At 38.5% G+C, this 243,793-nt stretch overlaps 3 protein-coding genes, 1 long non-coding RNA gene, 2 other non-coding genes and 1 pseudogene across 19 annotated transcripts; 2 read left to right on the forward strand and 5 right to left on the reverse strand.

Moving 5' to 3' along the window:
- Positions 1 to 2,967: 2,967 nt before the first annotated feature.
- Positions 2,968 to 3,075, forward strand: LOC137228489 (U6 spliceosomal RNA). The gene has a single exon (XR_010945279.1). It is a non-coding gene; the product is annotated as a U6 spliceosomal RNA (small nuclear RNA).
- A 22,451-nt stretch (positions 3,076 to 25,526) lies between these two features.
- On the reverse strand, positions 25,527 to 96,726 carry TMEM38B (transmembrane protein 38B). 2 transcript variants are annotated; one of them, XM_067743763.1, is made up of 6 exons: positions 96,485 to 96,726; positions 75,686 to 75,842; positions 58,688 to 58,872; positions 57,788 to 57,875; positions 51,993 to 52,110; positions 25,527 to 27,429 (listed from the first exon to the last, which is right to left on the reverse strand). In XM_067743763.1, exons 1-6 carry the CDS (start codon positions 96,594 to 96,596, stop codon positions 27,214 to 27,216), a joined length of 876 nt encoding a protein of 291 aa, XP_067599864.1. In that variant the 5' UTR covers positions 96,597 to 96,726; the 3' UTR covers positions 25,527 to 27,213. The 2 variants fall into 2 exon arrangements, with proteins under 2 accessions (XP_067599864.1, XP_067599865.1); XM_067743764.1 differs by lacking the exon at positions 25,527 to 27,429 and adding an exon at positions 36,132 to 36,270 and having other exon boundaries at positions 96,485 to 96,695.
- LOC137227607 (uncharacterized) lies at positions 96,540 to 179,977 on the forward strand. The gene is made up of 3 exons (XR_010944931.1): positions 96,540 to 96,666; positions 178,862 to 178,927; positions 179,049 to 179,977. It is a non-coding gene; the product is annotated as an uncharacterized lncRNA (long non-coding RNA).
- LOC137227605 (10 kDa heat shock protein, mitochondrial pseudogene) lies at positions 99,155 to 99,624 on the reverse strand (annotated as a pseudogene).
- On the reverse strand, positions 134,147 to 150,667 carry TAL2 (TAL bHLH transcription factor 2). Of its 5 annotated transcripts, none has more exons than XM_067743765.1 (2): positions 150,562 to 150,667; positions 134,147 to 137,267 (listed from the first exon to the last, which is right to left on the reverse strand). In XM_067743765.1, exons 1-2 carry the CDS (start codon positions 150,591 to 150,593, stop codon positions 136,916 to 136,918), a joined length of 384 nt encoding a protein of 127 aa, XP_067599866.1. In that variant the 5' UTR covers positions 150,594 to 150,667; the 3' UTR covers positions 134,147 to 136,915. The 5 variants fall into 5 exon arrangements, with proteins under 5 accessions (XP_067599866.1, XP_067599869.1, XP_067599870.1 ...); XM_067743768.1 differs by having other exon boundaries at positions 134,147 to 137,243; positions 150,562 to 150,650; XM_067743769.1 differs by lacking the exon at positions 150,562 to 150,667 and adding an exon at positions 142,678 to 142,889 and having other exon boundaries at positions 134,147 to 137,243.
- On the reverse strand, positions 150,627 to 240,040 carry FKTN (fukutin). 9 transcript variants are annotated; one of them, XM_067743759.1, is made up of 12 exons: positions 239,875 to 239,915; positions 226,681 to 226,867; positions 215,860 to 215,919; positions 211,883 to 212,086; positions 199,259 to 199,536; positions 198,221 to 198,353; positions 191,450 to 191,579; positions 189,346 to 189,479; positions 186,752 to 186,879; positions 172,134 to 172,231; positions 162,669 to 162,778; positions 150,638 to 150,667 (listed from the first exon to the last, which is right to left on the reverse strand). In XM_067743759.1, exons 2-11 carry the CDS (start codon positions 226,783 to 226,785, stop codon positions 162,681 to 162,683), a joined length of 1,368 nt encoding a protein of 455 aa, XP_067599860.1. In that variant the 5' UTR covers positions 226,786 to 226,867; positions 239,875 to 239,915; the 3' UTR covers positions 150,638 to 150,667; positions 162,669 to 162,680. The 9 variants fall into 9 exon arrangements, 8 of the variants coding, with proteins under 8 accessions (XP_067599861.1, XP_067599860.1, XP_067599859.1 ...); XM_067743760.1 differs by lacking the exon at positions 162,669 to 162,778 and having other exon boundaries at positions 150,627 to 150,667; XM_067743758.1 differs by lacking the exons at positions 150,638 to 150,667; positions 162,669 to 162,778; positions 239,875 to 239,915 and adding an exon at positions 239,962 to 240,040 and having other exon boundaries at positions 166,704 to 172,231.
- LOC137228475 (U6 spliceosomal RNA) lies at positions 187,629 to 187,735 on the reverse strand. The gene has a single exon (XR_010945265.1). It is a non-coding gene; the product is annotated as a U6 spliceosomal RNA (small nuclear RNA).
- Positions 240,041 to 243,793: the final 3,753 nt, after the last annotated feature.

The following is a 243,793-nucleotide window of genomic DNA, read 5'->3' on the forward strand; positions in this document are numbered from 1 at the left end:
AAAGAGCTAGGAATCGACAGAATAGAAGGCAGAGCGGCAAAAGTAGATGGTACAAGACGGGTAGGAAGTGGAGGAGGCTGGAAATGTAGTCTCTGGTCAGACTGTGAAGAGCCTGGAATATCATGGTAAGGATGTGTCTGCAGTGTTTGAAGATTTTGAAACCTTGGAACAACCGGTCCATCCGTTTTTTAGTAAAGTCACACTGTGGCAGCGGGGAGAGGAGAGTGGGGAAACTAAAGAGCAAAGGTCAGAAACAAAAATATGGCACGATCATCCTAAACCCAAAAAGAGGTAGTGGGAGAGAGGAGCAGAGAGATATGAGCATTCGGAAAGGGAAATCAACAGGTTCCTAGTGTCTGGTTGGATGAAAAGTGAGAGTAAAAGAATTGAGAAGAGTGGGCAACTGGGTGGATGATGGGACTATTAACCAGGATGCCACAGGAGGAGGCAGGGCAGGGGGTGAAGGGCTAAGGCAGTGACCACAGAAGGCAGCTGCGAATGCAGGTCTGGGCTCATTAACTCTGGTAAGTTCTCTGCAAGCACCGTCAGCCGCATTTTATCAGCAAATTTATCCCTGGCGGCTCTATGCCCGGGTCCACAAACCTGTGCTTACAAATCCCCTAGAGGGCTTGTTAAAACACAGATTTCTGGGCCCCGCCCCCGAGTTTCAGAGTTAGTAGGTCTGGCGTCCCCAGCCCAAGAATTTGTATTTCTAGCAAATTTCCTGTGATGCTGATGTGACTGACCTGGAGCTCACACCACGAAAACCTCTGCTCTAGACTTTGGTTTGGGCTGTTTCCCCACTTGATCTGAGATTTTCTCTGAGTGGGTAACTAAAAGGACTGATACAGGTGGAGATGATCAAAAATGTTCCCTTTTACCAGCAGAATTTCAAGGATTCAGTTCTAACCATTAAAAACAAGTGTTTGTATTTGGTGGCTGATTTATCTCCCATTTTTTTCTTACTCAAATGACAGGTTTTTTAAAAACCTTAGCCTATAATATATTTTTTGAAGGAACATGATTTTTGAAGGCCAACTATATACCAGGCGTCATGCTAAGCACTTTTCCATACACTGTCTCATTTACTTAGTCCTATCAATAACCCTGTGGAAGTCAGTACCATGAGAATTCTCATTTCTCAAGTGAGGATACTTAGGCACTGAAGTAGTTTAAATTAGCCCAAGGTCAAGTTGCCATTAAATGGCAGATTTACTAGAATCTACGCTCAATACTACAGTATACAGCATCCTTTCCCATCCCATATTTTGTAGGCCAGCTATTTCATAGAACAAGACCAGAATTTTCCACATCCTATTATGTCATTAGTCTACAGTGGTTTCCTGAATCTGTTTTCAAAAATCTGCCAGCACGTAGCTGGCAACCACGATGGAGTGTAATAATCATCTTTCAGCTTCTTAATAACCCTTGTGCATTGAACAATCAAGAGAACAGAAGGGTCAAGTGGAAGGCAACGCTCTGTAGTGCTATGAATGTGTTTGAGGATTTTCTGTGATGATGCCTGGGGGATACATGGGTATTCTCAGCATATTAGAGTGTAAGAGCCTCTCACAACATCTGTTCCAACAACATCTCTAGACAGTACATGCAGTATCATCCTTAAAAGACAGTGTTCAGAAAGCCCTGAGCAAATGTTAAGATTTTCTGCCCACCTCCAAAGAGGAGAGCAAACAAAGCAAGCAATTCATGTTCCAGCTCTCTATATACAATCATTTAGTATCTAGTAGTTACTTAGCCCCTAGTTTACATGCCTAAACTGTGAGACAGAATGTGTCCTGTGAGACCACAGGACATCAGAGATTTATGACCTGTGTCCCAGGGTTATTTTAATGTAAATCCCCAAAAGCTGGGGAGTACGAGTATGGCTGCTTGAGGAAGCCACATGTACCAGGACTCCTTTCTTCTGAGGATCTGAAGCTCTTTGAAGGGCATACGTGAGTGCCCTTCTGGAAAAGACGGTGCTAAAGAAAATCAGGAGGAGGACTCTCCCCAAACTATCCCAGAACCAAGCCTGACCCAAACAGTCCAAAGCCCAATAGCAGGGGGTACCTGGAATTAAGTTTTGCTGTCATAGGCAAAGAATCTGCAAGGTAAGCCCTCACATGTAAGCCTTCTCCCAAATCTCTGTCCATATTACTGGACTTTAATATCACCACTAGAGCCTGGACTTGAATCTCAGTTCTTGCGGTTCAGGTCTGGGAATCTCACCCTACTTGATTCCTGGAGCCCCCTTTTTCCAGGGCCTGGACACTCGCATGCATAACCGTCCCAACACCAAAACCATCTCCACACCTGCAGCTGGCTAACATCTTACTTCAAACTGGGCAGAACAGTGCAAACAGAATACTAGCTCCTGTCTAAATTCCAGCAAAATCTTGGCTTTAGCCCCTGCTGCCCTGCTCCAGACACCACAACACTGTCCCCTGGATACAGACGCTGTGTCCAACATTACTAGTCCTCACCAAATTTATCTCTTCTTCCAGTCTCTCTTGCAGTTAGATGTGACTCTATGATTTAGTTTTACCAAAGGGAAGTAAGAAATGGTATTCCAAGTTTAGCCCATAAAAACCTCGTATGTGCCTCTTTCCCCTTCCAGGGCAACCTTGAGAGTTGTTTATTAAAAATGGCAAAGTGGGGCTTCCCTGGTGGTGCAGTGGTTAAGAATCCACCTGCCAACGCAGGGGACACAGGTTTGAGCCCTGGTCCGGGAAGATCCCACATGCCGCAGAGCAACTAAGCCTGGGCGCCACAACTACTGAGCCCACACGCCTAGAGCCCATGCTCCACAACAAGAGAAGCCTCCGCAATGAGCAGCCTGTGCACCACAACGAAAAGTAGCCCCCGCTCGCTGCAACTGGAGAACGCCCGCGTGCAGCAACGAAGACCCAATGTGGCCAAAAATAAATAATAAAATAAAATAAATTAATTTAAAAAAAAGGCAAAGTCGTGCTCACTTCAGCAGCACATATACTAAAATTGGACCAATACAGAGAAGATTAGCATGGACCCCTGCACAAAGATGCCACGCAAATTCATGAAGCATTCCATTTTTTAATAACCTATAATGGAATATAATATGAAAAAAATAACTGAATCACTTTGCTGTACACCTGAAACTAACACAATATTGTAAATCAACTCTACTTCAATTTTTTTAAATTGCAAAGCCTGTCAGCCTGGCTCCCTGAATGCCTGTGCAGGGCATAGTTCCCCACCAACTTGAAATGTCTTGAACTCTTCTTGTGAGTGAAAATAAACTTGAATGTATTTGAGCCATTATACATCATGGAGACTTTGGTTACTACAGTTGGCCTATCCAACTAATACAAGTGGAGCAAGCCCCAATCCACAACACCCTTTAGAGAATCATCCACGAGGACCCTCCTCATTGGTGAGTTAACCTCCTTGGCCCTGTACTCAGTCTTAGCTTGCTGGTTTCTCCCACCCTGCATGGCTGAGATCCCAGCTTCTTATCTTCCAATTCCATCTAAACAAGCACAGCACTCTATGAACTCAGGGATGGAAAAAGCTGGATTTACGGCAAGGAGATGCGGGCGTGTACACATGCACAGCCCTGAGCCTGTTTCTCTCAGTCTGCTCATCCAAGGGTGGCTTGAATGGCATCCCTCAGTGAGGGAATGTAAGCCTATAACTTCAGTGTCACTCTGTGAAGAGATGACAGGATCCAAAAGAATGCCAATCAATATATTACTCACTTTCCTTGCTTTTCTAGAGTAGATTTTTTTTTCATTTGTTCTTGTGATAGTAGATGTGGAAATTGCCTTCTTTGGGGTAATTAAGAACTTCTGAAACCAAGTGGAACTTCCGTTAACCCAGTTTATAAACAATGTTAGGGGTGTTCTGGGTCCCTATCTGATGTGCTTTTCTTGCAATGCTTAAACGAGGCTTAGAACCTGAGCCCTTGAACCAGCAGAGGGCAGAGATGAGACACAAGAGAGAGGCTTGGGGAACATAGTAAGACCAGTGAATTATCATGAGCATGGGCCAGCTGTTGAACTTTATTTGCTGTGAAGGGAATTCCTTTATCAGAAGAAATGCTATGTGGAATACTATGATGGTATATAAGGCATTCTGTAAACCCAAGGATGATAGATTTAGCAGAAGCTTTGCATTCAGGGAAATCAAATCCATGTCCAAAGTGTCTATTCCAATAAGGATAAAGTGCTGCCCCTTCCATGATGGAAGCAGTCCAGTGTAATCAAACCGGTGCCATACTGGAAGCTCAGTATCGCTCTCTACTGCTGGCAGGTTGGGCACTCAGCAGCAGTATAGCCAAGTTGGCCTTGGTGAGAAGTCCATGTTGTTGAGCTCATACATAACCTCCATATGAATTTAGGACCAGCCTTTCCATTTTTTGCATAAAAAGATTATTGGAACTTCCATAGGGATTGCACTGAATTTGTAGGTTGCTTTGGGACATACTGCCATCTTAACATTAAGTCTTTCTTCTAATGCATGATATCTTTCCATTTATTTGGGTCTCCTTTAATTTCTTTCAGCAATGTTTTGTATCTTCTTAAACTTGTTGAGACTTGTTTTGTGGCCTACCATATGATCTATGATGGAGAATTTTCCAAATGCCTTTGAGAAGGATGGTCTGCTGCTGTTAGATGGAATAGTCTGTATACATCTGTTAGGCCCATTTTGTCTATAATGTTGTCCAAAACCACTGTTTTCTTATTGATTTTCTGTCTGGATGATCTATGCATTGTTGAAAGTACAGGATTGAAGTTCCTACTATTACTGTAGTGTTTCTTACTCCCTTCAGATCTGTTAGTATTTGCTTCATATATCTAGGTGCTCTGATGTTGGGTGCATATATATTTACAACTGCTATAACCTCTTAATGAAGTGTCCCCTTTATCATTAGTTAATGACCTTCTTTGTCTCTTGTTGCTGTTTTTGACTTAAAGCTTAAAGTCTATTTTGTCTGATATAAGTATTGTTACCCCTGCTCTCTTGGTTTCCACTTACATGAAATATTTTTTCCTATCTCTTCACTTTCATCATACGTGTATACTTAAAGTTTAAGTGAATCTCTTGTAGGCAGATACAGATGGGTCTTATTTTCTTATCCACCTAGCCACTCTATGACTTTCCATTGGATAATTTAATCCATTTACAAGTAGAGTAATTTTTGATGACTTACTAATCAAGTGAGGACTTACTAATGACATCTTATTGTTTTCTGGCTGTTTTGTAGTTCCCTTATTCCCTTGCTCTTCTCTTACTACCTTCCTTTGTGAACTGATGATTTTTCATTTTGATATGCTTTCTCTTCTCTTAACCTTTTGTGTATCTACTGTAGGTTTCTGTTTTATGGTTACCATGAGGTTCACATAAAACATTTTATAGATATAGCAGTCTATTTTACACTGATAATGACTTATCTTCAATCACATACAAAAATTCCACCCTTTTACTTCCCCCCTTTTGTTTCCGATATCACAATTTATCCCTTTTTATATTGTGTATTCATAAATTATTATAGCTACAATTATTTTTAATACTTTTGCCCTTTAACATTTATACTAGAGTTAAGTGGTTAGCACACCACTATATTACAGTATTAGAGTAATCTGATTTCGACTACATACTTACCTTTTCCTGTATATTTTCATGTTTTCATGCTACTAATTAACATCCTTTCATGTTTTCATGTTATTCATTAGCATATTTTCATTTCAGCTTGAATAACTTCTTTCAGCATTTCTTACAAGGCAGATCTAGGGGTGATCAACTCCATCCAGCTTTTGTTTGTCTGGGAAAATGTTTATATCTCTTTGATTTGTGAAAGACAGCTTTGCCAGTTAGACATGAATTTTTTCTTTCAGTTTTTTCTTTCAGTTGTATATATTTCACTTTGAATATATCATTCTACTCTCTCCTAGCCTGCAAGGTTTCTGCTGAGAATTCTCCTGGAAGGCTTATGGGAGTTCCCTTGTAAGTTACAACTTTCTTCCCTCTTGCTGCTTTTAAGATTCTCTTTTTGTCTTTAATTTTTGACAGTTTTATTATAATGTGTCTTGGAGAATAATCACTTTTAATTTGAGATCATTTGATGACCTATGAGCTTCATGAACTTGAATATCTATATTTCTCCCCAGATTTGGGACATTCTCATCCATTATCTCCTTAAATAAACTTTCTTCCCTCTTCTACCTTTCTTCTTCTTTTGGGACTCCAATAATTCACAGGTAGTTTCTTTTTATGGTTAATTTTGGTCAGTTTCAGCTCTTAGCACAGTAGCAGCTACCTATTCCCCCACCCCTAGCCCTCTGGCAAGCAGCTGTGCATGTATTGCAGGAACAACCTGCACATAACTTGCAGGAGCCAGGGTTGGCCAAAAAAAAAAAAAAGTGTGTGGGGGGAGAGAGAGAGAGAGAGACCCTGTCCTCCAATTATCAGGGATCTGTGCTTTGACTGCTGATTGATGCTGTTGATCACAAAGGTGCAGACAAAGAGGTAGGGAGCCATTTTTGTTGCACCACCCCCCATTGTTGGAAGTCCCTCCCCCTATGGATTAAATGACTTCTAGGTGATATGAAGGTCCAGTGCCCTTTTTTCTAGGACATTCAAAAACAACTGCATCTGTGGAGGAAATGAGAAAGTGACTGTGCATGCCCAGGAAAGGGGACAGGCTGAAAATAGACATTAGAAGACATTACATTTATTCCTCAGGCTAATCCTTGACACAAAAATAATCTGCAACAAACAAAAGAAAAAACAAAGTAATAAAAACATTTTTTTTATAAACCAGCAAACCCTAGGGAAGGGGGAGAACCTGATTTGCATTTACAACGTTATTAGATTCAAATGTCCAGCTGTCAACAAAATTCACAAAAGAAAAAGAAAAGTATGACTCATTCAAAGGAAAAAATAAATAAACAGAAACTGTCCCTGAAAAAGACCTGGTGGCAGATCTACTAGATGAAAACTTTAAAACAACAGTCTTAAAGATGCTCAAAAACTAAAAGAAGATGTGGAGAAAGCCAAGTCAACAATGTGTGAAAAAAATGGAAATATCAATAAAGAGATGGAAAACCTAAAAAACAGAAAAGAAATAATGGAGCAGAAAAGTACAATAAATGAAATTTAAAATTTACTATAGAGGGTCAAAGACAAATTTGAGCAGGCAGAAGACATAATCAGCAAAACTGAAGATAGGACACTGAAATTATTAAACCAGAGGAACAAAAAGAAAAAAGATTGAAGAAAAGTGAACACTAACTTCAGGAAACAAGAAAAATCTCAAATAAAAACCTAACCTTACAACAAAAGCAACTAGAGAAAGAAGAACAAACAAAACCCAAAGTTAGTAGAAGGAAAGAAATCATAAAGATCAGAGCAGAAATAAATGAAATAGAGACAAAGAAAAGAGCAGAAAAGATCAATGAAATCAGCTAGTTCACTGAAAAGATAAAGAAAATTGATAAACCTTTAGCTAGACTCATCAGGAAAAAATGGGAGAGAGCTCAAATCAATAAAACTAGAAATGAAAAAGAAGTTAGAACTCACACCACAGATATACAAAGGATCATAAGAGACTACTACAAGCAACTATATGCCAATAGAATGTACAACCTAGAAGAAATGGACAAATACTTAGAAAAGTACAATCTTCCAGGAATGATCCAGGAAGAAATAGAAAATATGAACAGACTGATTGCAAGTACTGAAATTGAAACTGTGATTTTAAAACTTCCAACAAACAAAAGTCCAGAACCAGATGGCCTCACAGGCAAATTCTATCAAACAGTTAGAGAAGAGTTCCTATCCTTCTGAAACTCTTCCAGGGACTTCCCTCTGATGAAGTGGTTAAGAATCTCCCTGCCAATGCAGGGGACACGGGTTCAATCCCTGGTCCGGAGAGATCCTATTTGCCACGGAGCAACTAAGCCCGTGTGCCACAACTACTGAGCCTGAGCTCTAGAGCCCACGAACCACAACTACTGAGCCCGCATGCTCTAGGGCCTGTGTACCACAACTGCTGAGCCAACTGCTTCTGCAATGAGAAGCCCACGTACCACAACGAACAGTAGCCCCTGCTCACCATAACTAGAGAAAGTCTGCACACAGCAAAGAAGACCCAACACAGCCAAAACAAACAAATAAAAAAACAAAAACAAAAAAAACTCTCCCAAAAAACTGCAGAGGAAGGAACACTCCCAAGCTCATTCTGAGACCACCATCACCCTGATACCAAAACCAGAGAAAGATATCATAAAAAAGGAAACTTACAGGCCAGTATCACTGATGAATATAGATGCAAAAATCCTCAACAAAATACTAGCAAGCCGAATCCAACAACACATTAAAAGGATCATACACCATGATCAAGTGGGGTTTATCCCAGGGATGCAAAGATTCTTCAATATGTGCAAATCAATCAGTGTGATACACATCAACAAACTGAGGAACAAAAAACACATGATCATCTCAGTAGATGCAAAAAAAGCTTTTGAAAAAATTCAACACCCATTTATGACCAAAGGAAAAAAAAAACTCTCCAGAAAGTGGGCATAGAGGAAACCTACCTCAACATAATAAAGGCCATATATGACAAACCCACAGCTAACATCATTCTCAACAGTGAAAAACTGAAAGCATTTCCTCCAAGATCAGGAACAAGACAAGAATGTCCAGTCTCACCACTTTTATTCAACATAGTTTTGGAAGTTCCAGCCATGGCAATCAGAGAAGAAAAAGAAATAAAAGGAATGCAAATTGGAAAAGAAGAAGTAAAACTGTCACTGTTTGCAGATGACACGATACTATATAGAGAAAATCCTAAAGATGCTACCAGAAAATTACTAGAGCTCATCAATGAATTTGGTACAGTTGCAGGATACAAAATTAATACACAAAAATCTCTTGCATTCCTATACACTAACAACAAAAGGTTAGAAAGAAAACGAAACAATCCCATTTACCATCACATCAAAAAGAATAAAATACCTAGGAATAAACGTACGTAAGGAGGCAAAAGATCTGTACTCAGAAAACTATCAGGTGCTGAAGAAAGAAATCAAAGATGACACAACAGATGGAGAGATATACCATATTCTTGGATTGGAAGAATCAATATTGTGAAAATAACTATACTACCCAAAGCAATCTACAAATTCAATGCAATACCTATCAAATTACAATGGCATTTTTCACAGAATATGAACAAAAAAATTTTACAACTTGTATGGAAACACAAAAGACCCCAAATAGCCAAAGCAATCTTGAGAACGAAAAATGGAGCTGGAGGAATCAGGCTCCCTGACTTCAGACTATACTACAAAGCTACAGTAATCAAGACAGTATGGTACTGGCACAAAAACAGAAATATAGATCAATGGAACACGATAGAAAGCCCAGAGATAAACCCACACACGTATGATCACCTTATCTTTGATAAAGGAGGCAAGAATATACAGTGGAGAAAAGACAGCCTCTTCAATAAGTGCTGCTGGGTAAACTGGACAGGTATATGTAAAAGTATGAAATTAGAACACTCCCTAACACCATACACAAAAATAAGCTCAAAATGGATTAAAGACCTAAATGTAAGGCCAGACACTATAAAACTCTTAGAGGAAAACATAGGCAGAACAGTCTATGACATAAATCACAGCAAGATCCTTTTTGACCCACATCCTAGAGAAATGGAAATAAAAACAAAAATAAACAAATGGGACCTAATGAAACTTAAAAGCTTTTACACAGCAAAGGAAACCATAAACAAGACCAAAAGACAACCCGCAGAGTGGGAGAAAATATTTGCAAATGAAGCAACTGACAAAGGCGTAATCTCCAAGATTTACAAGCAGCTCATGCAGCTCAATAACAAAAAAACAAACAACCCAATCCAAATATGGGCAGAAGACCCAAATAGACATTTCTCCAAAGAAGATATACAGATTGCCAACAAACACATGAAAGAATGCTCAACATCATTAATCATTAGAGAAATGCAAATCAAAACTACAATGAGATATCATCTCACACTGGTCAGAATGGCCATCATCAAAAAACCTATAAACAGGGCTTCCCTGGTGGTGCAGTGGTTGAGAGTCCGCCTGCCGATGCAGGGGACACGGGTTTGTGCCCTGGTCTGGGAAGATCCCACATGCCGCGGAGCGGCTAGGCCCGTTAGCCATGGCCACTGAGCCTGCGCGTCCGGAGCCTGTGCTCCGCAACACGAGAGGCCACAACAGTCAGAGGCCCGCATACCGCAAAAAAAAAAAAAAAAATCTACAAACAATAAATGCTGGAGAGGGTGCGGAGAAAAGGGAACACTCTTGCACTGTTGGTGGGAATGTCAATTGATACAGCCACTATGGAGAACAGTATGGAAGTTCCTTAAAAAACTAAAAATAGAACTACCATATGACCCAGCAATCACCCTACTGGGCATATACCCTTGAAAACCATAATTCAAAAAGAGTCATGTACCATGATGTTCATTGCAGCTCTATTTACAATAGCCAGGACATGGAAGCAACCTAAGTGTCCATCGACAGATGAATGGATAAAGAAGATGTGGCACATATATACAATGGAATATTACTCAGCCATAAAAAGAAATGAAATTGAGATATTTGTAATGAGGTGGATGGACCTAGAGTCTGTGATACAGAGTGAAGTAAGTCAGAAAGAGAAAAACAAATATCGTATGCTAACACATATATATGGAATCTAAAAAAAAAAAAAGGTCATGAAGAACCTAGGGGTAAGATGGGAATAAAGAAACAGACCTACTAGAGAATGTACTTGAGGATATGGGGAGGGGGAAGGGTAAGCTGTGACAAACTGAGAGAGTGGCATGGACACGTATACACTACCAAACGTAAAATAGATAGCTAGTGCGAAGCAGCCGTATAGCACAGGGAGATCAGCTTGGTGGTTTGTGACCACCTAGAGGGGTGGGATAGGGAGGGTGGGAGGGAGACGGAAGAGGGAAGAGATATGGGAACATATGTATATGTATAACTGATGCACTTTGTTATAAAGCAGAAACGAACACACCATTGTAAAGCAATTATACTCCAATACAGATGTTAAAAAAAGAAAAAAAGTGAGGGAGAGGGACTTCCTGGGTGGTCCAGTGGTTGAAACCTCACCTTCCAAAGCAGGGGGTACAGGTTCAATCCCTTGTCAGGGAGCTAGGACCCCACATGCTTTGTGGTCAAAAAAAGACCCCAAAACATAAAACAGAAGCAATATTGTAACAAATTCAATAAAGACTTTAAAAATGTTCCACATCAAAAAAAAGAATCTTAAAAAAAAAAAAAGTGAGGGAGAAATTAAGACATTCTCAAATAAACATAAGTTGAGAGAGTTCAACACCACTAAATCTTCCTTAAAAGAAATCTCAAGGGAGTTGCTGTGTGAAATGAAAGGACACTAGACAGTAACTTGAAGCAATGTAAAGAAATAAAAATTTAATAAAGGTAAATACATGTACAATTATAAAACCTGGTATTATTGTAACAATGGTTGATAACTCCACATTTTGTTTTCCACATGATTTAAGAGACTAATACATTTTTTTAAAAACAATTATTAGTTTAAAAGCTAGTATTACTGTAACTATGGTTTGTAACTCCACATTTTGTTTTCTTACATAATTTAAGAAGCTAATGCATTTAAAATAATTATTAGTTTACGTTTTGGGGTGCACAATGTATAAAGATATAATCTTGTGACATCAACAACCAAAAGGGGTGGGAACAGAACTGTTAAAAGAGCAGAATTTTTATGTCATTGAAGTTTAGATGGTATAAATTCAAATTAGAGTGTTATAACTTCAGGATGTTAAATGGAATACTCATGATATCCAGAAAGAAAACAGCTGTAGAATATTTACAGAGGAAATGAGAAAGGAATTTAAATGCGTCACTATAAAAAATCAACTAAACACAAAAGAAGACAGTAATGCAGGAAATGAGGGACAAAAAAGCTATGTGGCATAGAGGAAACAGAAAGTGACAAGAGTAGGTCTCTTTATATCACTAAATACAAGCATACCTCATTTCATTGCACTTCACAGATATTGTATTTTTTTACAAATTGAAGTTTGGTGGTAACTCTGCATAAACAAGTCTGTCAGCACATTTCTCCAAGAGCATTTGCTCACTTTGTGTCTCTGTGTCACATTTTGGTAATTCTCACAATATTTCAAACTTTTTCATTTGCATGTTATGGCAATCTGTGATCAGTGATCTATGATGTTACTATTGCAAAAATATTACAATTTCCTGAAGGTTCAGATGATGGTTAGCATTTTTTAGCAATATTTTTTAATTAAAGTATGTTCATTATTTTTTAGACATAATGCTGTTGTACTTAATAGACTACAATATAATGTAAACATAATTTTTATGTGCACTGGGAAAACAAAAACTTCCTATGACTCACATTATTGTGATATTCACTTTATTGTGGTACTTTGGAACTGAACCCACAATATCTCTGAAGTATGCCTGTACTTTAAATGTAAATGGATTAAGTTTCCCAATCAAAAGACAGAGATTGGTAGAATGGATTTAAAAAATGATCCAACCATATGCTCTCTACAATAGAATCACTTTAGATCCAAAGACACAAACAGATTCAAAGTGAAAGGATGGAAAAATATATGTAATGCAAATAATAATCAAAACAGAGCCCGACAAAATAACTTTAAATCAAAAAGGTTACAAGAGACAAAGAAGGGCATTATACATTAATAATTACACATTAATGTAAGGTTCAATATAGCATGAAGATAAAACAATCATTACTGTGTTCATTATACTTACACACCTAATAACAGGCCATCAAAATACATAAAGTAAAAACTGACAAAATTGAAGGGAGAAATAGACAGTTCTACAATAATTGTTGGAGACTTCAATACCCCACTCATAATAATAGATAGAATAACCAAAAAGAAGGTAAGTAAGGAAATAGAAGACTTAAACAGCACAATAAACCAACTAGATCTAACAGACAATACAGAATACTCTACCCAAAAATAGCATACACATTCTTCTCAAGTGCACATAGGACATTTTCCAGGATAGACCATATCTTAAGTCACAAATTAAGTCTCAATAGAGTGAAAAAGATAGATATGCAATGTATCTTTTCCAACTACAACAGGATGAAGTTAAAAATCTGTAACAGAATTAAACTGGAAAAACCATAAACTTGTGGAAATTAAACAACACATTCTTAAACAGCCAGTGGATCAAAGACTAAACCACAAGAGAAATTAGAAAATACTTAGAAGTAAATGAGAACAAAATACAACATACCAAAACTTATGGGACATAGTGAAAGTCATGCAAAGGGAAAATTTTATAGCTATAAATGCTTACATTCAAAACAAGAAAGATTTCAAATCAACAACCTAACTTTACAACTTAAGAAACTATAAAAAGAACAAACTAAATCCAAAGCTAGCAGAAGGAAGGAAATAATAAAGACTGTAGTAGCAATAAATGAAAGAGAACAGAAAAACAATAACATAAAGCAATGAAAACAAATTGACAAGCCTTTAGCTAGATGAACTAAGAAAAAAAGAGAAGATTCAAATTACCAAAATCAGAAATGAAAGGGAGGACATTATCAATGATTCTAAAGGGATAAGAAAGAATTATAAGAGAGTACTATAAGCAACTGTATATCAACAAATTAGATAACCTAAATGAAATGGACTAATTCCTAGAAACACAAAACCTACCAAGACTAAATCACAAAAAATATAAAATCTGAGAACACCTATAACTAGAAGTAAAAAAAAAAAAAAAAAAAAAAAAGAAAAAGAAAAAAAAATCTCCCAACAAAGAAAGTCCTAGATCCAATGACTTCATTGGTGAATTCTACCAAACATTAAAAAAGAACTATTACTAATCCTTTTCACACTTTTCCAAAAAGCTAAAGAGGAGGGAACACTTCCTAACTCATTCTCTGAGGCCAGCATTATCCTGATACCAATGCTAGGCAACACTACAAGAAAAAAACAAAACAAAACTACAGACCAATATCCCTTATGAACACTAATGCAAAAATCTTCAATATAATACTCCCAAACCAAATTCAACAGCATATTAAAATGATTATATACCATGACCAAGTGAGATTTATTCTTGGAATGCAAGGTGGTCGAACATATGTAACTGATCAATGTAATATACCATATTAACAGAACGAAGGGAAAAAAACCCACATGATTACCTCAACTGATGCAGAAAAGGCATGTGACAAAATTCAACACACTTTCATGATAAAAAATTCAATAAACTAGGAATAGGAGGAAACTACCTCAAAATAATAAAAGCCATATATGAAAAACATACAGAGAACATCATACTCAATGGTGAAAGACTGAAAGTTTTTCCACCAAAGATCAGAAACAAGACAAAGATGTTTGCTTTTGACACTTCTTTCAAACATAGTACTAGAAGTCCTAGCCAAAGCAGTTAGGAAATAAAAAGAAATAAAAGGTATTCATAATGGAAAGAAGTAAAATTGTCTCTGTTTGCTGATGGTGTTATATGTAGAAAACCCTAAGTATTACAACAAAAAAGTGAAAAATAATCAATGAATTCATAAAAATAGCAGGATAAAATGTAAACACACAAAAATCAGTAGCATTTCTATACACTAAAAAGGAACAATCTGAAAAGGAAATCATGAAAACAATTTCATTTACTATAGTTAATATTTAGGAATCAGCCTAACCAGGAAGGTGAAAGACGTGCACAACAAAAACTATAATATATTGCTGAAAGGAGTTAAAGAAGACATAAATAAATGGAAACACAATCTCCTGTTCATGGATTAGACGTTTTAGTATTGATGTCAATACTACCCAGTGATCTGCAAATTCAATGCAATCCCTGCCAAAATCTTGATTTTTTTTTTTTTTGAAAAAATAGAAAAACTCAGGACTTCCCTGGTGGCACAGTGGTTAAGACTCCATGCTCCCAATGCAGGAGGCCGGGGTTTGATCCCTGGTCAGGGAACTATATCCCACATGCATGATGCAACTAAGAGTTCCCATGCCAAAACTAAGGAACCCACGTGCTGTAACTAAGAAGCTGGTGAGCCGCAACTAAGGAGCCCGCCTGCCACAACTAAGACCTGGCGCAACCAAACAAACAAATAAATATTAAAAAGAAAAACTCATCCTAAAATGTATATGGAATCTCAAGCAACCCCAAATAGCCAAAACAATTTTGAAAAAGAACAAAGCTGGAGTACTCACTTACTGATTTCAAAACTTGCTACAAAGCTACAGTAATCAAGAGTGTGATACTAGCAGAAAGACAGACATATACACCAACTGGATAGAAACGAGAGCCTAGAAATTAAAACTTACATATATGGTCAAATGATTTTTGACAAGGGTGCCAAGACCATTCAATGGTGAAGGAACAGTCTTCCCAACAAACGGTTCTGGGAAAACTGAATGGCCACATGCAATAGAAAAAAGCTGGAGCCTCCTAACCCTATACACAAATATTAACTCAAAGTGGATCCAAGGCCTAAATGTAACACCTAAAACTATAAAATTCTTAAAAGAAAACATAGGGCAAAAACTTCATGACATTGAATTTGGCAATTATTTCTTTAATAGGACACCAAAGGCAAAGGCAACAAAAGAAAAAATAAACAAACTGGACTTCATGATATTTTTTAAATGTGTGCATCAAAATATGAACAGAGTAAAAAGGCAACCCACAGAATGTGACAGAATACTTGCAAGTCATATATCTGATAAAGGATTAATACACCGAATATATAGAGAACTCCTAAAAACTCAATGACAGAAAAAAAAATAAAGAACCACCAAATTAAAACATGAACAAATGCAAAAAAAAAAATATTTCTGCAAAGATGACATACAAATGGCCAATAAGCTCAGGAAAAAGATGTTCAACATCACTAATCATTTGGGAAATGCAAATCAAACTACAATGAGGGGCTTCCCTAGTGGCGCAGTGGTTGAGAGTCTGCCTGCCGATGCAGGGGACACGGGTTCGTGCCCCGGTCCGGGAAGATCCCACATGCCGCGGAGCGGCTGGGCCCGTGAGCCATGGCCGCTGAGCCTGCGCGTCTGGAGCCTGTGCTCCACAACGGGAGAGGCCACAACAGAGAGAGGCCCGCGTACCGCAAAAAAAACCAAACAAAAAACAAAACTACAATGAGATGCTACATCACACTGATTAGGATGCTACTATCAAAAAAATAAATAAATAATCTGTTGATGAGGGTGTGGAGAAATTGGAACACTTATGGACCATTGTTGGGAGTGTAAGGTGGTACAGGCAGTGTGGAAAACATTACAGCAGATCCTCAAAAAATTAAAAATAGAATTACCATATGACCCAGAAATTCCACTTCTGGGTATATACCCAAAAGAACTGACAGCAGGATCTCAAAGAGATATTTGTGCATCCATGTTCATAGCAGCACTCTTCACAATAGCTAAGATGTGGAAGAAACCCAAGTACCCACTGAGAGATGAATGGATAAGCAAACTGTGGTATATACACACAATGGAATATTATTCAGCCTTAGAAAGACAGGAAGTTCTGACATGTGCTTCAACATAGATGAACGTTGAGGACATTACGCTAAGTGAAAGAAGCCAGTCACAAAAAGACAAATACTGTATGATTCCATTTATATAAGGTACTTAGAGTAATCAAAATCATAGAGACAGAAAGTAGAGTCATGGCTTCCAGGGGCTAGGAAAGAGGGGAATAGGGAGTTATTGTTTAACGGGTATAGAATTTCAGTTTTACAAGTTATGAAGATGGATGGTGGTGATAATTGCACATTATTAATGTATTTAATACCACTGAACTGTACAATTAAAAATGACTAAGATGGTAAATATTGTTTTGTGTACTTTGCCATAATTTTTAAAAATGAGGGAATTCCAATTTCCAGTTCCACATGTGGGAGCTTGAAAGTCACCACTCTGTCCTAACAACAAGTAAAAAGCGGAATAGACTGAAAAATCAAAAACTCTTCTTGGATCCATGAGAAGGGAAGGCACAGGGTAAACCACTGCCCCCAAGAATGCAGAGACGAACAGGCGAATGGAGGGACTTGCAGTATACAGGAGCAGAGACTCACCAGCGGAAAACACCAATTAAACCAGTGCCAGCTGGGAAATCCTGAACCGTAACTGATGAATTGCCGAAGGCTGACTGCAGACAACACTAAGAGTTAAAAACTGCAGAGGGACCTAGTCATAAGTTGTCCCCCACAATATTGTGAGACTTAACCTGCAGAACCTCGATTAGGTTCCCATAGTAAATATTGGAGAAAAATCCCCTTACAGCAAGGGGCTTACAGCAAGGGGCTGGGGGGGTGGGGGGAGGAACCATTTTGAAATAAGAACACTCTTTCCTTAACAAGATCTGCCCTAAGAGGAATATAACCAGAGCCTAAACTTATAGGGTATCATCAGAGCCTAACTGACCCGGGGAAGGGAAATACCCAATTTCAGCCCCCTCTAGCCATCCTATCAAACTGAGAAACACTTATGAAGTTCACAGTCCTGAGGCACAGGCTCACTAAAAGACTGAGACCTAATCATAAATCTACAAAATGCTTCCCCTCCCCCCCCACCTCACCATCACATTCCTAAAAGCCAATTTACAGCAGTTCCTTTTACTCAATACATGATGTCTGGCTCTCAAGAAAAAATTAGAAGGCATACCAAAAGTCAAAAAATACAATTTGAAGAAACAGAGCCAGCATAAAAACGAGACATGGAAGGGATGCAGGAATTATTAGACTGGGAATTTAAAATAACTATGATTAACATGCTAAGGGCTATAATGGATAAAGTTGACAAAATGCCAGAACTGATGGGCAAGCAATGTAAGCAGAGATATAAAAATCCTAAGAAAGAACAACAACAAAAAATGCTACAGATCAAAAACACTATAACAGAAATGAAGACTGCCTTTGAAGAACCTGTTTAGAAGACTGGGCATGGCTGAGGAAGGAATCTGAGTTAGTGGATATATCAATAGAATCCTCAAAAACCAAAAAGCAAAGAGAATAAAGACTGAAAAAAAGGATCAGAATATCCAAGGACTGTGGGAAAACAACAAAAGCTATAACATACATGTAATGGGAATACTAGAAGGAGAAGAAAGAGAAAAAGGGACAGAAGAAATACTTGAAGAAATAATTACTGAGAATTTAGCCAGGTTAATGTCAGACACCAAACCATAGACCCAGGAAGCTCAGAGAATACCAGTTAAATGCAGGAAAAAAAAAAAAAAAAAAGCCCTCAAAAAAATCTGCAGAGTTAGGCCTATCATTTTCAAAATAAAGAAAATCAAAGATAAAGAAAGAATCCTCAAAGAGGCCAGTGGGAAAAAACACCATAACTATAGAGGAATAAAGATAAGAATTACATCTGACTTCTTAGAAACCATGTATGCAAGAGAGATGGAGTGACATATCTAAATGTTAAGAGAGGAAAAAAAACCAAAACACCAACCTGGACTTCTGTACCCTGAAAAATTTCCTTCAGAAGTAAAGGAAAATAATTTCTCAGATAAACAAAAATTGAGGAAATTTGTTGTCAGTAGATCTGCCTTGCAAGAAATGTTAAGATAACTTCTCTAGGGAGAAGGAAATAATACAGGTCGGAAACTCAGTCCATATAAAGAAAGGAAGAGCATTCAAGAAGGAATAGGTGAAAGTAAAATTTAAATCTCAATGAATTTGTTTAAATCCTAATTTTTAAAATTTCAATAAAGATTCCAGCTAGTTATTTTTGTAGAAATTGACAAGATAATGCCAAAATTTATATGGAAACAAATGGGGCCAAGGATAGATAAGAAAACTGTGAAAAAAGATCAAAGTGGAAGGATTTACTCTACTGGATATTAAGATTTATACAGCTACTGTAGTTAAGCCAATGCATGTATAGCACATATGCAGATAGAATAATATAACAAACAGGGTCCAAAGCATTTTAATGCACACATGGATCTCTGATTTATGACAAAGTGGCACTTTTCAATAAATGATGGTGGACCAACTTGATATCCATAGAGAAAAAGAAAAAAAAAAGAAAAATTGACCCCTTGCTCACATCATACAAAAAAATAAATTTTCAGGTGGAATACAGATCTTAGAATAAGCTAAATACAGCTTCTAGAGTATAGGAAAATACCTTTATGACCTTGGGATAGGGAAAGGTTTCTTAAATAAGATAAAAAAGGCATTAATCAATCATAAAGGGAACATTGTTAAATTGGACTACATTAAAATTCATAATTTATGTTCGTGGTACTAAACTATTAAGAGAGTAAAAATGCAAGCTGATAGTGTGGAAGAACATATTTGCAATCCAAGGAACCGCCAAGGAGTTCATATCCAAAGTACCCATTTACACACACACACAAGCACATAGACACGACCCTATACCCAAACACAAGGACAGACAACCCAACAGAAAAAAATGGGCAAGAAACTGGAACAGACACTTTGCAAAAGAGTATATCCAAATGGCCAATAAGCTTATTCAAAAAGTGTTCAACTTCATTAGTTATCAGGGAAAAACAAATTTTAAAACACAAGATACTATTATACCCTCACCAGAATTGTTAAATTTAAAAGATAGAGAATACCTCACATTGGTAAGGAAGTGGGGGAACTGGAACTCTCACACACTGCTGGTGGGAGTGCAAATTAAGCCAACTATCTTGGAAAACTTTTTGGATCTACAAAAGGTGAGTGTGTTCATACCCCATGACCCAGCACTTTAACTCCTAAGAATGTAAGGAACAAAAATATGTGTACCTGGGTACCTTGGTACCTGTACCAAGACATGCAAAAGAATATTTTCATAGCCTCAAACTAAGAACAATCTAAATCTCTATCAACACAATGGATTGGTTACACAAATTGAGTATATATAGTCATACAATGCAATATTGGCAATGAAAATGAGTGAATTATAAGTTATACAAAGTACCTTGGATGAATCTCACACACATAATATGTACAAAATAAGCCAGACACCAGGATAAACAGTCTAATTCCAATTACATAAAATTCAAAAACAGTCAAAACCAACAACTAGTATTAGAAGTCAGGATATTGGTTACCTTTGACAAGGGAAGAAGAGTGATTAGAAAAGGAAAAATGCTAATGTTTCATTTCTTGAGCTGGGTTGTGGTTGCATGGCTATGTTCTCTTTGTGATCATTTAACAAGACAAACGCATGATTTGTGCACTTTCCTAAATGGTATATATCAATTAAAAATTTAAATGCAAACCTGAGGTTATTTTGAAGAAATATTAGTTTCTGACAAAGGTTACTTGCCTTGCTAGTTTGCTTTCATCCCTGACTGAACTTCTGTCTCCTTTAGGTAATGGAGCTCCTTCTGAGGGAATTATCCAGTCAGAGTTTAAATGTGTGTTTTCATTTCTCTTCTACAGTGGGCGTCAGCTGCATTTTGATACAGTCAAGGACTAAAAGTCACCTTGAAGCAAATCTTCCTCTTTCTGCAAAGAATCCCTTCAGTGGGCTCCTGTCCTTGGACAGAGGCTTAGCAAAACTACCAGTATTTTGAATGACATTAAATATGATCTCTTGTGGAGGTAGTCAGTCACCAAGAAGGAAGCAGGAATAAGGGGTTCCAGGTTTGTGTGCTACAAGGTAGTATTAAGTGAAACAAAGAGAATCGATTGCTAAGAGGTCTGTTAGAAATTAAAACACCTCAGTGGCATATGAAACAGGATGACTGTCCCTCTCTAAACAACTGCCGTGAAAGAACTTCACATTGGCAGTCTTGCTGGCAGCTAAAGATTTGGCCTCTGCCACCTTACTTCAGACCTGATTCTTGGGGGTAACTGTGCCAGCACAAAAAGCACTTGTTCCCCCTGGAGGCTTTTTTGAGGAGTCTCATCTTCCAAGGAAATACTCAGCCTTATTCCTGCTGCCCCAGCGTTTTGCCCCAACCTACCACCCGTTCACTCAGATCATGGCCACCTCCGAGGTGCGACCATCAACTCAACTTGTGCCATTGCCACTGCCCTGGGCTGGTCTAGAATCCCATGGATTTGGTTTGGACAGGGATTGGAAATGAAAGATTCTGGACAGTTTTGGCTTCAAGTCTCCTTTACAAAGAGCAACACATTGCTCAAGATAAGGAGGCAGGGCCAAACCTGAAGCCTCTTGAACACATAACCACTTTAGAGGGAGACAGAAGGGTTTTAAAAGATGGTGTTCAAATGGATTTAATTACCACAAAACTTATCATAATACATACTCTCAATCAGAGGGAAATATAATGTGAGCTTCTGAAAACTTGTATTCAACTGAGAACATGAAAGATCAGACACAGAAGGTGAATGCGATCATCGGCATAGTAGTGCGGTGATAGCAATGATACAATTACTTAAGTGCATGAGTCAGAATGCCACACAGAGTGACTCAGCTCCTCCATAATAATACCATTATATCACCACAGCATAACAATAAAATAAAACACAGTAACGGTGTAATGAGGAGAGCAGACTTCTGAACTTCCTGTCTTACTGGCTTGTGGTATTTAAATATTATACATAAAAAATGACTAGGGCACATTATTCTTCACTCCAAACTGCAGAACTCTGGTTTTATCTGTAAATTAACTAGACTCTTCTCTGTAAAATAATGTTTCAAACACATTTTCATATACATTATCTTATTTTCAAAACAGTCCTTTAAGGTCATGGCAAAGACAGCAATGTGTCCTCTAACATGAATTGCTCTTTCCTCAGTAATATAACCCCCAAAACATCAGCTGCTCAAAATAAAGACTATAACATGCTGTTTCATTAATTTTTGTTATTCATATTTTTACAAAATGCATGCATTTTTCCTTAGGTTTGAGCCTTATATAATTCTCCCCAGCTGTATAATTCAACATTTTTTAACTGAATAAGTTGAATCATTTTCCAAGCATACCATTAGTCCTTTGAATTTTTCCTGTCACTTACACAGGCTTTCATTATACCGAATATCCTTTGCAAATTTAATCAAGATATTATGTACTTCTTCTCACATCTCATTAAGATGTCAATATAACAACGTTGCTTATCAGCCACTGTACCCTATTCCTTTCACTTCATATTATTCTCAAGAAAGGTTTCAGTCTACAGTCTACTTTTACTGAGATTAGGCTGAATTTTTAAGTCAAACTTTTCATTACATAAAATATTTATAAAAATACAAATATTCATTATCAACTTTATTCTCTTTACTAATACAACTCTACAGGGGTAAAAATACATCTGAAGTTACTTTGTCTGGCAGGAGTCTCCCCCACTTCCTCTTCCCCATAGCAAACCATAATCCCACCATACAAATTGCTTATTTTTTTATCCCAATTAAATCTTAATTCTCTTTATCAAATGTAGGAAGAACGCAATAGTTTTCAACTTCAATTCAGTGTGCCACTTTGTACTGTCATGGAATATCAGATAGTCAGCCATGTAAATTAAGCTGTACTCATTTTCATACCCGATCACTGGTCCACATTTTGTCACCACAAAGATGCAGTTGGATTATATATTTCAATATGGACCACTACCTTCCCAACCAATCCCACACCTAGACTGAGCTTAGAAGATATTTTATTTCGTTCTAAATATATTTTGTTGTCACATTCTTATTCACCATCTCTTTTAAACATCAGAGTTGTGATAAACCAAGGACAAGCCTACATACAGAAACTCCCTAAATAGACATACAGGAAAAAAAGTCTTCAATTCCTATAATGTATTACCTTTAGCACAAGCACAGAAAAAGTGACCACATATATACGATGTGCAGTGACCTTTTGAGAAGCAGAACAAAAAATTAGGCCTGAGCGACTTGCTAACATAATCATTACTTTACATAGTAGCATAAGGTGTTTCTCTCTTAAGTGTTTCTCAGAATAAAACTAGGCACTCCTATATTATTTGGGGTTCCTTGATGGGCAAATATATTCATGACTTGGAGGTAGGAAAAAGTTTCTTAAGACACAGAAAACAATAACTGTAAAATAAAATCCTGGGAAATTAGACTTCTTTGAAATTAAAAATGTGTGCTCATTAAACGACATCATTATAAAAATGAAGAGGTAATCCACAGTCCAGAAAGACAATATGTACAAAACACCTATTTAACAAAGAATGGCTATCCAAGATACATGAAGAACTGCTACTACTTAATAATAAAAAGACAAATCCAAGATAATATGGGCACTGGTCTGAAGAGACACTTTACTGAGGGAGATACACAAATGGCCAATAAGAACACACTCAAAAAAGTGCTCTACACCACTAATCATTAGGGAAATGCAAATTAAAACCTTAAAAACTACAAACCACCCATTGGAAATGGACAAAATTAAAATGTTTGACAACAATAATCCTTGATAAGAATGTAGAGCAACTGGAACTCTCATACATTGTTGTGAAGTATAAAATGGTACAACCACTTTGGAAAAGAGGTCTAGTGGTTTTTTTACAACTAAACATAATTCTACTCCTAGGTATTTGCTCAAGAGAAATAAAAAAACATGTTCCCCAAAAGAACTGTACAAAAATGTTCATAGTAGCTTATTCAGAATATCCCAAACTAGAAACAGCCCTGATGTGCATCAATAGGATAAACACACTGCAACATATTCATATAGTACAATGCTACCAAGGAATTAAAAAGGAATGAACTCATGATAAATACAACAACATAAATTTCAAAAACATTATGTCGTTTGAAAGAAGTCTTATACCGAAGAGAATATATTGCATGATTTTATTTCTATTCAGTTGCGGGGGAGGGTGTGAATTAACTAGAAAGGAACTTCCTGAGGCACTGGCAATCTTCTACCTCTTGATAGGATTTTAGGCTGTACAGTTGTATGTATTTGCCAACTCTTTAAATATACACTTACAACTTATGCATTTCATTGTATGTGAATTTTACCTTAAAAAAAGAACAAACTGTGGAAACAAAAATAAATTCTATCAAAGAAATATGTCTGTTAAAAACTACAAGTGTGAAACTGTACTAAATAAGAAAAATAAATTAAGTAATTTTTGGAAAAAAGTACATAATCTAAGTCAAGTATATGAAGAAACAGAATGACCCTTGCACTTAACACAGACGTCTGCCCGGCCTGCCCCACCCACTTCCTTCAGGTCTCTGGTAAAATACAATTTTAACAGAAAGGCCTTTTCTAACTCCTAATTAACAAGTACCCCCAATTCTCACTTTCTATCCTTGTGTCCTGCTTAATATATATGCATAACCTGTAGTATTACCACAAGAACACATCTCTTTGCTTACTGTATGTCTCACCACCAGTAAAATGTAAACACCAAGAAAGCAGGGGGGGAAGAGGGTATTCTTGTATACGTTATTCCATTTCTAACATATCACTCAATTGCAACCAACTTGTGATCTGAGGTAGATTTTAATGGAATGATGTAGGCCTCATAGGAATAAGACCAAAAAATACACTACAGAGGGAACGTCTCCCCTATTCTCTCCACTTTTTGGTCTCTGCCTACAAGAAACCTGGAATTTCCACTGAAATCCACTCACTCTACATTATCTGGTCCCTCTCCAGCCCTTGCACACTCAGCAAGGAAGTGTGACTAATCTGATAAATCAGAGTTTGATATTAATTTGGCCATATTTTACTTGAGGCTGAGATCACTGAGTTAGCCAGCCCATGTTCTTGCCACCTTCTTGTCTCTTTTTATTTATTTATTTTTACATCTTTATTGGAGTACAATTGCTTTACAATGGTGTGTTAGCTTCTGCTTTATAACAAAGTGAAGCAGTTATACATACACATATGTTCCCATATCTCTTCCCTCTTGCGTCTCCCTCCCTCCCACCCTCCCTATCCCACCCTCCCTATCCCACCCCTCCAGGCAGTCACAAAGCACCGAGCTGATCTCCCTGTGCTATGCGGGTGCTTCCCACTAGCTATCTACCTTACGTTTGGTAGTGTATATATGTCCATGCCTCTCTCTCGCTTTGTCACAGCTCACCCTTCCCCCTCCCTATATCAAGTCCATTCTCTAGTATTTAACGAGACCTACCAGATCTTGACTTTCTCAGTGCCACCTATGACTGTGTGAAGCAGGCCCACAGGCTTCATTCATGCTACACTGTTGGGTAAGGAGTCTAACAATCTGCTTCGCGAATCCAGTCAGGTCTCTGCAGGCAGCATGAATATATTAAGGGTGGGCGGTTTCAAACCTAAGCCATGTCCTCCAGTACAGCTTTTTCCTAAAAACCTTGAATTAAAGGTTATAGGATACTTGCACAGATTAATAAAAGTTTGTTCCATAAAGGTTGTACATCTCATTTGGACAGTAATCACTGAATATATATCATATATCAGTCGAAAGGCCAAAGGAGTTATAAACTCCTAAATCAAGAAAAACAGAAAAAACATAAAAATGATAAAATATTCCATTGGTGCTAAATAACTTAGTTTAATAAATCTGTCTTTAATACAAGTGTAAAATAAGATTCCTAACATTTCAACTACAGTTAAACCCAAACTTCAAAACTAAGTCAGTAATTAGCAACATGTTAACTGTGAAAAGTTTTTAACTACAAGAGTGTCAAATGCAATACAGAACTCTTAAATATTTAATGCCTTCTGTCAGAATATTAAAAATAAACTTCTTAGCATCCCAAGGCTATCACAGGTCCTCCCCCCAAAAAAATTTTTTTTAACAAAAGTATAATCCCTGCTGGTGTTTATATTTGTTAAAATTTTTAAAAATCAAGACTTCTAACTTGAATATGATTTGAGTAGTTCTATACCATCCAAAGATGCCTGATACATACTAACTTTTTGCAGGCTCATGGTCTCAGTAGAAGAAATCATGTCAGTCACAAAGTTTTAAAATTATAACTGGGCTTTTAAACTACAAAATAAAATAAGAAAATCTAACACGATTTTAGTACCTTTTCTTCTTTTAATTATTTTTGCCAATAAGGTATCAAATTTCACTTCATCATTCTTCATTCAAATAGACTACTACCATACAAGATTTTAGTTTGTTTCTTCTTAATTAGGTGGTTGTTATCAAATGCCCGAGGACAATTCTCATTAGAGCTGAGCATTTTTACATAAGGGTAACTAGTTTTAATTTAAAATAAAACTAAAAATATATGTACATGTACATTAAAATATAACCTACGTAAACTAGTAAGAGACATTCAACTAGAAAACTGAAAAGTACCCATTAAAAAGAAGACAAAGGTGAAATTTTTAAATTGAAATAATACTTAAGAATATATGAAATGCTGAGAAGAATAATTTCTCCTACAGTTAAAACAAATGTGTTTCAAGGAGAGAGAAAAAAATAAGCTCCTCAAAACTTGCAAAGCAAAACATGGACTTAGTAACTTATTAAAAACTATACCCCTGATTTTCTTTTGAGAAAAAAGAAATAGTTTAAACAAGGGCATGAAACACACTTAAGATTAAGACTAATAATACTCCGCTCTCACTGAAAAATACTACTAGAAAAAAATTAAATAAAATTTCAGATATTTCCATTTAATGTGGGCAAAATATACAATGTTTATTTCTGAAATATAAGCTAATAATTTATTTTCATTCATAATATAAAGTGATTTAGGTAAAGTTTACTTTTCTTAGTACTCAAAATTAAACAGGAATTGTTTTTCATATCTAAGAATTATAATGGTAATGTGTAATAAAAGTTTAATTTTGCTAAACTAAAGCTCAAATAGATTCAAATAAAAAACATGTATGAAAATATCTAGATTAAACAATAAAACTTTAATTTTTGTTATTTTGCAATGACAGTAGGTTTACTTTTTCTAACATTCAAAAACACTAGGCTTTTATCAAGATAAAATTGTTTTAAAAATCACAATAGAATCTTTTATATATAACTTAGAAAAACCATTTCACATGATACACTCATAACACTCAGGAAATTACAATCCAGAAAGGGAGAGTCTCCCTGAAACAGAAAGAAGTTCTTTCTTTTTGTCACCTCCAATCCTTATATATAATCTTTATTTTACATCATTTACATAGAAATATTTATCACAATCTGACAGGTAGATAAGACAAAGAAAATTTTTTGCCTTCTGAAGTTCATCAAGTAAATTTACTTAGTCTTTTTAGTATGCTTCTTATGAACTTTATCTGAAGCATCAGCTATAGGTTTTGAGGTCGATGAACCAGTACCACTGAGAGACGAGTTTGTTTCACTTCTCTTTTCACATGATGAAAACAGCTGCTGCCAGCCAAACAGCATCCAACTCAATGTATCCTCAAAAAAAGCAAAAGGCATAAAAGCAGTCTCTGTAAGCATCATGGTTATCTGAAAAAAAAAGTTCAATTTTGAATTTAAATACAAATGTTTTCTGTTTCCTAAAAATGAGAGGGGAAAGTGAAAAAGAAGAAAATATTCAAAATGCTTTTTTTTTTTATTGAGGTATAACTGACATATAACATTATACTAGTTTCAGGTGTACAAAATGATTCGGTATCTGCATATATTATGAAATAACCACCACAATAAGTCTAGTTAACATCCATCACCATACACAGCACACAAAAATTTTTTTATGTGATGAGAATTTTTAAGATCTACTCTCTTAGCAACTTTCAAATATGCAATACAGTATTACAATAGTTACCATGCTATACGTTACACACTGATGACTTATTTGTTTATAACTGGAAGTTTGAACTTTTTGACTCCTTTTAACCCATGTCACCAAGCCTCGTCACCACCCCCCCAATCCACTTCTGGCAACCACTCATCTGTTCTCTGTATCTATGAGCTTGCGTTTTTTTTAATTTTAGATTCCACACATAAATGAGATCATACTGTATTTGTCTTTGTCTCATTTTTTTCACCAGGCATAATGCCCTGGTTATGATGTTAGCTGTGGGCTTGTCACATATAGCCTCTATTATGTTGAGGTACATTCCCTCTACACCCACTTTGTTAAGAGTTTTTATTGTAAATGGATGCTGAATTCTGTCAAATGCTTTTTCTGCATCTATTGAGATTATATGATTTTTATCCTTCATTTTGTTAATGTGATATATGACATTGATTGATTTGCAGATGATGAACCATCCTTGCATCCCTGGAATCAATCCCACTTGATCACGATGTATAATCTTTTTAATGTATTGTTGAATTTAGTTTGCTAATATTTTGTTGGGGGTTTTTGCATCTATGCCCATCAGGGATATTGCCCTATAATTTTCTTTTCTTGTGGCATCCTTGTCTGGTTTTGGTTTCATGGTAATGTTGGCCTTGTAAGATGAGTTTGGAAGCATTCCATCATCTTTAATTTTTGAAAGAGTTTGAGGAGGATTGGTATTAATTCTTGTAATGTTTGGTAGAATTCACCAGCAAAACTGTCTGGTCCTGCATTTTTATTTGTTGGGAAGTTTCTGATCACTGATACAATCTCCTTACTGGTAACTGGTCTGTTCAGATTTTCTATTTCTTTGTGATTCAGTCTTGACAGGTTGTATGTTTCTAGAAGTATGTCCATTTCTTCTAGGTTGTCCACGTTGTTGGCATATAACAGTCTCAATCCCTTGCATTTTCGTGGTATCAGTTGTAACGTCTCTTCTTTCATTTCTGATTTTATCCACCTGAGTTCTCTTGTTTTCTTTCTTGGTGAGTCTAACTGAAGGTTTGTTAATTTTGTTTATCTTTTCAAAGAACCAACTCTTAGTTTGGTCTTTTCTATTGTCCTTTTAGTCTGTATTTCATTTATTTCTGCTCTATGTTATTTCCTTCCTTCCATTAACTTTGGGCTTCATTTGTTCTTTTTCTAGTTCTTTAAGGTATAAAGTTAAGTTATTTGAGATTTTTCTCATTTCTGGAGGTAGGCATTTATTGCTATGAACTTCCCTCTTAAAACTACGTCTGCTGCATCCCATAAGATTGCAATGTTGTATTTCCATTTTTATCTCAAGGTATTTTTTTGATTTCTCTGTTATTTCTTCACTGACCCACTGGTTGTTCTATAGCATTATGTTTAATTCCCACATGTTTGTGATTTTTCCAGTTTTCTTCCTAGTAAACAATTTCCAGTTTCATACTATTCTAGCTAAGATTTTTGATATGATTTTCATCTTCTTAAATTTATTAATACTTGTTTTATGACCTAACATATGATGAATCCTGGAGAATATTCCATGTGTGCTTTAGAAGAATATGTATTCTGTTGCTTTTGGATGGAATGTCCTGTCTATATCTTTAGTTAAGTCTATCTAGTCTAATATGTCCTTTGGGGCAATGTTTCCTTCTTGATTCTTTGTCTAGTGATCTATCCATTGTTGTAAGTGAGGGGACTTCAATAAGTCCCCTACTATTATTGTTTTGCTCTCTATTTCTCTTTATGTCTGTTAATATTTGCTTTATATATGTATGTTGGTACATAAATATTTGCAAATGTCATATATCCTCTTATTAGAAATGACCGCTTTATCATTATGTAACGCCCTTCTAATTAGTCTTTGTTTTAAAGTCTGTTTTGTTTGATATAAGTATAGCTACCCCAACTTTCTTTGGGCTTCCATTTGCATGGAATATATTTTTCCATCCCTTCACTTTCGGTCTATTTCTCTCTTCACATCTGCAGTGAGTCTCTTGCAGGCAGCATATAGATGGGTCTTATTTTTTTTTTATCCATTCAGCTACTCTTCTGAATAGAGAATTCAGTCAATTTACATTTAAAGTAATTAATAAGTATGCACTTATTTTCATTTTGTTAATTGTTTTCTGGCTGTTTTGTAGTTCCTCTCTGATCCTTTCTTCTTCCCTTGCTCACTTCCATTATGGCTTGATGACTTTCTCTAGTGCAATGCTTAGATTACTTTCTTGTTTTCTTTTGTGTATATACTACAGGTTTTTGCTCTGTAGTTATCATATTTTCATATAACAACTTATGTTAGTGACAGTCTATTTTAAGTTGATAATAACTTAAGTATAAATGCATTTTAATGTTCTATATTTTTACTCTCCCCCTCAATGTTTTTTTGTTTTTGATGTTACATTTTACATCTTTTTATCTTGTGTGTATCCCTTAATTATTGTAGTTACAGTTATTTTTACTACTTTTGTCTTTTACCATTCATACTAACTTTATAAGTGATTAATCCACTACCTTTACTATATATTAACCCTTACCAGTGAGATTTATATTTTCATATTTTTTCTTGTTACTAATTAGCATCCTTTCCTTTCAGCCTAAAGAAGTCCTTTTAACATTTTGTGTAAGGTCAATTTAGTGGTGATAAGCTCTAGCTTTTGCTTGTCTGGAAAAATTCTTTCTCTCTCCTCTAATTCTGGATGTAACTGCCGGGTGGAGTAACTTAGGTTGGGAGTTTTTTTCCTTCAGTGCTTTGCATATATCATGCCACTCCATTCTGGCCTGCAAAGTTTCTACTGGAAGTATCTGCTCATAGTCTTATGGGGGTTCCTTTATACATAACACACTGTTTTTCCATTGCTACTTTTAAGAATCTCTCTTTGTCTTAAACTTTTGACATTTTAACTATAATGTGTCTTGGTGGGATTTCTTTGGGGGTCCCTGTATGTGGAACTCTCTGGGCTTCCTGGATCTGCAGGTTTGTTTCCTTCCCCCAGATTAGGGAAGTTTTCAGCCATTCTTTCTTCAAATAATTTTTCTGCCCCTTTCTCTCTCTTCTTTCCTTCTGGGAGCCCTGTTATGTGAATGTCAGTCCTCCTGATGTTGTCCCGTAAGTTCCTTAAGCTATCTCCACTTTCTTTCATTCTTTTTCCTTTTTGCAGCTCTGATTGGGTGAGTTCCACTGCCTGGTCTTCAAGTTCACTGATCCTTTTTGCTGCTTCTAGTCTGCTGTTGAACCCCCCCTAGTAAATTGTTTAGTTCAGTTATTCTATTCTTCAGCTCTGTGACTTCTATCTAGTACTTTCTTATATTTCCTATTTTCTTTGTTGGAGTTCTCACTGTGTTCAATATGCATTCTTAATTTAATCTTCAGCAGAAGCAAATTAAGTTAGGTTCTGGAAAAAAAATCTGTTCTCTATAAGTTTACACTTAATTAATGGAAAAGAACATAACTCATTAACAATAATACAAAATACCACATTTTTGAGTGTCAAATGAGCAGCATAAGCAAAAAAATACATTTAGTATTGAAAGGAAATAAGATAAAATATCATTTACAGTCTACACCAAATGACCAAGAATACCTATTAATACTATGCACTTAACATGTGCCAGAACTGTGATAAGTGTCTTGTATTACCTTATTCTCTTTAAATGTAATCCAAAAACTACTCATAATATTACTCTCATCATAGAGATGTGGAACTGAGGTTCTGACAGGTTAAGTAACTTGCTCAAAGTCACAGAGCTAATAAGTGGTTAAGCACTTAGGAACACTCAGATTTTGAGTCTGATCACTAAATACACTGCAGTCTATCATTATCTAAAGTCACAGACTTCCAGTAAATTGTAGAATCCTGCCAGTATGAGGGACTGTAGTAAGTCTCTAGCCATCCAATTTTTTCCATATATATTTATATATATAAGCAACTGAGACACTGAGAGATAGAATGGAGTGCTACCAATCTTTTATCTGGCAAAATGTATAGTGTTCAGAGATGTTTAGATTTGCTCAAGAAATTATACTGGTGCCAAAATGAATCTGGGACAATGTTATGGACTAGAATGGTTCCCAAAAGCCCATGAATTTCCAAGAGGCAATTCCTCCAGCAGGTCGCAGATAATGAATCAAACTAGATATTTTTGGAATTAAATTTCATAAGAGGTCCCTACATAATCAGCTTTCCTGAGGACAATGGAAACAAGAGTAAATTCTTATTATCTGCAATATAGTCTAGGTAGTGGGGAGTTGGAGACAAAGTGGGTGTCCATCACAAGAGGAATGGATAAGTGAAATGTATACTGTGTAATTGTTAAAAATAATAAATCGTAAAGTTATACGGAAAAATTCTTAAAATATACTGTTAGGTGAAAATGAGACAAAGAACAAAAGCTATAACGTACTATCATTTATTTAAATTTAAAAATTTATGCACACAGCATTGTGAATGTACTAAACATCACTGAATTGTATAAACAGCTGATTTTGTTATGCCAATTTGACCACAATAAAAATAAACAAATAACAAATAAACCTTTTTTTAATGCATGCACATAAACTACAGGCCAGCCATGACTAAATAGCTTATATCAGACTCAGTATCTCAACAAAATCAACATAAAAGACACAAATACATAAAACAACTGTAAAAAGACACTGGAGAACAACCAATACAGGTATAACCTGGTGGGGTTATGATCCCTAAAAGAAAGGAAGTTGAACAAAGTGAATTTCACATTTACCCTGGCTTTTTCTTTTAAGGACATGTGTCAATTCACAGCATAGGGAAATGAAATGCAGAAGTCCCAAATGGGTTAAAGGGACAGAGGCTGGAGTCTGAGAAGGCCAAAGCGTCTAGCACTTGAGAGCAATAACAGCTCAAAGAGGAGTGAACCACATTAAGTAAGCCCCCAAGTCCATGCGTAGTCTGTGCTGGAGGACTTTACCAACGCTAAACTGTGCAAACATAGAAACAGATTTCAAAAACCTAGCAGAGAACAACAGCTGGGAGGCCAAAGAGCTGAGCAGCCCACTGCTTGGTTCTGGGAAGACAGGTTGGAGTTCAAAGCCAGGCAAGGTGGACCTGCCCAGGGGTACACCTCGGGCTTAAAGTGAGACCCCAAAAGGGTCACATTCTAGAAGGGCAAATCTGAAACAGAACAGCACTAACAAAGCCTAAAATCCACAGGATTAAAATAATCTGCTTGTGTGTTACCCCTGGCTGCCAAAAGAATGTTGAATGTGATCCCTGCCCTCAAAAATCTTACAGACTAGCCAGAGACAGGCAAGTAAATCTGTAATTACAAAACCGTAAAGAGTAAGTGCAGTAATGGAGGTTTGCCCAGAAACGTTAAGTAAGGGATATGGATTTAGAAGTCATTACCGTACAAGTAAAACGTAAAGGCATGACTTAGAATGTAATCACCTGGAGAGAATATAGAGCGAGAAGAGTCCAAATATAATGTTAACCTCCAAGTTTATACCATTACTGGTTAATATCTAAGAAGAATTTCTTTAGATTAAATTATTCTTTAGAATAAATAGTTACAATGAGATGTATTAGCATAATTATCCTGGTCATAGCTTGACTTCATGGACGGCCAACAAAAATCAAAAGAATTCAGGTCAAACAATGGTCCACTGTCAGGAAAACAGCAATGTCTTTTTACAAAATCCAAAAGAGATGAGTGTCAGGATCTAAAGTACTTCCTGAGAACATGAACTATACTAAGTATTTTTCAAGTCGAGTTTTAATAGAATCTCCACTCCCAGTAGACTCATCACTCAGCTAAGGAGTACGGCTGGCATCATAAATTACTGCTGAGATAGACTTACGAGGTAAATGGATGGATTTCTGTGAATTCAGCCTCTTCTTAGGGTTTATTCAATAAGGTGACACAAATATAATGGTGACAAATGGAATGAACCCTTATTCTTCTATAAATAAAATATAAAACTGTCTCCCTATTCAGCAAACTATTAAAAGAAAAAGCATATTACCTAAATTAAACAGCATTTGACTTCATAGTCTCTTGCTTAAAAAGGGAGGTAAACCAAAGAATGTAGAAGCCCTAATCTGACATTTAAACATATCTTAAAATAAAAATTAATTCCAGTAAAGAAATTGTTTGAGCTCTGCCACATTTTTTTAACATCTTGCAGTATAATTGCTTTACATTGTTGTGTTAGTTTCTGCTGTATAACAAAGTGAATCAGCTATACACATACTTATATCCCCATATCCCCTCCCTCTTGTGTCTCCCTCCCATCCTCCTTATCCCACCTCTCTAGGTGGTCACAAAGCATCGAGCTGATCTCTCTGTGCAATGCTGCTGCTTCCCACTAGCTATCTATTTTATATTTGGTAGTGTATATATGTCCATGCCACTCTCTCACTTCGTCCCAGCTTACCCCTCCCCATCCCCGTGTCCTTAAGTCCATTCTCTATGTCTGGGTCTTTATTCCTGTCCTGCCCCTAGGTTCTTCATAACCATTTTTTTTAGATTCCGTATATATGTGTTAGCATGCGGTATTTGTTTTTCTCCTCCTGACTTACTTCACTCTATATGACAGACTCTAGGTCCATCCACCTCACTACAAATAACTCAATTTCATTTCTTTTTATGGCTGAGTAATATTCCTTTGTATATATGTGCCACATCTTCTTTATCCATTCATCTGTCGATGGACACTTAGGTTGCTTCCATGTCCTGGCTACTGTAAATAGTGCTGCAATGAACATTGTGGTACATGTTTCTTTTTGAATTATGGTTTTCTCAAGGTATATGCCCAGTAGAGGGATTGCTGGGTCATATGATAGTTCTATCCTTAGTTTTTTAAGGAACCTCCATACTGTTCTCCATAGTGGCTGTATCAATTTACATTCCCACCAACAGTGCAAGAGGGTTCCCTTTTCTCCACACCCTCTCCAGCATTTATTGTTTGTACATTTTTTGATGATGGCCATTCTGACCCATGTGAGGTGAAACCTCATTGTAGTTTTGATTAGCATTTCTCTAATGATTAGTGATGTTGAGCATCCTTTCATGTGTTTGCTGGCAATCTGAATACCTTCTTTGGAGAAATGTCTATTTAGGTCTTCTGCTCATTTTTGGATTGGGTTGTTTGTTTTTTTGATATTGAGCTGCATGAGCTGCTTGTATATTTTGGAGATTAATCCTTTGTCAGTTGCTTCATTTGCAAATATTTTCTCTCATTCTGAGGGTTGTCTTTGCATCTTGTTTATGGTTTCCTTTGCTGTGCAAAAGCTTTTAAGTTTCATTAGGTCCCATTTGTTTATTTTTGTTTTTATTTCCATTTCTCTAGGAGGTGAGTCAAAAAAGGATCTTGCTGTGATTTATGTCATAGAGTGTTCTGCCTATGTTTTCCTCTAAGAGTTTTAGAGCGTCTGGCCTTACATTTAGGTTTAAGCCCAGGTTTATCTCTGGGCTTTCTATCCTGTTCCATTGATCTATATTTCTGTTTTTGTGCCAGTACCATACTGTCTTGATTACTGTAGCTTTGTAGTATAGTCTGAAGTCAGGGAGCCTGATTCCTCCAGCTCCGTTTTTCTTTCTCAAGATTGCTTTGGCACATTATTTTTATAATATCTCATGTTATATCATTTCAGAATATTCCCAGAAAAATGTGACCTAAACTATAAGTTCCTCAAGGCACAAACAGTACTCATGTACTTTTATATCCTCTATAGTGCATAGCAATGAAAGTATAATGAATGAACATAACTTCTACCTCATATGAATAATTCAAAGACTATTACAATGTATCTATATAAGCAAAATTTGCATAATTAATCTTTCTCTCCACCCAGAACATACTTCTTCCTGCCTCCATCTGCCTAAATCCAAACAATCCTTTGCAGGGCAACTGCGAAGTGTCTACTCCATTAAGCCTCCCCCAGTGCCCTCCAATAATTAACTTCTGGTACATGGCATATTCAGCCTGGTTTTCTGGTTACTCTGTGCTTTCTTCATTGGTGATATCACACACTCAGACATTAATAATTATTAACCTAAATGACTGTCAAACAAATCTTCAGATCCTCATTTTTATAAATGTCTTCAATAAGTTGGTTAAATCAACTGTTCATCTGGTAGTATAGTCTTAGATAAATAAGTATGAGAGAATTAAATACAGAGAGACCTATGAAAGAGCATTTTAGTCATTTATCAGTTAGTCAACAAATATATATTAAAAATCTACTACATGCACCAGACAGAATGCTAGGGATACAGTGCTGAATAAAACAAACTTAGTCCGTATCCTCATAAAGTTTAAAAGTACAATGCCTCATATTTCTTTTTAGACAATAACTTTTTTTTTTTTTCGGTACGTTGGCCTCTCACCGTTGTGGCCTCTCCCGTTGCGGAGCACAGGCTCCGGACACGCAGGCTCAGCGGCCATGGTTCACGGGCCCAGCCGCTCCGCGGCATGCGGATCCTCCCAGACCGGGGCACGAACCCATGTCCCCTGCATCGGCAGGTGGACTCCCAACCACTGCGCCACCAGGGAAGGCCTAGACAATAACATATTGAAGACAGAGTCTGTGTCTTATTCAAAGTTTACATGTCCAACTGTATCCCCCGAAAGGGCCTAATACCATTGTCCCTCATTCATGTATTCAACAAAATACTATCTGAATACACCTCTCAACAGCATGCAGCATAACTGACCAGTCCATCCTTCTTAACACCATCTCCTGGTTTTTAACAGCTTCTTTCCCATTTCTCATTCTGGATCTTCCCTATCTAAATATTAGAAAATCTCATGACTCTGTACTCTCTCCTGTCTCACTCTATGCTTTTGTCCCTATGTAATATAACTGCCACCCTAAGTTAATTTATAAACTGAATATAATCGCGATAAAAATACCAACAAATTTTATTATGGAGTTAGACAAACTGCCAATAAAGTTCATATCAATATGCAAAAAAAGCTGGGAAAAAACCTGAAAATAAACAAACATGCCAGAATATCCAGATAAGACTGAAAAAGTGCCCAGTTCTCTCTCCATACAGGATACGCAGCCAGACTTTAATTTTTGCCAATCTGACGAGAAATGATATCTGAGTGTAATTTTCATTAATATATTCCCAAATGAGCGTCACATGTTTTCATATGTTTAAGGGACATCATATCTTTGTTGTGTGAATTGTCTGTTGATAAACTTCTTTCAATTTTTTATTAGGTTTTTAATCCTTTATCCCTTAATTTTTCTTAACAGTTCAAGAATGTTTATGAACTGCTGAATGAATATTCAGGGTTCTACTAGAGATATTTTTTACTTTTTAAGGCTAAAATCTTATTATGAAATATTTCTTAGAGATAAAAAGTATTTGGAATAGAGGAGTTTTTTTCAATTTTTTTTATTGAAGTATAGTTGATTTCTTATGTCGTGTTAGCTTCAGGTGTACAGCTCAGTGATTCAGTTTCTCATATTTTTATATATATATATGTGTGTGTATATGTGTGTGTGTGTGTGTGTGTGTATTCTTTTTCAGATTCTTTTCTCTAACAGGTATTACAAAGTATTGAGTATAGTTCCCTGTTCCATACAGTAGGTCCTTCATGGTTATCTTATTTATATATAGCAGTGTGTATATGTTAAACGTAAAAGCTTTTGTGCAGCAAAGGAAACCATAAACAAAACAAAAAGACAACCTAAGGACTTGAGAGAAACTATTTGCAAATGAGGCACTAACAAGGGATTCATCTTCAAAATATACAAATACCTCATACAGCTCAATATCAGAAAAACAAACAAACCAATCAAAAAATGGGCAGAAGTCTACAAAGACATTTCTCCAAAGGAAACATACAGATGGCCAACAGGCATATGAAAAAAATGCTCCATATTGCTAATTATCAGAGAAATGCAAATCAAAACTAAAATGAGGTATCATCTCACACCATTCAGAATGGCCATCATCAAAAAGTCTACAAATAATAAATGCTAGAGAGGGTGTGGCAAAAAAGGAACCGTCCTACACTGCTGGTGGGAATGTAAATAATAAATGCTAGAGAGGGTGTGGCAAAAAAGGAACCGTCCTACACTGCTGGTGGGAATGTAAACCGTCCTACACTGCTGGTGGGAATGTAATTACTGCTCTCCACAATGGAGAGCAGTATGGAGGTGCCTTAAAAACTAAAAATAGAGAGGAGCTTCAAGATGGCAGAAGAGTAAGACACGGAGATCACCTTCCTCCCCACAAATACATCAGAAATATATCTACATGTGGAACAACTCCTACAGAACACCTACTGAACGCTGGCAGAAGACCTCAGACCTCCCAAAAGGCAAGAAAGTCCCCACATACCTGGGTAGGGTAAAAGAAAAAAAAGAGACAAAGAATAGGGACAGGACCTGCACCAGTGGGAGGGAGCTGTGAAGGAGGAAAGGTTTCCACATACTAGGAAGCCCCTTCGCGGGTGGAGACTGCCAGTGGCAGAGGGGGGGGAGCTTCAGAGCCACGGAGGAGAGCGCAGCAACAGGGCTTCGGAGGGCAAAGCGGAGAGATTCCTTTAGAGAGGATCGGTGCCGACCAGCACTCACCAGCCTGAGAAGTTTGTCTACTCACCCGCCGGGACGGGTTGGGGCTGGGAGCTGAGGCTCGGGCTTCAGAGGTCAGATCCCAGGGAGAGGACTGGGGTTGGCAGCTTGAACACAGCCTGAAGGGGATAGTGCGCCACAGCTAGCCGGGAGGGGGAGGGAGTCTGGGAAAAAGTCTGGAGCTGCCGAAGAGGCAAGAGACTTTTTCTTGCATCTTTTGTTTCCTGGTGCGCGAGGAGAGGGGATTAAGAGCGCTGCTTAAAGGAGCTCCAGAGATGGGCGCGAGCCACGGCTATCAGCATGGACCCCAGAGACGGGCATGAGACGCTAAGGCTGCTGCTGCAGCCACCAAGAAGCCTGTGTGCAAGCACAGGTCACTATCCACACAACCTCCTCCGCCCCGGGAGCCTGCGCAGCCCGCCACTGCCAGGGTCCCAGGATCCAGGGACAACTTCCCCAGGAGAACGCACGGCGCGCCTCAGGCTGGTGCAACATCCTGCTGGCCTCTGCCGCCACAGGCTCGCTCCGTATACCGCACCGTTACTAACCCCCTCCCCCCACACCACCTGAGTGAGCCAGAGCCCCCGAATCATCTGCTCCTTTAACCCCGTCCTGTCTGAGTGAAGGACAGACGCCCTCAGGCAACCTACACGCAGAGACGGGTCCAAATCGAAAGCTGAACCCCAGGAGCTGTGCGAAAAAAGAAGAGTAAGGGAAATCTCTCCCAGCAGCCTCAGGAGCAGCGGATTAAATCTCCACAATCAACTTGATGTACCCTGCATCTGTGGAATACCTGAATAGACAACGAATCATCCCAAACTGAGGAGGTGGACTTTGGGAGCAACGATATATATATATATATATATATATATTTTTTTTTTCCCTTTTTCTCTTTGTGTGTGTGTGTGTGTGTGTGTGTGTGTATGCTTCTGTGTGTGATTTTGTCTGTATAGCTTTGCTTTTACCATTTGTCCTAGGGTTCTGTCTGTCGGGCTTTTTTTTTTTTATTACTTAAAAAATTTTCTTTTCTTTTTTTTTTTTTTTGGCGGTACGCGGGCCTCTCACTGTTGTGGGCTCTCCCGTTGCAGAGCACAGGCTCCAGACACGCAGGCTCAGCGGCCACGGCTCAGGGGCCCAGCCACTTGCGGCATGTGGGATCTTCCTGGACCGGGGCACTAACCCGTGTCCCCTACATTGGCAGGCGGACTCTCAACCACTGCGCCACCAGGGAGGTCCAAAAAATTTCTATTCTTCATAATTATTTTTTATTTTTTATTGTAATAACTTTATTTCATTTTAACTTCTTTCTTTCTTTTCTCCCTTTTATTCTGACCCATGTGGATGAAAGGCTCTTGGTGCTCCAGCCAGGCATCAGGGCTGTGCCACTGAGGTGGGAGAGCCAACTTCAGGACACTGGTCCACAAGAGACCTCCCAGCTGCACGTAATATCAAACAGCGAAAATTTCCCAGAGATCTCCATCTCAACGCCAAGACCCAGCTCCACTCAACGATCAGCAAGCTACAGTGCTGGACACCCCATGCCAAACAACTAGCAAGACAGGAACACAACCCCATCCATTAGCACAGAGGCTGCGTAAAATCATAATAAGGTCACAGACACCCCAAAACACAACACCAGACGTGGACCTGCCCACCAGAAAGACAAGATCCAGCCTCATCCACCAGAACACAGGCACTAGTCCCCTCCACCAGGAAGCCTACACAACCCACTGAACCAACCTTAGCCACTGGAGGCAGACACCAAAAACAACGGAAACTATGAACCAGCAGCCTGCGAAAAGGAGACCCCAAACACAGTAAGTTAAGCAAACTGAGAAGACAGAGAAACACAGAGCAGATGAAGGAGCAAGATAAAAACCCACCAGACCTAACAAATGAAGAGGAAATAGGCAGTCTACCTGAAAAAGAATTCAGAATAATGATAGTAAAGATGATCCAAAATCTTGGAAATGGAATGGAGAAAATACAAGAAACGTTTAACAAGGATCTAAAAGAACTAAACAGCAAACAAACAGAGATGAACAACACAATAAATGAAATTAAAAATTCTCTAGAAGGGATCAATAGCAGAATAACTGAGGCAGAAGAACGGATAAGAGATCTGGAAGATGAAATACTGGAAACAACTACTGCAGAGCAAAATAAAGAAAAAAGAATGAAAAGAACTAAGGACAGTCTCAGAGACCTCTGGGACAACAATAAACACACCAACATTCGAATTATAGGGGTCCCAGAAGAAGAAGAGAAAAAGAAAGGGACTGAGAAAATATCTCAAGAGATTATAGTTGATAACTTCCCTAATATGGGAAAGGAAATAGTTAATCAAGTCCAGGAAGCACAGAGAGTCCCATACAGGATAAATCCAAGGAAAAACACGCCAAGAAACATATCAATCAAACTATCGAAAATTAAATACAAAGAACAAATATTAAAAGCAGCAAGGGAAAAACAACAAGTAACACATAAGGGAATCCCCATAAGGCTTACAGCTGATCTTTCAGCAGAAACTCTCCAAGCCAGAAGGGAGTGGCAGGACATATTTAAAGTGATGAAGGAGAAAAACCTACAACCAAGATTACTCTGCCCAGCAAGGATCTCATTCAGATTTGACGGAAAAATTGAAAGCTTTACAGACAAGCAAAAGTTAAGAGAATTCAGCACCACCAAACCAGCTTTACAACAAATGCTAAAAGAACTTCTCTAGGCAGGAAACACAAGAGAAGGAAAAGACCTACAATAACAAACCCAAAACAATTACAAAAATGGGAATAGGAACATACATATTGATAATTATCTTAAATGTAAATGGATTAAATGCTCCAACCAAAAGACACAAACTAGCTGAATGGATACAGAAACAAGACCCGTATATATGCTGTCTACAAGAGACCCACTTCAGACCTAGGGACACATACAGACTGAAAGTGAGGGGATGGAAAAAGCTATTCCATGCAAATGGAAATCAAAAGAAAGCTGGAACAGCAATTCTCATATCAGACAAAATAGACTTTAAAACAAAGACTATTACAAGAGACAAAGAAGGACACTACATAATGATCAAGGGATCAGTCCAAGAAGATATAACAATTGTAAATATTTATGCACACAACATAGGAGCACCTCAATACATAAGGCAAATACTAACAGCCATAAAAGGGGAAATCGACAGTAACACAATCATAGTAGGGGACTTTAACACCCCACTTTCACCAATGCACAGATCATCCAAAATGAAAATAAATAAGGAAACACAAGCTTTAAATGATACATTAAACAAGATGGACTTAATTGATACTTATAGGACATTCCATCCAAAAACAACAGAATACACATTCTTCTCAAGTGCTCCTGGAAGATTCTCCAGGATAGAGCATATCTTGGGTCACAAATTAAGCCTTGGTAAATTTAAGAAAATTGAAAGTTTATCAAGTTTCTTTTCCAACCACGACGCTATGAGACTAGATATCAATTACAGGAAAAAATCTGTAAGGAATACAAACACATGGAGGCTAAACAACACACTTCTTAATAACCAAGAGATCACTGAAGAAATCAAAGAGGAAATCAGAAAATACCTAGAAACAAACGACAATGAAAACGCAACGACCCAAAACCTATGGGATGCAGCAAAAGCAGTTCTAAGAGGGAACTTTATAGCTATAAAAGCCCACCTCAAGAAACAAGAAACATCTCAAATAAACAACCTAATCTTACACCTAATGCAATTAGAGAAGGAAGAACAAAGAAAATCCAAAGTTAGCAGAAGGAAAGAAATCATACAGATCAGAAATAAATGAAAAAGAAATGAAGGAAACGATAGCAAAGATCAATAAAACTAAAAGCTGGTTCTTTGAGAAGATAGACAAAATTGATAAACCATTAGCCAGACTCATCAAGAAAAAAAGGGAAAAGACTCAAATCAATAGAATTAGAAATGAAAAAGGAGATGTAACAATTGACACTGCAGAAATACAAAGCATCATGAGAGATTACTACAAGCAACTACATGCCAATAAAATGGATAACCTGAAAGAAATGGACAAAATCTTAGAAAAGCACAACCTTCCAAGACTGAACCAGGAAGAAATAGAAAATATGAACAGACCAATCACAAACATTGAAATTGAAACTGTGATTAAAAATCTTCCAACAAACAAAAGCCCAAGACCAGATGGCTTCACAGGCAAATTCTACCAAACATTTAGAGAAGAGCTAACACCTAACCTGCTCAAACTCTTCCAAAATATAGCAGAGCGAGGAACACTCCCAAACTCATTCTACGAGGCCACCATCACCCTGATACCAAAACCAGACAAAGATGTCAGAAAGAAAGAAAACTACAGGCCAATATCACTGATGAACATAGATGCAAAAATCCTCAACAAAAAACTAGCAATCAGAATCCAACAGCACATTAAAAGGATCATACACCATGATCAAGTGGGGTTTATCCCAGGAATGCCAAGATTCTTCAATATATGCAAATCAATCAATGTGATACACCATATTAACAAATTGAGGAGGAAAACCATATGTTCATCTCAACAGATGCAGAGAAAGCTTTTGACAAAATTCAACACCCATTTATGATAAAACCCCTCCAGAAAGTAGGCATAGAGGGAACTTTCCTCAACATAATAAAGGCCATATATGACAAACCCAGAGCCAACATCATCCTCCATGGTGAAAAACTGCAACCATTTCCACTAAGATCAGGAACAAGACAACGTTGCCCACTCTCACTACTATTATTCAACATAGTTTTGGAAGTTTTAGCCACAGCAGTCAGAGAAGAAAAAGAAATAAAAGGAATCCAAATCGGAAAAGAAGAAGTAAAGCTGTCACTGTTTGCAGATAACATGATACTGTACAAAGAGAATCCTAAAGATGCTACCAGAAAACTACTAAAGCTAATCAATGAATTTGGTAAAGTAGCAGGATACAAAATTAACGCACAAAAATCTCTTGCTTTCCTATACACAAATGATGAAAAATCTGAAAGTGAAATTAAGAAAACACTCCCATTTACCACTGCAACAAAAAGAATAAAATATCTAGGCATAAACCTACCTAAGGAGACAAAAGACCTGTATGTAGAAAATTATAAGACACTGATGAAAGAAATTAAAGATGATATAAATAGATGGAGAGGTACACCATGTTCTTGGATTGGAAGAATCAACATTATGAAAATGACTGTACTACCCAAAGCAATCTACAGATTCAATGCAATCCCTATCAAACTACCACTGGCATTTTTCACAGACATAGAAGAAAAAATTTCTCAATTTGTATGGAAACACAAAAGACCCCGAATAGCCAAAGCAATCTTGAGAAAGAAAAACGGAGCTGGTGGAATCAGGCTCCCTGACCTCAGACTATACTACAAAGCTACAGTAATCAAGACAGTATGGTACTGACACAAAAACAGATACATAGATCAATGGAATAGGATAGAAAGCCCAGAGCTAAACCCACGCACATATGGTCACCTTATCTTTGATAAAGGAGGCAAGAATATACTGTGGTGAAAAGACAGCCTCTTCAATAAGTGGTGCTGGGAAAACTGGACAGCTACATGTAAAAGAATGAAATTAGAACACTCCCTAACACCATACACAAAAAAACACTCAAAATGGATTCAAGACCTAAACGTAAGTCCAGACACCATCAAACTCTGAGAGGAAAACATAGGCAGAACACTCTATGACATAAATCACAGCAAGATCCTTTTTGACCCGCTTCCTAGAGAAATGGAAATAAAAACAAAAATAAATAAATGGGACCTAATGAAACTTAACTTGTGCACAGCAAAGGAAACCATAAACAAAATGAAAAGACAACCCTCAGAATGGGAGAAAATATTTGCAAATGAAGCAATTGACAAAGGATTAATGTCCAAAACATACAAGCAAATCATGCAGCTCAATATGAAAAAAACAAACAACCCAATGCAAAAATGGGCAGAAGACCCAAATAGACATTTCTCCGAAGAAGATATACAGATTGCCAACAAACACATGAAAGAATGCTCAACATCATTAATCATTAGAGATAGGCTAATCTAAACTACAATGAGATATCATCTCACACTGGTCAGAATGGCCATCATCAAAAAATCTACAAACAATAAATGCTGGAGAGGGTGTGCAGAAAAGGGAACCCTCTTGCACTGTTGGTGGGAATGTAAATTGATACAGCCACTATGGAGGTTCCTTAAAAAACTAAAAATAGAACTACCATACGACCCAGCAATCCCACTACTGGGCATATACCCTGAGAAAACCATAATTCAAAAAGAGTCATATACCAAAATGTTCATTGCAGCTCTATTTACAAGAGCTAGGACATGGAAGCAAACTAAGTGTCCATCAACAGACGAATGGATAAAGAAGATGTGGCACATATATACAGTGGAATATTAGTCAGCCGTAAAAAGGAACGAAACTGAGTTATCTGTAGTGAGGTGGATGGACCTAGAGACTGCCATACAGAGTGAAGTTAAGTCAGAAAGAGAAAAACAAATACCGTATCCTAACACATATATATGGAATCTAAAAAAAAAAAAGAAAATAGAAAATGGTCAGAAGAACCTAGGGGCAAGACGGTAATAAAGATGCAGACCTACTAGAGAATGGACTTAAGGATACGGGGAGCGGGGGAAGGGTAAGCTGGGACAAAGTGACAGAGTGGCATGGACATATATACACTACCAAACGTAAAACAGATAGCTAGTGGGAAGCAGCCACATAGCACAGGGAGATCAGCTTGGTGCTTTGTGACCACCTAAAGGGGTGGGATAGGGAGGGTGGGAGGGAGGGAGATGCAAGAGGGAAGAGATATGGGGACATATGTATATGTATAACTGATTCACTTTGTTATAAAGCAGAAACTAGCACACCATTGTAAAGCAATTATACTCTAATAAAGATGTTTAAAAAAAACAAAACTAAAAATAGAGCTACCATATGATCCTGCAATCCCACTCCAAGGCATACATCCAGAGAAACCATAATTTGAAAAGATACATGCGCCCCAATGTTCACTGCAGCACTATTTACAATAGCCAAGACATGGAAGCAACCTAAATGTCCGTCAACAGATGAATCTATAAAGAAGATGTTGTATGTGTGTGTGCATACACACACACACACACACACACAATGTAATATTATTCAGCCATAAAAAAGAATGAAATAGTGCTATTTGCAGCAACATGGATGGACCTAGAGATTAATATATTAAGTGAAACAAGAGAAAGACAAATATCAGGTGACATCGCTTATATGTGGAATCTAAAAAAAAATGATACAAATGAACTTATATACAAAACAGAAACAGACCCACTTCTTTGTATCATTTTCAAATTTCTTCATCATTGTTATATGAGTCTTTCACCTGCTTGGTTAAGTTATTCTTAGGTATTTTATTCTTTTTGATGAGATTTTAAATGGGATTGATTTCTTACTTTCTCTTCCTGATAGTTCATTATTAGTGTATAGAAAAGCAATAGATTTCTGTATATTAAGCTTGTATCACGTAACATAAGCTTTCCACATGACCCAACAATTCCACTCCTATATATCCAAGAGAAATGAAAATATATGTGCACACAAAGTAAACATGTTTATAGCAGCTTTATGCATAATAACCATATTCAAATAATCAAAAGCTGGTAATAATCCAAAATCCATCAACAGGTAATTACATAAACAAATTGTGGTATATAATGCTACTTAGCAATAAAAAGGAATATGCGACAACATGGATAAATCTCAAAAACATGCTGAGCAAAAGAAGCCAGACAGAAAAAATATATACTATATGATCCCACTTACATGGAAATGGGTGTTCCACCCTGGGGCCATGGGTGGTGGTTGGGATGTACTTGATTAGAGCACAAGGGACTTTTTCAAGTAATGGAAATATTCCATATCTTGGTTGTAGTGGTGGTTACATAGGTACACAAATTTACTGAAACTCTAGAAAGGCTATATTTTATTATGTGCAAATTATACTTCAGTAAAGTTGATTTTTTTGTTAATTTTAAAGGAGCTCATTCCTAAGTTTTTAGTAAATGAATATTAAACACTACTTAAATGCTAAAACATTTTTTAAGAGATCCTGATGAAGCTGGGTTCTGTATTACACCTTGGGAGACTGATGTAGGTTATACCTAGAAATGGAATTACTAGTTCACAAGATACATAAATCTTTTTTTTAATATAAATTTATTTTATTTATTTATTTTTGGCTGAGTTGGGTCTTCGTTGCTGTGCACAAGCTTTCTCTAGTTACGGAGAGCAGGGGCTACACTTTCGTTGCGGTGCGCGGGCTTTTCACTGTGGTGGCGTCTCTTCTTGTGGAGCACGGGCTCTAGGCGTGTGGGCTTCAGTAGTTGTGGCACGCCGGCTCTAGAGCGCAGGCTCAGTAGTTGTGGCGCACGGGCTTAGTTGCTCCACGGCATGTGGAATCTTCCTGGACCAGGGCTTGAACCCGTGTCCCCTGCACTGGCAGGTGGATTCTTAACCACTGAGCCACCAGGGAAGTCCAAGATACATAAATCTTCAACTTTATCGGATACTGCCAAACTCCCCTCCCAAGTTGTTTTTGTTTAGACTCTAAATCCCTTTAAAGTAGTTTATACTCCTCGTCTTTACTTCCTCTTATTCACCTCTGTCTATCAAAAACTTTTTTCTATTCTCTAACAGTCCATTTGAAACTACTTTTACCAAGGTCACCAAATACCTCAATTTCAAAATCCAACAGCCTCTTTTCGGTTTTAATCATTCTTGACCACTCAAGTCTCCCTTTGCTTTATCTATTTCACAATAACTTCTTACACTGAGGAGCCAAAAGATATTCCATGCTTCTGAAACTTTTCTCAAATCATCTCCAATGGGAGAGACTGACATTAGGTGCAGCTAAACTAACTGGAATCCTCAGGCAGGGTGTCAAGAGGAAGATAGGCAGGCGTGGGGCAGGGAGGAGACTTCATGTCTACATGGGATGGTGCCACAAGTCCATAGCTAGGCTGCACATTTCAAGGGTGAGAATACCCGAGTTTTACCACAGAGCAGCTTCTAGTGGGTGAGATGACAACAGAGATTCTAGAGGTCGAGCAATACTGGTGGCACTTACTTTCTGTTACTCTTTTTATACTTGTATTATGGATACCTGTGCCCTTGTCTTACTTGTGGGAGATATTCTCTTTGAAAAGAGGAATCATATTTATTAGCATCCTTTGTATATGTCAAAACACTGGATTATTATCCAAAACAAACACACAATGCAAATTTCCTAACTATATAAATAATACAAGAAAAGCAAGGTAAAGAAAAATAATTAGTGCCGATTTTTTCTCTGTATATTCTGTCAATTCATTATTTTATACCTAAGAAATGAAAAACTATAGTAGCTACTCAAACAAATCACAAGCTATTTAAAAATCAGTATAAATCTAAAGGGAATCTGGGCAAAAGGATGAGCTAAAAATGAATATTCTGCTTAGAAGTTGGTGGATATTTAGTAAAATGTTGGGGAATATTATTCTAAATTATTAGAATATTATTAGAATATTATTCTAAAATGTTAGGGGAATAATATTCTAATTAGGAAGATTTGAGGAATACTATGAGAAAAGTTCAATACTGTATGTTATTCTACTTTAAAATATCTTTTTATTATCACTTTGTGATATGGTATTTAAATTTAGGTGCTATAATAAACAACTATATGTCTGGCAGTAATTGTAAGAAAAGCTATCATTTTTATGCTACAAATTAGGCCTTCAACAAAAACTGATCCTTGCAATTCAAAAAATTTAACAGATACCAGTACCAGTTAATCTAACTAAACCCACAACACACATTCATTTTCTTTAAAGTTAGAAACTCTCAAAATTTATATAGCTCCCAACACTACTTCATGATAAAAAAACTCAACAAACGAGGAGAAGGGAACTAACTTAATCTGATAAAGGGCACCTATAAAACACCCTCAGCTAATATCATACTTGTTAGTAAAAGACTGAATGCTTTCTCCCTAGGATCAAAAAGAAGATAAGGATGTTCATTCCCTCTATTTCTATTCAACATTGTGCTAGAAGTTCTAGACAGGGCAACTGGGCAAGAAAATGAGATAAGAAGACATGGAGATTGAAAAGGAAGAAGGAAAATTATTTCTATGCAAATGACATGATCTTGTAGAAAACCCTAAGGAATCCATTAAAAAAAAAAACTATTAGAGCTAATAAATAAATTCAGCTAGGTTACAATATACAAGATCATATAAAAAATCAATTTTATTTCTACACATTTTCAAGGTACAATCTGAAAATAAAACATTTAAAAAACAATCTCATTTACTATAGCATCAAAAAGAACAAAATACTTAGGAATAAAGTTAACAACTGAAGTGTAAGGCTTATATACTGAAAACATCATTGAAAAAAATTAAAGAAGACCTAAATAAATTTTTAAAATCTATGTTGATGGATTATAAGACTTAACATTGTTAAGATGACAGTACTCCCCAAACTGATTTGCAGAATCAATGTAATCCCTATGAAGACATAAGCTGGCCTTCTTTGCAGAAATTGTCAAGTTAATTCTAAAATTCATATGGAAATTCAAGTGATCTAGAGTGGTCAAAACAATCCTGAGAAAGAAGAACAAACCTGGAAGACTCACAGTTCCCAATTTCAAAACTTACTGCAAAGCTGAAATAATTAAGATAGCATGGTACAAATATAAAAATAGGCATAGAGATGAATGGGATAAAAGTGAGAGTCCAGAAATAAACTCTTACATTTACAGTCAACTGATTTTCTACAAGGGTGCCAAGACAATTCAATGAGGGAAAGAACAGTCTTTTCAATAAATGGTGCTTAAACAACTAGATATCCCATACACAAAAATTAACTCAAAACAGATCACAGAACTAAATATAAGAGCTAAAACTATAAATCTCTTAGAAAAAAACACAGAGGTAAATCTTTCTGACCTTAGATTTGGCAATGGGTTCTTAGATATGACACCAGAAGCGTACACAACAAAAGAGAAAATATGCAAATTGGACTTTATCAAAATTTAAAAATTTTGTGCTTCCAAGGACACTATGAAGAAAGTGAAAAGACAACTCACAGAATAGGAGAAAACATTTACAAACCAGAAATCTAATAAGGCTCCAGTATCCAGAATACATAAAGAAATCTTACAACTCAACATTAAAAAGACAAATGCCATGATTAAAAAAGGGCAAATGATCTGAATAGATATTTTTCCAAAGAAAATATACAAATGGCCAACAAGCACATAAAAAATGCTCAACATCATTAGTCATCAGGGAAATATAAATCAAAATCACAATGAATTGCTTCTTCACACCCACTAGGATGGCTATAAAAAAGATATGCATTGGTTAAGGATGTGGTGAAATTAGAACTCTCACATACATTGCTGGTGGGAACATAAAATGATGAAGCCACTTTAGAAAACAGTCCGTTAGTTCCTCAAAAGATTAAACGTTGAATTACTATATGATCTAATAATTCAATTCCTATATGATACACCCAAGAGGAATGTAATATATGTCCACACAAAAACGTGTACATGAATGTTCATAGCTCATTATTCATATTACCCAAAAGGTAAAACAGCCCAAAATCCATCAACTGATAGAGAAATAAAATGTGGTATACCCACACAATGGAATATTATTTGGCAATTAAAAGGAATAACGTACTGATACATACTACAACATGGATGAACATCAAAAACATCATGCAAGTGAAAGAAACCAGTCACAAGCCACATATTGCATGATTCCACTTACATGAAATGTCAGAATAGGCAAATTTATAGACAGAAAGTAGATCAGTGGTCGTCTACAGTTGAGGGGATTGAGGGAAAATGTGAAGTGACTGCTAACAGGTATGAGGTTTATTTTGGGGTGATGAAAATGTTCTAGTATCAATTGTGGTAACAGCTGCACATCTCTGTGAATATACTAAAGACCACTGAATTGTATACTTTCAATGGATGGATTGTATGGTATGTAAACTATATCTCAGTAAAAATGTTACAAAAAAATGCAGCTCAAAATTTGATGACTGGGCTTCCCTGGTGGCGCAGTGGTTGAGAGTCTGTCTGCTGATGCAGGGGACATGGGTTCGTGTCCCAGTCTGGGAAGATCCCACACGCTGCAGAGCAGCTGGGCCCGTGAGCCATGGCCGCTGAGCCTGCGTGTCCGGAGCCAGTGCTCCGCAACGGGAGAGGCCACAACAGTGAGAGGCCCGCGTACCGCAAAAAAACAAAACAAAACAAAACAAAACAAAACAAAAAATCTGATGACTGTTAGAAGAACGCACATATGAAGAGATTTTGCCTCAGATATCTGAAGTACAACCACCACAGATCACCTCCACTGCAGAGACTACTGGAATAAAAATAAATGATCCCTACAGTGATTTGGTTCTTTCAAAGATATAAATTTATATAATACATACTGTTTTCCTTCTAAGCATCTCATAGGTAAGTTTTTAGTCAGAAACATCTAGGCTGAGATACAGATATCTATAAAATTTCTCTAGGCTTAAATAATAATATTTTAAAATCAATTGTCTACTCGTGAATAGTGAATATATAAAAATTTTAAGAAGAAGAATAATCAATCAGAATTAGTCTCATCATACAGCTGAAATAAAATTCATAAGATGTGTCAGAGGGCTTCCCTGGTGGTGCAGTGGTTAAGAATCCACCTGCCAGTGCAAGGGAGCCCTGGTCCAGGAAGATCCCACATGCCGCAGAGCAACTAAGCCTCTGCACCACAACTACTGAGCCTGTGCTCTACAGCCCGCGAGCCACACTACTGAAGCCCACGCTCCACAAGAGAAGCCACCCCAATGAGAAGCCCGTGCACCACAACGAAGTGCAGCCCCCGCTCACCGCAACTACAGAAAGCCCACGTGCTGCAACGAAGACCCAACACAGCCAAAAATAAATAAATATAAATAAATAAATAAATAAATAAGATGTGTCGGACACAGTCATAGAATGGTATATGTCATCTCGAACCATATCAACAATCGGTACAATGAAGACGAGGAAATCAGGATTCAGAGACATTAAGTAACTTGCCTATTCAGGGATTAGACAGCGAAGCTAGGATTTGAATTTAAGACTGCCTGTCTCTGAAACCTATGGTCTTATACCATCTTATACTATTTCCTAACCTCAAGAAGGGATAAAGCATCCAACCAGACAACAGTAATTAAAGAGACTGACCACAAATATGTCCTAATATAAACATATAAAAGTTTTAAAGTTTAAAGGAACCTCAGAGAACATCTACTCCGAGAACCTCATTTTACAAATGACACAACACTTTGCAGTCTCTGATCAGCCTTGGCTATTTCCACTCCTCTCTGGCCTCCAATGTAAATACTACAAGGTTATCTGCAGATCCTTCCTGATAGCCTCAGCATAAATCAAATGAGGAATCATAGAAGAGCTATGTTTCAGTAAGTCATGGATGTGCTGAATAACTCCCCAAAATTGATATTTTTAGACTATAATAAAAAATAAATTTTTCCATTACTTGCCTTATGCAGAATTTTGGTTACACAGAATTTGTAATACTGCTTTATTGCTACTTTGAACTCTTACCTTTGTGGCCACAAGAAACATAGTATAGAGGAACATAAGATTATGCCTTGATATTGCCAGATGATTGGTTTGCTGGAATGTGAAGATAACTGACCCCAGCAGGGTTACCTTGGCAGGGCTGAAAATAAAACACATTTTAACTCAATAAGTAATAAATATTATTTATCTTTATATTTCTCAAACAGTATTCTCAAAATATTAATTTAATGAGTTATTAATAGATGTAACACAAAAATGAGTTCTGTAAATATAAAGTTTTGGAAATGCTGAGTTACATAAAGTTAGATACCTTTCTTCACAGCATAAAGTATCAAAGTTTAGAATGTTCATACATACTGCGACTTTCTGATAAAGAGAGTACATTTCTATATGTAATATTTCCGAATTGACCACATAACACTTTTTCACAAAGGATTTGAAAGTCCCACGTTCCACAGCATGATTTGGGAAAAGTACGTTAGCCCTGAAAAACTTTATAGTGCTAACCAAGTTCCTTGGGTGGGATGGGGGATGGAAAAGAAAGCCCTGATTTGCAGCATTTCCTCATTTCCACAGTGTACATACAGTCGCCCCGTGGTATTCCCAGGGAATTTGTTCCAGGAGCCCCCACATTTACCAAAATCCACTGATGCCCAGGTCCGTGATATAAGATGATGTAGTATTTGCATATAACCTATGCACATCCTCCCACATACTTTAAACCATCTCTAGATTATTTACAATACCTAATATAATGTAAATGCTATGTAAACAGTTGTAATTACAGTATAAGTACTATGTAAACAGTTATCAGTACATGGCAAATTCAAGGTTTGCTTTCTGGAACTTTCTGGAATTTTTTTTCTAATAGTTTTGATCCACAGTTGGTTAATCCACTGATGCAGAAACCATGGATACAGAAGCCCAACTGTACTCCCACAGCCCACTTCAGGCTGCTGTGTGGAACGGCTCTCATAAAACAGTATGAGCCAGCTCCAGCACATGACTTAGCTAACTCCAGCACAAAATATTAGCGTGAGCCAATACATTACCCAATACATTAAAATTTAAAGTCTATAATATGTTTATCTATTAACATATAACAAGCACTACTTTCATGTCATATATTTGCCACATAAAGTATATCTCAGTAACAGATCATTTTCTAGCTCTTTATGCTTAAAACTAGAAAAAGATAAATAATAAACTCTTAGAATGCCACAGTATAAAATATGACAAATTTAAAAGCCCCTATAAACCACTTTATGAAAAATAAGTAGTTTGTTTAATCAGTACAAGCTAAGGATTGAGTTCAAAACAGTTAGGTTTGGGTAACAGGGGTTTGGATCTTGCCTACCAATAACTGGGCAGCATTCCTGTTTTAGAACAGCGGTCCACAAACTTTTTGAGTGTGCATCTCTAGTGGTAAAAGTGTTTTAAGACACTCCTTAATATATGTCAATTAATTTACAAATTATGTACATGTACAACTGTATCATAAAATGTACACCAAACTGACTTTTAAAAGGATGAGATAAAAAATAAACAGTTAATTCCATTAAGACATTGTCTTAATGTCCTTTTGCTACTCTGTTTCTAATAGTTTGGTTTCTGAACCATAGTGCCTCATCATGGGCATCTTAGCATACACATATTCTACTCTGGATTGTGTTCTCTTAGAGCATAAATTCAGAAGCAATGAATCTGAGGAGCAAGGATTCTGTAAACAATAAATTGAAGCAGGGGATTGGAGCAGGGCTGGGATTTAGGAAAAGGTCAATGAGATTGATTACAAAGATCAGAATGCATTCAGAAAATTCTTATACTTATTAGTTTCCTGTGAACCTAGTAAATAAGCTATCTGCTTCCAAAATACAATGGTGGAATAAGCATAGGTAGCAGCTATAAGCACTCCCATGCCAAAAGAGAGAAAATGGAAGGAAGAAAGTGATCACAGTCCTATGCAATTTCAAAATCCAGCAGGGCAAATTCCATTAGGTTTCAAGACCCAGGAATAATCTTCTGTGGCCTGAGGCTCCATCCTCTGAGTTTACAGCTCTAATCTCTGCATTCACGGCTCTGGCTTTTGCACCTGTGACTCCAGTCTATGGGTCTGGCCTCAGGTTTCTAGGCCCACAGGTCCGACCTTAAACCCATTCTTCCTTTTCCCTGAATGGTAGCACATACGACAGCTAAAAATTTTATCAGCCTGTTTCTACCTGTAGAATTTTGGGAGTCTGACTTCTTTTATTTCATCTTGTCTCTGTCCCTTTCAGTCCAACCTGGCAGTGTTTCTGCTGATACAACACTTTCAAAAATCTTTTGGGTTTCCTATGCATGACACAGGGGATCCACGCCATCAGTCAAGATGGTCCTTCACGGATCTTTCCTGGATAATCTCATCTCTATTCCAGGCTTCTGCTATGATAGCTGAATGGATCCATGAATCACACGCCTAATCTCTTTTAACACTAGCAAATGTTGTCCAGCCACACCCTTAACTTTCTCTCCACAGCAAGCTTTTCCTAAGAATGACTCTCCTAATTTTATCATCTTTTGCAATCTGTATAGGCTGAGAATTTCCCAAATCATCAAGTCTTGGTTTCTTTGTTTAGCAGTTATTCCCTCAATTCAACTCTTTCCTCTCACACTTCACTGTAAGAAGCAAGAAGAAACCAGCTCAGACTGCCAACACTTTGCTTCTGAAACTCAACTAAATATCCAAGTTCAATGCTTACAGATTATGCTTTCCACACAACTGCAGCCATACAACTAAATCACCTTTCTTCCAGTTTCCAGTATCATGTTCCTCAATTCCTCTAAGACCTCGCCAGCACCTCTAACATTCATATTTTTACCAACATCCTGTTTATTACAATGTATGTATTCTCTAAGACCATACAGGCTTTTTCCACTATGCAAAAGTATTTGGTAATAAATATATGAAAACATATATATATGCATACACAAAATATCATAATGGATCCCAATGATTTCACTTGACAAATTGTTAATCATTCATTCATTCACATAATATTTACTGTCTACTATGTGATAGGTGTTTAGGATATAAGAGCAATCAAAAAAGACAAAATCCCTATACTTCACCTCTTGTATTCTTTGAAGCATGGAGGAAAGCCAAAGGGAGAGAAAAATAAACATAATGAATAAGTAAATTATAAAATATGATAAATGCTGTGGGAGAAATAGAGGGAAGTGTTGCAATTTTAAGCAGGGTAGTCCTCATTGAGAAGGTAAGCTCTGAGAAAATCCTTTGAGCAAAGCAAATAAGGGAGTTGGCCACCTGAGGAAGAAGATTCTAGGCAGAGAGAGAAGTTAGTTTTAAACCAGACAACACCTGGCTTGCTCAAGGACAGAGTGCAGTGAGCAAGGCAGAGAACAGTAAGAGCTGAAGTCAGAGCAAATTAGGTGCGGGAGAGACACAGATCTTGGAGGGTCTCACAGGCCTTCTGGGGAGTCACTGCAAGGTTCTGAACACAGGAGAATCACAACTTGATTTCAGTTTTACAGTCCCAAGAAATGTTTCATGGAAGACGTTTCAAAGCACATACTCAAAATGAGAAAAATTTCCCCTGAATAACACCAATGCTTTATTTATAACTTATTATCAATCAAAGCTCCTTTGTTCTATTTCTAAACTACATCATTTAAGCTTTAAGGGTACATTCCAAGGTAAACATCCTGAAATCTACCGGTTCACTCAAACATATACTTCATCATTCATACTGCTTCTCAACCTTCATTTTTAATCCATTCTAACGAGCTTATTTTCACATGAAGACTTCCTCACCTTGCTTATTATGGCCACTAAATTCTAAGGCTTTCCTTATTGAATTGTGGGAATAGTAACTGTATTTCTCTATTTCATTTTCAGGTGCATCAGGGATATATTTGTGACTTATTTAAGATTGGGTCAGTGTCTTTAGAGAACACCTAATGATTAGATTCTCTTAAATAGGTGCAAAAGGTAGTCTGCATCATACAAGCGTAGAATGGGTTATTTCCTCTAATCTTTTTCTTATTTTTATATGTATTGCGTTGGCCAAAAGGTTTGTTCAGTTTCTTCCGCAGATGGCTCTAGCAGCACTTAATTGTCTTTAACTTTATTCGAAACAATTTTGTTAGATTGTATGTGACAGCTGTCACATCAGTGTGCAGTTAAAAAAAGACTTATCAAAATTAGTGAATTTTTGTGTAGCCATTTTAACATTGAAGGTGGAAGAAAAAAAGCAACGTTTTTGGCATATTATGCTTTATTATTTCAAGAAAGGTAAAACACAACTGAAACACAAAAAAAGATTTGTGCAGTGTATGGAGAAGGTGCTGTGACTGACTGAACATGTCAAAAGTGGACCGTGAAGTTTCGTGCTGGAGATTTCTCGCTGGATGATGCTCCACGGTTGGGCAGGCCAGTTGAAGTGGATAGAGACCAAATCGAAATATTAACTGAGAACAATCAACATTATACCATGCCGGAGCTAGCCGACATACTCAAAATATCCAAATCAAGTGTTGAAAATCATTTGCACCAGCTTGGTTATGTTAATTGCTTTGGTGTTTGGGTTCCACATAAGTTAAGTGAAAAAAATCTTTTTGACCGTATTTCCGCATGCAATTCTCTACTAAACGTAATGAAAATGTTCCATTTTTAAAACATATTGTGATGGACGATGAAAAGTGGATACTGTACAATAATGTGGAACGGAAGAGATCGTGGGGCAAGTGAAATAAACTACCACCAACCACACCACAGGCCAGTCTTCATCCAAAGAGGCTGATGTTGTGTATGTGGTGGGATTGGAAGGGAGTCCTCTATTATGAGCTCCTTCCGGGAACCCAAAAGATTAATTCCAAGAAGTACTGCTCCCAATTAGACCAAATGAAAGCAGCACTAGATGAAAAGTGTCCAGAATTAATCAACAGAAGATGCATAATCTTCCATCAGGATAACGCAAGACCGCATGTTTCTTTGATGACCAGGCAAATACTGTTACAGCTTGGCTGGGAAGTTCTGATTCATCTGCCATGTTCACCAGACATTGCACCTTCGAATTTCCATTTACTTTGGTCTTTACAAAATTCTTTTAATGGAAAAAAAATTCAATTCCCTGGAAGACTGTAAAAGGCACCTGGAACAGTTCTTTGCTCAAAAACATAAAAAGTTTTGGGAAGATGTAATTATGAAGTTGCCTGAAAAATGGCAGAAGGTAGTGGAACAAAAGGTGAATACATTGTTCAATAAAGTTCTTGGTAAAAATGAAAAAAGTGTCTTTTTTTTTTACTTAAAAACCGAAGGCACTTTTTGGCCAACTCAATAGTTAAATTCACCTCTCACTTTTAAAGCAACTAACAGGGCTTTACGATAATGTATTGACTGTTACCATAAGCTTGACATTTTACTACCAGGAACTATGAATAATTTGAAATCTGGGTGAAAATTAATGAAAATGCCAAGAGCCTGCAATTGATTCCAGAGAATTCTCTTCCTATGTAGTTCTTGCTACATAAATACACACTCTTCCCACAGTTCTACAACAATCCAAGAGTTTTTGTTTGGTTTTATTTTCTAAGAGGAGGAACCCACAGAAAAAGGAATCAATATTTAGTTTAAAAGCTACATTTAAGAGAGCAGACTTCTTGAAAAACTTAGGTTTCCTGGTTTTCTTCCCATTATCCTTTTATTTATTTGTTTGTTTGTTTCATCCACATTTAGAGATCCCAAAATGTGTTTTTAAATAAACTGGTAAGATCTAAGGATAAAATGCTAAGTCTCAGTACAGTCTATACCAACTCACTAGGACATCTTCAGCCATTCATCAGCTTCTGGTTTCCAACAGCCTTTTACCAACTGCTCAAAATTCGTGATAATGCTACCACCTGCACCTAAAAAGAACAAGATAAAACAAGAATACTTAACCAATTTTCTTGAGAAAATATATGAAATAAAGCCATAATTCTATCTTTTGACTTAAAATTCCAAAATCAACTCCAAAATATGATTCTTGGGAGGGAGAAAAAAGTTGTCTTGTACATTTATGATACAGAGACAATTACAATTCTTTCATGGCAACTGTCTATTGTACTACAAATAAGGTTAAAATTGGGGCCTCAGACAGAGATGTGGCTAGAGGTTTGTTTCTGACCTGAAAAAATAAACTTCTCTGCTTTATCACTTCCTTTCCTAATTTTAGTTTTAGGGGCAGTACACTATAACAACAGATTGAGAAATTTATTCAGTTCCAACATACAATAAAGGTAGGTAATGCAGAGTGAACATGAACCCATAATCAATCACATTTACTATTTCAGGTTATTCAGGATGAAAAAAGCGAGAAAAAAAAAACAGAGCAAAGTTTTTTAATTACATGTGCTACATAATTTCTTATGTAAACTTGTTTTATTTATGGTGGTGGCTACACATTAACTACAAATCCCTCTGGTTATGGCTTCTAATCAAACCAATAATAAATATTCTATTTTTAAGACAATCAGGCTCAAAAGAATGGCTGATGACTAGTACTAGTGAATAGTGCCAGTTCTGAATTAACTTTACCAGCCAACAGAAACAAGGCTTCCATCTTCCAAAAAAGACTGTTATTAAAGTATGTTGTCCCCATTAATTTAACTAGAGAATTGTTCAGTAGTTGTAGTACACCAATAACAGAATATTTATGAACACATATTGTTAATATTACCTCGGGCCCATCCAATAGCTATCATGACTATCCAGCCATTTTTGTAATAGCTATTAGCATGGGTGACTCCACCTACTATTTTCCAAGTTCTGGTCACTTCCTTCATTCCCACAGCCAAGAGTTGAACAGGTAGGAATGAATATCCCTGGGAAACAAGGTCACGGGGGCAAAAAAATACAATATACCTGAAATTAAAATTTAAATATTTTAATACATGAGTGGAATCAGAAGAACAAAAATTAAAATCCAGAATATCAGCAATAACAATTTGATAAAACACAACAAATGGAATTATCCATATAAACATGGAATTTGACTGCAAGAAGACCACAGATTGGGTAAAGTCAATCTTTTTTTTTTTTTTTTTTTTGGCTACTCCATGCAGCATGTGGGATCTTAGTTCTCTGACCACGGATCAAACCCGTGCCCCCTGCAGTGGAAGCACAGAATCTTAACCACTAGACCATCAGGGAAGTCCCAAAGTCAATTTTTTAAAATCACATGAAGCACATAAAATAATCTGCCAAAAAGTCATAATCAAAGGGGAATATAAATTTTGTACTTCTGAGTACTCTATAAATGCAAAAAGTATTCACTGAGTTCCTAATTTGTGACTACACTAGTCTAGAAGCTAAGTGCTGAATTCACCAACAAAATTAAGCAAGTGTATAATCACTTCTGGTTTTGGGCTTCTCTAGGTAGAGTGCCTTTGTCTTTGGAAAAGGAATTAGAAAAGGGACCTTAGTAGCTGAGCAAGGGAAACCATTTCAATCCCACTTACATCTTCACCTGTGCCCCTTTGTGCATAAACTGCAACCTATACAGAGAAAGGTCATTGCTCTCAAGGAGACAGATTCACTCGTGTTAAGGAAAAACTTATTTTCATACGGCTAAAAGAATATGAAGCTTGTTCTTCAATTTAGTTGAGTAAGTTTAAGTTTTAACCAATTAAATTGTGATGTTAGTTTAAGAATAATTCATTCCTCCTCAGGTGAATTATTTTTTGAAGACTCATTTGTTCCAAACACCTGTTCAACAATTTAACAGTAGTGTTGATTGGAAAACACAGCACTTTTTCCCCCCATTCCTAAAATATTCTCTGGCAGACAATTTTGTGCTTAAAGCAGAACATTTATCTTGATACAGAATACACTGCAAGAAAGAAGTACTCTATCTCTGCTAAAAGAAGTTGTTAACCTTATTGTAATTCATGGCTCATAAAGTCTGAATTCCTAAAAGTATTTGTGGAATATGAAATCCTGTTTGCCAAAACACTGCTTCAGGGACCCAATGTAAGATGAAATGGTTTGTTCAGCCTGAAGCACCCTCTCTTTCTTCAACTCCATTTACCAATTCCTTCCTGTTCTTCAAGGTGCACTTAAATACTACCATATACATTGACTTTGGGAGTTTTGTTTTATTTAATATTCTCAGTTCAGACTAAATTCTGATGGTTCTGTACAACTAAAACAACTGGTTCCTATACTTCAACATAGCTCTTTAGACATTTTTCTTTATAATATATAAAGGCTATAATATTCAAATTGTAACAGTCCTTAGATGGCAGGAATCATTCATCTTGTTACCCCCTGACACTCAGCATAATAAAAAGTAGCCCTGGACTTCCCTGGTGGCACAGTGGTTAAGAATCCGCCTGCCAATGCAGGGGACACAGGTTCGAGCCCTGGTCCGGGAAGATCCCACATGCCATGGAGAAACTAAGCCCGTGTGCCACAACTACTGAGCCTGCAATGTAGAGCCCATGAGCCACAACTACTGAGCCCACATGCCGCAACTACTGAAGCCCGCGGGCCTAGAGGCTGTGCTCCGCAACAAGAGAAGCCACCACAATGAGAAGCCCACGTACCACAACGAAGAGTAGCCACTGCTCGCCACAACTAGAGAAAGCCCGTGCACAGCAATGAAGACCCAATGCAGCCAAAAATAAATAAATAAATTTATTAACAAAAAAACAGTAGGCCTGAGTTAAATCATTTATTAACAGTTAAAAAATTAGCAGGAGGCAAACCACAAAATATATCAAATCAAAGAATCATCTGATAATTAAAGAGTTTGAGACAAAGGAATAAATTATCTAAAAGTAGTAAAAAGCTTTTTAAAAATGACTGGTATTATATAAAATCTTTAAAGTTCATATAACATTTTGAAAGCCTGTATACAAGTCTCTCTTTAAATATAGAACAAATTTCCAGGAAGTTGGCTAGGTGCCAGGGGGAAAAAAACAAAGCTACACCTAAGCAATTTTTAAATGTATTTTTAAAAAAAATAAAAATATTTTGGTATCCACTCTAGATTAGATTAAGACAGGGAGATTTGGTTTCACTTTAGCAGTAATGAATGCTCAAAATACTCAAACAAAAAATCAACAAAACAAAAATAATACACACGACCCCATTTTCATTCTCTACACCAAGACTATCTTCAACATGAGTTAAAAGGCTACACTATCACAAGAGCAATCTTGGACTTCTTTTTTTTTTTTTGGCTGTGTCACGGGGCATGCGGGATCTTAGTTCTCCAACTAGGGATAAAACCTGTGCCCCCTGCAGTGGAAGCACGGAGTCTTAACCACTGGACCACCAGGGAAGTCCCAATCTTGGACTTTTTATATTCAACTATGTGACATTATGGCATATGGTCTAAAATTTGTAATTACTGCTATTTCTAATAAATAAGTCTTTATTGCATCAATCAGATACATAAGTCCCCTATATCTGAACCTTCAAGTTGCGAACTTTCAAAGATGTGAACGTGCGTTCCCATGTCCAATCACATAAGTTAGTTCACGTGTCTGGCATACATTATCACACGCATACGTCCTCTACAAGTGGTTGTGTTCTGTGTACTTTTCTGCACAATACTGTATAGAGTACAGTAGTACAGTATCTTTATTTCAAGCCCCAGATATCTGGGAGCAAGCGTTAAAAGCAGCAGTGATGTAGCTGGTACTGCTAAGAAGAGCCAAGCGATAAGGACGGAAACAAAAGTAAAATAATTGAGTGGAGTGAGGCGAAAAGATGGTAGATGTCGCTCGTTCTTATAACACGAATCGTTCAACCATCGGCACGATTCTAAAGAACAAGGACAAGATCATGTTAACACGAAGTCTGCTATGCTGGTGATGTCAACAATAATATTGAAGAAGTGTGGAAAAGTGATGGAGGAGATGGAGAAATCTTTCAGTGTGTGGATGCAGGATCAGCATCAGCGCTGAGTCCTGCTCAGCTTAATGCTGATTCAAGAGAAAGCTAAAAGCCTTTATGAAGACTTGAAGAAGAAACACGGCGAAGAATCAGAGGGCACACCTTTTAATGCCAGCCATGGCTGGTTTCATCAGTTTCAGGCAGAGCCAACCTTCACAACGTAAAACTAAGTGGCGAGGCAGCAAGTGCAGATACGGTAGCAGATACGAGAATTTCCTGAAACACTTCAAGAAATTATTGATGAAGATGCATATTTACCCAAGCAGGTTTTTTATTGTGGATGAGACAGAACTGTACTGGAAGAGGATGCCAGACTGAAGTTACATCAGTAAGGAGGAAAAGGTGATGTCAGGCTATAAAGCATCAAAGTATAGGCTAACTCTGTTGTTTGGTGGCAGTGCTTCCGGCGATATGCAGCTGAAGCCTCTCTTAGTTTATCATTCAGAGAACCCAAGAATCCTTAAACACATAGCCAAAGGCTCTCTTCCTGTTGTGTGGAAGAGTAATAACCCCAAGCCTGAGTTACACAGGCCATTTTCCAGGACTGGTTTTTCTAGCACCTTATCCCAGAGGTAGAGAAATATTGCTTGGCAGAGGACATCCCATTCAACATTCTTTTGCTACTCCGGGCCACCCCCCATTCATGGATGACTTTCATCTCAACCTCAAAGTAGTGCATCTGTCACCAAATACTATGTTGCTCATCCAACCTATGGACCAGGGAGTTATACCAACTTTCAAGAAATATTATTTACATCATACTTTTCATCAGGCAGTAAAGGCGAGTGACAGATCAGGAACAACCCTGCAGCAATTTTGGAAGGACTGTAACATCTACAAGGTCATAAAAAATATCAACTTTGATTGGCATGAGGTTATGGCCATCACCACGACTGGGGTTTGGAAGAACCTTTGCCCACAGTTTGTTCATGATTTTCGTGGATTTGAGAAGGTGGATGAGGAGTCCAAAGAGGTCTTCAGCAACTTAGTGACTCTCAGCGAATAGCTGGCGCTAGATCTGCAAGAGGACGACTTCAATGTACTCCTTGCTGTGCAACACGAGGAGCTTAGAATTGAAGACCTGATGCAATTGGAGGCCCAGAGAAAAGACGAAGAGACAAGAGGAAGAAGAAGTAACCGAAGAACTGAAGAGATTCATGATACAGGAAATGGCAAGGGGATTTTCTTTATTTGAGGAGGCACTGTTAGTTTTTGAGGCACAGGACCCGAATATAGAACGGTACGCAAAGGTTGCAGCAGCCATTCAGAATGCAATCCAGGGCTACACTGTCATCTACGATGAGAAAAAAAAAAAGAGCGACTACCCAGACACCACTGGATCGTTTTTTCAAGAGGGTAGATAGAATTAAATCAAGCAAGGAACCAGAACCTCTGCCATCAACGTCAGGCCTGAGTGGAATTGCGGCTTGCCCTCCACCTCCTGTTGCTGACGATCCTTCAGCTCTGCCATCTCCCACCTCCTCTCCCTCTTCCAGTCAGTAACGCTTCTTCCCTGTTCACTTGATGCCAGCCCCTGTATGCCAGCTGTTGTACTGTACAACTGTACTTTTCAAGGTACTGTACTGTAAGATTTTAAATGTTTTCTTTATTTTTGTGTGTTTTTTATGTATTATTTGTGGAAAAGTATTATATACCTATTACAGTACCGTACTACATAGCCAATTGTTAGTTAGGTACCTAGGCTAACTTTGTTGGACTTACAAACAAGTTGCATTTAAGAACGAGCTCTCAGAACTGAACTCGTTTGTACGTAGGGGACTTACTGTATTTCTAAAGTATATCTACAATATGCTAATATTTTAAACAGAAAACAGTTCTTGTTTCAATTGTTAAATAGCCACAGGGCAAAAGAACAACTGTTTATTGTGCTCAGTAGACTTACAAGTAAGCAGATCAGACCAGTGGTGCCCTAAGTAGCCATTCCTGCTCTATAACACAAGTCACCTTTTAAAAATTCCATCAATGACTCACTCAACAAACACTCATTAAGAAATCATCATGTCCCTCCTATAAAGATTATAATTTCACCTTTAACTAAAATTGTAACATCTATGGAACTTTTAACTTGAAAAGTGCTTAAAGAAAACATATCAAAAATGAAGGACTAGAACATATCAGACATGAAATAGAACGAGAAGGCAATTTATTTCTCATACATTTTTAAGTCTAAGTGACTTAATCTAAGTAATTAACATAGAGAAAAAAATGACAAAGAAGAGTGCTAAATAACAGAAGTTAGTCTAACACAGGATACAGGAATTCAGCTTGGTGATTTGACAGAGAATGCGCAGTCCCAGCTATGCCTCTTCCTCCTGCCGTTTTCTTGTAAACAAGGTACCCTCGGGAAGGTCTGTGGGAGGCTTGCTTTAGGGTCTTGGTGCTCCAGCCATGTGTGAGGCCTAAGCCTCGTAGGTGTAAGAGCCAAGTTTAGGACACTGGACCACCAGAGACCTCCCAGACCCATGTAATAACAATCAGCAAAAGCTCTCCAAGAGATCTCCACCTAAACACAAAGACCTGGCTCCACTCAACAACCAGCAAGCTCCAGTGCTGGACGCCCCGTGCCAAACAACTAGCAAGACAGGAACACAACCCCACCCATCAGCACAGAGGCTGCCTAAGATCAAAATAAGTTCACAGACACCCCAAAACACAACACTGGACATGGTCTTACACACAAGAAACACAAACTCCAGCCACAACCACCAGAACACAGGTACCAGCCCCCTCCACCAGGAAGCCTACACAACCCACTGAACCAACCTTAGCCACTGGAGGCAGACACCAAAAACAACAGCAACTACAAACACGCAGCCTGCTAAACGGAGACCCTAAACACAGTAAGTTAAGCAAAATGAGAAGACAGAGAAATACTCAGCAGATGAAGGAGCAAAGTAAAAATCCACCAGACCAAACAAATGAAGAGGAAATAGGCAGTCTACCTGAAAAAGAATTCAGAGTAACGGTAGTAAAGATGATCCAAAATCTTGGAAATAGAATGGAAAAAATACAAGAAACGTTTAACAAGAAACTAGAAGAACTAAAGAGCAAACAAACAGGGATGAACACCACAATAAATGAAATTTAAAATTCTCTAGAAGGAATCAATAGCAGAATAACTGACGCAGAAGAACGGATAAGTGACCTAGAAGATAAAATAGTGGAAATAACTACCACAGAGCAGAATAAAGAAAGAAGAATGAAAAGAATTGAGGACAGTCTCAGAGACCTCTGGGACAACATTAAACGCATGAACATTCAAATTATAGGGCTCCCAGAAGAAGAAGAGAAAAAGAAAGGGTCTGAGAAAATATTTCAAGAGATTATAGTTGAAAACTTCCCTAATATAGGAAAGGAAATAGTCAATCAAGTCCAGGAAGTGCAGAAAGGATAAATCCAAGGAGAAAGACGCCAAAACACATATTAATCAAACTATCAAAAATTAAATACAAAGAAAAAATATTAAAAGCAGCAAGAGAAAAGCAACAAAAACCATACAAGGGAATCCCCATAAGGTTAACAGCTGATCTTTCAGCAGAAACTCTGCAAGCCAGAAGGGAGTGGCAGGACATATTTAAAGTGATGAAAGGGAAAAACCTAAAACCGAGATTACTCTACCAGGCAAGAATCTCATTCAGATTCAATGGAGAAGTTAAAAACTTTACAGACAAGCAAACGCTAACAGAATTAAGTACCACCAAACCAGTTTTACAGCAAATGCTAAAGGAACTTCTCTAGGCAGAAAACACAAGAGACGGAAAAGACCTACAATACCAAACCCAAAACATTTAAGAAAATGGTAATAGGAACACACATAGATAATTACCTTAAATGTACATGGATTAAATGCTCCAAACAAGACACAGACTGGCTGAATGGATACTAAAACAAGACGCATATATATGCTGTCTACAAAAGACCCACTTCAGACCTAGGGACACATACAGACTGAAAGTGAGGGGATGGAAAAAGATATTCCATGCAAATGGAAATCAAAAGAAAGCTGGAATAACAATATTCATATCAGATAAAATAGACTTTAAAATAAAGACTATTAAAACAGACAAAGAAGGACACTACATAACGATCAAGGGATCAATCCAAGAAGAAGATATAACAATTGTAAATGTGTATGAACCCAGAACAGGAGCACCTCAATACATAAGGGAAATGCTAACAGCCACAAAAGGGGAAATCGACAGTAGCACAATCATAGTAGGGGACTTTAACACCCCACTTTCACCAATGGACAGATCATCCAAAATGAAAATAAATAAGGAAATGCAAGCTTTAAATGACACATTAAACAAGATGGACTTAATTGATATTTAAAGGACATTCCATCCAAAAACAACAGAATACGCTTTCTTCTCAAGTGCTCATGGAACATTCTGCAGAATAGATCATATCTTGGGTCACAAATTAAGCCTTGGTAAACTTATGAAAACTGAAATCATATTAAGTATCTTTTCTGACCACAACGCTATGAGACTAGATATCAATTACAGGAAAAATCCTGTAAAAAAATAAAAACACATGGAAGCTAAACAATACACTACTAAATAACCAAGAGATCACTGAAGAAATCAGAGGAAATCAAAAAAAACCTAAAAACAAATGACAGTGAAAACACAACAACCCAAAACCTATGGGATGCAGCAAAAGCAGTTCTAAGAGGGAGCTTAGAGCAATACAATCCTACCTCAAGAAGCAAGAAACATCTTAAATAAACAACCTAACCTTACACCTAAAGCAATTAGAGCAAGAAGAACAAAAAAACCAAAAAAACAAAGTTAGCAGAAGGAAAGAAATCATAAAAATGAGATCAGAAATAAATAAAAAAGAAATGAAGGACATAAGAGCAAAGATCAGTAAAACTGAAAGCTGGTTCTTTGAGAAGATAAAATTGATAAACTATTAGCCAGACTCTTCAAGAAAGAAGGGAAAAGACTCAAATCAACAAAATTACACATGAAAAAGGAGAAGTAACAACTGACACTGCAGAAATACAAAGGACCATGAGAGGTTACTACAAGCAACTGTATGCCAATAAAATGGACAACCTGGAAGAAATGGACAAACTCTTGGAAAAGCACAACCTTCCGAGACTGAACCAGGAAGAAATAGAAAATATAAAGAGACCAGTCACAAGCACTGAAATTGAAACTGTGATTAAAAATCTTCCAACAAACAAAAGCCCAGGACCAGATGGCTTCACATGCAAATTCTATCAAACATTGAGAGAAGAGCTAACACCTATCCTGCTCAAACTCTTCCAAAATATTGCAGATGGAGGAACACTCCCAAACTCATTCTACAAGGCCACCATCACCTGATACCAAAACCAAAGATGTCACAAAGGAAGAAAACTACAGGCCAATATCACTGATGAACATAGATGCAAAAATCCTCAACAAAAAACTAGCAATCAGAATCCAACAGCACAGTAAAAGGATCATACACCATGATCAAGTGGGGTTTATCCCAGGAATGCAAGGATTCTCCAATATATGCAAATCAATCAACATGATACACCATATTAACAAACTGCAGGAGAAAAACCATATGATCATCTCAACAGATGCAGAAAAAGCTTTCAACAAAATTCAACACCCATTTATGATAAAAACCCTCCAGAAGGTAGGCATAGAGGGAACTTACCTCAACATAATGAAGGCCATATATGACAAACCCACAGCCAACATGGATCTCAATGGTGAAAAACTAAAACCATTTCCACTAAGACCAGGAACAAGACAACGTTGCCCACTCTCACCACTATTATTCAACATAGTTTTGGAAGTTTTAGCCACAGCAATCAGAGAAGAAAAAGAAATAAAAGGAATCCAAATTGGAAAAGAAGAAGTAAAACTGTCACTGTTTGCAGATGACATGATACTATACATACAGAATCATAATGATACCACCAGAAAACTACTAGAGCTAACCAATGAAGTTCGTAAAGTAGCAGGATACAAAATTAATGCACAGAAATCTCTTGCATTCCTATACACTAATGACGAAAAATCTGAAAGAGAAATTAAGGAAACACTCCCATTTACTGCTGCAATAAAAAGAACAAAATACCTAGGAATAAACCTACCTAAGGAGACAAAAAAACCTGTATATAGAAAACTATAAGACACTGATGAAAGAAACAGATGGAGAGACATACCATGTTCTTGGAATGGAAGAATCAACATTGTGAAAATGACTCTACTACCCAAAGCAATCTACAGATTCAATGCAATCCCTATCAAACTACTAATGGCATTTTTTACAGAACTATAACAAAAAACTTCACAATTTGTATGGAAACACAAAAGACCCTGAATAGCCAAAGCAGTGTTGAGAAAGAAAAACGGAGCTGGAGGAATCAGGCTCCCTGACTTCAGAGTATACTACAAACCTACAGTACCTTCAGTAATGGTACTGGCATAAAAACAAAAATATAGATCAATGGAACAGGACAGAAAGCCCAGAGATAAACCCATGCACATATGGTTACCTTATCTTTGATACAGGAGGCAAGAATATACAATGGAAAAAAGACAATCTCTTCAATAAGTGGTGCTGGGAAAACTGGACAGCTATATGTAAGAGAATGAAATTAGAACACTCCCTAACACCATACACAAAAATAAACTCAAAATGGATTCAAGACCTAAATGTAAGGCCAGACACTAAAAAACTCTGAGAGGAAAACATAGGCAGAACACTCTATGACATAAATCACAGCAAGATCCTTTTTTGGCCCACCTCCTAGAAAAATGGAAATAAAAACAAATATAAACAAATGGGACCTAATGAAACTTAAAATCTTCTTCACAACAAAAGAAACCATAAACAAGATGAAAAGACAGCCCTCAGAATGGGAGAAAATATTTGCAAACGAAGCAACTGACAAAGGATTAATCTCCAAAATTTACAAGCAGCTCATGCAGCTCAATATCAAAAAAAAACAAGCAACCTGGGGCTTCCCCGGTGGCGCAGTGGTTGAGAGTCCGCCTGTCGATGCAGGGGACATGGGTTCGTGCCCCGGTCCACGAAGATCTCACATGCCGCAGAGCGGTTGGGCCCATGAGCCATGGCCGCTGAGCCTGCGCGTCCGGAGCCTGTGCTCTGCAACGGGAGAGGCCACAGCAGTGAGAGGGCCGCGTACCGCAAAAAAAAAATAATAATAAATAAAAATAAAGTTTAAAGAAAAAAACAACAAGCAACCCAACCCAAAAATGGGCAGAAAACCTAAATAGACATTTCTCCAAAGATGATATACAGATTGCCAACAAACACATGAAATGATGCTCAACATCACTAATCATTAGAGAAATGCAAATCAAAACTACAATGAGGGGCTTCCCTGGTGGCGCAGTGGTTGAGAATCTGCCTGCTAATGCAGGGGACATGGGTTCGAGCCCTGGTCTGGGAGGATCCCACATGCCACGGAGCAACTAGGCCCGTGAGCCACAACTACTGAGCCTGCGCGTCTGGAGCCTGGGCTCCGCAACAAGAGAGGCCACGATAGTGAGAGGCCCGCACACCGCAATGAAGAGCGGCCCCCGCTTGCCACAACTGGAGAAAGCCCTCGCACAGAAACGAAGACCCAACACAGCAAAAATAAATAAATAAAATTAATTTTTAAAAAACAAAAACAAAAAAACAACTACAATGAGGTATCACCTCACACCTGTCAGAATGGCCATCATCAAAAAATCTACAAACAATAAATGCTGGAGAGGGTGTGGAGAAAAGGGAACCCTCTTGCACTGTTGGTGGGAATGTAAATTGATACAGCCACTATGGAGAACAGTATGCAGGTTCCTTAAGAAACTAAAAATAGAACTACCATACAACCCAGCAATCCTACTACTGGGCATATACCTTGAGAAAACCATAATTCAAAAAGAGACACGTACCACAACGTTCACTGCAGCACTTTTTACAACAGCCAGGACATGGAAGCAATCTACGTGCCCATCAACAGATAAATGGATAAAGAAGATGTGGCAATATATAAATAGAATATTACTCAGCCATAAAAAGAAGCGAAATTGAGGTATTTGTAGTGAGGTGGATGGACCTAGAGTCTGTCATACAGAGTGAAGTAAGTCAGAAAGAGAAAAACAAATACCATATGCTTACACATATATATGGAATCTAAAAAAAAATGGTTCTGAAGAACCTGGGGGCAGGACAAGAATAAAGACGCAGACATAGAGAATGGACTTGAGGACATGGCAAGTGGTTAGGGTAAGCTGGGACGAAGTGAGAGAGTAGCACTGACATATATGCACTACCAAATGTAAAAGAGATAGCCTGTGGGAAGCAGCCGCATAGCACAGGGAGATCAGCTTGGTGCTTTGTGACCACCTAGAGGGGTCCGATAGGGAGGGTGGGAGGAAGATGCAAGAGTGAGGAGATATGGGGATATATGTATACGTACAGCTGATTCACTTTGTCATACAGCAGCAACTAACACAACATTGTAAATCAATTATACTCCAATAAAGATGTTAAAAATAAAATAAAATAAAACAGGATACAAGCAGGATGCGAGTTCACTGACAAATGAAAGCTAACCCAGTTTAAGTAGGAAAGACGAAATTAGAATTTAGGTTAATACCAAGAGCTGAGCTTCCCACGGTTAGTCTCTGAGAACTGTTTTCACCCTTCCTTAATTTTCCTCCTCTGACTACCAAAACAGTATGACTTAACTCGGCCAAAACAGAACAGTAAGTTAAATACAGTTCATATTAGTCCAATACAAGAGCTTTGCTCTTGCTCTTACTACTCTAACAAATTAATAATTTTATGTATATGCTTTGAAAAAGACTATTACAGAATGACAGACCTATAAAACTATACCTTTTGTTATACTCTTCCTCATAAAAATGCAGTCTCAGTTATGCAAATGTGCAATATATAACTGATACTTGGAAGTTAAAGGAAAACAAAATGGGGCATAAAAATCAATACACAGAGAAATTATAAAATATTTATTCCCCCCCAGAAACAGTTTTCAAAAAAAAAATCCTATGAAAGGGTACACTGTCTTCCAAACTATTAAACATACTAGGACATACCAAGTTATTGTTTCCCTTTGCCAGTAGATGGTGCTAATCTCCAAATGTGAGCACTATGAGCTACTGTACTAAAGATGACCTTGCCAATAAGTACATTCACATACTCCCTTACTTTAGCTTGCTAGAGTTTAAAGTACATTACAAACATCATTTTAATTTCCCAAATTAAAATCAAATGAAGCAAAGATTACACATTTGTTCTCAACATTAAAACCTTGAAAAAGAAAACAGTAAAATATACTATGCCTTTAAGCAAGCATCATTTTTTATATTTAAGGGTCTGTGAGCAGAAAGACAATGCCAGTATTTCCCAAGTCCAAAACAATACACTGTATAAGTGCAGACTAAAGCACTAGGTAGTCTAGGTTTGAATGCTGGCTCCAGCTACTAGATACCTGTGATTCCTTGGGCAAGTTATTTAACCCTTCTTGCCTCAGATTCCTCATTTATTAAATGAAAATAATAGAGAGCCTACCTCACCAGTTTCTTGTGAGGTTAAATGAGATAATAAATGTAAAGCACTTAGAAAAGTGTCTGTACTACATCAGTGGCTGTTCTTGTTGTTTTGTAATGCCCAACAACTAGAATCAATAAAAATGCTCATCAGAAGAATAAATAAAATACAGTTATTAATATTAATAGATTCTACAACAGTGAGAAGGAATGAATGTACTATAGCTACTAGCAAAACACAGATGAATCTTAGTAACATAATGTTGAATGAAAAAAAGTCCTAGAGAACTATACAGAGCATAATACCCCATTTTAAAATAGGGCCAAAAACAAATAAAACTAAAAAAATCTATTGTTTATATATTCATATATAAAATATACACCTTTTTAAAAAATACAAACACAAAGATAAACACAGGGTAGAGGTTAACTGTGGAAAAAGTGCAGAGAGATGGGATTTGGGAGAGAAATATAAGTATATATATAAGTTATTGGTAAAGTCCAGTTCTTAGATTAAGTGCAATACAGTGGAGATGTAAATTATTACAACCATTTTGGGAAATGATTTCTCATTATCTAGTAGAGCTCAAAAATCACTTTCCCTGGGGCTTCCCTGGTTGCACAGTGGTTGAGAGTCCGCCTGCCGATGCAGGGGACACGGGTTCGTGCCCCGGTCCGGGAAGATCCCACATGCCGCGGAGCGGCTGGGCCCATGAGCCATGGCCGCTGAGCCTGAGCATCTGGAGCCTGTGCTCTGCAACGGGAGAGGCCACAGCAGTGAGAGGCCCGCGTACCGCAAAAAAAATAAAAAATAAAATAAAATAAATCACTTTCCCTATAACTCAGTAAATCTACTCTTAAGCTATATCAAGAGAAAATCTTACCCATGTACATCATGTTCTTAGCAATACTGTAACAGAAAAAATACTAGAAACAACTCTATGTCAACAGAGAAATGGATGAATATACAATGACAATTCATTCTGATAAGCTATACAGAAGTGAAAAGTAATAAATTACAAGCATACACAATAGACTGAATCTCAGGAACAGAGGCTGAGCAAAAAAAGCAAGTCACTGAAAAATACATACATATGATTCCATTTATAAAATTTTCAAAAACTATATTATTTAGAAAAATATATGTCAGAACTGCATAGAAAACTAAAGGAATGAAAGGTACAAAATTAAGGGTAATTGTTACCTGTGAGTAAGGAAGATAGAAGATGGGATCGGGCTGAGGGTGGAGGGTCACATGGGGACATCAAAACTAACGGCAACTGTTCTGGGAAGATGGTGGCAGCAGTAGTTGCCTAGATTTTGATCTCTTCAAATCCCCTCATAAAAACAGGGCAACTAGATAGCAAAGCCAAAATCCCATCCATAGCACTTACAACAAAACTATGTGACAAGGTATCCCTTTAAATCCCAAAATGCAAATGGGTAAAGGCAAATCACCAGCATACATAGAACTGAACTGCTTGGCAGGAAGAAGAAAGCAGCAAGGTGGCAACTAATGGACCTAAGAACAAAACAGCTTCAAAATAGCTAATGGGAATTCACTAGAAGGCACAGCAGGCCAATCTGGAAAACAACAACAACAGCTGAAACTGGAAGGATTCTTACATTTCCAATACCAGGTGAGACAAAGGGTCCATGATAACGTCTGAAGGGGTTGGACCAATGTAGTCCCTGTGAACTCTGAAAACTGATCCACCCAGGCTCCCTTCTAGAACAAGTCCAATAATAAGAAGAAACTGCTGATGTAGAATCAAAACTGAGCAGGACAGAACAAAAGAAGGGGAAGGTCCAGACCAAACTGGGGAAGGGGAAAAGACCCAGGAAATCTCAGAAAGCAGGTCATCATCTTTTAATAAAATATTTTTGTAAGTGGCAATTCTTTTCTTAATCTAAATGATGGATATACAAGTTTTTATTATATCATAATTCTTTATACTCTGCATATTTTTATAAATGTTCCTTTGTACCTACTCAATATTAATTAAAACTTTTAAAAAACACATATTGTTCATAATGAAAACTCTTCTTGGTTAAGATCATGCTAAGTTGAAATCCAGACTCTGTCATTTACCAACTCTTCAGGCCTCAATTTCCTCTTATGTAAAATAGGCATAATAAAAGATCTCAAGTTAACAAATAATTAAATACTATACTATTAATTCACTACATAAAAATGCATTTCTTATTTTCCATTTCTAACATATCTTTTTGTTTCAGCCAAGGAAGTATATATTTACAGACAAGCACTTTTATTTCATTTAGTGTATCACTAACCAAGATCTGTAATTTCTTGCTACTAATTATAGAACTCCCATATAACAGAACACAAGCTGTCCGTTCCTTTAGCAATGTACTTACTGAACTTAGAACAATACTTGGCACACAGTTAACAAAACAAAGTCCCTTCTCTGATAGGCTGTTATTCTAGTGGAGTGAGACAAACCAATGTGAGAAGAAATAAACAGACAACACATCATACAGTAATAAATCTAGGGGAAAAAAAAGAAGTATGATGTGATAGTCATGGGAGAGGAGGTGTTTTTTTCAGAGAAGATCTCTCCAAGAAAAGAAAATATGAGCCTTCTGGGAAAAGAACATCACAGAGAAAAGAGAGCAAGCACAAAGGCGCTGAGGCAGAAGAACATCTTTGTGTTCAAGAAATGGCAAAGCCAACGTGGCTAGCACAGACTGAGCAGGCGTACAGGAGAAAGACATTACAACAAAGAGAGTGGAAGGGGAAGATTTTATAGGGTCTTATAGGCTACGTTAAGAATTTTGAATTTTACTCGTAGTAAGATAAGAAACTATTGAGCATAGGAGTAATATGTTCCAACATTTTAAAATAATCACTTTATCTACTATGTGAAGAAAAGACTCAGGGGGATAATGAAAGAAGCAGCTAGAACACTTAGGAAGCTACTGCAACTGTCCAAGCAATAGTGGTAATTAGTATACAGGAGCAGAAGTGGAAGTGATGAAAAGTGTCAGATTCTGGATATCCTACTTTTCATATAGTTTAAGCATCTACACACATAAAAAGAGTTCTCCAAAATGTTAATATCCTTTTAAAATATTGCTATAGAAATAAAAGTCCTTGAGAAAGTGTTTTAAAACACATAGCAACTGGAAGAATATACTTTAAGGGATGGTTAAACAAATCAATGAGAGACAGTGGCTGTTAAGTGGCAAGGCTCCAAAGTCAAACTTCCTGGTTTTGGATCCTAGCTCAATCACTTACTAAATACGAAAATTTCAGCAAAGTTCCTCTATGCCTCAGATTTCTCATTTTTCAAATGGAAATAATAATAGCTACTTCATTGGACTCTGGTGATTAAACATGACAACGAATATAAAGAATTTAGCTGACATATGGTAATAACTCAATAAATATTAGCTATCAAATTTATTGTTCTACTCTTAATAGTTTCTACTGCCACTAGTTCCCACTATGTGTCCCATTGCTACTACTATTTATAATATTCCCTTTTATGACTGGTTACATATTCATTTAAAATCATCACAATAAAAATTAACTTCAAGTGCTCCTAATGTTACGTATTTCATTGCTATGGTTTCTAATCAAAAGCACGGTTTTTGCTTTAGGTATAACAAAGCTCTCTGATTTGTATTACACTTTTTTTCTTTAACTTGATGTATCATTCCTCTTAAAGATAACTGAAGCTGAATTTGCAAGAATCCAAAGCAATTCCTACTAACATTTTTTTTTCACTTCAAAACTAAATTCAAAATAAAATTAATGTTAAATTTCATAAGGCTCTGAAAAATCGAACAAAGAGTATGACAATTACCAAAAACAATTACCATAAATATCATGATCACTTGGACTTTTTGTGTAGTTGGTCACATTCTTGATTATCATGTTGTATAACTGTGTGTATAGGTTAGGTTCACAAGATCAACTGTTGGGGGTCAAATATTTGATGCCCTTTCATATTTGAAATGCTTCCACTAAAGAAACATAAGACAACAATACCTACCTCTGGGAGAGGATAAGGGAGAAGGGTGAGAAAGAGACATACTTTGCACTTAAAACCTTTGGCATTATTTGGGTTCCTTCCTTTGCACATGCATTAACTTTTAAGAATATAAAATATTTTTTAAAGAAAAAAATTCCATTTACTAACAATTTACAGATTTTTTTAAATGTCTCATAGTTCACCACAATGGCAGCTTACCAGATTGAAGATGCCAGTAATATATTAGTGCTGTTTGCAAGAAACCTCAATGGAGGCTCCCCAAGGAGTACACAAGATAAAATTCCTCCACCAAAGCAGTGAAGCATAGCAGTAAACCAGCTTGACAGAGGATTCTTCCATGCCACCGCCACTGCTCCTGAAATGATAAAGTAAATATGCCATCTGAGATACTGTATATTAAACAGGTCCTGAGGTACCAGTGGCACTAAACACACTTCTTAATTTCATAATTTTCTAGAACATACTCATAAGTGTGACAATCATGATCATCATAAAACATATCTTTTGTTCTTTAAATCAACACTGGAAATATTTTGTTAAGACATGGGTGACTTGGGCAACTTTAAAATACTCTGTTCAGGATCTTATTGCCAGTTTCCTAGTAGTACATTATTAAACACAATCTCCCCAACCACTGTCTCCTTTCATTCCCAACCCTACTGTAAGTATGCCGGTTAATATGTCAAAGTGATACATTAAGAAAAATTTATAATCTTAAGTACGTAAGAAAATAAAGCCTGAAATAAATAAACTAAAATTTCAATATGACAGGCTTGAAATAGAATAACAAAATAAACCCAGAGGTGAAAGGCTGATGAGGAACAGGTATTTACATCATCTCAAATGTCTCCTAACAAATTATTTATTAATTACAGAGGGAAGTAATAACTTTACAGTGGACAAACCTTGCAGACATCACTGTAAACTAACAATATCAGGTGATTCCTGATATTATGCACTAAGACCACATCATCACTTCCATAGTATTTCTACCAAAAATGTATAACCTGAACTAATTTAATTACACATACACACACTCAAATTGAGCATTATTCTGAAAAAAAACAACAACAGGGCTTCCCTGGTGGCGCAGTGGTTGAGAGTCCGCCTGCCGATGCAGGGGACACGGGTTCGTGCCCCGGTCCGGGAAGATCCCACATGCCGCAGAGCGGCTGGGCCCGTGAGCCATGGTCGCTGAGCCTGCGTGTCCGGAGCCTGTGCTCCGCAATGGGAGAGGGCACAACAGTGAGTGGCCCGCGTACGGCATAAAACAACAACAACAACAACAAACACCTAGCCTATATTTTAACAATGTCAAGGTCAAGGAACACACACAAAAAAGGCTGATGGAAAGTTCCAGATTAAATGACATTAAAGAGACAACTAAATGCAACGCATTTCCTAGATCATATCCCCAAGTGAGAAAGACCATCTATAAGAGACCTTTTTGGACAACTGATGAAATCTAAATATGGATTGTGGCTTTGATTACAGTATTGTATCACTGTTAAACTTCCTGATTTTGATAACTATAATGTGGTTCTTTAAATTAACACACTTAAGTAATCAGAAGTAACTGGGCAAAATGTCTCCAATTCACACTCAAGTGGTTCTGAAAAAATACTATGCACAGACAAAAACATCCAGAGAAGTGGTAAAGTACAAACTTCTAGTTATAAGATGAATAAGTTCTTGGGATCTGATGTACAGCATAATGACTGCAGTTAATAATACTGTATAGGGCTTCCCTGGTGGCGCAGTGGTTGAGAGTCCGCCTGCCGATGCAGGGGACACGGGTTCGTGCCCCGATCTGGCAAGATCCCACATGCCGCGGAGCAGCTGGGCCCGTGAGCCATGGCCGCTGAGCCTGCGCATCCGGAGCCTGTGCTCCACAACGGGAGAGGCCACAACAGTGAGAGGCCCGTGTACCGCAAAAAAACCCCAAAAACAAACAAACAAAAAAATAATAATACTGTATAATAATATCTTATATACTTAAAATTTGCTGAGAGTAGATTTTTAAGTGTTGTCACCACACATACACACACACACATGTGCACACACACACAAAAGGTAACTGTGAGGTGATGAATGTGCTAATTAACTTGATTGTGGTAATCACAATGTATTTGTATATCAAATCATCACATTGCACACTTTAAATATATATAATTTTGTCAACTATATGTCAATAAAGCTGGGAAAAAAATAAAATAAATGGGGCAAAATGTCAGTAGTTGGTGATTCTGAGTAAAGTATATAGAAGTTCCTTGACCTACTCTGGCAACTCTTCTGTAAGTGAAATTATTAAAGGAAAAAGTACAAAAAAAAATTTTTTTTTAACCCAGCCAGAGAAATAGAAGCAAACTATAAAAATGAAAGTAGAAACTAATTAGATGCTAAAACAGGCAGATAGAGATAGGCAATCAATAAAGCCAACCCAAAGCTTTTCTTGGAAAAGACCAATAAAACAGAACATTGTTCAGCAAGTCTGAAAAATGGAGGGAAGAGGGGAAGGAATGAATATTAGAAGCAAAAAACAAAAAAAAAGGGAGTTTTTTTATTATAAGAAAACATGCATTTCATCTAATAAATGTGAAGATATAGTTGAAATGGACAATTTTCCTAAAAAATGATATATTAGCAAAATTCCCTTACGAACAGGTAGAAACTTGAACATACAAATAACTACGGACAAAAGTTAGAGGGTAATCCAAGATCTATCTATCTTAAGAAAGGTGCTAGACCCAGATAAATTTATGCAAAACATTTACCAAATATTTTTTGATTACTCATTTTTATGTTATATAACCATTATAGAGTTTAGAAAAACTTTAATCAGTCTATAAACAATATAACTGCAGCATAAAAAATTATAGAGAAAAGAAAGAAGAGAGAAGGAGAGGGGAAGGAGGAAGGGAAAGAGTCAGGGAGGAAGGGAGGAGGGAAAGGAGGGAGGGAAGAAAAAAGAAAGGAAGAAGATACATTATAATTCTAACTTATGAGTATAGTGCACAAATACATCAATAATAAATTGAAACCTAGTTTTTCAAAAGAATAATATATCATAACCAAGTAGATTTTATCCAAAGAATTTAAGGAAGATTCAATAGTTAGAAATTCATTAAAATCATTCATTATAGGGCTTCCCTGGTGGCACAGTGGTTAAGGGTCCGCCTGCCAGTGCAGGGGACATGGGTTCAAGCCCTGGTCCGGGAAGATCCCACATGCCGCGGAGTAACTAAGCTCGTGCGCCACAACTACTGAGCCCGCGCTCCTAGAGCCCATGCTCCACAAGAGAAGCCACCACAATGAGAAGCCTGCGCACCACAACGAAGAGTGGTCCCCGCTCATGGCAACTGTCGAAAGCCCATGCAGCAATGAGGACCCAACACAGCCAAAAATAAATACATTAAATAAATACATTTTTTTAAAAAAGACATTTTTTCCAAATAAAGTCACGTTAAAAAAAAAAAAGTGCCTACCTCGGAATACAAGTTTGTTACCTTTAAAAAAAAATTATGCACTATACTAACAAATTATTATGATCACTCCTTTAGACAGAAAGTAAAAGGTCATTTGATAAAAATTCAACATTCCCCTTTAAAAAATCTAGCAATCTAAGAACAGAAAAAAGCCATAAAGGAAAAGATTTACAAGTTTGACATCATCAAAATTTAAAACTTCTACATAACAAAAGACTGGGATAAAATTTTTTTAACCAATAAGGCAAATTCCAACAAATCAATAGAAAAAGACAACAAACACAACAGAAAAATGGGCAAGTCACAAAGCAGAAACTATGAATGACTAATAAATATACCAAAAAACTAAACAAAGGAAAGTCCTCAACTCATCAGTAATTAAGGAAAAAGAAATTTTAAAAATGTTATTTCATACACCTTCAATTGGCAAAAAAATTTACAGCTTAATATTAACAAATTATCAAAGGTGTGAAGAAATTCACATACTCTTGTGAGAATAAAAACAAGTAAAGCCATTTTGAAAAACAATTTGGCAGTTATCAATTAAAATTTTAAATTTAAAATTGACTCAAGTGCCCAAGGAGTGTCATACAAGAATATTAAAGCAGTGTTGTTCATAATGCTGTGAAAAAAATGAAAACAATCTAAATGACCATCATCAGAGGAAGAGTTAAACCATGATCATTTGCACTATGGAATACTATACAAGAGCAATTCAAGAGTGTGGTAGATCAACATCAACATGGGAAGATCCCCAAGACATGCTGTTGAGTAAAAACAAGAAACCAAACACAATCATGTTGAAAAAAATTACAGCATGTAATTATTTATGGGCAAAAATGCAAACACTATTCATTTCTATAGGTACATACATTTACATGGAATGCACAGAAAAGGGTCTGCAATACACCAAAATGTTAACTGTCATTATCTCCTGAGAGAAGCTTAGAAGTAGGGAAGATGGTCAAAGGGGCTTTAAATTTATTTAATTATATTGATTATATTATTTAATTATATCTGAATTCTTTAAAATAAAGTGTTTGTTAATTGTATAATTAAATTAAAATTTAGCAAATTATGTCATAACCAATCTGAGGAATATAATGCATCGATTCAAAACAATGTAGCAGCTTTACATGCACTGACGTGACAAGAAGAAAATCATATTTATATGAATATGTACAGTAAGAAATCATTTACAGGGGGAAAACAGAAAACTATACATTTCTATAGGTATGTACACATGCAGCTAATGCATAAAAGAAGGTCTGCAAGAATACCCAACCAAACTATTAACTGTTATTACCTCTTAGGGAGAGGCCCTTTTATGCAAAAACAAACAACAAAACAAACTATAGAAATGTATGTGTGAATTCAGTAGGGTAATATCGTCATACTTGTACTAACATGGGAATTCATCTCTATGTGCTCATGGGGAAAAAAAAAAAGAGGGAGATAAAAATTTAAATACTGCAACCCACCATTCCACACAATAAAATGTGCCCAGGAGTGAACATGAGTTGGAAGACGTAAATTTTCGATGGTGTGTATATATCGTCAAATGAAGTGATGCCAAGGTTTAATGATATGCATCTGGTGATAACTCAAGAAATGGTGACTTGTATCAATATGGAAGAAAAACTAGTTTTGAGAAACTTACTAAAAACCAGGATGTCTATCTCCAGTGCAGCAATTTCCCCTAAACTTAAGAATTATTCAAGAGTTATTTTGATGATACATAGCCATGCTATCTTTATAGAGCCAAACCCCTATGTAAGATGTGACACCACTATGTCTCTCTACACATATATATTGCTATCCATCAAAATACGTATACGGGCACTGTTCAGTATTGCCCTGTACGATGATGACTGTTTAGAACATTGGCTAGTCAGCATAATATATGAATATGATCTTTTCTTTTAGTCAGTGGACACTAGCTGCCTTACTGAGCCATTCTCACATTGAGAGGCAATACAGAGTGCTTAAGAATCCAGACTCTGGAGCTTAATTGCCGAGGTATAAATCCTGGCTCCAGCACTTACTCTCTGTGTAAAGTGAACAAGGTAACTGCTTTCCCACATCTTAAAAAAAAACAAACAAAACAGTAAGCAACAACTATTAGCTATCACTATTATTATAGAAGTAAATAGAAAAAAAAAGAAAATTACCCTTTCCTCTCTACTTCTACCCTTCAGTCACACTCATTTTCTGTAGGGTGGCAACTTCCAGACTTCTTTTTCTGTGCTTATTTATACATGCACACCCCTTTTCCCCCTCAAGACCTTCTTCTCCCCCAACCTTGTCCTCGTGTGTGTTTGTCTGTGTGGGTGTGGGTGTGTCCCTCTCTCTCTCTCAGGCCATACCCTGGTTAGCTCTGCACACACATTCTGGAAATGGGAGCTCTAAGTGAATGAGAGTTATAATGGGCCCATCATTACACAGTTACTATGAAGACACATTCCAAAGTAACTGATTACTTCTGGTAAATATACAATTAGGGAATATGTCTGTATCCTCTGTATCCCTTAGGGTTGTTCTAATGGAAGATTTAGCATTACTATCATCCATCTGACACAACAATTAGGCTTAGGCAAATTCAAATATGCCAAAAAAGTTTTCCTTTGACCACTAAAACAATCCAAATCAAATTTACTAAATTTGATGCTTTCACACAAATTATTCACTCATGTAATATGCATTTCCAATTAAGTCTGTCAAAATAACTTTCCTTTTCCCTCAACTTTCACGGTATTTTATCCTTTCGTCTTAAAATATATCATGTTCTAGTTTTTGTTCACAAGTGTTAGCTCCACTATAAGACTGATATACCCCTTGAGACTCTAAGAAACTTTAGTATAAAGTAGATGCTCAACAAATGTTTATTGTACAACAGAAAAATATATGTGCAATATTTCAAGAGTGTAAGTATGATAATTTTACTACCATTAATTTCCCTTAGTTTTATCACAAGTCACAGAGATAACTGTGATTACGTACCAGTTTTGTGACTCTTTGTAGGACCTCTAACCTCTTTTGGCTTAAACTTCAAGTTTCATAAAATGAGAATAACACATAACTTATAAGAACTTAAAATAAGAGAATATACATAAAAATACATATTTACTACCTAGTACATGTCAGACACTCTGTTGATTTGTGTGCTGAATGGATTGATCACTGACAAGAGAGAAAAGAGGCAAGGAGAATGCAACCCTTGGGCTGCTTCTGACTCAATTATCTGAGCCCAAGATATAATACTTTTGAGTTCTTACTGCAAAGCTGGGATGAGAATGACACATTATGGCACTGAAAAGGTACTCATAACCCCAACAGTCTTAAATCAATGAAACTAAGATTTTATTAGACCAAAAAAGAAAGGAAAAGAACAGAGTTAAAGGGAGGGTCTCTCTCATACCAGTCTTTTTTGCCTGATTTTCAAAATTATGTCAGCCAGAAATATTTCTCTAACTCAAACAGACCTTTCTTTAAAGCTTTCTTCAGTACACACACTACCATAACACATTTTTCAGCATGAGGCAATCTTATGACAAAGTTCTTTGGGTATGATGTTCCTTTGTATATATCGTACTGGCACCAGTCAGTTTAATGTGAAGTTAAATTATGAAAACACAGGACTCCCCTGGCAGTCCAGTGGTTAAGACTCTGTGCTTCTACCGCAGGGGGTGCGGGTTTAATCCCTGGTCAGGGAACTAAGATCCGGCATGGCATGAGACAGGGCCAAATAAATAAAAGTATGATGCTTTCAAAATTTATATTTAAAAAAATACAGAAAGTTAACCAGAAACAGCTGTATATCTTTAGGGCATATAAATAATTTTCAGTAGAAAAAAATAGTTAATATGATACCTTTAATTTTTTCTCAGTTTTAAACAAACGTGAGAGGCCCGTGTACAAAAAAAAAAAGTATAAGATATCTGAAGTACATATAATTACCTGGGGACTTTAACATCAAAATATTTTCATTATGAAATGAAAGCTGAGAAATAAAGTCACACTCTACTCCCTTAAATTCATTTAAAATCACAGCCACAAAATAATCCCATTCTCTAGCCAAATGAAGTATTAGACTATGTTTTTGTTTTTGTTTTTTGTGGTACGCGGGCCTCTCACCGCTGTGGCCTCTCCCGCGGCGGAGCAACAGGTTCCGGACGCGCAGGCTCAGCGGCCATGGCTCACGGGCCCAGCCGCTCCACGGCATGTGGGATCCTCCCAGACCGGGGCATGAACCCGTATCCCCTGCATCGGCAGGCGGGCTCTCAACCACTGCGCCACCAGGGAAGCCCTATTAGACTATGTTTAACATACTTTTACTGACTTAGTTAAAACAAAGACTAGAAAGATATTCTTTAATGTACTGCACACATGACTTCTTTATTTTGATATACTCAGTCTACTTTAGTTCCGCAGTGTGTCTCCGTTTTTAAGAAATAGTTACACTGTAGCTATTTCCAAACAGTCAGCATTCAGCTTGCTGGTGGTTAATATGACTTCCGGAAAGAAGCAGGGGAATGCTCTAGCCTTCTTAAAGCCTCATCTCCAGAGGTTAAGTATTTTTAAATTGCATATTAGTAAACTTTTGCCCTAGTCTTTCCCATTTATAGATTTATCTCTTTAAGAAGAAAAATTAACAACATAATCTAGCTCATATGCCTCAAGTATGCTTTTTCATCAAAATATTTTAAAATAATCATGTAGGCAACAATGGCTTAGAGATTACCTGTGACACAATTCAAGGAGTTTTATATCAAGTATGAATCATAGTGGGCCAAGTAAATCCACGGCTGTGGTTATTTCCCCAGTTCCTTAATGTATAACTAGACTAGACATACTTAGCAACTGGCACACTCTGCATATTGATTCTCTGATCCTTGGAATAAGGATCATTATGATAGGAATGATCAGGTAGAAGCCCCTAGAGTTTCGTCTCCTCACCAAGATATTTTTACAAAGCAGTATTACAGAGATGAGTACCATAACCAAAAACATGAAAGATGAAAGACGATGATAGCTATCACATTCCACTTAACTTGCTTGCTTGGGCTATATGTAAAGCAGATGGATCTTGAAAAATAATTGTGAACTATTTTAAATGTAGACTGGTAATGACTCCAACTGCAGCTGGTATTCAAAATACAGTATTTTTACTAGAACAAATCAGCATTAACCTCTGTAACCTAGTAAAGAAATGCTTTTTTCTCCATATTAATTTGCAAAGAATCCCAGAAACACTTTGCTTTTACCTGACAGGTTTAACAGTACACTATCACAGTCTTGCCTCAGATCTATGTCAACTCTCCTGCTCTCTAAACAAGTCCACAGAAATTATGATCATATTGACAGTCCACAAAACATCACATTGGCCTGCCACACTGAAGGCATTATACTGACTAGATCTATGGACAGGAAATAGCCAGCACTTTAGATATCTTAATATTACATATGGAAACCAGAAAGCATGTAGTTAAACCCCACTCCTAGGTTTCTGTACCAGAGTCCAGTCAGGAAACAGAAAATACAAAGTTTTATTAACAGAAAGGATTTAATATAAATAAGTAAGTAGGTATAAAATTGTTAACTAGATTATTGAAAAAGCAAAAAGTAAATACTATGGTGTCACAGAAGTATCAACTGTAGAAAGCTGTTACCACTCCTGGGGGAACAAAGGATAGGCTGAAATTATTAAAACTTAGAAGCTTGGAGGAAGAGCTCTTTAGACTCAAAACTGAAGACTCCTGGAGAGGGGACACTGCTCAGCTGGTGCTCTGGTCCACCTCACTCACTGAGTTTTAAGTTCTGAGTTTTAAATACTGAGTTTTAAGTTCTTATCCCAAGCTACCTAGTTAGTGGTAGAGTTTGAACTAAACACTGGTCTTCCGACTTCTGACTTTATGAATGCTTTCTACTACAGCACACTCCCTGATCAATGTTTTGTCAGGTCACTCAAATATTCTAAGTTTCCTTTAGCTTAAAAAATATTAAAGAGAGGACCTTCATGATGGTGGAGGAGTAAGACGTGGAGATCACATTCCTCCCAACAAATACATTAAAAATACATGTACGTGTGGAACAACTCCTACAGAACACCTACTGAACGCTGGCAGAAGACCTCAGACTTCCCAAAAGGTAAGAAACTCTCCACCTGCCTGGGTAGGGGAAAGGAAAAAAGAAAAAACAGAGACAAAAGAATAGAGATAGGACCTGCAACTTGGGGAGGGAGCTGTAAAGGAGGAAACGTTTCCACACACTAGGAAGCCACTTCACTGGTGGAGGTGAGGAATGGGTGGGAGAGGGAAGCCTCAGAGCCACGGAGGACAGCGCAGCAACAGGGGTGCGGAGGGCAAAGCGGAGAGACTCCCACACAGAGGTCAGTGCTGACCAGCACTCAACAGCGTGAGAGGCTTGTCTGCTCACCCACCAGGGTGGATGGGGGCTGGGAGCTGAGGATCGGGCTTCGGAGGTGAGATCCCAGGGAGACGACTGGGGTTGGCTGAGTGAACACAGCCTGAAGGGAGCTAATGCTCCACAGCTAACCAGGAGGGAGTCCGGGAAAAAGTCTGGAACTGCCTAAGAGGCAAGAGACCATTGTTTCGGGGTGTGCGAGGAGAGGAGATTCAGAACACCACCTAAACAAGCTTCAGAAACAGCACAAGCCGCAGCTATCAGCACGGACACCAGAGACAGGCATGAAATGCTAAGCCTGCTTCTGCAGCCACCAAGAAGCCTTTGTGCAAGCACAGGTCACTATCCACACCTCCCCTCCTGGGAGCCTGTGCGGCGCGCCACTGCCAGGGTCCCGTGATCCAGAGGCAACTTCCCCAGGAGAACGCATGGCGCCCCAGGCTGTTACAACGTCATGCCAGCCTCTGCTGTCGCAGGCTCACCCCGCATTCTGTACCCCTCCCGACCACCGGCCTGAGTGAGCCAGAGCCCCCTAATCAGCTGCTCCTTTAACCCCGTCCTGTCTGGGCGAAGAACAGACGCCAGAGGGCGACCTACACACAGAGGCAGGGCCAAATCCAAAGCTGAACCCCAGGAGCTGTGGGAACAAAGAAGAGAAAGAGAAATTTCTCCCAGCAGCCTCAGGAGCAGTGGATTAAATCTCCACAATCAACTAGATGTTCCCTGCATTGTGGAATACCTGAATAGACAACGAATCATCCCAACATTGAGGCAGTGGGCTTTGGGATCAACTGTAGACTTCGGGTTTGCAGAATGCAACACCCTGGTTACTGATTTCTATGTTTATCATAGCATAGTTTTTAGTGATTCTTACCATTGGTGGATTTGTTTACTGGTTTGCTTGCTTTCTTTTATTTTATTATTTATTCTTATTTTTTATTTTAATAACTACATTTATTTTATTTACTTATTTTTCTTTCTTTCTTTTTTTCTCCCTTCTCTTCTGAGCCGGGTAGCAGACAGGGTCTTGGTGCTCCAGCCAGGTGTCAGGCCTGAGCCTCTGAGGTGGGAGAGTTCAGAACATTAGACCACCAAGACCTCCTGGCCCCATGTAATATCAATCAGCGAGAGCTCTCCAAGAGATCTCCATCTCAACACTAAGACCCTGCTCCTCTCAACGACCAGCAAGCTCCAGTGCTGGACACCCCATGCCAAACAACTAACAAGAACACAGCCCCACTCATTAGCAGAGAGGCTGCCTAAACTCATAAGTTCACAGACACCCCAAAACACAACACTGGATACGGTCCTGCCCACCAGAAAGACAAGATCCAGCCTCATCCACCAGAACACAGGCACCAGTGCCCTCCACCAGGAAACCTACACAACCCACTGAACCAACCTTACCCACTGGGGGCAGACACCAAAAACAACGGGAACTACGAACCTGCAGCCTGCAAAAGGGAGACTCTAAACACAGTAAGTTAAGCAAACTGAGAAGACAGAGAAATACTCAGCAGATGAAGGAGCAAAATAAAAACCAACCAGACCAAACAAATGAAGACGACATAGGCAGTCTACCTGAAAAAGAATTCAAAGTAATGATAGTAAATATGATCCAAAATCTTGGAAATAGAATGGAGAAAATACAAGATACGTTTGACAAAGAACTAGAAGAACTAAAGCGCAAACACACAATGATGAACAACACAATAAATGAAATTTAAACTGCTCTAGAAGGAATCAATAGCAGAATAACTGAGGCAGAAGAACGGGTAAGTGACCTGGAAGATAAAATAGTGGAAATAATTACCAGAGAGCAGAATAAAGAAAAAAGAATGAAAATAATTGAGGACAGTCTCAGAGACCTCTAGGACATTAAACGCACAAACATTTTAATTATAGGGCTCCCAGAAGAAGAAAAGAAAAAGAGTCTGAGAAAGTATTTGAAGAGATTATAGTTGAAAACTTCCCTAATATAGGAAAGGAAATAGTCAATCAAGTCCAGGAAGCATAGAGTCTCCTAGAGGACAAATCCAAGGTGAAACATGCCAAGATACATATTAATCAAACTATCAAAAATTACATACAAAGAAAAAATATTAAAAGCAGCAAGGGAAAAGCAACAAATAACATACAAGGGAATCCCCACAAGGTTAACAGCTGATCTTTCAGCAGAAACTCTGCAAGCCAGAAGGGAGTGGCAAGACATATTTAAAGTGATGAAAGGGAAAAACCTAAAACCAAGATTACTCTACCAGGCAAGAATCTCATTCAGATTCAATGGAGAAGTTAAAAACTTTACAGATAAGCAAAAGCTAAGAGAATTCAGCACCACCAAACCAGCTTTACAACAAATGCTAAAGTAAGTTCTCTAGGCAGGAAACACAAGAGAAGGAAAAGACCTAAAATAACAAACCTGAAACAATTAAGAAAACAGTAATAGGAACATACGTATCGATAATTACCTTAAATGTAAACGGATTAAACACTCCAACCAAAAGACACAGACTGGCTGAATGGATACAAAAACAAGACCCATATATATGATGTTTACAAGAGACTCACTTCAGACCTAGGGACACATACAGACTGAAAGTGAGAGGATGAAGAAATTTATTCAATACAAATGGAAATCAAAAGAAAGCTGGAGTAGCAATACTCATATCAGATAAAATAGACTTTAAAATAAAGACTACTACAACAAACAAAGAAAGACACTACATAACGACCAAGGGATCAATCCAAGAAGAACATGTAACAATTGTAAATGCTTATGCACCCAACATAGGAGCACCTCAATACATAAGGCAAATATTAACAACCATAAAAGGGGAAATCAACAGTAACACAATAATAGCAGGGGACTTTAACACCCCACTTCCACCAATGGACAGATCATCCAAAATGAAAATAAATAAGGAAATGCAAGCTTTAAATGACACATTAACGATATGGACTTAATTGATATTTATAGGACATTCCATCCAAAAACAACAAAATACACTTTCTTCTCAAGTGGTCATGGAACATTCTGCAGAATAGATCATATCTTGGGTCACAAATCAAGCCTTGGTAAATTTAAGAAAACTGAAATCGTATCAAGTATGTTTTGCGACCACAACGCTATGAGACTAGATACCAATTACAGGAAAAAACCTGTAAAAATACAAACACATGGAAGCTAAACAATACACTACTTAATAACCAAGAGACCAACGAAGAAACCAAAGAGGAAATCAAAAAATACCTAGAAAAAAATGACAATGAAAATACAATGACCCAAGGCCTATGGGATGCAGCAAAAGCAGTTTTAAAAGGAAAGATTATAGTAAAACAATCTTACCTCAAGAAACAAGAAATATCTCAAATGAACAATCAAACCTTACACCTAAAGCAATCAGAGAAAGAAGAAGAACAACAACAAAAATATTAGCAGAAGGAAAGAAATCATAAAAACCAGATCAGATATAAATGAAAAAGAAATGAAGGACACAATAGCAAAGACCAATAAGACTAAAAGCTGGTTTTTTGAGAAGATAAACAAAATTGATAAACCATTAGCCAGACTCATCAAGAATAAAAGGGAAAAGGCTCAAATCAACAGAATTACAAATGAAAAAGGAGAAGTACCAACTGACACTGCAGAAATACAAACGACCATGAGAGATTACTACAAGCAACTTATATGCCAATAAAATGGACAACCTGGAAGAAATGGACAAACTCTAAGAAGGGCACAACCTTCTGAAACTGAATCAGGAAGAAACAGAAAATATAAACAGACCAATCACAAGCACTGAAATTGAAACTGTGATTAAAAATCTTCCAACAAACAAAAGCACAGGACTAGATGGCTTCACAGATGAATTCTATCAACATTTAGAGAAGAGCTAACACCTATCCTTCTCAAACTCTTCCAAAATATAGCAGATGGAGGAACACTCCCAAATGCATTCTACGAGGCCACCATTATCTGATACCAAAACCAGACAAAGATGTCACAAAGAAAGAAAACTACAGGCCAATGTCACTGATTAACATAGATGCAAAAATCCTCAACAAAATACTAGCAAACAGAATCCAACAGCACATTAAAAGGATCATACACCATGATCTAGTGGGGTTTATCCCAGGAATGCACGGATTCTTCAATATAGGCAAATCAATCAATGTGATACACCATATTAACAAACTGAAGGAGAAAATCAAATCATCTTCTCAATAGATGCAGAAAAAGCTTTCAACAAAATTCAACACCCATTTATGATAAAAACCCTCCAGAAAGTAGGCATAGAGGGAACTTACCTCAACAAAATAAAGGCTATATATGACAAACCCACAGCCAACATCATTCTCAATGGTGAAAAACTAAAACCATTTCCACTAATATCAGGAACAAGACAAGGTTGCCCACTCTCTGGAAGTTTTAGCCACAGCAATCAGAGAAGAAAAAGAAAGAAAAGGAATACAAATTGGAAAAGAAGAAGTAAAACTGTCACTGTTTGCAGCTGACAAGATACAATACATAGAGAATCCTAAAGATGCTACCAGAAAACTACTAGAGCTAACCAATGAATTTGTTAAAGTAGCAGGACACAAAATTAATGCACACAAATCTCTTGCATTCCTATACACTAATGACGAAAAATCTGAGAGAGAAATTAAGGAAACATTCCCATTTACCACTGCAACAAAAAGAGTAAAATACCTAAGAATAAACCTACCTAAGGAGACAAAAGACCTGTATGCAGAAAACTATATGACACTGATGAAAGGAATTAAAGATGATAAAAACAGGACAGATATACCATATTCTTGGATTGGAAGAATCAACATTGTGAAAATGACCATACTACCCAAAGCAATCTATAGATTCAATGCAATCCCTATCAAACTACCTGTGGCATTTTTCAAAACAAAACAAAAAATTTCACAATTTGTATGGAAACAAAAAGACCCTGAATAGCCAAAGCAATCTTGAGAAAGATAAACAAAGCTGGAGGAACTGGGCTCCCTGACTTCAGACTACACTACATAGCTACAGTAATCAAGACAGTATGGTACTGGCACCAAAACAGAAATATAGATCAATGGAACAGGACAGAAAGCCCAGAGATAAACCCACACACATGTGGTCACCTTGTCTTTGATAAAGGAGGCAAGAATATACAATGGAGAAAAGACAGCCTCTTCAATACATGGTGCTGGGAAAACTGGACAGCTACATGTGCAAGAATAAAATTAGAACACTCCCTAACACCATACACAAAAATAAACTCTAAATGGATTAAAGACCTAAATGTAAGGCCAGACACTGTCAAACTCTTAGAGGAAAACATAGGCAGAACACTCTATGACATAAATCATAGCAATATCCTTTTTGTCCCACCTCCTAGAGAAATGGAAATAAAAACAAAAATAAACAAATGGGACCTAATGAAACTTAAAAGCTTTTGCACTGCAAAGGAAACCATAAACAAGACGAAAAGACAACCCTCAGAATAGGAGAAAATATTTGCAAATGAAGCAACTGACAAAGGATTAGTCTCCAAAATATACAAGCAGCTCATGCAGCTCATTATCAAAAAAACGAACAATCCAATCCAAAAATGAAAAGAAGACCTACACAGACATTTCTCCAAAGATGATATACAGACTGCCAACAAACACATGAAATGATGCTCAACATCACTAATCATTAGAGAAATGCAAATCAAAACTACAATGAGGTATCACTTCACACCTGTCAGAATGGCCATCATCAAAAAATCTACAAACAGTAAATGCTGGAGAGGGTGTGGAGAAAGGGAACCCTCCTGCACTGTTGGTGGGAATGTAAATTGATACAGCCACTATGGAGAACAGTATGGAGGTTCCTTAAAAAACTAAAAATAGAACTACCATATGACCCAGCAGTCCCACCCCTGGGCATATACCCTGAGAAAACCATAATTCAAAAAGAATCATGTACCATAATGTTCATTGTAGCATTATTTACAATAGCCAGGACATGGAAGCAACCTAAGTGTCCATCGACAGATGAATGGATAAAGAAGATTTGGCACATGTATACAATGGAATATTACTCAGCCATAAAAAGAAACTAAATTGAGGTATTTATAGTGAGGTGGATGGCCCTAGAGACTGTCATCCAGAGTGAAGTATGTCAGAAAGATAAAAACAAATATTGTACGCTAACACATATATATGGAATCTAAAATAAAATAAATGGTTCTGAAGAACCTAGGGGCAGGACAGGAATAAAGATGCAGACGTAGAGAATGGACTTGAGGACACGGGCAGGTGGAAGGGTAAACTGGGACGAAGTGAGAGTGGCATGGCCATACATACACTACCAAATGTAAAATAGGTAGCTAGTGGGAAGCAGCCACATAGCACAGGGAGCTCAGCTTGGTGCTTTGTGACCACCTAGAGGGGTGAGATAGGGAGGATGAGAGGGAGGCTCAAGAGGGAGGGCATATGCGGATACATGTATAATATATGTATATGTATAGCTGATTCACTTTGTTATACAGCAGAAACTAACACAACATTGTAAAGCAATTATACTCCAATAAAGATGTTAAAAATATATACATTAAAGATATTTAAGTAAGATTCTCTGTACTCACATAAGTAAATTATGGACTGTCATTTCTGAGACATCCTTTTCCACCCCACACTGGGCAGAATCTGCTCTTTTAAAAGCATGCTATAACAAAGAGGCCTTTGGGGGGATCATAGTTGTTCTATTTTTACCTGGATGTTGATTAACATAGTTGTGCTCATTCTGAAAATTCACTGAACTATACATTTACGACTACTTTTGCACTTTTCTGTATGTGTTTACGTCGGAATTCATAAAGATAGCAAAAGTATGCTGCCACCTTCCCAGAATCCCCAGAACTGATAAATTCTTGTTTTATTAATCTTTTCATCTCCCACAGATTAGAGGAAGGAACAATGACAAACTTTATTCCTGGATTTAATTCCTGAAAACAAATGAGAAACTGAATGGTGATGTGGAAATGACTGAAATCATGGGAGAAAATAACGATGTCAAATGACAACTTATTGAGAAATTGCTAAATACTGAGAAACCTGGAACATTAAATGTATCTGCAAAGAGAGAGCACAGAACAGTTGAGAACTTTGAAATTAGCCCAAGAACTAGCTCCATAATTTACTAAACTATGTGACTTAAGTAAGGTTATTTTATTCCTGTAAGACTACTCATCTGTAAAATGTGTTCAATAATACCTACCTAAAGAGATGTATGAGGATTAGAATGAAGACACTGAAATGTTTTTCATGTATCTGAAATGAATGAATATTATTAATGTATAAGAAAGGTAATGCAACCTTATGTGACACTGCAAGGAAAGAGAAGGAGGTGGGGGGGGAGGCAGAGGAGATTACAGTGACAACAGCACAGTTGAATTCTTTCAGAGCTATAACAGTAACTTTCATCTTGGTATCCTCAACATCTAATATAGTACCTACTACAGTGAATATTTGCTTAATTGAACTACATATGATTTGAGGGAAGTTAGCAAAATAGTGGTCAGAGAATTAAGAGTAAAATAATAGATTTTGTGTGTAAAAATCAAGTGGAGATCATTGTAGGTTAAATTTTCAGGATGTCTTACAGAAAATAGCAATCGGATATGAATGTAGGATTAAAGAAATGTGTTTATTTTAATGAACATTTAAATAGGAAAAAAACAGAGAACACAGATTAAAAATGTAAGAGAGATTACAACTGATGACATAAACATTCCGTTAAAATGGTTTCTGACCAACAATTCCCAAAGCAGCATTTTCCAACTTCCTAATAAAATGCCCAGGAAAATAGAAAAAACAAACAAAAAAAACCCCTACACTACTAGCCAAAACTAAAAGCTATAGACAATCAGATGCCAGAGTTCAAGAGGAACTAAGATTAAGTATGAGGCAAATGGAAGTAAACTAAGAAATAAAAAAGAATCCAACATATTAAATACCCCCTGATGCTGTGGTAATCTGAATGGGAGGGGCTATCTGTATGTGTATGGCTGATTCACTTTGTTGTGCAGTGGAGGCTAACACAACATTATAAAGCAACCATACTCCAATAAAAATTTTAAAATAAATAAAAAATTTAAAAAATACCCCCTGATGGTTTCACTTATGAAGTGCAAGTCACATGGAAAAGGAAGGGTGTAGGGGGGACAATCATCTTTCCTTGGATTTGAAGGCCTACAACCTAAACCAAACAAAAAAAAAAAGATGCCATCCTTATCACTACCACAGATAGAAAGAGTTAATCCCCTTTACCCACTTGCCCTCAGTAGTCTAGATCTAGGCATAGTCTGTAAGCCATAAGATGTAAACTATAGAAAGTGGGGAGTGAGGTACTGGCAGTGATAGAGTACATTCCAAAAGTCAAGAGTCTCAAGGAGTAACATGCTTGAGGAGATAAGGATAAGAAGAACCCGGGTAGCAGTACATAGATGAATTGTGGTTTTATTGTACTACAGGTCTGTGTTCTAAAGAATCAGTCCCTGGGGAACAGAAAAAAGTTGCCAATTAAGTAAAGTTTTATATAAGGATTGGCAAATGAAAATCCCTAATGAATTAAACTAATACATCAAACAGTTTATTCCAAAAATGTAAGGATAATTCATTTTTTAAAATGTATTACATTTTAAACAGGAAAAACAATATGATCAACTCAATAGATTTATATAAGTATAAATACAAATGGCCAGCAAACATTAGTAACTATGACAGATGCAAATGAAAACTATGTTTTCTGATCATCAGAATGACAAGATATTTAGGACTGATAACAGCCAATACTGTGAAAGGACAGTCTAACACAATTCTAGTAAAAGCAGGTTCACTCTTTTGTGTGAATTCTATAATTTTTACATGTTTACAAGTACTGGTACTGGAATATATTTTTACACCATGTGTAACACTGTACTAGCGTCCAATTAGTCCAATGGTTCTCAAGGTTTTTGGTCTCAGGACTCCTCTGCACCCCCCAAAATTAGTGAGCAGATGAATGGTTACCAGGGGCTTGGGGAGGGCTGACTACAAAGGGGCAGGAGGGAATCTGGGGTGGGTGATGAAACTGTTCTCTATCTTGATTGTGGTGGTAGTTACATGACTGTATGTGTTTGTCCAAAATCATAGAACTTTAAATTTAAAAGGGTGAATATAATACAGGTAAATTAAACCTTTAAAAAGGCTGACTCCAAAACAAAATTCTTGAAGACCCCCTAAAAAGCTTTTCTTTATGTGGGTTATCAATATTTATTAGCTTATTAGAAATCATAAATGAGACGATTTTTGAATAGTTCTTTAGGTATTCATTTTTTAAATAATAAATGCACTAAATGTTAAAAAATAATATATTTTTCATGAAAAATAACTATTTTCCAAAGCAAAAAATATTTGGTGAGAAAACTCAAACACTTTTTTAGTAAATCTCTTTCATGTCTGCTTCAAATTGAAAACAGATGGATTCTCATATCTGCTTCTGCATTCAACCTGTTACAGTACGGCAGGTCATGTGGCCTCTGGAAAACTCCACTGTATATTTGTGAGACAATGAGTGTGAAAAAGATGACATCTGCATATTATTATGAAAATAATTTTGAGTTGGAAGTGTGAGGAACCCCAGGGGCTCCTGGACCACACTTTGAGAACCTCTGATTTAAGCTATACAAGAAAATACCAGGGCCTCCCTGGTGGCGCAGCGGTTGAGAGTCCACCTGCCGGTGCAGGGGACACAGGTTCGTGCCCCGGTCCAGGAAGATCCCACATGCCGCGAAGCGGCTGGGCCCGTGAGCCACGGCCGCTGAGCCTGTGCGTCCGGAGCCTGTGCTCCACAACGGGAGAGGCCACAACAGTGAGAGGCCCGCGTACCACAAAAAAAAAAGAAAAGAAAGAAAATACCAAATACTGAATATGGCATAATAATAAAATGTACTTATTTTCAAATCAAGGAAGCAGTCTCTTATGCAGATTATCTGTCCCGATTTAATACACTAATATTCCCCTTATCCAGGTCAAAACTGCTACCAAACAATGATTTAGGCTGAACTACAAATTTCAATTTAAATGAAAAATATTTCTGAGGTCCAAGGGTTTTAAAGAAAACAAAAAAAACCGCAAAAAACAGACCATAAGAGGTACAGCATCATCCTCAATCCCTCACTCACTGACTGTAGGACGAGGCAGATTAAAAGCAGCATGAACACAGAGAAAGTAAGGCAAAGAAAATGCCTGATCTCAAAAAAAGAAGAAAGCATAAAATGAAAAGGCAGGTAGAATAAGGGCAAAAGTAAAGCAATACAGGAGCAAATATATCCTGAATATAAAATACAAGAAAAAACAAATATTGCTCCTTGTGTGCATACTGGAAAGAACTCAAAACTCTGTATTAAGACCACATCCCCACTGTACAGAGAAGGGAAGCTACGGCAAATGGCTTTTCTTGTACAACGTCACTCATATGACCCAAAATGGGAAGCCACTCCTCTCAGCAATCATTGTCTAACATGCTAAACAAAGTGGGAGACCTCTCCGTTAAGGGGAACTTGCGGGTGCCTACTTAAGGCTCTTTATTTCAGTGTTTACCCAACTTTCAAAACCGGAGAGCCGTCCAGAACCATTCACTACCCCAAGCGACGAAGTCAGACGTGCTGTCTCCGGGAGCTTTGTTCCCAGGTCATTTTAAAATACTTTCCAAGGAACTGGTGGCACCGCCGGGAGACGGCGCAACCCCTGGGCGGACGCGGGCAGTCCTGGGCTCCCAACAGCGGCTGCGGCCGCCCTGTCACCTGTCCCGGGAGTCCCGCCCGCGGCGGTGGGGCGCCCCCGCACTCCCCCCAACCCAGCGCCTCCTTTGGCGAGGACCGCCCGGGCCTCATTTTCCCCACCTGTACTCGAGGGGTCGGACGGGCCACCTCTCGGCGCCCCTCTAGCTCGACTATAGGACTCCGGGCGGGGGGGCAGCTCGGCCGCTACCCCGCTCAGGCCGTACTCACTGTGAAGGGGATCCCGAGGGGGCCGGTCCTCGGCGCCCCGCACTCACCCGGCTGATGCTTCAGTGCCATCACCGACACCAGGTAGTGGGCGATGTCAAAAAAGGGAAACATGGAAGTACGAGAAAAGGCAAGGGACAGCTCATTCCACGGACAGTCCATCACGACGACCGACCGCCGCAGCCGAAGCAGCCGCGGCGACGGGTTCCCGGCGTCCGCGACGAGGAGAGGGGTAAGTTACGGCCGCGGCCGCCCGCTCTTCGGCTGGGCCTCTCGGAGCTCTGCGCGTGCGCCTTGACACCCGGCGCCGGCGCGCGGAGGGGGCGGGCCGCGTGTCCCAGGAGCCTCGGATGCGCTGGTGGTTGGCCGCTGGGCGGGGTGAGGAGGGCCGGGGCTTGTTCTAATAAGAGTCCAGCGTCTTCTGCGTGCTGCGAGTTGTGTAAGACGCGGAGAGTGGTCAGATGAATACAACATAAATAATAAATATGCATTATTTCTCTTAACATTTAGTGCATTTATTATTTTTAGAACGAATACATAAATAACTATTTTAAATGTTTCTCAGTTATTTCTAATATGCTAAGTATTGATAAATGAAACCCATAAACGTCTTCAGGACTTTTTGGGATCCTCAAGAAAAATTTTTAAGTCGGCTTTTTTAAAGGTTTAATTTAAATACATTTTATTCATCGTTTTTAGTGTAAAGTTTTATGATTTTGGATAAACGCAGTCCACAAGGGGAGACGCTCAGAATCGGATTTATTTCTGTGAATTGATTTCATTCACCTAACATTTCTCGAGGAACCACAGTATGCAAATCACACCATGACTTATTGGAGATAAAAAAAATAATATGATAATATCCTGCCCTCAAGAAACGTGTTTTCCCAAGGGAGATTACAAAGCGGGTAATAATAAGTATAGGTGCCATGATAGGGCAAGTTCCAAGGAGAGGAAGGCTATTTCAGGTTAGTGGTAAGGCAAACTAGCCTCTAAAAGCTAAGGGAAAGATGGAGGGGAGTACTTTGGCTGGACTAAGAAGTGAGAAATTAGCTCAGAAAAGAAGTCCTTGAATGGCAGACCATAAACCAAGTGGTTTGGCCCCAGAGCCTAAGCTCTTGATCACTACATTTTATGCTCAGACAAATCCGAGCCAGACTCCAGTCTCTCAACTATTATGCTAAACTGCGTTTTTCTTTGTTTTTTTTTTTGCGGGGGTGGGGGGGTGGGGGTGGTGAGGTGGGAGGGAGGGTTCCAATCAAGCAACAAGATGAGGAAAGTTTGGTAAAAAGAGACTAAAGACAGGCGAAAATGGAGGATATTCACAGTTCCAAACAAAATGTAGTGGAGGCTGAGGACACTAGGAGCAGGGAACTGGATGGGGAAAGATGCAGTAGAACCAGAACAGGCTGGGTGTCACCTCAACCTGTCAAAAAAGGATGTGGGGAATGGGTGAGTAGGAGAACTATGGTTACATTCAGAGAAATAGGAAACAAGAATGAGGAGCAGACTTGGGTAGAAAAAAACAAGTTTAGTTTGGCACATTTTTTATTTGATGTGTCAACAGATCATGCGGACACCAGGAAACTGGAAATAACATAATGAGCTGCTAGATAAGTAAGAGCCGCATGGGAGTAAGAACTGCAGACTTGCACTGATTTTTTTTTTTTATCTGAATATTTGTTCGTTTTAATTCGTTTAACAAGGGCCTTTTGCTATGTACCAGGCATTTTGCTGGATGTCAGAGGCCCTGCCCTAAATACTAAGTGTTCAAAATGTGGGGGAAATTGTAGTAAATCTCTACATTTCACTACTTATCAAGAAAGAATAGAGTTGCTAAGATACTTTTCATATGTGGTTTTCTAAGCAAGCACCTCTTGTTAGAGAAAGGCTTTTAGACCTCTAGCCAAACTAAAGAAAAAAAAGCAACCGCTGTGAATATTTATACTTTGATGTTTCAGTTTGTTCTTTCATAATTTTTATACATTTCTTTAGCTTTGTGAATTTAGGGGCAGAACTTGGATGTTATTTCCCAAAAGATTTTACAGTTTTAAAAGTCTTTAATTAGACTCCACAAAATATGTGTTTTGTCCTTGAACTTAAAAAAAAATACTATAACGTCTCTAAATCATATGTCTATGCCAGTATCATTCTGGGGTATAATTAAGTTCATTATTAACACCAATATGGCAATAGTGAAAAGCATCAGAATTTTTTTTAAAAAGATAAATCAAATATTTTGCTTTCCCTAAACATATTAATTCCAACAGAAGAGAATTAATCATCTCAGACTCTACGATTAATCTGAAATTTGTTTCATTTCCAAACTGTGAAAATAAGCTGGGTCCCCATCTGCCTAGAGCCTAAAGAATACTTTTTTTTTTAATCTAAGGGAAATGATATCACCTCACAAAAAGACAAGTTCTATCTAAACGTTAACTGTGCTCACTATATTTGCTTCTGGTCAGTGCTTCAGTTATTTAATGAAATGGGCCAAACAGAAGCAAGTGGGCAATAAAATGAGGGAAGGCTTTGAATTGATAACAGGGAGAAGCAAGATTTGGGGAAATTATGTGCGAAAATTAAAACCTGCCCTGACTTTTGGGAGTGGTTTACAAAGTTACATAATTATTGCAGATAAAACAAATCAAATTATAAAGTACTGCTTATCTATTAGAAAGCAAAAGTGGTCTAACTGTATGAATATCTGGAAAAGAGGGTTTTTTTGTTTTTCGTTTGGATATCATTACTTTATTATAAAAGAAACAGGGAAATTATTTACATGATGAAAGATTTCAGAACTTCAGTGGCAGCTTCACGTGATGCCATTTCAATAGTGACTTATTTTGGTCGACGTAGTTTCCAAGAATGTCACCATGTATAAGTAAGAAATAATCCTTGTCGTCTAGAACTACTTTGGTGCCTCCATATTCTGGGAGGAGAACTTTCACTATCTGGTTGAACCTCTCCACCCTTTCCTTTAGAGCCTGATCTAACAGCTACTACCGTTGCTTGCAATACTTTTCCTTGTGATTTTTCTGTAAGCATAATGCCTCCTTTGGTTACAGTTTCGGCTGCACTTCTTTCAACTAATACTCGGTCAAATACGGGAAGAAACTTTCTAAATGCCTGTCCTGCCATGACTCTGGTTGCCGCAGCTCGTACTGTTGCTCTTTGGCCGCCGCCACAAAAGGGAGATCCGAAGTCTGACCCTCCGGCCACGTGAACTCGAGAAAAGACCTCCCAGCGCCCTCGCCCCCGGCCCCTCCCCGCGAAAGGGGGCGGCTGCAGCAGCGCGCGCCACGGTTCGTTTCCTGGGCTCTGCTCAAGGCTCTGACTCGCGGACCGGTAGGCGGAAGAAAAGAGGAGGTTTTTCTAGGCTTTTCTAGGCCGCGGGCCGAGGTGAAAATACTTACCCTTAGCCCCCCTTCCGGAAATGGAAAAGAATTTTGACTAAACATATTTGAAGCATTTTGAGTACAAAAACATGTGAAACTAATTGTTATAAACCAGGTTTTTCAACCTCAATGCTATTGACATTTTGGGCTGAACAATTCTTAGTTGTCTTATGGGGTGTGTTATGGGATGTTTAACAGCATCCCTGGCCTCTACCCACTAGATGCCAGTAGCACGCACGCACACACCAATTGTGACAACCAAAAATGTCTCTAGACATTTTTGTCTTGGGGGGGGGCGGGAATCGCCTCTAGTTCAGAACTACTTTATAAATTTTTTGGCAGCATGTTCCTCTATTTGTACAAACATTATGGTTATGCATCTAATATTAATCATCAAGTTAATTCTACATAACCCTTCTTGGTCTCAGCTTGATCATCCATCCCCCGGATCAAGTTGGCAACATCCCAAAACCCAGTACCACAAAGGTAATCCTAGCTATTTCTTCTCTGCAATACTGCTTTCTATCCACTGATTGGCATGCCTTTCACTTTGGGAAGTCAAAAACGTTTTAAAAACCATGAAGAGTCCATGATGAGGAAGTTTCATATTAGAGGAGCCAACTACACTTCTATACTTTAGTATTCTAGTTAGGGATTTTCATTCTGAAGTTATTCTCATAGGGATTTGATAACTATGCCCTTTCCAGTTATAGTGTAGTAAAATATGACGTTTAAGACAAAATGTTAAATTTAATTTCTATTTTTTTAATGGTCAGCATTATCAAGGAGGATTAACTAAAGAGCACAAATTGTCCTGAATTCAGTCAGTACAGTGAGATCCTGGCACATGAGATTTAAGTGATAAACCAATTCAATTATAAACTCAACTCTTTAGACTCTGTGTATCTAATAATACACACTGATATGGTGACTTGAAAAATATAACTTGGCTCACTTATTACTTGCACTTGAAACTAAAATCTTTTTCTGTAAACATCACTTATACCTCTAATATGAACTATTAAACTAAAAATATTCTCCATGTGTAACAAGTACAAATTTACCTACTTAAAATATCTGATGTTATGAAAAGGAATATCTCTAGTGTTCATCAGTATAAAGACTTCCAAAACTGCAGTCACCCACTGGTGCCACAGTTGCCAGGTGTCTGTGGTTACTAGCACTCAAAGTTATAATTCATCTCTGTTCAAGAGTAACAGGTACCATTAAATCAAAGAATAAAAGAATTTTGGAAGTTGAATGGGCCCTTTAAAAAAAGTAGCATGGATTGTAAGTCATATAAAACAGTTCAGGGCAGCTTAAGCAAAATGACGGATTTACTGAAAGGCTACCAGGGAATCAGCCATCAATCCCCAAAAAGAGCAAGAAGTTGGGCATTTCTGAGGCCAGCAGCAGTAGGTAGATGTGGGATACCCTCAGTTACTAATGATAGTCAATGTTAATATTGTTCAGTCTCTGTGTCCCCCTATTCGGTACTGCCAGGAAAGAGCCTGCCCTGGCCTGGGACAGATGTCCTCTTCTTGTTGATCAGCTCTGGAGGGATGCTAGGTCACATCCCTAGGTATCAGAGGCAATGTCTGAGAATGGAGGGAGCCACGCAGCCATCACAAGAAGTATCTATTACAATCATTTTCTTTAGACCATTTATTTCAGAGTAGGAAACTCAGAGCTAGAGAGAGATCACAAAGGCAGGCAGTGACAGACCAGGATTTGTTATTATTCTGTTACAGTCTCCCTACTGGGCTTTCTCTGGTCCCACACAACCCAAAATGTTCTCCTAAAGTTGCCTTTTACTGACAGATCCAGCATCCCCACAGCAATGAAAAGGCTACTGGATGAGAGCCAGAAAGACCTATTAGGAGTAAGGACTGTGGGTCAACAGCTAGGATTAAAGGAGTTTGTAGTTTCCAGCATAACCAGTTTGTTGAAGAGGCTGAAATCAGTGGGGCATAGTCAGGAAGTGGATCTAACATCCACCAGACAAAGCCCCCAACTATGATCCTATGTCAGATCTCCCCTTCCCATCCTTTAACTTTATCTCAGCAGATCCCATTACTTCCTCATCATTTAAGATACTAAAATATTAAGAGTCCAATCCAATTAAAATGTCAGTGTTGCATCTAATTCAGAGCTTTTCCCACTCCATCAGCTCAGGTCTGCCTGGCTCAGAGCCTTGCAGTGGGGGAAAGAGGCATGGGGTGGTCTTTCAACCTTTCCTCCTCTTCTGCTCCTTCTACCATCTGTGTCCTCCAGGGTCAAGGTAGTAGGTAGGGGAATTATAGAAAAGGAACAAAAGGCCTTCTAGTTCACAGGGGTTTGTTATGGCTTTTGTTTTTCTTTTTGCTATCGATATTCTTCTTTATAGCAGGCTCCCAGTGCTGACTCATTCATGGGGTACATTTGCGGGCTCCACAATGATGCCATGGACCTCTGCATAGCAAGGTTTCCTGACACCTGCAGTTGTCAGGAACTGCGGATACCATCAGATGGCTAACCAAAAAGGTATATCCAACTCTGCATGTTGAGTTAAAACATTAAATATGTTTTTTTCCAGCCACTCAGCAAGCGGTTGGCCATGTGTTAGAATATGGGCAAATGAAAATGAAGAAATCTGTTTGACATGCTTCTGAAAACTAAATGAAGAAGAACAAAGTTGAAGGACTGATGCTACTCAGTCTTAAGACTTACTGTACATCTACAGTAATGAAAGTGTGGTATTGGTAAAAGAATAGACAAACAGAAGGATGAAAACAATGTGGCTTCTCTTATTAAAGTGACTATGCCCTTGAGATGGGCCCTTCTTTTTTTCTGCCTTGAGCTGGGGCATGCCCTGTGACCATGGGAGAAGGGTCAAAAAAATAGCAGATAACTGAAGGTATCAGCTCTCTCAGACTTACTGCTATGTGAGAAAAAAATAATCCTTTATCTATTCAAATAGAGTCTGAATTGGCTTGGGGAAGAGAAGCACCGCTTTCCTCATACAGAGAGGAGTAGAAAAATCACTCTAACCTTTTGAATTCCCTTCTATGAATTTCCTTTAAAATTTTTAATTTCTTGGGCTGTTGGAAGTGAAGTTCTCTGGACTAGTTGTTATCTTTAATTAAGTCCCACTTAGGCAGCCTAGCTCCTCTCTTTACAGTGTGAAGGTAACATCTTTTGTCTTTGGAGCTCTACCTGGAATTCCAGGATAATCCCAACTAACATCTTGTTACACCAAAAGACAGGCAAAGGAAAGAAATTTAAAAAACAATGTCGATGAGTGAGGTTTAAAAGAAAGTTCATCGGCTTCCCTGGTGGCGCAGTGGTTGAGAGTCTGCCTGCCGATGCAAGGGACACGGGTTCGTGCCCCGGTCCGGGAGGATCCCGCATGCGGTCCGGGAGGATCCCGCATGCCGCGGAGCGGCTGGGCCCGTGAGCCATGGCCGCTGAGCCTGCGCGTCCAGAGCCTGTGCTCCGCAACGGGAGAGGCCACAGCAGTGAGAGGCCTGCGTACCGCAAAGAAGTAAATAAATAAATAATAAAAATAAAAGAAAATTCATGTAGCTAAGGCTAGGAACTCACAAAATATCAGTGATCTATGTAGATGAGTTGATTAAACCAAAACATTAGCAGCAAGAAGACAATGTGCACCTGATGTTTGGGCAAACAAAAGGAATCTTACCTACCTAGAGATTCATAAATATGTCCAAATAACAGCGAGCTCCATAAGTACAAATAGAGAGGTCAAATGCAGTTGCAGGTGGGTTCTGACCCATAACAATCACAGAGGGAAATCATTGCAATGTAAAGTTGTCCATATATGACAACTGACAATAATTACATACTCCATTGCTTGAGCCCTAAGTTGTCCAGACTTCATACAGAATGTATCTACATTACCTATCTCCTGGGTCTATTTTTTTAAAGTCAGTGTTCAATTAGTGGAATTGTATGTGTATCTATAGATAAAACATATATTCCAGGGACTGCATCAATCACTGTATGTTCCTTCAATGTCTATAAATCTGTGTAAGTCGTGGAAGATGTAAAATCTCTAAAATGTAAAAATCTCTTAGTATTTATTATCTATGAAGCCAATTATTCTTACAGTTTTGCATACAAAAATTGTAATATTTCTTTAGTTTAAAAGAGCTAAAGATGGGCTTCCCTGATGGTGCAGTGGTTGAGAGTCCGCCTGCCGATGCAGGGGACACGGGTTCATGCCCCGGTCCAGGAGGATCCCGCATGCCGCGGGGCAGCTGGGCCCGTGAGCCATGGCCGCTGAGCCTGCGCGTCCCGAGCCTGTGCTCCACGGCGGGAGAGGCCACAGCAGTGACAGGCCCGCATACCGCAAAAAAAAAAAAAAAAAAGCTAAAGAGAATATTTTTAATATTAGTCCAACTTCTTACAGGCATTATAATTATTTTAGAATGGGATAATTTCTCAAAGTGCTTAACCATGGAAATCTAATTTTTCCCCTCCAAACAGTTCACCAAACTGGAAATCCAGCTTGAGAACCCTGTAGAAAGCTTTTCCTATCTCCACTATAATCAGCTGCACCATCAGGTTATTTATAATGTTCATTCACTCAATAAATATGTATCTCATCTTTCAGATGGGGCCCATGAGATCATAACAGCAAAGTCTTTCCCTCCACCTCTTCAGCTACCTCTCTGTTAGGCTTAGCCAGCCAGAGCAACATATCAAATTATATTCTTGACTTTATACCAAGGAGTTCATTTGAGAAACTTTCTCATCTTGGGAGGTGGTGTACACTAGTGGTAACACAGAATGCACAGTCTTTAGTCAGACATTCTACTTAATGTGTAACCTTATAGAAAGCGGCTGCTAAATCTCTATAAGCCTGTGTCTTCCTCTTTAACCTAGGAAGAATAGTACTTATTTCACAGTGTCGTTTTCAAAGTTAAAAGAGCGTATCACAGATATAGAGAACAAACTAGTGGTTACCAGTTGGGGGAGGGGCAATATAAGAGTGAGGAAGTGGGAGGTACAAACTACTGGGTGTAAGACAGGCTGCTAGGATATACTGTACAACACAGGGAATATGACCAATATTTTGTAATAACTATAAGTGGAGTGTAACCTTTAAAAATTGTAAAAAAAATTTTTAAGGGAAAAAACCAAAAAAACCTGACCTGACAGATAAGCAGGACCTGAGGAAAAAACAATTCAGAGAGCATACATATGAATTGCTTAGCACAGTACCTGACACATGGTCCCTGCTTGATAAATTTTAGTTATGACTCTTCTCCTGTGATATTCAGATCTCTTAAAAGGAACTTAGAAGTTCCTTTCCTACTGCTTTCTTAACTTCTAAAGTTTAGAGATTACACTAATTTTAGAGACATAGTGGTTAAGAGTGCCGTTGCTAAAGCCAGATGTCCTGCATCAAATCCTGGCTCTGGCCCTTGCTCCATGAATTACCCTCTGCAAGTTTCTCCATGCCTCAGTTTTCTCATCTCTAAAATGGTGAAAATAATACACTGGACCTCATGGAGTTTTGTGAGGATTAAATATGTTAAGATATGTAAAGAACAGTGCCTAGCACATAGAAATCCCATCAATGTCAGTTATTATTACTCAGAATTTACTTACCCAACGTAAGTACTTTAATTTTCTCTTATGAATAGAATTCAACCTGGACCTAATTTCATGGAAAATACCTACCACATAAAAGCATTCAAATTTGTGTTCTAGTGCATTGACCTAAATAATGAACAGAATGATCAGTGTGCAATAGAAAAAGGATGCAGAAGATGGCGCTGTGGGAAGACACTGAGTTTAGCGTCTCCCCACCACTAGGGCACCTGCTGGCCGCTGGTGGACCCTGACACCCAAAGAGACGGGAGGAACCCCCAAGTGAACCGGTAGGACGTGGGGGGACACAGTGGGGAGAAGTGGAGGCCAGACAGGATCAGCGCCCCTGAGGCCGGGGAGATCACGAGAGGAAGGCAGGAGGGGCCCTCTGGGAGGAGAGGAGAGGAGCGGAGGAAGTTTGCCCCAACAACTCAGGCCCAGGGAACCTGCTGAGCTCCCAGGCCAGTGGCCTGCCCTCCAAGGCTCCCCCTCCTCCTGGTCGCATTGGTCCTGGGGGCATAGGAAGGAGGCCAAGGGGAGTTCAGGAGAGGCAGGCGGGAGGGGCTCTCCGGGAGGAGCGGGAGAGAAGAGGTGGGCGATTCCTCCGCCCACTCTGGCACGGGGAGCCTGCTGAGCTCCCAGGCTGGTGCCCTGCCCTCCAAAGCCCCCTCCAGGCCTTGTGGGTCCTTGGAGGAATAGGAGGGAGGCCAGGGAGATCAGGAGAGGCAGGAGGGAGGAGCCAACTGGGAGGAGTGGGAGAGAAGAGGAGGGCGTTTGCCCCACCCACTCGGGCCTGGGGAGCCTGCTGAGCTCCCAGGCCAGTCCCCTGCCCTCCAAGGTCACCCCCCCCCACACACACACACACGGGTCCTGGGGGCATAGGAAGGAGGCTGAGGGGAGTTCAGGAGAGGCAGGCGAGAGGAGCCCTCCAGACCAGAGTAGCAGGAGAGGAGAGGAGGGCGTTTGCCCCACCCACATGAGCTCAGGAAGCCGGCTGGGCGACCAGGGGTGGGGGGCACGCCTGGGCCCCTTCTGTTCCTTGAGCCTAAGCCCCACCCCCCACGGCCCCCAGGACGTTTTGCAGTCCTGTGGGTCTTAAGCATTGGCCCCACCCACAGCCCAAACCTCATCCTTGCTTAGGCCCTGCCCTCCACAGCCAAGGCCTTTCCCCCCATCTTCTTTTTACTATTGTGGTACTGTTGTACCTTCAGGTTGTTGATTCATCTATATTTTTATTTTTATATTCTTTCATACATATCTGTTAGTTTCCTTGTCTAATTTTATTTTTTACTTTGTTATTCTCTTTTTTTTCTTTTTGTCACCCCACGTGGCTTGTGAGATCTTGGTTCACAAGCGGGGGGTTGAGCCAAAGCTACTGTGGTGGGAGCTCTGTATCAGAACCACTGGACTAACAGAGAACCTCAGACCCCAGGGAATATTTATCAGAGTGAGTTCTCACAGAGGTCCACATCTCAGCACCAAGAGCCAGCTCTACCCAACAGCCTACAAACTCCAGTGTTGGAAGCCTCAGGCCAAACAAGCAGTAAGACAGGAACACAACCCTACTCATTAAAAAAAAAAAAAAATGAGATGGCAAAAAAAATATGTCACAGATGAAGGAGCAAGGTAAAAACCTACAAGACCAAATAAAAGGAGAGAAAATAGGCAGTCTACCTGAAAAAGAATTCAGAATAATGATAGTAAAGATGATCCAGAATCTTGGAAATAGAATGGAGGCACGGATTGAGAAAATATAAAAAATGTTTAACAAAGATCTAGAAGAACTAAAGAACAAACAAACAGAGATGAACAACAGAATAACTGAAATGAAAAATTCACTAGAAGCAATCAGTAACAGAATAACTGAAGCAGAAAAACGAATAAGTGAGCTGGAAGACAAAATGGTGGAAATAAATGCCAAGGAGCAGGATAAAGAAAAAAGAATGAAAAGAATTGAAGACAATCTCAGAGACCTCTGGGACAACACTAAACACACCAACTTTCAAATTATAGGGGTCCCAAAAGAAGAAGAGAAAAAGAAATAGTCTGAGGAAATATTTGAAGAGATATAGTTGAAAACTTCCCTAACATGGGAAAGGAAATAGTCACCCAAGTCCAGGAAGCACAGAGAGTCCCATACAAGATAAACCCAAGGAAAAACACACCAAGACATATATTTATCAAACTAACAAAAATTAAATTCAAAGAAAAAATATTAAAAGCAGCAAGGGAAAAACAAAAAATAACATACAAAGGAATCCCCATGAGGTTATCAGCTGATCTTTCAGCAGAAACTCTGCAGGCCAGAAGGGAGTGGCAGGATATACTTAAAGTGATGAAAGAGAAAAACCTACAACCAAGATCACTGTACCCAGCAAGGATCTCATTCAGATTCAATGGAGAAATTAAAACCTTTACAGACAAGCAAAAGCTAAGAGAATTCAGCACCACCAAACCAGCTTTCCAACAAATGCTAAAGAAACTTCTCTAGATGGGAAACACAAGAGAACAAAAAGACCTAGAAAAACAAACCCAAAACAATTAAGAAAATGGTAATAGGAACATACATATGGATAATAACCTTGAATGTAAGTGCATTAAATGCCCCAACCAAAAGACAGAGACTGGCTGAATGGATACAAAAACAAGACCCATATATATGCTGTCTACAAGAGACCAACTTCAGACCTAGGGACACATACAGACTGAAGGTGAAGGGATGGAAAAAGATATTCCATGCAAATGGAAATCAAAAGAAAGCTGGGATAGCAATACTCATATCCGATAAAATAGACTTTAAAATAAAGACTTACAAGAGATAAGGAGGGACACTACCTAATGATCAAAGGATCAATCCAAGAAGATATAACAATTATAAATGTTTATGCACCCAACATAGGAGCACCTCAATACATAAGGCAAATGCTAACAACCATGAAAGGACAAATCAACAGTAACACAATAATAGTAGCAGACTTTTAACATGCCACTTACACCAACAGACAGATCATCCAAACAGAAAATAAGTAAGGAAACACAAGCTTTAAATGACACAATAAACCAGATAGATTTAATTGGTATTTATAGAACATTCCACCCAAAAGTGGCAGAATACACTTTCTTCTCAAGTGCACATGGAACATTCTCCAGGATAGATCACATCTTGGGTCACAAATCAAGCCTCAGAAAACTTAAGAAAATTGAAATTAAATCAAGCATCTTTTCTGACCACAATGCTATGAGATTGGAAATCAATTACAGAAAAAAAAAAACTGTAAAAAACACAGATACATGGAGGCTAAACAGTGCACTACTAAATAACCAAGAGATCACTGAAGAAATCAAAGAAAAAATACATAGAAACAAATGACAACAAAAACACGACAACCCAAAACCTATGGGACACAGCAAAAGCAGTTCTAAGAGGGAAGTTTATAGCAATTCAATCTCACCTCAAGAAACAAGAAAAATCTCAAATAAAGAATCTAACCCTACACTTAAAACAACTAGAGAAAGAAGTAAAAAAAACCCAAAGTCAGTAGAAGGAAAGAAATCATAAAAATCAGAGCAGAAATAAATGAAATAGAAACGAAGAAAACGATAGCAAAGATCAATAAAACTAAAAGCTCATTCTTTGAGAAGATAAACAAAATTGATAAACCCTTAGCCAGACTCATTAAGAAAAAAGAGGAGCGGATGCAAGTCAATAAAATTAGAAATGAAAAAGGAGAAATCACAACTGACACCACAGAAATACAAAGGATTATAGAAGACTACTACAAATAACTATATGCCAGTAAAATGGACAACCACGAAGAAATGGACCAATTCTTGGAAAGGTACAATTTTCCAAGACTGAACCAGGAAGAATTAGAAAATATAAACAGACCTATCACAAGTAATGAAATTGAAACCGTAATGAAAAATCTTCCAACAAACAAAAGTCCAGGACCAGATGGCTTCACAGGCGAATTCTATCAAACATGTAGAGAAGAGCTAACACTGATCCTTCTCAAACTCTTCCAAACAACTGCAGAGGGAGAAACACTCCCAAATTCATTCTACAAAGCCACCATCACCCTGATACCAAAACCAGAAAAAGATATCACAAAAAAAGAAAATTATAGACCAATATCACTGATGAACGTAGATACAAAAATCCTGAACAAAATACTAGCAAACAGAATCCAACAACACATTAAAAGGATCATACACCATAATCAAGTGGGATTTATTCCAGGGATGCAAGGATTCTTCAATGTAGGCAAATCAATGTGATACACCACATTAACAAATTAAGGAATAAAACCCATATGATCATCTCAATAGATGCAGAAAAAACTTTTGACAAAATTCAACACCCATTTATGATAAAAACTCTCCAGAAAATGGGCATAGAGGGAAACTACCTCAACATGATAAATGCCATATATGACAAACCCACAAGAAGCATCATACTCAATGGTGAAAAACTGAAAGCCTTTCCACTAAGATCAGGAACAAGACAAGGATGTCCACTCTCACCACTCTTATTCAAGAAGTTTTGGAAGTCCTAGCTATGGCAGTCAGAGAAGAAAAAGAAATAAAAGGACTACAAATTGGAAAAGAAGAAGTAAAACTGTCAGTGTTTGCAGATGACATGATACTACACATAGAATATCCTAAAGAGGCCACCAGAAAACTACTGGAACTAATCAATTAATTTAGTAAGGTTGCAGGATACAAAATTAATGCACAGAAATTTCTGGCATTCCTATACACCAACAACGAAAAATCAGAAAGAGAAATTAAGGAAACAATCCAATTTACCATTGCAACAAAAAGAATAAAATACCTAGGAATAAACCTGCCTAAGGAGGTGAAAGACTTGTACTCAGCAAACTATAAAACACTGATGAAAGAAATCAAAGATGACATAAACAGATGGAGACATATACCATGTTCTTGGATTGGAAGAATCAATATTATGAAAATGAATATATTACCCAAAGCAATCTACAGATTCAATGCAATCCCTATCAAACTACCAATGGCATTCTTCACAGAATTAGAACAAAAAAATTTTACAATTCATATTCATATTACAAACACAAAAGACCCTGAATAGCCAAAACAATCTTGAGAAAGAAAAATGGAGTTGGAGGAATCACGCTCCCTGACTTCAAAGCTACAGTAGTCAAGACAATAGGGTACTGGCACAAAAACAGAAATATAGATCAGTGGTACAGGATAGAATGCCCAGAGATAAACCCACACACATATGGTCACCTAATTTACAACCAGGGAGGCAAGAACATGCAATGGAGAAAGGACAGCCTCTTCAACAAGTGGTGCTGGGAAAACTGGACAGCTCCATGTAAAACAATGAGATTAGGACACTACCTGACACCATACACAAAAATAAACTCCAACTGGATTAAAAACCTAAATGTAAGACCAAACACTATAAAACTCTTTGACATAAACCACAGCAAGATCTTTTTTGACCCACCTCCTAGAGTAACGGAAATAAAAACAAAAATAAACAAATGGGACTTAAAAGCTTTTGCACAGCAAAGGAAACCACAAACAAGACAAAAAGACAACCCGCAGAATGGGAGAAATATTTGCAAATGAAACAGCAGACAAAGGATTAATCTCCAAAATATACAAACAGCTCATGGAGCTCAATATCAAAAAAACAAACAATCCAATTTAAAAATAGGCGGAAGACCTAAATAGAAATTTCACCAGGAAGACATACAGATGGGCAAGAGGCACATGAAAGATGCTCAACATCACTATTTATTAGATAAATGCAAATCAAAACTACAATGAGGTATCACCCTCATGCTGGTCAGAATGGCTATTGTCAAAAAATCTAGAAACTATGCTGGAAAGTGTGTGGTGAAAAGAGAACCCTCCTGCACTGTTGGTGGGAATGTAAATTGATACAGCCACTATGGCGAACAGTATGGAGGTTCCTTAAAAAACTAAAAATAGAACTACCATATGACCCAGCAATCCCACTACTGGGCATATACCCTGAGAAAACCATAATTCAAAAAGAGACATGTACCACAATGTTCATTGCAGCTCTATTTACAATAGCCAGGACATGGAAGCAACCTAAGTGTCCATCAACAGATGAATGGATAAAGAAGATGTGGCACATATATACAAAGGAATATTACTCAGCCATAGAAAGAAATGAAACTGAGTTATTTGTAGTGAGGTGGATGGACCTAGAGTCCTTCATACAGAGTGAAGTAAGTCAGAAAGAGAAAAACAAATACCGTATGCTAACACATGTATATGGAATCTAAAAAAAAAAAAATGTACTGATGAACCTAGTTGCAGGGCAGGGATAAAGATGTAGACATAGTGAATGGACCTGAGGACATGAGGTGGGAGGGGTAAGCTGGGGCGAAGTGAGAGTAGCATCGACACATATACACTACTGAATGTAAAATAGACAGCTAGTGGGAAGCAGCAGCATCGCACAGGGAGGTCAGCTCAGTGCTTTGTGATGACCTAGAGGGTTGGGATAGGGAGGATGGGAGGGAGGCTCAAGAGGGAGGGGATATGGGGACATGTGTATGCATATGGCTGATTCACTTTGGTGTACAACAGAATCTAACACAGTATTGTGAAGCAATTATACTCCAATAAAGATCTATTTAAAAAAAAAGGATGAAGACTTACTAAAGTTCAGTAAAATTGTCTTTAGCATTCCAACTGCCTATTCCAGTTATAGGCATTTCTCCTTTATTTTTCTCCCTTTTGGTTTTGTGTTCTGTTTTTTCTTCTTATTTCCTTCTCTTTAGCACTATACCTGGTAATAATGTGTGCCCAAATAAAAATAACAATAATGCTTCCCTGAATACATGAAGGTGATGCTATTGCTTTGACCAAAGGCGTGTTCTTGTGGTCTTCTAGGAGACCCCTTATCACATTCTCTCAGCCAGAAATCATCTACATTGAAATCTACTAGTTCAGTTCAGAAAAGTCTTTGGCAGGGCCTCCAATCCTCTAAATTCACCTTTGACATCCCAAAGTGAAAAAATAGAAGAAGAAGGGTTGGCCAGGACATATTCTAAAGAAGAGCTGGGAACATTCCCTACCAGACGGAGGTTAGGACAACTGGGCCAACAGTTGTTGCAAATCCATAACCAGGAGAGAGGCTGAGGATAAAATTAGATGCAGGGATATTGAGACTAGCTAATTAGAGTAATTGGCAAGTTTGGTCAGTCAGATTGTAACTGAGACTAAGAAATCCAACCTGAGGACCGGATGAGGTTTAGTCAGCAGGCTTAAGCAGGAACAAAGTCAAGCACTACCAGAGCAAAAATGTCAGGAGAAAAAAGTCAAGCCAACGAAGCAAGGAACACCTGGGTGACAAGGTATGGCTGACTAACACTTGGTGTTAACCAAGTGTTAACACGTGGCAGGAGCCACACAAAAATTTCTCCCAGATGGGTGAAGAGTTGTGCCAAAAAGGACTTGCTAATCAAAGGCCACCTTCTCGGAAAAAGCTCTAACTATAAAAGAAAAAAATAGATAAATAGGATCACACTAAAATTAAGAACTTCCAATTATCAAAGGCACTATTAAGAGAATAAAAAGGCAAGCACAAAGTGGAAGATACTTGCTATTTGTGTTTATCTCCAACACAGGACTCTTACCCAGAAAATATAAAGAACTCATATAAATTGATAAGTAAAAGACAACTAGTATTTTTTAAGTTCAGTACAAAACTGAGCAAAAACTTGAACAGGTAATTTACAAAAGAGGATATCCAAATAACCAATAAACATATGCAGAGTGCGCAACTTCAATAGTCATCACAGAAATGCAAATTACAACTACAACAAGATACTACCATCTGCTCATTAAAATGGCTAAAATGAAAAAAAAGAAATAATACCAACTGCTGCTGAAGATGTTAAGCAGCTTGAACTCTCTTACACTGCTGGTAAGAGTATAAATTGACACAACCCCTTTGGACAACTGGTGGTATGTGCTAAAAGTGAACACAGATAGCCTCAGACCCAGCAATTCCATTCCTAAGAGATCATATGTTTACCAAAAGACATGTACAGAAATGTTCATAGAGGCATTATTTAAAATAGCCCAAACTGAAAATAACCCAAATGTTCATCAGAAGTAATATTAATGAATACAATTAATAAATTGTGTTATATACTTACAATATATATACATATATAATAATATATTTGCAATGAGAAGTATGAAATACTGCTACCTGCATCAACATCAACGAATCTCAAATATAATGTTGAGAGAAAGCAACCAGAGATTAAAAAAAAGAAGACATTCTGCATGATTCCATGTATATGGTGTTTAAAAACAGGTAAAACTAATCTACAGAGTTAGACGTCAGGACTGTGGATGCTCTTCGAGGAGGGGGAGAGGGCTTCTGGAGTTGTGGTTCTGTTTTACGATGTTGGTGTGTTCATTGTGAAAATACATAGAGTTACACTGGTATGATTTGTGCACTTTTTATACATGTTTTATACTTCAAAAAATTTCAGTTAAAGAGGAGTAATGACATCTTCTAACAAATTTACTAGGTAGCTTAGGGCTTGGTAGGCAGTCTGGCCCTGACTAGGTTTTCTGTCTCTCCAGAAGAAGCCCAATCTCTGTGGGAGTAGCATGGTAAGCCAAGGTATAAAAGCCTATCCTAATTCATGTTAAGTTTTTGGAGTCCAGTCAAAGGCATTGTTATGTCATCAGCTCCATCAGAGGTTTCTTCTGGAATCCTGAGACACAAAAGTTAAGCTGTATGCAATTCTCTTATTTCCATACTCTTCTTTTTCTAAAGAATTCCTTCCAGAGCAAATGAGGTTAATAACAATCATCCTGGAGTTAATCATTAGGTGCCAGTAATTTCAGGCCTTAAGAATGATCAGCGGCTTCCCTGGTGGCTCAGATGGTTAAGAATCCGCCTGTCAATGCAGGGGACACGGGTTCAAGCCCTGGTCCGGGAAGATCCCACATGCTGTGGAGCAACTAAGTCTGTGCGCCACAACTACTGAGCCTGTGCTCTAACGCCTGCGGGCCACAATTACTGAGCCCACGTACCACACCTACTGAAGCCCGCGCACCTAGAGCCCATGCTCCGCAATAAGAGAAGCCACTGCAATGAGAGGCCTGCGCACCGCAACGAAGAGTAGCCCCAGCTCGCTGCAACTACAGAAAACCCATGTGCAGCAACGAAGACCCAAGAAAGGAAGGAAGGAAGGAAGAAAGAAGGAAAGAAAGAAAGAAGAAAAGAAAGAGAATGACTGGCTCCTTGAATCATTTACTTTTTTTTTTTTTTTACACTGGGGACAGAGCTGCTTAAAAAGTGGAAGTTGGGGTGAGGGGTGGGGATGGTCGCCAGACACAAAGTCTGCTGTGGGGCCCCTCAACTGTGTGCCTCTGCATGTTATAAGGGATCTCTTCTCCTCCCTGAAATGGAAGTAATTTTAGCTAAGTAGGGGTAAGAGTCTTGTCTTGTTGCTTGAAAAAATGTAATTTGGGCTCCAGGCATGCACATTTTGTTGGGTACTTCCAATTCAGGGCTGGGTGGCGAGGGAACCTGAAGTCAGGCTCAAAATTCATTAAACGGTTATTCTCCACCAGGCTGCTAGGTCATGAGAGCCAGTGAGAGTGGGGATGAGAAAACAGCAACTTGCCCGAAGGTTGCCATTCAGAAGGGGAATGGTGAATGGTTCAATAGTGATATGAAAAATGACCATCATCACCACTCTCTACATTGGGCTCTTGTGAGATATTTGTGAGGAAACTCCAACAGGCTGGTTCATGCATCTTTATATGTAGGTAAACTCCTTTAGGTGTAGATGAAGAACACCTCCAGGCTCTCAGGAGCTTTGCTCTAATGGCACACGGACCAATGGACAAAGATTACATGGCTTGGTAAGTACTATAACAGCAGGAAGCACAAGGTACTGTGAGAGCTCTTGGAGGATGAGTCTCTAGTCCAGACTCAGAAGGTTGAGAAAGCCTGGGAAATAGCTGTTTAGCAAATGCACTAGAGTCCTAACCCCATCTTGTACACCACAGTGTTTTGCCTGCCATCCCTGGCTATGAAGCAGAGGATTTCTTTCAGGAGGCTCCTAGCCAATCACATGGCAGCAAATTAGGCCACTGAATAGTAGATATTCTCCCAGATCTTAATTCCCAGATCTTAACAGTAGATATTCTCCCAGATCTAGCTTCCAGCTAAAAGAAGAGATTTGGAACTTGATCAGGACTCTGGGCGACAAGCTATTTGTAACAGCTGTCTCCTAGAAACCCAAGTGCAAGTCCATGAACTGATGCAACAGTTTCTGTTTAAAGTAGGTGGAAGAACAGTCGCCTTGCAGGCAAGTCACCATTATTTAATGCCTGTTTTGTTGTAGAGCAATCTAATTCTCATGCTCCTGTTTATCCATCCATGGGCCAAGCACTCTACACATGCTCCCCCCACCTATCCCCAGCCTCATATTGAGAGCTCTGTAAGGCCCACTGCTATGTCTATTGGTACCGCATATGGCCCTTGTTCCATGACATAGTCATCTACCAAAGACTAGGCTCAGAAAGCAGATATCTTTTACATCCTACAGAATAGTGAAGAGCTCAAGGACTCCCACTAGTAGCACAGCAATTGCAGCATTTAGTGGATGGGAATTGGGAGTTGGAAAATGGCCAAAGAGTGAAACTGAAAATTTGCTGCCAACTTCTACAATACCTCAAATGTATGAGATTCTTCTACTAACACCTTCCCACAAGTCCAAAGCCTAGCCACTACTTAGGCTGAAGAACTGGCATAGAGCTGCAGGAAAGAACACCATGGTCGGAAGCCAGTGTCACATACCAGTCCAAAGAGTTGGGTCTTACGCACAGTAAAAGACAGTCACAGGGCCGGGACTTCATATCTTTATAAGAAGCCCAAATACACCGAACCACTAGATCTGACAACTATTGGATCTTTCCTATTTAAAAAAAATATAAGGTATGATTGACATACAAAAGCTGTGCATATGTACTGAATACAACTTGATGAGCTTGGAGGTAAGTATACATCCATGAAACCATCACCACAATCTATGCCATAAATACATCCATCACTTCCAAAAGTTTCCTCCCATCCTATTTATTAATATTTGTGTGTGTGAGAGATAAGAACCCTTAATTAACATTTACCCTCTTAGCAAATTTTTAAGTATAGTACAATAAGTAGTATTATTATAGGCTCTAAATTGTACAGTAGATCTCTAGGAGTTATTCATCTTGTATAAATGAAACTTTGTACTCTTTGACTAATACCTCCGTTTCCCCCTCCCCACCCCCCAGCCCCCAGAAACCACCATTCTACTCTCTGCTTCTATGAGTGATTATTTTAGCCTCCTTATGTTAGCAATATTATGTAGTATTTGTCCTCTATGTCTGGCTTATTTTACATGGCATAATGTCCTCAATGTTCATCCATGTTGTTGCAGGAAATGGCAGGATTTCTTTCTTTTTTAAAGTTGAATAATATTCCGTTGTACATATATACACCACCTCTTCTTTATCCATTCATCAATGGATTCTCAGACATTATTCTTTAAGTTTTCTACCCCTTTCTTTTTCTTCTCCTTCTGAGACTTCCACCATGCATACATTGGTTCTCTTAAAGATATGCCATAAGCTCTGTAGGCTCTCCTCACTCTTTTCCTTTCTTTTTTCTTGCTGTTTCTCTAACTGGATAATTTCAAATGACATGTCTTTGAGTTTTCTGATTCTTATTGAGTCTACTGTTGAAGCTCTCTGTTGAAATTTTCAGTTCAGCCGTATTCTTCAGCTCTAGAATTTCTGTTTGGTTCTTTTTTATGATTTCTCTTAGTTTAACTTTTTATTTTGTTCATGTATTGATTTCCAGATTTCATTTAGTTGTCTATCTGTGTTCTCTTGTGCTCACTGAGCTTCTTTAAGATGACTGTTTTGAATTCTTTGTCAAATCATTCATAGATCTCCTTTTCTTTAGGGTCAGTTACTGGAGCTTTATTTTGTTCCTTTGGTGGTGTTTGTTCATGATCCTTGTAGCCTTTCATTGGTGTCTGCACATATAAAGAAACCGTCACCTTTTCCAAATTTTACAGACTGGCTTTGTCAGGGAAAGCCCTCCACCGGTTAGCCCGCCCAGAGATTCTGTGTGGGCTGGCTAGTGGTGTCTGCAGGTGGCCCAGCTGGCGGGCTCCACAGGCAGGTGGGCCTGGTCCCAGGGATCAAGTGTGGTCTGCTACTGGGGCTTGCAAGCCAGCTGTTGAGATCTGTGCACTGGTTGATGAGACCCTTCCACCCCTTTTCTTTGTTCTTAGCTACTTCCCAGAGATCTAGCCTTGCCAGTTCTCTCAGGGTTCTGGGTGAGGTGCGACAGAAGAGGGCCTCCCAAGTAGAAGGCTGAAAGGCAGGGGAGATCAGGCTCTCACTTTGCCCTCTCTTTCCCTCATGGTGGACAAGGGATCTCTTTCAGTGTTGTGCTGTGCTGGCCTGGGGGAGGGGTGACATGCATGAAGTGAAACTGTTATTCTTACCCTTTCACTGCATCTTTTCTATTGTCTGTGTTCCACTGGGATGCTGTGACCTCTCACTGGATTCCACAGCTCTGATAAAGGTATTCACCGATGGTTGTAAATTGATGTTTCTGTTGGGGAGGAGGACAAGGTCTGGAACCTCCTGTCTACCCTCTTGCTGATGTTACTCCTCTGACCTTTCCTATTCGTTAACTTTCTCTGGCTTTAATCCCAGATGTGACAATGGACTTTGATTCTTATGTTGCATCTGCATTTGGTAATTTCCATTGTGACCTTAGAAACTTGGATCCTAGGCTAAACACTCAAAGGTATTTGGATTTTGTTTTGGTATCCTGTGTATTCTAACCTGATATAAAACTCCTTTCCCATTTTTGGCATCAGCATCTCTTAGAGAGTGCACTCTGCATGTAACTGGAGGGGAGAGGCTCATTCACATGGTATTCTACACTCAGAGATTTGCTGGGTTCTGGCTTTAGGAAATCCTGAGGGCTACACAAAACAGGGAGAAAACTACCAGCATGAATTCAGAAATAATCTTCTACCATAATAATAATAACATATATTAGTATATCCTGTGAAATATCCAACTTTAAGCGTTTCCTATTCATTGTTTTCTTAATGTTAGCCAAATTTTTTCATCTTCTAGGTTTAAAAAAAAATCTATTATCCCTACAATGTTTATAAAGAAGTCATCTTTTTCACAAAGCTACGTCTGTGATACTTGATTTGAATGAGATCAAGGCAGTTGGCTTGGCAAAGTCCCAAGACTTCAGCCCACATCTACCCTAACCCCTAACCCTTAGTTCATTATAAGAATTTGATGAAAGAATATGGATGGAGCACTAAAAATCCAATAGGGCATTATTACAGTGGTAAAAGAAGGCCCTTTGCAGCTAACTTAACACCAAGGTTAAGATGTTTAAATATTCATTACTGTTTAGGTTGCTGACTATTAGACTGCTAGCAAAAGGAAGTCTGAAATTGGCCTATAATATTCAACTGCATAAGAAAATTAATTCAAAACTACTGGTGGACACTTTTCAGACAAAAAAGATCTTAAATCAATTGTAAGTTGAGTAAGAAAAACATTTTGGGCGTAAGAAATGATTTATTTAAACACACCTGAAATTTTCCACCTCTAACCCTCTGCCCTTCCACATTCCATCCTAACCAGGATCTGAGGCTATGAGATTATAAGAAAAATTTTTTAGCTTTTAAAAAACAGCAAAGAGAGACTTCCCTGGTGGCACGGTGGTTAAGAATCCGCCTGCCAATGCAGGAGACACGGGTTCGAGCCCTGGTCCGGGAAGATCCCACATGCCGTGGAGCAACTAAGCCCGTGCACCACAACGACTGAGCCTGTGCTCTAGAGCCCATGAGCCACAACTACTGAGCCTGTGTGCCATAACTACTAAAACCCGCGTGCCTAGAGCCCGTGCTCCGCAACAAGAGAAGCCACTGCAATGAGAAGACCGTGCACCACAACGAAGAGTTGCCCCCGTTCACCGCAACTAGAGAAAACCCGCGTGCATCAATGAAGACCCAAAGCAACCAAAAATAAATATAAAATAATAAATAAATTTATTAAAAAAATAAAAATAAAACACAGAAAAGAGTGGGGGCGGAGGGAAGGAGGGAGGGGACAGCAGAGATGAAATATGTCTTGCTTTTCTTCTCTTGACAGAAACATTACTGCTGCATATTTAGGGTATCTTAGGGGTGATGGAGATGGAGGTGTTAAGTGAGTATGTGAACTGAGAAGGCCTCAATCATTCATTAATTTCAGGACAGTCCATCTTTTCATCTCTGTAAATGAATGTGAATTACAAGCATTTCTCGGGGACTTCCCTGGTGGTCCAGTGGTAAAAATTCCGCCTTCCAGTGCAGGGGATCCCTGCATTGTTCAATCCCTGGTCAGGGAACTAAGATCCTACATGCCGCTGAGCAACTAAGCCCCAGTGCCACAACTACTGAGCTCACGTGCCTCAGTGAGAGAGCCCGCATGCCACAAACTACAGAGCCCATGTGCCCTGGAGCCCGTGCGCCACAACTACAGAGCCCACATGCTCTGGAGTCCCCGCACCACAACTAGAGAGAGAAAACCCACAGAACTAGAGAGAAGCCCATGCGCCACAACAAAAGATCCCGCATGCCTCAAGGAAGATCCCACATGCTGCAACTATGACCTGACACAGATTAAAAAAATAAAAACAAAACCCCAAGCACTTCTCAGATCAGATACAGGAACTCAATGTGAGACCCCAGAGGGAATGAGGGCTTTGGAATAAGAGAAAGTTGTGACAGAGACAGGTATGTGGCAATCTCCAGGGAAGATATCTGCAACTGCTGGGGCTTCATCACCCAAGGGTGTAACCAGTTTAGGAACTAACTAGCACAAGAGCTGAGTGCTAACCACCTAGGGCAGCAAGAACCTGATGAGTGAAAGGGTCAGACTCCAGAATGGATGGAAGAGACCAATTCAGGGAGCATTTGTCTATGTCTTGACCAAGAAAGGAGGAAAGTGAATGGTATAAATATACAAGAACAGTGGCAGGAAATTTAAGGGCTAAAAATGAGCTAAAGTTTACCGAAAACACTTGTCTAGATTATTCTAGAACAATTTCACTTACCTATTTGAAAATTCAAATTGGCTTTTCCAATTTCACAATGCATGAAACCTTTTTTTTTAAACATCTTTATTGGAGTATAATTGCTTTACAATGGTGTGTTAGTTTCTGCTTTATAACAAAGTGAATCAGCTATACATATACATCTATCCCTGTATCTCCTCCCTCTTGCATCTCCCTCCCACCCTCCCTATCCCACCACTCTAGGTGGTCACAAAGCACCCAGCTGATCTCCCTGTGCTATGCGGCTGCTTCCCACTAGCTATCTATTTTACATTTGGTAGTGTATATATGTCCATGCCACTCTCTCACTTCGTCCCAGCTTACACTTCTCTCTCCCCACGTCCTCAAGTCCATTCTCTACATCTGCGTCTTTATTCCTGTCCTGCCCCTAGGTTCTTCAGAACGATTTTTTCCTTAGATTCCATATATATGTGTTAGCATACAGTATTTGTTTTTCTCTTTCTGACTTATATCACTCTGTATGACAGTCTCTAGGTCCATCCACCTCACTACAAATAACTCAATTTCATTTCTTTTTATGGCTGAGTAATATTCCATTGTATATAAGTGCCACATCTTCTTTATCCATCCATCTGTGGCTGAATCAATTTACATTCCCACCAACAGTGCAGGAGGATTCCCTTTTCTCCACACCCTCTCCAGCATTTGTTGCTTGTAGATTTTCTGATGATGCCCATTCTAACTGGTGTGAGGAGATACCTCATTGTAGTTTTGATTTGCATTTCTCTAATAATTAGTGATGTTGAGCAGCTTTTTATGTGCCTATTGGCCATCTGTATGTCTTCATTGGAGAAATGTCTATTTAGGTCTTCTGCCCATTGTTGGATTGGGTTGTTTGTTTTTTTGATATTGAGCTGCTTGTAAATTTTGGAGATTAATCCTTTGTCAGTTGCTTCGTTTGCAAATATTTTCTCCCATTCTGAGGGCTGTCTTTTCATCTTGTTTATGGTTTCTTTTGTTGTGAAGAAGATTTTAAGTTTCATTAGGTCCCATTTGTTTATTTTTGGTTTTATTTCCATTTCTCTAGGAGGTGGGTCAAAAAGGATCTTGCCGTGATTTATGTCATAGAGTGTTCTGCATGAAGGCTTTTTTGAAGCTATTAGCGCAAAATGTTAACATTTTGTGTACAGTCTTATTCACAGAATGGAGAAGTTGGCCTCCTAAGGTCCTGTCCACTCCATGTGAGGCAGCATGCAGTGGGTGGGGGCAGGGAACACTGGATTTGCAATCAGAAGCTCAGTCATTAACTGGAGGATTCTTCTTGGATGAGCCCTTTAACATTTCTTAAGCCTCAGTTTTGACACATGAAAATGGGCTTGAAAATACCAGTTTGGTTGATCTCACTGTCCATTATGAAGATTAAGTTATACCTTACATATTCTGAGTAAACATAAAGCTTTATATGAACATAAATTATTTAAAAAATCATGTGTGGAAGGTTTTGGAAGATGCCCCCTAGCAGAGTCAGCAAACACGAGGCAGAGAACAAATAGAGGAACTGCAATCGCCTCATTGAGGTGTTTTCTAATTTCTGTACCTAGAATATCTTTCCCTACCAGAGTGCAAATTCTGAAGGGCAAGAATTAAGTTTTAGACACTTTTGCACCACCCGTACCCCCAACTGTCATCCTTAATGGGTAGTAGGCGCCAATGAACGTTTGTTGAACTGTACCACCTGGCTTCAGCTTCCAGCCTTATATATTGAGAAGCCAAGAGGGTAAATGTGAGCAAGTTGGGAAGGAGGGCAAAGAGAAACCCTACTTTACAATGGGGAAAACAGCCTTGTCGTTGTGGTCCTTATTGTGCCTTCACTGTGCTGCCTTTTTTATTCTGAACGCAGCCGGCTTCTGGACACTCTAAGTTGTCAAGAGCTTGGTGGGCTTTCCCGGACTAGCAGTTTTGTGTAGCCGAACACAGGACGTACTTTCTTTTGGTACTTTTGGGGGATAGGTTTACTGACAAAGTTGTTGTCCCTCTCTTCCTGGCCCTAGCTCTCTGTGGATCTAGTCATGCTGTTTAGGTTCATGAAGTACAAATTAGCATAATCCGATTAGATGAGCTGCTGAGGGGCGGGCTTTTTTTTTTTTGGTCTGAAAAGCAGAGAAAAGAAAAGTGTCTCACAAAGAGGGGAGCCTGGAGCTTGGAAGGAGAGGGGCGACAATTGCTCCTGGGCTGCTGGCCTGAAAGCTTGCACCTGCACAAGCCCTCTTATAAATAAGGACTCTTAGATGGTATTAAACAGGGGACTGAGGAGTCCGGGGGAGCTTGGGGAGGTAAGCATGGGGAAGAGAAAGGCAAGACAGCGGCTCTGCATCCATTAATTGATTTATCTGGATCGCAAAGCGGGGCTTGCTGACAGAAGAGAAAGCCCGTTTGATTCCTACTCAGCATTGCGAGTGGGTCAGCCCCATAATCAGGTCTATTGAGATAAGCGTTTTAGAATCTCTGCAAGAGACTGATAAGGGGTTTACTTGTAGGGAACAAAGTTCACTGGATGTCTGATTTCAGTACTTTCTGAATTGGACTTCTGTTTCTTTCCTTTATTTCCAGAAAAGAAAACAAACAAAAAAGCTGGGAGGTGGTAGTTGCTTTAGGCCTGTGGGTGATGTGTGCTTAGAAACCACGAGAGAAAAACTCAACTATCAACTTGTTAAAATAGGGGAAGCCAGGGAATTTTCTGACTGAGTGCACCTTTCTCTGCTATAGACAGTTGATGGGTATAACTGACATTTTCATTATTTTGAAAACTAAGAAGGACTCTAATCTATGTGTGTGGTAAATGTTGAGTTTCAAGCAAGTGATTACTTCTATCCTTCTTACCTGGAAGAAAGATATTTTTACCCTTAAAGATGAAGGAGTACTGAAATGATGTCCATGTACTTGCTGGGGACCAACCATCATTTGCACCAGTTTACGCGATGCTCAGAGAACATCTAAATGTGTCTGACTCTATGGAAGTAAAAGGAAACCTTGTTTAAGCCTGACTTACAACATGATGAACATCGAAGGCCAATTAGTGAAGGCTCATTTCTATTGATACATTTTCTGCAGTGCTGTTCAACATAATTTAAATGCTGAGAGGGATGGAACCCCCATCACGTCCTTTGGATAATTTATGGTCTATCAAAGAATTCTTCTGGATAGAAAACCTAGATCACCAATCAAATTACTCTGTGCTTTAAAAAGAAAAAATCCATGGGCTTCCCTGGTGGCACAGTGGTTGAGAGTCCGCCTGCCGATGCAGGGGACACGGGTTCGTGCCCCGGTCCGGGAAGATCCCACATGCCACAGAGCGGCTGGGCCCATGAGCCATGGCCACTGAGCCTGCGCATCCAGAGCCTGTGCTCCGCAACGGGAAAGGCCACAATCGTGAGAGGCCCGCATTCCGCAAAAAAAAAAGAAAAAGAAAAAATCCATTTCAATCATTGCCTACATGCAGTGAGCATTTCCTTCATGGGAGGTTTCTATTTTTCAAGGTAGAAGAACACAGAGAAATTTGGCCTGTGCTGAATTCAGAGCCTAGCCTTGCTGCTTGCTCACTGCGTGAATCTCAGGTTGGTCTCCTAGACTCTTCTAAGCCACAATTGCCCTGACTGTAAACTAAAGCAAATACCTCCATTAAAAGATTAGAAGTATCAAAGATGGCATTTATAAAATGCCTGGCATGTAATAGGCACTCAGTGAATAATAATAACCCTTCCTTGAGGCGTTTATATTTCCCATCCCATCCCCAACTTGCTGTATTCAGTTCTCTTTATATGTCCAAGTAGATGTATCCTGATACCCAAGCACAGTGTAGTTTTCTATTCCCAAGAGCTGTCTTTTCTCTGCTTTATCTCCTCTGTCTTTTCACCAGTACATCCATCCTTCTCAGTTCCTGTGATGGAGCATCTTTCCTCCTGGAGCCTAGAGTCATACAGCCTCTCAGAGAAGGACAAAGGAGACAGTGCAAGGCTGTTTTCAGAAGCTCTGGAGCTTAGGGAGGAAATTTAGTCTAGGAAGGAAGATAAGAAAAGAATTTCTATCTGCCAGAAGCCAAAGTGAACATGCAAAATACCTTAAGTGTGATCTGGGTATCTGGAGGCCTGATATCCAGAGAAAGGGGTGGGAAGCAGATCAAGGAAGGCCTGAGAAACTGATTAGCTCTGACAGCCCCTGTCTCTCTTGGGCTGTGGGTTGAAACAGTTGCATTTCACACATCCTCTTACATAGAGTGATGGAGTGGCAGAAAAGGCAATGGCACAAGGTGTCCTTAGACAAGGTGCTCTGCATACCCACTTAGGTTTTAGTAAAGGCTCCTTTTGAAAAAGTCTGACTTTTTCAGAGATGCCTTATATCACGGTCAAGATATAGATGGGGCACACAATTTGACAGTATATGAAAATACAATTATACCATGACCACGTAAATATTTATTCCAGCAAGGCAAGGCAATGTATTAATATCATATATCTCATATCAATCTCAATAGATTTCAAAAAACCTTTCATTAGGGCTTCCCTGGTGGCACAGTGGTTGAGAGTCCGCCTGCCGATGCAGGGGACACGGGTTCATGCCCCGGTCCGGGAGGATCCCACTTGCCGTGGAGTGGCTGGGCCCGTGAGCCATGGCCGCTGAGCCTGCGCGTCCGGAGCCTGTGCTCCACAACAGGAGAGGCTGCAGCAGTGAGAGGCCCGTGTACTGCAAAAAAAAAAAAAAAAAAACAAACTTTCATTAAAATGTATTGCCTGGTCCTTCTTTCGGGGAGGGGGCAGTAGAGGTTTTGCCCTGCTCTGTGCCCCAGGAAGCACACATCTCGGCCTGTACCACTCTGGCCTGTCAGGCATCCCCTCTGCATGGCCACATCTGAGCTGGGTTCCAGTTACACCGGGGAGACCAGGGGTCACAGGAGATGTTGCTTCCTCATTGCAGTGCGAGGGTTTCTCATTGCAGTGGCTTCTCTTGTTGCGAAGCACAGGCCCTAGGTGCGTAGACTTCAGTAGTTGTGGCACACGGGCTTAGTTGCTCCATGGCATGTGGGATCTTCCTGGACCGGGGCTCGAACCCGTGTCCCCTGCATTGGCAGGCAGATTCTTAACCCCTGCGCCACCAGGGAAGCCCTGGGGCCCCCATATTTGAGAAAGTTGCCCTTCTGAACTTCTATTATGTGTTTTTTCCTTCCTGCCTTTTGGATGTTTTTCTTCCAGCCCAAGATTGTGTGTGTCCTCTTAGCTCTGCCAGGTCAGGATAGTGGTGCTAATCTGTCTCAGACCTGGTGGGCCCTGAGTTCCTCCCATCCTCTTGTCAGAGTTCCAGGGAGTGAGTTTTTGAAATTTCTCTTTATTAGAGGAAAATTTAGAATTTGGTGAAGGAGCGATTTTTATCCAATTTAATTTATTTGAAATATGTAACATTAAACTTCTTAATAAGTCATTCTTATTAAAAAGGAGGGAATATTCAGCACCCCTCCCATTTCTTACCCCAGAAACTTCAGAGATGAGGTCTCATGGCAAGGTTTTAAAGAGAACCTAGGAGGATAAAACCTCAGAGTCAAGGAGGCTTTTCTAGCTGTGACTCAAAAACCCAGAACCATAAAATTGATAAACTGCACAGCATAAAATTAAAATTCTTATTACATGGCAAATAAGCACCATAAATAAAGTCATAAGACAAATGAAAAATTTGGGGGAAATACTTGTAATTCACATCATAGACAAAAGGTTGATCTCCTGTATATAAAAAGAACTTTTAAAAATTGGGAAGAAAAAAGCCTAACAACCCAATGGAAAAAAAGAAAATCTACAGACAGTTCACAGAAATACAAATGACCCATAAACATGTGATGTCAGCCTCACTCATAAAAGAAAAACACAGGGACATCCCTGGTGACACAGTGGTTAAGAATCTGCCTGCCAATGCAGGGGATATGGGTTTGATACCTGGTCCAGGAACATCCTACATGCCGCGGAGCCACTAAGCCGGTGCGCCACAACTACTGAGCCTGCGCTCTATAGCCCATGAGCCACAACTACTGAGCCCACGTGCCACAGCTACCGAAGTCTGTGTACCTAGAGCCCGTGCTCTGCAACAAGAGAAGCCACTGCAATGAGAATCCCACGCACTGCAACAAAGAGTAGCCCCTGCTCACCGCAGCTAGAGAAAGCCTGTGCACAGCAACAAAGACCCAACGCAGCCAAAAATAAATACATTAAATAAAGAAAGAAAAATGCAAATTAAAACCACATTGAAATAGCATTTTCACCTATCAGACTGGCAAATAACCCAGCAATTGTCAGCATACTCTGCAGGTGAATCCATGGGGAAACAAGAATTCCCATACAGATTGGGATTGACATATATACACTAATATGTATAAAATGGATAACTAATAAGAACCTGCTGTATAAAAAAAATAAATAAAAATTAAAAAAAAAGAATTCCCATACATTGCTGCTGAGAATGCATTTATCCTACAGATATACCTGCAAAATTGGGAAATCATGTATGTTGAAGGCTATTCATCATGGGATTGTTAGTATTGGCAAAAGACTGGAAAAAGCCTGTGTCCCTCATAAGGTACTGGTTAACTAAGGTATATCTACATGATATAATACATTCAGATATTAAAAAGAATGAGAAAGTTCTCTGGTGTGGGAAGAACTCCGGAATATAGTGTTAAGAGAAAAAAGCAAGGTGATATAAGAAAGGAGGAAATAAGAATATATTTGCACAAAGACCCATTGAAAAACAATTAGAATTTACTCTTGGTGGTGTACATTTTAAGGGTTTCTATAAATGTATAGTGACATGTATCCATCATCATAGTATGACACAGGGTATTTTCACTGTTCTCTGTGCTCTGCCTATTCATCCCTCCCCCTCCCACCCCTGGCAATGCTGATCTTTTTATTGTCTCCATAGTTTTGCCTTTTTCCAGAATGTCATATTGTTGGAATCATACAGTATGTAGCCTTTTCAGATTGCTTTCTTTCACTTAGTAATATGCATTTAAGGTTCCTCTATATCTTTTCATGGCTTGATAACTCATTTCTTTTTAGTGCTGAATAATATTCCATAGTCTGGATGTACCACAATTTATTTACCCATTCACCTACTGAAAGGACATCTTGGTTACTTTCAGATTTTGGCAATTACTAATAAAGCTGCTGTGAACGTCCATGTAAAGGTCTTCGTGTGGACACAAGTTTTCATCTCCTCTGGGTAAATGCTAAAAAGCACAATTGCTGGATCATATGGAAGAATATATTTAGTTTTGTTAGACGCTGCCAAACTGCCTTCCAAAGTGGCTGCACCACTTTGCACTTCCATCAGCAACAGATGAGAGTTCTTGTTGCTCCCCTTCCTCTCCAGCATTTAGTGTTGTCAGTGTTCCAGATATCAGCCATTCTAATAAGTGTGTTGTGGTATTTCATTGTTTCAAGTTCCATTTCCCTGATGCCATATGATGTGGAGCATCTTTTCATAGGTGTATTTTCCATCTGCATATCTTCTTTGGTGAGGTATCTGTTAAAGTCTTTGGCCCATTTTTTAATCAGGTTGTTTGTTTTCTTCTTGTTGCGTGTTAAGAGTTCTTTGTATATTTTGGATAACAGTCCTATATCAGATGTGTCTTTTGCAAATATGTTCTCCCAGCCTGTGGCTTGCTTTCTCCTTCTCTTGACACTGTCTTTTGCAGAGCTCAAAAATATTTTTAAAAGAATAAATACTACTGTTACTAACCCCACTTCCACTCTCCATTTTTTTCATTAAAGATAGCTTTGGAAAATAACTTTTTGATAAATATTTTCTGAGCATATTACCATATCCCCCCATTATATCAATCATATCTTTAAAAGCATCACTTCTGGAATACAAAAACTATAGATTTTAGAATACTTTATCAATTTATAAAAGCATGGCAGCTGAATTGAGTCCATTTAAATTTAGTATACTTATAACCACAAATGATAAAACGTATAGCTTTTAACATTTATACACATTTAGCACATTCACTTAAACATTTTATCTGACCATGTAACACTTACACATTTATTCTTTAAATCAAAGTGCTTAGGAAAAGAAAGAAGATGTGTATTTTTAACCTTTTGCTTAGAAAGTTCTCTTTGCAAGTATATAGGTGACTGTCTTCTAAAAACTAATTTTTACACCCAAGTATTTTACAATATATGGTGGAGGTGGGAAGGAGATGAGATGGGCTTTTGAATTGGCCTGAACTGGTCTTTTTATTCCTGAAAGACTGAAAAGGCATGGACTCTGCCCAAACGCCATTATAGCATGGAAAAGGAAGATCAGGCAGAGCATGGTTGAAGGCAGTGTCAGCTGAAAAAAAACCAAAAAATGCACACTGTGAGAGCTGTGGCTTCAGTTTTATTGGGCAGCTTAATGAAGACTATAGCCCAGAAACAGCCTCTCAGATAGCTCTGAGGGACTTCTCCAAAGAGAAGGGTCAGGGGAGGTCAATATATATGTGATTTTGGTGAAGCGGGTATGTGCAATCAGGCACACATCTCAGTAGAAGGTTGCTGCTGGGCTAAGCATATGTCTCCATTAATGATTTTAGTGCTTTTCTAGGTAAAAGAAGATGAAAGAAATTGGGTCCATAAAATTTTCTCCTGAAAATATCGAACTATCTGAAGGCCTGTTCTCCCAGTTCTTACCAAAGCACAGAGTGCCTCATTCCTGATCTCCACGCTGAACTCCTTTCAGGGTGTATTAAAGGTCAGTGACCTCCGTGGCTAGTGACTTCATTCTTGTAGAACCAGATGGTGAGCAACATTCTTTAGTTTGCCACAGTGACTGAGAAAAAATGAAGCCAGCTCATGTTGGCACCCCATCAAGTCCAGACTGTGGCACAGTCCAGTTGCCCTGTGGGCTCACATTCAATCCTGCCTCTATAGAACAGTCTACCTGCCGGGGACTTATTGTATTACCCCCAGCCTGGTGCTTCTGAACAGGAAGCTTGGTTTTTTTGGAGTTGTGTTTGTTTACCCAATAATGTTATTGGGTAATATGCCTGGTCTGTGAGGGTCTATTAAGGTAGTTAGGCTCAAAAAGAATCAAGAACTCTGATGGAAAAAAAAAATGTCTGTGTAAAGCAGTGATTTTGAGTAAAAATGACAAGGGTTGAATTCTGGCTCCAACAGTGGAAACTTGGGCAAGTTAAATAATCTCCTAAAGAGAAATTAAAGAAACAATCCCATTTACCATCGCATCAAAGAGAATAAAATACCTAGGAATAAACCTACCTAAGGAGACAAAAGACCTGTACTACAAAAACCATAAGATGCTGATGAAAGAAATCGAAGATTACACAAACAGATGGAAAGATATACCATGTTCTTGGATTGGGAGACTCAATATTGTCAAAATGACTATACTACCCAAGGCAGTCTACAGATTCAATGCAATCCCTGTCAAACTACCAACGGTATTTTTCACAGAACCAGAACAAAAAATCTTAAAATTTATATGGAGACATAAAAGACCCTGAATAGCTAAAGCAATCTTGAGAAAGAAAAACATAGCTGTAGGAATCAGGCTCCCTGACTTCAGACTATACTACAAAGCTACAGTAATCAAAACAGTATGGTACTGGCACAAAAACAGAAATATAGATCAATGGAACAGGATAGAAAGCCCAGACATGTGCCTATGGTCAATTAATCTACTACAAAGGAGGCAAGATTATACAATGGAGAAAAGACAAAGACAGTCTCTTCAATAAATGCTGCTGGGAAAACTGGACAGCTACATGTAAAACAAATGAAATTAGAACATTCTTTAACACTATACACAAAAATAAACTCAAAATAGGTTAAAGACCTAAATGTAAGACCAGATACTATAAAACTCTTAGAGGAAAACATAGGCAGAATACTCTTTGACGTAAATCTCAGCAATATCTTTTCCAAGCCATCTCCTAGAGTAATGAAAATAAAAACAAAAGTAAACAAATGGCAACTAATTAAACTCAAAAGCACAGCAAAGGAAACCATAAACAAAACGAAATGACAACCCACAGTATGGGACAAAATATTTGCAAACAATGTGACCGACAAGAGATTAATCTCCAAAATTTACAAACAGCTCATGTAGCTCAAAATCAAAAAAACAAACAACCCAATCAAAAAATGAGCAGAAGACCTAAATAGACATTTCTCCAAAGAAGGCATACAGATGGCCAACAGGCACATGAAAAAATGCTCCACACTGTTAATTATTAGAGAAATGCAAATCAAAATTGCAATGAGATATCACCTCACACCAGTCAGAATGGCCATCATCAAAAAATCTACAAAAAAGTAAGTGCTGGAGAGGGTGTGGAGAAAAGGGAACACTCCTACCCTGTTGATGGGAATGTAAATTGGTATAGCCACTATGGAGAACAGCATGGAGGTTCCTTAAGAAACTAAAAATAGAGCTACCATATGATCCAACAATCCCACTCCTGGGCATATATTCTGAGAAAAACACAGTTTGAGAGGATACATGCACCCCAATGTTCATTGCAGCACTGTTTACAATAACCAAGACATGGAAGCAACCTAAATGTCCATCAACAGATAAATGGATAAAGGAGATGTGGTACATATATACAATGGAATATTACTCTGCCATTAAAAAGAATAAAACAATGCCATTTGCAGCAACATGGATGGACATAGAGATGATCATATTAAGTGAAGTAAGCCAGACAAAGGCAAATATCATATGATATTGCTTATATGTGGAATCTTAAAAAAAATGATACAAATGAACTTATTTACAAAACAGAAACAGACTCACAGACTTGGAGAATGAACTTATGGTTACCAGGGGGAAGGGGGGAGCGAGAAGGGATGTATTGGGAGTTTGGGATTGATATGTACACACTGCTATATTTAAAATAGATAACCAACAAGGACCTACTGTATAGCACAGGAAACTCTACTCAGTACTCTGTAATAACCTAAATGGGAGAAGAATTTGAAAAAGAATAGATACATGTCCATGTATAACTGAATCACTTTGCTGTACACCTGAAACTAACAGAACACTATTAATCAAATATACTCCAATATAAAATTAAAAAAAAATTTTTTTAATTCACTCATTAAAAAAAAAATCTCCTAAATTTCAGTTTCATCATCTGTGAAGTGAGAACAATACGTATAATTGATATTATATTAGCAATATAATATTGTTATGAAGATTAGGTGAGCTGATATGCAGGAAGCTCTTGTCACAGTGCCTGGCATATCGTAAGCACTCAGCAAATCTTGGCTCTGACTTTTATTACCATAAATTTACTTTATTTTTACTTACATTGTATTGTAAACAATTCTGAAATAGATACCCATATATATAATCCTTTGACCATAATTCTGATTATTTCTTTATGATAGCTTCCTCGAAGGAGAGTTACTAAGGTCCAAGTGTATGAACATATTGGATAACCCTGATTTTTAAAATTATCCAGAAAAGGCAAGTCTACAGCTTGCCTCATTTGACTACCCCCTTGAGCTCTGGAAATTAAATTCTTAGAGTAAACATTATTTGGTAGATTACAAATCTAACTAAGGTTTATGTAAAAATCTAGTGCTTTTTAAAATCTAGATTAAAAATCTTTTAAACCTAGTGATTTTTAATGCTAATGATAGGTCATTAGCAATAAAGAGAAAATAGAACAGAAATTTCCCTGTTTATAGTAAACTCCAATAGTCATAGAAGGGAGGGTGTGTTTAGGAGCCCATGCCCTGGCTTCTTATAATCCTGAACCACACTCTCCCCTTGGCATTCCTTCCTAACACCTGCCACTTTAAATCCCCCACTTTGCATTGCCATTAAGCTTTTAGATTCCCTCCTTATCTTTGACCTTTTTATTTAAGGATATGACTTTTAGCTAACCTTTGGCCTGCAGGTCAGCAGTTAAGCTGTCCATTCTCCTGACCCCTTTCATCCTTTGGCCTTTTAAGGACAAAGCCTGTTGTGCGTAACTTATACATATTTGGGTCATCTCAAGCCATTCTTAGCTGGTGAAACCTCATCAGGCAGGTGCTGCAAGAGACTTGGTGAATGGATATTTTGAGAAACAAACTTTTAAGAAGAGCTTTAGGGATAGACACATACACACTACTATATATAAAATAAATAACTGATGAAGACCTACTGTATAGCACAGGAAACTCTCTACTCAATGCTCTGTAATGGCCCAGATGGGAAAAGAATCTAAAAAAGAGTGGATATATGTATACGTATAACTGATTCACTTTGCTGTACACCTGAAACTAACACAACATTGTAAATCAACTATACTCCAATAAAAATTAAAAAAAAAAAAGAAGAGCTTTAGACTTGGGATTTCTCACGAAAATTCAGCCTGTTCAAGTTGCATTTCAGTGTCGTCTTTCAGGGGAGGCTAGAGGAGTATTCTTAATGGAGCTAGTCTCGGTATAGTTTTCTCATTTTAAAAGTGAGGTCACTGGCAAGGCTGTTGTGAAGACTCAATGTTATAAACTGTCACTGCCCTCAAGGAGATCTTAACTTGTTGCTGGGGACAGAATATGCACAAGATGTATATAACACAGGGGAGAGGAAGTAAGGGTCTTGAAGCATGTAAGAGGATTCTACAAAAGGAGAAATTAGACTGAGTCGTGGAAATCTAGGAGGACTTCATGTAAGGTGGTGTTTAAGATGAGTCAAGCTTCCTGAAGGAGTGGTATTTAAGATCAGTCATGAAGGATTTTAGCAAGTGGAATTTAGTGCAAGCAGATGGACTCACAAGAGGAAAGTCAGAGGTATTAGAGTGTGGCCTGTTGGACCACCAAGTGAAGTGGTTTCATTAGCAGGTATAAAATACTTAGGCAATTGTGGAAAGTAAAGGGAATAGTACATTGAGCCAGGCTGCAGAGGGCTTGGTTTGCTGGGGTATGGCATCTGTCTCAGTCTGGTGGACAAGACACTAAAGGTTTGATAGCAGGGGACGACCTGACCATAGCTGTGATTTGAGAAGGACAGTTAGGAAGCTGTGTGAAAAATGAAGTGAAGGGAGGGACTAATTAGGGGATGCTAGATATTTTTTTTTAATAAATGTATTTATTTTTGGCTGTGTTGGGTCTTCATTGCTGTGCGCGGGCTTTCTCTAGTTGCAGTGAGTGGGGGCTACTCTCCGTTGCAGTGTGCAGGCTTCTCACTGTGGTGGCTTCTCTTGTTGCGGTGCACAGGCTTCAGTAGTTGTGGCACGTGGACTCAGTAGTTGTGGCTTGTGGGCTCTAGAGCTCAGGCTCAGTAGTTGTGGTGCACAGGCTTAGTTGCTCCGCGGCACGTGGGATCTTCCCGGGCCAGGGCTCGAACCCGTGTCCCTTGCATTGGCAGGCAGATTCTTAACCACTGCACCACCAGGGAAGCCCTAGATTTTTTTTTTAGACTCAAGATAACAGGGGGAGTGGGGTTCAAAGGATGGACAGAATGGGTGGATGTGCTTAGTAAATTTGTGAAATACTTTCTAAAGAAAAAAAAAACAATTTCTTTTCTTAAATAATTTATTTTCAATAAGTTAATAGTTAAATAGCAATTTAGAATCAATGATTACAAACTCACAAAACACATCACCAAATAAAATCTTTGGTTGGTACCTCTAATCACATTCTACAAAGCACAATAATTCAATTAAAAGGCATATGAAGATCACTGAACACTATTGAAAAGAGATGAGTCTAATAATGAGGTGCTTGGCCATTTTCAATCCTAAAATCCTTAGTGGCTGTACAGGGCTGTAGACAGGCTGGACGTGCTGGCTCAGAAGATCTCACACTATGTCCTGGGTGGCACTAACTGTCCATGTGACCTCTGGAAAGTTACTTCAAAACCCTCTGGACTGTTTTCTCCTCTGTAAAAGGAGGAGTAGAATTCGCCAATCTAATGATCTGTATAAATAAATGGGCCTGTTTATACTTGGCTTCCGGAAGTTTCCAGTGGTGCCCATAGCGGAACAAACACTTGTTTTCAAGTAACAGAGTAGCATAAATGATATAATATGTCTAAAGTTTTCTTTTGGGTGCAAATGGCCCATAAAGAGATGTACCATCAGTGAACTAGAATTCATTTGAACCATAAATTCTTACTACTGCAATCACCAAGCCGTAAGTACAGGACACCAAGGAAGGCTGTGGAGTGATTTTAGAATTAGCTTCCAGTCTCACAGATACCTTGGCAAGGTTTTGGTCCATATAACTACAATTCCTTTTAACAGTCACTTTAACCTAACACAACTTGATAGGCCAAAATCCAACTTGCAAAAGAAATCATTTAAGAGATGAATTACATTAAGTAATATTTTAAATGTTTATTCATTTATTGTAGGAATTTCCTATAGGGTTTCTTTAAATAACTGTTCCCTCATTTAGTTTAACGATACTCAATCTCCTCACGGCTTTTTGGCGGTACTCGGTTACTTTTCAGTGGAAAGGCCTTCTGTGCACAACAGACATGGCCCCAGCAGCAGAGAAGTGCACTCATTCTGAGAAGAGCAGTAAAATCCCGTGTTCAGGCAAAGAGGTCTTCTCTGCCTTCCTCAGCAACATGAGGCTAATATAAAAATGCTGTCAAAAGTGTTACTTTGAGTTAATGCCAGATGAGAGAATAAGCAATATTACTCAATTGACAAACTGTCATTAAAGCTTTGAGATGTACTATCACCTGGTAGTTTGGGGACAAATGTAAGTCCACATAAGCTCATGAGAAAGAAATGCAAATTCAGGGGAAATCCCCTGGTCTCTGTGCTTATGTGTTTCCCAGGACTATTCTGGGTCTGTGGGGACATTTACTGAATGCAGTTTAAAGAAAGGATCTACACGGAAAATGCATTGTTTCTGATAAACGCGTTGTTCTACAAGCGTCAACGCTGTGTAGAGTTTACATTATGACCTTGCTATTTTGGGAGAATGAGATTTTGAGGGCGCCTCATCCAGATTTCTTCTAAGCACCAAACCAAAGAGGCTCATTTCAGCCTTTCATAAATCAAATACCTTCTTTCTAGAGTGGCAGAAAATTTAAATTCCTCTACAGTGCATACATGATCTCAAATCCATCTATTTCCTGCCTGTAGTTCAGACGGTTTTAAAACCAATGCACCACCAAGAACTCTGGGGGACATGAAATGTCCCATAGACAATCAAATGACATTATTTGTATTCTGGGCTCAACTATGGGATCCCTTTTTGAATCTAAGCATCATCAGGGTGGCACAAGGGGGTGAGTTCTGCCAGATCCACGCTGTTTCACTCATTGTGGGTACCGCCTCTCCCAGTGTAGACTGAGCTAATGCTCCATAGCAGGGAAAACAAATCACATGTTCATGAATTCATTAAAGTCTGGTATCAACATTCCTATTGTCTACATCTTTTGTTAAGCTCTCTATTAAATGGTAATATTTAGATTTTCATCATTATATTTGAATTTTACAGGTCTTAAGTCAGCAGAAACTCAGGCTAAATTAAAAGTTTTGATACCTGACATGGGAAACTAAGGGGTTAGAAAACCTATTTTAGCTAGCTGGTTTTCATAAGAAAACTATGAACTCTCGTAAATTATCAGGTCCTTTCCTCTCACAGGTATAATCCACCATTTGGCTTTAGAGATAACATATACATACACAGCCCTGTGCAAGTGACACCTCACATGTCCATAGAGATAAAGGATGCAGAGCTCTTCCACAGGTATCTGCTGCCTTCCTGTGGTCCTCACATGTCAGGAGGGTCTTTTCTTCACAGATGTTCCTGCAAGTCTCCAGGCTGGTTTCTGCAAGGGCTATCTTTTCATTTGTCTTACATTGTTCACCCTTGATCAAATATGCCTCATTTTTCAAAACAAACTTTAAAATATGTTCAGAGGGAAGCATTTTCTACTCAACCATCTGAGATCCATTTTGAGAAAACTTTCTTATAACTGAAAACATACGGAGTAAAACAGTGATTTTCAAACCAGTTTTTAACCTAAGGGTCTTTTTTTTTTTTTTTTTCAAACAACATCTTATGCAGAACCCAGATTTATAACATAGACAGAGACAGGCTGATCTGACTGAAGCCCTGGGGGTGGGGGGTGACAGACGCCCAAGCCACGTTCCTCATGGTCCCTTTCAGCATCCTGAAGCCGACCCTGAGCCACCTCCTATGAAGCTTAAATTCATGCCTCACAAATTATTCATCAGGTTGACTCTGGAACATGCAAAAGGCTGTCGACAGCTAGTTACTTCTGAACCAGTGCTGCCTGGGGTGACGACAGCCAGAGCCCCACTACGGAATGTGGTGGCTTGGGCCGGATGATGGAACCTGGTAATCACCAAGGAGAGTCCTGTCCGGCAGGTGGGGTCCTTGGGGGAAGAGGCCCAGAATATTTCCCGGAGCAGCCACTCCCGTTTGCTGTAGGCTTTGCTCCCCCAAGACCTTCACCAGGAAGTTGATGTACCTCATCGCCAGGCGAAGCGTTTCGTTTTTGCTCAGCTTCTTGTCGGGAGGGTGAGTGGGGATGAGCTTCCTCAGCTTAGCAAAGGCACTGTTGACGTTCTGCTGCCTCCACCGCTCCCTGGTGTTTGTGAAGATCTTTCTGGTCATGTTGGAGCTCCTGAGACGAGAAAAAGAAAGGGCCCTGAGGGCCAATACCTTGTCAGAGGCCTGCTGGGTAGCACATGTCCTGCCAGGAACTTGAGATGTTAGTCTTCTCCACTCAGATCTTAGGAAATGCATTGCCTCATTTCCAGGTGCTTTGAATCTTCCTTTGACAAGGGAAGAAAACATGGCAGAAGAAAGGGCAGGATAAGAACACCTTCCTTCAGCGTTTCTCTCCCTGGGTGTTTTGAAGCCTCCAGTTCAAATGTGGTTTTATCTTAATACCCCTATTACTACTGTTATAACCAACTCTTCCTAATTGTTCAGAATCAGGCACAGTGTAGGATTGAGTACGTGTGTGAATAAAACATATATTTGCTAATAGAGAGTTGAATATAGATTCTTTAAAAAGGTGGGTGCTGAGATCTAGGCTTCATTAACGAGATAATATTTGGAGTGAAGAAGGTGACAGCACAACTCTCCTCTTAGCTGGCCGACCTCATCTGCAGGATTGGGCCCGCTGTGTAAGAGCTAAAATATCTAAACTGGACCACATTTAGAGGGGGATGAACAGGATGATGAAGAGCCTTGAAACCCAGCTGCGTGAGGAGCAGAAGTGGGGTTGTTTAGCGTGACGAAAGAAGAAAAGGGGCGGGGGGGGGGGTGACGATTTGGCGTGGATGCTGTGGAAGATATCCAGGCTCTCCAAGGTTGAATTTGGATGACCTTTCCGACCCTGGGAGAGGTGATTATTATCGCATATTGCCAATTCTTAATTGTGCCCTTTTTAACATTTAGAGGCATAGGCCCCTTTGTTCAGGTGGCTTGGATTAACCTACGTTAATGGGAACCTTTATGACGCATCAGCAAACGAGCCAAAGCCCAGCACCCAACGTTTGGTGCTCTCGGTTTATGGCTATCAGTTTGCCGCCTGCTCCAGTCTCAGCAACCTGGGCAGAGGGCCCCTTCCTGTGCCCACAAAGAGTAGTAAATATTCCTAACTCCACACGTTCACACATGCCATCTTTCTGTCCCTTGAATTCCCTCCTTGCTGTCTTCTTGCCTATTTCTACACATTCTTTAAAGAGCAGATCCAATCCTCCTTTTCATTCCTATAAAGGCTTCCAGGCCATCCCAGAGCCCCCCATGCCCACAGCCACTGGCGGAAGACAAAGGCTCTTAGGAGAATGAAATAAGTTAATATTTGTAAATCACTGTAACAGTGCCTGACACATAGTAATGGCTATAAAAGTGTTGGGGAATAAATACAACAAAATAATAAATATATTTATAAAGAAAAATGACTTGTGAGGTACTGAATATTCCTGGGGGTGACCCCTTGTTTTCCTGTAACCAAGCCTCTACTGTAATCTCTTGGCTCTTGCTGCCTTTGTTGCTTTATTTTAACCCTTCCTGTAGACCTGTTCTGTTCCATGGGTTTGTGGACATGGTAGGACTGGGTACTGGTGCTCAAGGAGCTTATTGGATGGTCTGGTGGAGGAGGCAGCACATACATAAACACTTAAAAATCACAGCAGAAGGTCCCACACACCAAGGGCCAAGTCCAGAGCTACACTTGCTGACTAGAGAAAGGTGTAAAAGAACCATGTCAAGACCAAAATGATTGGGTCAATGCCATTGAACTTTTCCCTAAGTTCTACCTTTTTTCTATTTCTTTTTTTGAATTTTATTTTATGTATGTTTTTATACAGCAGGTTCTTATTAGTTATCTATTTTATACATATTAGTGGATATATGTCAATCCCAATCTCCTAGTTTTATTTGGGCTTTCCTGAGGATATGAGTTTGTAGGTAAACATCCCGAATATCTGAGAAAAGTTACACAAAGCGCCATGTAGAATGTCAGGCACTTGGTAGGTGCCGCTCAAAGTGCCAGTTTCCTTCCACACCTGTTGTTTGTGTTAACAGCCCACGTTGCAGGAAGGAGTTGGAGGGTTAAAAACTGGCACATACGGTACAAAAGGGTAGGCTGTGATGCAGACCTGTTAAAATGGCAGTCAACCCAACAGGGAGCTCTAGGGCAAAGAGTGACTGTAGAGGAGACCCCACTGGGCAGAAATCACCAGATCCTGGCAGCGCTGCCACGCTCACTCATAGGCTGGGGGCTGCCGGAAGAACGGAGGCCCCCTCCTGAGGGCACTGCCACTGAAGGCTGTCAGCTAACTGCACTCCCTGCAGCTGAACTGCAAGTTTTTTCTTGAAGTGAGATCCAAGCAGCGCACCCCTGTGTGATCTCCGCGTGTACCCAATGCTGAGAACACTGCTCTACTCTCCAAACAGGAGTTCTGAGACCTAGCAAAACTATGTTTGAGAAGGAAGCAGTATCTAAGGGATTAAGAGGTACAAACTATTATGTATAAAATAAGCTACAAGGATATATGCCCCCCAGGACATTTCCCCATGCAGGTCCTTGATGCCTTTCCTGCTTCTGCCTGGGTTGGAGAGGCCAGTGCTGTGCTGAGAAGCCAGTGGTGAGCAGAATCATAGCGGCTCAAGTTCACCGGCTGGCCTCAGGCTCCCTCCATCAGCCACTTAAGTCTATTTCCTCTCTCTGTGGAGACACTCCTAGTTGGACCCATGATCCAAGACAGTCACATGCACTCTAAGCTTTACTATCAACACTTACTGACTCTACGTGCCAGACACTGTGCTCACTGCTGGACACTGAGGAGCCCACTGCCCTGTGACACAGAGAGGGAAGCACAGGGGCTCTAGGAGCAGAGAAACAGCACCGAACTCAGGCATTCTAGGGGGCTTTCAAACTGAACGGAGTGATCCCCAAGGCCTCTTTCTATGCTGAAATGCCACAGTGCCCTGCCCTTGCCTTTTATCTACCTAAGTTATTTCTAAATAACCTAGCCTTTGGATCTACAATGAAAATATGAGCTTTGTCAGACCTGTATCCAACTATACCTAAAATATGAAGGTTTGAACCTAAATCAAGGGGATTTAAAAAACTATGCAGTTTTGCTCACACCAAGGCTGGTTGCTTTGCAGCCAGGACTGTGGAAGCAAAGTCACTTTTAAGCTTCTCTTGTCAAAAGAGGCTTTAGCTCATTCACTAGTCCCATGGGGGGTCTTTTTCAAGCTGGGAAGAAAAGATTAGGCAGGATAAACTAACTGGTGTTCTCTTCTGAGAGGGCTCCATCCTATTGTGAGAAGCAGACAGAGGAAATGGGGAGAAGAGAAGGCTTCTGAAACGTAGCCTTGCCATCCTAGGACATGCTTAATAATTACTTGTTGACTTATCCTCAAGTGTGTTACTCTCCTTCTCCACAGGGGGAAATAGAAATCAGTGATTTAACAAGCTGGAAAAACTCAAAGTAGAGGTCACTGGAAAATTGCTAAGGACTTAATAAATCAAAGGAAAGTGGCATTTAGTGTTTTTCCTGTTGCAAGGAGTGATGGCTGCTAATCTTGATTCAGAGTAATTTAAGAACTGAAAAAGTACCCCAGATGCCACAGAATCAGAGAACATCTGACAGATGTTGAAACAGGCGTGAAGTTTTTTTGTCCCAAGTCACACATCCCTGTGTGGCAGAGCCTGTGTCCCAAGCCTGAGTATTTATGCATCTATGTCACCACTGACTCCTGCTGAGTCAGGGTCCATAACCTTTTTTGTGCCATGGACCTTTTTGGCAGTCTGGGGAAGCCTAGGGACGGATTTCATCTCAGAACAATGATTTCAAATACATGAAGGAAAAAGCCTTTGGTTCCCTTCTCAGAATAAGAGTTTTAAATGTATGAATTAAAATAGACACATAAAATAACCAATTATACTTCATAGGTATTAAAATAATTCTAAAAAGCAAGACAGTAATACCTGTGCTTCACTCTTAACACATTAAACAGATTTGTTACCATCATTTCTAAGTAGTGATACTTAAATGATTTTTTCAGAAGATCTGCAACATGAGTTGAAAGTATGATTTTTATTGGTGACAAAGTCATCAGCACGACTAGTGCCAAAGTAGTTTTTACTCACATTCATAAATAAAGGAAATGCTAAATTTAAACTAAAGGTCAGTAGACATAAAGATGTAATTTTTTCCCACCTAAATATATAGAACGCCTGAATTCTATCCATACACCCGAGTGGGTGTGTGTCATGGGCCCCAGACTAAGAATGCCTGGACAGGAGGAATGTCACGGTAAACTGAATAGGAATATAGGTGTGCACAAACTTCTACTTATACTGTCACCACAGAAGGTAACAGGTTACTGGAGAAAAGAACAATTATGCCCCCAGAAAAGGTGCTGCTTTTTCGTGTGGGTGTTTCCTGGACACAGAGCCCAGGTCAGCTAGAAAGGTTGCAGCACAGAAGTACAGCTAACATTTCTATGGTGGCCTGTCCCAGGCATTCAGACTCACACTGCTCTTTTTTCATAAAACTTTAAATTTCTCTTTCTGGCCTTTGGTCCTGTGTATTTGTCTCTTTCATCTTTCTTTTAAAAGTAAGCGGAAACACTGTCCAGAAAGAGGGCAGTGAAGTGTGGTTTATACAAGTTCATTAGGGGAAGGTGCCTAACCTCCAACACTAGGCACAGCTTTGCCTTTTGAAGTTACTATAGAAATAACACATGATAACTTTAGAAAAAAAAATTCAAGCAGTACACAAGTGATAAAGCAAAAAATAAAAGACCATCCTTATCCATCTACCTATTCAAACTCATTCCCCAGCAGTAGCCAGTTTGGTGTGTGTATATATAATATATGTGTGTGTGTGTATATATATATATATATATATACACACACATATATATTTTATATAAAATATATGTATCCTTTAAAAATCAGAATACATACTATTATGCAGTTACTTTTCTCAGTAGACAACTCTTCTAAATAAGTACATTTGCTATGAATGCGGGTCTTTGGGTGCGCTCCCGGCGCACTGGGAGCGCCACCTGTTCCAAAACGCACTCAACACCCGCGCCTCGCCGCCCACCCCGCCCAACCTGCTGCCCTTGACCGCTTCATTCCCGGCTTTTCCCTTTTTCTTTGTATAACTTTTGCTCCCCTTCGCCGGCAGCGCCTGCCTTGCGATGAAGTTCAGGCGTCCGGGAAAGCATCTCAGCTAAAGTTTCGCACCTGCCAGGTGTCCAGGAGTCGCTCATCCCGACGCAGAAGCTGCCTAAGCGGCCCTCGGAGACACATCAAGGGGTGCCCGGGCATCGGACACCAAGGCGCAGCAGCCCCGCCAACACGCGCTAGAGGACCCACCAGGCTCCCCCGGAGCCGCACCACCGCCCCTGCTCCGCGAAAAGCCCCCAGGTTCTCTCACCGAGTCGCCTTGGTGGCTGCCACCAAGTCAACTCCACACCCCTGCCCTCCGCAGCGAGTGCGGCTCGGACTCGGGGAGCTGCGCCGGAGACCCGCTGGCCCACCAGCCCCGGCAGTGCCCACGTCCCTCTCGGAGTCCACGCACCTCCTCTCCAAGATCGAGGAGCCCGCGCGCGCCGTAGCTGTCGCCCTCGCCTGGGCGCCGCGCCTCCGCTACCGCCTTTATAGGACACCGCCCTTTGTCTCGGGGACCCAGGGGGCCCCTTTCTGACCCGGACTCCGCAGGTCCCTCCCTCCCCCCTCCCCCCACGGCGCGCCCGCTTCCCAGGACCAGCCTCCCTGTGTTCCAGAAACGGAGCAGAGGCGGAAGGAGAACCCTGCTTTGCCTAAGGCTTGGGGACGGGAGGGGTCGTGCCACCTACCCGGCCACGGCGAAGCCGGGCGTGTGACGTACCCACCCTCTTCCACGTCTACAAACCTCGGAAAGTCCATGCCACGTGGTTAACTCATCAGATGTCAATCATTTAAGGCCCAGTAAGTCTCCAACTGTAGTTCAAGAACCACTTGCTTCAGAATCATGGGTGAGGGGAGGCAGATCTCAATATCCACAACCCAGACCACCAGATCAGGTTTTCTGGGGATGGGGTCCGAAATCTGCGTTTTTACTAAGTATCCCAGCAGATGAAGATGCACAAAGAAATTTAACAATCACTGCACCGGACAGATCCCCAGATTTATTCATCCCAGCTTCCAGAGTGCCCCGGGGACTTGGTATTTCAGGGCCTCCTCATTGGTCTTCCTGATTCTGTACTTTCCTCTTTCCGTCCATTCTCCAACATCACCCAGAATGATCCTATGAAAACCCAAGTCAGGTTCCTGTCACTTCTCACTCAAAGCCTTCCCCTGGCTCCCCATTTCACTCAGAGTTAAGCTGAAGTCTTAACAATGGCTCCCAGATTTTACCAGACCCCGTGTGTTCCTTCTCTCCTTGGGGTGTACTCAGCTCTGGAACACTCCAGGCACCCTCCTGCCTCAGGGCCTTTGCACTGTCTGTTTCTACGGCCTGAAACACTCTTCCCCCTCAAGTTATCCAAATAATTCCTTCCCTCACCTCCTTTCATTCATTCAGAAATTATTATTGAGTGTCTGCTATGGGCCAGTGCCTGTTACAGGCACTGGGGATACAACTTCAAACAAAACAGACACAAATTCTGCCCTCAAGGAGCTGACATTCTTCAGGTCTTTGCTCAAATGTCACCTTCTCCATGAGGATTCTCTGACCACAGTATCTAAAATTGCACGTTCACATACACGGGACTCTCCATCCTCCTGCCCTGCTTTATTCTTCTCCTTAGCACTCACCCCCATTTAGTAATATTTTACCCATTTATCTCGTCTGTCTCCTCCTCAAACCCAGTGAACAGGCATTCTTCAAATGTTGGTTGATAAATGAATGGGTAAGTAACAAAATTCTAGGCATCACACTCTCTGAAGGTACCAGCATAGGATTTGGCACAATAAATTCACAAATGCATTAAAGCTTAGTGGATAAGAGCAAAGGACTCTGGATTTGCATTACCCAGGTTGAAATCCCTGATGTACCCAGTTATGTGACCCTAGGTAAATCATGTAATTCTCCCTACCTCAATTTCCTCATCTGTAAAATTTAGCACTGTACCTAGTACACAGTCAGACTACTATAAATTTTACTGTGGTAAATTGTATTATTGTTACAACTACTGGCTCCCTTCCTTGTGAGAGGATTATATAACCCCTCCCATTGTCATGTGACTGGCAATGCCTCCATGTAGGTGAACGGAGAGCAATTCCTCACTCCCTTCCAGGCTTGGCCATGTGACTTGCATCAGCCAATGGAATGTGAGCAAACTTGACATGGTGGTGACAGAACAGAAGCTCTAACAGCCAAATGTAAAATAGATAGCTATTGGGAAGCAGCCGCAGCCGCATAGCACAGGGAGATCAGCTCGGTGCTTTGTGGCCACCTAGAGGGGTGGGATAGGGAGGGTGGGAGGGAGGGAGATGCAAGAGGGAGGGGATATGGGGATATATGTATACATAGAGCTGATTCACTTTGTTATACAGCAGAAACTAATACAACATTGTAAAGCAATTATACTCTAATAAAGATGTTTAAAAAAAAAGAGTGATTGCTGGTTGGGCTTAGACATGAGAAAGTAATGTCTGGGGTTGCTTTCTCAGCCTGGAAGCCATAAAGCAAACCCATAGGCAACCACAGCCTTCACATCACAGGAGTGAGGAATAAATCTTTGCTGTTGTAAGCCACTGAGATTTGGGGGTTGTCTGTCCCCCTCCTCAAAATAAATGCATACAGTTCTTATTATAAATAAAAAAGTTGTTGCATAAACTGCTAGTTCTCAGAGGGCAGGAGGAAAGTGAAGAAAATTCTGTATCTGCCTTTAAGGAGTTCACAGTCTTTGGGAGGAAGAGGACATGACAAAAATGACTAAATACAAGACAGACAGTCCTGAGTGCCAGAGAGTATGAAATTGGAGTTAAGGAGGCAAAGATTCTAGCTGGAGGATCAGCAATTGCTTGTGGGAGGGATGCCATTTAAACTAGGCCTTGAGGCAGGGCTGCCTCTGACATATGTGGGGCTCAGGACAAGGGTACAAATGGAGACTCCTGACCCATCCACATTCCCATTCTTTTCCCACCCCCTTCTCTGTGAAGGGTCTTGTGTATATGACGTGGAATCCCAGCCCACACGGACCTAAGGAAGAGCCCTGTGAAGGTTATGAAAATAGACTCAGGGCCATTTGAGCAGAAATGCAGGGGTTCTGGATATACAGAGTGTGGTATAAATTCAGGGGTCCCTGATACCCTGGGTGTGGTCTAGAATGTGGGAAATGGGCACCTGGTGGGCATTGGAGGAGGACCAGAGCAGGTCCATCTAAAGCACAGAGTCCAAGGCAGGGTCCCCGATCACCTGGGTGCAAAAGTGGGAAATGCTGGATAGGAACTACACACGTATGAGTGGAGGAGAGGGCAGTCCATATGAAGGCAGCTGTGTGCCTTGAACATGGGAGTGATGTGTTTTGATTTACAGTTACAAGCCTCATTCTGGTGGCAGTCAGCGGATGGATTAGAGGGCGGGTTGGAGAGAATGAATGGGTCAATTATGCATAGGCACAAAAGGGGCCTTTGGGAACATACTCTAATATTTGCAGTGAGCAGCCCTGATTTGTCCTTTCTGCCGTCTGTCTCTGTGTGCCACTGAGGGGAACTGCTGCCTCATGGTGCCTCATGGTGCCCAGGTCTCCCACCCGACCTGTTGTACCTCAATCCTGATAGAGGGCATGTTGGAATTTAAACCAAGAACCTACATTACCCTTCCTCTCGGCCAAAAGCCTGCGAGGTAATATATTCTTAATGGCACGTTCTACAGTTGTAAAAAAGAAGTGTAGCAACTAGGAAGCAAGACTGGAAATGTGTGAGGCTAAGTTAAGCAACAGTAAGTGTAAAATAGGACCTGTGTACAAGCGGACGAGGACTGAGAGACAGGACGAGGGGAAAGATGAGGACTGTGGAGAAGGGAGCACAGATGTGTTGGCACAGTGCAACCGGGGTTGACATTTGTTTTCTCCTCTGAAGTTCCTTCCATGTTACTGTTGGTTTTATAATTTCTGAAATGGGGGAAGCCGTCTTGGTGCAGCACGACATTTGTTTTCTCCTCTGAAGTTTCTTCCATGTTACTGTTGGTTTTATAATTTCTGAAATGGGGGAAGCCGTCTTGGTGCAGCACTCCACTGGCAGTGATGCTTCAGCATGATGGGCCCTCTCCCATCCTGTCTCCCAGTGTGGAGAGTTTAGGGGCGAGGTCTTGCAGGGGAAGGGGGTTGAAGTAGGAATTTACATAATCCGATTATTGGGGGATTAGGTTTGGGCAGCTAAACGCCTCTGTGTGCTTGAGCTAAAACCCTTACTATTCATGGCTCTCACCGCCCCCTGGAGAGACTGCACCTGCGGGCTCCTGGGGAGGGATGAGAGGGTTGGGGAGAGAAGAGCAGGTCCCTAGGAGGGCTGGGGCATTGTCAGCCTCTCTGGTTCTGCTGTCTTAATTGATCTGTCTGGATTAGCCTGTGAATGCTGGATCTCTAGTCCTGTGTGCTGGGGCTGTTAGCTTCAGAAAAGACGAACCTGAGGTTTTCAGAAGGGACTCCTGTGAGCCCAGGTGGTTGTGGACCAAAGTCATTTTGGCTGGAGGTCAAGCGTCAGCTCCAACCAGTCTTAAAACTCCCTTCTTCCCTGCTCATTCTCAACCCCCCTCCCAATCCCCAATTCTGCATATCCAGGCCCCAAAGCAACCATCTATTTCTCCATCTATCCAGTCATACATTCAGCCCCCCTTCCATCCATCTATTGTTAAGCTTCCATCAATTTGTTCATCACATGAATTAGCTGGTTCTTGATAGTTAATAAAATTTACTAGTAAATCCTAGATAGATTTTGTTCCTTCAAGTGTGCTACCCTGCAAGTCAACTTTGGTATTTTGACATATGAACTTTGACATTTTCACATTCATTAATAAAGTGTTATATACAGTTACTCAAAGTGAGACAGGCTGGGACCTGGGCCCCTTTGCTGCAGTGCTGCAATGCTTGCACCTGGGCACACCTCTCCTCCAGCAGCAAAATACAAAGAAACTGTCGGGGACTAAAAATAACTGTGTGCATGCGCAGTTGGGACAAATTCTGGACAAAAGATACAAAGAGACCAAAAAGCCCAACTGCCACTTTTGAAGAGCCTGGAGCAAAAGCAGGGTAGTGCTCATGCCCTCTGCACACTAATATGTATAAAATAGATAAATAATGAGAACCTGCTGTATAGCACAGGGAACTCCACTTTGCTGTACAGTAGAAACTAACACAATGTTGTAAAACAACTATACCTCAATAATAAATAAATAAATTTAAAAAATAATAAAAAAAAAATAAAGAAAACCCCACCACCTAAGGGGTGGGCAAAGCACCTAAGCCACCCCAGCCACCCCTCCGGCGAGACCCCTGGACACACCCCTGTCCTCGCCCCATATAAGGAACAAGCTCACCGCCCCCTCAGGGAGCAAGCAAACAAAGGAACCTGTGGTTTGTTCTCGCTTCCGGTTGCTGCAACAGGGGCCCCAGTAAAGCCTTGCCTGAATTCCTTCTATGGCCTCTAGTCAATTTTCATTGATTGGGGAAGGCCAAGAACCCTGGTCGGTAACAAATGCTTTCAAAAATATCTCTGTATTTACATTATCAACTTTCTCATTCCTCATGTTATGTGTCTAGGACTTCTCTCTCCTTTATTAGCTTGCAGAGCTTGTCCATTTTATTTTTCTCTTAAAAAACTACCTCTGTGGTTCACTATTTTTCTGATTTTCTAATGTATTAATTTCTACTATATCTTTATTTATTTATTTATTTTGACTTTCTAGGTTTCATCTTTTTTAATTGAGGTAACTGGTTTATAACACTATATAAGTTTCCTGTGTACAACATTCTATTTCAACTTCTGTATACACTACAGCGTGCTTACCACCGAAAGTTTAGTTTCTATCGTCACCATAGAGTTGACCCCCTTTTAGCTATTTCGCCCCCTCCCCTTCCCCTCTGGTAACCACTATTCCATTTTCTTCATCTAAGTTTTAGTTTTTGCTTGTTTAATATTTCACATGAGTGAAATCATACTGTATTTGTCTTTCTCTGTCTGACTTATTTCACTTTCTACCATACCTTTATTAAATCTGCTTTTTCATTTGCCTATGTTTATTTTGCTCTTTCTCCATCTCCCATTCTTAGATTGTTTATTAATTTTCATTCTTTCTTGTTTAATAAGAAAAGCATTTCAGGCTATGAATTTTCTTCTGATATACCTTTGGTGTCATCCGTCACTTCCATTTGCAGTATCTTTGCCATTAGCCTCTAACATCTGTTGTTTACTTTTCTTTTGAAACTTTTAAAAAATTTCCTTATTGTTGTATTTTTTGGTAACCATGTGCTATTAACTTCTAATTTTATTGCAGTGTAGTCAAAGGTATGCTCCATATTGTTTTTGCTTTGGGATATTTATAAAGAGTTTCTCTAGGTAAAACTTCTATAAATCATCCGTAGGTAATAGAAAAGGAGATATAGCCTTTGTTTGAAAAATAAAATTTTTTTATATACATCCATTAAATTGATCCTCTATATTCATGGGAGTTTTGGTCTATTTGATCTGTTAGAGAGAGTTATGTGAAAATCTCCCTCTACTGTTTTGTGTCTGTTCCTTCCTTTTGGTTTTTCCAAGAGTGTTTGCTTTAAATATTTATATCTTGAGATACAATGCATTTTGCACATAAAGACTCTTGGAAGTTTTATTGACTTAAGAGAATTGTGCCCTGTGTCAACATAAAATGATCTTCTTTGCCTTGCTTCTTCTCATGAATTCCATTTTGTTTTGTGATATTACAACTCCTGTTTATAAATTTGCTTTTTCCAAATAAAACTGTGCCAATTCTTTTACAACTAAATTTGTCAGTATGTGGGTGTTACTTTTGGTCATAGGTTTTATCTTTCTGTGATATTTTATTTGGGAAATTTAAACTCCTTTGAATCCTCTGGGGTTTTTTTTGAGGTACGCGGGCCTCCCACTGTTGTGGCCTCTCCCGTTGCGGAGCACAGGCTCCGGACGCGCAGGCTCAGCGGCCATGGCTCACGCGCCCAGCAGCTCCGCGGCATGTGGGATCTTCCCGGACCGGGGCACGAACCCGTGTCCCCTGCATCGGCAGGCGGACTCTCAACCACTGCGCCACCAGGGAAGCCCTCCTCTTTTTTAAAAGCACCCCCATCTCCATTTTGAATTCTTTAAAGCAAGTCTCATTCTAGTTTACTTGCTTTTGATGAATGAATGCAAGACAGCACTGACTCATTTCTCCAAACAGCTGCCTTCAGCTTGCCCTGCTTTCCGTCAGAAGTCACATAGCTCGTTTCTGTGAAATGAATGCTTCTAAGGCCATGGAAGGAGTTTCTGGTGATTGCTTAATTTGTTTTTTAAGGAGATGAGAAGAACATTCTGGCTGCTGCATGGAGGGGGCCAATAAATGATGTGGGGAGACTAGGAAGCTGTGACAGGAATACAGACGAGAGAGGATGATGGCTTGACCTAGGGGGTGGCATCGAGCACCAACTCTGGGCCACACACTGAATTCTCTACCGCTATTATGTAGCACTAAGTACTAAGTGTCACACTAGTCATTTCACCCAATTTTCTCATTTAATATGAGAAATTATATATTTTCATTATAAAGTTACATGACAAGGTGTTATCCTAGACAAAACAAAATACCACTCCCCCACAATTTAGCTCCCAAATAAATTATTTAACTAAATTCTAAAATGTATGCCCAAAGAAACAAGCCTTCAAACACAGCTGACTGTTTTACTAGCAATTTTTACACAAACGTCTTTTCAGAGCCAGCAGGGGCTATAAATTCTCGTGGATGTTAATGTCACTCCATTCATAGGACTCACAGGGCAAACTGATTAGCTAACCTCCTCTTCCCGCCTCCCCTACTCTACCCTCCCCTGAATGAAAAAAATAACAGAGCAAGTAGCTGCTTTATGATGAAAGCGGGTGATGTGGGAAACCAGGGTACGTGGAAGGAAGAAATACACTGATGTGGCCCACATCTTTACCCGAGCGTTGGGAGGGATGAGAGCTTTGATCTTCTCTCCTAAGGAAAGAGAGATCTGGCTGTTTCATCATCATTTGGGGACTTCCCTGAGGTCATTCCCTAATCATGACAGAAAAGTAAAGCTGCTAGAATCTTTAGGCCAGAGTCCCTGAGGCACACAGGTTTTGTGGCCCTGGACACACTCATAGATAGGAACAACAAAGGAAAAAAATTATACCGATTTAGGAGGAAGCACACCTGCTGTCCACTGGGTTTTTCCCCCCTGCAGCACACTGTGACTTTCAGTGACAAAAGAGGAGAAACAATATTACTCTGTAAATAAGTTATCCTTACTTGGAAGCTTGCCACAGCCTGTTACCAAACATCCTCCATCTAAGAAGGAGTGAACGAACGTTGAATCTCAGGGATGGTCCTCAACTGGATCCACATGTAAGGAGCCCTGTTTGAATAAAGAAGGTGGAGGTGAGGAGAGTGATCCGACCACAATCCGGAATCAGATTTGCAAAGGTTCTCTGTACTGTTGTTCATCTGCCCCGTTGATGCCCTTTCTTCCTGTCTCCCCTCTTTTCTGTCTGCTAACCCAGTGCCTTGCCTGGGATAAGCACAATGATGAGGCTACTGGTTTGCATTTAAGTAGAGGAATTTGTTAATTGGTCTAGAGGCTCACTGCTGCATTGTAACTTTCTCAAACTGGCCACTTATTTAAGAAATAAAAAGCTGGTCAAATTGCAAAAAGAAATTAATCTTCTGAGCCTGTTTTCTATAAACTGGGAGTAATAAATACTCATTGATATGCTGTGGACTAAGTGGGAAAAGGTACTGAGAAATACCAAATGGAAAGCAGCTTTGTATAGAAGCTGAGAGGCCTTTCATTAGGCTTTGGAGGCAGACTGGTGTTTGAATTCCTGCTCTGACACCAGCTGCCATCCTGGGCAGGTTACTTAACTTCTTCCAGTCTCAATTTTCTCAGCTGTAAACTGGAAATAATATCAACTTCATGGATTATTGTAAAGACTCAGTGCACTAATGTACATGAAGTTAGTGACTAGGAGTAAATGCTTTAAACAGTGGTAATAGGCATCTAATAAAATCATAGTTGCTCAATAAATACTCATTTTATTACCAGAAAACTCTACCCAAAAACTAGATGGGGAATATGAACACATGCCTCTAATTTTCTCCAAAGGGTACTTTGATATTTTTCTTTCATTTGTCCAACTCAGTATCCTGGCTCTCACCTCTCTCCTTCCAGTTGCTTTGGGTCCTGTGCTACTAAGAAGCATTTATTTCCTTCCACTAATTGAAGCCAACATCCCAGGGCTGGATGGATTAAGGAGATGTCAGAGAGGGGGGAAAGAAAAGCTTCCCTTGAGCATCAGGCTCTCTCTTCCAGTTAATTTTCACTCTCCAGCTCCCCAGACCCAGTACCCCTTGGTAACTGCCCCCCACCACACACACACATTTCTCCACCAAGACACCTGGTGTTGAGGCCAGGCGGGTATTTCTGTCCAGAGCAAATGTTGACCGTCGCAGCAAAAACCAGGACATGTAACTGCCTCAAGTGAGTGGGCTTTTCTTCCCTTAGTTACCAAGTAGCGGGATGCACAGCCCTGGGTGTGCCCAGCTGCTGACACTCTCAAGACCAGGCTGGCTTGGCCTCAACTTTGTAGGCCTGGAGCTGTGAGTGCTTCTATTTCCAGCCAATAAACCGAAGTGCAGTGGGAAAGCAAGGGTGGTGAGGGTGGGCAGAACCAGGTACTGGAGAAAAGAAAGGGGTGGGGTGCGACTCCCCTCTTCCACTTTACATTCTCTGCTCTTTGTATAAGAGACATGATTCATCAACGGGTCCCCTAGATGAGGATTTAGATGCTCTGTGGGCAGCAGATAAGAGTGCAGCCTTCTTGCAGAAAGCAAATTCATTGAATACTCCCCATAAAGTCAATAATGTCAGGCTTATCAGCTGTCCTCATTCCTCATGCAGCCCCGGGGGACCAGGACTGGAAATAAAGGCCACAGCTCCAGGGGCTGGAGCGTGAAGGTGCAGAATTGGGCTGGGGAGGGTCCTCTGTCTCCCTGGGCTGAGTTTTAGGCAGGTGGGGGGAAATCTGCCAGGCCTGAGCTGCCCAGAGCCCTCAGCTTCCCAGACTGACAAATCCCAAACCAAACACATATACTGAGGGGATGAGGGAGGCACTCCCTGACCCCTCAAATCCAGCAGATGTTTTCAGGAGGCTCCCCTGGGGCATCTTAGGAAGATTAAAGGATGTTACTTTAAATCTAACCAATAAAAAACCTTCAGAGGAAACCCTGACTTCTCACCACAATTCTCACCTCTGTTTTTCATAACACAGATACTTCTGCACTACCCAAGAGCACATCCATCTCTTCTAGCTGGTGGAGATTTGGTTTCTTTGGAAATTGTCTGAAACAAGTGGGTTTATCAGCTGAGGTTTCAGACCCGATTTTGAGATTTACGCTGTAGCTGAAGCAGACTGTTTAACAAGATATACCTGTGCTTGGCTCCCCTCCATTCACCACCCCTATGATCCCAGCAGATGGGGTCCCAAGCTTTCCTGGGGGGATAGGAGGTAGGGTGGAGAGAGTGATGTCAGTTGTTAGCAAAGCTGTGCTTCTAGTACAACTAGAATACCTCTTCTTCACCCTTTGGAGACCAGAGTCTTCAGAGATGAACAGACAATAGGGAAATGAGGACCAGGTTAAGACCCTGAATTGAACACCTCTACTGGGTCCATCTCCTCTCCTGGCTTCAGTTCCCCCAGATCCCAGAGCTAGGCCTTGTGGTGTCCCCACAGGGACAGCCCATCCTGTCCTGGCTTCTGACTGAAGGAGCAGGTGTAGAAATAGCTCCAGCCTCTTCCCCACAGCTCTCACATTGCCTGCACTGTGGGGCCCAGGCCTAACGCTGACTTCCCCAGAGCCTAGGACCTCACTACTGACTTTCCTGCCCCAATTCATCTAACTGAGCCTTGGCCCTCAAATGCCTGTTCTAATTCCTGGAGCCCCCTGGATAAGACCCTACCCTGGTCCCAGCGTGCTTTTCTGAGGCCGGCAGCACTGATCTTGAGCCCCACTTCCCAGAGCAACACGAAGTACCCCTCAGTCTCAAGCACTTCCTGCTCCTGGACTCCCTGTGTCCGTGCCTGGAACTGGCTGGGAATTCCTAGGATTGACCTTACCTGAGTCACCTGAGTGGCTTACGACCACCTGGCTAAGTCTCTGTCCTCTGTCCTGCAACTGTACGGATCCCAGGGTTTTGGGGATGAGTCTGTGTGAACCTAAATTTCCCCAAATCCCTACTCCGCCCTTGAAAGAGCTTCATGAATGTTTGTTGTGTCAATGAATGAACCTCGGCCCTTAGCACTGTGGCTGTGAGTAGTAATCTAGTCAGAAGTGTTTATTGAAGGCATCATGCTCTGATTCAAATAAACCTTCTCTATTTTCTCTCACCCGTATGTTACAGCAGGATATTTACTGCCCCCACAGTCTGCTCCTTGCCCACCTTTCTATTTGTATTTTTTACTACTTATCCATATATAGACAGATGGTCTTTTTCACTGCTCCATAAAGCCCATTCTGGGACTGTACTGATTCCTTCTCTTCAAGAATGCTTTCTTGCCTTTCTTCATTTATTCAAATTTTCTGTTCATTAAGTCTTAGGATCCAGCTGAACTTCACTGTCCCTCTCCCTGTCCTCTTTCCCGGAGCTTTTTCTAGCCTCAGACCACCTTCTACAAAGTGTGGGATCTTTGGTTCCCCTACCTAAGCCTGGTCTTTGAAATTCAATTCTTTTAAGTGTTATGTTGTTTGTTTGTTTGTTTGTTTTTTGCGATACGAGGGCCTCTCACTGTTGTGGCCTCTCCCATTGCCGAGCACGGGCTCCGGACGCGCAGGCTCAGTGGCCATGGCTCACGGGCCCAGCCGCTCCGTGGCATGTGGGATCTTACCGGACTGGGGCCCGAACCCGTGTCCCTTGCATCGGCAAGCGGACTGTCGACCACTGCGCCACCAGGGAAGCCCCTGTTGTTTTTTTTAACATCTTTATTGGAGTCTAGTTACTTTACAATGGTGTGTTAGTTTCTGCTTTATAAAAAAATGAATCAGCTATATATATATACACACATGTCCCCTATCTCCTCCCTTCCACCCTCCTTTCCCACCCCTCTAGGTGGTAACAAACCACCAAGCTGATCTCCCTGTGCTATGTGGCTGCTTCCCACTAGGTATCTATTTTAGGTTTGGTAGTGTATATATGTCCATGCCACTCTCTCACTTTGTCCCATCTTACCCTTCCCCCTCCCCGTATCCTCAAGTCCATTCTCTACTACATCTGTGTCTTTATTCCCATCTTGCCCCTAGGTCCTTCATGACCATTTTTTTTTTTTTTTTTAGATTCCATATACATGTATTAGCATACGGTATTTGTTTTTCTCTTTCTGACTTACTTCACTCTGTATGAAGGACTCTAGGTCCATCCACCTCACTACAAATAACTCAATTTCGTTTCTTTTTATGGCTGAGTAATATTCCATTGTGTATATGTGCCACATCTTCTTTATCCATTCATCTGTTGATGGACACTTAGGTTGCTTCCATGTCCTGGCTATTGTAAATAGAGCTGCAATGAACATTGTGGTACATGACTCTTTTTGAATTATGGTTTTCACAGGGTATATTCCCAGTAGTGGGACTGTTGGGTCATATGGTAGTTCTATTTCTAGTTTTTTAAGGAACCTCCATACTGTTTTCCATAGTGGCTATATCAATATACATTCCAGGCAACAGTGCAAGAGGGTTCCCTTTTCTCCACACCCTTTCCAGCATTTATTGTTTATAGATTTTTTGATGAGTGCCATTCTGACTGGTGTGAGATGATATCTCATTGTAGTTTTGATTTGCATTTCTCTAATGATTAGTGATGTTGAGCATCCTTTCACGTGTTTGTTGGCAATCTGTATATCTTCTTTGGAGAAATGTCTAGTTAGGTCTTCTGCCCATTTTTGGATTGGGTTGTTTTGTTTGTTTGCTATTGAGCTGCATGAGCTGCTTGTAAATGTTGGAGATTAATCCTTTGTCAGTTGCTTCATTTGCAAATATTTTCTCCCATTCTGAGGGTTGTCTTTTCATCTGGTTTATGGTTTCCTTTGCAGTGCAAAAGCTTTTAAGTTTCATTAGGTCCCAGCTGTTTATTTTTGTTTTTACTTCCATTTCTCTAGGAGGTGGGTCAAAACGGAGCTTGCTGTGATTTATGTCATAGAGTGTTCTGCCTATGTTTTCTTCTAAGAGTTTGATAGTGTCTGGCCTTACATTTAGATCTTTAATCCAGTTTGACTTTATTTTTGTGTATGGTGTTAGGGAGTGTTCTAATTTCATACTTTTACATGCTGTCCAGTTTTCCCAGCACCACTTTGAAGAGGCTGTCTTTTCTCCACTGTATATTCTTGCCTCCTTCATCAAAGATAAGGTGACCATATGTGCGTGGGTTTATCTCTGAGATTTCTATCCTGTTCCACTGATCTATATTTCTGTTTTTGTGTCAGTACCATACTGTCTTGATTACTGTAGCTTTGTAGTATACTCTGAAGTCAGGGAGCCTGATTTCTCCAACTCCGTTTTTCTTTTTCAAGACTGATTTGGCTATTCGGGGTCGTTTGTGTTTCCATACAAATTGTGAAATTTTTTGTTCTAGTCTGTGAAAAATGACAGTGGTAATTTGATAGGGATTGCATTGAATCTGTAGATTGCTTTGGGTAGTATAGTCATTTTCACAATGTGGATTCTTCCAATCCAAGAATATGGTATATCTCTCCATCTGTTTGTATCATCTTTAATTTCTTTGATCAGTGTCTTATAATTTTCTGCATACAGGACTTTGTCTCCTTAGGTAGGTATATTCCTAGATATTTTATTCTTTCTGTTGCAATGGTAAATGGGAGTGTTTTCTTAATTTCACTTTCACTTTCAGATTTTTCATCATTAGTGTATAAGAATGCAAGAGATTTCTGTGCATTAATTTTGTATCCTGCTACTTTACCAAATTCATTGATTAGCTTTAGTAGTTTTCTGGTAGCATCTTTAGGATTCTGTATGTATAGTATCATGTCATCTGCAAACAGTGACAGCTTTACTTCTTCTTTTCCGATTTGGATTCCTTTTATTTCTTTTTCTTCTCTGACTGCTATGGCGAAAACTTCCAAAACTATGTTGAATAATAGTGGTGAGAGTGGGAAACCTTGTCTTGTTCCTGATCTTAGTGGAAATGGTTTCAGTTTTTCACCATTGAGAACGATGTTGGCTGCAGGTTTATCATATATGGCCTTTATTATATTGAGGTAAGTTCCCCTATGCCTACTTTCTGGAGCATTTTTATCATAAATGGGTGTTGAATTTTGTCAAAAGCTTTCTCTGCATCTATTGAGATGATTATATAGTTTTTCTCCTTCAATTTGTTAATATGGTTTATCACACTGATTGATTTGCATATATTGAAGAATCTTTGCATTCCTGGGATAAACCCCACTTGATCATAGTGTATGATCCTTTTAATGTGCTGTTGGATTCTGTTTGCTAGTATTTTGTTGAGGATTTTTGCATCTGTGTTCATCAGTGATATTGGCCTATAGTTTTCTTTCTTTGTGACGTCTTTGTCTGGTTTTGGTATCAGGGTGATGGTGTCCTCATAGAATGAGTTTGGGAGTGTTCCTCTCTCTGCTATATTTTGGAAGAGTTTGAGAAGGATAGGTGTTAGCTCTTCTCTAAATGTTTGACAGAATTCACCTGTGAAGCCATCTGGAACTGGGCTTTTGTTTGTTGGAAGATTTTTAATCACGGTTTCAATTTCTGTGCCTGTGATTGATCTGTTCATATTTTCTATTTCTTCCTGGTTCGGTCTTGGAACATTGTGCGTTTCTAAGAATTTGTCCATTTCTTCCAGGTTGTCCATTTTATTGGCATATATTGCTTGTAGTAATCTCTCATGATCCTTTGTATTTCTGCAGTGTCAGTTGTTACTTCTCCTTTTTCATTTCTAATTCTATTGATTTGAGTCTTCTCCCTTTTTTTCTTGATAAGTCTGGCTAATGGTTTATCAGTTTTGTCTATCTTCTCAAAGAACAAGCTTTTAGTTTTATTGATCTTTGCTATCGTTTCCCTCATTTCTTTTTCATTTATTTCTGTTCCTATCTTTATGATTTCTTTCCTTCTGCTACCTTTGGGGATTTTTTGTTCTTCTTTCTATAATTGCTTTAGGTGTAAGGTTAGCTTGTTTATTTGAGATGTTTCCTGTTTCTTAAGGTAGGATTGTATTGCTATAAACTTCCCTCTTAGAAGTGCTTTTGGTGCATCCCATAGGTTTTGGGTCATTGTGTCTCCATTGTCATTTGTTTCTAGGTATTTTTTTATTTCCTCTTCGATTTCTTCAGTGACCTCTTGGTTATTAAGTAGTGTATTGTTTAGCCACCATGTGTTTGTAGTTTATACAGATTTTTTCCTGTAATTGATATCTAGTCTCATAGCGTTGTGGTCAGAAAAGATAGTTGATACATTTCAATTTTCTTAAATTTACGAAGGCTTGATTTGTGACCCAAGTTATGATCTATCCTGGAGAATGTTCCATGAGCACTTGAGAAGAGTGTGTATTCTGTTGTTTTTGGATGGAATGTCCTTTAAATATCAATTAAGTCCATCTTGTTTAATGTATCATTTAAACTTGTATTTCCTTATTTATTTTCATTTTGGATGATCTGTCCATTGGTGAAAGTGGGGTGTTAAAGTCCCTTACTATGATTGTGTTACTGTCGATTTCCCCTTTTATGGGTGTTAGCATTCGCCTTATGTATTGAGGTGCTCCTATGTTGGGTGTATAAATATTTACAATTGTTATACCTTCTTCTTGGACTGATCCCTTGATCATTATGTAGTGTCCTTCTTTTTCTCTTGTAATAGTCTTTGTTTTTTCGTTTTTTTTTTTTTTTTTTTGGTACGCAGGCCTCTCACTGTTGTGGCCTCTCCCGTTGCAAAGCACAGGCTCTGGACGTGCAGGCCCAGTGGCCATGGCTCACAGGCCCAGCCGCTCCATGGCATGTGGGATCTTCCCAGACCGGGACACAAACCTGTGTCCCCTGCATCGGCAGGCGGACTCTCAACCACTGCGCCACCAGGGAAGTCCTAGTCTTTGTTTTAAAGTCTATTTTGTCTGATATGAGAATTGCTACTCCAGCTTTCTTTTGATTTCCATTTGCATGGAATATCTTTTTCCATCCCCTCACTTTCAGTCTGTATGTGTCCCTAGGTCAGAAGTGGGTCTCTTGTAGACAGCATATATACAGATCTTGTTTTAGTATCTATTCAGCCAGTCTATGTCTTTTGGTTGGAGCATTTAATCCATTTATTTTTAAGGTAATTATCGATATGTATATTCCTATTACCATTTTCTTAATTGTTTCGGGTTTGTTATTGTAGGTCTTTTCCTTCTTTTGTGTTTCCTGCCTAGAGAAGTTCCTTTAGCATTTGCTGTAAAGCTGGTTTGGTGGTACTGAATTGTCTTAGCTTTTGCTTGTCTGTAAACCTTTTATTTCTCCATCAAATCAGAATGAGATCCTTGCTGGGTAATCTTCGTTGTAGGTTTTTCTCCTTCATCACTTTAAATATGTCCTGCCAGTCCCTTCTGGTTTGCAGAGTTTCTGCTGAAAGATCAGCTATTAACCTTTTGGGGATTCCCTTGTGTGTTACTTGCTGTTTTTCCCTTGCTGCTTTTAATATTTTTTCTTTGTATTTAATTTTTGATAGTTTGATTAATATGTGTCTTGGTCTCTTTCTCCTTGGATTTGTCCTGTATGGGACTGTCTGCACTTCCTGGACCTGATTGACTATTTCCTTTCCTATATTAGGGAAGTTTTCAACTATAATCTCTTCAAATATTTTCTCAGACCCTTTCTTTTTCTCTTCTTCTTCTGGGACCCCTATAATTCGAATGTTTGTGCATTTAATGTTGTCCCAGAGGTCTCTGAGACTGTCCTCAATTCTTTTCATTCTTTTTTCTTTATTCTGCTCTCTGGTAGTTATTTCCACTATTTTATATTCCAGGTCACTTATCTGTTCTTCTGCCTCAGTTATTCTTCTATTGATCCCGTCTAGAGAATTTTTAATTTCATTTAGTGTGTTGTTCATCACTGTTCGTTTGCTCTTTAGTTCTTCTAGGTCCTTGTTAAACGTTTCTTGTATTTTCTCCATTGTTTTTCCAAGATTTTGGATCATCTTTACTATCATTATTCTGAATTCTTTTTCAGGTAGACTGCCTATTTCCTCTTCATTTGTTAGGTCTGGTGGGTTTTTGCCTTACTCCTTCATCTGCTGTGTGTTTCTCTGTCTTCTCATTTTGCTTAACTTACTGTGCTTGGGGTCTCCTTTTTGCAGGCTGCAGGTTCGTAGTTCCCTCTGTTTTTGCTGTCTGCCCACAGTGGCTAAGGGTGGTTCAGTGGGTTGTGTAGACTTCCTGGTGGAGGGGACTAGGTCCTGTGTTCTGGTGGATGAGGCCAGATCTTGTCTTTCTGATGGGCAGGTCCACGTCTGGTGGTGTGTTTTGGGGTGTCTGTGGCCTTATTATGATTTTAGGCTGCCTCTCTGCTAATGGATGGGGTTGTGTTCCTGTCTTGCTAGTTGTTTGGCATAGGGTGCCGACCACTGTAGCTTGCTGGTCATTGAGTGGAGCTGGGTCTTGGCATTGAGATGGAGATCTCTGGGAGATTTTTGCCATTTGATATTACGTGGAGCTGGGAGGTGTCTTGCGGACCAGTGTCCTGAAGTTGGCTCTCCTACCTCAGAGGCACAGCCCTGACGCCTGGCTTTTGGGAGGTCTGAGGTTTTCTTCCAGCATTCAGTAGGAGTTGTTCCACGTGTAGATGTATTTCTGATGTATTTGTGGGGAGAAAGGTGATCTCCACATCTTACTCTTCTGCTGTCTTGAAGCCGTATCCAAGTGTTATGTTTTAATCCTACCATCTGTCTCCCCAAAGGACAGGCCTTGTACCTGTGCCCTTGAGGCCACTCTCACTTCTCATCACCAGTCCTCAGGACAGGGCCCTCTCACCAGGAATACTCTGAAATACAGAAAGGCTCTTATCTTACAGAAATATTACTAGGGATTATTAGGAAAATAGAAGTTCAGAGATTAATGCCAAAGGTTGAAATAAAAGTAAAGATAATAATATTAATAGCTATCATTTATTGAACTTCTACTCTGTACTAAGCAATATACCAGGGTTCCTATAATTCTTATAATAACTCTTATGGGCAGGTATTAATTTTAGCCTCATTAGTTGAAAAAAAAATTGGAACTCAGAAGTTAAATAACCAGCCTGAGATCACAAAGCTAGGTAGTGACACCCCTGGATCTGAGTCTAGATCTCTACAACTCCAAAGCTCTTGCTGGTCCCATCAAATCCTCTGGCCCTGCATTGTCCAGTATGCTAGCTACTAGCTATATGATGCTACTTAATTTAATTAAAATCAAAGTAAACAGTGGAGAAAAGACAGCCTCTTCAATAAGTGGTGCTGGGAAAACTGGACAGCATGTAAAAGAATGAAATTCGAACACTCCTTAACACCATATACAAAAATAAACTCAAAATGGATTAAAGGGGCTTCCCTAGTGGCGCAGTGGTTGAGAGTCTGCCTGCCGATGCAGGGGATACGGGTCCGTGCCCCAGTCCAGGAAGATCTCACATGCTGTGGAGCGGTTGGGCCCGTGAGCCATGGCCACTGAGCCTGCACGTCCGGGGCCTGTGTTCCGCAACGGGAGAGGCCACAACAGTGAGAGGCCCGCGTACCGCAAAAAAAAAAAAAAAAAAAGAAAAGATTAAAGACCTAAATGTAAGGCCAGACACTGTAAAACTCTTAGAGGAAAACATAGGCAGAACACCGCATGACATAAATCACAGCAAGATACTTTTTCACCCCCCTCCTAGAGAAATAGAAATAAAAACAAATGGGACCTAATGAACCTGAAAATCTTTTACACAGTGAAAGAAACCATAAACAATACAAAAAGACAACCCTCATAATGGGAGAAAATATTTGCAAACAAAGCAACTGACAAAGGATTAATCTCCAAAATATACAAGCAGCTCATGCAGCTCAATATCAAAAAAACAAAAAACCCAATCCAAAAATGGGCAGAAGACCTAAACAGACATTTATCCAAACAAGATATACAGATTGCCAACAAACACATGAAAGGATGCTCAACATCACTAATCATTAGAGAAATGCAAATCAAAAACCCAGCAAGGTATCACCTCACACTGGTCAGAATGGCCATTATCAAAACCTTTATAAGCAGTAAATGCTGAAGAGGGTGTAGAGAAAAGGGAACCCTCCTGCACTGTTGGTGGGAATGTCAATTGATACAGCCACTATGGAGAACAGTATGGAGGTTCCTTAAAAAACTAAAAATAGAACTACCATATGACCCAGCAGTCCCACTGCTGGGCATATACCCTGCAAAAACCATAATTCAAAAAGAGTCATGTACTACAATGTTCATTGCAGCTCCATTTACAATAGCCAGGACATGGAAGCAACCTAAGTGTCCATCAACAGATGAATAGATAAAGAAGATGTGGCACATATATACAATGGAATATTACTCAGCCATAAAAAGGAACGAAACTGAGTTATTTGTAGTGAGGTGGATGGACCTAGAGACTGTCACATAGAGTGAAGTAAGTCAGAAAGAGAAAAACAAATACCATATGTTAACACATACATATGGAATCTAAAAAAAAAAGAAAGAAAGAAATGGTCAGAAGAACCTAGGGGCAAGACGGGAATAAAGATGCAGACCTACTAGAGAATGGACTTGAGGATACGGGGAGAGGGAAGGGTAAGCTGGGACAAAGTGAGAGAGTGGCATGGACATATATACACTACCAAACATAAAATAGATCGCTAGTGGGAAGCAGCTGCATAGCACACGGAGATCAGTTCGGTGCTTTGTGACCACCTATAGGGGTGGGATACGGAGGCGGGGAAGGAGGGAGACGCAAGAGGGAAGAGATATGGGGACATATGTATATGTATAACTGATTCAGTTTGTTATAAAGCAGAAACTGACACACCATTGTAAAGCAATTATACTCTAATAAAGATGTTTAAAAAAAATCAAAGTAAACATTTAGTTCCCCATTTGCACTTGCCACATTTCAAGTGCTCAAGATCACATGTGGCTCGTGGCTACTGTCTTGGACAGTGCAGGCAGAGTCATTTCTAGTATCAGAGAATGCTCTGTTTGACAGCACTGTTGTAGATATTCTCTGGTCTTCCACTAGGATATAGGGGAAACCTGGTTCCTAGCAAATTGTGACCGCATGACATGAGGAGAGGACAGCTTCTTAAAAGCTAAACCTTTTGCTTTGTGAGCTCACCCTTCAGTTTTTCTAAGCAGGATCTGGCTGGATTAAACAGTTGCACAGTTTAGGCTCCAAAACAAACTCATACACACTCCAACTATGCGATGATCGTTCTTCTAAGACACCTGAAAGACATTTGGTGGTAATACATTTTCAGAAAATTAGTCAACCAGTCACCTTTCCTGCAGTATTCTCTAGAAAATATTCTCCAAAGTATTGAGACTAACTAGAAAAAAAAAAAGAATTTAAATTAAAAAAAACTGGCGATAAATATGAAATTAGTTAAAGTTAGAGACCTAAGAACAATGACACCAGCTGCTAAAGGGCTTTTGCTGATAAATATTCTTGGGGAAAAGTCAACTATAAAGGACACAAAAGAATGCAAAAATAAATTTTAAAGAGGGTTATTAAATTTACAGAGTAAATCAATACAGAATTGGAGGAGAAAAAGAGAAAAACAAAACAAAAAGCTAAAAATCTGTCTTCCAAAGACTGAGACAAGATTATTCCTTTTAATTTTATTATGAAGAGTGTTACATATTATGAACGTTTATAAAATGTTTAAGGACACTCTAGTAAAATCATAGTCAAACAATGGTGCAAAGAACACATTTAAAAAGAAACCATAAGAGAGACAACTACAGTATTTGGTGTTTTCACTATCTAAAATTTTAGCCATCCTAATAGCTGTGCAGTGGTATCTCGTTGTGGTTGTAATTTGCATTTTCCTGATGGTTAACAATGTTGAACATTTTTTTTAAGTTTATTAGTTATCAGTACTGTAGTCCTCTATCTTTACTTCTCTATCATTGACAACTTTAACTCCTTCCAGAAAATGTTTTTACACTTACCACCTTTACTTAGAAGTTTATATATAGTTTTGGTATTTGTTACAGGGGGACTAGTAAGGGAAACTTTATTAAAGAGGAACTGGGAAGATACCAATTTAGATTAGAAATAAAAGGAGTAGGGAATTCCCTGGCAGCCCAGTGGTTAGATTCTGTGCTTTCACTGCTGGGGCTCGGGTTCAATCCCTGGTTGGGGAACTAAGATCCCACAAGCTGCATGGCATGGCCCCCCCCCAAAAAAAAAGAAAAGGAAAAGAAGAGTAGTAGTAATTTTCAGTAAATGTGCACATTTTCACAAAATTTCTAGAAAATGATTTATTAAGGAAGAGGAATATGCTGAAATTCAGCAGATTTTGTATTTTTGTGTCCAAGGAAAAAAAATAAGATCCCAAAACACAAAGTATGATGTAGCAGAGCTGACACCAGCTGAACACCTGTAAGCTCATACCAGTGACAACACAGAAAATGGTTTCTAATTATTAGCTGAGCAAGATCTGGTTTATTAATATTTACTTCAGGAAGATCACATGATGTGTTCATGGGAGAAATTATGACAAAGAAAAATTGTAACTTCTTCCCCTTCCCCATTTTATTGAGATATAACTGACATATCACATTGTATAAGTTTAAGGTGTACAACGATGATTTGATATATGTACATATGGTGAAATGATTACCACCATAAGTCAACATCCATTACCTCAGTTAGAAATTTTTGTTTTCTTGTGATGAGAACTTTTAAGATCTACTCTCTTAGCAGCTTTCAAATATACAATATAGTATTGCTAACTACAGTTATCATGCTGTACATTACATCCCCAGAACTTACTTATATCTGGAAGTTTGTATCTTTTGACCACCTTCAACTAATTACCCCAGCCCCTACCCCCTGCTTCTGGCAACCACCAATCTGTTCTCTGAGTTTGTTTGTTTATTAGAGTCTACATATGCAATCATACAGCATGTCTTTTTCTGACTTTTTTTCCTTAACATAATGACCTCAAGGTCCACCTATGTTGTCACAAATGGCAGGACTTTCTCTTTCTTGTGGCTGAATAATATTCCATACTATATATACATCACATCTTCTCATCCATTCATCTGTTGATAGACACTTAGGTTATTTCCATACCTTGGCTATTGTAAATAAAGCTGCAGTGAACAGGGGGTGCAGATATTCCTTCAGGATAGTAATGTCATTTCCTTCGAATATATATCCAGAAGTGGAATTGCTGGATCGTATCGTTCTATTTTTAATTTTTTGAGGAAACTCCAAACTGTTTTCCAGAGTGGCTGTACCAGTTTACAGTCCCACCAACAGTATACAAGGTTTTCTTTTCTCCACATCCTCACATGCCCTTGTTAGCTCTTGTCTTCTTTGACAATAGCCATTCTAACAGGTGTAAGGTGATATCTATCTCACTGTGGTTTTGATCTCCATCTTCCTGATGATTAGTGATGTTGAGCAATTTTTCATGTATCTGTTAGCCATTAGAATTTCTTCTTTAGAAAAATGTTTCAGTTCCTTTGCCCACTTTAAAAATTGGATGTTTTTTTGCTATTGAGTTGTATGAGTTCCTTATATATTTTGGATATTAACCCCTTATTATACATATGATTTGTAAATATTTATTTCCAACTCATAGGTTGCCTTTCATTTTCTTGTTTTCTGCTCAGAAGCTTTTTGGTTTGATGTAGTCCCACTTGTTTAGTTTTGTTTTTGTTGACTATGCTTTTGGTGTCATATCACTGACAAGACCAATGTCAAGGAACTTTTTCCCTATGTGTTCTTCTAGGAGTTCATGGTTTCAGGTCTCAAATCTAGGTTTTCAATCCATGTTGAGTTAATTTTGACTGGTGTGATATAGGGATCTAGTTTCATTCTTTTGCATGTGATTATCCAAATTTTCCCAGCCCCACTTATTTAAGAGACTATATTTTCTCTATTGAGTATTCTTGGCTCCCCTGTCAAATATTAGTTGATTGTATATGCATGGGTTTATTTCTGGGCTCTCAATTCTATTCCATTGGTCTATGTGTCTTTTTAAATGCCAGTACCATACTGTTTTGATTACTACAGCATTGTATATGGTAATAATATAGCTTGAAATCAGGAAGTGTGATGCTTCCAGCTTTTTTCTTCTTTCCCAGGATTGCTTTGGCTATTGCTTTTGGCTATTTGGCTAACGATGCTGAACATCTTTTTAATGTGCTTATTTGCCATCTGTATAGCCTCTCCAGTGAAATGTCTGTTCATATCTCTTGCTCATTTTCTAATCGAATTTTTAAAAAAATGTTGTTTTCTTTAATACATTCTAGATACTAGTCTTCTTTCAGATATGTAACTTGCAAATATTTCCTACTAGTCTGTAGCTTGACTTTTCATCCTCTACTTGTAAGCTTTTGCAAAGCAGCAGTTTTCAATTTTGATGACGTACAATTTATCAATTTCTCCTTTTACTGATTGTGCTTTTGGTATGAAGTCTAAGAAAGAACTCTTTGTCTAGCCCTAGATCATAAAAATTTTCTATTTTTCCCCTTAGAGTTTCATTGTTTTATATTTTACATTTAAGTACATGATACATTTTGAGTTCATTTTTATATAAAGTATGAGGTTTTTTGGGTTTTTTTTTTGCCTATGGCTGTCCAATTGCTCTCGTACCAATTGTTCAAAAGACTATCCTTCCTCCATTGAATTGCTTTTGCACTTTTGTCAAAAATCAGTTGAGCATATTTGTATGCCAATCTCTAGGTTCTTTTTTTCTGTTCCATTGATCTATGTGTCTATGCCTCTACCAATACCATTCTGCCTTGATTACTGCATTAGTTTGCTAGGGCTGCCTAACGTAGTATGACAGACCAGATGGCTTAAAACAACTTTCTTTTCTCACAGTTCTGGAGGCTAGAAGTCCAAGATCAAGGTGTTGGCAGAACTGGTTTCTTCTGAGGGCCTCTTTCCTTGGCTTGTAGATGGCCATCTTCTCCCTAAATCTTCACTTGATCGTCCCTCTGTGTTTGTCTGCATCTTAATCTCTTCTTATAAGGATACCAATCATATTGGATTAGGGTCCACCCATACAACCTATCTCACCTTAATTTAGAAGTACTGTACTGGTGGCAAGATTACTATTTTACTAGATTGCTTATGAATGTTAGTGGCTATTATTTCTACTGCAAGCTGCAAAAATAAACACAAAATATCTCAAGTGATTAGAAAAATTTTATTCATCGTCCCAAACTGGATTATATATTACAAATTCTGATCAAAATAATAATATTAAAGGCATTTTCAGTAGTACCACAAACTATCTGTACCTGAAGATAAAGTCAAAGTAAACTGGTAAGCATACACTGAAATTTACTCATGTTTAAAATATCACTTTGTTTAGAAAATTCACAAACACGTTTTCTGGTTATGATGAGGGATACATAAATAGCTACATATGATTTTCATTTAACAAACACATGAACTACTCCCCATGCTCTGAATGAGTCATAAGTCTGCATACTCTTGTAATTTTCTTAATGGTACATGAGACAGTAGTTTATTGTTTTATAGAACAAAATACAACACTTCTAATTCTCCTCATACTGCCTTTCAACTCCACTGTGAGAGCTGTGCATAAGAACACAGCAGCTTGGGTGGCTCATGGGTTCCGACATAATCTCTGCATTGGTTGGGTTGGAGGAAGGCAAGGAAGGCATTCTAAAATATAAGTTCTGAGAATATAGAAACAGATTTCTCACAGAAAAATGTATACTTGTCTACTTTAGCACAGGTACCGTACAAAAAGCATCACTATTGAATTGGTCTGTTTGACTTATGAACTATAATTAGGATTTCAGTCTGATGTGGAGCAGCTTAAAATAGTATCACATACCCTGTTGATTCTTGCCTAGTTGAGACAGAAACACAAATGTGGGGGAAGAAGGTAGAAAAGAGTATTTTCAATTCCCGTTTATTAATACTGACATAAGCATTCATCAGCACAGATAATTAAGTGAAACTAAGTATTCCAAATTCTTTCCCTCTCCAAATCATGGCTTATATCTGATTTTGGCTGGCAGAGATTTACTAACAAGAAGGCGAGGGTTCACCTCCATGAAAAGCTAGAATACTGAAACAGAAGTCCAGGGCAGACCAGGCACCAAATCTAGGGAGGTACAGAGAGTGACCTGCTTGGGACCCGGGAACTAGGTAGCATATGGGGATAGCATGAGGGGACCCTAGAGGACAACAGCTTCACCAATAAAATGAAAATATTTGTTCTATTTAGAGAAGGAGGCAACTTGGTCATGTCTCTGAATTCATCAACCATACAATTTGTCCTTTAATGCCTTGTTATAATGAAATGATTTTTTTTTCCCCTAAGCAAATTCAGTCATGCAACCTTCTGAGTAAGGTTTGTGTCCTACCAGTTTCTTTAATCCCATTTGAAGAATAATTAGAAAAAGGATTTGGAAACAAGAAATGGAACATTTCTTGAGTATTACCTAATTCTAGGGCCTGATACTAAGCACTTTATATTTCATTTAATCCTAACTAAAACCCCTTAGAAGTATTCTTCATTTTGCCAATTCACTCATGTGGAAACTGAGGCTAAGAGGTCCCCACCATAAATCCCACACAATGAAGCTGGGATTCAAACTCAGGCCTAATTCAAAACTTTGTGCCCTTTTATGCTAACATGGCACTTTCCCTAAGTGACATGTTAGAGGTGACTTAGCCCGGGTCTTAGTGACAGAGCAGGAGGAAAGAGAAGTAGCTGCTGGGGCATTTCTTCAGAGAAATCCTTTTGAATGGTCAAGAAATAGAGTTTTTCCCGTGCTTTAAAGTTGTTACAAATGATGGCTATGTTTTAGAAGGTGGGAATGTGGCACTTTCTCTGACCGTGTTTTGAGGGGAAGTTTCCCCAGGGGATTTATAATACTAAGAATGAAGGAACTGTTCATTTTTCAGAAGGTGAAACTAGGGGGAGACTTAGAAACATCTGCAGCCTTAGGCTTGTGACATTGGGTAAGGGTTTATTGGAGTGTGGGAATTCATTCCAAGTGTGTTTCCCAGATACAGCTCTGGTCCCCAGTCTACCCCTGCTTTCCTGTGTAACACCTTGCTGTCCTATGTGCCGTTTGAAGCTTTGTAGCCTGTAAGGCTAGAAACAATGGTTTAGGGTCACAAAAAAAAAGAGAGAAATGAGCATAATCTATTCTCAATTTCTTGGATCCTCCATAAGAGACTATCAGTAAAGAGGAAGAGGAGGGAATCTTCAGAAATGGGCACTTACTAGATTGGTGCTAATGGTTTCCTGGGAAAGTAGAGAGGTAAGCAGAAATGGGACACATCGTGAGCCTAAGGGAATCAGGTACTCCTGGATATTAAAAATATAATGACCAAAGGCTGATGCCTCCAAATATGAACTATTTCACCTTTTGGAGATAAGGCATGTTTTAGATAAAGGTATGAAGACAGTGTAAGCATTTTGGACAAAACACTCTTCCTTCGTCACCTCAGACTCTAAATTTGAGCAGAAAGATATTAAGTGGGTGATGGCAAAAACATCCTGAAAACTTCTCCGTCAAGCATGTCAAGCAGGGCTAAAGATGTTGTGCTGTGATCAGTGAAACAGGCATGTGCTGGGAGTCATGGCACCCTTAGAGCCTCAACTCTTTCTTGCTCAAATCACTCCTTTCTGTGCTTATTTATTTAGCTATACAATAAAAGGGTTAGAATGAGTGTTGCAGTGAGGGCCCCTCTGGCCCTTAAGACTCAAGAGCAAGATGATTTTCACTTGAGTGTTAACTTGTCTGGGGGGAATGGTGGCACACATTCTGCCACCTAGTGGTCATATTTCAGGGTTTGCCCCACTGCCCAGCTTCTCAGGGATGCTCAATTTGGAGAACTGAGGTTTTATTCCAGGATCCAGATGTCAGCAGCTGCAGCAGAGGAGACAGGGACAAGTGCTCCCTGCTTAGAGAAGGACTGAGTGGTCACCTGGTTGTCAAGTGAGAGGTTGTCAGTCTTGACTCTCAGGACCTCTCTGGGGACATCCATGGGTGCTAAACAAGTTAATATAAGAGGTTTTCTCCTGGTAAGCCAGGCAAACTGTACCTGGAAGTGGACAGGTTAGGAGAATTATTATTGGAATACTCAGGTGAGGAGAGAAAAGTGATCTGATAAGGTGTTGATGGTAGATCCAAGGTCTCTGGACACTCAGCAGAGTGCAACAATTAAGAAGTATAGGATGAAGTGTAGCTGAATCTGTAACAGAGCAAGCCTGGCCTTCAGAGTTTGGGGAAGGGCTTTCATTCTCCCAAGTTAGGGTAGGACCCAATGTCTGAACTCTGTGAAACCAGAAGGCAGTCAAAAAAGGTATTCTAGCAGCCAGTGGTCTACAGAGGGATGTATATGGAACCTCTGTCCACGCGGCCAAGTTAGCTTAGATATTTGAATGCTTCAAGACCTTGAACGCCGGGGACAGATAAAAAGAAATAACCTAAACAGGGGGTGGGTAAGACGCCCCCTGGCAAACAGTGGGAGTCCCAATGTGAAATGGGCAGAAATGTGCAGTGTGCGCACTTTTAGACGCTAAGTACGAGCAAATGGTCCTCAGTAAACAGGGTGGATTTTGCCCGGGAACACTATTATTACCTGTTACATTTTTTCAACCATAAAAAAAAAATTAGGTTCAACTATTTAGAATTTGGGTATGATTTCCATGGGCTGATTTTCTAGCAAAAAGAAAGCTGATTACAATGGCCTGTCATTTGGGGACAAGTTTACTGGTAATCTATAAAGGTTACCTGAAAACCTAAATTATGTTAGGTCTTTATAAGAAGACCCAGTGACTATGCACTGAAAGCTCATCCTAAGAGAGGAAGGTCATTGCTTACCATTTATCAAAAAAAAGTTTTTGCTGTTTTTAAAATTTGGAGTGGGGTGGTTGTAGCTTGTAGGTTTCCCCAACTTTGTTTTAGGAAAACTATCAGCCCATTCTCTCAGACCTTCTGGTTTCCATTTCTGACATTCCTATTATTCTCTAGTTTTCACGAAAATCTGCCAATCTGGTCCAGAAAGTAGTCCTAAGCAACCTACATAAAATATAAGACTTAGCTTCCTATCCTGGGCAAAGAAAAAGATAGCAATGCTCTGTGCCTAATATCCCTTTACCTGTCACTTACAATGCATAATTAAAGTGACTCGTGAAGAGATAGGGAGACACAGCCATCCCAGTCCACTCAGGGACATATCTTGAGGGGAAAAAGGAAACTGGAGGGTTTCAGAGTGGGTGCTACTTGACAAAGTAGGGATGTCTGAGTTCTTGCCCCATTGATATTCAATAGATAGGACAACTAGGAACCAATACAAACTTTGCAAATACTATGATCTGGGGTGGGAAACAGCTGCCAGGTTTGCCACTTATCTGTGTTTCGGAGTCCTGATGTAGTGCTGGAAGAGGAGAGTGAACAGGCAGGTTTACATACCATGGAAATTGGTTTATAGGCTATAAGTGAAAGATATGGAACTATGATTGATGAATGAATACACTGAGGAGTACCTTTAGAAAAAGTGGAGGTATTGCTATTAACACTTTAGGGTTAACATTAGAATTGGAGTACAAGGGTTATAAACTCAGAAAATATTAAATGACCATGAATTGCTCATAGTTTACCTATTGATTGAGAATGAAGTAAGGAAAATATGTTTTATGAAATCACCACCCTTTCAATATCATGTCTGGTAGCATGGTCTCACTTGAGTGATTTGTCAAACAAGTATTATCAGGTCAGTGAAAATATTCTCACAATGGCTGGAAATTTAAGCATCACACAAGCATAAGCTTTCTTTTCACTTCAGATATGAAAATAGAAGGTGTATGGAAATTTACGTACCTTTGACAAGGCTAGAAATAAGCTGTCATTCTCTTATATAATGCTCTGTGCTCTAAATCAATTCCACATCAGGGTGCTTGTAACAGGAATCTGCTAGCATCTTTTCTTGATGTCACCTAAAGTCTGATCACTTGAATATTAACTCAGCCTCCACACCTTAAAAGTAGCCCTAACATACAAGCTTACACAGGTTATTGTTTTTACTAGTATATCCTTCCTTAGCTGCACCTGGTAAGCCCATCTTCCAAAATGTTAATTATTTAACATTTTGAAAGCACTTACAGAGCATTTCATATTCTATATAAGCTCTTCAAAGGGTGAGGGTGTTTCCCTCAAAGGAAAACTGGGGTGCTTACCAAAGGTAGGGGGAAAAGAGGCAGGCATCTGTCTCACTCATCTCTGCTTCTCCACTGTAACCTAGCATTGTACCTGGTACATGGAGACTTTAATAAATGTAAAATGAGAGAATTAAATCAGTTGGCTCAGGAGTTAGGACTCTCTCTGTATCTTCAAACTTGTCATTTTTCTTTGGCTCCTACTTATGTTTGACAACTAGACACGTATCTTTTTAAACAGTCATCTCCCTTTTGTGCAGGAGGGGAATTCCACCATTTCAACCTACTGTGTCAGTACAACTGGATAACCTCATCCCACTCAGAAATGGGCCAGACTCCATTGGGCTGCACATTGTGGGGAGAGTGTTTCCAGTCCCATGTCCTCACAGGAACCTTCCAGGTCTTACCATAGTTGGCTTCGATGTACTCGATGGTTTCACAGGGCACACGAACCTTCATGTCTACAAACTCGGTCCAGCACAGTGTAAACTTGGGAAACAGGTATCTGTGGCAAAACAGGCAATGTGGAGAGGCGTTAGGCTCCAACAGCAGAAGTTTTAGCTAAAGAACCCACAACTAGTGTACTCTTGGCTAAAGGACAGTCCTCTTCCACTAAATAGCTTTGGGGATAGACACAGGGGACCTTTTGCTGTTTCTGACTGTCCAATATCTCTTTCTTCTTCTAATGGCAATAGCACCCCAATTTATCTCCCCTATTCCCAGTCCATATGGGTCAGGAGGGGCTGACCTGACCCCTAGGCCCCAGAGATGGGTAAAAAAGACTCAGGCCTAACCAGAAAATTATAGTGATTGGGTCAGGGATGGAAATTTACACAAATTAGGCAAATGAAAATCAGCCTTGGAATTTCTTTTGGAACTATCAGCGGAAGAAGTGTTCTTCTGCTGAGGTTTCTAAGCTGTAGGATGGAAACTGAGCACTGCTAGTGGGCATCTTTGCTGTTAGCAGGGAGAGCCGGTCTGAGAATGAAGTCAAAGCAAAAAGTTGTCAAAAGATGGAGGAAAATGATAGAGGTCAGAAAACCCTGGGGAAGTGCTTGGATTTGGTTGTGGCCATTCCTTAAATACTGATAAATATATAAATATTCTTTTTGACTACATTTCTAATACTTGGAATTCGTAGTACATGGAGGGAGGCACATAGCAGTGAGAGAGGAAACAAAACCCTCCTAGTTAGCCAGAGAACCTGAATCAATCCTGGCAATGTATGACATTCTCCAGCAATAGCATCATAAATGCTTGTGTGTTTGTGAGAGGACATGTTAATTCCTGTCTCCTGGGTTTCACTGTGGTCCCAGATGGCTTTTGATGACCTTAGATAGCTGAAGGAGAAATTTCCAGGATCAGTCAGGATATTTCTCAAACTCCTTTCCTAACTCGCACAGTAATAAGAATTTCATACCACAATACGTGAACATGGTAAGACCCACTATATGTTGGCTTTTTGAGCAAAGCTTCACACCCCACCCCCTCCTCAGATGCAGGAATAGAGATCTAATGCTTGGATCTACTGTACTTCAACAATACTTCTCTTAAAGGAAACAGTTATACAAACCACCTTCTTCCTGCTCTGCCTTTTATTTTGTCACCTCCCCTTTTTAATTTCTGTTCTCAGCCTCAAACTTACTTCTTTCTTGCTTATTTTTAATAGGTTACACATCATTAAATCTCCATCAAATCCAAACTGCTACTAAAAGAACCTAACTAAAGAAAACCAAAATAAGCATCACATGTGTAAGGTGAATCTTCTTTTCCTTCACAGCATGGATTTTCCAGGGAAACAGAGCAAGCACAACTCCAAGATGCTCTCCCAGGCTCCTCCCTTGCTTCCATCCCTCACGTGAACGCACCTTTTTGTTTTTTTGGCCTTTCTTTCTTTTTTTCATCTCAAATGTAAAAGAATATCTCTAAGCTAGCCCACTAGTTATAATGAATTTAACTCAACTTATAGCAGAATTATTTCAATTAGTAAGTTTCAGAAATTATACTAAAAAAACCCCATGTTTCTTAAAGGTACTTTGGATCAGTAAATGAAATTCTATATATTACAAAGGAAAGTTAAAACTAGCAGGTTCGTTAGATTTAAGTTCATATTTTAATGCTATATTCTGTGTTGTTGCTTTCTGAGAAATGTTTCTTCTCTTCACAACATGGCAAGAACCTTCAGTAATGAGATTTAAAGTGGCAATAGCAGAGATTAAAGAAATTTAAAATATCAGAGGATTAAAGAAAAAAGGAACAGAGAAAAACCAGATGTCAAAGAGTAATCAGATTACAGAAATGGGATCTAACTGGGAATGTTCTCCAAGGAAAGGTCAGTTCTCAGATATTTTGCTTTTGAATATTATTTTACCACCAGATGAACATAAAGCCACAGATGGAAATGAGAGGCTGAACATTTCTAAAGAAAGCAACAAGTCCCTTCTACACAAACCAATAGGTGCTGGCAGTTAACAGACAATACCAGCTGGCTTCTGTGAAAAGAAGGCCACAGCAAACCTCAAAGCTGAGGGAGAAATAGGATACAGCACAGCTCCACCATCTGCTGGTCCCAATTTTACTCCACACACTCATATTCATGGACTTGCTTATTTTGTCGTGAGACATATCCATCCATCATCAGCCTCCACCCTCCCCGATCAAGATGCTGGTCAGCAGAATGTCCACCTGTCCCATCCTATCAAGTTGACACACTGAAGCTGAAATGAGGCAGAAATCATGGTCCATCTAGTAACATAGGCCAAGAAACGCCCCTCTTAAATATAATCCTCTACAGTCTCATCAAAGAGATGAAAGAAAGAAAAACTGTAAGTCCAGGATGATACAATGGATGAGAATACTACAAATTTTATAAAAGCTTTTATAAAATGAAATGTTCAAAGCTTTCATTGAACAATGAAAGACTTATGAACAAAAACAAAACAGTTAAAATATATAAGCAATCTTAAAATTACTCAGACAATTTAACTCAAATGTTAATTTTTGTTCCTAAATAAAAACATCCCTAAACTATCTTTGTGCTTTTATTTTCACCAAATAATTTTCAAGCCTTTCAGCAAAAAGAAAATTCCAGCTTCCTAGGAGAAGAGGGAAGATAAACAATAAAATGTGAAAACTGATTGTAAAACGGGATTGTGGAGAGGAAAAGGGGGGGTGAGTGACTCAGAACAGCACATGCCATGTACCCTGTCCAGGTTACCAGTAAATAATGACTAAGACTATAATTAGAGTCAATGTTACCTTAGCTTTTAAAGCCCACATTAAGTTCTCCTAAGTAGTTTGTACTTTAAAGCTCTGAGATAGGATCCAAAATGTGAACAGATTTAAATTCAGACTAAACAACCCCAAATCAGAATATAAATTCAAGGGATCTTATCACACACACACAAAATCCTTCCATTCATTTTCTAGTTCATACCACTTTTACTTCTTTTTATTTTTGCAAAAAGCAGTAGTTAGAATTAAGAGTTAGTTGGAGAAGACCATTTTTTCCCTCACAGACATCCTTAAAATCTGTAAAACTACTTATTGGTGGTTGGATAAAGTAATTTCATCAGTTTAACTGTACCACCTAAAAACATAATTGCTAAATGAAAAGCGCTGTTTTTACTGTTAATTAGTTAGCTAGGCTAAGTGAGAGAGAGACATCATCAATGACAACTGAATCTGACCTTTTTAAACATAAGTTTGCATTAAACTCTAGAGTTGGAGCAGCAGAGCTTTTTTAAACAAGAATTTCCTGCAAAACAACACAATAATTTATTCTCATTACCAATTTTGTCTCTTCTTTTAACTCTTAATTTCTTTTTCTTGTGTTATTCCAGTGCCTAAGCCCTCCAGCACACTGCTTAATTAAAGCAGGGACAGCATGCATTCTTATGTTTTTTCCTGATTTTAACAGAAAGGCTTCTAAAGTTTTACCATTAAATACGATTGCTCACTCTAGATTTTTGGCATATTCCCTTTATTAGGTTAAAAAAATTTCAGATCCCCTTTAGTCCAAGTTTACTAAAAGGCCTTTTGCTGTTGTTGTTAATTATGAAATGTATCAAATGTTTTTAATGTCATCTATTGAAACAATCACGTACTTTTTTCTCCCTTTAATCTTTCAAGTGTTGAGAATTACACTAATACACACACATACTACAAAATTCTATTCATTTGTTTTTCATTCAGGATATCTTCATTTGTGTTCACTAAGACAGTAATTTCCCTTAAAATTTTTTTTTTGGTACTGTCCGAGTCCAGTTTTGCTATCAGTCATAAAATGAATTGCTTAAAGCAGTTTTCTTTTTTTTCCCCCAAAATAAGGGAATAATCTATCCTGTGAAGGCATGGTAAAACTTTCCTGTAAACTTTCTAGGTCTTTTGGTAGGGGAAAAAAGGGGAAAGGAGGATTTGTGATTAGTAATTCAATTTCTTTAATAAGTTATTTAGAACTTCTTGAGTTAAAATTTTGTCATTTTCACATTTTCTCTAATATCGCATTTTAGACTGTTGTCTTAGTTGTCCATAGCATTTTCTTTTGAGTCAGTGTAACACAGTTGTTTTGGATCAATCTTGCTAGATGTCTACTTAGTTTACTACTTTTATAATTTGTTATCTTAAGAACTAGCATTTGGATTTGTTCATCTTTGATAGTTTTTCTTTCTTTTTCTTCTTTTTTTGGCAGAGCCACATGTCTTGCAGGATCTAAGTTCCCCCACTCAGGATCGAACCCAGGCCCTTGGCAGCAAAAGCACGGAGTCCTAACCACTGGACTGCCAGGGAATTCCCATGATACTGTTTGTTTTTTATTTTATTAATTTCTTGTCTTGGTTTCCTTCCTTCACTTTCCTTAGACTGACTGTGCTGTTCTTTTCATCTCTTCAGTTGGTAGCTTAATTTTTTCAAACCTATTCTTTCATACTTGTTTTTTTTTTTCTCCTAGTCTCAGACCTTCCCAAGGGACATGGGATGGAGTGACTAAATGCACTCAGCTTGTGCCCCACTGATGGGCTTCCCTCCGCCCTACTTTTTAGACGATGGGGTGGGGGGTGTGGGTGAGTCTGAATTAGATTACGAGGCCCCCATACGGGGTACCTCACAACAGCCATTGAAATACTTATTGTTTTAAAGGCTACAAGTTTACCTCTATCCTCTTAACTGCATCCTATTTGAATCCTAAAACTTTTGTAATTTCCACTATGATCTCCTTTTTAATTCATTAGTTATTAAAGAGGGCATTTTAAAGCTTCCACACTTTTTAAAGATGTCTTTTAATTCTTGATTTCTAATTCAATTCCACTGTGGTCATACAATGCCATCTACTGAAATAATCATAGTTTTTTTTTTCCCTTTAATCTGTTAATGTGGAGAATTACACTCATACACACACACCTCACAAGAATTTTATTAATGCTTTCAAATGTATTGAGATTGCCTTCATGTTGTAGTACATGATCAACTTTTATAAATGCTCCATTTATAGTGGATAAGAAAGTACATGCAGCATTTGCTGGATGAATACTTTCATATATATATATAAATAATACTTTTATATATATATATATGTCAAATAGATCAAGCCTGTTGATTTTGTCCATATCTTGCATATTTTTACTAGTTTCTTCTTTGCTTGACCCAGCAGTTTTTAAAATAAAAGTATACCAAAATCTCCCACCAAAATTGTGACATGTCAAATATTCATCAGAATTTCATCAGTTTTCGATTTATATATTTCAAGACTATATTGTTAGAGTCATAAAGGTCATGAATATTATTTCTTCTTGGTGAGCTGTTCCTTTGTAAAATTATGTAGTGGGCCTTTTAATCCTTTAACAGTCTCCCCCACCACAACCCAATAAAATTCTATTTTGTCTGATAGTAAAATTACAGTAGAATTTTCTTTGGCTAATAATATTGGGGTATATTTTTTCTATTCCTGTAATTTTCAACCTTCCCATGTGATTTTGCTTCAGGTGTGCCTCTTCCAAGTATTTTATAGTTAAATGTTGTTTTCTATCTCATTTGATACTGTTTATCTTTTTGTAGGTTAGCTTAATCTGTGAATATTTATTGCAATAAATTATGTATTTGGACATATTTTGAACTCTAGAGCCAGACTATCTGGCTCAAATCCTGGCTTCACCAATTACTGTCGTGTGTGACCTTGGTCAATGTTTTTGCGCCTTAACCTCATGTATAAAATGAGGGTACTAGCAGTACCTCAGAGAGATGTTAGCATAGAATGAAAAATATTATAAATGTAAAGTGCTCAGAATAGTATCTAACACACATAGTAAGTGCTATAACAATGCTGACTAGTTTTATGATTATTTTTACATGTTTTCAGTTTACCATACTTTTTCTTTGTTCTACCTTTCCTACTTTCATTTAGAATGATAAAGGTTTATAAATTATCTTTTGTTCTGCTTGTTTGGAAGTTATAAATAATATTTCTATCCAGTAGTAATTACTGTTTGTAATATTTACTGTTTATTTTTCAAAAAACATATTTCATTACAACATTTTCTAATAAGGACTTAATGTATACAGAATCTCTATCCTCTTCCTAAACATGGGACTTAGTATACTTTATTCCTTGAACACTTAACAAATCGCCTCCTCCTCAACTTATTTTTGACACGTCTTTTTTTTTGGTAAACAGGTAATGGCTAACAAATGTACTGACATATTTTATCCATTTGTGTGTCCACCATTTTTTCACATATATCATATCTTCCTTCTGTGTTCTTTAATACAGTTTTAAGTGTGGATCTGTGAGACATAAATTTTCTTAGTCTTTGTACATATGCAAATGCTTTTATCTTGACCTCCCTCTTGAGTATTAGTTTTAATTGTACGTAACATTCTTAGTTGACAGTTATTTCTCCTCAGCTTTTGGAAGATGTTACTCCATTATCTTCTGTCCTCTATTGTAGCCAAGGTATATTTGCTGTTCCTTTATGAGCAATCTATTTTCTCTGGTAGCCTATAAAATTTTTTTGGTTTTGGTATTACTGTTTCCTTAAGAAGTATCTAGATGTAGATTTATTATTTATCCTGCTTGCCTGTCTTTAATTTGGAAATTCTCTTTATATACTCCTTCTTCATCGTTTACTTCATTCTCTTTTAGCTCAGCTATGCCTTTTAGACATTATTCATCAGTGATTTGTGTTTGGAGCAAAGGGAATATGGCAAGGTGAGGAATTATTGTGCCACATTAATTATATGTCATCAGCATCAATTTTGCCCACAGTTTTCTAAGCATTTCTAAGAAATCAACTCTTTGTTTTCTTTTCTTTTTTTTTTTTGGTACGCAGGCCTCTCACTGTTGTGGCCTATCCCGTTGCGGAGCACAGGCTCCGGACGCGCAGGCTCAACAGCCATGGCTCACGGGCCCAGCCGCTCCACAGCACGTGGGATCTTCCCGGACCGGGGCACAAACCCGTGTCCCCTGCATCGGCAGGCGGACTCTCAACCACTGCGCCACCAGGGAAGCCTCTCTTTGTTTTCTTTTGTTTTTGATTTTTTTTTGGCCGCCCCATGTGGCTTGCAGGGTCTTAGTTGCCGGACCAGAGATTGAACCTGGACCCCCTGCAGTGGAAGCGTGGAGTCCTAACCACTGGATCTTCCCTAAAAACCAACACTTGAAAACCAAAGTTACAGCATGCTGACTAGTATTTTTTTAACCATCTCTTCCACTAAACCTCTCACAATCCTACCACTGATTATACAGAAGCAAAGGGGTAATAGAGGAATGGCTAACACTTTTCAGAGACGGGACTGGAATATAGTCTCTCTGAGGTCTTTGTAGATCCCATATGCCAATCCTGTCCCAAACTTCTAACATATAATCAGTATACATATAGCATATACATGTTTTGTAAGATAAAATTCTACCCATTGAACCTTGTTTTTCTGCTGACTTCCACTGTAAGTTGAGTGATTCCATCTATCGTATTGACAAACTCTCCTATGCAATCTCCATAGGACAGAACTAGTGAAGTAGAAGAAATTTATATCACCAATGAGTAGACAAATTAAAGCTTGTATGGATAGTTATCATTTAACACCTGAATGCACATACTTAATGACCATATCAAAGACTACTCATTTAAAGCATGCACAAGACTTTTCTTTAAGGCCAGAGGGAAAAACCTCAAGGCATTTTTATTTCTACTGCGTAACTTCCAAAAACTATATCTATAGCTCATCAACAAGTAATTAGACTCCAGCTGTGCTTGCTTTGTCTCAGACAATTTTTATAGGATTCCTTTTTGGATATAATAGATAATGAAAAAAGGAGATTAAATTACGATTTCAAATTTCATACTAAATACAAAAGGCTTCGTTTATTTTGATCTCAGATTATCTAATTTGTCCAAGCAGATGCAAACGGCTCCAAGTTTATCACTGCAATTAGGTCTGCCTTGATCAAATTCATGGCTTCTGGTCCCAGATATCCTTCTGTTTCTACTTGTGATCTTGAGCTCTTTTCTCTTAGTATCAATTTTCTAAGTCACAGAATTTTTTTCTCTTTCAAACTCTTAAATCAGTTTTTCAAGCTGCAATTTACACATAATGAAATGCACCCATTTTGAGTTTTGATAGGTGCATATACCTGGGTAACCACTAAAATCAAGATACAGAACATTTCTACCACCCTGCTTCCCAAAGCTCCCTGTGCTTTTTGGCAGGCATGCAGTCAGTCCACCCTGGCCCCTGGTGATCAATGACCTTTTCACATTCTTGATTGGTTTTGCCTGCTTTACAATTTCAAATAAATGCAGTTACATAGTACCTACTCTTCCTATTTGAATTCTTCCACGTAACATAACTTTTGGAAATTTACCCACGTTATTGCATATATTAGTAGTTGGTTCCTCTCTGTTGCTAAGTAGAATTCCACTGTTTGAACATACCATAATTTGTTTATTTGGTCACCAAAAGATGGGCATTTGGGTTGTTTCCATTTTTTGGCTACCATGAATAAAACTGCTGTGAACATTTGTGTAGAAGTCATTTAGTGAAAATTTGCTTTTATTTCTCTCAGAATACTACCATATAGAATCTCTTACAGAATTATATTCAAACAACAAAACATACCGCAGTCTTAAAAAACCAAATTTACTTCATATAAGTGAAAGGCCCGCTATTTATTCATTCTGAGGTAGTCTTCTCTTAAAAAAACAAATAAAGCTCACTATACAAAGAACTGCCACTTCTATATATTGTATAAGAATACAATTACCATATAACATGCATTCAATGTTCTTCCCTCCATGGTTTGGAGGTGTTACTAAGGAGACCTAAGACATAATCTAAATGTTGTAAAATATGAAGGTATAAACAAAGTAGGAAATATAACATCATTTTTAGAAAAGCTAATGTTTTAAATGCACTCATTTAAAGAAATTATTCAAATTTGCCTTTTAGCTTCACAGCTGTAAGTACTTAAAAGACAAATGTGTTTTTTGAGAGCTAGAACTATGGAAGCATAGTATCAATCTATGGAGCGAGAGAGTCTATGAGTGGGGATTCAACAACCAACACCAGTCTTTAACTTCTTTTGAAGCAGTGACTGAAAACAACTGGGGTGACTTAACTTTATGGCTTTGATTCTCCAAAGGTGCTCCGTTGGATCAAGTCATCAATCTGGTGTCACCCTTTCATCTTAACGAAACACTGTAAACTGTGCTTAAGAGGAACTGGTTTTAATTTCAAGTAGGGTTCAGGTCTCACTCAGCCTGACAGATTTATCAGGACCGATTCTACCTATAACTCAGAAAGGACAGAAAAATCAGCAGAAGTACCCAAATACAGCATAAAAGAGGTAAAGGGAAAAGAAAAATCTATGGAAATTCAGAGGAAGGGGAGATTATTTCCATTTAGAGGTACTGAGGAGCAACCTCAAAATGGAGGCAACTCAATGGCAGATGCCCTCGAATGGCAGAACTGGGACATGAGATGACGTCTAATAAATAACCTGGCACTACTAGTGACACACTTAAAATCGTGGACTGAAATCAAGTTTCGAAAGGCTGGGGTCTAAATACACTGTGGTGTCTAGGATTTGATCCTAGAGCAGAGAAAGGACATTAGATAAACTGGTGAAGTACAGATAATATTTAGAGTTTAGTTAACTGTAATGCACCGAGGCTGGTCTCTTGGTTTTGACAAATGTACCACAGTAACAATACATTAACATTAGGGGAAACTGGGTGACTGTATCCAGAAACTCATCTGTATTATCTTCTGTGAATCTAAAATTATCACAAAACTAGAAATTTATTTTTAAAAAATAGGGGGGAAAAAGGCAGGTAAAATAAAGCAAGCTGACGAAGATGACTGAGGAGACCTGTACAGCTGCAAAGAGACTTAAGGAGTCAAAGGAAAAACAAGACACTGAGCAGTAAAATCTTGTACTTTTATCAGGACATTGACCAATTACTCCTCTTTTTCTCAAATAGCACAATCAAGCAATAATAATAATTCCAGTTCTGGGAATCTATTCAAAGAAACGACCCCTAATAAAGCTTTCACTTTATATATAAAGATGTTCACAGAATTTTTTAATAATAAAAAAATGGGAATAATCTAAATAGAATAATAGTTATATAAACCTATTATTAGACCTTTCTCCATATTCCTCCTAAGTCTCCCTAAGAAACTTCTCTATTTTTTATGCCACACTTCCTTGTCGCTGCTTCTAGATAGTTGATTTGTATCACAACTATACATGACACCTATTTAAATCACACCCTGCTGACAGAGTACTTTAATATTTGTTTCATGGTCTAGATTATGAGATCCTTGAGAGCAGAAACTAAGTTATATTCACATCAGAATCCTTAGCACATAGCGGTTAGTAAATAAATTTTGCAGAAACGAAATGTTAAATTATATAGGAGTCACACCTGGATGAGTCTAGTCTCACAGAGGACAAATCCAAATTTTTTGAAGATCTATACACTAAGCAGAAGCTGCACATATCAGAAGGCCTAAGTAAGCCACAGGTAGCCCCAGGGGTAGCAGATTTCCTATCAGAGGATACAGAGGTAGCTGTAATATTCTGACAATGTCAATAAATAGAAGGGCTACTTTCATGGAGGGAGTATTAACAATATGATAGAGATTGTGGTAACACTAACACTCTGTATGGGTAAGAATATGAGCTCTGAAGTGATATGGCCCTAGGTCTGAGGCTTAGCTCTGCCTTAATTTCCTCATCCCTATCATGAGGTGACAGTAAATCTCCCTTATAAACTTGTGATGAGGGTTAAATGAGATGATGCATATAAAAGCTTGGCATAGTGCCAAGCACAAAGTAAATATTCAATAAAAGTTAATTTTTATTATTACCATTATTATTGCCTCTCAAACTTCTGGCCTCTACTTATATCAGTTGATTCAGATGTGAAGGAAAGAAATAACCCAAAGGAACCTGGGCAGCATCTGTAAGAACTCTGAAGTTCTGGAATGACAATTTCACATCTGGAGGCATAGTTAATATATTCATCACTTTTTATTATTGGCGATTGGAACTTGAAGAAGAAAAATAAATATTAAAAATCCAGACAAGATTTAAGAATGGAATTTAGATTTTAGTTGAAAGTATAGATTTAGAGTAAGAATTGAAGATGGAAGAAATATGGGACCTGGGAAGAAAATGCTTGCCCAAAGAGTAACTAATCCAAGTTACCACTGTGTTGAAGGACCAGTGTTTTGTATCAGTGCAACATATGAGTAGTAATAGTAATAGAATAATAATATGGTAATGATAGTTGCAGCCGTAGCTAATACTTACACAGTACTATGTGGCAGGTACTGTTCTAAATGCATTACTACATACATTAACTCATTTAACCTATTAATTCTTAGACGGAAGCATTTAGGCTTAAGAATCCAACAGGTCTGAAGTTAAATCTTGGCCCTACCTTAATGGCCAGAGGACCTTGGACAAGTTACTTCCCTTCTCTGGGCTTTAGTTTCCTCATAACTAACTGGGAGTGAGAACACCTAACCCACAGGGATAATGTGAGGATGATATGAGATTAAATAATAAATTACCTATCATAGTGCCTGATATCTAGCTGATACCTGGTAGCTATAGCTTTACATTGCTATCAATATTGTAATTATTATTAAATCTTATGACCAAAAACATCATTCTGAAGGCATGCAGAATAAAGTTTTGAAAGGGGAAACTTTTTTCTTCCTTCCTCATTCCTCTTCACCTTTTCAAAAAATGGTAAGCATCCTAAATTATTATTAAGCTTTTTCTCAGAATAAACTACACATGAATAAAAAGTAGAATATTATAAAGATAAAAAGACCCTTAGACTAGCTTTAAAGATTTTTCCCTCTAGGAACAATAGTGGTGAAAATTCTATAGTTCCTTAAATAGTAGTGAAAAGAATGAAAATGGCATATGGCTGGGGGAATCTTCCAAAGAAACTACTCCACACAACCATCCCCTTTTCTCTTCTCTGCCTTTTAAGGTTACGGTAACATGATAGAAAATCTGAGACTCACACCATCTGTTCAGGCAGTTCTATCACTGCTCATTTCTCTCGTTAAATAATCAGAACACTTTCCACTTCCCAAACACTGCTACCATAAAAAGCAGTTAAAGCACAATGAAAGAAGACTTTTCTAGCCAGAGATGTAGTAGTTAGAAGTGCATAGTTCTTTTGAGGTCTGACATGGGATCATGTCAGTGAGAAGAAAAAAATCCTTCTAAGAAAGCCTTAGAAGAAAAATTAAGACTAACATGATTATAATACAAGCTTCAGAAATTACTTTTCTTAGAACAAAGGTGACATTCTCATATGAGTTCTCGAAGAATAGGTGTGGCAGTTTAATATTGAGATAATTATATAGGTTTCTGATCTGTAAATTCCTTGTAAGACTAAGAAGAGAAATACTACTGCTACAGAGAGTATTAATAATAGCAGCTTATAATTACTTAGCACTCAGGACATGCTTAATTATCTTCAAAACCCTTTTTGTGTATTGACTCACTTAGTTCTTAAAACCATTCTATGTAGGAATTTCTATTATTGTTCCCATTTTACATTTGAGGAAACTTAGGTACAGATAATATAGCTGATAAAACAGAGAGCTGGGATTCAAAAGCAAGCAGACTGGCTCCATGCCTTTAATTTCTATGCTACACTATTTCCTAGTTTAAAAAAAAGCCTCTAAATTATGTGTTAAATTTGGCATCTTTATCATATTTGAATAAACAAACTATAGCTAAATGTCAAAAACACTTAGCTCCCTATTCACCTAGCCATAGTGAGAGTGTCAATTACAAATTCATTAACTTACTAATTTCTATCTTATAATCTGAGCTTACTCAGCATGAAGGTGTTTGTTGTCATAAAGCAAAATAATTTTTTATAATAAATGAGTTTCGGGAATATGCTCCAGGATCAGGGTCAATTGGGATACTTTATTACTTTGAGAAAAAGGTTTGGATTACTCTCAAACCTCCAGAACCAGTTCAACCTTACACGGAGACTCCCTGCCTTCAAACAGATTCAGTGATCCCAGTAGGGTATGTCTAAGTACCCAGGAGAAACCAGTCCAAGTTTGGAATTCTTCTTCTATGCTATGTAGAACATTCCCCAATGCTCCCAATGGCTCAAATTTATTCAATGATAGGAGCCCCAATCTCAGCTAGCTGGTGAGGGAAATTTATGCTACTGGTCATATAACAACCATAAGAATGACAACAACGATAGCAATCACATTAGCAATCATAATATTAATAATATTAAATAATAATAACAATGGTAACCACCACTTACTGATAATAAGTGCTAAGCATTCCGCTAAGTACCTCATACTGTCAGGTGTATTACAGAGGCAGTAGGGGGTAGTGATTAAAAGTATGACCTCTAGAGACAGGCTGCTGTCTGACTTATTCGCTGTGATGTTGAACAAACGACTTAAATTCTCAGTGTCTCATAGACTATCTGTAGTTGTTATGAGGATTAGATGTGTTAATACATGAAAAATGTTCATAGTAGTGCCTGATACACAGTAGTACTACTCAAATTTAATGGATGAGGAGCTTAATGTTCAGAAAAGCTAAAGGCCACAATTAGGGTGAAGCTGAGGCTTCCGGGGTCTGCCTGATTCCAGAGCCCTTGCTCTCTGGGTTCTCTTTCACATTCGTTCTCTCTTTCTCAGAACTGTGAACAGGCCAACTGCATCATAAAGGGCACTCAGTTACTCTAACTTCATTTTTGTCTTTCGTCATCAAGGAGTTTGACTATGGCAGTATTAAAAAAAAAAATGTTCAAAATGCCAATCTAACATATTGCAGTCCATCAATTAATTCAGAATTGAGACACTCTCCCCCCGCAATTTTCTATCTGAATCATGTGTCTTAAGATTATAATTGGCAGTGTCTTTCCTTTCTTGGTAGCACATAAAATAATGGTACATCTTACAATGCATATCACCTTACATTTGACAAAATATGGTAGCTGTTAAGCCCGATCACTATCCTTTAAGGATTAGCCCTCAGTCTATGTGTTAAAGGCACATTCCAGAGCTTGCCCAGCATTCATGACCTCAGCTCCAGCCAATCCCAATCTCCTCACTTAAACTTCATGTGACCTTAACAATCTCCTTCTTACTGACCCTTACCCATTCTCATCAAATTATCAAGCTCCTACAGCTCTAACAGCCAATCAGTTTTTTGGCTCAGGCTCTGGGCCTGATTTTTCTGTTCCTTATTTTGGCTTTCCTTTTCTGATGACTCAAGGGCTTCCAAATCACAATGACTCTATGGACTGACAAGCCCAGGGGCACTTCCTCCTCAGGGACTGTCCTTATAGGTAGTCCTCACTTCTCAAGCATAACTGGGCTCTCTGGCAAAGCTGAGAAAGTATCAGCTAACAGTGAGACTTGACAGTCTTTTTTCCCCCCCATTTTCAGTTACTTCCTTATTTCTATCTTCTGCAGTTATTACTATAGCCCCTTTTGTAAGTACTTATCTGATTCATACTTAAATTTTTTTCCTGTTTTGGCCTGAGTGCCTCCATTCCACATATAGTCAGTCTCTTCATAGAAGAAAAAAATGTCAAGTTTTACATCATCTTTTCCCTGGAAAGATAGTTCCAAGCTGTCTTCTACCTAGGGAGAAGATGAACATCTTCACAGACTGAAACAAAGGAAGTACATTTTTTAAAATTAAAAAAACAAAAGATTCTTATGTTTTATACAGAGAGAGTATAGGTTTCAAGATACTGTTTTTCAAGTTGGAGCACTTCTGAAATTGGGATGCATCAGTAGCACACCATTGTTTGATTTCTTTTTTTTTTTTAACATCTTTATTGGAGTATAATTGCTTTACATTGTTGTGTTAGTTGCTGCTATATAATAAAGTGAATCAGCTATACGTATACATATATCCCCATATCCCCTCATTCTTAAGTCTCCCTCTCACCCTCCCTATCCTACCCCTCTAGGTGGACACAAAACACTGAGCTGATCTCCCTGTGCTATGCGGCTGCTTCCCACTAGCTATCTGTTTTACATTTGGTAGTGTATGTATGTCCATGCCACTCTCGCACTTCATCCTAGCTTACCCTTCCCCCTCCCCATGTCCTCAAGTCCATTCTCTACGTCTGCGTCTTTATTCCTGTCCTGCCCCTGGGTTCTTCAGAACCATTTTTTTTTTTAAGATTCCATATATATGTGTTAGCATACAGTATTTGTTTTTCTTTTTCTGTCTTACTTCACTCTGTATGACAGACTCTAGGTCCAACCACCTCACCACAAATAACTCAATTTCATTTCTTTTTATGGCTGAGTAATATTCCATTGTATATATGTGCCACATCTTCTTTATCCATTCATCTGTCAATGGACACTTAGGTTGCAAAAATATGGAACGCTTCACGAATTTGCGTGTCATCCTTGCACAGGGGCCATGCTAATCTTCTCTGTATCATTCCACTTTTAGTATATGTGCTGCCGAAGCGAGCACTGATTTCTTTCTTAAATGCACATAAAACAATGTTGCTTTTTACAACTGATGACAACTCAGAGTAAATGACTTATAGTAGTTAAATGGTCACTCTGCAAAACATCCTGTTCCTGAGCCCCTTTCTGACTAAAGAAGGAAAGTAAGCAAAGAACAATTATTCCCTTTAATAACCAAGTAAAACTATCAGGAAGTAAGTCTCTCATCACAATCAATAAATGAGTACTTATGGAACTGTGGCACAGAAACCCATATATCAATACATTATATACATGCAAAAAAGAAAAAAGAAGTTAAAAAGTACAAAGAATTCTGAGAGCATTTCCCTAAGAAACTTATCCTACAAATAATCATGTTCCCATTGGACTTGGTGCATCTGTCTGTGGCAGCACTAATCACTTAGTTGTTTATGAATTTGTTTTCTCCCAATTAGACAGTGGACTCCTCAAGGATAAAGACTGTACCTTATTCATCTTTGTGTCCTGGGTGCAGAGCTCAGCGCCAGGCAGAGACTGAGTGTTAAGGAAACAATTGCTGAATGACTAGAGTTCTATTGCTTTGCCTTTCACCTCAGGAAGATATTTTATTAAATTTTTAAATAAACTAGAATGATTATGATGAGAGAAGTAATTTTCCAGGAACTAAACATACTTCTACTTGCTTTCCAGGACAACACCTCCCTGGGAACAACCAAATTAAGAGTAAGGTCATTGTCGGGATCATAGGCTTAGGGCATAGGAATCAAATTGTCTAAAAGGAGATTTCATCTAAGCCACAATGACCTATTCCTAGATGACCTGTGAGAAAACTGCTATGGCCTAGGACATGTGAAATAAACAAGAAACCCAAGTACTGTTTGAAATGATTCCATATTTTTTTTGAGCTTTTTTTTTTTGACGTGGACCATTTTTTAAAGTCTTTACTGAATTTGTTACAACATTGCTTCTGTTTTGTGTTTTGGTTTTTTTTGGCCGAGAGGCATGTGGGATCTTAGCTCCCCGACCAGGGATCAAACCACACCACCTGCATTAGAAGGCAATGGGAAGGGAAGACCGCCAGGGAAGTCCCTGTATTTCTAATTCTTAGCAATCAATGGAATGTTTCAAGTTGATAATAATATGATGCCTACGTGAACATAAAATTAAATGACTCATGAGAAAAAACATAACTTCAGGTAAGGTAGATGATTATATAATATAGTATAATATAGTATAATATAATATAGTATAATATATAATAAGTAGATGATTATATAATATAGTATAATATAGTATAATATATAATAAGGTAGATGATTATATATGATTATATTAATCATATATTATATTAATTAATTATGTTATATTATTGCCTAATATAATGGCAATAAATTCTTCAGCAAGAGTCCAAGCTCCTTTTTGCCTTCTCATGGTCAATAGAAAGCCAGATTTTCTAGTTTTCCTTAAATAGTGCAGAAGTCACAAGTGGTAATAATCTTCAGCTGAACTCATCCTGGCCGATAATGAGTGATAAAATGCTACATACAGTGCTTTTAAACATCTCTGAGTTGCTTAATATAAACTTTACTTTTGAGACATGTTACTAATGAAGTAAATCAGATTTTTATTACTGACCTTCCCAAATTTGTGTTTGAGTGGGAGTCCTGCATCTTGAAATGCTGAAATAATATCAGATTTGTAATCTTGTATAAAAATTCCTAGGTCAACATCTTTACTATAAGGAATAATGCCGCACTGCCGATACCATCCTAAAAAAAAAGAATGAGAAAACTTTTTTAAAAACTTAAGTTTGGAAAAAATTAGTCATTATTATAATGGATAGTCTTTGTAACAGTGTATTTTATTTCACAGGATTAGACTTGGTGTGCTTTACCAAAATTAAAAAAAAAATTAGATCCCAACTTAATATCTGTGATTATAGGAGCCACTTGTTGAAGAACACTTCTTTTATTCCTTCCTTCCTTCATTTTTACTGGTTTGAGCACTCAGCAGCCTCAAAAACTTTCATGATGTACTGTAATTTCTGAATAAACTATTAGCTTTAATAATGTTAACTGGGCCATCCATTTAAAACATTAAGTTATTTTTTAAAATGTTTAATCATAAATCTCTTATAATGAAGGTTGCTTTTAAGATATGCTAAAAAATATAATTTAATTCTTTTGCTTAAGCTATATCCCTTTCCTGAGCAGTAATTTGTAGAACTTAACAGCTCTGAACAGCTCATGTCTGATGGATCACATAAAAAAGAAGAGCAGTACCAGCCTCAATTTTCAGCATACTGTCAAAAGATATTCCTACATATTTACTATGTATCTACTTCTAAATTGGGGCTATAATAATGTTCTAAAAAGGCAAACTTTATACCTTAATATTACTAAGGGCTCTGAGTTTCTCTTATTATCCTTCTAATCCTTCCATTCAAAGTATTCAAAAAGTAAATAAATGTCTATGATTATCTTTGAGAAATACTGTTTGGAATTCTAAACTTTAACTCCATTTTAACATAGATCTTTAGAAGCCTAGCATGGGATCTCATCTCTAGTTTAAGAAAAATCTACAATCCACATCTATCAAAGAATCATGAACTACTAAAAATGGAAGACTCCTTAAGTATCATCTAATCCAACTCCCTCATTTTATAAATGCCCTTAAATTAAGAAAACCATGGGGCTAAGAACTCAAAAGATATCATGATAAATGATCAAGAAAACCATGGGGCTAAGAACTCAAAAGATATCATGATAAATGATGACAGTCTATAAAACAATCTTACTCCAGAAAGTTAAACCTTAAAGCATGTATCACATAAATGAGATGTACTTTTTTGGGGGGGGGGTGGGGGTTACTCTAGCTGGAAGCTCCTTGACAGGAAGAACCATGGGAATTTTCCTCAAAGCCTAATTGACAGGATAACCATACAACCCTGTTTACATCTGTTGTACCAACATAATTACTAATGGCACTCCTTTCACTCTCAAAAAGTCTCTTGAATTGGACAATAAATTATATGGTAACCCTATAAAAGCAGGAACAAAATTAATTTTTGTACAAATATAGTTATAATTAAGATAGAACAAATACAGATATAATCAACTACAGTTATAAACAAGAGGGAATAAAAACAAAAAAATGTTAAATTCTAAATACTTCTAAAATCCAAAGGAGTTTGAGCTAATGCACAATAGAAGGAGATCCAGAAATCTTTCTTGGATTCTACATTTCCCCATCTCAGAATGAACAGAATGTGGTAAGACAGTGATGTCCAATCATGATCTGGAAAAGATTCGTGGAAGACCTTATGACATTCCCTTTCCTCTTAGAAACTTTTGGTGCAATGAAAGTTATTTGTATTGTGTGTAAGTAAAGAAACAGAACACAGTTTTTTTTTTTTAAGGTAATAACAACCTTTGGGATAGAAATAATAAAATGCTTAAGATTATCTGAGAATCACATGTAGTCTACATGTTCGGATATAAATTTTATACAAATTACTTATAATTTTGGGACACACAACATGGCCTTAATTCTGTTTTATGCTTCTGAAGTTATTTCTTTAAAAAAAATCAATAAATCCTTGCTCCATGCACTATGTTTATTCTTTCTATAAATATGATGCTTCGAATACCACTGATGTTTTGTCATCTCAAGCAGTCATCCTTAGAGCCAAAGAGGATGAAATGTCAAAAAGACAAATGTAAAGTAACAAGAATTTTACCTAGACAAGTTCCACTGCTCAGCCAGAACCGTACTCCCAATTTCTTTAATGTTTTGGCTGCTAGTTGCAACAATTCCTTTGCACTCTTCCGAAAGGCCATAGCTTCCACAGTGTTATCATCAAGGTATTGCTACAGATATAATAAATAGTCAGCTATTATAGCCATTTCTAAGTTGCCAGAAATATTTCTGTGACATCCAAATTAAACTTGAAAATTAATCCCATATTATATATTTTTTGATTATAAAAATCAAGTTTCAGAATTCCTTGTTAGTCACACATTAAAATAAGACTATAAGAGTGGATTCTAGGAGAGACAAGTTAAATGGGAAGGACTATACCCAGGATTCTCAAAGGATGAGATTTATACCTTTATCAACTCCCTCCTCTACATCACGATTTAGCAGATTGGGTAGTTAGGGGAAAAGAAGGTTAATTAAGAGAGCTACAGGCATATCTGAAGCACAAGGCCTTCAGTGACGTTTTCATCATTCACTGGTGCAAATGGTCTTTAGGACAGAACAGTATAGTACAAAGAATGTGGGATTTTTGAATCAGATTGTGTTCAAGTCTAAACTCACTTCATTTTAGCTATGACTCTGGGCATAGCGCCTCAGAAGAACATAAGCTCTATGAGGAAAGTGACTTCATTTTGTTTATCACTATATCTCCAATGTCTAAAACAGTACTTGAATGAATGAGAGAATCAAAGAACAAACCTCTCTCAGATATAATTTTCTCATCAATAATTAAAGAATAATAATTATACTTTGCAGGACTGCTGTGAAGATTTAAAGAGATAATGACAGAAAAATGTCTCACAAATTTTGAAATTCTATACAAATATTACTGTCATTTACTTATAGTCTTTTTGCTTTTCTTCATTTTTAGGGTGTTCTGGAACTGAAGAAAGCACTGAAAATTCTTCATTGATGCTTCACTACCTATGGGACAAAATCTAAACTTCTTGGCATGGCAGACAAGGACACTGCGTTCAGGGCCAGAGTACTGGTCCAGCCTTATCTCCACCCTTCTCATATTTCACTCCCCAAATATATCACAACTTTTCATGCCTCTGTGTCAACATGTTTCCTCTGTCTGAAATGCCCTTGACTAACAAAATCTTTCAGGTCTCAGTTCCACCCTCTGAAAAGCATTCCCTGATTTTCCCAGGAACACAAATGTATTTATTCTCCCAGGGCTCCTCTTCAGCTCAACATTTAAAGAGCAAGAAATTACGTTTGGTACTAGATATAGACAGAGACAAATAAAATAATCTGTTCAGTGACCTTATAACAGTTACCATTTATATATACTTTTATTATAATTCTTATCATATTTAATTCTTTTTGTTCCAGAACAAAAGATCAAAGTCTTTTTTTAAAATTGAATTGTAATTGACATATAATATCATATTAGTTTCAGGTGTACAACATAGTGATTCAATATTTTTATACATTACAAAATGATCACCATGATAACTCTAGCTACCATCTGTCATCATACAGAGTTATTACAATATTACTGACTATATTCCCTAGTGTGTATATTACATCCCCATGACATATTCGTTTTATACCTGGAAGTTTATATCTCTTAATCCCCTTCACCTATTTCACCCATCCCCCTTATCATATTTCATTCTAATTGCTGATTCTATTTATATTTCCTCCAATAGGCTGTAAACATGAATCCTTTAAGGCAAGTACTGAATCTCTCCATCACTGTATGTACAAATTGAAAATGGTGCCTGGTATATAATATGTGAGCAACACATATTGATAAATGCGTAAATGAGTAAATAACTGACTAATCCCCTCTCATCCCATGATATCTTAAAATATCCTGGCATTCTTTTACAATACAGCAGGAGGAAATATAGTTCCTAGAAGGACCATATATCTCAAGCAAAAAGTATCCCTAGGAAAAAAGATGGATTCCTGAAGATAAGTTACATTCTCCAGAATACACAAAGTATGTGGGATCTTTTCAATATGAAAACATCCTCAGAGCCACAATTCTCTTAGAACATATGATTGGCATGAGAGATGCAGGTTCATATCCCTGTTGTAGGGGGGAAAGCCTGGAGCTAGAAATTTGGAGACCCAGAATTTACGCCATGCTCAGCCAATAATGACTATGTAACTTACATCTTGAAACCTCAGTTTTCTTATCAGTTAATGGTGAATCCTTGGCTTATTTCACAGAGTAACTGAAAGGATCAAATTAAGTAACAGAAATGAAAACTTTGTGTTATACAAAAATATTACTCTGACAATTATGTCCAACTGAGGCTGCCCCTGCATAGACACTCTCCCAGCTCTGACATACCTTTAATAAATAACATGACACTCCCAGAAATTCCATTTCTTAGAATTGACCCTCATATGCGTTAAAGTATAAACACGTATATACCTATACACCTTATACATCTGTTATGGACTTTAAAAGTTATAGTTATACATACTTCTTTTCATTTAAAAATGTCTCATATAAATCTTGGGATTACCATGCCTCTTAGAAAAAGACTAAATCCTAATTTAAATACCAGTCCATATGATCTTTCCTGTTCAGACAACCTTTCCCCAAATCTTTCCCCAAAATATAGATGAAAAACAATAAAATGACAGAAGGTGTCCACTCATTTCACAGATGAGGAAACTAAGGCTCAGAAATTTGCCCCAGGTCTCAGAGCAACTTAGTAGAAGAAAGAGGATATGAATGTGGCTTTCTAGATATTTCTGGGCCAGGGGTCCAGATATTTCCATACTCCCCTCTAGTTTTTTACTGGAACTCAACAAACTGAAGCTCATCAATTATTTTTTGATGGTTACTGCCGAAACAAAATCAAGTGCAGGAAAATGTGTATTATCCTAGTCCTAAACTTCTTGGTAGATTGGGAAAATAATTAAAGTAAATAAAGTAAGCCAGGAGAGCACTTCCCCTCTGTTCTCCTTCCCTCCCTGGACTCTTCTAAACTAGAGCCATTAGATGAGGCAGAGCAAGAAAGCGCACAGTGGTGGCCTGGCATGGGTATCGGAGCCTGAGAAGGCGTCGAGGGCATCCACATGGAGAAGAGTCCAGTGTGGGGAGCCAGAGCCTGAGCAAGATGAGAAGTGTGTCTATATATGGGAGTAGCCCAGTGGGGGAGAGCAACACCTAAGCAGGATGAGGATAGCATCCATGTGGGAGAGCGAACAGCAGAAACAATGGGAGACTGAACAAATAAGTAAATATATTAAGGGTAATATAAGTCAGGTTTCTCACTGTTTGAGAAGGGAGTCACAAAAATGGAAATGAACCCTATGTTATTTAATTGAAATATAAATTAGACTGAAGACATCAATGTGGATTCATGGATCGTGATAGACAGACAGATACAGAAGTAAATACACACACACTCTACTCCTGTCACTGGGAGGTCCTGCAGGCAAGCAAATCTGGCCTCCAGGCTTGGCTTCTAAAAGGAATCAGTATCCAGAGAGATGGCTGATTCCAGGATTGTAGCAGGGAAATTACAAGATGAACCTAGAATATCTTGAGCCAAAAAGCAAGAAGGTGCTCAAAAGATGATGGAGACATGTCAAAAAGACACAGAAGTCAAGTGAAGGGGCTTCCACTGGCCAAATATGGAACAGTTTGAGGATCAAAATAAATGAAGAAAATAGTGCACTATAACTCATTGAAGAAAATAGGAAATCATGAGTTCATATTGATATAAACAAAGAAACTTGAAAGTTTGAGGAAGATATTGACAATATTTACAGACTTTTAAAGTACCTTCATGCCAAATACCTATTAATTACAAAGGGAAAAATAGAAACTTCACCAGGGCGAAGCCAGCAGACAGCACTTTAATCACGTAATCAATGTAAAAGTCAATAGTAATGGGACAAATCAAAATCATGCAGCGCCCAACAGGATGAAGTGAAAGCACAGAATCACTTCTGTGTTATTCCTACTAAAGGTATATAACCTAAATCTAACTTGAGGAAAAACCAAACAAACCCCAAACAAGGGACAATGTACAAAATATCTGGCCTGTAATCTTCAAAAGTATCAAAGTCATAAAAGTTAAAAAGTGATTGTGAAACTGTTCCAGACTGAAGGAAACTAAAGAGACAGAAAAATTAAATGCAACATGTGATTCTGAACAGAATCCTTTTATTATAATAGTCATTATTGGGATAATTAGCAAAACTTGAATGAGGATTAAATGGTAATAATCTTTATATTAATTTCCTGATTTTTGTACTAAGACATGTAGGACAATGTTCTTGTTTTCAAGAAATACTAAATTATTTGAAGTTGTGGGGCAGATGTTGACAACTTACTTGCAAATGATTCAGGAAAAAGAATTATTTGTATTGCATCTGTAACTTTTCTGAAAGTTTGAAAACGTTTCCAAAAATTATTATAAAAAAAAAAGGAAGAAAGTTAGGAGGCTGCTTTGTGAGATCTAGTAGATTCATTGATTTTTTTTTTTCCAACACCAGGCATTGTATTTAAGACTGTTTGGCGCCATCAAGTGTTCAAAGTTATGTATGTTCACCTTAATTTGAAAACTGACCTTCCTGTGGTTATAACGTAAGAAATGATGAAGAATGAAACATTTACAAGGGTAAGGATTAAAAAAAGTTATCAATCCCATTAGGTACTCTATATCAGTAATAACAGTACATTAGCAGAAGAGGAAAACAAATCAGTAATCACGAGTCTGTCTTGCTACTAGTGAAGGACACAAATAACATGATGAAGAATGAAGACAAAGTTTGGGACTTCCCTGGTGGCGCAGTAGTTGAGAATCCACCTGCCAATGCAGGGGACACAGGTTCAAGCCCTGGTCCGGGAAGATCCCACATGCCGCGGAGAAACTAAGCCCGTGTGCCACAACGACTGAGCCTGCGTGCCACAACTACTGAAGCCTACAACCCGTGCTCCATAACAAGAGAAGCCACCGCAATAAGACCGCACACCGCAACCAAGAGTAGCCCCTGCTCGCCGCAACTAGAGAAAGCCTGCACACAGCAACGAACACCCAATACAGCCAAAAATAAAATTAAAAAATAAATAAAATTAAAAAAAAAAGATTCAGCATAAAAAAAAAGAGAATGAATACAAAGTTCCACTTGATCCTGTTATGAAGAGAAACCTGTCAATAGCATTATAGCCTTGCTATGTGATGGTACTTTAAACACCAATAGTATGAGGCTATGATAAGCTGATTAGCCCTCTGAGCAACTGTCATCCACATTCTTTACTCTAATGCTGACTGAATGGTTGCCCTTAAAATCTAAAAAGCAAAAGTGAAAATATGCAATTAAAAAAATATAACACTATTCTCATGATTTCTCAATATCTTGAAACATTTTACATCTTACACTGCCTTCTCACAAAGTTCAATAAAATGAGTTTGGGCAAATGCTTGCTAGGTAATAGAGTAGCTCTAATAAGTGTCCTGGAAAGAAACCATTTGATTCGGATGAGCACCTTATTCTTCATGCATTTTTCCATCACTAGAGGAGCTTTTCTTTGCACCAGCTACTGTGCTAGATACTGGGGCTACAGAGGTGAGTAAAATAAGATGCCTGCCATCAAGAAGTTCACACAATCTTGTAGGGGGACAAGACTGACATTCACAATTAATTGTGGTAATTGCTATGACAGAGGTGGCAACCAGAAAAAAACTCCCCTGAGGCAGGAACAGTGAATGCATGGTCAAGTGCAAGCACCAGTCTGCATCTCTTCTGCTTCCTACTACTCTGTGGTGGGGATATGATGGGCAGCACTTGCCTAATACTGCTGGCCCAGCCACACATGCGGTTTTCCAGCTTTTCATCCACGAGGCTGACTGGGTATGCTTCACAGTCACATAACTACAGATTTAAGGGAACAGGGCTAGGAAGGCCCACCCAGGCTGTCAGGTCTAGGCCCTGGGTGCCAGTACAGCCTACCAGAAAAAACCTTGCATTTGTGGGTGCTGGGCATTTGGCCAGTGATGATACAGCTGGTACTTCATTTTCCTATTCCACTCCTATCCTTGTGTACACAGCTTTCTTGGAAGGGAACCCCAGAAAATAAAGGGCAAGTGGAAAAATTAGGGTACCAAAACCCCACCATATATTTGACTGATTTCACTGTATCTCTCTTTCATGTCATTTCTTACAGCTGAACTTTCATGTCCTTTAAAATCATCTTTATATCCCCCGGGGTCAGGAGAGTTCCTGGGAAGCTAGCTTTTAATAAATGTTTATTGAGTAGAAAGCTAGAGCAGCAGAATAAAGTAGAGTTCAAAAGCACTTGGTCTTTGTGTAGCATTTATCTTCAAAAACCTTCAAAAACACAAAAAATTCATATTCAGTGCCAACCCTCTGAGAAAAACTGTATTTTCTATGAAGTCCTCTCTAAATCTGCATGGTCCATATTCTACATGGCTTCATCCTACTCAGATTGCTTCAAGAACAGAATATACCATCTTTATAAAGTTCATGGGCTATCCTAACTAAAAGTGGAGGCCAGTGCTGAACCTGTCAGTCTCCAAATAAAACAAGGTCTCCATAGATATCAAACCATTCAACTGGGGAAGAAATTGTTCCTTAAGGTTAATGTTTAATCTACTTAAAAAAAATTGAAACCATCTAGAAGAAAATAGACAAATCAGAAAAGATGTTTTCTTACTTACTTTCCATAGTTCCTTCATTCCCCCCCCCAAGAAATATTATACATATACTTCCTTTAATTTGAAAAGTACAATATTTGGTTATCTCTAACCTGAAAGAATGCTCGAGCTTCTTTATACCTACACTCAATAAATCTAGAGTGTGGTATTTCTTCCAGAAAGTGCATTGGATCTTTTGGAATGAGAACTTCTAATCCATCAATAGTAACTTGTTGTAACTCTGGCCTGAAAACAAAAGTTAAGACTTATTATAAGGATTTAACTCAGAATATTGGCAGCCTCTTCAAAATATACAATATAAGCAAATAGTTAAACTCAAGCATATTTTCTTCAATTACCTCAGGTATCATTTTTAAAGATCTACTCTCTTTTTTTTTTTTTTTTTTTGTGGTACGTGGGCCTCTCACTGTTGTGGCCTCTCCCGTTGCGGAGCACAGGCTCCGGAAGCGCAGGCTCAGCGGCCATGGCTCACGGGCCCAGCCGCTCCACGGCATGTGGGATCTTCCCGGACCGGGGCACGAACCCGTGTCCCCTGCATCAGCAGGCGGACTCTCAACCACTGCGCCACCAGGGAAGCCCCAAGATCTACTCTCTTAGCAACTATCAAATATACAACATAGCAGTGTTAACTATAGTCACCATGCTGTACATCAGATTTCCAGAACTTATTTATCTCATAATAATTGGAAGTTTGTACGTTTTGAACACTTTTACTTGTAAGTATGTAAATCCACAAACATACTTTATCCTGTGTTTGAACTCTTTATATATATAGAAAGATTTGTATTCTTTTATGCCTTATTTTTGTCACTCAACATTGTAGGATTCATCTCTGTTGTTGCACAGAGCGCGAGTTCAGAGTTCCTTGTTTCCCTGCCCTACGATTCTTCTCGTTATGCGCACATACATTTTGTGTGGGGCATTAAGAACAATGTTGCTATGAACATTCAGATATATATTATATTTCCTGGGGCACATGTGCATGAGTTGCTTCCTGTTGAATATTTACATTTCAAAACTGATTTACATGAATTACATTTTAGATTTAATTACTAAATGTAAAAGAAAGAATAAGAATTCATGACTGAACAAGACAGGTTTCACATCTCCCCTTTAGACCCTGAATTTACCTGTCAAAAGCTCCAGGGTAACGACCAAACTGTAACTTTCGAAAAGGAACAAACTTCCTGTCAATGTGTCCTTTGAGCCGTAGATGGCCATGCCAAAGGTAGTTGCCGCTCCTTTCATGGAAGACCACCAAGTGGACAGCATGACTGGCCAATGTGCAGATGTAGTGCAGGGGGATTTCAGTTCCAGAAAGTGAGTCTATCCCATCTAGCCGGGGGTCCTTGCTCTCGAACTTTAGGCACTGAAATCCCATATTTTCAGCTATCCGAAACCAGCTTTCCTAAAACCAAAGAAACATCAAACTTGAATATTTAAAACCAAATACTAGTAGTGAAACTAAAATGATTCTTACACTGAATTAAGTCATACATATTTTTGTCCTAATCTGCTCTTTGCCTGAAGATTAAAAAATGAAGGTGGGGAAGGAAAGGTGGTAGTGGGAGAATAAAGGAAAGTACCAAAAAGAGAAACCACACAGCATGGAAGACATGTTCAAAGACTCTCTTTATGAAAATTAATACAAATTTCTTCCTTGGAATGAGAATGCCCACTCATTATAGTGTTCTTTGGTTAGTATCTATAAAGTAAACGTTAATATAAGGATAGCACTTAAAATTAAACCTGTAATTCTCAATTTCACTTCTAATAACCTTCAAAAGTGCTTCATAAAAGCAGGGTTTTCATCTCATAGTTATATCCCAACACCTTAAACTGCTACTAAAATAGAAGCCTATCATAATGCACATTATTAGAAAATAGACTGAGATATACTATAAAACAAGGTGCATTTTCCAACAGCATTAGTTAGAGTATAACTCTCACATAACAAGATTAATCTATAGGGTAGATTTTTAATCCTAATCTGGACACCAGTGCTTTAGATGATTAACCAGTATTAATTATTAAGAACACCTTATGTTTGAATAGAAATGTACAGTTTCCAAAGAATTTTTATAAACATTACTGCATTTACATATGACATCTATCTTATAGAGCACAGATATTATAGATAAAGAAACAGTCTCACAGAAGTCCAAAGAAACAAAATTAATAAGAGGCAAAGCCACTGCCAGCATTTAGGTCTTATCTAACCAAATACAAGGTTCTTTCTACTCTACAATACTATTTCTTTAAGTCTATATTTATATAATGTGTACAAAGCTCATTCACATTAATTATCTCATCTGATGTTCATAGAAATTATGTGAGGTCAGCAAGGAAGATATTATACCTAGTCTACAGTTAAGGAAAATAAAGTGGTAATACCAGACATTAAAGTTATTAAAGGATGGAAGTGCATCTGAAAGTCTTACGAGCCACAGCATTCATAAACATCTTTCAAGAGTACTTTATTTGCATCACTTATTGTCTTTGAATGTTGTCATTTGGATTAGCTGTGTCCTCATTTATGCTCTTATAATACACACAAACCGTTATCATAGTACTGATTGTACTGTTTTTTAGTTGTTTAAACTCCATTAATAGACTGAAAGTTCCTCAACCTTAAGAATCAACAAAGTGGCTAGTACCAGCAGGTGCTCAATAGATACCTGTTGTTGTTGTTCATATTGTTAAACAAGAGAAAGTGACCATTCTGGTAAAGAATGCTAACCAGTATCAATAACAACTGTCTTCTCCTTTCTGGATATAGAGTGAAATCGTGTTTTGGTCAAAGGAATGTGGATGGAAGTATCAGATACCACTTCCAGGCCTGGCCTTACAATGTCCCATAAGACCTTCCCTGGTTTCCCTCCTCCATCTGTATGTAGGGAAGCAAAGAACTACAAGATGGGGAAGCCATACAAATGAAACAGCCTGCATCCCTAAGTCACTGCTTAGAGGAAAGTCATCCAGGAATATCGCTGACCAAGAATAACCACACTGGATTTTGTCTAGAGACAATTACTCCTTTTTTTGCCCTAAACCAATGAGATTTTAGGGTTGTTTTTAGTAGCAACTAATGTAACTTAGTCTGGCTAATACAATTTCACCTTGGCACTCCTTATACTAGAATTATCAACTGTAGGATTCCCCTTTTTCATAAACCTAAGAGGTGGAAAGTACTGATTGAGTGTAAGAGTGGCCAACTCAGAGAAGGAATCTACTGTACAGGATGAAAGAAAAGCATTATAATTTGGTAAATTTGGGAAAAATTTAAAAGGCCAGACAGAACTTGAAGAGGGATCAGACTTTGGGTTGTGGGAAGAAAGACTGACAGACAAAATAGGCAGAACTATGAAATGGCTTGCCTTTTTATAATCATGGCAGAGGAAAGTCAAGAACAAAGTAGTTGCTCTAATCAAACGGAGCAAAGGCCTAGGTCAAGACTGTACTGCACACATCTACTCCCAGTTACCTTGGCAGTAGTTTGCTCACTTCATGGTAATGATATTAACAAAGAAAAATCACAGGTAAATTAAGTCTATAGTAATTAGATCTGGTGATCTAATGAATTAGCTCTACCTTGGGAGAAGGTGTTGGGAGGACTATCCAAGGGCTCTGTATGATGTCATTTATGTAAAATGATAAACATGACCCTGTGTGCTTATTCTGGGTGTTGCTGACCTTTTGCTTCTGACTCTGGTCTTTCTGGTTTTGTCAATTATGGCATATTCTCTTTCTTCTAAAGTACTGGTTCTCAAGGCAAGTGGTACTGTAACCAAGAGACATTTTAGAAATTCGTGGAGATATTTTCAGTTATCATAATGATTGAGGACACAACTGGCATTTAGAGGTCTAGGCCAGGTACACGAGACATCCTAAAATCCAAAATATGGAAATCTATCCTGTGTCCTGCATAATTTCAAATGTTCTATCAGATAGTCACGTAGTGAAAAACATATTTGTAATTATGTGAGCCTCCATTTCCAAGGAATACAATCGCCATGTTAAAGGAGAGACAATTTTACTTTTCTGCTGTTGGAAACTTGTTTACTGTTTTGGAAAACTATATTACTAAAAACAATATCATTCATAATAGAGTCTATAATGGAAGTTATCACATTCAGTGGTCCTACTAAATAAGTAGGATAAGTGCAAGCATCTGAATTACTTCCTTATGTCTTCCAGTGTAGTCATGCCTGGGCATTTACACACTGAAATATACATTTCCTTTCATTTCTACTTTATACTATAGTTGAGACATTACAGGATTTGGGAGATTATGTATGTAGGTAAGTTATAATTTCTATAGACTTCGTTTTGGGAAAATAAAGGAATGATAAAATACTTGTTGTAAAAAAGGTTTATAAGCTTTGTAGGCTTTTTCTATGAGGAACTCAAACAGTCCAATAGGAATGACCTACAAATACTGACATTTAGGAGTCTTTGCAGTGAAAAAGCTGGCATACTCTTATTACCCTATAGTGAAGTCCACCAGTTAATGAGGCCTAACCAGAAAAAAAAGCTTCCAATTGGTATTCAGTGCCTCATTCTTAAATATGAACAAAGATCAATGAACACTATAGAAAACCTGTATCATGAAAAACAGACAAAATAAAATAACCATACCAAAACCCAAACACCCACAAAGAAGGGAATTTCAAAAACAAAATGCGGTAGAAAGCAAAAGACTTTCTTTTAAAAACACCAAACCTTGGGGCTTCCCTGGTGGCGCAGTGGTTGAAAATCCGCCTGCCAATGCAAGGGACACGGGTTCGAGCCCTGGTCCGGGAAGATCCCACATGCCATGGAGCAACGAAGCCCGTGCACCACAACCACTGAGCCTGCGCTCTAAGGGCCCGCATGCCACAACTACTGAGCCCGTGTGCCACAACTACTGAAGCCCACGCACCTAGAGCCTGTTCTCCACAACAAGAAGCCACCACAATGAGAAGCCTGCACACTGCAACGAAGAGTTGGCCCCCTCTTGATGCAACTAGAGAGAGTCCGCATGCAGCGACAAAGACCCAACGCAGCCAAAAATAAATAAATAAATAAATTTATTTATTAAAAAAAAAGTTAAAAAAAAGAAAAACAACAAACGTTTAAAATCTGAAGAGGGAAAAAGACAAAACTGCACTCATAAAATAAGAATGCTACTATAAGAAACAGAGTACACAGAGCTTTTAGAAAATAAAGATATTAAATTTTAAGCAAAATATGAAAAAAATCAATGGCATTGTTAAAGATTTTGTTTAAAAGTAGAACAGTTAACAAAAGAGATGAAAAAAAATCACAGAGCAAAGATAAGAAAATGAAACTTTGGAAGTCCAACATCCAAGTAATAAGTTCAGAAAGAAAGACACTTTTATTCAACATTATCCTGGGGGTCTTACCTAAACCAATAAGACAAGAAAAAGAAATTAGGCATAAGAGTTGGAAAGGAAGAGACCAAATTTTCTTTTTGTGCAGAGAATACAATGACCTACACTCAAAGAGGGAGAAAATGAAAGAGAGGGAGGAAAAGGAGGTAGGGGATTGAGGGAAGAGAGAGAAACTATTGGAGTTTACCTATAGAGTTCAGAGTTCAGTACAGTTGCTGGAAAACAAGATCAAAACACAAAAGACAACAGCATTCTAATTCACCCATAATAATGAATTGGCAAAAGAAGAGGAAAAGTATCTACATTAACACCCCCCCATGCACACAAAACTATAAGGTAGCAAGAAATAAATCTTACAAAGATGCACAAAATCTGTAAGAAAAATATACTCTATTAAAGAACACCAAAGGACACCTAAATTAAAGGAGATATATTTCATGTTCATGGATAAGAACTCTTCATATTTTAACAATGTAAACAGACCTTGCATGCTTTTGCTTTCTCTGACTAGCCTAGACTAACCTAGATAATGAAAGACACATGGCCCAGGCACCTCCACTGCCTCATCTGACAGCCAGCCATCCTGAAGAAGCAGAGCTGCCTAGCTGACTGGCAGCTGTATAAGTGAACTTGGCTGAGACCAGAAGAACTGCGCAGCTGAATCCTATGCAAATTGCTAAGTCACAGAATCATAACCTACATCAATGGTTGTTGTTTAAGCCACTAAATTTGGGGACAACTGTTACACAGCAGAAGCAAATTAGAAATCAAAAGTGCAGGTAAGAAGAAACATCTTCAGATATGCAAGGTTTCAACCTCCCATTCAACCTCTCCAAAGAGAATTCCTAAAATGTTGTGAAGAGGAGTTATACAACAGTATCTGCAGAGCAGATCAGACTGTATTAGGGCAGAAAGACCACGAGATCTAAGAGGGATGTCTCCAGAAAAAAAAAAAAGGAACTGAGAAATGATCTGATGTATTTGATCCTACTGAGAGTTTTATGTTTCTGCTGCAGAGTTCATACATGGATTATTGATAAATATATAGAAAACTAGCAAACAAAAAAAGAGAAAGAGAGTCATATAAGAAAAGGAAAATATTCAGAGTAAACTAGGTAGCATTCATGTGATTATCTATATATTCATAGTAAGATAAACACTGACTATTGATTTAACTACAAAATATGATACAGTCATGGTAATGGGAGAAGAGTGTGTGTGTGTGTGTGTGTGTGTGTGTGTGTGTGTGTCTACATGAGACAAAATAGATATGACAGCTAAATTCTCATAATTCATAATCTAAATATGAAATATTTTAAAAATAGAAGCATAAACATTTCATTTATAAAGGAGAAGATAAACAAGGTAGAGAGAGTTGAAGGTGGTTGGCTCTAAGAGTGGGAATAAGGGGTGGGGAGGAGAGAAGAGTCAGATACTGATCTTTTTCATTATGAGCTTTGCCTTACTATCTGACTTTTTAAACCTAGTACTAGTATTCTTTTGATTAAAATGCCATGTCCTAACTTTTCCATAAGCTTAAATATTTTCAAAATATCAATATAAAATTGGGAGGAACGAAAAAACAAGCATCCCTGGTGGCACAGTGGTTGAGAGTCCGCCTGCTGATGCAGGGGACACGGGTTCGTGCCCTGGTCCGGGAAGATCCCACATGCCGCACAGCGGCTAGGCCTGTGAGCCATGGCCGCTGAGCCTGCACATCCGGAGCCTGTGCTCCGCAACGGGAGAGGCCACAACAGTGAGAGGCCCGCGTACCACAGAAAAAAAAAAAAACAAAAAAACAAGCAAACAAACATCATGTTATATAAACATATTATCTGTTTCATCACCTGCATCACTGCCTGGGAAGAACCATAGGGAGAAAAAAGTCAAAACTCACTCTCTTGAGACCTTGTCTAAGAGTCTGGGCAATCAAGGAAACATGCAGCTTATAGTGCTCTGCCAGACCATACCGTCACCCTGGAACATAAGCCCCACCTATCAGGGGTCAACACAACTAAAACAGACCCACTGCAGAGCTAGTGCACATCTATGATGGGTGGCTGACTAAACAGTTGAGCTCATTTAATCTGATGCTAATTTTCTTACTCTTATTTGAATAACTCCTCAGAATGAAAAACAGTGAAACTGAAAAGTCAGAGGTATTCCAAATAAAGGAGTAAGCAAATTTTTGACATGTTTGGTTGAGACCTTTTTTTTTTTTTTTTGACTACTATCTAACCTTTGCTTTGTAACCATTTAAAAAGGATGAAAATATAAGTTTGAATTTTTGGATACACCTAAGAAGCACTCCACTCGAGTATCAAACAAGTCCTATGCACTTACAAACTGTCAAGAATAGTGCTATAGACGAGGAATACTACCCTCATGTATACCTTATGTGGCAGATACCGAAAATTCAACACCAAATCCCTTCCTACCTGCCTGCCTACACTGATGAAAATGCTAAATACCTCTTTTTTTAGCCACCTTCACAACACGGAGACATATGAATATAGTTCTAGACAGTGAGCTATAAGCAGTTTACCAGAAGCTCCTGAGAAAAATTTTCTATCAAAAGATAGATTGTGACAATCCTGAAGCCCATGGAACAAAAACCACATTCACAGAAAGATAGACAAGATGAAAAGGCAGAGGGCTATGTACCCGAAGAAGGAACAAGATAAAACTCCAGAAAAACAACTAAATGAAGTGGAGATAGGCAACCTTCCAGAAAAACAATTCTGAATAATGATAGTGAAGATGATCCATGACCTCGGAAAAAGAATGGAGGCAAAGATCGAGAAGATGCAAGAAATGTTAACAAAGAGCTAGAAGAATTAAAGAACAAACATACAGAGATGAACAGTACAATAACTGAAATGAAAACTACACTAGAAGGAATCAATAGCAGAATAACTGAGGCAGAAGAACGGATAAGTGACCTGGAAGACAGAATGGTGGAATTCACTGCTGCGGAACAGAACAAAGAAAAAAGAATGAAAAGAAATGAAGACAGCATAAGAGACCTCTGGGACAACATTAAACGCAACAACATTCACATTATAGGGGTGCCAGAAGGAGAAGAGAGAGAGAAAGGACCCGAGAAAATATTTGAAGAGATTATAGTCAAAAACTTCCCTAACATGGGAAAGGAAATAGCCACCCAAGTCCAGGAAGCGCAGAGAGTCCCATACAGGATAAACCCAAGGAGAAACACGCCAAGACACACAGTAATCAAATTGGCAAAAATTAAAGACAAAGAAAAATTATTAAAATCAGCAAGGGAGGGCTTCTGTAGTGGCGCAGTGGTTGAGAGTCCGCCTGCTGATGCAGGGGACACGGGTTCGTACCCCAGTCTGGGAAGATCCCACATGCCGCGGAGCGGCTGGGCCTGTGAGCCATGGCCACTAGGCCTGCGCGTCCAGAGCCTGTGCTCCGCAGCGGGAGAGGCCACAAAAGTGAGAGGTCCGCGTACCACAAAAAAAAAAAGCAGCAAGGGAAAAACGACAAATAACATACAAGGGAACTCCCATAAGGTTAACAGCTGATTTCTCAGCAGAAACTCTACAAGCCAGAGGGGAGTGGCATGATATACTTAAAGTGATGAAAGGGAAGAAACTACAACCAAGATTACTCTATCTGGAAAGGATCTCATTCAGGTTCAATGGAGAAATCAAAAGCTTTAGAGACAAGCAAAAGCTAAGAGAATTCAGCACCACCAAACCAGCTCTACAACAAATGCTAAAGGAACTGCTCTGAGTGGGAAACACAAGAGGAGAAAAGGACCTACAAAAACAAACCCAAAACAATTAAGAAAATGGTCATAGGAACATACATATCGATAATTACCCTAAACGTGAATGGATTAAATGCTCCAAACAAAAGACACAGGCCTGCTACATGGATATGAAAACAAGACCCATATATATGCTCTCTACAAGAGACCCACTTAAGACCTAGGGACACATTCAGACTGAAAGTGAGGGGATGGAAAAAGATATTCCATGCAAATGGAAATCAAAAGAAAGCTGGAGTAGCAATACTCATATCAGATAAAATAGGCTTTAAAATAAAGAATGTTACAAGAGACAAGGAAGGACACTACATAACGACCAGGAGATCACTCCAAGAAGAAGATATAACAATTATAAATATATATGCACCCAACATAGGAGCACCTCAATACATAAGGCAACTGCTAACAGCTATACAAGAGGAAATCGACAGTAACACAATAATAGTGGGGGACTTTAACACCACACTTACACCAATGGACAGATCATCCAAAATGAAAATAAATAAGGAAACAGAAGCTTTATGACACAACAGACCAGACAGATTTAATTGATATTTATAGGACATTCCATCCAAAAACAGCAGATTACACTTTCTTCTCAAGTGTGCACAGAACATTCTCCAGGATAGATCACATCTTGGGTCACAAATCAAGCCTCAGTAACTTTAAGAAAATTGAAATCATATCAAGTGTCTTTTCTGACCACAACGCTATGAAATTAGAAATGAATTACAGGGAAAAAAAACATAAAAAACACAAACACATGGAGGCTAAACAATACGTTACTAAATAACCAAGAGATCACTGAAGAAATCAAAGAGGAAATCAAAAAATACCTAGAGACAAATGACAATGAACACACAACGATCCAAAACCTATGGGATGCAGCAAAAGCAGTTCTAAAAGGGAAGTTTATAGCTATACAAGCTATAAGAAACAAGAAACAAGAAAAATCTCAAATAAACAATCTAACCTTACTCCTAAAGGAACTAGAGAAAGAAGAACAAACAAAACCCAAAGTTAGCAGAAGGAAAGAAATCATAAAGATCAGAGCAGAAATAAATGAAATAGAAATAAAGAAAACAACAGCAAAGATCAATAAAACTAAAAGCTGGTTCTTTGAGAAGACAAACAAAATTGATAAACCATTAGCCAGACTCATCAAGAAAAAGAGGGAGAGGACTCAAATCAATAAAATTAGAAATGAAAAAGGAGAAGTTACAACAGACACCGCAGAAATACAAAGCACCCTAAGAGACTACTATAGGCAACTCTATGCCAATAAAATGGACAACCTGGAAGAAATGGACAAATTCTTAGAAAGGTATAACCTTCCAAGACTGAACCAAGAAGAAGTAGAAAATATGAACAGACAAATCACAAGCAATGAAATTGAAACTGTGATTAAAAATCTTCCAAAAAACAAAAGTCCAGGACCAGACGGCTTCACAGGTGAATTCTATCAAACATTTAGAGAAGAGCTAACACGCATTCTTCTCAAACTCTTCCAAAAAATTGCAGAGGAAGGAACACCCCCAAACTCATTCTATGAGGCCACCATTACCCTGATACCAAATTAGACAAAGATACTACAAAAAAAGAAAGTTACAGACCAATATCACTGATGAATATACATGCAAAAATCCTCAACAAAATACTAGCAAACAGAATCCAACAGCACATTAAAAGGATCATACACCATGATCAAGTGGAGTTTATCCAAGGGATGCAAGGATTCTTCAATATACACAAATCAATCAATGTGATACACCATATTAACAAACTGAAGAATAAAAACCACACGATCATCTCAATAGATGCAGGAAAAGCTTTTGACAAAATTCAACACCCATTTATGATAAAAACTCTCCAGAAAGTGGGCACAGAGGGAACCTACCTCAACATAATAAAGGCCATATATGACAAACCCACAGCCAACATCATTCTCAATGGTGAAAAACTGAAACCATTTCCTCTAAGATCAGGAACAAGACAAGGATGTCCACTCTCACCACTATTATTCAACATAGTTCTGGAAGTTCGAGCCACAGCAATCAGAGAAGAAAAAGAAATAAAAGGAATACAAATTGGAAATGAACAAGTAAAACTGTCACTGTTTGCAGATGACATGAGACTACACATAGAGAATCCTAAAGATGCCACCAGAAAACTACTAGAGCTAATCAATGAATTTGGTAAAGCTGCAGGTTACAAAATTAATGCACAGAAATCTGTTGCATTCTTATACACTAATGATGAAAAATCTGAAAGAGAAATTAAGGAAACACTCCCGTTTACCACTGCAACAAAAAGAATAAAATACCTAGGAATACACCTACCTAGGGAGACAAAAGACCTGTATGCAGACAACTATAAGACACTGATGAAACAAATTAAAGATGATACCAACAGACGGAGAGATAGACCATGTTCTTGGATTGGAAGAATCAATATTGTGAAAATGACTATACTACCCAAAGCAACTACAGATTCAATGCAATCCCTATCAAATTACCAATGGCATTTTTTACGGAACTAGAACAAAAGATCTTAAAATTTGTATGGAGACACAAAAGACCCCGAATAGCCAAAGCAGTCTTGAGGGAAAAAAAAGGAGCTGGAGGAATCAGACTCCCTGACTTCAGACTATACTATAAAGCTACAGTCATCAAGACAATATGGTACTGGCACAAAAAAAGAAACACAGATTAATGGAACAAGATAGAAAGCCCAGAGATAAACCCACGCACCTATGGTCAAGTAATCTATGATAAAGGAGGCAAGGATATACAATGCAGAAAAGACAGTCCTTCAATAAGTGGTGCTGGGAAAACTGGACAGCTACATGTAAAAGAATGAAATTAGAACACTCCCTAACATCATACACAAAAATAAACTCAAAATGGATTAGAGACCTAAATGTAGGGCCAGACACTATAAAACTCTTAGAGGAAAACATAGGAAGAACATTCTTTGACATAAATCACAGCAAGATCTTTTTTGATCCACCTCCTAGAGTAATGGAAATAAAAACAAAAATAAACAAATGGGACCTAATCAAACTTCAAAGCTTTTGCACAGCAAAGGAAACCATAAAGAAGACGAAAGGACAGCCCTCAGAATGGGGCTCAGATATTTGCAAACAAATCAACGGGCAAAGGATTAATCTCCAAAATACAAAAACAGCTCATGCAGCTCAATAGTAAAAAAAAAAAAAAAACCCAATCCAAAAATGGGCAGAAGACCTAAATAGACATTTCTCCAAAGAAGACATACAGATGGCCAAGGAGCACATGAAAAGATGCTCAACATCACTAATTATTAGAGAAATGCAAATCAAAACTACAATGAGCTATCACCTCACACCAGTTAGAATGGGCATTATCAGAAAATCTACAAACAACAAATGCTGGAGAAGGTGTGGAGAAAAGGGAACCCTCTTGCACAGTTGGTGAGAATGTAAATTAATACAGACACTATGGAGAACAGTATGGAGGTTCCTTATAAAACTAAAAATAGAATTACCATATGACCCAGCAATCCCACTACTGGGCCTATACCCAGAGAAAACCATAATTCAAAAGATACATGCACGCCAATGTTCCTTGCAGCACTATTTACAATAGCCAGGTCATGGAAGCAACCTAAATGCCCATCGACAGACGAATGGATAAAGAAGATGTGGTACATATATACAATGGAATATTACTCAGCCATAAAAAGGAACGAAATTGGGTCATTTGTTGAGACGTGGATGGATCTAGAGACTGTCATATAAAGTGAAGTAAGTCAGAAAAAGAAAAACAAATATCGTATATTAACACATATATGTGGAACCTAGAGAAACAGTACAGATGAACCAGTTTGCAGGGCAGAAATTGAGACACAGATGTAGAGAACAAACGTATGGACACCAAGTAGGGAAAGCGGCAGGGTGGTGTGGGTGTGGTGTGATGAATTGGGTGATTGGGATTGACATGTATACACTGACGTGTATAACACTGATGACTAATAAGAAATTTTAAAAGAAGAATGATTAGATATCCAAATTTTGGACAAAGTTTGGATGAGACACAGTTGGCCTATTCATGTATATAACTTGACATAAAAGATGGTTCTTCATGCAATGGCTGAAAAAAGTCAGTTTTTAAAAAGGTACAAAAAATGGTACTCTCATCTTGTTTGTGGTGATAATAAACACCAGTATTAGTAATTAAAAAAAAAAAAAGATAGATAGTGTCACTATGACACCCTGGCGCTACAACAGCTACCTTGTGAGGATGAAAGAAATGCAGGAAGAATTTCAGTGATGCACATGCTGACTTCAGTGGACAGCTCCACTAATACCAACAGCCACCAACATTTTAACCTCTTGTTATATCAGAAAAATAAGTCCCCTATTTGCTTAAGCCACTATTGTGTTTTGTTACTTATTGCTTAAAGTATTCCTGATACAATCTATAAAAGTCTTTATGAAAATTTTAAAATGTTTTACAGTTTAAATTGGTTTAATCCCATACTGTTTTGTAAAAGACACTCCATTATCTGAAAGCAAATCATCTTACCTCATTCTTCCATAGGTGATACTGTAGTGCAAATGCAGTAAAGTCTCTTGGAACACAGAAAAACTTGCATTCTGAAGCGGAGCCATGAGAAGCATTCTTGACTTGTTCAAAGTTTTTATTAATCAATTCCAGAATCAAAGGATCAATAAGGAACACAGGTACATTTTGACTGGATGTTAGCAAAATAAATTTTTTAACTGTGCGCTGTTTGAGAGGAAAAGAATCCCCTTAGTTCTTCTAAACCAATATAATAATTTATCTTATTAAATTTTTATTCATTAATTTTATAAGGATATCTAGACTGCTTACTCAGTAGATTGCATGCTTATTAGTTTGCTAAAAAAATAAAACCCACAAATAAATAATACATTGTCCCTGTTCTCAAGAAGTACACAGTCTACTGAGGAAGACGAACAAATATTTACAATACAACGTAAAATATGCTATAGTAGAAATATATGCAACCTATTATAAAGTACAGAACAATAGCTACTAATTAACTGTACATCAAAAGGATAACAAAATCTTCATAGAGGAAGTAGTATCTGAAATGAGCACTTTGGGCTTACAAATTATTCCCTTGGTAGTAGCTAAATCTTTTCAAGCAAAAGTGGGACAGGAAATACCAGCCTTTTCAGTTTTCAAAAATCAGTCATGTCAACCTTTCTGAAACCAAAAATCAGTTGTATGTGCCACTTTTCTTCATATTTGAAATACTGCTTAATAATCTTGCCAGTCAAAAGACAAACTAAAATACATCGCCTGCCTGACCATTCCTATCTACAGTTTGATTTCCTAATAATACTGTAATATTTAAAAATATAATTCTGTTGAGCGGTAAACAGAACACCCTACTGGAAAAAATAAATTTCAAAATTAGAATTGAAACAACAATCACACTTAGGAGTAAATAATACCTAAGTGTAGTCAAGTTAAATAGAATAACTGAAATACATTATTGCTTAAAAGCCTACTTTAGTGAAAGCAATAATGATTTCAAAGGGACGTATGCCATCAAAAAAAGATGTTTCAGGGAATTAAGGATAAATTTTTATTTACAAAATCTGAGGAAACTTATAAAAACATATACAAGATAAATAAATAGAGTATCAAGAATTATAAAAATTTAAAAAATGAGATAAAGGCAGGAATCAGTCTCTTATCCTTTGTTTTTACTGTAGAGTATTATGCAAATACCAAGAATATAATAATCTCTATTCTAGAAGAGTTTATCATCTCTTAGTGGGAAAGCCAACTAAGTAAAAAGTTAGAATAAACAATTATGCCCCCAAATTCAATAACAGATGAAATGGACAAATTTCTTCAAAAACATGATTAAGAAAACTACCACAAGATGAAACAGGAAATCTGACTTGCCCTATAACTATTAACAGAATTGAATTTGTTATGTATTAAAAAAAAAAAACCTGCCATCAAAACAACAAGAAAAAACTCTAGACTCAGATGGTTCACTGGTGAATTCTATCAAAGCTTTAAGAGAAATAATACCAGTGTACAAAAACTCTTTCAGAAAACTGAGCAGGAGGAAATCCTTCCAAACCTATTTTATGAGGCCAGTGTAATCCTAATAGCAAAACCTGACAAAGACATTACAAAAAAAGAAAATTATATACCACCATCCCTCATGAACACAGATGCAATAATACTTAACAAGATACTAAAAAATCAATTCCTGTAGTTTTTAAAAAAAGGACCAAAAAAAGAAAAAAAAGGAAATATCATGACCAAGTAGGGTTTATCCCAGGAATGAAAGGCAGCATTTGAAAATCAATCAATAAAATTCACCATATCAACAGAGTAAAGGGGAAAAACTCTATGATAATTTCAACACAAAAAAATATTTGACAAAATTCAATATCTATTTATGATTAAAACCTCTTAGCAAATCAGGAATACAACACTTGTTGAATTTGATAAAGATTATGAACAAAAAAGTCTATTACTGAATTGCAGTTCTTCATTTATCCTTGATACCAATCTTTCATCAGATACATGTTTTGCAAATATTTTGTAATCTGTGGCATTAGCTATTCATTTTCTTAATGGTGGCTTTTGATGAGCAGAAGTTTTAAATTTTGAGAGCCTAATTTATCAAAATTTTTTTCTTTCATGGCTATTACTTTCTGTGCTTTACACTAGGAGAATAAAAGAGGAAGGAAGATGATGAGATGACAGATACTAGTACATATAAGGTGCTTAATAAATGTCTGTTGAATGAATCTCTTTCAACTTGGTGTTTGTTGAATGAATCTCTTTCAACTTGATGAACACACAGCTTCATTATGATTATTAATATAAATATAGATTAGGGCAGGGTCAAGGAGAGATTCTACAACTCACCTTCTAAATATGCCTTCCAGGTTGTTATCAATGCAATCATCAAGGTTCCCTGGACATAGATGTCCAATTGACTCTAAATCCAATTAATTCTTAATCAACATGACTATTATCATCTGACCTTCAGTAATTCATTTTGTTTACAGGAAAGAAAAACGTCTTGTTGAGAAAAGGATACAATGAGACTGTAAGAGTCCATTCTTCTACAAGGGCTTGGCAGGACATGTTCTTAGTGAACACCTAGTTCCTAATAATCATCATATTTTCTCTTCTAAGCCCCTCAAATTATCTGTTTAATAACTCATTCTAGGATTTTATCAGGGTTCAGTATCACATCTATTGATGACATTTCACTTTTTCGTTCCTTCTAAAATATTAGAACAGAAGTATTTTAGTACTACTTCTCCCTTCCCTATGACTTTGCAAATACATTGCAAAAATTACATGCAATGTAATTAACAAAGAGAATGTAGTAAGCTGCTCTGTAATTTTTTGCTCATTCATCTTGGAAGTCAACCCTTTTAAAACAATCTGTTATTTTCTCCCACCTCAAGGGTCATTCCTGAATGAAAGAGATAGGGCTTCCCTTTCCCCTCAGACTACCCTAAGTTCACAAAGCAGAACTGCTACTTTTAATAAATTAAAAGTTTACATTGATACTTCTAGACCTGATAATTGAGGAGTCTGATATAGGATATCTCAGACTTTACTTTTTAAACATAGTTCAAATCCAACTGGTATCAGCAATGACCTAAAATTATCACTACTTTATAGCTGCTTGGTGATTTGAAAACTCACTTCTAATCTAAAGCCTCTCATGTCTCTGGTTAAAGAGAAACCAAAGATTGAAGTGTATCCACAAGAAATAACTAGTCATATCCAATATGTATGCTAACAGGATAAATGTAATTTTTTAGCATTGTTTTTCATTCTAAATTTGATTAGAAAAAAGAAAATATATTTTATAAATTGTATAAATGTACAGGCTATGAAACAGGGATTTATTGTACATATTGCTAATTTTCCTTATCTTAAAAAGAAAACATGGGATTCCCTGGTGGTCCAGTGGTTAGGACTCTGTGCTTCCACTGCTGGGGGACCTGGGTTCGATACCTGGTTGGGGAACTAAGATCCCATAAGCCCTGCGGCACAGCCAAAAAAAAAGAAAACATGTTGAATAGATTTTTACTCCTAAACTCCTATTTACTAGGTAAATTTACTAGGTAAATAGGTACTCCTATTTACCTTTATTCTTGGTTCAATTCTGATTCACATATTTATTCACTTGGGGAAGCACCACATCTCAGTGAATGAGGATTTTGGAGGCAAGCAGTTAGAATCTGGACTCAGCCACTTATTAGCCAACCAACCATAATCTTTCTACGTGAACTGAGGATAAACATATGTACTGACTTCTTAAAGTTTGCACAAGGACTAAATGAGATACTGCATGTAAAGTACTTGGCACAGGGTCTGCCTCTTCCTTTCTATCACCTACTACCTGTTTTCACAAAGCTAGCTATTATCATTGTCATCATTCAACAAATACTTATTAAGTATATAAATGAATGAACTAAATGAACATGGCAGTTGAGGAAGTTCTTGATTATCATACATACCCACTGTGTGCCATCAAATCCAATTCGGCTTCCTTTGGATTTTGATAAACCAGCTCCATTCTAGGAAGATTAAAAAAAAAAAATTGTAGTAAATTCAAAGCCCAGCATGCAACATTCCATTTAGGGGTAGGTATGATTCAATCTATATAACTGGTTCATAATCATTAAAAAGCATTATCTAAATACCTATTTTCATACAGTCATGAGCTAAGAATTCTACAAGTACATAATACAACTACCCAAGACGGAAAACACTGACAGATTGCTATAATTTAATTAAGTGTCATCACTTAATTAAATAAATACGGTCAACATCTCTGAACCAATTAATTTCCATCAGTGAATAGTAAACTCTTTGCTATCTCTTTAGAATTAGTGTTTATCCATTTAGCTCCATATCCCTAACTTCAGCTTACCTCCACACACTGACTTAGTGTTTGCAGACCTTGGCAAAGTGATAAGAAAGTATAATAATTATTGAGCAGCTTCTAAGTGTACTTCCACATATGAATTATGTATTCTCATCTATCTCGCATAACTATCCTGCAAAGTAGGCATTATTATTTCTGTTCCACAGAGAGCTCCAATGCCCACACTTTTCATAACATATATCATACTTGCAAATGTTGAGTTATTTTTTAAAGAATATTTTTTAAAACATTCAGGTCTAGAGAATCAGAAGGAAAAAAGTATTATCAGTTCTTCATGTGTTAATCACCAAAACACTTTGAAAGTCACAGGAGAAGGAATGTCTGATGGTCTAGAGACAAGAGGAAGAATGTTTCAAGCTCAAAGAAGTTTCTTATGCCTTGAATGTGCTCTTTATCTGTTAGATGGAAGGATTTTGAAAAGCAGTAAGAATATTCTCACCCTGAAAATGAAGTGTGCTGCAAGTTCCTAAACAGGAGACTCATTTCCCCATTAAACTGTAAACTCAAGGGCAGGGACCAAATCCAATCCACCTTTGTATCACCAGTATCTAGCATAGTGCTTGACAACTAGTAAAATGCTTAATAACTGTTTGCTAATTGGAGGGAAGGAAGGAAGAAAGGTATACTGAGTGATTAAGGTAGAACTAGAACTGGTCTCTCCTCACAAGCTCTGCAACTTAAACAGTAACATTTTAACACCAAGGAATATTTCTCTAGGATTCAGCAAGAGCACTCCTGGTTATATGTCCAAAGAAAATGAAAACACTTATTCGAAAAGATACATACATCCCAATGTTCATAGCAGCATTACTTACAATAGCCAAGATTTGGAAGTAACCTAAGTGCCCATTAACAGATGAATGGAAAAAGATGATGTGGCGTGCGCACACATACACACACACACACACACACACACACACACACACACACACACTGGAATACTACTCAGCCATAAAAAGGAAATCCTGCCATTTGCAATATGGATGAACCTAGAGGATATTATGCTTAGTGAAATAAGTCAGACAGAGAAAGTCAAATACTATATGATATCATTTATATGTGGAATCTAAAAAATAATGAATGAATATGACAAAACATAAACAGACTCATAAAGAACAAACTAGTGGTTAGCAGTGGGGAGAGGGAAGTGGGGAGGGGCAAGATACGGGTAGAGGATTAAGAAGCACAAACTACTATGTATAAAATAAATGAGTTTTGAAGATATATTGTACAGCACAGGGAAATATTGCCAATATTTTATAACAACTTTAAATGGAGTATAATCTATAAAAATATTGAATCACTATGTTGTACACCTGAAACAAATATAATACAGTAAATCAACTATATTTGAATAATAAATTAATTTTTTACAAAGAAAATATACCAAGGATATTTACAAAACATCAGAGGCAGCTTTGCGATCTTCATCCTTGAAAAAAGATTGCAAATTCTATAATATAGCCACTTGTTGCTCACCATAGCCCTACATTAGTAGATAAAACTAAATTTCTGAGTTGTTTAATTTGTTTTCTCTATTGGATCAGTCCCATCAGTATACAAATAAGATATTATTTCTCCTACCTTAAATAATTAAAACAGAAAACCCGTCTTGACTTCTCTTTTCCCAACTAACAATTTTCTGTCCCCCCTTTACAGCAAAACTCTTAATGGGTAGTCCATTCTCACTCCCTCCAATTTCTCTCCTGTCATGTACTTACTTGAGCTTAAGTTCACTCTGCCAAGTATTCATCAAGTTCACCAGTAACCTCCATATTGCTAAATCCAATGGTCAACTATGAGTTCTTGTCTTATTTGATCTATCAAGAATTATTTATCACCTCTGCCTCACCTACACTTCATTCACTTGGCTCTCAGGATCCCCATACTTCTGGTTTCCTGCTATTTCTCTCCAACTACTCCTTGGTCCCATTTACTACTTCTTCTCAGCTTCATGACATGTTGGAGGGTTCCAAAGCTCAGACCATGAGATTTTTCTCCTCCTCTTTTTACTCTATGTTTACTTCCTTGGTAACTCATCCACTCACAGCTTTAAATACAATCTATATGCTTACAACCCCCAGTTTATATTCCCAACCACATCAGTCCTTTGTACTCCAGACTTATATATTCAAATGTCTATTCACCTTCTTCATTTGGATGTCAGATAGGCATCTCAAACTTGTATGTACAAAAAATACAAGTTTGTATTGTATGTATACTTGTATGTACAAAAAAACTCCTGATCTTCACCATTCTTCAAACTTGCTTCCTCTAGTCTTTCCTATCTCGTTAAACAGCAACTTCTCCCTTCCAATTATCTAGGTCAAAAATACTAGCATTGGGGCTTCCCTGGTGGTGCAGTGGTTAAGGATCCACCTGCCAATGCAGAGGACACGGGTTTGATCCCTGGCCCGGGAAGATCCCACATGCCGCAGAGCAACTAAGCCCGTGTGCCACAACTACTGAGCCTGTGCTCTAGAGCCCACGAGCCACAGTTACTGAGCCCACGTGCCACAACTACTGAAGCCCGCGTGCCTAGAGCCCGTGCTCTGCAACAAGAGAAGCCACAACAATGAGATGCCTGCGCACCGCAAAGAAGAGTAGCCCCCCGCTCACCACAACCAGAGAAAGCCCCCACACAGCAACAAAAACCCAGCACAGCCACACACACACACACAAACCTAGCATTATCCCTGACTCTTTTCTGTCTTTCATACCCCACATCTAGCCCATCTACAAATCCTGGTAATTCTACTTTCCATTTCTCACAAACTCCACTACTAGCTCCTGTGTCCAAGCCATCATCATCTCATGTAAATTACTAGAACACCTTCTAACTGGTCTGTTTCAGTCCTTGCCCCTACAATCTGTTCTCAACGGAGCATCCACACTACTTCTTTTTATTAAAAAATGTCAGGTCGTGTCACATTTCAGCTCAAAACCTTCCTAGAGTCCCCAATCTCATTCAGAATAAAAGCCAAAGCCTTTATAGTGGCTTACAAGGCCATAAAAAATATAGAACTCTCTGACCTTACCTACTATTCTCCTCTCTCACTCCTCTACAGCCACAGTGATCTCTCTGCTGTTTCAAAACTGCCAGGCGAGTTCCTGCCTCAGGACCTTTGTGTTTCCTTCGGTCTCTACTTAGTGTACTCCTCTTCTAAACATACACATAGCTCATTCCCTTTACATAGGCTGTTTCCTCTATTTGTAATGGCTCTCCCATTCTTCTTTACATGGAGAACTCCTACTCATCCTATAAGACCAATCCAAACTATTACTTTATCCATGAAATATTTAATCATAACCTTCCCAAATAGGTTACTCAGCAGTTCCTCATTCCCTGAAAACTTTGCACTTATCTAAGCTCAGAGAGTCAAGGATAGGGACATAAGAGGATCCACTTTTATAGAGCTTGAAGATTATACAATTTTGGTGGTCCTTTTTCAGAAAAAAAAATGCAATAAATTATCTATTGCAAACTTTACAAAAATACACAGTTTTGTAACATATTCCTAAGGCTCCTCCAAGAGCCTTGGAAGTGAGGGGAGCTGCAGTTTAAATTTCATTATCTTAATGGTTAATCCACCTCGGTAGGAACAATTAATGGTATGCAGTGGCTACAACTTTGCTGTACAGGAGGAACGCAGTCACTATCAACCAATGGCCCTACAAATGGAGAACCAAGAGAATAAATAACCTGGCCTCTTTCCTCCTGGTCTCCAGTCTCCAGCTGATGCTTCCCATTGACTAAACCCAAATGGCAAACAAAGAGCAAGGGAGCTCAGCTAATGTAGTCCACAGAGGTCAGCCTCCCAAGGCACAGAGTATGGCGAGGAGAGGACCTGGAGAGGCAAACAGAGACTATCTACCGCACCATGGTAAGAAGTTGGGATCTTATTCCATAGGTATTTTATGCAGAGAATAACTTGATCAGAGCTGTATTTAAGAAAAATAACTCTGACGGCTGTTATTTTTGCCTGAAGAGCATTACAAAGGGTAGAGGTAAAGAAGAGTTCTTAAGCTATAAGTAGTAAAGTAGGCAGAACAGTGTTTTATGATGTGTGATTTGAAGAAGTAACATATCATATTGATATCATTTGTTTATATGTCTCTATATATTTCTTTTCCCCTTTCCCCTTCAACCCCAAACTCCCCCAATTTGTGGGTTCCTAGGCAGCAAGGACTGCACTTGATTCATCATTTTGTCTCATAGCCTAGTACTGTGCTTAGCACATAGTAAACTCTCAACAAATACTTGACAAATGAATGACTGAATGTTCTAAAAGAAAAGCCATAAGGTAAAAGTCAAGAGGTTAAAAACGTCTAAAGATATTCTGAAACACTATCTATGAGATATTTGTGTTGAAAACTTAAGTGAAATGAATAAACGAATGGAGAGATAGAATCAGATCCCAAACAGTCTGGTGGCTACTGAACTCCACTGATAAATGATAAATTAAGATATGCCATCAAAGAAAAAGCATTCAGGAAACAGAAGTAAAGATTTAAATGATCCTGTCATTTTTTAAAGATAGTAGCCAACAATCAGTTTCTTACAGACACCAAAAAACAATTCTTAATTCAGCATGATAATTGATCATGCCTATTGGACCTAATGGTAGTACTTTAAAGAAATTTTTTTAAGTCTTCAATAACTGGTGGGAAAGCTATGTTTATTAATAATCAAAGCTGCTTGGCCAGAAACTTATACAGCTTAAAGTCTGGGAATAAACGGAAAAAAATTTTAAATACCCTTTAATTCTAATGAAAGAAATTCTTTCACATTTCTCCTGGATAATGGCAGGAGTGGCGGGGGCGGGGGAAGGATGGGAAGGGGGAACAGTAGCATTTATCAAAGTTTACCATACTAGATGAGACTATCAAGCATGATATTCTTTCTCAGCAATGACCTAGACATTAGCCTTCAGAACAAAATGGAACTAGCCAGAAGTCAAAGAAGATCTAAGAAAAATCATGCTTCAGTAACTGACCAACTGAAAACACTTCAAAAACCTGTTACACATGATCTAAATGCTTATAAGATTAATTTCCATTTCTAATAATGGATTATGAAATTGTTCACTGTGAATGACTACTGCCAAATTTGAAATCCAAATTCCCCTTTCAACTCCCTCCCCTGCCTTCTAACCAAACACACACAGGTTACTAAATATAATGCAAAGAACGATATCCTAGCACAGAACACTGTAAGTGGCCTTCTAGGTAATAAGAATAACTGATTACTACAGGCAGCGGTGCAGCTTACGGTTGTAAGTCAAGAACATCATCAAGGTTTGGTTCACTCAGTGCTTTCCACAAACATGGTTCACTGGCTTTGTCTTCTTTCCACTGAGGCATCAATATTTTATGACTTTCAATTGGGATGCAGAACTCCTTAAAGCTATCTCATTTCATATCTTCTTATCAATGTTATAGTGTTTTGTTTGAACATACTTGTATTTACATGTTGGAATAGCCCTATGAGTGAAGACACAAGCTTTAGGAACTGAAATTAGCAATCTTTTTTTAAAATGTATTCTTTTATTTATTTTATTTTTATTTTATTTTTTTAAAATTTTTGGCCACGTTGGGTCTTTGTTGCTGTGCGCGGGCTTTCTCTAGTTGCGGCGAGCGGGGGCTACTCTTTCATTGCAGTGCGTGGGCTTCTCACTGTGGTGGCTTCTCTTGTGCAGCACAGGCTCTAGGCATGCTGGCTTCAGTAGTTGTGGCACACGGGCTCAGTAGTTGTGGCTCATGGGCTCTAGAGAGCAGGCTCAGCCAAACAACTGAATGAAGGTTTAAACTCAGGACTATCTAGGCCCAAAACTCAAGAATTACTGCTGCTACCACTTCTATCAAATTTTGAGTTCCTTGAGATTTAGGACCTATGTTCTACTTATCTCTGTATTCCTACCAAGTGCCCTTTATGTAACATATAGTCAAGAAATACAGACTGAATGAGCAACACAGAATCATAATCACACTATCCTGTTAAATGCAGTAAAAAACAATGAACAACTGACATTCCCTAGAGGGTGCTAGAGACAAGTCCTTCCCTTTGAAGGCCTGGAAGAGTTTGTATTTCAAAGACTTGGATGGTTGTTATGGAATCTGAAGAGTGAACTGTATCCATCAGTGGAATTTTACCAGACCCAACAGATATAATCTGCTAGTTCCTATCTTCAATGCTATCAGATAACTGGATTATTCAGACCTCATTTAGGAGGACACTGAAAGACTAAACTTGCATAACCAGCTAGGGTCAAAAGGAATTCCATGGTGAGGCCCAAGAAATAGATAGACAGAAGTAGCCCTCCTTAACTCCAAGAAAGAAAATAGCCCTTCTTCCCTAACCAAAGATAGATATTGTATTTCTCTCCATTGAAGAGCCTGAAAAACTCTGTAGTCCTAAACATTTACTACACTAGATATGGGTTGGGGACCAAAGATAAAACCCATTTTTCATGCCTGCCCTAGTTCTAATACATAATCTCAAGGGTCTCTCTAAATCACCTCAAAGTTCAAGGATGACCTAGAATCAAGGTTTCGCTGTTGATGACGCTGACCTATTATTTAGTATTGATCAAGGCTGCTATTATGTACTCTTTTGCCAAATCAAACAAATTTGACTGAACTAAAAATCATTTTCATGTGAACTTTCTTTATTTATCTAAGATTATCCCCCCAAAATATTGTTCACTGAACAAATGAGGAAGACAATTCAGATACGATGAATAAACAAAGTTCACAAAATTCTGGGTTCTCCTCCTATGTCAGGAGAATCTGTATTAGATTACAGAGGATGCATCTGTACTTCCCTAAAGTTTGTATGTAAGTAAAATCTTGAAGTTTAATAAAAAGCCAAAAGTTAAAAGTTTTTCCACAACAAAACTAAAAAATTTTTAAAAGTTGGTAGCTTCAGCAGTTAGTCTAACCCTATTTTTAAATAAAGCTTTTTTTTTCTGTTAGTATAGAGAAACTACTTGTATTTGTTACAAAGTATCTTACCTTCACATTAATAATATATAGGAAACATTTATTGTCCCATTAACATCTGTCCCCAATTAAATTATAAATATAGAGAGGAAAGAGACTACTTCCCAATCACTGTTTATCACCTTAGCAAAATGCCCAACACATGACTTTTACATAAAAGTTTCTGAATTAATAAGTTTTAAAATTCCATCTTAAAGAATGCAAAATTACTTGGCTAGGAATAGTTTAATATAATTTCCATATTCTTCAATAAAATAAAAATAACCTTTGGTATTTAGAACTTAGATGTTGTAATTTCCACCTATTATTAAAATTAAACATAAAAAACAAGAACTCTAGTACAGATAATGCAAATTTCACAAATTTAATAGTATACAAAGGTTAACTGAACTTTATTTAATTTAATGCTTTATTTTGTTCAAAATATTCTATTTTGTTTAAAGAATATGGCACTTATTACTAAAGCAGTTTGTATGTCATGGACTCAATAAAACAAATACTATTTTTCATTATAAAATTGACGATAATAATAATAAAAATAATAGCTAATATGTACTGATCTCTTTCTATGTGACTTGTACTGTTCCAAACGCTTTATGTATATTAATTCATATAAGTTTCACAAGTCTCATAGGTGGTACTGTTACTGTCCCAATTCCATAGATGAGGAAGTAGAGGTCAAGTAACAGAAGTCAAGTAATTTACCCAAGATCCCACAGCTAATAAGCAGGATAGATGAGGTTTACTCCTAGGCTGGAGATCATGCTCTTAACAACTATGCCACATCGCTTACCAAGGAAGAAGGTCTGGACAGGAGTTATTTACATGAATTTAACATATAATTAAGATTGGATTTTTAAATTAATGAAGTCATTCAATAAGTGACATTGGGACAGCTGACTAACCATTTGGGTAAAACTGTAAATTAAATATCTAACTCATACCTCATACTAAAATAAATTATATTTTGTATAAAAATTTAAACATAAAATAGTATCTGATGAAAATACAGGTGAATATTTCCATAATCTTGGGCTACTTACGACATAAAAACCAGATGCCCTAAGGGAGAAAGATCTTGATACCTGTCTACCTAGAAATTAAATAGAACACTAGTGTATTAAGGGGGTACATCGTGAATATAAAGGTAAAAGGCAAATTAATAAACTGGGGAAGATATTTGAAATATATATGGTAAACGCTTAATATCCTTAAAACTATAAAGAACAGCTACAGAAAAAGACAACAACATCAGAAAAATATGCAAATAGGAATAAAAAGAATTATAATAAAGAAATAAAAAGAACCAGAAAGCATATGGAAAGATGTTTAACCTCATTAGAAAGAAATGGCCTCTAATGGAGTTTAATATCTCTCGGCTCTTGAACATCAAAAATACCAGAAATATAAAGAACAAGCGCTCTTGGGGTAGACTCCTCAGGTTTAAATTCTATCTCCCTCACTTAATAATTGTGTGACACTGGACAAATTTAGTAAGTTTCTCTAAACCTCAGTTTTTTCTGCTGGGAAAATGAGGACAACAGGATCTACTCAATTTGTTGTTATAAGAATTAAATATATGTGAAGTGCTTAGCATAGTGCCTAGCCTATGAGCACACCAAAAAACGTGAACTGCTATGGCAGACACGATAGGTAAGTTGACCTAACACCCACTCCCAAAACCCTTCTCCTTTGCGATCTCTAATATAAAGTCTGGAAAACCTAACTAACAACAGCATTAACACTAATAGTAAAATCTTGCTTTCCCAGATTTTCTTACAGCTGGGAATCTGCTGGCCATGTCTCAAAAGAAGAAGCCTCCTAGAATGCACTATTTCCTCCTCCAGCCTGGACTGTAGCACCAGGGAAATGTCAAGAGAATTTTGGAAGCTCTGGACTGAAAGGTATGAGACAAATAACCCTCTATTTGTTTAAGCTACTATTAGCCAAAAGCATCTCAAAAGCATGACACGGATGCCATAATTATTGTTATTGTTGTTATTATTCCCATATTTGGAAAGTGTATAGGAAATCAGGCACACTTACTTATCCTTAGGAAAGGTGACTTTGCAATATGTAACAAAATCTAGAATGTACATCCTAGACCCAGAAATTCCACTCTAGGACTTTATCCTAAGAAAATAATCAGCAAAGGGTTGAAGATGAAACACAAAGACATTCACTGGGTCAACAGCCAAGACAGCTGGTAGCCTCAGTACTTGTCAATTATTTTTAAAATAATATAGCCTGGAAAGAATGGAGTTAGGTACACCTGTCAGGCTTGCATGTTAGAAACTGGGTAATTGGGGTAGGTTATCTAACATCTCTGTCAGAGTTTTGGTTTTCATATTTGTAAAATGAGGTCTAGGAACCTCATGTAATAATGCTGCATAATAAACCTCTCTCAGTCTTAAAGGCTTAAGCATTTGTTTTCTCCCTCATAGATGTATGAGTCAGCTGGGCAGCTATGTTTGGTCTGCTCCATACACCTAATTCAGGGCTCAGGCTGGAGGTCAGCATCTACCCAGGGCACACTCTTCTCCTGGCAGGTCAGGGGAGCACAAAGGGCAAGACACATCATACGAGCCCATTTGAAATCTCTGAAAATGTCTATAACATTCCACAAGCGAAAGTAAGTCTCATGGTCAAGCTTAACTAGGGCAGGGAAGTATCATCCCCTTTGGGAGGGAAAGGGAAGTAAATGGTTCTGAAGAATAGTTCTAACTATCAAATGACAATACAAACAAAAACATATTTCCCCCCCAAAATGGTTTTAGGGTTAAATTAAGCATAGACAGTATCTAGCACAATTCTCAATAATGGTAGCTATTATTATAATTAATCCCAGTGGGAGTGTTTGGCAACTTTTCACAATTCAGCAATACCTTCTCAACTTTGGAATTTCTTATCTGGACTTCTGTATGATCTTCAGAAGCTACCAGATTCCAAATTATTGTCTCTACATCTTTATACCTATAGATTTATAATAAAGGTAAGTTATAACACTACACTTCCCTGTTAGAAACTATATTAAAATATACTCTGTACTAAAATAAACTAATTCTAATATTTTATCAAAATTATTTATCATTGAATTCTTTCCAATGAGTGATGATCTGTTTGGAAAAATAACAATTTTCACATAACTCTATCAGAAAATTTCAACATCACTGAAACTTGGCACCTCTGACTTTTAGCATGTTATTAATAATATTTAACTGTAATTTTGAAGTGCTTGCCACACTCACGAGGATGAGAATCTCAAAGAACTATTTCTGCACGGATTTTAAAAACTGTGATTAATTTTATGTACTGCAAAAGGGAAGTATGTTAGGAAAATATACAGCTAAAATGAAGTCTAATAATGAGAAAGGAGGAAAAAAATTACCTTTGCTGATAAATAGTGCTTGTAGTAGTACAACTGAAACAGCAGAAATGCAGAACTTGTCAAAGTTAAAAGCGCCAAAATCACGTTCTTATTGATCCTACTCATTAGTCTGCGGTGCTCACTTGGTTGTCTTTTGAAAGTAACCCAGTTGGTTTCATCTTTTTGGGTAAGAAGATAATCTTGTTTTCTGTGAACAAAAAGATATTTCTAAAGAGACAAAAACCTGTATTTAATTTTCACCTTTAATAACCAAGAAAAAGTTATCTAAAGTTCAACAGAACCTTCTTTGACTTGGTAATTTCCTATCCTAAAGAAATAATCAGATATGAGACCACACTTGAAAGAACAAAAAAGTTTATCATAGCATTCTTTACAGTTGCAAATAACAAAAAACATAAATGGGATATCTATAAAAACTGACCAAAAGAGACTGGGGGGCTTCTCCCCCAGGGTTTCTGATTCAATAGAACTGGGGTAAGTCCTCTGAATTTGCATTTCTAATGAGTTCCCAGGCAATGCTGATGCTGCTGAACATACTAAGAACCACTTCCATAGAAAAAAATTAAGTTTTTGGTCAAGGAACATCATCTGTATAATAGCTCTTTGTGTTTTGTTATGTAGGATGTGGTCAGTTTTTATAAATATCCCATATACATTTTCATTTTCTGCAAGTGTAAAAAAAGCCACGATAAAAATTTTTGTTCTTTCATCTTTGGTCCCATCTGACTATTTCAGAACAAGAAATTTAATATAGTTCTACTTCTTCTTACCTCCTCTCCACTGTTTGATTTTGGTCAAACATATTCAATTCAGTTCAAATGTTTATATTTATTCCTTTAAATATACTAACACCTCTATTACTTGATGTCTAAACTTTGTATGTCTTTAGTTCTCCAGCTAAAAAATAAGAGAAAATCTACCTTCTGCATCTCTCCTCTTTCAATCCTGACTTTTATTAGTTTACTTTGCTATCGTTCTATCGCATTCTGCAATACAAATCTCACAGCTTTTTTAGTCTTATTCCTACTATATTCCCTGCCAATCCTTTTGCTGTATCATCTCTGTTCAGCTACTGGATGGCTGGTATTCATCTTCTCCTTAGGACTTGTGGGCACTATTTACCTTGAGTTCCTACATTGTTCAAAAATGGGTGTCAGGCTTCCCTGGTGGCGCAGTAGTTAAGAATCCACCTGCCAGTGCAGGGGACACGGGTTCGAGCCCTGGTCCAGGAAGATTCCACATGCCATGGAACAACTAAGTCCATGTGCCACAACTACTGAGCCTGAGCTCTAGAGCCCCTGAGCCACAACTACTGAGCCCGTATGCCTAGAGCCTGTGCTCTGCAACAAGAGAAGCCACTACAATGAGAAGCCTGTACGCCACAAGGAAGAGTATCCCCCGCTGGTCGCAACTAGAGAAAGCCTGTGCACAGCAATGAAGACCCAATGGAGCCAAAAATAAATAAATAAATTTTTGAAAAAAAAGAACAAAAAACGGGTGTCAACTAATAGTTTGGCTTTGAGGTCACACTTTCTTTCCTCTGATGACTTATAGAATTTGTACCACTGTCCTGCAATGCTAAATACTCCCTTGACAATATCTGATCCTTCCCCTGGCACTCCCCTATAGATAAGCTGATCTTTTTAATGGGATGAGCAAAGAACACATTCCTTATCTTTGCAATCCAATTTTTTAAAAACTAGGTTATGTAATGATGTTAATGACTATATATTAGTTTTTCTTCACTATGTGCACTTTCAATCTGTAGAATCAAGATTTCTTCCTCTGCGGCAAGTTTTCTTAAGTTATATGTTTGAATACTTTTCTGTTCTAATGTTGTTCTCTATTTCCAGAACTACAATTAAGCATTTGTTTCATCTCCTTTCACTCCCATTTCACTTTGCTCAACTTTCAAAAGCCTGTCGTCATACCCCTTACTGAGCTTTCAACAGTGTTAATTCTCCTTTTTGCTTTGTATGTGGCGTTTTATTATTATTATTATTTTTTATAAGGGACCACTCCTCGATGTTCTCATTGACTCTTTATTTATTTTTATGTTTGGCTGTGTTGGGTCTTTGTTGCTGAGCGCGGGCTTTCTCTAGTTGCAGCGAGCAGGGGCTACTCTTCATTGTGGTGCATGGGCTTCTCATTGTCGTGGCTTCTCTTGTTGCAGAGCACAGGCTCTAGGCATGTGGGCTTCAGTAGTTGTGGCACACGGGTCTCAGTAGTTGTGGCTTGTGGGCTCTAGAGCACAGGCTCAGTAGTTGTGGTGCACGGGCTTAGTTGCTCCACAGCATGTGGGATGTTCCCAGACCAGGGCTTGAACCTGTGTGCCCTGCATTGGCAGGCAGATTCTTAACCCACTGTGCCACAAGGGAAGTCCTGGCCTTTTATTTCTGATTTTTTTTTTTTTCTTTCTTGAGTTCTGCCAAATTATTACTCACCATTTACTGTTGTCTTACTATTTCTTTCTAGCCAATTAACTTTCTCTATTACTTTAAAGAAGTGATTGTCTCCTTAAATTTGTTAGGCCAATACAGTTTTCTCATGGGTTCTTTGTCACTTGTTTTTCCGTTTCTTTTCGCTTTTCTTCTTGTAACATTTTTGTGTAGATGCTGTGCTAATTTCCTTTTTATTATTATTAATCTTTGAATGACATGAACGCCACTCAGGCCAACTATTTGCAAGAGGACTGTGGAAGGAAGAAGCAAGGCTGTGTTGTGGACTAGAAGGTAGTCTCTCTTTTTTTTTTTGCGGTACGCGGGCCTCTCACTGTTGTGGCCTCTCCCGTTGCGGAGCACAGGCTCCGGACGCGCAGGCTCAGCGGCCATGGCTCACGGGCCCAGCCGCTCCGCGGCATGTGGGATCTTCCTGGACCGGGGCACGAACCCGTGTCCCCTGCATCGGCAGGCAGACTCTCAACCACTGCGCCACCAGGGAAGCCCCGGTAGTCTCTTTAGTATACAAGAAAGCTCTTTATGATACAGGGTGTTCTGTGCATGTGTGTGCGTGAGAGAGACAGAGAGAATGTATGTGAGAACAAGCAAGAGAAAGTTGTTTAGCCATTACTTCTTGCCTCACCAAGAGAGTGCTTCCTGCAAAGATTGTGTATCTGTATGCTTTCTCATTTGCTCTTCCTTTTCTGCTAGTTCATGTTGCCAAACATTCCAAGGAAGCTTCTCCCACTGCTTTTCTGTGCATCCTGACACCACTGTAAACAAGATCTATTTCTCGTTGCTCTGTCAGTTCTACCTGAGATCTCTTTCTGCCAGAATGCTCTTTTAATCTCTTTCTGCTTACATTTGACAAATATTTCTCAAATATTTCAATTTGGGATACAGGACTCTAGTCTCATCAAAGATGTAATTAAAGTTGAACAATGCAGGGGTTGGGGCACCAACCCTCTGCAGTTAAAAACCTGCATATAACGTATAGTTGGCCCTCCATATACATATGTGGTTCCTCTATATCTGCGGTTCCTTCATATATGCGGTTTTGCATCTGTGGATTCAACCACCCAGGGGTCATATAGTACTGCAGTATTTACTATTTAAAAAAATCTACATATAGCAGTTCAAACTCATGTTGTTCAAGGGTCAACTGTACATCTCTGTCTCTCATTCTCCTTGCTGTTTCAGGGTAACTTCAGATAGAAGAAGGCAAAAATGTCTTTACTCTGTCGTCTTTAAATCAGAAGTCTTAGAGTTTTAAAACAATCCAAACGAGCTTCCAGTGCAGAAGCCTATATAAAGCAAACACTACATGATATTATATAAAGTCAACAAACTACTTAAGAGAAATATCACCAGTGACGTGAGTAATCTACTTGATTTACAGATAATGCATAAAGCAAAGATAACTGAATAAATCATGATCATGTTCTATCTCCTAAAACTGTAAAAACTAGCAACATAAAACAATATTGATGATGGTATTAGTTTTGCTGTCAGTTAAACCTTGCTAAAATAAAACAGTCAAATATGTACTCTGATAAGGACAGCTCACAAGATAACAAAAAGAATATCCTTCATTTTCAGTATTTCAGCTCAGTTTCTTGTAGTTGTAGTAAATAGTGCATCAACATATTGTACACTGATTCCTAGTGAAATGTAAAGTAGCATTTGGAGTGTGCTATAGAACCCAGCCTTTTCTGTGCCAGAATTAACAGGTGGAAAGAAAGGCCTATATAAACCACTACAGAAACATAAAGTCCAAATTAATATCTTGTTCTTTCTTTGGATATAACTCTAACCTACAGTTAATTCTTAAATGAAATAAACCTCCAGAATATATCAATCACAACTATATTTTTATTATCAAGATGATATCCAATTAACTTTACTTCATTACTATTTTCTATAAATGCCAAGGCAGTTATTGCAAAGGAAGAATATTAGCCTGTCAAAACATTCCTATTTGCTAGCACCATCTCTTCATTAGGAATGGAGTTACCACTTTAAAATGAATAATGTGATACTTTAAAAAAGAGAGTCTAAGGCTTGTTGAGTTTACCTCTAAAATCCCTCTGGCACCAACTCCCTCTTCTTTCTTCACTGTCATTCTAATTTGAACTCTAATTGTACAAATGTCTTAATTGTAACTGATGTCCCAGGTTCCACTTTCTGCCTACCCATAATCTTACCTATACATTGACAGATATACCAAGTTGCTGATAAATGAATCAAATTACACCATAATCAAAATATTTCAGTGGTTCTCTACCACCTACAAATAAAGCTCAAATTCCACATACATTTGACCCTTGAACAACACGGGTCTGAACTACGCAGGTCCACTTATATGCAGATTTTTTGCAATAATAAATAGTATTACACAAGCTGTTGTTGACTGAATCTTTTGGTGTGGAACTGCAGATACGGAGGGCTGACTCTGCTACCTGCAGATTTTTGACTGCAGGGAGGTGTAAAATAAAGAATGGTGCCCACCATCCAGTTCTACAAGAATCAAGTCATTAGCCACTGCAGTTGCTGACCTACAACACATCTGAAAGGAATTCAGGGTGAAGATCAGGATGAGGCACTCTGTGCTCTGGGGAAACAGGCAAAACAGGCCCTTAGATACTTAGAAATATTTCAGGAGAAACAGTTTATGAACCTGGACCCTTCCGTCTTCCCATACTTAGAAAAGCACTAAAATCATTAACTGAGATATGTGTTCCTCGTGACTAGCAGCAACTTTCTACAGACATGTGTGCTTGAGTGCACGTACCCCTTTGCCAAAATCATGTATCTACTGACCTCCCCCACTACCTCTTCTTACTCAGAGCTATCTGAAAGACTGTCTCCCAGACTATAGTCCTCAGTAAGTCCCCAAATAAAACTGAAACTCACAGCTCTCATGTTGTGTGTTTTTATTTCAGTCGACAGAGGGTTGGCACCTGCACTGTTCAAGGGTCAACTGTAATGGCATTCAAGGGTATTCACAATCTGACTGAACACACGCAGTCAGTAGGCTTTCTCCCACTTCACACACTCTTTGGTTTTTGCCCAGGTATTCCTGGAATACACACGACCTTTCTTGCCTCTTTGCTTTATACTCATTCCCTCTTGTCTGAAATGTTCTCATCCATTTCCACAGAACCAGTTCTACACCTCTTTTCATCACTCCTCTCAAGTGACCCTTCTTTTATGAAATCTTTCATGCTCTTCAAAGTCAGAAGTGAACTCTCCTAGCTCTAAATTCCTAGTCTTACCTTCTTGAAGGGAATAAATATTTACTGTCTACCTTAACAGGCAGAGATGCCAATAAAATGCTAAGCTGGAGAGAAAATGATACAGTTCCCTATCTTCTAAGATGTTAGAGATGAGTATGTAAGAGTTTTCAAAAGAAGAATGGTGATGGTAATGGTGGTAGAGGGTATGATGTGCTAAAGAACAGCATGGGAAGTTTTTTCCAAAATGAACAAGCACCATCCTTACCACCCTCACATCTATTAAGAACCACTGTTCTAAATTGTGATAGACTCTATCAGAGATAAATATAGAGACAATTTCAAGTGTAATGGCCATAAAGTAAATACAGGTTACTATGGAGCACAAGGAGAGGAAACTAACCCTAAGGCTTTTACTACTTTCTATTTTGAATTATAGCTATTAGAATGCATGAATCATCTCTCCTACCAGCCTAAAAGTGGTTGAATTATTATCAAGAAATAAGTATGTTAAGTATACTCAAAGACACTGCACAATGCTCAAGAGAACACAAAACTACTTTTAAAAAGTTTTTATTTTAAAAAGTTCTCTGTCCTACAGAAACTTTCAAAATAAAACAGAATATGAAATACGAAAAAGTGATTTTTTTAGAGCTTAAAGCCTATACTTGGTTCCAACTCCTGAACCATAAACATTTTAAAATAACATATGGAGAAATATAGCATAGAACCAAAATAAAAACATTATTTGTGTATACATTTCTCTTTATATGTGACGTTTTAGCTATCATAATAAAAATGCTAGAGAAGACAAGTAATGTATTTTCTTACATATACTTAGGTAAAGCTTCCTGAAGAAAACAGTAATAATGGCAAAGAAGAAAGAGTACCGCAGAGATGTAAATTTAAATGAGGGGGCGGGGAGATGTAATGGGGACTCTAAGGGGAGTTACCAGGTTTAAGTACCCAAGTATCTTCCAAGTTCTAATGCAAATATGAGAAGGTTAATATAAGTATGGTATATTACAGCATAGAATTAGTCTTAGATGACTTGGAAACAGGCTCTAACTAGTGCATGAACTAGGATCTGGCAATGAAGAAGACAGGAATGGGCAGATCTGCTTCCCAGCTGAACCTTTAACGGGTTGTGGGTGTCAGAGCTATCAATCCTCTCAGTCTTTTGAGCCTGGGGTAGCTAGAGTCCAAGACTGTCACCTCCAGCCAAGAACAAACACATTCTTTTACCCTTTCTTTCGCCCTCTATTATCAATTTTGCTTTGTGTCAAGGCATGAGAAAGGTTGGAAAAAACCAGCGGTAGATAAAAGCCATATACAAATTTGAAGGAAAAATATACAGGATGGGAAGTTCAAGATAGCTCTCAGGTTCTTGCTACAGCCAAGAGCAGTATTTCATATTCTTTCAGCTTCCCATTTCCCTTTCACATTATCATTTGTTCTTTGATGGTAAAGGTACAAAAAACTTTGGCACCTGGCTTAACCTGACATCCCCTCTCCAACTACTTTTTTGAGAATCATCTTGGTAGGGATCAGTTTGAAAGAATGTCAAACGGCCTTACTTTCTTATCCCAATTCTCCCCACTACTGCCTTCTGGATCACCTCTCGATATCAGAGGCCCTTGGACAAGAAATAATCAGCCCTGACACTGAACTTAGGCTCATAAGATGATGTGTGCTAACCTGGTCCCCTCAATGCTGCTAGATCCAATTTATTCAGGAACACTGGGGAGTGAGAGGAAGGTATAGGTGGTATGAATCAGACAGAACTGAGATTCAAATATGCCCTGCACTGCAAAATAAAACAGGAGGCTAAACTACAGAGAAGAAACAGGGTAGTCTAAATAGGCAAAGGCATGTTTTGAGATAAGGCAGCAGACTGGAAAGCATAAAGAGAAAATGCTTCTGAAGAGGTATTCAGAGTTAAGATGAAAAAAAAAATCAACATTTTCAGCTGCTCTAAGCCAAAAAAAAAAAGCCCAGTAGCAACAGATGCTATCCATCTTCCTTAAATACTGCTGCTCCTTTTCCTTTCCTTTCATTGCTAAATTTGCAAAAGAGCGTCAGTAGCCTGGAAGCAAAGGTTAGACTGTAAGGGTTTAAAAAGTCTCTTTATCTGCTTACCACTCATTCACTTCTTAACCCTTTGCAATGTAACCTCTCTCAATACGCTGACACTTGAAGATTAAAAAATTAATCTCTCCATTTGATACTCCAGAAAAATCATAAATATATAGTGACTCCTTTTGAAATGGCTAGGGAGTACTGAGTTTTTAGAGAGTGTCTGAAATGAAAGACCTAGATAAGAAAGGAAGTGAAGATAGGAAGGGACTGATATTACAGGGGCAAAGTAAAAGGGTGAAGGAAGTGGCATTGCCTAATATACCTACTATTCTGTGTTTGATATGAAATCTGGATGGATGTTCTCTTTACATTCTCTTGCTCCTAATCACTTTATTAGATATACCTCCCATATCTACTGGCTACTTACTACTTATAAATATTTCACCAGACTGTTGATGATGTCCTCTTGAACATTCCACCAGCACCTAAAACAAATCACTGTCCACCTTCAAATCAGATTTCTTTCATGACTTGCCCCTCTATTCTGTTAATGGTATCCCTAAATATTTATGTTCAAAACAAAAGTTTTTGTGGTTCTAATTCCACGTCTGAGTCACCAAACTTACATTCTTCGTAGTGCCTCTACAAGCTGTTATTTCTTTCCCATTTCCAGTATAGTTAGCCTAAGTTAAAGGCTTACTAACTCTGCCTAAATAGAAAGCCTCCTACATGAGTACAGATAGTCCCTAACTTACGATGGTTTGACTTATGGTTTTTGACTTTACAATGGTGCAAAAGTGACAAGCATTCAGTAGAAACCACACTTGAATTTTGATCTTTTCCTGGGCTAGCAATAAATGCCACGTAATCCCTCATGATGCTGGGCAGTGGCAGCGAGGCACAGCTCCCAGCCAACCACGTGATCACAAGAGGAAACAACTGGCCCTTATAACCATTCCGCTTTTAATTTGCAGTATTCAATAAATTATATGAGATAGTCAATACTTTATTATAAACTAGGCTTTGTGTTAGATGATTTTGCCTACCTGTAGGCTAATGTAAGTGTCCTGAAGATGTTTAAGGTAAGCTAGGCTAAACTCTAATGATGTTTGGTAGGTTAGGTGTATTAACAGCATTTTCAACTTACGATGGGTTTATCCAATTGAGGAAGATCTGTACTCTACCACCAGGCTTTCCTCAAAATACCCATCTTAGGGACCAAAGTCCAGTCATTTCTATAGTACCACTTTGTGTCACTTTCCCCTGCTTTCAGAACTTCTATGGCTTATTTAGTACTAATCCCCTAAATGAACCCATCAATACAGTGCTTGCTCACCTCGGTGCATTTGTCTATGCTATTCCTTCTCTCTACAGTGCTTTCTCCCCCACATCCTGCCCCCTCACTGTCTTTTGAGTAGTTCAGAGCATAGGCTCCGAAGACAGACTGCTATGTTCAAATCCTGCTCTGCCACTTGCAGCCTATATGTACGTCCTTAGGCAGGTTACTTAATCTTTCTATGCCCCATCTTTAAAGTGGATCTATAAATTGTACTTGACTCATGGGGCTGTTCTGACAGACTAATACATGTAAAGCACCGAACAGTACCTAGAACATGATAACTATACAATAAATGCCAGCAATAATTAATAACTGTCACCTTAAAAGCCTACTAGTAATTCCCTTTGCTCTCAGACAACTAAAGTCTCCCTCTTTTATATCCACACAGCACTGTGTATTTGTACTATTTTTGCAGTCTTAACTAGTTATAGTTCCTTGAGACAGGAGGCTACCATATGTTTCCATATTCCCCAGTATTCCATATTCTGTAGTCTTCCACAGTAGAATTCAAGCACAGACATAGATTTTAAAAGATTTATGATGGACCTCTGTTGCCCCAAGAGCTCTGTGTGCCCAGAAGAGTATACAAAAGTATTTGAGGTAAGTGGTGAATGCGAGCAACTGCAGGTGAAGAGTGACAGCCAGAGTTTATGTCACACAGGTCAGTTTGGTTTGTTCCCTCATTCATTCATTCTTCCATTAAGTTCACAAATATCACTGAGTCCCATGTACATCCTATAGACACCAGTCAACCTGCTAGCTGTTCCCTGTCACAAGACTCTACAGTAGAAACAATAGATTATGTTTATTTCAAAGGCAGCAGAAAGTTGAGGAACCAAGGATTTCTTTTGACCTAAACATTATTTAATACATTATTTCATGGGTCATTTAAGAGCTACCTTAGTAGCATACACACCAGTGTAAAAACAGTGGCTGTCTTTGGGTTGGAAGGACTGTAGGTGCTTTTCTTTTTCCTTTTTATTTATCCTATGTGAATATCGATTGATTTTGTAATGAGAGAAAAAAAGTACTAAGTTTCAAAAAAACTTTAAAAAAATTCTCTCATTCTGTGGCTCAATTAACAAATACTACAGCCCACACACATTATAAGCTTTAATTATCTTACTATCTTCCAATTTTTGGAGTAACAGAATAGTGTTAAACCAAGCTATTTTTAACTGAGTAAAGTCTTCCCCTCAAGAATGCAAGTACTTAACTGCTTGGTTGAGGATATCTGGGTGTTGATCTTAGTAAAATTATAAAGCGAATCAAACACACAGAATCAAACATAGGGCTCAGCAAGCATCAAGTACTTAGTACAAAATATAAAGTGTGAATATATGTACATACATAAAATCTGGATGGATGTTCACCAATATATCAATAATGGTCATCTCGGGGCTTCCCTGGTGGCGCAGTGGTTGAGAGCCCGCCTGCCGATGCAGGGGACACGGGTTCGTGCCCTGGTCCGGGAAGATCCCACATGCCGCGGAGCGGCTGGGCCCGTGAGCCATGGCCTCTGAGCCTGCGCGTCCGGAGCCTGTGCTCCGCAATGGGAGAGGCCACAACAGTGAGAGGCCCACGTACTGCAAAAAATAAAAAAATAATGGTCACCTCTAGGTGTGGGGATTGGCATGATTTTTACATTGTTCTTTATGCTTTTTTTATATTGTCCCAAAATTTTTATAATGAGCATGTATTATTTTCATAAAGACAATAAAATTATTAATAAAAACAGCTGGTAAGTAGTAGTAGTGGCTTAATACCTGCTAGACAGGATCTAGATCTTTGCTACTTAAAAGTATGGTCCTCAGATGAGCAACCTCAGCATCATGTTGAAGCGTGTCAAAATGCAGAATTTTCAGGCCATACTGCAGACCTACTGATTCAGAATCTACATTTAATCTACATTTTAAGATCCTCAGGTGATTCATATTTGCATTAAAATTTGAAAAGCACTGATTTGGACACTACAGCCTTTACATGCAGGGACAATAGGAACAACATCTGCCTTCTTCATTGTACATCCCTAGCACACAGCAGTGCCTGAAACACACAAGTATTTGCTGAATAAATAAGCATGTAAATGATATTACTTCTGAATAGACAATCAGAACAACAGTGGAGACTGTATCTGTTTGAATTATTTTCTGCTAGAGTTCCCAAAAATGATTGCTTAATATTAATATTTACTGTAAATACTGTTAAATTATTTTAATAAAAATGTTGGCCCCCAAAATGTAATCCTTTTTGAAAAGGAGTCCTAGCTCATAGCCCTGAGATATACATGTCTCCTTCAATCATTTCTCTAGTCTCCTATCCATGCGCACACCCTATACTCTTTACAATCTCTCCCTAAAAGCAAACTCATTTTCAAGATTTTAAATACCACCTCTGAGAGAAAACTCACAAGTTTCAGTCTATAACCCCATCTGTCTATATAACCAACTCTATTTCATACACCTCAAAGTTAACAGTTTTATTCTCCATCTACTATCTCCCTGCCCCCTTCAAAGAGAATAGTTCTCCATCCTCACAGACTCCTGTTTTACAGGTTTTAGAGAAGAGAGACCACCTAATCCAAGAACATCATTTTACAGAGGAGAATAGGATCTGAAAGAAATAAATGACAGCCCAAGAGGCTAGTTATTGGCAACGCAAAGCTACAATCTGCATCACCTTACTCCCAATACATTATCACATGCTAAAATTCTGAGAGAATTCTCATTTTTATCAACAGCAGTTAAATTCACTTTTGAGAAACACAGGTTCAAAATAACAATCGCCTAGATCCAAGAAATCAACATTGTTGACATTTCTCTCATTCCTTTTTTCTTCCTTTTCAGAATGTACTGCATTTTCTTTCCACTTGGGGTTCCTTCAACCTCTAGTGCCATACTTCCCAAATCCTCCATCCTCTCAAAGCCTACCTCCGCAAATATATTCTAAAATGCCTATTCCTGTCTTCTGTATCTTTATCTATGGTGTTCAGCAGAGATAGCTCCTGATGACTCAAACCCTATCCATCCTCAAAGTACAGCTCAATCCCAGCCTTTTTTACTTTTCCCAATTCCTAATGCACTGCTCCATCACTCACTTTCATATGTGTTCATAGGCTGATGTTTATTCTTTGGAAACCTGCTATCTTCAAAAGTAGAAAGAACCTGTTGTTATCTAGGTCCTCCGTTTACATCTGAGAAAACTGAGGCCCAGAGAGAAGCGGCTTCTCTCGTTACTTGAGAAATTGGTGATGGTGATGAAATCTTAACTCAGTTCCCCAGATTCCTATCCAAAGCTTCGGTCATCTCTCTCTCTCTCTCTCTCTCATATGAAACTTTATTTAGCATGGCTAGCTGTGTCCACCCCATTATTAGGCACACAAAAGGGACACTTCAGTAAATACTCCTCCAACTGAACTGAAAGCTGAACCCAGGGGGAAAGCATAAAAGAAAGGGATGGTTAATTAAATTACCCTCACTCTAGAAAACTGCTGTAGCTCCCCCACTACCCAAGGAAGCACTCCACACTCCCTCATGGGGCATCAAGGTTCGTCCCAGTTGAGACCCAACGGTAGCTCCCGCCACATTTCTGGCCCTCCCGTCTCCGCACCCATTCCTCCAGCCATTACCCTAACACGCAGTGCTGCCCAAACCTGGTAGTCCCTTTCATGCTTCTGCACCTTTGCACACACGGGCCCCACAGCCTGCAATGCTCTCCTCCCTCCCGCCGACCCCTGCCCCCGAGATCCTCTTGCAAATCCCGAGACAGCTCTCAGGACCCTATTCAAACGTCACTACCCCAGCCGGGTCCTACAAGGGTCTCAATCGGCCTCCAACACCGGACCTGTCCCGGGATGAGGATTTTACTTGCTGACAAGCCCAAGAGCGTGGGAGGGACGCCGAAGCGCACATCCACCCCGAGGTGCTCGTGGACTGCCTCACTGAGTATCCCCCGCCCGGAGCGCGCTCGACCTATGGCCTGCCTGGGCGAGGCAAGTGCCCATTAGGCTGGAGGAATGCCCAGTGACGGTACCCAAGCCACCGGCGACACCCGCCTGAGGCGCCCACCCGTCCCCGGAGGCCAAGCCGCGCCTCTCACACCTTACCTCCGCCAACACCAGCGGCAACGCCGCTTTACGGCACTCACAGCAACCGCTGCAAAAGGGGCCGTCAAGCGCGGAGCCTTTACGTACCGGTTGGTTTGATGTCGCAGCCGTTAACCCTGGCCTTCGCCTGGTCTACTACCAACGCTGCTTCCTCACCGAAGTTTACGGAGCCCGGTGATTTCCTGGCTTTGGGGATTTAGACACGTAGCCAAAGCTTTTTATCTGTTGCCTAGGTAACAACTACAGCAGGGCACTGAGGCGATCTGAGATTTTAGGAATTGCTCCTAGAATTGGAGAGGCACCAGCTGAGCTGTGTTTCCCAAAGTGTGTGAGTTTGCCAGATAAAATATAGGATGCCAGTTAAATATGAATTTCAGATAAACAACGAATAATTTTTGAGTGTGCTTTGCAGAGGGATTCAGAATAACTCCCTGAACTCTGGTTTGGGTACCATCAGGTGAGATGGGAGATAGATTGGGAAACAGTAGCCGAGTTAATATTGCTCTTGTGGTTGAGGTGTCTGTGGGACGTGCAAGCTCCCGCGGACTGTTATACTCCTGTTAAGGACTAGAAATATACACATTCAATTCCGGACCTGGTTGTTTAACTGTGTAATCCAAAGAATTATTGTTAAGGATCACAGATGAATCAATTTTGACATAATCTTGAAAACTATAAAGCACTAAACAAATTACTGTAATTTGAAGTTCTTTCTACAAAAATTACTATTACCAACCCATGGTGAAAACTGATAATACTCCCCTCATATATTTGAGTTGTTTTCTAAACTTTTTTTTTTTGCATTTTGAAATCATTTTATCATAATAGTAGAGAATGCTGGTATACATAACATACATTTATTGTAGTAGTACATATGTTGTATATACATTTTCTTACACCCTGAATTATTTTTAGTGGGCTAACTTGGTTTCCAACTTGCATGATATATACATTTTTGTGCCCTCTAGCACAATGCCACGTACCATTATGTATGTTCAATAAAGCACATGGAATCTAAACTTTTTTTGAAAAGTATAAAACGAAAAGTCCTTTTCCTTCTCATTTCCCAGGGGTTATGATCCTTATCAGTTTCTTGCTTTTCCTTCCAGAAGTATTCTGTGTACATACAAGTTTATGCTGTATGTAACCAGATGAGGCCAGTACTCCAGAGACAAGTGTTAGTGGAAAAGGAAAAGTTGCTTTATTCAGGAGTCCAGCAACATGGGAAGACGGTGGACTGATGTCCTAAGACCATCTCTAAACTGCTAGTTAGGAGACAGAGGTTTTAAAGGCAGTGTGAGGGAGGGGGCAGTGCACGTGATCAGCTCGTGCACAGTTCTTGGATTGGTTGGCATCAAGGTGAAGTTTCCAGCATCACCAATCTTCTGGTTTCGACCAGTATGTTGTCTACGTGCTTGTGGTCAGCAGTTTTCATCTGGTGGGGGTCTGCTTCCTGTTAAAATAACATAGGACTGTGTGTCAGACCTTCATTTATCTCTTTCAGGGAAACGGGAGTTTGATGATTCTATGTGGCTGGTTTATAGTCTGAATTGTTGCCAGTTTCCCAGCTCAACAGCTATTCTTTGTTTCTACATCTTCCTATTTCCTAACCATTCACTCTTGAGCCAGCCTTCTGAGAATCAGGGGAGGCCTGGGAGACTAAAGCTTTTCTACAATCAAGAGGCACGTGGAGGACATGGGGGTGGGGGGGAGTGTCTGTCCCAGGAACGCCCCATAGGGTCCTGCTTGGTTACAATCCCCCTTTTTCTTTGATACTCCTCAATCCTGAGGTGTGGAACAAGAAAGGAAGTAAGGTTTGGGATAGAGAGGTTAATCATAAACTCGACAGAGGAACTCAGTTTTAGGGAACTCAGTTTTATGTAGAGTCCTCTGATTACTTAGAACTGGTAGTTGGTAGGTTAATTTAAAAAGTAGGTAGAGAGTGGCACAGACTAATATATACTACCAAGTGTAAAACAGATAGCTAGTGGGAAGCAGCCGCGTAGCACAGGGAGATCAGCTCGGTGCTTTGTGACCACCTAGAGGGGTGGGATAGGGAGAGTGGGAGGGAGATGAAAGAGGGAGGAGATATGGGGATATATGTATATGTATAGCTGATTCACTTTGTTATAAAGCAGAAACTAACACCATTGTAAAGCAATTATACACCAATAAAGATTTTTTTTTTTAAAAAAAAGAGACATAGAAGAAGGAAAAGAAAAAAGTAGGTAGCACCCAGAGGAAGGAAGTTACCAAAGATTAACAGGATCATTGGACACAGGTGCTAACCTGATGGACCAAAGATGGTAAATTTTGAACATCAAAATGAATAACTGCTATTGATTAAACACATCAAATATATGAAAATTCTTGACTTCATGATTCCTTAAAAATGAAACTCATTAGTCATGATTGAAGATTGCCAGGGCACCACCTCAGTATCCTGAAACTCGATAAAAATATCAAGCATTTATCTGGCCTTTCTTATTGGAACAGGATTTCAGTGTAACCAAAATACTAATGAGAATTCCAGCTAATAAATGATGAATGATAGAACAATCATTGCTACTCCTAATGCCGTATGAAGGACAGCCCTCATCAGTAGAGGCTAAAATTAAGTTGAAACGTTGATGGGGAACTTTTCAATAGACGGATTAGGCTGGCACCACCTGAACCCACTGATCAATCTTTTTAAGTGGGACAACCTGCCATTATGCACTTACGGATGTGATGCAACAGAAAGTACACAGCACCACCTGTGAAGGATTCTTGCCTTGCGGGCTTCCCTGGTGGCGCAGAGGTTGAAAGTCCGCCTGCCGATGCAGGGGACACGGGTTCGTGCCCCGGTCCAGGAAGATCCCACATGCTGTGGAGCAGCTGGGCCCGTGAGCCATGGCCGCTGAGCCTGCACGTCCGGAGCCTGTGCTCTGCAACGGGAGAGGCCACAACAGTGAGAGGCCCGCATACCTCACAAAAAAAAAAAAAAAGAAATGGAACCTGCATTTAACCATAACTCTAGATTTAACAAAGGCTATAGAGAATAGATCAGAATGTGGGACATTCTACAAGACAGATGCCCCAGTTTCTTTATCAATGGCATTTAAAAGGTGGTGAGAGAACTAATACAAAATCAGAGACTTAAGAGACATAACCAAATGCAAGGCATGCCTTGTCTGGATCCTGATTTGAAAAAAGCAACCATAAAAAGATATTTTTGAGATAACTGAAATTTTAATATGGGCTGGGCCATTAGACAATATTAATTTTGCTAAGAATGTTAATGGAATGTGGCTGTGTTTAAAAGAAAAAGTCATCATTGATGCATATTACAGTACTACTTATGAGTGAAACTTTTTAAAACAAAAAACTGACACAAACATGGCAAAATGTTAACAACTGATAAATCTAGGTGATGAGCATAAAGGTGTTCATTATAAATAGCCTCTCTACTCTTCTGTATGTTTGAAAATTGTCATGATAACAAGAAAAGGGAAAAATTATCAGGTTCATAAAGGGCATAACAAATCTTATTCCATGTAAAGCTTTAAAAAATGCAGTAATAGCAGAGGATTACATTAGCCAATCTTTTTTTTTTTTTTTTTTTTTTTTTTTGGCTGCGCTGCGTGGCATGCGAGATCTTAGTTCCCTGACTAGGGATCGAACCTGTACCCCCTGCAGTGGAAGCACAGAGCCCTCACCGCTGGACAGCCAGGGAATTCCCAACATTGGCCAATCTTTTGATTTGAACTATGGCCTTTTTAAGTGTGGATCAACTGATTAGTTTTTCTTACATAAGCCACAGTCATAATAGATCACCTGTTGTTTCTGGTATGTTTCTTTAAAGTGGACCAGGAACTTACAGATAACAAGTGAAGGAATCTCAACTCAGAGTCCTAGATGTGTGTTTTTCTTTTTTGCA

The sequence above is a fragment of the Pseudorca crassidens genome, chromosome 7 (genome assembly GCF_039906515.1).
Source record: "Pseudorca crassidens isolate mPseCra1 chromosome 7, mPseCra1.hap1, whole genome shotgun sequence".
Lineage (NCBI taxonomy): Eukaryota > Metazoa > Chordata > Mammalia > Artiodactyla > Delphinidae > Pseudorca > Pseudorca crassidens.

What these genes read in the sequence shown, in the direction of transcription:
- TAL2 (XM_067743765.1), bottom strand. Translation starts at nt 150,593, where the DNA reads ATGTTTGGTAACAGGCTGTGGCAAGCTTCCAA. An exon ending in AGGCTGTGGCAAGCTTCCAA is followed by an intron (nt 137,268 to 150,561) that starts GTAAGGATAACT and finishes ATTGGCCCTCAG; the next exon opens with GGCCCTTTCTTTTTCTCGTC.
- FKTN (XM_067743758.1), bottom strand. Translation starts at nt 226,785, where the DNA reads ATGAGTAGGATCAATAAGAACGTGATTTTGGCGCTTTTAACTTTGACA. An exon ending in AGCACTATTTATCAGCAAAG is followed by an intron (nt 215,920 to 226,680) that starts GTAATTTTTTTC and finishes TAATCTTCCTAG; the next exon opens with AATGGAGCTGGTTTATCAAA. An exon ending in TACCCTGGAGCTTTTGACAG is followed by an intron (nt 198,354 to 199,258) that starts GTAAATTCAGGG and finishes TTTTGTTTTCAG; the next exon opens with GCCAGAGTTACAACAAGTTA.
- TMEM38B (XM_067743763.1), bottom strand. Translation starts at nt 96,596, where the DNA reads ATGGACTGTCCGTGGAATGAGCTGTCCCTTGCCTTTTCTCGTACTTCC. An exon ending in GGCACTGAAGCATCAGCCGG is followed by an intron (nt 75,843 to 96,484) that starts GTGAGTGCGGGG and finishes TTATCATTTCAG; the next exon opens with GAGCAGTGGCGGTGGCATGG. An exon ending in TTACTGGCATCTTCAATCTG is followed by an intron (nt 58,873 to 75,685) that starts GTAAGCTGCCAT and finishes TTTTAATTTCAG; the next exon opens with GTATATTGTATTTTTTTGCC.